General features: G+C 45.6%; 2 protein-coding genes across 6 annotated transcripts; both read right to left on the minus strand.

The window, feature by feature from the left end:
- Positions 1–17,625: 17,625 nt before the first annotated feature.
- Positions 17,626–164,068, minus strand: RBM44 (RNA binding motif protein 44). Of its 5 annotated transcripts, none has more exons than XM_088449934.1 (17): positions 163,981–164,068; positions 144,912–144,966; positions 112,186–112,258; positions 108,611–108,671; positions 91,135–91,209; positions 76,393–77,420; positions 75,348–75,400; positions 72,633–72,924; positions 67,064–67,089; positions 66,859–66,964; positions 66,717–66,774; positions 60,536–60,618; positions 52,577–52,650; positions 50,090–51,203; positions 48,808–48,938; positions 48,591–48,736; positions 17,626–18,887 (listed from the first exon to the last, which is right to left on the minus strand). In XM_088449934.1, the coding sequence occupies exons 5-16, from the start codon at positions 91,136–91,138 to the stop codon at positions 48,607–48,609; spliced, it is 3,099 nt and encodes a 1,032-aa protein (XP_088306060.1). In that variant the 5' UTR covers positions 91,139–91,209; positions 108,611–108,671; positions 112,186–112,258; positions 144,912–144,966; positions 163,981–164,068; the 3' UTR covers positions 17,626–18,887; positions 48,591–48,606. The 5 variants fall into 5 exon arrangements, with proteins under 5 accessions (XP_088306060.1, XP_088306057.1, XP_088306059.1 ...); XM_088449931.1 differs by lacking the exon at positions 112,186–112,258 and adding an exon at positions 105,130–105,236 and having other exon boundaries at positions 144,912–145,160; XM_088449933.1 differs by lacking the exon at positions 112,186–112,258.
- A 5,011-nt stretch (positions 164,069–169,079) lies between these two features.
- Positions 169,080–230,850, minus strand: LRRFIP1 (LRR binding FLII interacting protein 1). Its single transcript, XM_088449897.1, has 27 exons — positions 230,310–230,850; positions 220,192–220,278; positions 214,553–214,570; positions 213,451–213,498; positions 212,887–212,931; positions 211,811–211,861; positions 211,063–211,119; positions 210,741–210,803; positions 208,052–208,135; positions 206,490–206,534; positions 206,231–206,290; positions 204,179–204,256; positions 200,112–200,147; positions 199,444–199,569; positions 197,482–197,652; positions 193,914–194,006; positions 193,462–193,554; positions 191,537–191,629; positions 190,654–190,765; positions 188,188–189,752; positions 187,987–188,071; positions 182,175–182,224; positions 173,574–173,673; positions 172,314–172,388; positions 171,669–171,748; positions 171,254–171,358; positions 169,080–170,459 (listed from the first exon to the last, which is right to left on the minus strand). Exons 1-27 carry the CDS (start codon positions 230,352–230,354, stop codon positions 170,349–170,351), a joined length of 3,576 nt encoding a protein of 1,191 aa, XP_088306023.1. The 5' UTR covers positions 230,355–230,850; the 3' UTR covers positions 169,080–170,348.
- Positions 230,851–288,358: the final 57,508 nt, after the last annotated feature.

Genomic DNA, 288,358 nt, shown 5'->3' on the forward strand with positions numbered 1-288,358 from the left:
TGGTCTAGACCATCGCGACCATCATCCTGCACGCTCGTATATGCTGTGGGTGGTGACCCACAGCTATACGAGCGTCCAGGAGGATGCTCCATTTTAATGGAGGTGGGCCCTGATTCAGAGCGAGCGCTCTGGTCAGAGCGTCCGGCTCTGAATCAGGGCCCTGGTGATCAAAATCTGCCTGGAAAGCAGAGCACTATGCAACTGTAAATCAAAAAGCCAGGAAAGCAGAGCACTCTGCAACACCCATATTTTTGCATCCATTGTATTGCCACCTGATTTGTCCATTTGCAAAGATACTTTGCTTTGCCCCAACTTAGAGTCGGCCTTGTATTGATGTGGAGTCGGGTTCCTAAAGCAGATGCATATATAACTAGAATGTCTGCTATAATTACTATTCCACTAGATCAGCGTTTTTCAACCGCTGTGCGGTTCCCAAGTGTGCCCCCGGAGAAGCAGCGGGAGAGATGCCATAACCGCAGAAAAAACTCCTAACTTTAGGCCCGGGCAGCACTGGGCTCTTCCGGGTGGCTGAGCCGCTGCCCAGGCAGTGACCAATGGAGACGCAGCGGCATGACATCATAGGTCACGCATGCCGCGTCACTATCCCACCTGAACAGTCCTCACTGCTGAGCAGTGAGTTTGACAGGTTGCACCCACTTCCGCGGCTGATGGTCAGGAACACCTTCCCAGGCCTGGCAACATCAGGGCCCACGAGGTCCAGAAGGGCCCAAAGCTAGCCACGGACAGCAGATAGCGCCGGCAGTCAGAATTTCCCAATGTCTTCAGAAATTTGCATAGGTGAATGCATTAGCCACCAACGCGTTTTGAGTCACTAAAACTCTTCCTCAGGGCTGCACGACATGAAGAGTTTTGTTGACTCGAAACGCTCAAAATTCTGATTGCTGAACCCAGTTGGTCTAATCTCCTGATACGGAGTCTGGAATTGAGGAGGGAAGTTTCCGGAGCCTCTCACTGATTTAAAACCATTTCCTTGCTCCATCTGGTGGAGCCACCATGGTACGGTTCCAATCCCTACAGTCTTCCTTGTCTATTTTGATACCATAGTTGCCTGTTTCATATGGCATGGTTGATATTGTCTATATATACTGTATATATATATATATATGTATTTTTTGTGAGAATTATTGTTTGTGCCTATTAAAATAATTTATTTTGATCTACACTATGTCCTCTACGCTCTATTATTTTTAAGTGCATTTGATTGGAGGAGAAATTATACTTCATGCAACTTGAGAAAGTCTTCTAGTTGAACATTGAATTTATATGAGCGCTCTAACAGACAGAAGAGGACTTGTTGATTATCTAGGACTTTTTAATATCATATCGTATTATTATTATCTGTGTGTGAGACTTTTTTGTGATTATGTTACACTATTTTGCATTATTAAGCTTATAAAATCTTGTATCATTATGATGGCAACATAGTAGCGCCCTGAGATACTCCTCTTTATTTTATTACTGCAAATTGATGTTGTATTTAGGGTACAACTGGGAGTTTATCGGGCAGCATAGCTAGGAGAGCCAGTACGGTTTTCACTTTGTTTCATCTTACCATCCCTTCTACCCCTGAGGCATCCACAGCAGTGTCATCTAGAAGACCATGGAAGAGACGGCACACAAGCATTTACAGCCTGCATCCTCAGTGACAGTGTGGTAAGACAGTGTATTTTTACGGGATGTAGTTTGGAAGCCGACGGTCCAAATCCCGACCGCCGGCTTCCAGACATTCTAATCCCGGCGTGGTACTAATGAAAGGCGTCTAAATCTAGATGCCTGCCATTAACCAAACGCCAGAAGACCAACGTCCGGCATCCCGATCTAAGTGATGCCGGGCGCGGACAGCCGGGGGTGAGGGGAAGAGAGGGTTAGGTTTAGGGCTCCCGGGGGGATTTAGGGTTAGGCACCCCCGGGGGGAGGTTAGGCAAACCCCACAGGGGACTTAGGTTTAGGCGGCGGTGAAGGGGGGGGTTAGGTTTAGGCACTTAGTGGGTTGATTAGGGTTAGGCACCCCTAAGGGAGGGTTAGGGGGGGGGAATTAGGTTAGCGATACTTACCTTAGGGACGATCAGGATTTTCACCCTTGCCGGGGTGCCGCTGTTGGGATTTGAACTGCCGGACATGCGTCCGGCGGTAATACCTACTACACCCATTTTTACTCTATTTAAAGGCTGGAATATCTTTCAGTTAAAATGATCATGCTTCACATATCACACATGCAGGGAAGGTATGTACGGGATTGGGGGGATGGTGAGACAGTGTACCGGGCCCCCGAGATTTCTGTTGCTGTCCCTGCCCCTTCCTATGCAACGGACAGGTATGAACAATGTAAAATATTTTGCTTTCTGTGGAGGCCACTGTGGTTTTGTTTTTTTATATGGGGACAATGTATTATTTTGCCTTCTGTGGGGGCCAGTGTGATATTTTACTTTATATGGGGACAATGTATTATTTTGCATTCAGTGGGTGCCAGTGTGATTATTTTTTTTATGTGGGGGCCAATGTGTAATATGTTGCTTTCTGTGGGGGCCAGTGTGATTGTTTTTTTTTTTTAAAGTGTGGTGTAATGTGTTTTATTTTCTGTGGAAACCAATGTGTTTTATTTTGATTTCTGCGGGGGACAATGTATCTGTCGTCCCTTCTTGCCCCCCCCCCCCCCCAAGGGGACCAATGTGCGTGTTTTTCTCTGTGGGGGATTGATGGTGTGCCTTGGCAATTTTAAAATCGTGTTCGGTGTGCCGCGAGCTGATAAAGGTTTAAAATTACTGCACCAGATGATGGGAGTCTACGTAGAGAACTCATGGAGAGGAAATTATTTCTTCAGGGATACATAGAATACTATGCATAGAAATCAGGTATCACATAGCCCCAGTGGCAAGAGCTTTAAGATTATGGGACAATACACTCTGTATGTATGCTGAGAACAAGGGAAGAAAGCTATACCTATTAGGAAATGTGAGAATTACTGTATACAGAAAGAAAATTAACATCTACATGAATCCTTTTTGGACACCATTTCTTCCTCAGTATAATCTATGGCATCAACAATAGTGGACGGCAGAGGTCCATGGGGAGCTAATTTCCTGTCTGTCTAATAACAATTTACAGAAGATAATTTCCCATTTGAGAAAAAAAGCTCTTGTTAAAATAAAAAAAATGACTTGCTTGATACTGAATTCATCCAGTGGACATCTATGTGAGTGCCGCAAGAGATAAAATACATGTTTTGTTGGTATGGAGTCGGAATACCAACGGTCTAAATGCAGACCGTTGGCATCCCGACTGCCTAATCCCGGCAAGGGTCTAATGACAGGTGTTGAATCCCGACGCCTGTCATTTAATTACGCTGGGAGTCCGACATCCGGCATCCCTATCAGAGGTAAGCCAGGCGCGGACAGGCGGGGGTGGGGCGATTAAGGCTAGGCACCACCCAGGAGGGTTAGGCACCCCCCCCCCCTCGGGAGGGTTAGGTTTAGGCAGCGGGGAAGGGGGGTTAGGCACTAGGGAGGGAGGTTAGGCACCCCTATGGGAGGGTTAGGTTGGTTAGTACTTACCTTTAGCGCAGTCGGGATCTTCACTGGTGCCAGTCCGGCGGTAAATCATACAGATCCCGTTTTGTCAGTCTCCCTCATCATGTCAGCAATTCATAAATGCAAGAAGTTATAAATCAGGATGGCAATACAGCAAAATGAGTGCAGCGTAAGTAACAGGTCAAATTAAAGGAACCAACAATGAGTATTGCCAGGATTATTCCCTTCTAACACCAGAACGGGGAAGAATTCCATTTTGCACCAGTGGGTTGTAGACATACTGTAAGAATTGATACAATAGTAAATTCCATCAATATCCACAATGAAATGACTTTGTACAATCCAGTATTCCATCAGACTTGCATAAAAACCTAGGGGGTATATTTACTAAAGTGCGTGCTTTTAGAAGTGGAGATGTTGCCCATAGCAACCAGATTTTAGCTATTATCTCCTAGAAGGTGCTAGGTAAATGTTAAGTAGAATCTGATTGGTTGCTATGGGCAACATCTCCACTTCTAAAAGCACGCACTTTAGTAAATATACCAGCTAGTCTTTAAACAAAGCAAAGTTATGCCAGGTCCTTGGCATCAGAAGGGCAAAGGCTTTTATTTCAGACTATTCTCTGTCAAAAAGAACGGATGAGATATTTGCCCCTTTTCTGGACCAGATGATACCGGTCAATGCCAAGCGATTTCATATGGCATCACTGTACTTCCATTGCTGTCGGCCATCAGGAAAGAGGATTTCTGACATCTGTAGGTCTGCAAGTTGAATACTTTCATGTTCCATTTGCAGCTGCAAATTTTTCAAGTTCTGTTTACGGGACACCTGTCTGCCCGTCATTAAATTCTTTATCGGTTTGGCACAGAAGGATATTGGTAAGTGATGGGCTGACCTGAAGATACTACTCCTGGTACCATGGATGATACACCCATAGGAAACAGAAATAGCAGGGATTCAGGAAGAGACAGGCCCAAAAGGATGAACAAACCAAGTTAAGCATCAGCTGAATGGAATACCCAAGTTTGCAGTAGAGGAAGTGATATTAAATTGCTCTCCAACACTCCCTTCCTAATAAGTTCCCACAGTACTGACTGGGAATCCTACTAGCAAATCGCACCTGGTCTCTAGTTGCCGGGACACCTCCGCCTATCATATACTCCTCACACTGGGCTTTGCATGAGCAATCTGAGATGTTCAAAATGTCTAAACGGGCATTCAGGTCTACACTTCTAAAAGAGTATTATATGGTGCTCAGGAGTTTCATAGGTCGGCCGGCTGTACCAACTCTTTTCTTCCAGTTATTGACACAGCTCTGAATGCATTATTGGGTGTTACACTGCTGATTTCACAAATAAGACTGAGAAAAATTCAATAAAAATGACAGTCGCAGGAGGTCCTCCGTTATATATCCTTGCCTAGGTAGTAAAGGATAATCCATCTGTTCTTACACTTTTTCTCTCCCTTCACTCAATTAACTCTTTTACAAATTCTAGAATAGCACGAATGCTCACTAGAGCAGGCTTATCAGATTTAGTACTTAAGTTTCTGGACTATTCTGGTCTCTCACATGCAGACCTGTTTGGATCAGGGTTCCTGTCAGGAGTAAATGCATGAAGCCATTTCTGCAAGGGTATAGTGCTTCCATAGCTTGAGTTTAGTAGAGAGAGCTTACCATAGACAAGTGGTTAAAGTTTATAAGTTGGTGTCAATTTGCCATTAATTTGATTTCTCATCAAAGCCATTTACTGACTGTACATTGTTTGAGGTGCTAGCCCCGTCTGAACGTTAACCTTACAAACTGTACCAGAACAAAATAGTTTATAGACCCATTTTTGTCTAGCTGACCAGTCACTTCCCTATCTAAATTAAACAAATAAAAACTATTCAGATGTGTCATTCAGACCAGTATTAAATGTAAGAGGCTAAACAGCTTTTTAAAACCCAAAAGATTCCGTATGAGAGTTTGTGTGACATTCCATTTCTACTAAACCAGAATGTTTTCTGTGTTAAAATACAGTAGACGTCCAGAATGCTTTCCTTTCCATCTCCATACATCTAAACAACAGAAGGTTACTGTTTTAATGGAAAGACCTACTGTACTGTGCATTGTCAAACACACCATATATGTATCCCCCATTGGAAGGAAAGTAGTCACCTCACCTCTCCACTTGCTTGAAGTGCAGCATATGGTGCACATGGATGATTTGCTAATAGCAAAATTTGCAACTACAGTCCTTAATACACCACAGGGACATAGCCTTATCTTTCTGAATAGAATTGGCCTTTGCCATAAACAACCGTAATAGCTCAGTCAGCCAGGGGCACCGAGAGGGGGGTACTAATTACCCTGGCCGGGCATGTTGGAGGGGCCCGGATCCGGCGCCCCCCCCCCCTTACATCAAAGCAGCCCAGCACATGCTGCTGTGTGCTGAGCTGCACTGGGAGACTGCTCACGGCTACTAAGCAGCAGCCACAGCAGTCTCCTATGCCTGTGGGGAGAGCGATCACATCCCCCACTGGCTATGCGCCGGGCTGAGGGACTCACAGCGCACCCCTCCCCAGCACAATTTTAGTTTTCGCCCTAAGGGGGCGTGGCTACACCTCCCACATTAGGCCACTCCCCCTTCTCCCTCCAGGCTCTGCGCGGCTCTCGGCACCCCTGCAGTCAGCAGAGCATCAGCCTCTACAGGCAAGATCCCAGAGTTGCAATCCCGATAAAGCACTTTGAATAATGGGACCTAACTCCTCCAAATAAATGGGGAGCAATATAGTCCGGCTCTAACTTTCTTGCAGAAACCCACAATTTTCTCTCAATGATTTAGTGACACTAGCTGGGACAATGATAGCGCTTTCTCTTCAACTTTATTCCATGTTCCTCTCCTATGCAGGAACTCACAAGGTCTCCTTAAGTTTCTTACAAACCTGTCACTGCTAGTCAGGATGATTTACTTGTCCTCTCAGGTCATATGGGAGATTTCCAAGTGGGATTCACTGCCAACTCCAAATGACAGGCCTGTGCTAGACCCGCCTTAACGATAACCTCAGATGTGTCTCTATATCAGGAGAATGTTCAGGGGAAGAAAATAGCCTTCATATCAGTACTTTAGAACTTACAAAATACATTTTCAATCTCTTTAACCTCCCAGTACACACAATGCTCTAGGTCTTCTGTGGACAATGAGGCAGCTACAGTATGTTCTACATAAACAAGATGGGGGATATGTTTTAATGTTCCTTAGCATGGAAGCTTTGGACATTTGGCAGAGACCATAGAAAGGAACATAATTCTAAAAGCTATAGACGTGTCTGCAAATAGTAAATATTACCTAGTTCTAGGACACTGGCTTCTTTTAGCTTTAGCCTTTGCAACAAGAGTTGAGCTTATCATATTAATTTGCTCGTAGCCGTTGTTTCTCACCCCCCAAAAGGGTACCAAATTATTCCCAAGGGTCATACCAAAACATCTCTTTAGTAGAATTATACATAGTAAAAGATGATCAAGAACCAAAACTTTACATGGTCTCCGGCTTATTTACTTACCTTGCGCTTACCCCATGTGTTAGAATATACAGCAAATGTTCAATACCTGCAGAAAACCTTACCATACAGCTCAACTCTCTACCCTTACAGGATACATTGTTACATGATAGCGGCTGGTATCGATATTTCTCAATTTAAAGACTTCTTGTTACTGAATGACGCTGTATCTAAAGCAGACTCAAGTCTTACCTGTTCATACTATCATGCAAGCGGCAAGCTGGTCATCTACACATGCAAAATACTAAGGAGACTGGTAATCAGGAGGCTTACCGCCTATACCCTCCAATTAGCTGGAAGGGAATTTTATCTCACACTCTGATAAACCCTCAACGTTTATGGATTGTGACTGCAGTGCAAGATTTGACACTACTCAGTTTGAAGAGCACTTTTTGAAAGGAGTTGCCAAAATTAAGGCATCTCAGAAGGATTTCCCTTACAAATATTTATACACAGGGCCCATTTTGCTCATAAGTCATCAATGTTGTCATTTGCATAACATTATTGGAGACTTAGTTGTGATCAAGAAAAGATCAGGTTTCTCAAGGTAACCACCAGATGTTGCTACTGTAAGTGGCAATCTCCCGAACAATAGACTGTAGTTTGCAGGAATTTATGATATGTAAACTGCCTTTGGTCTAGGGAACAGGATTGCCACCTAGTCAACGTCCATCCCACCCTCCCAAAAATTACAAAGTAACTGTTGCTCACTGTTGGTTACTCTTCCAAGACATTTACAGGGGTATTCAATATGGGTGCGATAACATCGTTTTTGCGTTAATATCGCAATTATGACGTCATTATCGCAGGTTTTACTTTTACACTGTATTCAATATCAAAGACATCGCATTTTTGAAAAGTCGAAGTTAAAAAACGGGGATAAGTTTTCACAAATGAATAGGTGTCGAAAAAAAGTGCAGAATTGGGGTTTAGGGGTGCAGGCTATTTTTTATAAGCCTGCACCCCTACACATAGCTAGTAGCGTGGAACGGGTAACACGTTTTTTTGTTTTAAAACACCCATGGATTACTGCGGAGACCAGCGCTGGATGTAGGTGAGTATGAAATCTTTCTTGCAGGGCCAGCTACCATGGATCTCTACTTGACAAGGGGACCGAACATCTGGTATAGGTAAGTATGTGTGAATGGATAGGTGTATGTAATAAACTTATACTGGGCACGGTGTGTGTGTTTTGTCTTTTTTTAACTATTTATTTTACAGTGAAATTACAGGTGCCGCATGTCTGCTGGCACTTGTAGACAACACACATACAGATAGCTGTGTTGCGTGGCTCGGGTAACTCGTTTTTTCTTTTTTAAATCCAATGGATTACTACGGAGACAAGCGCTGGATGTAGGTGAGTATGAAATCTTCCTTGCAGGGCCAACTTGTAAGGATCTACTGGAGAAGGGGACAGAAACTTCTGGTATAGGTAAGTATGTGTGAATGGGTAGGTGTATGTAATAAACTTATACTGGGCACGGTGTGTGTTTTGTCTTTTTTTAACTATTTATTTTAGTGAAATTACAGGTGCCGCATGTCTGCTGGCACTTGTAGTTCCACAAGTGCAAAATGGCAGGCATGCTGGCACTTGTAGTTCCACTGTAAAGTACAATAGTTTTACATTATTTGGCCCCCCTATTACCCCCATACCCACCGCTCCAGGGGTATGGGGATGAGCCCCAGGCTTCAGCGTAAGCCTGTGGTGCTCGGAAGAGGGGGGACCCTTTTTTGGGGGTCCCCGACTCCCCCGAGATCACCGGCTTGCGCTGACCGACTTGGGGTGTAATGCTTTGGACCTGGAGCCCCGGTGATTGGGTCTCCGGGCTGTGGCATTGCACCCCGGTCAGTTGGGTCTGGTGCTGGTCTTAAATATAAGGGGTACCCCACGTCATTTTTGCTCCCTATTTTTAAAACCAGCACTAGTCCCTGCAGCCTGGTGTTGTTTTTTAAAATACGGTGGAACCCTACACATTTTGTTCCCCATATTTTTAGAAACCACCACTGGCTGGCTAGCCTGGCACTGGTTTGGCTTTTGGGGGGGACCTTATGTCATTTTTTTTCTAAATTTAAAAAAATTTTTTTTTAAAGGTTAACAAAAACGGGAATTTTCGGGAAATATTCTAGGGACCCCCCTAATGATGTCTAGACATGGGGGATCACTATGGGTACCCCCATTTTTAACTCCTGAAGGAAGTCGGGCTTTCTAATAGCCGCGGCAGGGAAAAACACCTTGCAAAGCTATTTAAAAACCCGACTTTCTTAAGCAGGCAAAAATGGGATTACCCATAGTGATCCCCCATGTCAGGATATCTTTAGGGGGGTCCCAGGCATATTTCCCGAAAATTCCCGTTTTTTTCCTTAAATGGGCTAAAGGGTCATTTTTTGAAAAACAGGGATAATTTTTCTAAGCACTAATATAGCAAGTGAAAAAAAATGCAGAATAGGGGTTTGGGGGTGTAGGCTTATAAAAAATAGCCTGTAGTTTTGGGAATGTCCCCTTAAAAGGAAATGTTAAAAAAAAAAATGTCCTACAAAAAATTGGGACACCCTTTAAAAATAAATTTGGGTTTAAAAAAAAATAGGGACACCCCAAAAAATTAATTTAAAAATTGGGGTGAAAAAAAAAAGGGAAAAAATTGTTTAACAATAGGGAAATAGGTTCAGGGCTATTCTGCAAGTATGCGGCAGGTGTTTTGAAGAATAGATTTATAGCGGCAGGTGCACAAATGCAGAATTTTAAAAAACTTACTTTAGGGACTTAAAAATATGCTAGTACCCATTTTCATGTACCCCAAATTTGATGGGACCAGTTAAAAAAACGAAAAAAATAACCTAAGTGCTCTTCTGCAACACTTCTTCAATGTCGGGAAAAAAACACCTGCTGCGGCTATTTAAATCCCCGACTTTCATTTAAAGGCTAAAACGGGGGTACCCATAGTGATCCCCCATGTTTTTACAACTTTAGGGGGGGTCTTACAAATTTTTTATGGAAAAAATCCTAACTTTACGCAAATCCAACTTCGGAGGTTCCCGTTTTCGACGATTTCAAATTGAATACGGGGATACGCGGGAGCGCGCCCGATACTTTAACGCAGAAAAAAACTCTGATATGAAACGTTAACTTCGGCAGTGAAGTTAACGTTTCATATTGAATACCCCTCCTAGTCTATTATCAGTTCTTACAATCATATAAGCACTCCAAGTCCTAAATGAGAACACAGAGACTGACTACAGAGGACCCAAAAATTGAGAAGTCTCAATTTTCTCAGTTTCTTTACTTTCAAAACAACGGTTAATTTACAATAGTTTACTAAATCATCCTGATGAGTTACCGGAAAACACATCAAATAGAGATGGAAAAGTCAGTCCAAACATATATTTCATTCTCCAGTTGGGTTCATTCACTGTTATTCCAACTGTAATTGTCTAATTTTGCGCAATTAAGGAATTGTTCTAATTTTCACTTTTTATGCTTATAGTAAAAAGAATATGTACTGTATATCATACTGTACATGTTATGTCTTCTCAGGATTTGCCTTTCACAAGGTTTGAAAGTACTCTTTACCTAAATAAACTGTTCGGTCAGGTCGGCCATAAAGTGTGATTATTCTGCTCGTTTTCCAACACACACAATATTCACCCTGAGGTGGTCTAGCCATTAGGATTGCTACCAGTAAGCTTCCGAAGATCTGATTCAGTGAGCAGTAGCCCAGCCCAGCAACTAATGTGCGTGTGACCTGTGCACAACCTAGCCTGCTGGGCAGCTGCAGTGTCACTGGTAGCGTTGGCATCTTAATGATGGACAAATGTCACTCCCCTGCCTATCAGTGGAGAATCAGGCAGCTTGCTGCCCAAGCCCATCAGCCGTTGCTAGGTGGCAATCCTGTTCCCTAGAACAAAGAAAGTTTGCAGATCCTACTGTAGATACACCCCCCCCCCCCCCGTACAATAGAAGTGAAGTGACTCGTCGTAAGTCACTTCTCACCCAGCCTCCCTCCCACTCCACCTCCTACCTATGTTGCGGCCGGCCTCTGCAATAAAGTTTTCCTATTAACCGACGCAGCGTCATGATGTGCTTCTAAAGGAGGAGCCGTGAGCAGCGGCAGCCAGATGTTCAGAGACGGAAGGAGGGAAGTAACTAAGGTAAGTGTATACAATCAAAAACAGGTTTTTAGTAATCCGTGCGCTTCACACTTACGAGTGTAAATGCAGCAATAGGTTAATATGGTGTACACCCACGATTCACCAAAAAAGATTCAACAAATAAAAAACAGGGTAAACCTTGCGCATAAACCTCAATGGGGAATTACTCTTCAATAACAATGTTTTGGAATTGCCATAAAGTCAACATAAAAAATCCTTATATTGAGTGTTGTTGTATTAGTTCATCCGGGTTAAAACAGTACATATATCTGTCCTCTTCTTAAAAATATACACTGGTCTGCTTCACACAACACACTGGTCACTTGCTAACTTCTTCAAAACACCCTGGAGAGCTTCTTGTTCCTCAGAAACAGATAAGGGAAACAAGAGAAGGACCACAATGGTGTAATAAAGTTTTATTATAGTGACAATGTGTTAAAAAATAAAGTAGAGGCTGCGTACCAGACAAGCAGAGAGGGTGGACTCTTGAGCCCAGGAGGTACCCTGTAAATATTATTCGTGTGCTTTATGGTGTTATTGTACACCTGGATGTCTGGTACGCAGCCTCTACTTTATTTTTTAGACCAGTGTATATTTTTAAGAAGAGGACAGATATATGTACTGTTTTAACCCGGATGAACTAATACAACAACACTCAATATAAGGATTTTTTATGTTGACTTTATGGCAATTCCAAAACATTGTTATTGAAGAGTAATTCCCCATTGAGGTTTATGCGCAAGGTTTACCCTGTTTTTTATTTGTTGAACTAAGGTAAGTGTCTAGGGTTGTGGCGGGGCCGGGGAGAGCCCTGTCTGTTTTGACAGTCCCGGAGCTCATCATTTTTGATGGCAGCCCTGTCTGTGTTGGGTTGATTTTTTTTTCTATAGAAAATCCAGGCTATAGATTGTTGGACCATCTAGTGCATGAAGCTGGCGCGAACTACCCCATGACCTCAGCACCGCAATCACTTTCAAGCTTGGCCACATACAATATGTGGTTACATTACACAGGGCTGAAAGTGGCTACAATGAAATGAACCTGAGAACATGCCTGATAATGATCCAACTGATTTCACTTAGATCATTCTTGGGTATCTGGCCTATTCATCTTTGGAATGAACATGAAATTGCATTGCTAAAGTGAACACCATATAATAAAAATTATAATCTACATTACAAAGTTTTTCAGCAAAGTATTTTAACCCTCATTAAATTAATATTAATAACCGGAAATTTAATGTAAAACCTTTGTATTCATTTTATTACTTTCCCTCCCTCGTCATTATGTATTAACATAATTACATAAATTATTTGACAACTTGTTATTGTTATTGTTGTCTTGAATGTAACGCTGATATTATAAAAAAAATCGTAATTTATGGACCATACCAAAGTATGATAAGTATTCTACAATGAGGTTCAGCAGCTTGAGGATCTGTAGCTGAAAGATTATCACAAAAACTTCTAACATTAGCCAGTTACAATCTGTAAGTAACGGGTGCAATATACAATCACTTACAGTAGGCAACTAATCACAGGTGCAGTAAGTTGTGTTAGCTCCATTAGAAGCATTATGAAATGTTGCATTCAGTAGACGTAAACATGCTGCCATCTTGTGGCCATAGTACTAATCAACATTTTTAGACTTAGGATATATTCTACTACGCTGTGGTCAGAATAAGGCACTTTAATGTCCAAGGTTTTTAAAGAAACAAATGTTTAGATATTTTTTTACTTTTTTATTTTCACAAGAGGTATTAAAATCCCTAATTGAACTCATTCACATAAGCACATATATAGTCTGATCCAATGAGCTACGGCTAAACTCTCTGGGCTACATTACTGCCCAGGTGATATTTGTTTAAAATAAATTGTGGTGATAAGGTCTTATCTATTGGTAAAATAAAAAAATTAATCAGATTTATCGCTACCAACTGATATTAGAAAATAGGCCCTATAATCTGCAGGTACATATTTGGTTTTTTTGGAATGAACACAAAAGTTTAATTTGCAATCATATTTAATTTAATAAGCATTCTTTTTAGCAGACTAGAGCGTTGATTAATTTAAGTCCTGAATATACAACAGATAGTTATCATTAAAGCTTCATGATTTTTAAAAGTAGTATCTGAATCTAAAATCACATAACTGCAAAAATGTGCACACTTGTTTATTCGTTATTAGTTAAAAGCACATGGAAATTGGGAGGGGGAAGCTGGATGAGTGGCCTGGCCTGGCCATACATGGAGTAGACACGGATTGCCATCTTTCAAGACTTTTCCTCAGAGGTGCAAAAACCCAGAGCTACGTTTGTTCAAGTTAAGCATGCTTGCGGGACATGCAGCTTTCATATGCCAGGTTTTTTCCTGCCCGTTTGAAAGTGGTCTCAGATGGCCACTAATTTTTTTGACACTCTAAGGATGCTGTCAAATGGCTTAACCTCCAAGTGCCTATACGTGGGGGTTCTCCTGACGGAGTATCCCCTGATCCAGTATTTCATGTTACTTATGTGTTCTGATGTTCTGTTTACCAGGACTTTCTGTTTGCAGAAGTTTTATTTAATACTACTTCGTGTGCGGATGTCCTTTTTCCCCTGGTCTTCTGTTTGATTTATATTTTTATGCTAGCTGGGACGTTTGTCTGTTGCACATCCTTTTTTTGGACCTCTTAGGAGGCCCGAGGTTGCTCTGTAGCTCCTGGGCTGGCTGCGTCATGTCCATAGGGCAAATTATAGTGGTTGCCTTCCCCTTTTCTTAGTTCTTCATTCCTAGTTTTAGTTAGTCTGTTTTTTGTTAGTGTTTTGGCCTATTTCACACTTGCTGGTTTTGACTGGACGGCAAAATAATAGTGGTGGCTGAAAACAGGTCCCTTCTTTCACACGGCATGAGCACGGCATGGTCACCGTGTTACAGTCGGGAATATCCACTTTGCACGACGGCTGCCGTGCCGTGTCCCGTCCTTGCACGCCAGTGGTGTAAAGGAAACAATGTTTCCTTTCACACACACCGGCCGGCATGTGTAGCAGCTACTGCCGGTGCGCATGCCCAGTAGTTAAAAAAAATAAAATTAAAAGCGTCTCGAAGCCGCTGGTTGTGAAAGGCACTGAGTGCCTGAAAAAAAGCCATCCGGCTCCTGCCTGTTTTTTGTCCGGACGTCCAAAACCGGCAAGTGTGAAACTGGCCTTAGGGACTAAGCGTAGCTTATTAGGGTTCGTATGCAGGGTGTTGGGATTGTTTTTTTTTCTGTGGTCTTTTTGTTTTTCTTATTAAGGTTTCTTTGTTGCACTTGAGACAATATGTTATGTATTTGGGGATGAAGGGACACTTGCACTCCAGTAAGGCCCTTTTAATGTTCTACTCCTATTTTTCTTGTTTTAAAAGTATTACCTTGGAATGTCTGAGGACTGAATGACAAGGTTAAACAGTTCCTGGTTAAAAATCAGGCAGATAAACGATTTCGTTAACGATGATCGTTCAAAAAATCGTTGTGTGTGTATGCACCTTAACTATTGGGATTTGCTATTAACAACTAATTATCTGAATCTACTATTAAACACCAGTATCTGGAATATATACTCATCTCTGGACTGAATGACCAAATTGCAATATACTGTATATGGACTCAATAAATATATATATTTTTAACAATTATTACGAACGTTTACATGAATGTATGAATGTCTACAATTTTATCAGGTATGTGATATGAACAAATGTGTAAAAGTTTTACAAATAATATGTGACATTGGTGATAAAATAATATTGGTCTGAACAGAACTTCTCATAGAAAACTGTGGCCCTCATTCAGAGCCGTACGCTCTGAGCAGAGCGCACGCTCTGAATGAGGGCCGCCCTCCATAATTATGGAGCGTCCTCCTGGACGCTCGTATAGCTGTGGGTCACCACCCACAGCCTATACGAGCGTGCAGTTTGATGGCCGCGATGGTCGTGACCATCGCGACCATCGAAACTGCGAGCCGGAGCCTGCGGTTGAGGTTTTCAACCGCAAGGCCCGGAGTGATTTTGGCTCTATCAGAGCCAAAATCACTCCCACTGACATCACTAGTGATGTCAGTGGGCCGGCTTCTGACGGTAGGCGTTCCCTTGGGAATGCCCCCGTCTGGGAGGCACGCCCACCAAAGGGGGCGTGCTGTCAATCAACATCGACAGCACGCCCCCTTTGATCAGACACAACGAGCGAAGGACTTTCCTTCGCTCGTCGCGTCTGGCGCATGCGCACGACGGAGCTCCCACCGTCGTGCGCATGCGCAGTGCACAACATCGACCCACTTGCGAGCGGACAGCTGCTTGCGAGTGGGTCTGAATCAGGCCCTTTGTTCCCAATATCCCCCCACCCTTTGAGATTGCCAGGAGCCAAGTGCAAAGAGTGAGGGTGGGTAATCCCTTGCAGTTAAAAAAAAAAAAAAAAAGAGAAGGCCAATATAATGGGTGGGCACTTTCTTCAAGTGACCTCAATCTCTTTTATAAGGGTGCCACTGTATTACAACTGCCAGCAATGTTACTGTGACACATTCTCCTATACACCAGATCAGGAAAATGGTCTGACCTGATGGCTTCACTCTTTACAATACTGGGTGACAGTGGCCATCTTGAAAAACATCTGTCACTATAACCACTACATTTACTAAGATGTTTTTTTTTTTTTGTAAACAGAGGGAGCAGTGCTGTCCACAAACCAAAACAAGCCAAGGCCACAGGAAAGATTCTTTGGTGGGCTTTTCCTGTCAGAAGCTTATCATTGCAAATTCCAAAAAGGCAACATGGCAGATTGGGAACGAAAAGAGTGGCCTTGTAAAAAAATTATGAATGTGGCTTCATAGGCTAGATCAAATCAGTCCAAAATAAAAGAGGGTTTAAGATAAAATCATATTTCCTTTGCCTACCTGTATCCTGCTTCAAATTAGGTTATGAGCAGGACCTATCTGTGGCAATGATTCACTCACCAGAGGTCCAGGTTTAGTTGGTTATGTGCTCCACGCTTGGGTTCATCTGTTTGGAGAGGATCTAGGGTGCCAAAAAAAGTCTCCTCTGTGAGGGAAGTAAAGTAAAGTAGAGGAAGGAGCAGCGCTTGCACCTATTAGAGGGATTGAACCTTCAGGTGCCATACTAGTGGCCACTACATAATACAGAGAGCATACTAGTCACCACTACATAATACAGAGAGCATACTAGTGACCACTACACAATAGACCATGATATTGACTGGTACAATAGAGCATCCTAGTGACTCCAACACAATACAGCATCTTAGTGACTGCTACATTATAGAGGAGCCTGATGACCACTATTTAATACAGAGATGAGACATTTACACAGTACAAATGTACTCGCCTCCAACTTTAGTTAACCCAAATCTGGATTTTTATCATTATAGTAATGACTGAATTTTCTGAAATCGTGCCACACTAGAATGTGTACACTCCACTAACACTGCAGGCACTCATGGCTGTGTGATAAAGCAATTTGATTTTACATTTCGTATGCAAACCGAATCTGGGAACTACTTTCTTATGTGGGGAATTACATACCAGATTTTTAATTACTATCAAGCATGACTAAAGTCTTCAATTACACAAGGCTTAAATTCAAAGGCATTTCATGAACTTCCAGCTATTAACTGTGTAAATCATCTATAAACGGATGAATAATAGCCAATTAGTGCATTTTTTATATGGATTAATGACAGGAAATGCTACTTTGACCTGAAAGGTGTTTTGTATAGTCAATCTCAGTTGATTTAATCACCTGTGCAGTTTAGCGCTACAGCTAGATCAATGTGAGGTTACATAGGTTTTAATTCAAAATTAAAAAAATTAAACCAAAGGGCAATTTTTTGCAGTGATGCTGTATACATACAGTAACACCATCCATCACTGAGGGAAGCCCGGTTCTCTGCTCTTGCTACTGTACTATAGGCGACAGAACAATTCCCTGAAAAGTTTCTTGTACTGCGGCCTCCCAGTTTAAAAGGTTAAATTCTCTATATTCAGTCCCCGGAGCCCAATTGTGTGAAGATGCTATTTTAACTTTCTTAATAAAGTAAATAATAATAAGGTTATTTTTGCACCTTCATTGGGTCTGCTAACGAGCTCTTACTGACTGAATTATGGAAAGGGTCTGATCGGTAAGCTTTTGACACATTTACATGTAATTGTGGAATGTATAAATAAAGTAAATATAGCATCTTGAGACAATGGGGCTCAGGGAACTGAAAATAGAGGGTTTGACCTTTTATGTGACAAAACATATCATGTGGGGTCCTTGCTTCATTTGTCTTACACCCCCACTGACTCGAGATCCATATAAATAGGAGCCTGTTCTGCAAAAACCAACCATTTTCTGAGGAGTTTATATTTATTTCAAATAAACAAAATACAGAAAACACACAAGTCAATGATGCTTTTTATTAACGTGTAACACTGATCGAGTTTGGTCAATCTGTGGCCCAATAAATGTTACTGATCTGGCATATAATACATTTCGTTTGTGGATATCTGTAAATCTGCAGCAAGAGTGCCACAGATTACATAAATGTGATACCAAACAGGAAAATGTTCAACTTCATATAGTTTTCATTTTTGTTAGACTCAAACAATGTTGTCAAGAAAATAACGGGTCAGAAATGAAAATACCTTGCCAAAACAAATAGGCCAATAGACTTTGAAAAAATTAGTAACTCCAACTAACAAGCAATTACTAGTGGTTGGAATTCAATATGTTGTATAAAACGCAATTTTGTCACTCTTCCGTGACGTACTGTTTGTCAGATCTTCTGGGTTCCCCCAAGCCTTTTATGTTCTAGATTTCTGCTACCGGTTTCCATATTCCAAAGCTGGCTACATGTTGCAAAAGCAGTCAATTTATGTGATATTGCAAAGTTTTGGCCCCAAAATAAGGACTATAGTAATCTAATTGACATTATAATCACTCCTATGGGTAAATGCAGTTAGAAGAGGACTACTATCCGGACCTGCACTACTACAATACCAGGCACCAGTGAAACCAGAAGATCTGAAACTGCTTGGATTTAGCATGTATAGCTAAGGAAACAAAGCCGAAGGGCATCACTGGTGTATGGTTTCACACCAGTGGCAGATTACGCCAATTGCGTACCCCAGGCAAGTAAAACTGCATTTTATCTTAACATAGTAAATTGCAGCAGCCTAGTCTTATTTAAGCAATGACGTGACTATTAGAAACACTGAAGCATTAATATGTTCAACAATGCAGAAAGAAAATATGCTTACAGAGAATGGTTGATACTGCAAAAACAAAAAAGTTAACTAAACTATCTTCTGAAATTCAAATTAGAAAAATAATGCCCACTCCAACTCTCCAAAAAAAAACAAACAAAAAAAAACCTGTGATAATTGCTGACATTTTATCAATCGACATTGCAAAAACCACTTCCAGACAGGAGTATGCATGTTCTCTTTATAGCAAAGATATGCATGCAGAGAATTGAAAATTTAGGAAAGTAAGGAGTATAAACCTATATATTGACAAAGAAAATATTTATTACATGCAGCAGGAACCCAGATGCAGGTTTTCAGAATTCGTCTGACAGCGTTTTAGTCTTCTCAAAAGACTTGCCGTAACAAGCTGGTTCAAACAACTTTTGCTAAGCGCACCTGTGAAGACAGATAGAGCAGTGTGGTGTTAAAGATTCATGATTGCTCAAAGCCAATCTGACATTGTTTGGACAAAATTGAAATGAGCACGTTGAACGGGATTACATTTATAAATCTTTAAGTCAAGGTAGGGATTTTTTATAATAATTTTTTTCCCCTCCAACCATGTAAAAAAGGACTGAGATTGAAGACCTAATCTATTTATCTGTATGTATGGCAATGAAAAACTTTCATAATGGTGCAGGCCCGCCACTATTACCAAGGTCATTATTGTGATGAGGTTGTCTGATCCACCTGCAAACTAAATCATTATTACACACACACATACACACACATATATATATATAATGTAAATATTTTAAAGTTGAATGTCCCCCAAAAAACTCTTTGCGATAAAACTTTCTAAAATGCAAGACTCCTACAACTACAGAGATATATATTCTCTAGGTATAAATATGTGTGCACCCTACAAAATGGACAAATAGGCATCAATGGTGATCTAGAGTTACAGTTTTACTCACTGTATCATTTATCCTACATTGTAAAGGCATCATTAGGGTTAGAAGTACAACTGAGAATACAGTACAATAAAGAATGTTAGTAACTAATATGAACTTTAAAATAAGAGGTTACGATTTATGAACATTATATGAACGTATAGAAACTTATTCAAGTGAAACCAATTCAATGTGAAAGTTAATTTAATTATCTTGATTACCTCCACAATTCTTCAATTCTCTTAAAATCTTCCTTTCCTCCACTTCTCAAGTCATACCAATTATAAACCTTCTCTGGTTCTCGCAGACCAGTTTATCTACTTGAATACTCTCTCAATGTAGATTAGATAGGTGAGATGCATCTCCCCTTTTAATCCCATGTGTTGAACCACCTCTCAGAGTGGCTAATGTCACATTAGAAGCAATTCACCCCTAAAAAAGGTAGGCATAGAAGGCCTGTTTCCGAGTTCATTGCTATGCTAATGCGACTATATAGTGTTAAAGAGAAGTACCAACATCATGTCATCTACGGATGTCACTCTGACCTAGCCATTCAATGTCACCAGGATCCACAGAGATAACAAGGAATTATACATTAGTACTCAAAGATCACAGACTCATCAACTTTATTGCTTACATGCTCTTTAATAAGCCATCCCTGTTCCATAAATTATTGTATATTATCCCAGCCCTTTTCTCTACATCATCCAATGAAATACCTGTATGCAGGTAAGTGGGCTAGAACTTCGTTCTGTCACTTCTATTTGGAGATGGAACCAATTCCGGCTCCTCCGGCCCACCTCAGCCCGGAGGCTCCATTTGCCGGGTGCCCACTGCGATTTTGTTAACAGCTGGTGCCCGGTTCCTTCCCTACAGCACCAACAGAAGCCGGAGTTCACTCCTGAGCTCCAGCTTCCGCAGTGTGCACTATGGGATAGACGTCATAGTTCTGAGGAGCAGCCTGTAGGAAGGCCATGGTCGCAGGAGCGTAAGGTAAGTATTTTTTTTTTGTGTGAGCGGCACTACTACAGGGGGCACTACTACAGGGAGTATTACTACTGGGGGCACTGTATAAAAGGCACCACTCCTGTGGGCACTGCATAAGGGGCACCACCACTGTGGGCATTGCATAAGGGGTACCACATAAGAGGCACCACTACTTGGGCATTGCATAAGGGCACTAACACAACTGGAGGCTCTGTGTAAGGGGCACCACTACTGGGGGCATTGCATAAGGGGCACCACTACACTGGGCATTGCATAAGGGGCACTACTACTGTCAGCATTGTGTATAAGGGGCACTACTGTGTAGAAAATGAATAAAGGACACTACTATGGGGCTGTGTTTGGAATCGGGGGCACTATATGCAGTGTAATGTGGATAAGATTGTGCTACTGTGTGGCATAATTTGAATTGGGAATTGTGACCATGGCCTTTTTTCGGCACACGCTGTCCCTTTATTAAAAAAGCACAGAGGGGAGGGGTCGGGTGGTGGGTTCTCCCACTTCTCTAGGACCACTTTAAGCACTGCCTGTATTGTAAACACCCATCTGTAAATGATTCTATAATTATGTGTATAAAGATATCCTGTAATGCTTATGAAAATCCAGAGATCTACTTGACTTACTCCACGTCACTCTGCGCAGAAAGGTGGAGATGTCCCTTTAAATAAAAACTTTACTTTGCCATGAACAGACTGGGACAATAGTCGTCTTGATCACCGGCACTTACACCTATCCCATATGCTAGGTTCATGAGATCCGCCTGAATTTGGCATACAAAATGCCCATGTAAGATGAATTGCAAGTAAGCCTGACTACATGACAAACCCAACTAACTGTCCTCTTGCATTGTCAGTGTTGCTGCCCAGTTTCCACACAGAAATGCCCTTTTCTACTTCAGGGTCCATAGGGGGTCCACAGGGTTGACCTTGGGGTTATAGCTGGAACAGGATCCATGGGCACCACACAGTTAAGCTTTTAGCTCCCAGGATGCACTTGGGTCCTCCTCTATACCCCGCCCCCGAGCCACAGGCACCCCAGTGTAAGCTGGTGCCCGGCCGGAGTCGGTCACCGCGCAGGGGGGCTGCAGGAGCAGCCCAGAAAAAAATTTATTTTAAGTTAAATTTTATTTATTTTTAATCTATTTTTACTACAGACGGCAGCGAAGGGCTGTCTGTACAGACGCCCACGCTGCCGCTCTGATCCCCGACTGGCGCCGCGACGCCAGTACTGATCTGGGGATCGCGGCGGGAGGGCAGAGTCCGTACTAGCCGGACTCTGTCTACCTCCCAGGACTGCTGCCGGAGTCGCCGGGGATTCAGGTAAGCCGCGCGTCGCTGGCTAGCGGCGGCGCGCGGAATGCCTTAAATGCAGTCCTTTAGCCTCCGGTCCGGGGGACAGACCGGAGGCTGCTGGCAGTGGCGGCGGGCCCCCCCATAACCTGTGGGACCACTAGACCACCAGGGATAACCGGCAAGCGGGAAGCCAGCATCCCTGGGGTTAATGGCCAGCCAGGGGAGGAAGCCTTCCCTGTCAGCGGCTCCTCCCCTCAGCTCAGCGCGCCTTTCAGCACGCAGTCTGGCGTCGCTGAGCTGCAGATTCCTCGGCCACTCCTCCTCTGAGGTCTCCAGCGGCCATTTTCCCAGTGGCAGCGCAGATCTCAGGGAGCACGCGGACCGGTCCCCCTGTGTACCTCTCCCCTGATTAAGGACAGCGTACACAGCACTATAGCCCTCCCAGACACTGAATCTGGGCAGGTTGATTGTAGTGTAAAGGTGCAGTGAGTATATCTTCCTGCATGGTATGTGACTTTTTGCTAGTGCTGCCTGTCTGTGCTTATTTTCCGCTTACTGTCAGCTTATACCTATCCCTTTACTTCTCCTACAAGCCCTGCAGGTGTGTGGGGGAGGGGCGTTTCTACTGACCTCACTTATATAGATCACGTATTTGTGAGGTCCGTCACATACAGTTGTGTGCTACTCAGTGCCATATTGTGGGCTGTTGTTCAGCACACCGGTGAGTGCGTTTTACTTCTACCCTGGTGCCAGATATATAATATATTCTGTCATGTCAGACGAGGAGGTTGAGCGCTCAGTGGCTCCGGTGTTGGCCTCCTGCGGACGCTGTTCTGCAGGAGTAGATAGGGAGGATTTGTCACAGGATGGCCTGTGTAGTCGATGCCAGGTGGCTCCTGGCCCATCCAGACCTTCTCTGGCGCAGGAACCACCGTGGGCGATGTTTTCTCAAGTGCTGGTGTCTATTGCGGACCGTCTGTCGGTCCCGACTGCTCTCCCTACTAGGGCGGTGCCCCAGCCGACCATCCCCCATTCCCCGGGTGTCCCGCAGTTATTGCGGAGTCCTCCTGGGTCTCAATCAGTTGGTCCCTTTGGGGGGTTGCCTATGTATATACAGGCTTCCCCTGTGCCGCAGCAGCCTGTGGTACCTTTTCAGGCCCCTATGGCGACGCCTCCACCATGGGTGGATGTGCTCTCCAACTCCGTGCAAAATTTGGCGGCCGCTTCCTCGGCTTTTCAGTCAATGTTGCAGACTGACATGCCTTCTAGGATTTCTAAACGCCCACTCATGGCACGGGCTGCTCAGGTATCGGACTCAGAGGGTTCCTCAGATGATGGGGAGGTCCCTGATGACACTGACTCGGACGCCTCGGTCCAGGAAATGGATACCAAGTCGTCCATTAATGTGCGAGCACTAGTTAGGGCGGTGCGAGCTATTCTTCTTATAGAGGATGAGGCACCGGTTCCTAGGTCGAAGTTTCCTAGTTTCAAAAAAACTAAGGTGGCTTCTGCGGTGTTTCCCCTGTCTGATCAGTTGACGGATCATATGGCGGTAGCTTGGCAGGCGCCCAGTAAGAGATTCCTTCCTCAGAAGCGGTTGGCTTCTAATTACCCCTTCCCTGAGGCACATTGTAAAAAATGGGAAACTCCACTGGCGGTGGATTCCCATGTCACCCGTTTAACTCGGGGCGCCACCTTACCATTACCGTCGATATCCTCGCTGAAGGATCCCACGGACAGGAAAGTTGAGACTTGCTTAAAGTCTATTTACTCCCTCTCCGGGGCGGTGGCCCGACCGTCCATGGCCATTTCCTGGGTGGCCAAGGCCATTGAGGGGTGGGCCAATGCATTGGAAGATACCTTCCCGGACGACGCTCCGGATGTCCAGCGGGCGTTGTTGGGACAAATGAGGGACGCCGCTTCTTACATTGGAGAAGCTTCTTTAGATGCTAGTCTGCTGACCTCGCGGGTATCGGCTGCAGCGGTGTCTGCCCGCCGATCCTTATGGTTGCGGTCCTGGAGAGCGGACTCTGATTCAAAGAAAGGTCTGGAGGCCTTACCTTTCAATGGGGAATTACTATTTGGTCCGGACTTGGACAAAATAGTGGACACCCTGGCTAAATCCAAGTCGGCCTTCCTCCCTTCGGCGGCACTGCCTGCTAAGGTTCGGAGTTCGGCTTTTCGTTCCTTTCGGGTTCAGGGTAAGGCGAAAGGTCAGTCCTTCCCGAGACAGTCTGCGAGTAAGACGGCCTCTAAACCCAAGAAGCAAGCCTGGAGTGCTCGGCGCCCTTCTTCCAAGCAGGAAGATAAACCTGCGGCCTGATGGGACGGGCCTCCCTCTGGGGGACCTCAGAGTGGGAGGCCGACTTCTTCTATTTGCCCAGTGCTGGCACAATACCACCACGGATGCCTGGGTTCGAGAAGTGGTCTCCCAGGGGTACGCCCTGTCTTTTCGGCACAGACCACCCCACCAGTTTTTCTGCACAAGTCCTTCTCAGGACAAGACCAAGGCGTTACAGGTTCAGGAGGCTATAGAGTCCTTGCTGAAAGCAGGGGTCATTGTTCCCGTTCCTCTATCACAACGAGGGACGGGGTATTATTCGTCTCTGTTTCTGGTGCAGAAACCCAATGGTTCTCATCGCCCTATCCTCAACTTGAAGTCTCTGAACAAATTCCTCAGAGTTCCCAAGTTCAGGATGGAAACGTTACGTTCCATCATTCTGGCGATGGAACCGGGGGATTACATGGTGTCCCTGGACATCCAGGACGCCTACCTCCATGTTCCGATAGCATCTTCACACCAGCGGTATCTGAGGTTCGCTATCCTTCAACACCACTATCAGTTCCGGGCGCTACCCTTTGGTCTCTCCACGGCACCGAGGGTGTTCACGAAGATTATGGCGGTCATGGCCGCACATCTTCGGAACCAGAATGTACGGCTGCTGCCGTACCTGGACGACCTCCTGTTGCTGGCGAGCTCCCCGGAGGTACTGCTTCAACATCTCCACCTGACGATCGCTTGCCTGCAAGCACACGGGTGGTTGATAAATTGGAAAAAGTCCTCCCTGATTCCATCACAGCGGATGGTTCATTTGGGAGCCCTGCTGGATTCGCGTCAGCAAAGGATCTTCCTGACTCCGGAGAAGGTTGCCTCACTACAGCTGCGGATACGCAGTTGCCTGAGCCGTTGCCGCCTGTCGGTCCATTCGGCTATGAGAGTTCTGGGGTCCATGGTGTCGACATTCGACATGGTGGAATTTGCCCAGTTCCATTCCCGGCCCCTGCAGGGGCTGATTCTGTCAGAATGGAACGGGTTACCTCACCGGATCCGCTCTCAGGTGCTGGTGTTGTCTCCGGACGTTCGGCTATCTTTGGCTTGGTGGCTTCAGACAGCTCATCTGGTCGAGGGGCGCCCATTTTGGGTCCCGGACTGGGTCCTGCTCACGACGGATGCCAGTCTCCGGGGTTGGGGGGCAGTGACCGGCTCTTTGTCGCTTCAGGGTCGTTGGTCAGCGGAAGAAGCACTTCTCCCCATCAACATCCTGGAACTGCGGGCAGTATACAAGGCCCTGCAGTCGTCCGGCCCCGCTCTTCACGGAAGGGCGGTACAGGTGCAGTCCGACAACGCCACCACGGTGGCGTATATCAATCACCAAGGCGGAACTCGCAGTCAGGCAGCGATGTCGGAGGTGTCTCGTATCCTGTCTTGGGCGGAGGGTCACATTCCAGTGATCTCGGCGGTCTTCATCCCCGGAGTCCTCAATTGGGAGGCGGACTTCCTCAGCCGTCACGACGTGCATCCCGGGGAATGGTCGCTTCACCCAGAGGTGTTTCAGCTACTCGTGGACAGGTGGGGACTGCCGGAGCTGGACTTGATGGCCTCCCGTCACAATCACAAGTTGCCCGTTTACGGGTCAAGGACAAGAGACGCAGGTGCAAGTCTGGTGGACGCGCTGTCGCTGACATGGACGTTTCACCTGGCGTATCTGTTTCCTCCGATATCCCTGCTTCCTCGGGTTCTGCGGAAATTCAAGCAGGACGGCGGCATGCTCGTGCTGGTAGCTCCGGCCTGGCCCAGACGTCCTTGGTACTCCGATCTGAGGAGCCTCTCCATCGACGTTCCGTACCTTCTTCCTCAACGTCGGGACCTGTTGTCTCAGGGGCCCTGCCTTTACCCGGATCTGGGTCGGCTGTCTTTGACGGCGTGGCTCTTGAGACAGCCGTCTTGAGGTCTCGGGGCTTCTCCAGTTCGGTTATTGGTACGATGCTCAGGGCACGCAAGCCTGCTTCAGCACGGATTTATCACAGAGTGTGGCACACTTACTTTCAGTGGTGTGAGTCCAGACTTTATGATCCTCAGGTGTTCCGAGTTTCTAGGATCTTGGAATTTCTTCAGTCAGGATTGGATCTCGGCTTACGCCTTGCATCTCTGAAGGTTCATGTGTCCGCCTTGTCCGTGTGGTTTCAACGGCGGATTGCAATACTACCAGACGTTCACACCTTTTTCCAAGGTGTTATCAGGATCCAGCCTCCCTTTGTGCCTCCGGTGGCTCCTTGGGACTTGGCGGTGGTGCTACGGGTCCTGCAGGGTCCTCCGTTTGAGCCTCTTGAGGCGGTGGAGCTCAAGTGGCTGACATTTAAGACGGTTTTTCTCCTGGCAATTGCTTCGGCCAGGAGGGTGTCTGAATTGGGGGCGCTTTCCTGTCGCCCTCCTTTCCTAATTTTTCACCAGGACAGAGCGGTGCTCCGCACTCGTCCTGAGTTTTTGCCCAAAGTGGTCTCGAAGTTCCATATTAATCAGGAACTTGTTGTGCCAGCTTTTCAGTCCCCTGATCTTTCAGCTGGTGAGACTTCCTTAGATGTGGTCCGGGCGCTTAGAATTTATGTAGACCGGACGGCTTCGGTTAGGAAGTCTGATTCCTTGTTTATCCTCTTTGGTTTTCACAAGAGGGGTTGGCCTGCCAACAAACAAACGTTAGCCCGTTGGCTTCGTTCCGTTATTTGTGAGGCTTATGCACAGGAGGGCTTACCTGTGCCAGCCTCTGTTAAGGCTCATTCCACTCGTTCTGTGGGTCCCTCTTGGGCTGCTAGACGTGGCGCTTCTGCTGTTCAGCTGTGTAGGGCGGCCACTTGGTCTTCAATTCAAACGTTTTTGAGGTTCTATGCGTTTGACACCTTTGCCTCTCAGGATGCATCCTTTGGGCGCCGGGTACTCCTTTCAGCACAGGAGCGTCCCCGCCCTTAGTTGTACTGCTTTGGGACATCCCCAAGGTCAACCCTGTGGACCCCCTATGGACCCTGAAGTAGAAAACAAGAGATATGGTAAGAACTTACCTTTGTTATCTCTGTTTCTACGAAGTCCATAGGGTCCACAGGGCGCCCGCCCTGACGCACCTGGCTTCAAATGGGCTGTGTGGCTGGTCACCGGTTTTCCGTCTCCTATTGCTGTGAGTATGGTTTCTTGTGTGTTCCAGTCTTCCTTCTCTCTGTTCCATATTCTCCTCCGGCCTAGGCTGCTTACCAACTGGGGTGCCTGTGGCTAGGGGGCGGGGTATAGAGGAGGACCCAAGTGCATCCTGGGAGCTAAAAGCTTAACTGTGTGGTGCCCATGGATCCTGTTCCAGCTATAACCCCAAGGTCAACCCTGTGGACCCTATGGACTTCGTAGAAACAGAGATAACAAAGGTAAGTTCTTACCATATCTCTTGTTTTAGTGGCTGCAGAGGAATAGCCGACATGTGTACAACTCTGAATTGTGCATACAGTCACAAATATGCAAATGCACCAGTGACACATGCGTAGTATGCAAAAAATAAAAACACGCTAGATGCGGATGCGTTTGGACCTGCACGAGTCAAAATCAGGCCTAGTCTGTGTGAACTGCCCCTCCCCTACACAAACAAACCTAATCTGAGCTGTATGCAGAGCCGCACATTACTTATGTTGTGTACAAAATGTATCAACTGTTAGCGGCATATGAAAATAGCATATTAAATAAGAGATTCCTCATGGCCTGTCATTAGACCGTGGGAAAAGGAGAGTTATAGTAAAACTTACCTTCGTTCAAAGTCCATAGGGTCCACAGGGAGACATTGGGGTGTAGGTGGGACCTGGAGAACACCACAGCAAAGCTTTTCAATCCCAGGATGCTCCGGACAGGAGAGAAGGAAGACGGGTACACTGAGGAATCACATAAAAAGATCTTGCGCTCCCAATTAGGTTTAAGCCGCTCTCTATTAATTTAGTCAGTACAACTGGCTAGTATCTAAAGTTAATATTTTGACAGAGGCGCTTGTAATTATGTAGCTTTGATGTGTAGTGTAATGGCGATGGTCTAAAGTTGAATGTCATGCAGTATTTAATATGTGGACCAGCAATGTTTGACATATGATACACTCAATACATAGACACAGACAAAAATGTTTATAGCGCTTTCCGTGATACTTTGTGTAGTTTTAAAATGTTTCCCCGTCACTGACAAAGTATCACAGAAAGCGCTATAAACATTTTTGGCTGTGTTTATGGCAACAGACAGTTCTTTAAGAGCACGTGAATGTAATTACACCGTGTGGTCTCCGGATACTGCACCGGTGTCTCCACTCAAGTGTCCTGGCAATAGGCTGTCCAGTGCCGCCCGGTGTCCCCTGTACCAACGCGTTGCCAGTTCTTACCACCTTCTGATAATTATTTTGTGGGTATCTGAGGTACTATTGGAGATTGAAATCCTAAAATCCAAGGAACATCCACTATGATCCTTTGATGTAATGTATATTACAGCGCATGTTTAAGGGATTGCTGATTTATTATGCTATGGTTGTAATGGAGAATTGGGAACACCTTCTTTAGCTATCCCCTACACGTAGCTGCTTGTAATTGGCGCATGGTTTTCACTATCTACTTTTTTTACTACCACGCAGTTAAAGCTTTAGCTGCTCTCAGGATGCACTGGGTCCATCCTCTTCTATACCCCGCCCCCGAGCCACAGGTACCTCAGTTGGTAAGTAGCCAAGACCGGAGGAGGAAAAACAGAGAGAAGGAAGACTGGAACACACAAGAACCATACTCACAGAAAGGGAGATTGAAAACCGGTGACCAGCCACACCGCCCATATGAAGCCAGGTGCATCACAGCAGGCGCCCTGTGGACCTCAAAGAAAGAGAGATAACAAAGGTAAGTTCAACTTCTTACCATCTCTCTCATTTTCTTCTTCAGGGTCCACAGGGTTGACCTTGGGGATGTCCCAAAGCAGTCCAACTAAGGGCGGGGACGCTCTTGTGCTGAATGGAGAATCCGTCACCCGAAGGATGCATCCTGAGAGGCGAAGGTGTCAAAAGCATAGAACCTCAGAAAGGTCTGGATGGAAGATCACGTGGCCGCCTTACACAGCTGCACAGCCGAGGCACCAAGGCCTGCCCACGAGGGGCCTACAGACCGAGTAGAGTGAGCCTTAACAGAGGCTGGAACAGGCAGGCCCGCCTGTGAGTAAGCCTCAGAGAAAGCCAAACCAAGCCATCTGGCCACAGTTTGTTTGTTGACAGGCCAACCCCTCTTGTGAAATCCAAAGAGGACAAATAAGGAATCCGACTTCCTAATGGAACTACATAACTACGGTCCACATAAATGCGGAGAGCCCGGACCACATCTAAGGAGGCCTCACCAGCCGAGAGGTCAGGTGACCGAAAGGCCGGCACAACAATTTCCTGATTAATGTGGAATTTAGAAACCACCTTAGGAAAAAAAAAAAAAACAAGTGCGAAGCACCACCATGTCCTGGTGAAATTTCAGAAAAGGAGGACGACAGGAACGTGCCCCCAATTCTGACACCCTCCTGGCCGAAGCAATTGCCAGGAGAAAAACTTAACTGTTAACCACTTGAGTTCCCCCAACTCAAGCGGTCCGAATGGAGGACTCTGGAGGGCCCGAAGCACCACCGCCAAATCCCAAGGAGCCAATGGGGGAACAAAGGGAGGTTGAATCCTGAGAACACCCTAGAAAAAGGTGTGGACATCTGGCAGTGTAGCTATCCTACGCTGAAACCACATATCTAGTGCAGACACATGAACTTTCAAAGAAGCTGGGCGTAAGCCTAGGTCCAAACCAGACTGAAGGAACGCCAAAATCCTAGAAACACGAAACACCTGAGGATCGTAGTTTCTGGACTCACACCACTGAAAATAAGCATGCCACACTCTGTGGTAAATTCTGGCAGAAGCAGGCTTGCGCGCCTGTAGCATTGTGCTGATGACTGAGCTGGAAAAACCCTGGGGACCTTAAGCCTGATGTCTCAAGAGCCACGCTGTCAAAGACAGACGACCCGGGTAAAGGCAGGGACCCTGAGACAACAGGTCCCGACGTTAAGGCAGAGGGAACGGAGCGTTGGATCGGAGTACCAAGGAAGTCTGGGCCAAGCCGGAGCCACCAGCAGAAGCATGCCGCCGTCCTGTTTGAATTTCTGAAGGACCTGAGGAAGCAGGGATATCGAAGGGAATAGATATGCCAGCTGAAAGGTCCATGTCACTAACAGCGTGTCCACCAGGCGTGCACCAGCATCTCTTGTCCTGGACCCGTACACAGGAAACTTGTGATTGTGACGGGAGGCCATGAGGTCGTCCGGCAGTCCCCACCTGTCCACGAGTAGTTGAAACACCTCAGGGTGAAGCGACCATTCCCCTGGATGCACGCCGTGACGGCTGAGGAAGTCCGCATCCTAATTGAGGACTCTTGGAATGAAGACTGCCGAGATGGCCTGAAGGTGGCACTCCGCCCAAGACAGGATGCGTGACACCTCTGAAATCGTTGCTCGACTGCAAGTTCCCCCTTGACGGTTGATGTACGCCACCGTGGTGGCATTTTCGGACTGAACTTGCACAGCCCTTCCTTGAAGAGCGTGACTGGACAACTGGAAGGCCCTGTACACGGCCCGAAGTTCCAGAATGTTGATGGGAAGAACCGTTTCTTCCACAGTTCAGCGGCCCTGAAGTGAAAGTGGACCTGTCACTGCACCCCAACTCCGGAGACTGCCATCTGTCGTGAGCAGAACCCAGTCCAGGATTCAAAAGGGGCGACCCTTGGTGAGGTAAGATGTTTGAATCCACCAAGCCAGCGACAGGCGCACCTCCGGAGACAACACCAGCATCTGAGTCCGGATCCGGTGTGGTAACCCGTTCCATTTGGATAGAATCAGTCCCTGCAGGGGCCTGGAATGGAACTGGGCATATTCCACCATGTCGAATGCCGACACCATGGACCCCAGGACCCTCATTGCCGAGTGAAAAGACACTTGGCAACTCCTCAGGCAACTGCGCACTCGTAGTTGTAGGGAGGAAATCTTTTCTGGAGTCAGAAATATCCTTTGCTGATGAGAATCCAGAAGGGCTCCCAAATGGACCAACCTTTGTGAATCAGGATTTCGGAAACAGGGAGGACTTTTTCCAGTTTATCAACCACCCCTGCGCTTGCAGGCAAGCGATCGTCAGGTGCAGATGTTGCAGAAGTTCCTCCGGAGAGCCCGCCAACAATAGGAGGTCGTCCAGATACGGCAGAAGCCGTATACCTTGGCTCCGCAGATGGGCGGCCATGACAACCATAATTTTGGTGAACACCGTTGGAGCCGTGGAAAGGCCAAAAGGCAGAGCCTGACACTGGAAGTGATGCTGGCGTATAGCAAACCTCAGATACTGCTGGTGTGAAGGTGCTATAGGAACATGGAGGTAGGCGTCCTGGATGTACAGGGAGACCATATAATCCCCCGGTTCCATATCCAGAATGATGGAACGCAAAGTTTCCATCCTGAATTTGGGCACGCTGAGGAACTTGTTCAGCGACTTCAGGTTGAGGATAGGTCGATGAGACCCATTGGGTTTCTGAACCAGAAACAGAATAGAGTAATAACCTGTCCCACGTTGAGAAAGCGGAACGGGAACAATGACCCCTACTTTCAGCAAGGGCTCCATGGCTCCCTGAATCTGCAAGGCCTTGGTCTTGTCCTGAGAAACACTCGTGCAGAAGAACTGGTGGGGGGGGTCTGTGACTAAAGGAAAGGGCGTACCCCTGAGAAACCACTTCTCGTACCCAAGCATCCGTGGTGGTACTGCACAGCACTGGGCGAATTTAAGAAGTCGGCCTCCCACTCTGGGTTCCCCTAGAGGGAGGCCCGTCCCATCAGGCTGAAGGCTTATCCTCTGGCTTGGAAGCAGGGCGTCTAGCACTCCAGGCCTGCTTCTTTGGTTTAGGGGCGGCCTTGGTTGTCGACTGTCTCGGGAAGGACTGACCCTTGAACTTCCCTTTAGTACGAAAGGACCGAAAGGCCGAGGTCCTAGCCTTAGAAGGCGCAGCCGCCGATGGCAGAAAAGCAGACTTAGACTTTGCCAGGTTATCAACAATTTTGTCCAGGTCTGGGCCGAACAAAATCTCCCCATTAAAGGGTAAGGCCTGCAGGCCTTTCTTGGAATCCGCATCCGGTCTCCAAGAACGTAGCCACAAAGACCGGCGAGCAGACACCGCTGCAGCAGATACTCTGGAAGTCAAAAGACTGGCATCCAAAGACGCTTCTCCAATATCTGTCCCACTAAAGCTCTCTGAACCTCCGGAGCTTCCTCAGGAAAAGTATCTTCCAGTACATTGGCCCAGCTCTCAATGGCTTTAGCCACCCAAGAGATGGCCATGGACGGACGGGCCACCGCCCCTGAGAGAGAATAGATTGATTTTAAACAAGTCTCCACTTTCCTGTCTGTGGGATCTTTTAGGGATGAAATGGAAGGCATAGGCAAGGTAGCACTCTTGATTAAGCGAGTAACATTAGAATCCACCGCAGGCGGGGTTTCCCACTTTTTGCAATGATTTGCAGGAAACTGATAACTAGACACCAAATGTTTTTGCGGCTGGAACCTTTTACTAGGTGACTGCCAGGCCTCTGCTATATGATCAGTCAGCTGGTCAGATAGAGGAAAAACAGCCAAAGTCACTTTTGCCTGCTTAAAATTTGGATACTTGGATTTAGGGGCCGGTGCGTCAACCTCTTGTCAGGACTGCGACTATTTCAGTACATAAAGAGAGACTACTTTTGTCAAAGTTCCTTTGTGGTCGTTGGAAGACCTATCCTGCTTGCTGGCGTTCTTCACATACAGGGGATAGAGGGTTAAAGTGATCGTCTGTTTCCAAGGTGTGGTCAGGTTGTGGGATTCCTAGATTGCTCATTATCTCAAACCTGATTAAATTTGGGTCACATGTTCTGAACTTCCTATGGATCACAGACCTCTAGTATAAAGCCTGTCATTAACTGTGTCTCAGTGTCTGTGCAACGTTACTTTCAGGTCTTCTTGTTACTTTTATCCTGTGCCACTGAGATTTCATGAAAAGGTCATTCCTAAAACCACCCTAGTTTACTGTGCCTAGTAGGCCTGCCTCCTTCCAGGAGTCTCAAGTGTCGGCAGCCGTGACACCTCTATATCAAGAATGGACAGCACCGCCCTTACCAATGCCGGCACATTAATGGAAGATTTAGTTTCCACCTCCCGGACAGGGGAATCCGAGTCAGAGTCCTCAGGCAATTCCCCATCATCCGAGGACACATCCGAGTCTGATAGTTGTGCAGATTGGGATGACATACTGTAACAGGGCGTTTAGACGCCTTCTGAGGCTTGTCACTCCGTTGCATAGTATGAAAGGCTGAAGATGAGGCCGCCAAACTCTGGACTGAACTGGGGAACACATCCAACCATGGTGGTTGATACGCCTGCGGGAGACCCTGAAATGGAATGACGGACTGCTGTGTCAGTGGAGGAGACTGAATATACATAGGTAACCCTGTATATGGATTAACAGTCTGAGGGGGGAGACTGCAATAAATGCATTATACCCTGAGAAGGGGGTGATGTCTGGTTGGGGTAACCCCAAATGGGGGAGAGCAGTCGGGACCGCCAGACGGTCTGCGATGGAAGCCAGCACCTGAGAAAACACCGCCCAAGGAGGGTCCTGTCCCGAAAGTGGGGGGGTTAGAGAGACCAGGTAACTGATGGCACCTCCCACAGTCCATCCTGTGATGAATCCTCCTTATTTACCCCTGCAGCGCAGCGTCTGCAGGAGAACAGAGAGGGAGACACGGAGCGCTCAACTTCCTCGTCAGACATGATAAAATATATATATATGCAAAAAAATAGGTCTCACACATAACTTTTGTAAAACGTAACTGCAGGTGCCAAGATAGCATCATTTGTAGTAATAAGTCCAATATGGACAAAATCCAGCACACTTCTCTAGAAAAAACGGTATTTATTAATCTTCCCATCAGTGTTTGAAACAAGCCATAGTAAAAATAAGTTAGAATACTTAGCACATATTGTTCAAAGTTTGATAGCCTTCAAAGGGCGCGGGGAGCCATGCTCTGAACCCGGTAGGTTCCAACAGCTGTGTCGGGTTGCCTTCCGAAACCGCTGTTGGAACCTACCGGGTTCAGAGCTGGCTCCCTGCGCCCTTTGAAGGCTATCAAACTTTGAACAATATGTGCTAAGTATTCCAACTTATTTTTAGTATGGCTTCTTTCAAACCCTGATGGTAAGATTAATAAATAAACATTTTTCTAGAGAAGTGTGCTGGATTTTGTCCATATTGGACTTATTACTAATATAATATAATATAATATATATATATAAAAATACAGCAGGGGTAGGCACTCCTGTAAAATAAGGCATACTCGCCGTGGTGCACACTAAGGAAAATTTAAAGCAGCAAACAGGATCAGTGTCACTCTCCGGTCTTGTAAATAAAAATCTAAGCCAGCCACTGGGTCAACGTTTCAAGTTTAATGGAAAACTCGTCATCAGGACATACGTTGACCCAGTGACTGGCTTCTGGCTTCGATTTTAATTTACCAGACCGGAGAGTGACACTGATCCTGTTTGCTGATATATATATATATATATATATATATATATATATATATATGATAGATAGATCCAATCATAAGTCCAGCAACAGAACCAAAAGTTTGCCCACCAGGATAAACTAAAGGAACCAGCACACCACCATGTATATTTCAATCAAGCATATTGAATTTTAATAGAAAAAACACTTAAAAAGCAATCAAAAAAATAACATCACCCACAAGGAACTAATGTACACACCATTGTTTCCAGAGGACTCACTGAAGGTTCCGCTGAATCGGAAGTGACGCGACGGGATCGCCGCTTGTCAACATCCGGTCAGACGGAACCCAGTATAGCCTACAACAGAAGCAAGGGGAGTGTCTAGGCTCACTCAGGGGGGGAGTTAACCGGTGGTCAAGATGACAGCACGTACACAAACAGACATCATACTAAACAAATAACACAATGTATACATCCCCAAAATCAAACACATCTAAGGTGTGTGGATCATATCTAGTTCATATCTAGATGTGTTTGATTTTGGGGATGTATACATTATGTGTTATTTGTTTAGTATGATGTCTGTTTGTGTACGTGCTGTCTTGACCACCGGTTAACTCCCCCCGAGTGAGCCTAGACACTCCCCTTGCTTCTGTTGTAGGCTATACTGGGTTCCGTCTGACCGGATGTTGACAAGCGGCGATCCCGTCGTGTCACTTCCGGTTCAGCGGAACCTTCAGTGAGTCCTCTGGAAACAATGGTGTGTACATTGGTTCCTTGTGGGTGATGTTTCCAGGTGATGGCACTTGACGACCGCGCGCACACGGACAGGTGAGTACGATGTCTACTGATTACTTGTGCTATATTAAGCCTCATTACACAGTACATTACTAAGGCTGACCCTTGAAAAAGGCTATATGTGCCGAAACGGCCCGTCGGGATGGCCGGTTCTCATCTCTTCTTACACTGTCTTAAGTCTCCAGTTTGGATGAGTACTAATGACTATTTTTTTGATGATGGCTTTTTAAGTGTTTTTTCTATTAAAATTCAATATGCTTGATTGAAATATACATGGTGGTGTGCTGGTTCCTTTAGTTTATCCTGGTGGGCAAACTTTTGGTTCTGTTGCTATATATATATATATATATATATATATATATATATATATATATATACATATACACACATCTATCTATCTATCTATCTCAACACAGTAGGGAAGTTCAGTGGTTTACTCCTGGCGCACCTACGAGCATGCAGCACACAGGTCCGCAGATATGGCACCATGTGGCACACAACTGTTTGTGACCGACCTCACAAATACATGAATTTATATAAGTGAGATCTAAGAAAACCCCTTCCCACACACACCTGCCAGGGCCGTAGGAGAAGGAAAGGGATAGGTATAGACTGACAGTATTTAGAAATAAAGCACAGACATTCAGCACTAGCAAAAGTCACATACAATGCAGAAAGTAATACTCACTGCACCTTGTCATTACAATCAACCTGCCCAGATTCAGTGTCTGGGAGGGCTATAGTGCTGTCCTAGCAGGGGAGAGGTACACAGGGGGACCAGTCCGCACGTTACCTGAGAGATCTGCACTGCCACTATGAGAAAAGATGGCCGCCGGAGACCTCAGAGGAGGAGTGGCCGAAGGAGGAAGCAGCTCAGCGACGCCGGACCCGAGCAGAAAGGCGCGCTGAGCTGGGGGAGGAGCCGCTAGACAGGGGAGACTGCCTCCCCTGGCTAGCAAATAACCCCCCGGGATGCCGGCTCCCGCTGTTATCCCTGGTGGTCTAGTGGACTCGCGGGGTATGCCTCCATGGAGGGGGAGCCCGCCACCACAGCTAGCGCCTCCGGTCTGTACTTAGAGACTGAAGACTGCATTTGCACTCGCGGGTGTCTTACCTGTTCCCCGGCGATCCGGCAGCAGCCTAGGGATTCCTCCAGAATCCAGCTAGTACAGACTCTGGGGTCCCACTGCGATCCCCAGATCTGTACTTGCGTCGCAGCGCCGGCAGGGTGTAGAAGCGGCAGCTTGGACGTCCAATGGACAGTCCGACGCTGCAGCTCTGAAGAGTCAGTTAAAAAATTTTTATTCAATTTAAAAAAAACCTCTTAAAATAAACCTAGGGGCTGCTAAGCAGCCCCCCTGTGCTAAGGGTGACACGACTCCAGCCGGGCACCAACTAAAATCGAGGTGCCTGTGGCTCGAGGGCGGGTATAAAGAAGGATGGACCCAGTGCATCCTGGGAGAAGCTAAAGCTTTAACTGCGTGGTGCCCTTGGACCCAGATCCAGCTATACCCCAAGGTCAACCCTGCGGACCCCCTATGGACCCTGAAGAAGAAAGTCTTCGCAGCGAACTATTTGACATCCACTGATTCCAGGGGTACGAATGGAGGTTCCTGAAGTGCTTTGAGCACCACTGACAAATCCCATGGAGAAACAGGAGGGACAAAGGGAGGTTGTATACGTAGAACACCTTGCATGAAGGTGTGAACATCCGGTATTGTAGCAATTCTGCGCTGAAACCAGATAGACAATGCAGAGACCTGCACTTTCAGAGATACTAGGCAGAGGCCTAGATCTAGACCAGCCTGAAGAAAGGCAAGAATACGAGAAACTTTAAAGACTTGAGGGTCATAGTTTATTGGAGCACACCATTGGAAATATCTATGCCATATTCTGTGGTAAATCCTGGCTGAGGCCGGTATACATGGTCTGGACCACAGAGCTGGAGAAACCCTCAGAGAGGTTTCAAGAGCCACAGACGGGCCAGGTCCGGATGTAGACATGGGCCCTAAGACAACAGGTCTAATCGTAGAGGAAGTAGAAGAGGAATGTCTATGGGGAGCCGGAGCTATTAACAGAACTATGCCCCCCTCCTGTCTGAACTTCCGAAGCACTCGCGGAAGCAGGGAAATTGGAGGGAAGAGATATGCCAACTGGAAGTTCCATTTCACCAACAAGGCATCTATGAAGGCCGCGTCTGGGTCCTTTGTTCTGGCTCCATAAACTGGAAATTTGTGGTTGTGTCTTGAGGCCATGAGATCCACTTCTGTAAGACCCCATTTGTCCACCAGAAGCTGAAATACTTCTGGATGTAGAGACCATTCTCCTGCGTGCACGTCGTGACGGCTGAGGAAATCCGCTTCCCAATTGAAAATCCCCGGGATGAACCCTGTGGAGATGGCTGAGAGATTGTGTTCGGCCCATGTGAGAATGCGGGACACTTCTGACATTGCTGACTGACTTCGAGTGCCCCCATGGTGATTGAGGTAGGCCAGAGCTGTGGCGCTGTCGGACTGTACTTGTACAGCCTGTTTTTTCAAATGTCCTGAGCCAGAATGAGAGCTCTGTAGATGGCTCGAAGTTCCAGGATATTGATTGGTAGCACTGCCTCGACTGGGGACCATCGGCCCTGGAAGGAGTGCTGGCCGGATACTGCTCCCCACCCTCGGAGACTTGTGTATGTGGTGAGTAGAGCCCAGTCCGAAATCCAAAAGGGATGACCCTTGTTCAAGTGGGAAGTCTGTAGCAACCAGGATAGGGACAGGCGAACCTCTGGGGGGGAGGCTCATCATCTGGGATATGAGAAGATGAGGTAGCCTGTAACACCTGGAGAGGATCAGGTGTTGTAGTGGCCTGGGCGAATTCCACCATGTGGAAGGTGGAGACCATTGATTTCAAGGACTGCATTGCAGAGTGAATCGACACTCGGCGATTGTGGAGCAGTCTGCGTAGCCTGTGCTGCAGTGCTGAAATCTTGTCCGATGTTCAGAAGATTCTCTGAATTCGAGAGTCCAGGAGAGCTCCCAAATGTATCATCCTTTGAGAGGGTGTCAGGGTAGACACTTTCCAGTTGATCAGCAAACTGTGCATTTATAGAAAGGCAATGGTTACCTGCAGATGGCGGTGAAGAGTCTCTGGTGAGCTGGCCAACAGCAAGAGATCGTCCAGGTACGGAAACAATTTGATCCCTTGACGACGAAGAGAGGCCGCCATTACTGCCATGATCTTGGTAAAGACCCGAGGGGCCGTCGAGAGGTCAAACGGCAGAGTCTGAAATTAGTAATCTCGCTGCCGTGTAGCAAACCGAAGATATTGTTGATGAGAAGGCGTTATAAGTACATGTAGGTAAGGGTCTTGAATATCTAGGGATACCATAAACCCTCCCGGATCCATAGCTAGAATAATAGAACGGAGGGTTTCCATACGAAATCTGGGCATCCTGACAAACTTGTTCAGAGATTTGAGGTTGAGGATAGGCCGATGAGACCCATTGAGCTTTAGAACGAAGAAAAGGGTAGAATAATAACCCTTGCCCAGTTGTGAGGAGGGGACCTGAATTATTACCCGAGTTCAGTAAGGACTGAATGGCTTTTTGGGGCAGCAGGGCCGATGGAGGTCCTGTGCAAAAGAACAGCTGGGGATGTCACCTCAGGAAGGAGAGGGCGTATCCATGGGTGACCACTTCTCTTACCCAGGCATCTGACGTGGTTTGATGCTAAGCCTGGGCTAATTGAAGAAGTCGGCCTCCCACCCTGGGATCCCTCAGGGAGAGGCCTGCCATGTCAGGCTGCACACTTGTCCTCAGATTTGGCAGATGGACGTCTAGTAGCCCAAGCTTGTTTGGCCCTAGGCTTGGAGGCCTTGGCTGATGTGTGTTGCAGTGGAAAGGACTGACCCTAGGTTTTGCCTTGAGGGCAAAAGGACTGAAAGAATGATGTCCGCGGCTTTGTATTATATGCAGAGGGCAGGAATGCAGCCTTGTTAGTCGCCAAAGTAGTCACAATAGTATACAATTCTGGACCAAATAGGATGTCTACTGCATAAGGCAGAGACTCTAGAGCCCGTGTTGATTCTGAATCTGCTTTCCAGGAACGTAGCCAAAGAATATGGGGCCACAACCGAAGTGGAAGATATCCTGGAGGCCAGGAGAGCCGTATTCATATTATAGCAGCTTCACCTAAGTAGGAGGCTCCATCTCTGATGTGAGATATGTAGGACAGCTGTTCCCTTGAAGCATCAGGGGGGAAAAGTCTCTTCTAGGGCCTCTGTCCAACTCTCAATGGCTTTTGCCACCCAGGCCGTAGCCCTAGCAGGACGAGTAATAGCTCCTGTAAGAGAGTATATAGATTTATGACAAGCTTCTATAGGTCTATCTGTGGTCTCCTTCAAAGAGGTTGCAGTATGAATGGCAAGGTGGCATTTTTAACCAGATGCGTTACATGAAAATCCACTGTTGGGGGGAACTTCCCATTTAGTACAATCAGTAGCTGGAAGCGGGTAAAAGGAACTGAACCGTTTTGGAATTTTAAATCTTACCGGGCATATTCCAAGCTTCACTCATGTGATCAGATAGCTGGTCAGAGTGAGGAAACTCTGGTAAAACCATTTGTCGCTTAAAAAGTGCATGTTTTTTCTTAGGAGCAGGTTCATCCTCTATTTGTAGAATAGTTTTAACAGCTCTCACAAGAGCAGGTATATTTAGTTTAGAGGGTGGCTCCTCTTCTCCTGAGACAGAGTCAGTGAGACAGATCTGCGTCCTCTGCCTCCCCAAATGATATATCAGAATCAGATAACTATGTGGATTGGGGAAAAGGTAAAGGAGTTGTTAGGTGGGCGCACAAAAAAGATGAATAGTAAATAAAATATAACTTTCATTAATTATTGAATTTAAATATATCCCAATTTATTGGGAAATACACAGTGAAATATAAGGATTAAAACTTTTTATTTAGACAAAACAAACATGTATTATAAAACGGTAGGTCCACTAATGAATTGTTAATAATATAGGGTAATTATATATCTATTGGAATTGGGAATATATTTATTTATAGATGTTGAAAATATTTAGGCAATAGACACAATAATATTATATTACTATCAAGAAATCAACTATTACTGGCTAGTGTTGCCTGGTTATCTCAATAATGTACTTATAACTCCAATCCACTATAATTATTGTATGAGAGTAGCGGCTAGAAATTAAGTCCGTCAATGGGATGCCAATTATTATAGGAAGTATGTTATTTTAATTTCTTGTAGTTCACATACATTAAATGTAGATATGAATAAATTACATATGGATATCACCATTTGGACTATTGCTGCTAAATGGCAGCAGTATCCATAAATTACTGCTGACAATGATATTAATTGCAGTGGATGATGGTTTGGTATGATTCAGGTTCCATAAACCTTGTATATGTCCAGACATCATCCACTGCAATTAATATCATTGTCAGCAGTGATTTATGGATACTGCTGCCATTTAGCAGCAATAGTCCAAATGGTGATATCCATATGTAATTTATTCATATCTACATTTAATGTATGTGAACTACAAGAAATTAAAATAACATACTTCCTATAATAATTGGCATCCCATTGACACGGACTTAATTTCTAGCCGCTACTCATATACAATAATTATAGTGGATTGGAGTTATAAGTACATTATAGAGATAACCAGGCAACACTAGCCAGTAATAGTTGATTTCTTGATAGTAATATAATATTATTGTGTCTATTGCCTAAATATTTTCAACATCTATAAATAAATATATTCCCAATTCCAATAGATATATAATTACCCTATATTATTAACAATTCATTAGTGGACCTACCATTTTATAATACATGTTTGTTTTGTCTAAATAAAGTTTTAATCCTTATATTTCACTGTGTATTTCCCAATAAATTGGGATATATTTTAATTTAATAATTAATAAAAGTTATATTTTATTTACTATTCATCTTTTTTTGTGCGCCCACCTAACAACTCCTTTACCTTTTCCCCAAATTGTACAATCTAATCTGGTTGACTAGGGTTGCACCCCCTCTACTTATTAAGTATTTCGTTTTGATAATATAGGGGTTTAACATCTCAATCAGTGTGCAGATACTTTCCTTCCTTTCCCTTCCCTACATTTACAAACTATGTGGATTGGGAAGATATCACAGTATGTTTAGTAGGTAAAGGTTTATCTTTTTGCAGCATTCGCTGAAAAACCGTAGAGGTATTAGCCAAAGTCTGTACGGAGGTAGACAGTACGTCTATCCATGGGGGAGGCAAAGGGTTTGCAGGGGGTACCTGCTGTGGCCATCCCATAGGGGGAGCTACCACGGGAACTACTACTTGGTCCACAAGTTTTGCCAGCATTTGTGAAAAGACAGCCCAGGGTGGGTACTGAGGGAGAGACACCGGCCCTGATAGACCTGGGACTGTAACTAATACAGAGACCATCCTGAATGAGGTCCTTTGTGGCTAAGCCTGCAGAGCAGGATTTACAATACACCAGAGCAGGAGCAGCAGCATCAGGCTGCTTGTTATTCTTTCCTCTGCCCACCATAGCCACAAGAATAATAGAATACACAGTATGAACACCTTGCAGTATGTGTAATATGGCACAATGTAGTGTGAAACCTCGCTATATATGGCACAGTGTAGTGTGCAACCGCGGTATATAGTATGTGATAGTCCTCACACTTACATAACAGAGGTACAATGAACCCCCAATACCTTAGTATGTCAGGGTATAGTAGAATAAAGGCGACAGGTATAAACTGACATTATAGAAAATAGAGATTAGCGCTAGCACAAGTCACATACAAACGCAGAAATTAACATTACATGTCTGCAATGGGCACTAAAATCAACTACACAGACCACAGTGGATGGTAGGATATAGCGCTGTATAACCTGGCCCGTGGGAGAGGTATACAGGGAGACTGGACCCAGCATTTCCCGGAGATCTGCTTGCCTAAAATGGCTGCCGCGCATCTCCGAGGGAGGGTCAGGGAGAAGCAGCTCAGGAAACACCAAGAATGGCGTCTTGAGCTGGGGTAGCGGCTGCAGGGAGAGCACCTTATCCCCGGGCTGACTTTAACCACGGGGTCCCCTGGCCTTTACATTATGCCTCTGCGCCAGCATCGTTATGCTCCGGTGGTCTAGTGGAGTAGTAGGCAGGCCAGTTTCCACATCAGCGCCTCCGGTCTGTCTCCTGAGACCGAAGGCAAGACTGCACTAAGACGCAGGGGCCCACGAACGGGCGTTCCGCCTTACATGACCCCTGGATTCCGGGCTGCAGTCTGGTGTCCGGGGAGCCTGCTAGCTAGTCCCCCTCGGAGCCCCGCCGGGAGTACCTAGCACAGGCTTGGTGTCACGGCGCCGCGGAGGGGTGATGGGACGGCAGCACATAAAATTAAAGCTTGGACTGCTTAATGCAGACCTCTGTTATAATGGTGGTGCAGCTCTTGCCGGACACCAACTAAACTGAAGTGCCCTCAGGCTGTGGGCGGGGTATAGGGGGGAAGGACAGGAGCATCCTGGAAAAGAAAAGCTTTGCTGTTTGTGTCCGGTCCTCCAGGTCCCACCTACATCTCAATGTCTCCCTGTGGAGCCCTATGGACCCTGAAGAAGAAATACCTACTCTATGAATAGAATTGATACACCAAGGAGCTAGATTTCACTGTCTAAGGAGGGTTTACACCTTGGTTGTCTCCATTGACTGAAAAGGACAATACTCCAAACCCCAGGAATTAGGTGAGCAATATATTGATGAGCATGGGTTTTGGATGTGTTTTTACATTTGATGTCTTTCTGCATTTCTCCATGTTGCACTACAGGTGCCACTACCTTGATGCCAGGGCATGCCGATGCTTTCAAGTCTACAAATGTTATTATGCAATGGTAGGTATGGATAAGTTGGTGCTAGTAGTACTTTAAGCGCCAGCATATGCTAACACTTTATGGCGACTAAGGGTTGCTAGGATCAATAGTTCACTGTGGAAAATGCTTGTATTTCACTTTTAATATTTCTATTTACCCCACTCCTACTGCACCAGGAGTGTGGGCGCGCCCTAGAGTTTTGAAGCACAGGGTCGGTTTTCCTAGGGGGAGGGGATACACTATATGGTCAAAAGTATTTGGCCTAGGGGGAAAGGATACACTATATGGTCAAAAATATTTGGCCACTCCTGTTAATTATTGAATTGAGTTGTTTCAAATCAGACCCGTTGCCACAGATACAAAATGGTTTGTTCTAAAGAGCTCAGTGACTTCAAGCGTGGTACTGTGATAGGATGCCACCTTTGCAATAAGATGGTTCGTGAAATATCATCCCTGCTGGATATTCCATGGTCAACTGTAAGTGATAATATTAGAAAGTCGAAGCATTTAGGAACAACAACAACTCGTAAAATCACAGAGTGGGATCCATGACTGGTAAGGCGTATGGTGCGTAAAAGTCGCCAAAGTTCTGCTGATTATATAGCTGAAGAGTTCCAAACTTCCACTGGCATTAATGTAAGCAGAAAAACTGTATGACGGGAGCTGAATGGAATGGGTTTCCATGGCCGAGCAGCTGAATGAGAGCCTCACGTTACCAAGTCAGATGGAGTGGTATAAAGCACACCGACACTGGACTGTGGAGTAGTGGAAACGTGTTCTGTGGAGTGACGAATCACGCTTCTCTGTTTGGCAGTCAGATGGGCAAGTCTAGGTTTGGCGGATACCAGGAGAATGTTACTTGTCTGACTGCATTGTGCCAACTGTGAAGTTTGGCAGAGGAGGGATAATGGTATGGGGCTGTTTTTCAGGGTTTGGGCTAGGCCCCTTATCTCCAGTGAAGGGCAATACAACAGTTTGGGGAAGGCCCTTTTCTATTCAAACATGGCTGTTCCCCAGTGCACAAAGCAAGGACTATAAAGACATGGTTTGAGGAGTTCGGTGTGGGACAACTTGACTGGCCCGCATAGAGCCCTGACCTCAACTCCATCGAGCACCTTTGGAATGAACTGGAACGGAGATTGCGAGCCAGGTTGTCTCGTCCAACATCAGTGCCTGACCTCAAATGCTCTACAGAATGAATGGGCACAAATTCCCACAAAAACACTCCAAAATCACGTGGAAAACCTTCCAAGAAGAGTGGAAGCTGTTATAGCTGCAAAAGGGGGACCAACTCCATATTAAATTGTATGTATTTGAATACAGTGTCGTTACAGTCCCTGCTGGTGTAATGGTCAGGCACCCAAATACTTTTGTCCATATAGTGTATATGTCTGGTGAGAGCCCACCTAATGCTGCTGGTTTTTCTGTCATGGATACACGAGCCATAATGGCGGGGACACCAATAAGCTTTATCCTTCCCATTGATTTTAATCAATCCAGACAAACCTAGCCAATTACACTTTTTTCAGTTGGAGCATGAGCACTGTTGCCGATCTTGCAAGAGTTAAAAAGTAGAGGCAACAGATACGTCTACTAAGAGACATATGTATGTGGCTGCTCCCACCAATACAGTACATGGAAGGTAAGAGATGTTGAATCGCCCCTTACTGTACTGGTGCTACACAAACCCACCCCTTCTCTCTGCATACAGACTTATACATCTGCTCTATTGCTGCGCATGTGAAAAAAAAAATATTTTTGTTATTACCGTAAAATATGTTTCTATTAGTCCATTTGGGGACCGTGCGATCCCCAGTTTCTAGTATTTTTGGTCTGGTTGTTTGATTGTTTAAAGACTTGTTTAGTCCTTCCCATGGGCTTTGTTAGTAGGGAACTGAAGCTTTTCCGGAGGTGCGCAGAGGGAGAGGAGCCAGAGACCAACAAGTCTCTAGTGTAGTTGTGCACTGCTCCAGTACTAGAACCCTCTATACCCAGGGGCGCCAAGAGACGGGTGGAGCGGGGACTAATTACCCGGTCTGCTTGAGGGGCATGGGTCCGGCACCGCCGCCCCCCCCCACCCTCTTAAATTACAGGCGCCCAGCACATGCTGTGAGCTGGGCTGCAGTGGGAGTCTGCTCGCAGCTGCTAAGTAGCAGCTTCCGCAGTCTCCTATGCCTGTGTGGGGGATCGATCACGCTGATCGCGCCCCCCCTCCTGGCTTTGTTGCGGGCTGAGGGGCTCACAGCACCATCCTCCCCAGAGTACAGCACCGCTATGCAGCATTGCAAAAAGCATTTGGGATTAAAAAAAAAATCCTAAGGTGGTGTGGCCACGCCCCCCCGCAATTAGTCCACGCCCACCCTTCAACCGGGCCCGTCCAGCCTCTCTACGCTTTTGTCTGTACCCCAAAGGTACAGCAGTCACTCAAATTCATTCAGAGAAACAGATTTTAAGGGAAATAAAAGAAAAAATGTTTTGTCTTCATCCATATTGGGGAACACTGCTGTACCATGGATACATTCCAAGGCTGTCCCTAGGGGAGGGTAAGCTCAACAGTTTCTGTGTCCAGGACTTATTGTCTATAATCAGAGGTCCCTCTGAGAATGGCAGCTGCTGGAAAATTATCTTCCGGCAGGTGAGAACATGTCTGGGAAATCCCAGCCTGGTATTGTCACATCTGATGTATACAGTTGACTGAGCGTCTCAGTAAGACTTGATGTAATGATCTCTGAAGCGTTGGAAACAGGCCCCTACAGTAGAGGAGACGGAGGGTGAGACCCCGGTAATGCAGATGGTTTGCGGGGTTTAATTCTTTGCGCTTCCTTTATAATCATACACACACAGAATTCACCTGCACAGGGAGGTAATGGGGGAGTTGTTAGAAAAACGCAGGCGTGCCTGACCATTTAAACACTTTACAGCAGGTCTCGACAAATCCCGGGGGCCAGGTGGCCATGGCGACCAGATTTTGCTGCCTGGCGACCAGATTTTACAGGGAGGGAAGAAGTAGATCTATCTGCCCCTGCGGAGATTATTGCGGTGGGCATTTCATGCACTGTGTGCCAGTGATCGCAGCTATAAAAACTGAACGGGTACTGTAGGACCTGCTCGCGTTGCGGCGTCTCCCCGACCAATCACCGCGCGGCACCTCCCCCCAGTCAATCACTGCGCGGCGTCTAGCAACCAATCACCGCGCGGCACCTCCCCCCAGCCAATCGCTGTGTGGTGTCTAGCAAGCCAATCGCCGTGCGGCGTCACCCCTGCTAATAGTCTTCTCCGTGGCACCTGTTTGCACTGCATCCATCGGGCAGGTGTATTGTCGGTGGTGCCGGTCCCATCTAGCAGCTGGCGCTCCCTTCAGCAAGCTGAGCTCTGTGCACGAAGGAGGCAGGGAAGGTGGACACTGTTGCAGCTCCCTCCTCTCTGCAGAGACCCGGCCGGGGGCGCCCAGCAAAAGCAAGGAGGTAACCACTACCCCATGTGCTGTGTAACAGCTGCATAACACTTCTTAATCCGGCAATTTTTTATTTTATTTTTTTTGGGTGGGGCGGGGGTGGTCTGGCTCCTACACTTTCGCCCTGGCTCCTATATTTTAGAAAAATTTGTCAAGCCCTGCTTTACAGGGCGTGCATAAATTAGCCACTGATGAAACTTGGTAAGTTCCTGTTACAGATTGCTGACCCGTGTTAGACTGTCTGACTAGTTGTGGCTGTGATGAACATGATCACCACTAGGCACTATATTGGAATGTTATTCACCTACCACTCGGTGGACTGGCCTCTTGGTCAGCTTTGCAATGAAACGTGTCAAAGCAGTGGCCCACTCTGGCTCGGCCCAGTCAGCTACATTAAGTGGCAGACATCTAGGGCTGCAAATGGTCATCAAGCAATGCAACGTAGCGGTTACCGGTCAATGACGTGTTCAAGCGGACCCAACCCATGCCACGTGAACACACCCCTCGCCATTATGGAACCACCATCAGCCTGCACGGTGCCACACCTGAAACCTACCATCAACCCGAAACAACTGGAGCCGCGACTCATCGGACCACAGCACATGTTGCCAGTCCTCCAGGATCCAATTGTCGACAACACGAGCCCCGGTGAGGTGCTGTGCCCAGTGTTAAGTGGTAACAGTGAGTTTTCTGCTCCCATATGTCAGATAATGATTATTATCAGCAGTGTGTGAGTGTAACAGGAGCGGCAGCACCAGACACAGGGAGAGTCGCACAGTACACTAAGCATTCTGCCCTATTACCCCAGAGGGCACATTATTATCAGCAGTGTGTGAGTGTAACAGGAGCGGCAGCACCAGACACAGGGAGAGTTGCACAGTACACTGAGCATTCTGCCCTATTACCCACAGGGTACATTATTATCAGCAGTGTGTGAGTGTAATAGAAGTGGCAGCACCAGACACAGGGAGAGTCGCACAGTACACTAAGCATTCTGCCCTATTACCCCAGAGGGCACATTATTATCAGCAGTGTGTGAGTGTAACAGGAGCGGCAGCACCAGACACAGGGAGAGTTGCACAGTACACTGAGCATTCTGCCCTATTACCCACAGGGTACATTATTATCAGCAGTATGTGAGTGTAATAGAAGTGGCAGCACCAGACACAGGGAGAGTCGCACAGTACACTAAGCATTCTGCCCTATTACCCCTGAGGGCACATTATTATCAGCAGTGTGTGAGTGTAACAGGAGCAGCACCAGACACAGGGAGGTTCACACTGTACACTGAGCATTCTGCCCTATTACCCACAGGGCACATTATTACCAGCAGTGTGTGAGTGTAATAGAAGTGGCAGCACCAGACACAGGGAGAGTCGCACAGTACACTAAGCATTCTCAATGGGCTTGGTGACCTAAACTGCCAGGAGCCCCTTGATGGAGAGCCGGCAGAAAAGCAGTTATCTGCGCCGGAGCCTACGCTCTTAGTTGAATACTTTTACACCCTTACGTAGTGGATAAAATAAAAAAATTCCTACACTGTGCCCTATTCCATGGGCATAAAGTTAAAGACTGAACTCTTTCCATGGGGCAAAGGGGGGGGGGGTCTCTAGTATAGTTGTGACCAGCTTTATCACTAGCTCCCTCTATACCCCAAGTTACAGCATGGTCCCCCAATATGGATGAAAGAGAAATGAGCATTGTGTGCTTCTTTCAAAATGCTACATTAACCCCTGACCTTTCACCTGGGATTATTTTTTTTTGCTAAATTGCACTGCGGAGTCTAACCTAGTTTGGTTTCCATTATACTATGTACATTGTAAACTTTTTAGGGACTTCTAAAATTTGCAGATCTTGCACGTTCTAAAATATTGTGGTCTGATCCTGAACTGTTAAGAGACGGTACCTGCCATGTTCAACGTTCAGGCTGGTGGCATTTTTCCTGCAGCCAATTTTGAAATAGCCTCTGATATAATTTCTGGAATAGCCACACCAGAAAGGGTACCTCCTCTGCTTCGTCTGATCTCATCCAGTGTCGCCACAATCTGTTCTCTGCAATGAAAGACATGTGGTAGTAGGGAGTCTTAATGAAAAAAGCCAGCAACCAAGCATTCACCTCTTACCTGGGAACATCTTTGTGCCTCTCTGTCAGATAAGCCATCACCCTTAGGAACTGGTAGAAATTAAATTGGTTAGGAACGATGGTGATATCAAACTCAGCTGCTTCTTCCTCCAGTTCGGACATACCCCAATCCTAAATGCACAAAAGGAATACAAATAACACAGAACATTCACTTATTAAATCCCAAATTAAAGTTTCTACAAAATTGAAAGAGTGCTACAAATACTAACAGAACGTACCATAAACCTTTGTTCTAATTCAAGTTCTCTCAAAAGACCGTATATGAGCTAACATGATTAAAAGCTTACCTACTGTATATATTACATATTTGCCCTCTAGAACATTTGTGCTCAACTTACCGTTTACAGTAGCTGGGACTTAACTGCTGTGACAACTCAATTAAATAAAATATATGGCATAACTGACATTCAAGGTGACCCAAACAAATACAGATCATGGTACCCGATTTGGGACCCAGAATCACCACCTATAGTTGAACACCTCTCCATTAGTAGAATATTGCTAAAAACATCCATGACTCTTCGTGAAGTAAAAAAAAAAAAAACAGATCTTAAACAAGTCAGGCAGCAATTGTCCACAACAGCCTGCTACACTGTATCTTCTATAAGAACAGTGTTTTGCCTTAATTCAGTCTACTTCAAGTAGGGTTACCAGGTCAGTCACTACAACGCACTGCATAAGAGAATCAAGCGGTGTGCAAATGCATGTTACAAGTGGTTACCCCATTATGGTGCAAGGTCTTTAAAATGCTCCCCCATAACTTACTTATGCACTAGCGCATGATTTCTGCACATGCCCGCACCTAGTGTGCGTCTCCCAAGCACCATTACCATTCCTACCTCTCCCTTAGAATGCAAGCTCTCACAAGCAGAGCCCACCTTCCTGGTCTCATCACTCTCATTAACGTAACTATGGCATTACTTCTATGTATGTAATTATGAATTTGTATGCAAGTAGGTGTAAGCATGCTGGTAATTTAATTTTGCTACTTCTACCGTTTGCATCACTGCTTTGTACGGCACTGGGGAAATTTGTGGTGTCCTATATATAGATGGTAATACTGGTTTTTAAAAATTTTTTCAAACATTTGCTAGTTTTTTAAAAAAAAAATCACATTACCTTGTATATGGTCAAACTGCTTTCATGCGGTCATAAACATGTACATTATATATGTGTAGAAAAGATATAGAATTTTAGTTATTCCCTTTTCCCAGCCTATTTTTGTGGTTTCTACACTGAGAGGTGAAACACAAAAACTTTACCATTTCTGTATATGATGGAGAACCTCCTTGACGACTAGCAGCACTGGAGCTCGCAGGTGCTTCAGCTGTAGAATAGGACAAAACTCCTGCGCTGGATGTGGTACTTGAAGAGGTTTGACTGGGTTCTGGTATTGTCACATTGCATGGGACAAATGTAGGAACTCTCAAAGGTGCTGTAGACGTAAAGACGGATGGCACTGAAGTATGCTTTGTGACGTTATCACGGGATGACGCGCTGTCACATACAGCAGTTCCCTCTTTACACAAAGTAGTCGGCAATGCAGCTGGCAGTTTCCCATTGTTTGATGTGAAGATAGGTGCTGGTCCAATGAGAGACTGTGCCGCAGTTGGCTTATATAGTGCGTTTCCTGCATTAGTCTCTCTTCCCTTTATCGTTGTTCTAGCAGTTGAAGACCTGGTATTTTTCTGCACAGCATCTCTGACATTAGACAGTGGAGCTCCGCCACCGATTTGGCTGTTTGTGGCATAAATGGGTTTCACTGGCTTAACAGGTACGTAACTGCTACCAACTTTACCGATGAAAGCGGGTACATTAGACTTCATATTAACATCTGGAGTGAAAATATTGGGATTTGTCACAGGAACATGTAGACGGCATGGAGCACAGCTGGGTGATGCACTTAGTGGATACATATATGGAACAGCCATTGGATTTGGTATGCCATTGTAAGCCATGTTTGAATAAAGTGAATGTAACATCCATTGATTGCCAGCAGGCAAGACAAAAGGACTATTGCTGTAAGAAGCAGCTGGCTGTACTTTATTGACATTATTGTAAGAAAAGAAACCATACTTGTTTGGCTTGTCCATAAAGAAATCTTTCATGCTTTCACCACCTTGCGCTTTGGGAGGGTCACCATGTGGCCCTGGTTTGGTCGTCTTATCACATGTTGATGGTTGCAAAGGAGAACATTCTTTAGGCTCAGTGGTGCCAATCTGGACTTCCCCAGATGTTTTGAATGCTAATGACAAATTGCTGTTGGAATTCTTGACTGCACGGACTTTTAATTTTTTCCCCCAAAACTCCTTTCCATCCATTTCCTTTACAGCAGCTTGTGCTTGTTCTGAACAAGTGAAGATTAATACAGCATACCTTGAGGGAGGGGGACAACAAAATCACATACTGTAAGTAAAGGTGTACATTTTGTATTGAAATGTGTGTCTGCCAATAACACATCAATCAATGTCCTATAACACTGCACCTTCTGCCATTTATGGTCTGTTCCCGTGAACCGCATATAAACATGAAAAAGCAGGAGCAAAAAAAACCCAAAAAATAAATGTAAACAATATACAGTATTTCAGTAGATTAGTGTATAATGCTGGGTACACACTATGCGATATGTCGTTCAATCAGCAAATGAATGAGATGCCGGATAGTGCATCAGCGCATGTGTACAGACGATATATTGGCACATCCGGCCGACCACCCGTACACTTGCTGCAGGGTCTCGCCGACACAGACGTCTCAACTGGGCGGGAAAATTTAAATGCCCGAAAAGTTGTGGTGTCAGCGCAGACACGTCGAGCAGCAGATGGGCAAACGTGCATTGGCTTACCAATTGGCCGCTCGGTCTGCAGATCCCTGGGTCGGCAGATATGTCGCCCAGGTGTGGACCCAACAAAAGATCCTATTGAACCAATATTCATGGACCATCACAAATAGACAGATCAGCAAATTAATTGAATAAAATCATAAGCATTTCAGTAACCAGTTATACCAGTGTTGCAATAGTGTAACTCACATATGACAGCCATGAATAAATGCATATTTAATAAATTGAAGCTCCTCTTCAAAAAAAAAAAGCCCCATAACAAATCAGACTGAAATTTTCTACAGCATATCGAAGGGGTTACTAGAAGCCTTTAGTTATGTTCCTCCAGTTTATGCATCTGACCCTGGCAGTCAAAAATGGCAAGTCACTACTAAGCATAAGGATTACAGGTTGAGTCTCCCATATCCAAATATTCCGAAATACGGAATATTCCGAAATACGGAATATTTTTAGCATGACTGAGAAAGTGAAACTTTTGCTTTCTGATGGTTTAATGTACATAAACTTTGTTTAAATCACAAATTATTAAAAATATTGTATAAAATAACCTTCAGGCTGTGTGTATAAGGTGTATAGGAAACATAAATGAATTTCATGTATTTAAACAAACTTTTTTTGATGCAGAAAATTATTAAAAATATAGTATAAAATGACCTTCAGGCTATGTGTATAAGGTGTATATAACACATAAATGCATTCTGTAATTAGATTTGTGTCCCATTCCCAAGATATTTCATTATTTTATGCAAATATTCCAAATTACGGAATATTCCGTTATCCAAAATATCTCTGGTCCCAAGCATTTTGGATATGGGAGACTCAACCTGTACTACGTAAAGAGTATTTGTACTTTCTGCCTCTACAATTCATCTGCACAATCAAAATAACTTTAGCATAATTAACATTTTACCTGGACATCATAGACGATTCTTCAAGAAAAACATTTAACACCTTATATTTCTGGAAGACATTCATCAAATCTACCTAAAACATATTGAATGGAATAGAAGTCAATGAAAACTCATAAGACAAAATGATGAAAGATTTTTAGTTAACTTTCTTTAAAATAGCTTTGCTGTGACATTCCTCACTACAGAAGGGACAAAATGTGCACCACTGTTTTCTTATGTTAGCAGGATTTTTATACATACATTAAATTATATTCTAGGATTCCATGGGGACTATTGCTGGGTATAAGCTAGTGGTTTCAGGATGCTGGCACTATAAAAAAAATGAAACGGATTTGAACTTGTACCACCTGTTACAGATCAGTCTGACTTCTGGACCAGAAAGAGGTTTGAATAGAACCCTCCCTTTTTTTGGTCTGGTGGAACAGAAACAACCACGCCTGAAGAAATGAATGCCTGGACAGCTACTTTCAGTGAAAGATGCTCTGCACAATCTGCAGGCAGGCCCATGGAGAAGAACCATGGGGGATGATGGCCCAAGAGGTCTATTTTGAAACCTGTTGAGACATTATCCCTCACCCAAGTGTAGTAGTTGTCTCTAACCACCTGACCCCAAATAGCAGCAAACTGACTCTCACCATGGATTCTCCAAAATGGGAGCCGTGCCCATCGAGCTGAAGACTTGTCACAAGGTCTAAAATCTGGACAGAAAGCCATCCATGTCTGCTTACCACTGGATTGGCCACTGCTGTTCCCTGAAGAGTAACCCAATGATGTGGCCTTCCTCATTGGCTTGCCTGGAGTACAAAGGGAATAAAAGGAAAATCCCACTGGTTTTGGAGCATTGTAGGAAATAAAATAGCTCTTGAACTAAGAGGCCAGCTCTGGGGTAAACTAAACCTCTCCATCAAGCAGCAGAGCCTCCAATGCCAACCAAAAGTCTTGTCTTACAGATACTGCTGAAGCCAAGAATAGAGCGCAAAAAAAAATAAAAAAAAAAAATAGGTGTCTATGACCACCTTCCCCACATAAAATGCAAGTTCCAGATCGTGCTCAACAAGGGTACCCAAATCTGTCCGAGGTTTCCCAGAACTAAGCCCATCTCCCAGCTTAAATGCCCACCTTTCCACTGCATTGTTTACTTAAGCAGAGACTAGGATGGGCCTAAAAGAAACCTAAGCAGCAGTAAAGACATTTACCAACTCACTGTCAGAGCTATACATAAAAGAAGCTGACCCAGGGACAAAGATTGCAGTCTTCTTGGAAAGACGACAATATGCGAATCCATAATAGGAAGAGATTCCCATTTGGCCCTGTCTGCCATAGGGAGAAAAAAAAAGAAACAGATAACAAGCTGAGCGAAAACTTTTAATTCACGGGCCGGCTAAACCCACATTTTAAACAGGGGACCCCTGCAATCGGCTTAGAAAGAGAAGTCTAAAGTTGAACCGCCCCATGATTCAAGGATTCCAGGCAACTGTTGCAGGATCCAGCATCCTTTCCAGGATAATACTTGTATCAAACTCTGCACTGACCAAGCCAAATAGTTATTGGGAATTGGGGCAGACAGACTGGTAAGACATATCAAAATGGAGCTGCCATTAAGGGAGCCACTGTTGTTGGCCTAGTCCCCCTATAGTCCAAATCCGATGTGTGCAGAGAGGAGTAGGCCAACCGCAAATTAGCTGAAAGCTAGGACACTGGAAACCACTTACCGGAACTCCCCAGCCTAATGGCAGGTGGAGCTTGGGGATTGCCGACATTGTCGTAAGTGGGGGGTACCCTGGTGATCATCACCCATTGGAGGCAGACGGGCCCGTAGCTAGAGAAGCCACCATGGCAACTCTAGTCTGCCCCACTGACTTCAGGATGCCACAGCATGGCAGAAATAGAAAATAATGAAAAATAAACAGATTGGTTTGCACCCTACCACACACAGCACCAGTCTTCCAGGCAGCCAGGCTAAGGGAATCGGTATGACATGCGGCCGGACCTAAGCCCAGCGGATTAAATAGCAACGCCAGAAGTCCGGCATATGAAGATCACGACAGCACCTGGTAAGTAACCCTTCCCCCTTCTACCCCACCTAACCCTTCCTTAGGGGTGACTAACCCTAACCTCCCCCCATAGTGCCTAACCCTAAACCTCCTCCCTAAACCTAACCCTCCCAGGGGGGTTCCAAACCAAACCCCCCTTCCCCTAGCCTAATCCTAACCCACCTGGGGGGGTTCCTTACCCTAAGTCCCTAAGCCTAACACCCCACACCCCATCTCGCAGCTAACAGGTCCTTATATGGATTCCACAAGAGGGAGTCCAATTTCCTGATGAAACTAGTTCGGGCCACGAAGATCTTCAGAGCATGGACCACATCCAAAGAGGCCTCACCTGCCGAGAGGTCTGGTGATTGAAAGGCCAGAACTACAATATACTAATTAAGGTGGAAACGAGAGACCACCTTGGGAAGGAAGGCAGGGCGCATTTGAAGAACAGCCCTGCCCGGATGAAATATCAGAAATGGGGAGTGACAAGAAAGCACCCCTAAATCCGATACCCTATGGGCAGATGCTATAGCCAGAAGAAAAAGTCTTCGCATTGAGCCATTTCACGTCTTCTGAATCCAGGGGTTCAAATGGAGGTTTGAAGTGCGTGGAGAACCACTAACAAATCCTACGGAGCCATAGGAGGGACAAAGGGAGGTTGTATACGGAGAAGACCAGGTAGGAAGGTGTGAACATGCGGCAGAGGAGTAGATGGACAGAGCAGAGAGGTGCACCTTCAAAGAGGCAAGGTGGAGTCAGAGATCCAATCCAGCTTGAAGAAAGCCAAGGATTCGAGAAACCCTGAAAATCTGAGGGTCATAGTTTCTAGTAGCACTCCACTGGAAATATGTATACCACACCAGGTGATAAATCCTGTCAGAGGCCGGTTTACGAGCTCTGAGCATGGTCTGGACCACAGAGCTAAAAAAAACCTTTTGACCTTAGGAGGGATGTTTCAAGAGCCAAACCGGATGTAGACAGGGACCTGAGACAACAGGTCTGGTCGCAGAGGAAGTTGGAGAGGAGCGTCTATGGAGAGACTTTGAAGGTCGGAGTACCAATGGCATCTGTGCCAAGCCCTAGCTACCAATAGGACCATGCCCCCTTCTTGCTTGAACTTCCGAAGAACCCGAGGCAGAAGGGGGACTGGAGGAAAGAGGTACACCAAATGGAAGGTCCAACTCAGAGATAATGCATCCACGAAGGCTGTGTCGGGGTCCCTTGTCCTGGCCATGTACACTGGAAGCTTGTGGTTGTATCGTGAGGTCACGAGGTCCACATCCGGTAGGCCCCATTTGTCCACCAGGAGCTGAAAGACTTCTGGATGTAAAGACCACTCCCCTACATGCACGTCGTGACGGTTGAGGAAATCCGCTTCCCAAATGAGAATCCCCTGGATCAACACTGCAGAGATGGCTCATGTGAGAATGCGGGGACACTTCTGTCACCGCTGAACAAGTTTGAGTTCCTCCTTGGTGATTGAGGTAGGCCACTGCTGTGATGTTGTCGGACTGTACTTGCCTGAAGAATATCCTAAACTAGATTGAGGGCTTTGTTGATGACTCGGAGTTCCAGGACATTGATTGGTAAGATCGCCTCGGCTGGAGTCCAGCGTCCCTGGAAGGAGTGCTGGCCGGTCACTGCGCCACACCCGCGGAGGCTTGCGTCTGTGTTAAGGAGTGCCCAGTCCGGGATCCAAAAGACGCGACCCGTGTTTCGGTGAGACGTCTGTAGCCACCAGGATAGGGAAAGGCGAACCTCCAGAGAGAGGCCTATTGTCTGGGATCTGAGTAGATGGGGCAGCCCGTTCCACCTGGAGAGGATCAGGTGTTGCAGGGGCCTGGAGTGCAGCTGTGCGAACTCCACCATGTCGAAGGCGGACACCATGGATCCCAAGGTCTACATTGCAGAGTGAATTGACACTCTGCGACTATGGAGTAGTCTGTAAGACAGAGATATTGTCTGCTGTCAGGAAGATTCTCTCTCCCAGATGTACCATTCTTTGAGAAGGGGTCAGGGAAGGCTTTTTCCAGTTGATCAGCCAACCGTGCGTCTGTAGAAAGGCAATGGTTACTTGTAGATGGAGGTGAAGAATTTCTGGGGAGCTTGCTAAGAGCAAGACAACATCCAAGTATGGGAGCAGTCTGATCACCTGGCGATGAAGATAGGCCGCCATAATCTTGGTAAAGATCCGAGGAGCTGTAGAAAAGCCCAAAAAACAGTGCTTGAAATTGATAGTTGCTGTAGGACAGCAAACCGGAGATACTGCTGATGAGAAGGAGCTATAGGTGCATGAAGGTAAGCATCCTGAATGTCCAGAGACACCATAAAGTCCCCAGGCTCCATTGCCATGACAATAGAGTGTAGGTTTTCCATACGAAACCTGGGCACCCTGATAAACTTATTCAGAGACTTGAAGTTGAGGATAGGCCGATGTGACCCGTTGGGCTTCTGAATCAAGAAAAGGGTAGAACAATAGCCTTTCCCTTGCTGTGATGAGGGGACCGGAATTATTACCCCCGAGAGCAGTAAGGACTAAATGGCCTTCTGGAGGAGCAGAGCTTTGCTTGGGTCCGATGGAGATCCTGTGCAAAAGAACTGCTGGGAGGGCCGCCTCAAGAATGAGAGGGCATATCCGTGGGAGACCACTTTTTTTACCCAGGCGTTTGACACCAGAGCTGGGTGAACTGAAGAAGTCGGCCTGCCACCCTAGGGGCCCACAGGGAGAAGCCCGCCCCGTCATGCTGAAGGCTTGTCCTCAGATTTGGTAGGTGGACGTCTAGTAGCCCAGGAGTGTATGGTCCTAGGCATGGAGGCCTTTGTGGATGCCGACTGCTGTGGTAAGGACTGATCTTTAGCTTTTCCTTGGGGACAAAAGGACCGAAAGGATGACATCCGAGGCAGAGGGCAAGAACGCAGTCTTGGAAGCTGCCAAGGTAGTCACAATCTTGTCCAATTCTGGGCCAAACAGGATCTCCTCAGAATAAGGCAGAGACTCCAAAGCCTTTTTAGAGTCCGAATCTGCCTTCCATGAGTGAAGCCAAACAATACGGGTGGGCTACCACGGAAGTAGCAGATGCCTTGGAAGCTAGAAGACCAATATCCAAAGCCACCTCTCCTAAAGAGGAGGCTGCATCTCTAATGTGAGATATGTAGGACAGCTGTTCCCTCGAAGCATCGGAGGGAAATGTATCTTCTAGGGCCTATGCCCAAGCCTCAATGGCTTTTGCCACCCAGGCCGTAGCCCTTGCAGGACGAGTAATAGCTCCTGTAAGAGAGTATATAGATTTCAGGCAAGCTTCAATCCTTCTATCCGTAGATTCCTTTAAGGAGGTTGCAGTGTGGATAGGTAAGGTAGGGTTCTTAACTAGGTGTGTCACGTGGGAATCCACTGCAGGGGGAAGTTCCCATTTAGTGCAATTAGTAGCTGGGAGAGGGTAAAAGGAACTCAAGCGTTTAGGCAGCTGAAACCTTTTACTTGGCATATTCCATGCTTCACTCATTAGATCAGATAGCTGATCAGTGAGGAAACTGGCAAAACTACCTTCTGTCGCTTAAATAGTATTTCTTTTGCCTTAGGAGTGGGTTCTGCCTCTTCTATTTGAAGAATAGATTTTACAGCTCTCTCACAAGTGCAGGTATATTCAATTTAGAGGGGGGCTCCTCCTCTCCCGAGGGGGAGTCAGAGTGAGAGAGGAGTGCATCTTCTGCCTCCCCAGATGATAACTCAGAATATGATAGCTGGGTGGACTGGGAAGATAACACAGCACGCTTAGTAGGTTTACTAGGTAAGGGTTTCTCAATTTGCAGCATTTGTTGAAAGGCTGTAGAGGTAGCCATCAGACTCTGCAATGAGGTAGAAAGTACGTCTACCCATGGTGGAGGCAAAGGATTTGCAGGGAGTACCTACTGTGGCCATCCCATAGGTGGAGCTACCACTGGGACCGCTAGTTGGTCCACAATTTTTGCCAACACCGGTGAAAAGGAAGCCCAGGGGGGGGCGGATGCGCAGTGAAAGGCTGGCTGCATTCGGAGTACCTATGTACTTACTTCAGCTGGTCCGGAGAGAGCGGGGGCCCAGGTTGCAGGGCCGCAGCAGTGCAGTCATGCACCGGCAGCCAGCAAGAAAGCGTCGGTGGCACTTCAAATAAGACACTGGCCGTGAGCCAATCACAGCTTGCGGACCGGCAGCCAATCAGGAGCGGCCACTGCTGAATGGCTGCTTGCGGACTGACCGCCATTAAGGAGCGGCCGCTGCTGATTGGCTGCTCGCGGGACAACCAATCAGGAGCGGTCGATCCTGATTGGTTGTCGTTCTGCAAGCTCTAATTGGCTCGTGGCTGGCAACTTATTTGGAATGCTGCCTGCGCCACGTCTTCTTCATTAATGCTGACCACCAGGCCCCCTCTCTCTCCGGGCCCGGGACTACAGGCTCGGCAGTACCCCCCTGATGGCGGCCCTGATCCCTGCAATATTGTAGTCAGCTGATACAGAATGATGTCAGATTGCAATGCAAGAAATGGATTATGACAACTCATGTAGAATATAAATTGCTGTAAAAGGATGGCTTGGCTGGAATCTACAGGAGCAAATAAAAAACAAACTGTAGCATCTTCTAAATTGACAATATTGCATTAAGAGAGAAACATATATTGGATTGAGTTTTAGTGACTTGGGTAAGATTCTTGACTTGGGCATCCCACACCTGTATGCCTTATTTTGGGCATGGTAGGTTGGGGTCACATATGCAGAGTGTCAATGTAGTTCATGATCATCCAAAGTGAAAAGAACAGAGAAGGAAAGAATTCAGAACACAGAATAAACCTGAGACTAAGCTGACAGAAGGTGACTTAATTTAGCAAAAAAAATGTAGCTTGAATCCTCCAAAACATTTAGCAAAACTAATCATGTGCACAATTAATTAGAACACTAACCATCAATAACCCAATACACATATAACATGAGCCATGGGAGAGAAGACTACGCGACTGTGTTAAGCAGGCACACACTAGACCAGGGATTGGGAACCTCAAGCCCATGGGCCGTACAAGGCCCCCGGAATCATTTGAAGATGGGCGGTAGAACTGCGCTCTCGTTGACCAGGGGGTGGTGTGTTGTGGTTTCGGGGTGCTGCACCTTTGTGTGGGAGTACCTTTCCCGCACTGAAAACGTTGGGGGTAGGGGGGGTAAGGTGCGCTCTTCCTGCTAGTACTGGTGATGACTTGTGTGTGTTTGTGAGTGGTGTTAATTAGAATGTTTCTTCTGGTGGTGGTAATGTTTTGGGAGTGAGGAGGGTCTGGCCCTCAGAGCTTTTTTCTGCTAGCCTCAGAATGGCACCCTGCAGTCAGAATCTATGCAGCAGTGCCGCCTGGAGCGTCCTTTGGACGCTTCAGACGGTCACACCGCTGCCCTTACAGCTGCCCGGATAATCCACAGGATAATTCGGGCATTGGTGTAATCACGGCAATTGTAGCCCCACCCCTGTGTGACATCACATGGAGGGGGCGTGGCCTGTACCAGGCATGCAAATGGTATATATATCAAAAGGGCCCTCGGCAGAAAAAAGGTTCCCCACCCCTGCACTAGACGATAGGTTGTCCGATGCCGTGGATCGGAGCTATAAATCGGGTACATCGTCTAGTGTGTATCCATGATATGTCTGGTTCCGCAGGGCCAACGGGGGATGATGCCAATGATGTCATGCTGAATAATGCAGCAAGACACGTTCCTTCGTCCCCCCCCTGGGTCCTGGCGCCGGCGATATCGTGCTGGGTACACATCGGCTTATGTGTACCCAGCTTTAGACGTTTTAAGCTGACAGACCGTAAGAAGTAGGAAACAAGAGAGCTGAAGAAATACAGCAGAGACACACATGGACAAGCTGGGAAGCAGATTACTTCCCACAGACTGTTACACTCATACCTCTTTAACAGAAAGCGCTATATTTCCCACATGGACATAGTAACGTTGCTGCAGCTCTGACTGATTCGCTGAGTTACTGGCTCCTAGGAGGAAAAAAAAACACACACATAACGAATACGTGTGTGTAAGTTACAGCATTTTTATTTTAAATTTAAAGCTTATTCCATGTATACACTTGCAGCTTGCAAAAGCATTATCCTTAACCTTCAACCAATGTCACTGCACCCACACAGCAATTTACTCAAGATCTCCTAGTGACTCCTCTCTCATTACTGTACTCATACCCTGACACTAGGTTTAGAGCTCCTGGGGGGAACTTAGGGTTAGGCACCCCCCCAGGGGACTTAGGTTTAGGCAGCGGGGAAGGGGGGGGGGGGGTTAGGTTTAGGCACTTGGGGGGGATGTTAGGGTTAGGTACCCCTAAGGGAGGGTTAGGGGGGTAGGTTAGGTTAGTTAGTACTTACCTGGGGACGATCGGGATTTCCAGCGCTATCGGGCTGCCGCTGCCGGGATCTCTTCTTCTACCGGCCTGACGCTGGCGGGATTCGAACTGCCGACCATGCGGCCGGCGGTATTACATACCGATTCCCATCAAATTGAGGCTTGAGTGTTTTCCCCAGCGGCTCTGACTAATGGGCGACCAGAGGAGCAATTTAATTGTTGCTACGTTTGGCTGCGAATAGTTGCCTGGATTTCTGCTGGCGCCCACCTGAGGTGGAGAGCAGAAATGTGCGATGAGGCCCGGTTTTGGGTGCCCTAACCAGGACTTTACATGGGTTTAGCCGTTTTACGTGGCTAAAACTCGGTCTAATTGGGCGTGACAAGCGCAATAATTAATGAGCATTAATTAGCACACATAAAAAAAAAACAACTGAATCACCCCCTAAAAATGTACTTCCTGCAATCAAACTATGACGATAGTAAACTAGAAAGTAAACTAGAAAGGGCAGTTGCATCTAAATTGTTTGTACTAGAGTCCTACAAAACTCAAAACAAATAATACATACATTTTCAACAACAATTCAACTCAAAGAATCTTTTCCAAATTTAGCTGCTATTGGACTGACCATACCTTTCTACTCTAACACAAATTAAAACCTGTTGAAGGAATTGCATGAAGCAGAGCACTATGTAATCTGATACCGATGTCACTAGAGGGACTTATTAAGAAAAAGCTGTAGACAACTGGACCTCTAACGGCCCCCATACACCAGCGACGGATTGCCGCGATGCTGCGTTCACGCGATGCCGGGTTGGAGGATCGGTGAAATCCAGCATGTTGGATGTCACCGATTTGCCAATCATAATCAAAGTATGATTTTGATTTGCAAATCGGTGAAATTTAACATGTATAATTTCACAAATCCTCCAACGGATTGCGTATCATCGATGGCCCATGGCAGGATCCGGCAATCTGTCGGATAGTGTATGGAGGCCATAAGAAGAAGAGAAGAATTAATATACAAAATGTTATCTCAAGTTTAAATCAATATCAGGTCAGGATTTTAACATTTCGTTAATGTGAAGGCCCCCATCCGGCTGGCAACATTTTCTGGGGAGAACACTGTTGTATATAAATACACAGTACTAAGTAAACGGAGACACACTGCATTCAACATTTGCAAATATACCCTTGCTAAGGTCACTTTTAATCCAAGATTATTTGATTTAAACAGCAGTTTCACATTTTTGAATCATTGGGACCATTATTCCTCAGTAATACAGATTTATTGCTAACTAGTATATATGTATTTAGTATATAATAGTATATGTAGTGTTCACTCTAGCTCCGGCGTGAGGCAGGGCCCGGAGCTAGAGAGGGCACGGTGCCTACACACTAGACGATGTGCTGACAATGGGATATCGTGAACGTTTTCCCTTGAACTCTCCCCGGCACTACAGGACACAAAATGGTGCTAAAAAGTGTCCAATCTGACCAACGATCTATCATGCGTCCTTAACGGTTTCCAATATGTTGTGTACGAGATTGACAGAACTTGCCTGCTGTAGGCAAGATTTGAAGACACGGCGGACGACCCACGGGTACGTGCATTGGCGTTATGAGTGGACACTCACGATTTGCACAATTTGCCTTTCTGATTCATCGAAATCGGGCGAATCGTGCAAAATATCATCTAGTGTGTACCCACCTAAAGGTCTGTTATTTGCATACATGATTTGATGGTATCTTAAGAACACTGAAATTTGTTTATTTTATCACTATATTGAAAAATATGAGATATGGTAAGAACTTACCTTTGTTATCTCTATTTCTACGAAGTCCATAGGGTTCCACAGGATACCTTGGGGTATAGGTGATGACGTCAGGCATGGGGCACCATAGAGTTATGTTTTCAGCCTCCCAGGATGCTCTAGGGTCCCCCTCCTATACCCCGCCCCCGAGCCAAGGCATCTCAGTTACGTACCAAGCCATAGGCCGGAGGAGGAGAAGGAAGAGAGAGAAAAAAGATCTGGACAACCACAAGAATCACATTCTCACCAGAGGGAGACGGAAAAAAAACGGTGACCAGAGTAAAGCCCATCTGCAGCACAGGTGCGACAGGGCGGGAGTTCTGTGGAACCCTATGCACTTCGTAGAAATAGAGATAACAAAGGTAAGTTCTTACCATATCTCATTTTCTACATCAGGGTCCATAGGGTATCCACAGGATACCTTGGGGATGTCCCAAAGCAGTATCCTTTAAGGGTGGGGGGATGCTCCTGTGCTGAAAGGAGAATCCGCTGCCCGAAGGAAGCATCCTGAGAGGCAAAGGTGTCAAAAGCGTAACACCTCACAAACGTATGGACAGAGGACCACGTGGCAGCCTTGCAGATCTGGACTGCAGATGCACCACGTCGAGCTGCCCACGAAGGACCCACAGACCTTGTGGAATGTGCCCTCACAGAGGATTGTGGATTGCAAACCTGAGGAACTGCTGATGGCGCAAAAGAATAGGGACATGCAGGTAAGCGTCCTGGATGTCCAATGACACCATGTAATCCCCAGGTTCCAGCGCCAGAATGATGGACCATAGGGTCTCCATCCGAAACCGAGGCACCCTCAAGGACTTGTTGAGGGCCTTGAGGTTGAGTATTGGACGGTACGACCCATTGGGTTTCTGCACCAAAAATAGATTGGAATAGAAACCCTGGCCCCTCTGGGAGAATGGAACAGGCACTATAACTCCAGCCTGGAGCATAGTGTGGAAAACCTTCCACAGTTCCAAGGCTTTGTTCCGGTCTAATGGAAGGCCTGTGGTGAAGAACCGGGATGGGGGCCTGTGCCGAAAGGAGAGGGCATACCCGTGAGACACCACCTCATGAACCCAAATGTCTGTCGTGGTTATCGACCAACACTGGGCGAACTGAAGCAGGCGGCCTCCCACTTTGGGATCCCCCAAAGGGAGGCCCAGACAGAGGCCGCAGGTTTCTCATCTGACTTAGGGGCCGGACGTCTGGTACTCCAGGCCTGTTTCCTGGGCTTGGCCGATTTCTTGGGCCCAGCCTGATGGGGAAAAGACTGTGCTCTAGGCCTACCCTGGGCCCTGTAAGGCCAAAAGGATGACGTAGCAGAACTTGAACGGACCGCAGCAGACAGGAGACATGCAGATTTGGCTGCTGCCAGCATAGCTACAATTTTGTCCAGATCCGGACCAAATAGGACTTCTCCATTAAAAGGCAAAGCTTCTAAGCCCTTTTTGGAATCACCGTTTTCCGGGGTGTTTCCACGCCTCCTCTAAATGGTCTACTAACTGACCCGAAAGAGGAAACACTGTGGCGTCACCCTTAATATCCTTGAAAAAGGCATATTTGGACTTGGACACCGGGAGGATCATCCTCCTCAATAACTAAAGCCGTGCGGACTGCCCGAATAAGGCCAGGAATATAAACCTTTGACTTAGCGCCCGACTCTTTAGTACGGAGAGGTTCTTGGTCAGATAGATCCAGAATCTCCCCATCATCGGACGTCACGTCGTCATCCTCATAAGGAGTAGACAGAGACGGCACAGGCCGCAACACAGACTCCCCCTGTAACACTTCCGACAAATGCTGTACTGAATTTGTCAGAGAATTAACCCACGCAGGCTCCTGTGAAACCTGGGTAGGGGAAATAGGGAGACTGTGGGGTACCAACAGTTGTCTCGGGAAACCCTGCATGGGTGACGACAACACTGACTGCTGGGACAATCCCATCTGGGAAAACGCAGGTGGCGGAGCTAACTGGCCCACTAAGGTTGTAAGCGCCTTAGCGAAACAAGTCCAGGGAGGTTCCTGTACCAGAGCCGTGACAGTAATTGGCCGCGCCAATAAATAACACTGCCGACATAGCCCCTCCGCGTTACCCTCCCCCTCCGCTATTGGTACATTGCACTTAGTACACATAAGCTGGAGAGGAAATTCACTCTCAGACATGATGGTAAGTATGTGACCCCTCTCACTGATTGTTAGTATAGTGGGAGAACCACCCTGCAATCACCGCACCGCAAGGGCTTTAGCAGAGTAAGAGCAGGGACAGTAAAATGGCTGACAGTAGAAAGTGAAACTACATGCAGCAGTCACATACAATGCAGAAGAAATCAATCCCTGCACTATCAGCGCTGTTTCTCAACTACACAGAGTCTGGTAGGACACAGCGCTGCATACACTGACCTTAAGCCACGGAGGAGATGTATGCTGGGGGCCCAGACCGTGATGCCACCGATCAGCAGCTCCAGCAGCGTTCACCATGCAAAGGTAGCCACCGAGGAGCAGAGAGGGGGCCGGCCAGGGGGAGGAGCGCTGCCACAGGACCAATCGGCAGCGCAGAGAGGGCCGTGTGCAGCGGGGGAGGTGCCGGCTGTATACAGGGAAGGCGCGCTCCCCTGGCATGCAATTAACCCCTGGGACGCCGCAGTGCTTGTTGCTCAGCTGCGGCCCGCTGTCCCAGGGGGATAGTGGAAGCGCAGGTTAGTACCTGCCTCCACGCTGCAGCCAGTCACCAGGGACCCACCGGGGGACCCCCGCTGCTTACCTGCTCCCCTTGAATCCGGCCATGGTCCGAAACATCTGGGGTCACCACTAGCCGTGACCCCAGATGCTTACCAGCATCCCCGGATCAGTACCGGCGTTCTGGTACCGGCGGGATGTAGGGGAGACAGCATGGACGTCAACAGTGACTGTCCATGCTGTACTCCCAGATGTGCAGCCACAGCTGCCTTGAAAAAAACTTCAGGGGCTATTCGTAGCCCCCCTCTAAACATGTGCTCCGACTCCGAGCCGGGCACCAACGAAACTGAGATGCCTTGGCTCGGGGGCGAGGTATAGGAGGGGGACCCTAGTGCATCCTGGGAGGCTGAAAACTTAACTATATGGTGCCCGATGCCTGACGTCATCACCTATACCCCAAGGTATCCTGTGGATACCCTATGGACCCTGATGTAGAAATAACTATTTATATATTATTTTATGACTCACTGACATTGGTGCTTATACTTTTTTTTTTTTTTTGTAATATAAGTTGTTTCACTGAAATGATCTGTTCTCACTGTGGACTGTCTGCACTACTACAGATGGCTTTCAATTTTAAAGTAACTCTGTAGAGCATTTTTGTGCACCCTTACTTGTTATCCATCCAGCATTATACCCAACAAGCGTGGCACTGTCTGATTGTAGCCACTAGCCGCTCAGCGACTACAGAGGACACTGGACTTGTATAGCAACAGCATAAAACGGATATATGGCTCAGATGTTAAGGTAAAAGAACATTATTTCTAACCACAGGTTCATTATTAACCAATAAAACTACTCAAAACACTTCAAATAATATAGCCTGCTTCAGGTCATATAAAGTGCCTTGAGAGCACTGCCTCCAGCTTAAAGCTCAGGGGAAACACATAGCATTATCCAGCCTACATTATCTGCTTCAATGAGCTTATCCTGCACCATTAAACATGCCAAGTATATATTGTACTTCACAGAACCAAATCACCTTTAAAAAGCACTGCGAGCCATAAGCAAAAAGGTCTCAAAAGACCGAAGAAATCTACAAATTCTTATATCTTTACGTGGTTAAGGACCATACCAACACCCAATCCCTTTGTTCATCTGACATCTTCCAAAACCCTGGTCTGACCACACTCAGCGGTTTTACTGGAGCTTTAAGCTGCAACATTATTAAGCTAGGGATGCAACACAGACCAACCTTCCTCTCCTCTCTGCTGATCATTCCGTACAGCAGAAATGGGTGTGCTCGACAGAACCTAGAATGAAACATAATTAATTAATGACTCGTACACAGATCAATGGGGTGATTAGCACATTTTTGGTAAATTAATGTCACGTACATTTTCCACACTTTTGGTTTTCTTGAAGTCCAGAGATGCACCGTCAGACCATTTCTGCATTTTGCTGTGCTGCTGAGCATCCATAAAGCACTCCTTCAGTAAGTTACTGAGAAATGGAAAATCCAGGTATTGCATCAATTATTGAAAAATGTAAACAATATATTAGTGCAATAAGCAGCTCAGATATTAAAACGTAGATACTTACTCAGCTGGAGATTTCACTTTGGTGAGCTATAGAAAACAACAAAAATTACATTTACATGTGTGATTTATTGGAATAAAGAACTACAATCTGCCAAAAAAAATAGCTAACGATCAGTGGATTACTTTGCACATTCACTCACACACATTCAGATTCCATTCAACGTAGAGCAACGCTTGAAGCATTCCCATGGAAGGAGTGATTTTTAGAATTAATAACTATCCTCTTAAAACATACAGTAAAAAAAGAGTTATGGTAAAACTTACCCTTGTTAACTCTCTTTCTTCAGTCCATAGGGTCCACAGGGGAGACAATGGGGTGTAGGTGGGACCTGGAGGACTGGACACCAACAGCAAAGCTTTTCAATCCCCGGATGCTCCAGATCCCCCTATACCCCGCCCACAGCCTGAGGGCAACTCAGTTTTGTTAACAAGCCCAAGGCAGGGGCACGATAGGAGAGAAGGAAGACTGGTACACTGAAGAATCACACTCTCACACAGAGAAGGTAACAAGTGACCAAGAGAAGAAACCCTTAGAAGCCAGGTGCCACAGGCCGGGTGCTCAGTGGACCCTATGGACTTCGAAGAAAGAGTTAACAAGGGTAAGTTTTATCATAACTCACCTTTTCTTCTTTAGGGTCCATAGGGCTCCACAGGGAAGACAATGGGGATGTCCCAAAGCAGTTGTTCACAGGCAGGAACACTCCTGAGCGGAGATGAAAACACTGCCCCCCGAAGGAGACATCCTGAGAGGCAAATGTATCAAAGGCATAGAACCAAAGAAAGGTGTGGACAGAAGACCAAAGCCGCCTTGCGCAGTTGTTCAACAGAGGCACCACGCCGGGCTACCCACGAGGGACCCACAGAGCAAGTAAAATGAACAGAGACAGTAGCTGGCACAGGAAGGCCAGTCTGCATGTAAGCCTGTGGGATAGTCATGCAAATCCATCAGGCCAGAGTCTGTTTGCTAGCTGGCCATCCCTTCTGATTTCCATATGGAACTAGCTCGGTCCACGTAGATCTGCAGTGCACGGACCACATCCAAGGAGGCCTCACCTGCCAAGAGGTCTGGTAATTGAAAGGCCAAAACCACGATTTCCTCATTAATATGGAAACGAGAGACAACTTTGGGAAGGAAACTCGAGTGCATTCTAAATATAGCCCTGTCCTGATGAAAGAATAAACAGGGGGAGCGACAGGAAAGGGCCCCTAATTCTGAGACGCTACGGGCACATGCTATAGCTAGAAGAAACAGTCTTCGCAGTGAGCCATTTGATATCCACGGATTCCAAGGGTTTGAATGGAGGTGAAGCATCACTGACAAATCCCACGGTACCACAAAGTGAGGTTGTATACGTAGAACACCCTGCAGGAATGTGTGAACATCCGGTAGAGGAGCAATTCTGCGCTGAAACTAGATACAGAGCAAAGAAATGCACTTTCAGAGATGCTAGGCGGATGCCAAGATCCAATCCAGGCTGGAGAAAGGAAACCTTAAAAACCTGAGGCTCATAGTTTCAAGGGGCACACCACTGGAAATATGTGTGCCATACCCGATAATAAATCCTGGCAGAGGCCGGTTTATGAGCTCTGATCATGGTCTGGACCACAGAGCTAGAAAATAACTTGGACCTTAGGAGGGATGTCTCAAGAGCCAAGCCGTTAAAGACAGGCGGGCTAGGTCCGGATGTAGACAGGGACCCTGAGACAAAAGGTCTGGTCGTTGTAGAGGAACGTCTATGGAGAGTCTATGCAGGTTGGAGTACCAATGGCATCTGGACCAAGCCGGAACTATCAACAGGACTCTGCCCCCTTCCTGTTTGAACTTCCGAAGAACTCGAGGAAAAAGGGATATTGGAGGGAAGAGGTACGCCAAATGGAAGATCCATTTCACAAATAATGCGTCCTCGAAGGCCGCGTTGGGGTCCTTTGTCCTGGCTCCATAGACTGGAAGATTGTGTATGGGAGACGCCCAGTCAGACTGACGGCTTGTCCACAGATTTGGCAGGTGGACGTCTAGTGGCCCAGGTCTACTTGCTCCTAGGCTTGGAATCCTTAGTTCATGCCTTGAAAAGGACTGGCTTTTAGTTTTCACTCTACCCCAACCTCTCCCTGCCTTTAATCCCAGCTCTACCCCAAGTGCTGCTTGCCCTTATCCCCCTCTACCTCATCTGCTACCTCCCCCAACTGCTGCCTGCCCTTAGCCCTCATAATATGTGATGGGACCCAGAAATAGTGGAGTAGGACCCCAATTTCTTAAAGTGAGGGGTCCCTGGAACCCACAAATTTTTTCGCTCAGCGCGATAACTGGTGGCTCGGTAACAGTGTCTTTTTGTGCAACTTTTTACCTTCAAATGAGTCTTATTCAATATGCGGCATGCCTAATATTGTGTGTGTGCTGGTGTATCTGCAAGCAAAATGCTACGTTACAGTGTCAGCGGATGTGACACTGTAACATAGCATTTTGCATGCAGATACACCCGCAGTCGAACGCAATATTGGCATGCCATATATCATTTTAATCAGCAGAAGCTGGTTGTGCATCCTATTTGCATCGCTTTGCAAATAAGATGCATTTTCATGGAAAAAAGTCATACGCGCAAGGAAGTAAGATGCATGTGTACACATCTGTAAGTGACCGAGGTGTACACCGTTACGACCCAGCTGATCCAGGTTGCTGTACCTGAGAGTTAGTCGGGTTCATGTCAGGCTGGTAGGTAAGGATATGCTTTTTGTTTATGGTTGTTCCAAATCTTGGGTGATCTGCTGTGGTCTGAACAAATAACAATTAGATGTGCCCTCATACACCTATCCCATTACCACCATAAGATGCTTCATTCACCTGCTACGTACTTTATCCTGCTTCTTTTTCCTTTATTGTACTACTTTTTTCTCAATCTTGAATCCTAGGGCCTGATTCAGAGCCGGACGCTATTCAAATGAACTGTTTGCTCTTTGTGGTCTGTTCACGCCTCTATGTTTGAACGAGCGAACAAAACTTGCGGTCGTTTTTTGGGAAACTACGCCCCCAGGCCGCTCGCATCCTACGTCATGTCCGCTATTTATTAGATTAATCGAGTACATCGACAAGCGTATGAACTGCTCGCTATTCTTGTGGTTGGTTTTTCCTACCGCAATCTTGCGAGCAGTTCTGACTATAAAATAACCCAGTGACGTGGTCAATGACGCTGCTGTATTAATTATGCACACCCATAAAACGCCCGTTTTGACCTTTAAGCACGCCTGCGTTCTGATCTCCACTCCCCGTTTTCAAGCACCTTCCCGTTACCACCCACATACGCCTCCTCCTGTCACTCAAAATAGCAGGCATTCGCTATTTAGCGAACAAACGATTTTCGGCCGCACTGACTGGTTCGCGCATGCGTATTACAATCTGTACGCATGCGCAGTTGTGCATACATCGCTCGGAACGAACGAGCGGCCGCTTACGAGCGGCTCTGAATCAGGCCCCTAGTTTGCAAATAGAGTGCTAGGTTTTTGTTGTTGCAAAGGAATTTGCAGATATAAGATGATGCATGGCGAGGTCACTCATATCAGACTTGCCTCAACTTTGCCACCTTTTCCTGACTTTTGCGTCTTAAGGTGCGTAAACACAGTACGATAAAATGTCAGATTTCAACGATAACGATACTATCGTTATCGTTGAAATCTGACATTTTCTGTGCCCTGCTAACGACCATACGATGGACGATGCGCATCCACGCATGGTCGTTGATGACGAACTACAGTCGTCTGTGCAAGCAGGCATACCTGGTCAACATCGACCAGGTTAGCCAGTTTACTATTGGGACCTGCGATCGTTGATCACGGGTCTTTATAGTAGTGGGGGGGTCTGCTGCATGTGCTGGATGCTCGATCCAGCACATGCAGGACGATCAGATAACGATCGTTGATTGTTATCTGATCATCCCCCTGTCGTACCGTGTGTACGCTACATTAGTTTGCAAAGTGTACTAGGTACTTAGGATTAGTGTTATGGTGCGGCTAACTAGCAAAGTTCGTGGCACCGATTTGAGAATGTGGACACATCTGTATAGTGATATTGTTCATACACCACTGTTGATAGTACACAATTTGACCTGTAGGAGCCAAGATCACCACAGACCAAGCCCGACTATGAGACAACAATATTACGGAGATAATCACTAGCGAGGTGCTAGATACATCTTTAGCGACGTGGCCACTGTGATAGCTTCATAGTGCGATACGAACATTACTATGCCTGGAGAAGTGTGAAGAATTTAGCAACAGGAATTTCTTTCACCTGGAGAGACGGGGTGGGGAAAAGGTGGGATAGATTGCTGAGATACCTGTCTTTACTACTCACAGAATCCTTCCCCTGCATGAAACAAAGAATACCGGGAGAAAAGGAACCACCTCGGAGATCATAATTCCAATAAGCTTCATTACCTGTTGAATGCCTGCCATTGGGCTTGTGAACAGAATCAGAAAAGGGTTCGCACAGTCTAGATCCTGGTAATGAAACATCTGGAAGTCTGTGTAATTAAAGGATTAGGCAAAGAGTGCACTCTTATGGCATATTTAGGGAAGTTGGGCAAACATGCCCATGCCTATGTTGTGTAAATAGGTTCATCTGTACATACGGCCAGATTCAGCACGGATCGCAATTGTGATCGCAGCTCTGTAATCGCACATAATGCAGCTGCGAAAATATGCTAATGTCTGCCACCACTCAGCCAGCATAGAGGCGACCACTGCTGCTTTCTCACATCCACTGCTGCATATACATCGGTACTATCGGAGCACATCAGCCCATCAAGCACAATTACAGCTGGTCTTACCCTACGCAAAATCTGCAAGTCTCGTCTCACGCAGAGGGCTATCAAGCTGCGTATGCAATCGCAGTGGCTACTTTATGCACACCCATGCAACGGCGTTCCAACGGACAGGCCCGTCTGCGTTTCTCCAACCACTCCCCCGTCACCACCGACGGTTTGTCACTCTCTGCGATTGATTCCTGTCTGCATGTGTATGCCCAGTGCTCAACAATCGGCCAATCTGCGTACATGGTTGCAGTTGCGATTGCTGGCATCAGGTCCATAGACTTTCAACACCTCTTCCAATGTGGCCTTGGCCAGTTCATTGTTATTAAGAAGTAGACAAATAAAATGGACAAAACCCTCGGTGACTAATTCCAGCACCAAGTGCACATACACTGGAGCTTTCCTGCTTGAAAAGGGCACTGTAAAGGGATAGTAAAATGTCTTCTGTCTCCTATGGGTGGTACTTAAAACTTTACCATTTTGTGTTTGACAGGTGGCTGAAGATTAAATGGATTTGTTTCAATGGAAGTCTCATGCAAAGGCAATTTTGTAATGTAAATGGTGTGCTTACTTTAGGGCGGATAGCCACCTGCCTCCATGGACCCATTTTGGAAGCATGCAAGCACAACACTCACTAATCAAGTGCAATAGCGTACCTTGTATTTTACCAAGGGGCAAAGAAAAGGCATATAGAACGCACAAAAAAGGAGATAGAGAACGCACAAAAGCTCAGGAGAGAAGGATAGCAATAAACATGCCGAGTATTACCTGCACATTGAGAGGCTCCAATGTATCAAGTGGTACGCCAGACTGAATTTGTTTCTTCATCACCTGATACTTCTCTTCCACTTCAGCAAGAGCTGATATGAGATTGAAGCTAACCTCAGTTGCGGACTGAACGGTTGGTGCTCTCTGCAGGCTAAGGAAAGACTGTGTCTCCGTGCTCTGCTGATGTGTTTTCCAGCAGAGTTGCAAACACATCACACGCTGCATATCCAAAAGCTGGAGTTCAGCCTTTACTGCTCTCGCCTCATAAGCAGATAGCAATCCATCACCAGCCCTGTGCAAAACAAATACAACAAGTTAAATATGTCAATTAAACAGTTTAAGAACCAGTATAGCCCACAATCCACATAGCAGGTCTATCACACACTGTTCATGCACAATACTTTTGGTTTTGTGATGCTGGTTTGGGCGTCACGTTCTGCGCACAGCTTTGCCGGACGATTCCCCCCCCCCCCCCCCTTGTTAGGCTTGCTTTGTAAAGTCCCACCGTAATTACCAGTGTCCCCAGATGGATGCAAGAGGAAATTAGATTTTTTTACTTGCCGTAAAATTCCTTCCTCGTTGTCCCATCTGGGGGACACTGCGATCCCTATTTGATTGGTTTTGTTCTATGTTCTGGTTGGTTCCTTGTGACATGGTTATGGTATTCTTCCTCTATGCGGCTTTGTTATACAAAAACTAAGTTCTGGTGGAGGTGGGACGGGTTATAGGGGATAGAGGGGGGAGGAGCATATATTAACATAATTACCAGTGTTCCCAAGATTGATGCAAGAGGAAAGTTACAAAAAAAAACTCTTGAAACACCCATCTGCAAGTTCAAAAACCCATTTCCCATTAAAACAACGCCTCAAAATACAATAAATGTCCCACATCATTTAACCCATTTTTCAGCATTTTAAAATTGACCATATTTTCCAATTTAAAATCTATAAATACATTATTATTCATTGTAGGGGTGTATCGTGATACTGCGTTTTGTCCAGTCATTATTACATTACATAAAATAAGGATTATTCCCTGCTTTTCACAAACTAAAATACGCAATAACTCCCACCGAGACCCACCTTAACACACAAATTCTAATTGAATAGCAAAAAAGTGTCGGCCATGGATTTCTAACCCAAGGTAAGCAATTTCTGGCTGACTAGGGGTTTATTAAATCTCCTCCTTGCACGGACAGGATAGTAGGATTCTCTAGAAGTGCTAACTGGAGGCAGGAAAATGTATTCCTGAGAATTCCACTAATATTTTTTCAGAACACACACATTGGGACAGATTCACAGTTGGGAGGTAAGGGTGAATGCCGGCGGCTTTTTGCATGTATCCCACAAATAGTAGGAATAAAAACTGGTAGTGTTTGAAAGTAGGATCATCAAGACAAGAGAAATGTTAGGTCATAAAACAAATGGTTTTTAAATACAGAGAAGGAAATAAAAAAAAAAAACAATATTTGCCCCAGTTTAGTAGTGTGATACATCATGGCTAAATTTACTCTTCACATCAGCATGAATTTATTTAAATGCTATTAGTTTTCCTAATAAAATGGCCATTCATACTCCCTGCAGTAGCTTTGAGAATTTAAAGATGACTGAACACATAATTTGAAGTGTTCATATAATTAGTTCCAAGGTAAACTATCTGGTATTTAAGTGTATCCTGATAGTCTCCTGCAGCTTTGGCAAAACAAACTGTAATTGAATATTTCCACTGTCAAGAAAAACATATCAAAAGTGTAGAATGTCCATTTTAATGTTAATTAAAAGTAAATGGATCAAACAATAGAATACATTTAATGTTACCCTTCCCAAATGAGTCAGTACTGGTGCTGCATCACCTGTATCACCAATCCTGTTCTATCCGCAAGATTTTAAGTGAACAGTATCCTCTAAAGGCTATTATACAAATGTGACTGACTTTTATTTTCACTACTGTTTATAACAAACACATGTAAAACCAAGAGAGGCCTTAGGCTCCTTCAGTAGCCAACGGCAATACAAGATAGAGAAGCTGTGTTATCATACATCTAGCGTCTTTTCAACCATAGGGCACAAGACGCTTGGCACAACTTTTTCGGTCTGCAACAGCTCGTGCAGCATACTTTTCCATAAATATTATGTCTTGGTCGCATCACAGCCACATACAAAGTCGCCCAACAGTGTACCAGGAACACTAGGTGGCTAAGTCTGTAGCAAAGGAATTGGTGTAACATATGTAATAGGACACAGATTAAACATAACGAAACGCGTCGGGCGGAATAGCCGCAGCAGCTCGTATCAGAACCTTACACAGATTTGCACATTAGGGACGTATTCAATTAGAAGATAAATCGTCCGTTTTCACCGTTTGCGAAACGGCCGATATATCGGCTGCGATCAGCCAATTTGCCAACGACTGTGAAAAACGGTAGTTTTCTGCCTAAAAACTGGAGAAAACTTTTCTCCAGTCTAGGGCAGGCGAAAAAATTAGCAAAATCCCTATTTTTGGGTAAAAATTTGGGGATTTCTTACAGAACCCTTTGGACAGCCTCCCTAATGATACTTTAGCGGAAAAAAAAATTGTAAGTTGCTTACTTTGGAGTAACTCAATTACTTTGATTATTAATAGGCTTTAATACACGCCAATATTCACTCAGGGCATTAATCATATTCTGCAATGCACTGCCTTTTAAGAATAGAAAAAAAAAATACGAACACATACCCATTGCAAAGTTCCATGTTTTTGCAGGCTCCAGTTCTTGCCTGTATTGTATCCTGTCCAAGTAAAACAAAATTAAATATTAAGTGGAAAATTATGAATTAACACATTCATGACCAGAGGTATTTTCGAATTTTGGGATCACACTACAATCCAGTTCTACTTGGTGTTTTTTTTTTTTAATCTGTAATTTTTTTTTAGTTACTTTATTTTCTAATTTTATTTACTAATTTCTCTTTTCTTATACAGAGTTTTCTTTTCACAGAACAGTGGACATAAATGACTATTTCAAGTGCATTATACAAGTCATCGGGTAAACTCACAAACTACACATTTTATATGTACGTAGCATGGTGGTTGGAACTAATATTATATATACAGGGGATTTCAATTAGCCTTAATAATTTTTCACACGCAGAAAACAGGATGCAAATGATTAAATATTATTCACTGTAAATTTCTGCGTAATATAGATATATCAGTGATGTGCGGTCAGGTGAGGCAGAGCCTTTTTCCGGCATACTTAGGTATACTCCAGAGTTTGACTATAAAAATGATAAGAAAAAATGTAAGAAAATATTATAAATATCTACTTTGTATTATTCTAATCATTTTTATAGTGAAAACTCTGGAGTAAAAAGTGTATGGGCGGTGAGGCACTGCCTCCCCTGTCTGCCTTTCCGCACATCCCTGATCAAAACTAACCAAATCTCTAGCACTATATACTGCTGCACCGTTGTATATTGCCCACACGAACCCTCGGGTTCATATATGTATGTGTATATCTGGTTCCGATACTAGCCAAAGCCTCCCCAGCCTTTTACTTCACCGCACGTCACTGAGATATATACATATACAGTACAAGGCCAGGCCTCTACTTTATACAGCATTCACAGTAATTGCATAGCAGGGTATGGTAAGTAACCGGTTTAAATTTAGATCATTATTCATGTTACTGAACATAATCATGAGACACATTTAAATATAGAATCAGATTAGTTTCTGACAATGCTTCAAATCAGGCAAAACACTTTCATGCTTTACTTACCTGAGCCAGTGAAAATAATCCATTTATCATTATGTCCGTATTTACTCCAATATCTTGTGTGCCTGTTTTTATGGTCTGAGTTTCTTTGTCGTAACACTCTGATACCCATGAAAGACCAGTTTTAGAAGTCATATCTTTCAGTTTGGGGTTCCCTGAAACAGTTCTTAGATCTGTTAAGTTCATTTTATTATTAGTTGCTTGGAAAGCCTTTTTGGCCTCTATAGGTGGGTTCATTTCGACAGAGGGAGGGCTGGTGTCAGTGAATGTACGCAGCAGACCAGGTGAATGGTTAACATGTCTGCATATAGAAAAACTGGAAAGGTCTTCGAGGGCCTCTTCAAATGCACACTGCTCTACATCCGTATCTTCCCCATCAAGGGAAAATTGTGAGCTCGATCTACTGTGAAAGCTGCCACTTTTAACAGACAGGAATGTTTCATCATCAAGAAAGTCACTAGATGAAGTGTCTTGGTCACCAGGGTGATCAGAGTGGTCCGAGCGGTATTTCGGAAATTGTATTGTGCCGTGGCTTTTGGCCGGTCCAGTTACTCTGCCAGATCCTTTGAACACTGAATTTGTGCTTTCAATAAATACATCTCCCTCGGTAATTCCAGAGTCATGAAGGGCAGACAGAGTTTCCGTAAAATTCGGCGGTGTTTTCATTGGCACGTAACTATACACCTCCGAGTGAGATGGATCCTCTGACATCAGCTGCCAATCATTGTCACTGTCCCATATTTCCCAACTTGGAGTAACTTGTGTTTTATATTCACAGGCTGAAAGCTTATTCCCACACAGCAGCTCTTCTTTATTAACCGGATCAGGACACAATGTTTCTTGGTGAGGGATCACTTCTGTAACCAGCTCATTAACCGATTGGCCATACGCATGCCCAGGCGGATGCAGTGCTTCATCAGAGTACACCTCACTATAGATTGGGCTGAATTTATGTCCAATGCTCTCTTGGTTCTCCATGATGGGCCAGTTAAATTCACTGGAGTTGTCAAAGGTCTTCAAATTGCTTTTACCTGTTTCAAGAGAACATAAAATTACAGTTAATAAACGCAGTATAATAAGCTAGCAGTAACTTTGTAAAAACAGAAATTACTATGGAAAGTCTTATTTCAGAAAGTGCAACAAAACAATCTAAGAAATGCAACAGTGATTCTTGGTCCTCCGTATGGTAAAGTGGTTTCATTGCTTTGAAATTCAGAGATGCAGGGGCAAAAAGGACCATAAACTATGGTAGCTTATTTCAAATTCAAATTTTTCTTTTAGAAAGTAGACTTTATAGGGAGAAACTACGGCCTAGAAGGACTTTATGCCTAAAACTGGATTTTTGTACTTACCGTTATATTCCTCTCTGATCCCATCTGGGGGACAGTGCTCACCGTGGGATGCTAGGAGGGGACCGAGGAAGCTGGCACTTAACAAAGACTACAACTTTAAGAATAGAAGGCCTGATTCAGGGCCGCTCGTAAGCGGCCGCTCATTCGCTATGAGCGATGTTCGTACAACTGCGCATGCGTATGGGTCGTAATGCGCAAATCAGTCATTGCGGTCGGGAATCGTGCGCTCGCAAAACAGCGAGGGGCTGCTAATTTGATTGACAGAATGTACCGTTTGTGGGTGGTAACAGGGGAAGGTGCTTGAAAACGGGGGAGTGGAGATCCGAACGCAGGCATGCCCAACGGTAAAAAGGGCGTTTAATGGGAGTGCATAATTAGTAAAGAAGCATCATCGCCCACGTCACTTGGTTGTCTTTTAGCCTGAACTGCTCGCAGTGATTGCGGTAGGAAAAACCTACCACAAGCACTGCAAGCAGTTCACATGCCTTTTGATGTACCCGATTAATCATATAAATACCGGAGATGACGTGTGATGCGAACGGCAAAGGGGCGTCTTTACAAAATAGCGAGTGCATTTTTCGTTCGCTTGCTCAGACATAGAGGAGTCAACAAACCGCAATGAGCGAGCGCTCTATTTAAATAGCTGGCCCCTTTTTTTGAACGACCGTCCACAAATAGCGTCCGGCTCTGAATCAGGCCCAGAAGCTCATCCCACAGAAACCGACAAATCTCAGGTGCACAACTCCAATTTATTAATAATATATATAAATGCAATAAAATTTTGCAATCAATCGAGGTTTTTAGCATAATCATGGCCAAGGTTATGAGCCCACCCACCATATCCAGGTAACCTCTTTCGGGTAGGTCCCTAACATACTAAGGTTCAAATCCAGAGCACAGGACCCCCCAACACTGGCCCAGCCAAGCCGCCCCAGGGCACCACCATAGTAAGAAAAGTGCAGTGTAAAGAGATAGTTAGCAGCAGCTGCATATAAAGAATGAAAATAAAAAAGTGAAGTACATATATATTAAACACACACAGTGAAGGGTTAAAATGTGTTATGAAGGAAAATGTGTTATAATGCGGTGCCCTGAGACAGATTAACCAACGTAATCCAGGGGGACCCACACCCCAAAAATGAACCAAAGTTGCACTACAGTATATAATTTGTAGGACTTATCTAGAATTGTGCCTAATACAGTGTGCATATACATTACCATACTCCATGCTTTTAAACCAATAAGGAAGAGTGCTAGTCCAGAGTGAGGGCGTCTCTTTTCCCTCAGAAGTGCAATAAAGCACATTAAATGGAGTATATAGGAAAGATTTCTGGACTGCACAACCTTACTATATATATATAATGGGAGGTGCTACCTGATGAGACCAATTGCAGGCACAGAAATAGACAAATCTCAGGTGCACAACTCCAATTTATTAATAATATATATATATAAATGCAATAAAATTTTGCAATCAATCGAGGTTTTTAGCATAATCATGGCCAAGGTTATGGGCCCACCCACCATATCCAGGTAACCTCTTTCGGGTAGGTCCCTAACATACTAAGGTTCAAATCTGCATATAAAGAATGAAAAAATCTGCAGCTGCTTATAAATAATGAAAATAAAAAAGTGAAGTACATATATATTAAACACACACAGTGAAGGGTTAAAATGTGTTATGAAGGAAAATGTGTTATAATGCAGTGCCCTGAGACAGATTAACCAACGCATTCTTTATATGCAGCTGCTCCTAACTATCTCTTTACACTGCACTTTTCTTACTATGGTGGTGCCCTGGGGCGGCTTGGCTGGGCCAGTGTTGGGGGGTCCTGCGCTCTGGATTTGAACCTTAGTATGTTAGGGACCTACCCGAAAGAGGTTACCTGGATATGGTGGGTGGGCCCATAACCTTGGCCATGATTATGCTAAAAACCTCGATTGATTGCAAAATTTTATTGCATTTATATATATTATTAATAATTTGGAGTTGTGCACCTGAGATTTGTCTGTTTCTGTGCCTGCAATTAGTCTCATCAGGTAGCACCTCCCATCATATATATAGTCAGGTTGTGCAGTCCAGAAATCTTTCCCATATGCTCCAGAAGCTCATCCCCTCTGCAAACATCTCTTCATCAACTTCATGCACAACCAAGACTGATGGACAATCAAAGGACTTTCTTGACCAAAGCCTGCAGAGAACAGACCTTGTGAATTGGTGTCAAAGATCAAACCTAGGAACATCCATTGACATGGCACCAGATGGGACTTATTCAATTCAGAATCCAACCGTGGTCCTAAAACACCGGAACAGTGCTGTCAAGGCGACTCCACAACAAGAAAGCAAAGTACGTCTTGACAAAGAGATCATGAAATACTTTTATTAAATATACTTTTGTAATACAGCTATACCCTCCTTCTGTAACAGACACCATGATTTTGTAAAAATCCACTGACCCGTTGCTAGACCAACAGAAAGAGCCCTGAACTAGTATTGAGTCCATCCCATGGCAAACCATAAAAGCGATTATGCTCCTCCTATATTGGAACGTGGAGATAAGTGTCCTTTATATTGATGGAGATCAAAGTTCCTGGAAGAGATTTGAGTCCCTTGGTTGACTGATCTAGCAGGACTGGTACAATCACCCATTCTGCAAGAAGGGAAGAAATGGTCTGAACAGAGGCCGTCTCAGTATCCTTTGGAAATGGTTTTGCGAAAAACCTCCCTGTGGGGGACCCCTGAGGCCAATGACATAACCTAGTTAAAAGATTCCCAACACCCACCTGTCTGTAGAGGACCTCATCCATCTATCTCTAAAGTGGAGTAGCGAACTACCACTCCTGACCCATACAGATGGGAAGGCTATCTCTGTAAGGTGCTACGTTTCTCATGCACCTTAGGCCTGGAACAGGTGGATCTGCTTTGCTGGGTCAAGTTCCAAGCCGGAAACAGCCTACCTCTGGAAGCCTGCCTTTTGCATGCCGCCCTGAAAAAAAGGACGAAAGGAACAAAAGTGAGGAACTTTGGGTATTGGTGCCGAGACGGTAGAGAAATACTCTTGCTGTAATCTGAGTGAAAAGTATACCCAATTCCGGTCAAAAAAGCCTGCTGCCGCCATAGAAAAGAACCTCAAGAGAACGTTTGGACTACAAATCCGAATCCCAGAAGCACAGCTATAAGACCCTTCAGCCGAGACTCTAGAAGAAACTTGGACATCAACTTGCACTGCGTCTAAAATATTCTGCAGCGCTCCGGAGCTGTTTTGCCAAATGCAGCAGATTGTAGTAGAACCTCAGATCTATTATAATGTTTTTGGGAAAAGTTGAGTTCATGGCATCAAAATCTACAGGGACTCTTCCCTTCACATTGCAATCTTGGCAGGTCCAAGTGCAAAGTCGAGATGCAGTTCAGTTTGGAATGACTCTGAATGGTCTAAAGAGGTTCTTATGTTGGCATCTGACACATCCACTTCCTGTGTGACTCTCAGGCCCAAAGTGACGTTAAGAAACGTTCTGCGAACAGGAGCTCATACAAATTGGCAGAGGTCCTGTGAGCGCTGCAAAGGTGGGAGAAAGATCCATCTAGGTTCAAACATCAAATTGCAAAAAGGTAACCCCTGGAGTTCCAGCTTCTAAACAGAATACATCCCTTACTTTAACATGGATGAGCTGTAGGTGTAATAATCTCAAGCAGCTTTTGAAAACAAGGGATGCAGAAATTCGTCCCCTGTGGTCCGTGCGATTTAAAAGACAAAAACATGCTTGCCAAAAACATGTTAATTGGCCCAAGTGAAATAAAGGACAGAACATGAATTGTCTCATGGACAGATTAGAATTGTGATCGTCTAGATTTGCTTTGAACCTTCTACACGTACAACAGATACCAAAGAGACTGTATATTGCCAGGTTTGAACATTTACAGTACATGACTAATGAAAAATATTGAATGAAACCAAAATTTGTGTCTTGAACACTGGTATACAAATCCATTAGAACACAAATTTATTAAACTGTGTATAAGTAGTAAGAAGAGAAATAATTTGATGTTGTCATTTAACTAGTTTTAGCAACTAAACAGTGGAAGAGTTTATCACAGATAAGTAGGGTAGCGCAGTAAAAAGGGAAGGCCTAGTGTAAGAAGCAGAAACTTGTGCAGTATTGGCACAGGAATTCTGTACTTCTATAGAAAAAGGAGGTTAAATGGTAAGATACCCCAACAAAATACAGAAATGATAGATTATAAGATATTTTCAATGGATTTTTGCACTCATAGGGGATAAATTTTGTCAACATGAGAATGTTGATATGGTCATAATGTCAACATCCACCAGGACACAGATGTAATTTTGAAATGCTTAGAAAGTCCGCAAAACAGAGTGTCCCGCTGGAGTGTTGATTTAACTGTCGGATCTCTAGTGGCTCCAGCAGTGTCTTCTGGGTTTGACGGCCACATGATGGTAATTTACAGCTGACATCCGAAGATTAGTAATGCCTCTAAACTGAATCATAAACCCTAACCCTCCCCCTAGTGCCTAATGCTACCCTCCAGCAGCCTTACCCTCCCCCCTAACCCTCTGCTCCCACAGCTTAAACCTAAAGTCTGCATTCTGCAGAATGTCGACATTTTACGTGTTAACATTGTGAACATGTCGATATATCAACAATGTTGAAATATGATTTTTTAGAGACGAAAAGCTGCGATCTTCGCCGATGCGCGTTTTTCACCTGTTTCTGAAGTATCGCCCTATTTAATTCCAGGCCTAGGTGAAAACCCCATAAGTAAAAACAGGCAAAAAAGTTTTCTCCACCAAAAGGCAGGAGAAATGTAGTGCAAAATACCTATTTTTGATTAAAAAAGTGGGGACTTGGTTCAGAACCCCCCCCCCCCCCCCCCTCTTGGGGTGAAAATGCAAAATGTTGGAAAATGGGGCTCAGGTACTGGGATAGGTATTTTAGGGTGCTCTGTGGATAGGACAGGTGTTTTTAGGATTGCAGGAGTTAACCAAGCCACGCAACACAGCTATCTGTATGTGTGTTGTCACACATACAGATAGCTCCCGAATGGACGCAGCCGGCACTTCACGGGGCATTGCAGTCCTGTCAGCCAATCAGCGGCAGCGCTGACTGTAGCGCGGCCGCTGATATGCTCCGGCTACTGACAGTTCCCACATGGTTGAGTCACACCATGTGGGAACTGTCAGTTGCCGGAGCCAATCAGCGGGCGCTCTACAGTCAACGCTGCCGCTGATTGGCTAACGGGACTGCAATGCCCCGTGAAGTGCCGATAGTGGGCATTCGGGTGCTATCTGTATGTGTGACAACACACATACAGATAGCTGTGTTGCGAGGCTTGGGTAACTCGTTTTTTTTCTTTTTTAAATCCCATGGATTACTACGGAGACCAGCGCTGGATGTAGGTGAGTATGAAATCTTCCTTGCATTTTTTTTCAAAATTTTTACAAATTTTTTTTACAGGTTAACAAAAACGGGAATTTTTGGGAAATATTATAGGGACCCTAATGATGTCTACACATGGGGGATCACTATGGGTACCCCCATTTTTAACTCCAGAAGGAAGTCAGTGTTTCTAATAGCCGCGGCAAGAGCATAAATGCGACTTTGAAGAAAGTGGTGCAGAAGAGCATTTAGATTTTTTGGGGGGGAAAAATAACTATGCCCAGCAAATTTGGGGTACTTGAAAATGGGGGTCAGCATATTTTAAAGTTGCTAAAGAAACTTGAAAAAATCGTGAAAAACCCACCTGCCGCAAGGAGCTGCAATGAAAAAAACACCCCCCCAGAGTCAAGTTCGCTATTTTTTAACTTTGTTCCCCAACATTTTTTTTTTCTTGGCACCCAAAATTCAAAGTGCTTTTTTTGGGGTGTCCCGATTTTTTTTTTTTTTTTTTTACACAGATCGTTTCAAGGGGTCATTCTGAAGGGTGCAGGCTATTTTTTTTAAGCCTGCACCCCTAAACCCCAATTCTGCACTTTTTTTCGCCACCTATTCAGTGGTGAAAAGTTATCCCCGTTTTTTTTCAAAGACTTTTCGAACCTGCGAAAAATCTTTGAAATTGAATACAGTGTAAAACTAAAACCTGCGATAATGACGTCATAGGTCATGAACCAGCAGTCATGGCTCCTCCCCCTCTCAACCCCACCCCCAGACTTAGGCAAGCCAGTTTAGTGTGGTGCCCTGCAGGAGCAACGCACATCTCTAGACACTGTAACAGCAGTCTAAGCTTTTTGTTTTATTTATTTTATCTATGAGCGGGCAGCAGGTCAGTGACTTTGGCAGGTCCCCCAGCACATACCAGGGACCTACAGCCAGACGACGGGGGTGGGAGCGGCAAAGAGTGCTTAGGAGGGAAGAGCGGCTTCCTGCTTATAGGGAGCCGTACTGCAGAGGCGGTCGACCTCAGATATCGTTATTGTCCAATGCAAAAAAAGTCAACAATATGAACGATATGGTTATTGTTGATATCGTCCTGCAAATTTGGACCGTGTATGCACCAAAATATCTTTTAAAGATATCTGTGAAAGATCTATTAAAGATATCTTTCAAGTCGTTGGTGGTACAGATCGGACCGTGTGTATGCACCATTAAGCTGCATACCCACGGCACGATATCTATGAACGATAACGATATCGTTCAACTATAAATCATTCATATTGTTCATTTTTATGCAGTGAACGACCAACGATGCACGTTCAGCATGAACGATAACGATATCTATGATCGTCAGTACATGCAGGTCAACTTGCACGATATTGTCAACTTGCCTGTGCAGAGATGTGGCAGGATGATTTCACTGAAAGATATGTTTGAAAGATCTCTTGAAAGACATCTTTCAAATTCAAAGATATATAAGTCGTTGGTGGTACTGATCGTACAGTGTGTATGCAGCTTTACAGTTTAGTAAATTCCTCATCTGTAAAGCCCCATTTATTGTGGGGTGAGATCACATTCATTGCACTTCCCAATTTATTGCGTACAGTAGTTTACCTAGCTGGTGTGTGGGGACTGCCCTAGATTGCGTTATCAAGTTTTCCAAGGGCAATGCACCAGAAATGGGGTGCTTCAGTATTGCATAACTGCAGGAATTGTACCACTGTACTTTCTCCTCAGGCTCCGGACCACGATGGGCTCTGTGTCTGGTGTTTTGCAGCCAGAGGTTCACAGACTGGCAACAACGAAAGGCTAATAGACTGGCAACCCCAGGGCCCGCCTTCCCTACTAGTATCTCTACAGGAAACAAGCTGTCCCGAGTTGTACAGTCTCAGGACACCTTGCAGCATTTTGCCTTAGGGCGCCATGAATGCAGCTCTTCTCGCTTTAGCACAGGTGTCTGCATCTTACCAGCAGGGACCGCACTTCAGGCGCAGACCTCCAGTCTATATAGCTCTGCATCCCTGTCCTGTAATAATTCGGACTGTAATAATTCCTCAGCTCACTAGGACAGTATGTCTAATATTTCAGATGCTGAGACCTTCGTCCATCTGAGGGACTCCCTACTGCAGATAGATGTAGCGGCCCTGTTTAATGTTGTGAGAGCTGGTCTTTGCTTCAAATATTCCATGCAGGACCCTAAGGCTAGCACTCCAGTCTTCAAGAGTCAGTAGACTGTTCCTGCAGAATTCCAGGTCTCCTGCGCAGCGAGTGGACCTTCTACAGAGGGCTCACCCTAATAGGCACCTCCAGGTTTCTAAGCGCATTGCCTCCTTCAATTCCCTACCTGCTGCAGATCGGGCATAATGAGCCTCCTCCTCAGGTGGATGCTCACATGGCCGCCTAGTCAAAAACACTACCCTTCCTAGTCCAAACACGGCATGCCTTAGGGATCCAACAGCCAGTATGTTGGAACTTCCCTCAAAAAAGACTGTGTATTCTGCATACCCAATCGCACGTCCAGCCCTGACTTCTGCTTAGGTAGAAAGAGCCATCGGAGGTTGGACAGAGGTTCTTCAGGAGAGCCTCAACTTGGATACCCATAGGAACAAGCTATTGGCGTTAGGTCAGCACATCAGAGGGCGGCCTCTTATCTAAGAGAGGTAACAATAGATACTGGTGTCCTATGTCCTAGCCTTCAGGGTGTAACAGCCTCCGTGGCATATAGGCAAACCCTCAAACTTAATTGCTGGTGCGCTGGCTTTAGGAAGGCCATAGGGGCTCTTCCGCTTTCAGGGGTCCTGATTTGGACAAGAATGTAGCCACAATGACGGCCCTCCTCCCTTCTGTGACCTAGGTCGCAAACTTTTAATTTTCGCTCCATTCATTCGGAGGGAAGGACAAACCTTTCTCAAGGTCTCCGGGTTACTCTTTCAAGAGTTCCAAGCCATGAGCACAGCGCAAGTCTATCAAGTATCCTACCTCCAGGCCTACTAACGAGGCAGACCTCCACCTGGGAGGTCCCAGCATGGGAGGCCGACTTCTGCTGTTTTTAACACTTGGATGGCGACCACATCGAATGACTGACAGCGAGGTGTTTTTTCCGTAGGATAGATTCCCTTTTGGTCCACTACGAGTTTTGTAAATGGGACTGGCAGATTTCCACACTGACTTTGTTGGCTCTGTTTGATTATCCGTCACGCTTCAGCTATGGCGGGTCCTCCCTGTTCCGTCTTTAATGTCTGATCTTTTCACCAGATTGGTGGGTACTGCGTGGGCGGCTCGCCATGGGTGCCTTTGCTGAGCTGTTTTGTAGGGTGGCGCTATGGTCCTCTGCCCATACTTTCCTCCTGTTCTGTTCATTTGACACCTTTGCTACCGTGAACGTGGCTCATGGCCGTAGTCTTCTCAGCACAGCTCCAGCGTGTCCCCTTCCCTTATGGGATAGCTTTGCGACATCCCATGGTCTCTGCCTGTGTCCCCTATGGAGTGATGAAAAGGAGATTCATGTTCTTACCTGGCTAAATCCTTTTCTTCGAGATCCATAGAGGACAAAGGCCGCCCACCCTGACGCACCGGGCTTGCAGGGTTTTTACTCTACTTCCAGTCCTCCATTTAGAGTTTCTGGGTGTTTGAACCTCCTCTTTCTTGCTCCTGCCTTGGGCTTGCTAACTTAACTGGCCTGACTGAGACTGGGGGCAGGTTATAGACGGGGAGGCGCAGGGGCTGCTGGGAGAAGACTAGTTGGTGCTCAGACTCATTCTCCACATTATACCCATAGTCTCTGCCTGTGTATCCTATGGATCTTGAAAAAAATTATTTAAACTACTTGAGAACACAAATCTCCTTATTTGGCTGTAACAGGAGGCAGTTTGTTTGCTGAAGGGCTGGAGAGCGGTACAATACTGAGTGTCTGCAGGCAACAGTGAAGCATAGTGGAGGTTCCTTGCAAGGTTAGGGCTGCATTTCAGCAAAAGGAGTTGGGGATTTGGTCAGGATTAATGGTATCCTCAATGCTGAGAAATACAGGCTAATCCCCCATGCAATAACATCAGGGAGGCATCTGATTAGCTCCAAATTTATTCTGCAGCAGGACAACGACATCAAATATACAGCCTACATCCACAGCAGATCTGTGGTTCATTCTCCAAGATGTCTGGAATAACCTCCCTGCCGAGTTCCTTCAAAAACTGTGTGCAAGTGTACCTAGAAAACTTGATGCTGTTTTGAAGGCAAAGGGTGGTCACACCAAATATTTGTCACTGTCTGGGCCTTAAAAACCTCTTTCTTACCTCTCCAGAGATTAACCAGGTTAGCGCTGAGGTCCGCTCGCGCTGTGCATCACTCCCAGACAGCACAAAGGTCCGCTCACGCTGCACATCGCTCCCGGCTGATGCTGAGGTCTGTCTGTGCTGCTCCTCCCCAGTCCGCTCAGTGTCCTGTCAAAGAGCATGGAGATGGCTCTACGCAGCCCTATGCTCACAGCAGATTTTGCCAGCATGATGGAACCGAAACCACAGTATGGGTGTAGCCATGTTGACCTCTGTCACCTGATGCTCTTCCTCCACTCAGAGCGCTGCCCCCAGACCAGCTGATCGCAGCATCCAATCCCTGGGGATCCTCCTCTATAAATTCCATTTCCTGACTTCCCTATGTTGCCAGTACAACGTCGCTTCTTGCTGAAGTTACAGCTCTGTGCTGAGCTCTCACGTACTCTGTATCTGTACAGTGCCAGTACGTTATACCCAGTTTCTATATCTGATAAACAAGTCTAGTATACCATCTGGTACACCAGTCTGGTTTTACCACTGAGACTTGTTCTTACAGCCACCATCATTTCCATCCGATACCTCCAACCATCGGTCTCATCCGCTGCTTCCAAAATTGTATTCACATCAATTAAGTTCTTCAATTCATAAACAATGGTCCCAACCAATCAAGTTCATCAATTCATCAACATTTGACTCATATCAATTAAGTTCTTCAACATCGGTCTCAAACCGATCCAGCTCTCAATCCAGCATCATCGGTCCCAGATTCTCCTCATTCATTCAGTATATATCCAGTTCCATTCCAACCTGTTGTTCAATAAAGACATTCCTGTTCTCTCCTTTGGGCCCATTATCCACTGACTTATCTCTACCCCCTCACATCTATACATATTGAAGCCCTGGCTCAAACCATTTAAGTTCATTCACGCCTCTCAAATCTCCTCTTCAGCCACCCACGCCTGTTCCAACCCAAACCGTGACAATATTGACTTGATTTAGATTTATCATCCGTTCATTCACTTTGCATTTAGTTAATTGATAAAAAATAACTATTAATACTTCTATTTTTTTAAGCATTCTTACATTGTGGCATTTTTCCAAACCTGCCTAAAACTTTTGCACAGTGGTGTGTGTGTATATATATATATATATATATATATATATATATATATCTATCATATGTGACAATGTTGTTTTTTTGTGGGGAGTGCCTAAACTGGATTATACAACTGTATGGGATCCAATTCCCCTTTCTTATAGTATAATTTATGTCCCTATTACATGAGTGTTGTGAGGTGTTAAGTTTTTATTCCTCCTATTGGACCTGCTATGAGATCTCTTCAAACAGGCCCTGATTCAGAGCCGCTCGCTCTGACAGACCGCTCGCTCTGAATCAGGGCCGGGCTATTTATTTATTTTTGAACGGCCTCCTGGCCGCTCACATAGCTGTGGGTGACCACCCACAGCTATAGCGAGCGGCCAGGAAGATGATCGCGATGGTCAAGACCATCGCGACCATCGGGCTTGCGCCAAGACCCTTGTGGTAGAGTCTCGTTGCCGCAAGCCCCAGAGAGATTTCGGCTCTAACAGAGCAGAAATCTCTCCCACTGACATCACTCGTGAGGTCAGTGGGGCCGGCCCCAGACGGAGGCGTTCACATGGGAACGCCCCCGTTTGGGCAGCCACTCCCCCGGCCTGCCCACCAAAGGGGGCGTGCTGTCACTCACCATCGACAGCACGCCCCCTTTGGTGCGAGACCCGGAGCGACGGAGTGCCCGTCGCTATCCAGGTCTCGCGCATGCACACGACGGAGCCGGCTCAGTCATGCGCGTGCGCACTGGCCCACCATCGACCCGATTGCGAGCGCATAGCGCTCGCGACCGGGTCTGAATCAGGCCCTGAGATCACCCAAATACAACCTATAACCTGCTTTCCTATTAGTACACAGTTGTTGTTTTTTTCTTTTAAAAACAATCACATTTAAAACTTATATACAAACACATTTTCACCATTTGGGACAGATGTCAGTAAACTTGCTGCCTCCCGTCATAGGGACAAGATTTCACTTTGAATATTGATATCTTGTCACCCTGAACTTGTGTGTGTGTGTATATATCTATATATGATACACATATATACACACATACAGACACACACATTGTCTGTATATATATATATATATATATATATATATATATATATATATATATATATATACACACACACATATACATATACACATACACACATATACATTCTTTCGGGGCTGAATTGTGGCATTCAAAAAATGATGGTTAGGTAGTTTGTGCTCCGCATTTTTCCTGTACTCTCCAAAAAGTGCAGTGTCCCTGTTGTCCAGCCAACATATTGCAGGTGACAAGGGCACTGAATCACATATATATATATATATATATATAATATTATATATACACTAATGTTAGAAGATGTTGAGTCTGTTTGTGCCAAGTTTGCACAAAAACTACTGAACCGATTTTCATAAAAACTGCATCATTGTGTAGTGGAAACTCAGAGAAATGGGTCGTAACGTGAATAAGGGACACGATTATGTAGCGTAATGTGAATCAGGGGCACCATGTGCGGTGTAATGTGAATAAGATTATGCTACTGTGCAGCTTTATTTAAATTAGGAGTAGTATTGTGTGGCCACGCCCCTTTTATGAGACCACACCCCTTTTGTGGTGCACGCTGTCCCATTATTATAAATACGAAGGAGGGCGCAAATTTAGTTTTCAAGGGGGCGCCTAACACCCTAGCACCAGCCCTGGCTGAGCAATAACAACTACATTTATTGACATCAATGCAAGAAAAAGGTGTGGCACTATGCACATGGGCGGTAAGGGGTGGGATGAGAGGTGCTTTGAGCTCGCATTCATGTGAATAGGATAGGCTGTGTGCACAGGGCACGCGTGACATTGGTGTGAGTGGTGGGTGAAGGCGCTGCTGGCCACGTGGGCCACTCCGGCAACTGGGCCTCTATGCAAAGCAGTACAACTAGAACACCTAAAATGAAACGGCTTCTGCCAAAAATTGTTTCTTCGTGGACGTACAGCTAGTAACAATTATGCTTTCACAATTAATAAATCAAGAAGTAGAGAATTCTTCTGTAACATTTGATTCAATAGTCATACATCTATTTGCGATGTTTTATTTGAGGTGCTTATTTATGTTCAGTACATGTATCTAATTTGATTGAGAACACAGTGTCTTTTTGCATATTAAATATTGTTACTATTGAAAACAGAGTCAGTATGTTTGGAGCACATAGACTAAGCCATTATAATTTTTTTTATATCCATTAGTTTTGTGCCTCCATATATAGTTATTTACATTGTACTGTCTGTTATTGGAAAATCAGCAATGGTCCCTTGGTGGGCTGCATACAATGAAATACTCCCTAGCACATTGTAACAACCTCTGTTTGTGTCATTATAGGATGAAAAGTTAATCAGGTATAGTGTGAGAACTTGGTCTCAGTAATTGATTCATTATGTTATAGTTCTGCATTAAATGGTCTGTGAGATGATGGGTTAAAATTTGCTAAAAGGTCATAACGTTTCTTTAGAGAGAGATCTGGGAAAATGGCTTATTTAATGGACTTGTTAAAACAAAAAAAAAAGGAGTACCAGATGTGACATGGACTCCTGTAAGCTAGGTGATGGTTCTGGCAACACACATATCAAAAGAAGAACAATGTTGCTTCCTGCCGCACTTACTCATCAACGTCACCCGATTATTAATTATCTGCAGAGATGGGTTGTCTCTTAGAAATTCTTCCAGGCCACCAGATTCTGCAAATGAAAAGACTGGATAATCAGAGATCCAAGATACTTAAAATAGTACTGGAATGGTATTGTAACATTAGGAGGTATATTTACTAAAGTGTGGGATCTAAAGTAGAGTTGTTGCCCATTGCAACCAATCAGATTCTAGGTTTTGTCTTCTAGAAGGTGCCAGATAAATGAGTAGAATCCGATTGGTTGCTAGGAGCAATACTTCCGCTTCTAAAAGCTCATCCCTATAGACGTAAAGAATATATATATATGTTACAGGCAATGTGGGAAATCCAGGCACAATGTCTATAGTTTTTCGGTGAAGTAGGAAATGAAGAAACTGTTACCACTTTGCCTAGGCATTGTGCACAACACCTAAATGCAATTAGGCAAAGTGGTAAAAGTAGAGTTATGGTAAAACTTACACTTGTTAACTCTCTTTCTTCGAAGTCCATAGGATTCAGAGGGAGACAATGGGGTGTAGGTGGGACTTGGAGGACAGGACACCAACAGCAAAGCTTTTTCAATCCCAGGATGCTCCGGTCCTCCCCCCCTATACCCCGGCCAAAGCCTGAGGGCACTTCAGTTTTGTTATCAAGCCCAAGGCATGAGCCGGATAGAAGAGAAGACTGGTACACTGAGTAATAACACGCTCACACAGAAAAGGAAATAAGAGACCAAGAGAATAAACCCATAGAAGCCAGGAGCGTCAGGGCAGGTGCATTGCAGACCCTATGGACTTTGAAGAAAGAGAGTTAACAAGGGTAAGTTTTACCACAACTATCCTTTTCTTCTTGAGGGTCCATAGGGCACCACAGGGAGACACTGGGGATGTTCCAAAGCAGTTGTTCAAGGGCAGGAACGCTCCTGAGCTGAGAGGAGCGCCCAAAGAGAGCATCCTGAGAGGCAATTGTATCAAAGGCATAGAACCTAAGAAAGGTGTGGGCAGTAGACCACGTAGCCCCCTTGCATAGTTGTTCAGCAGAGGCGCCACGGCGGGCTGCAAGCAAGGGACCCACAGAGCGAGCAGAATGAGCAGACACTGTAGCTGGCACAGGCTGGCCAGTCTGCGTGTAAGCCTGTGAATCCATCTGGCAACAGTCTGTTTGTTAGCTGGCCAACCCTTCTTATGGAATCCATATAAGAAGAAGAGGGAGTCAGATTTCCTGATGGTAGTAGTACGGTCCATGTAGATCTTCAGAGCACGAACCACATCCAAAGAAGCCTCACCTGCCGACAGGTCTGTTGATTGAAAGGCCGAACCACAATTTCCTCATTAAGGTGGAAACTAGAAACCACCTTGGGAAGGAAGCCAGGGTGCATTTTAAGAACAGCCCTGTCCTGAGGAAAGATAAAAAAAAAGGGGGAGCGGCATGAAAGCGCCCCTAAATCTGATACCCTACGGGCAGATGCTATAGCCACAAGAAACAGTCTTTGCTGTGAGCCACTTGACATCTACAGATACCAGGGGTTCGAATGGAGGATCATAAAGTGCGTGGAGAACCATTGAAAAATCGCACGGAATTACAGGAGGTACAATGGGGGGGTTGTATACGTACAGAGATGTGCACTTTCCGGGATGTCAAGCCATTAAAGACAGACGGGCCAGGTCCGGATGCAGGCATTGACCCTGAGACTGGTCTGGTTGAAGAGGAAGTTGAAGAGGAGCGTCTATGGAGAGGCTTTGAAGATCGGAGTACCGATGGCGTCTGGGCCAAGCCGGAGCCACCAACAGGACTGTGCCCCCTTCCTGTTTGAACTTCCGAAGGACCCGAGGAAGAAGGGAGACTGTAATGCGTTCACAAATTGAGGTCCCTTGTCCTGGCTTCATACACTGGAAGTTTGTGATTGTGTAGTGAGGCCATGAGGTCCACATCTGGTAGACCCCATGTGTCCACCTGGAGCCGGAAGACTTCAGGATGTAAAGATCACTCCCCTGCATGCATGTCATGACAGCTGAGAAAATCCGATTCCCAATTGGGAATTCCTGGGATGAACACTGCGGAGATGGCTGAGAGATGGCGTTCGGCCCATGTGAGAATGCTGGATACTTTTGCCATCTCTGTCCGACTTTGAGTGCCTCCTTGGTGATTGAGGTAGGCCACTGCCTTGGCGTTGTCGGACTACACATGTACTGGCATGCCGTGAAGAATATCCTGAGCCAGGGTGAGAGCTCTGTAGATGGCTCGGAGTTCCAGGACATTGATAGGCAAGATTACTTTGGATTGGTAGAAGTGCTGGCCGGCCACTGTGCCCCACCCCTGGAGGCTTGCGCTCATGGTTAGGAGTACCCAGTCCCGGGATCACAAAGGGGTGTCCCTTGTTCAAGTGGGATGTCTGTAGCCACCTGGCTAGGGACAGGTGAACCTCCGGTGAGAGGCCCATCATCTGGGATCTAAGCAGATTGCGGAGCCCGTTCCACCTGGAGAGAATCAGTTGTTGTAGGGGCTTGGAGTGAAAGTGAGCGAACTCCACCATGTCGAAGGTGGACATCATGGATCCTAGGGTCTGCATTGCACCCAGTGCTGTAATACCAAGATTTTGTCTGCTGTTAGGAATATTCTCTGAATCTGAGAGTCTAGAAGGGTTCCCAGATGTAACATTCTTTGAGAAGGTGTCAAGGAAGACTTTTTCCAGTTTTTTCCAGTCCGGTAAACACCCGAGGAACTGTAGAAAGGCTAAAAGGCAGAGCTTGAAATTGGTAGAGTTGCTGTAGTATAGCAAACTGGAGATATTGTTGATGAGAAGGCACTATACCATAAAGTCCCCAGGCTCCATAGCCAGGACAATAGAGCATAGATGCCAGGATCGGCCGCTACTCACCTCTGCGCCGGCGTGCTTGGGCTTAGGTATTCAGTTGCTGGGAGTGGAGGTGAGTGGTGACTGAGTATTCTCCCCAGTGTCTGCTAAGGCTTCCGTGCGTGCGACCTGGTTTCCGGGGTGCCGGGCATGGGTGCAGCCATGTTGGTCCATATCACCTGACTAGTCTCTCCCAATGGTAGTCTTGTGGTCACTCAGCTGATCCTCTGATCCAATGATCAGCTACCCAGGGGTATTTAAGACTGACTCCAGGAACAGGAAACTGCTGTTCAACTTCGCTGTTCCATTGAATCTGTGTTACTCCCTGCAGAGTGTTGCTTCAGCCTATTGACAGTTTTCCAGGGTTACCTGTATTAGCTTCCATGCTAATTCTTAGTCTGAGACTTTAGTTCTCTTTCAGAACTCCAGTGATTTATTTTATTTTAACTGTGTCTTGTAGTGTGCTGCTAGCTCTACTGCAGCTTCCCTGTGTTACTGAGGTGTCAGGTTTCCTGCTACTTTCCAGTTAACTCTCAGCTGGATCTATAGCAATCCCCTGTGCCCACTTCTGTCTGTGTCCCTCTGTGCAAATCAGCACCTGAATCTGTTGCAGTTCCCAGTACATTTCCCTGTGTTCTCAAGCAAGTCTGCGACTAGGATCTCTACATTCTCAAGTTTATTTACACTGTTCAAGTATTCCGTTCATCACCAGTGTTCAAGTATTTAGTTAATCTCCAATATTCAACTGATCTCCAGTGTTCCCATATTCAGTTCGTTTCCAATATTCAAGTATATAGTTAATCTCCAGTGCTCAAGTATTCAGTTAATTTCCTGTATTCAGTTCATCTCGTGTACTAGTTACAGTGTCAACCATGTTTCCTCGCCTCTCCCAGGTACCTAGTCAGAGGACCACGACCTGCTCATTCGTGGCGTCGAAACCCACATCCCAATTGGAGGGGTCAGTGGTGAAGACCACAGAGTGGGTTAGACGCTGCGTCTCTGGCTAGGTCTCGCCAACACCTGGGTTTGACCTTTATTGGGGCAACTAGGACTGTCACTTCCCTAGCCATCTGAACAAACCGTCTCACCGTCCTCCACAGAGGAACTCTTGCACCAGATTGTGACAGTAGAGTTTCCACACAAAACCTGGGAACCCTGATAAACTTGTTCAGAGACTTGAGGTTGAGGATAGGCCGATGAGATCAGTTGGGGTTCTGAACTAAGAAGCCAAACAATACGGTGGGCTACCACGGAAGTAGCAGATGCCTTGGAAGCTAGGACACCAGTATCCAAAGCCACCTCTCCTAAATAGGAGGCTGTATCTCTAATGTGAGATATGTAGGACAGCTGTTCCCTCGAAGTATCAGAGAGAAATGTACCTTCTAGGACTTCTGCCCAACTCTCAATGGCTTTTGCCACTCAGGCTGTAGCTCTGGCAAGACGAATAATAGCTCCTGTAAGAGTATAAAGATTTCAGACAAGCTTCAATTCTTTTATCCTGGGTCTCCTTTAAGGAGGTTGCAGTATGGATAGGTAAGGTAGCGTTTTTAACTAGGGGTGTCACGTGAGAATCCACTGCAGGGGGAACTTCCCATTTAGTGCAATCAGAAGCTGGAAAGGCGTAAAAGGAAATTAAGTGTTTAGGCAGCTGAAACCTTTTGAGAGAGGTCTTGCACCTTCTGCCTCCCCAGGTGATAATTCAGAATCTGATAGTTGGGTGGATTTGGAAAATAACACAGCACGCTTAGTAGATTTACTAGGTAAGGGTCTCTCATTTTGCAGCATTTGTTGAAAGGCTGTAGACGTATTCGCCAGAGTCTGTACTGAGGTAGAAAGTACTTCTACCCATGCGGGAGGCAAAGGATTTGCAGGGAGTACCTGTGGTGGCCATCCCATAGGGGGAGCTAACCACAGGGACAGCTAGTTGGTCCGCAATTTTTGCCAGCACCTGTGAAAAGGTAGCCCATGTTGAGTCTGGAGGAGAGGACACCGAGGCTGATAGGCCCGGGACAGTAAAACAAGATGCACAAAGACCATCCTGAATGAGATCCTCTGAAGCTAAGCAGGACTTGCCAAACAACAGAGTAGGAGCAGTAGTCTGCTTGTTGTTCTTGCCTCTGCCAGACATAGCTGTAAGAAAAAATTTCACACACAATCTGGCACAGTGCAGTGAGCAAGTCAGTTGTCTGTGTAATATGGCACAGTGTAGTGCGTAACAGCAATGTATAGTATGTAATAGCCCTCACAAATATAGGGAGATGTGATGTACAATGAACCCTCTATACCTTAGTATGCCAGGGTTATAGTGGAATAAAGAGAAAGATATAAGCTGACAGTTATGGAAAAAAAGGAAACAGACAGCAGCGCTAGCACAAGTCACATACAATGCAGAATATGCAATATAACAGCAGTGGGCACTAAAATCAACAATTCAGACCGCAGTGGCTGGTAGGATATAACACAGCCCTTGGGGGAGGTATACAGGGAGACTGGACCCAGCATTCCCGGAGACCTGAATGCAGAAAATGGCTGCTGTGAATCTCAGAAGGGGCTGAGGGAGGAGCAGCAAGACCACAGTGAAATGGCGCCCTGAGCTGGGGGAAGGGCCGCAGGAAGAGGGCCTTCTCCCCTGTGCTGACATTAACCACCGGGTTCCCTGGCCTTAAATTGTGCCCTGCGCCAGTGCTTGTATTGCCCTGGTGGTCTAGTGGAGTCCCGGAAGAACCAGTGTCCACATCAGCGCCTCCGGTCTGTCTCCAAAGACAGGAGTCAAGACTGCGCATTAGACGCAGGTCCCCACAAGCGGGGATCCGCCCTACCTGTCCCCTTAAGTGCTGGCTGTAGTCTGGGGTTAGGGGAGCCTTGCTAACTAGATTCCCCTCAGAGCCTCGTCGGGAGTACCTAGCCAAGGGCTGGTGTCACGGCGGAGGTGGAGGGGTGATGGAGCAGCAGTGTAGACGTCCAAAGAACTGTCTCGCGCTGCTGCTGCTCGTCAAGTAAAATAAATGAAAGTTAAATCATATAAATAAGCTTGGACTGCTTAATAGCAGCCCGACTGTTGAAACGGTGATCCAGCTCCTGCCGGACACCAACAAAACTGAGTTGCCCTCAGGCTGTGGGCGGGGTTTAGCGGGAAGGACCGGAGGATCCTGGGATTGAAAAATCTTTGCTTTTGGTGTCCGGTTCTCCAAGTCCCACCTACACCCCATTGTCTCCCTGTGGATCCTGAAGAAGAAATGCTTTTTACTTTTCTTCACTTCCTACAATTCAAAATACAATGAGTATGATAGAATTTGAAACAATCCCCTAAAAAATAAAAAAATAGTTTTTTAGTTGAAGTTTAATACAGATAAAATATGAGATATGGTAAGAACTTACCCTTGTTATCTCTATTTCTACGAAGTCCATAGGGTTCCACAGGATACCTTGGGGTATAGGTGTGACGTCAGTCGCTGGGCACCATAGAGTTAAGCTTTTCAGCCTCCCAGGATGCACTAGGGTCCCCCTCCTATACCCCGCCCCCGAGCCAAGGCACCTCAGTTAGTTATCAAGCCATAGGCCGGAGGAGGAGAAGGAAGAGAGAAAAAAGATCTGAATCACATTCTCACCAGAGGGAGACGGAAAACCGGTGACCAGAGCAAAGCCCATCTGCAGCACAGGTGCGACAGGGCGGGAGTCCTGTGGAACCCTATGGACTTCGTAGAAATAGAGATAACAAGGGTAAGTTCTTACCATATCTCATATTTTCTACTTCAGGGTCCATAGGGTATCCACAGGATACCTTGGGGATGTCCCAAAGCAGTATCCTTTAAGGGTGGGGACGCTCCTGTGCAGAAAGGAGAATCCGCCGCCCGAAGGAAGCATCCTGAGAGGCGAAGGTGTCAAACCTGTAATACCTCACGAAGGTATGGACAGAGGACCACGTAGCAGCCTTGCAGATCTGAACTGCCGAGGCACCACGTCGAGCTGCCCACGAAGGACCCACAGACCTAGTGGAATGAGCCTTCAGAGAAGGTGGGACCGGTAGGCCTTCATGAAGATAAGCTTCAGAAATAGCCATACAGATCCAGGCTGCCAAAGTTTGCTTTGAAGCAGGCCAACCCTTTTTACGGAAGCCATAGAGGACAAACAAAGCGTCCGACTTCCTAAACGAAGAAGTGCGGTCAACATAAGTCCTTAAGGCCCGCACAACATCCAAAGAGGCCTCACCCACGGATAGACCCGGTGAGTTAAAAGCCGGAACAACTATTTCCTCGTTAACATGAAACTGGGAAACAACTTTGGGAAGAAACTCGGGCCGAGTGCGGAGCACTGCCCTGTTCCCATGAAAAACCAAGAAAGGGGGTCTACAAGAAAGAGCCCCCAACTCAGAAACACGTCTGGCCGAAGCAATGGCCAGAAGGAAAACAGTCTTAGCTGTTAGCCATTTAAGATCCACTGAGCCCAGTGGTTCAAACGGCGGTCCTTGGAGAGCCCTCAGGACCACAGCCAAATCCCAAGGCGCCACAGGTGGAACAAAGGGCGGCTGAATGCGGAGAACACCCTGCATAAAGGTGCGCACATCCGGGATTGTAGCAATCCTACAGTGAAACCAGACAGATAAGGCCGAAACCTGTACCTTCAAAGAAGCAAGGCGAAGCCCATGATCTAGTCCCGCTTGCAGGAAGGCGAGAATCCGAGACAGACGAAACTCCCGCGGTGTATAACCTCTCGGTCGACACCACTGGAAGAACGTATGCCACACGCGATGGTATATCCTCGCGGAAGACTGTTTACGAGCTCGTAACATGGTACGCACCACAGAGCTGGAAAACCCCCGGGACCTCAGCATGGCCGTCTCAACAGCCACGCCGTCAAAGACAGCCGAGTCAGGTCCGGGTGAAGGCAAGGACCCTGAGACAGAAGGTCCGGTCGTAGCGGCAACCGCAGAGGACTGTCCACGGACAGACCCTGAAGGTCTGAAAACCAGTGCCGTCTGGGCCACGCGGGAGCTATCAACAGGAGCGTCCCTCCTTCCTGTTTGAATTTCCGGATTACTCGTGGAAGAAGGGAGACCGGAGGGAACAGGTATGCGAACCGGAACGTCCACCGGACGGACAGAGCATCCACCAGAGACGCCCCTTCGTCTCTTGTGCGAGACCCGTACACCGGCAACTTGTTGTTGTGCCGGGACGCCATGAGGTCGATTTCTGGAAGACCCCACCTGTCCATCAGTAGTTGAAAAACGTCCGGGTGCAGGGACCATTCCCCCGGATGAACGTCTTGGCGACTTAGAAAGTCCGCCTCCCAATTTAGCACTCCCGGGATGAAGACCGCTGATATGGCCGGAAGATTGCGCTCCGCCCAAAGCAGGATCTGAGAGACCTCTACGAGAGCTGCCCGACTGCGAGTTCCTCCTTGCCTGTTTATGTAGGCCACGGTGGTAGCGTTGTCCGACTGGACCTGCACCGGGCGACCCTGGAGAAACCGCTGTGCCTGCTGGAGAGCATTGAAGACCGCACGGAGTTCCAAGATATTTATTGGAAGCTCCGCTTCTGTCGGCGTCCACCTGCCCTGGAACAAGTGTGGACCCGAAACTGCTCCCCAGCCCCGAAGACTGGCGTCCGTTGTCAACAGGACCCAATTTGGAACCCAGAACGGACGTCCCTTGTTGAGGTGCGTCGTCTGTAACCACCACGCAAGGGACAGGTGAACCTCCGGGGTGAGCACAATCGTCTGGGACTTCAGAGACTGAGGCAGCCCGTTCCACTTGGACAGGATCAGGTGCTGCAGAGGTCTGGAGTGAAACTGGGCGTATTCCACCATGTCGAACACCGACACCATGGAGCCCAGTAACCTCATCGCCGAGTGTAAGGACACCCGGCGGCTGTGCAGGCAACTGTGCACCCTTGACTGTAAAGCAGAGATCTTGTCCTCCGTCACGAAGATCCTTTGCTGTCCCGAGTCCAATAATGCTCCAAGATGCAGAATCTTCCGAGACGGGATTAGAGTGGACTTCAGCCAGTTGATTAGCCAGCCGTGCCGCTGCAGCAGTGCAATGGTCAGGTCCAAGTGGCGTAACAGGAGCTCTGGAGATCCTGCCACCAATAACAGGTCGTCCAAATACGGCAACATGCGGACTCCCTGCAGCTACAGAGAAGCCGCCATGACCGCCATCACCTTGGTGAAAACACGTGGTGCTGTTGCCAGGCCAAAAGGTAACGCCCGAAACTGGAAGTGGTCGCTGCGGATTGCAAACCTGAGGAACTGTTGATGGCGCAAAAGAATAGGGACATGCAGGTAAGCGTCCTGTATGTCCAATGACACCATGTAGTCCCCAGGTTCCAGCGCCAGAATGATGGACCGTAGGGTCTCCATCCGAAACTTCGGGACCCGCAAAGACTTGTTGAGTGCTTTGAGGTTGAGAATCGGACGATATGACCCATTGGGTTTCTGTACCAAAAATAGATTTGAATAGAAACCCTGGCCCCTCTGGGAGAATGGAACAGGCACTATAACACCAGACTGGAGCATAGTGTGCAATACCTTCCGCAGCTCCGTAGCCTTGTTCCGGTCTGATGGTAGACCCGTGGTGAAGAAGCGAGCCGGGGGTCTGTGCCGGAAGGAGAGGGCGTATCCGTGGGAAACCACCTCCAGAACCCAAGTGTCTGTCGTAGTGGTCGACCAACACTGGGCGAACTGTAGCAGGCGGCCTCCCACCCTGGGATCCCCCAAAGGGAGGCCCGGACCGTCAGGCCGCAGGCTTGTCATCTGGCTTGGGGGCCGGACGTCTGGTACTCCATGCCTGCTTCCGGGGCTTGACCGATTTCTTAGGGCCAGCCTGTCGAAGAAACGACTGTGGTTTGGGCCTGCCCTGGGCCCTAGATGACCGAAAGGACGATGGTCCAGAACCAGAAGGAGCAGCGGCCGACGGGAGACAAGCAGATTTGGCTGCTGCCAGCGTGGCCACAATCTTATCCAGATCCGGACCGAAGAGAACTTCTCCGGTAAACGGCAACGCTTCCAGACCTTTCTTGGAATCTGCGTCCGCCTTCCAGGATCGCAGCCACAAGGTGCGACGAGCAGCTACCGCTGCTGAAGAAATTCTAGACACCAGAGTACTAATGTCTAGAGCCGCCTCGTTGATGTAGGTGGCCGAATCACGGAGATTGCCAATCAACTCCGCCTGTTCGGCCGGACAGTCGGATTCAAAAGAAGCCTCTAATGAATCCGCCCAGCGCTCCATCGCTCTGGCAACCCAGCAAATGGCCATAGCCGGCCGTGCTGCCCCCCCTGCAAGGGAATAAGCGGACTTCAGGCAGATTTCTACCTTGCGGTCCGTAGCATCCTTAAGGGAGGACATGGATGGCATCGGCAATGTGGCACTACGGACAAGACGGGTCACGTGAGAATCCACCTGTGGAGGGGATTCCCACTTAGCAAAATAATTATCCGCGAACGGATAAGCCACCGCCAGGCGTCTCTGCGGCTGGTATCGCTTGCCAGGCTGTTTCCACGCCTCCTCTAAATGGTCCACCAACTGACCCGAAAGAGGAAAGACTGTGGCATCGCCCTTCACATCTTTGAAAAAGGCATACTTAGATTTAGCCGCTGGGGGAACTTCGTCCTCAATCACCAAGGCTGTGCGGACCGCCCGAATAAGTCCAGGAATATATACTTTGGACTTAGCATCAGCGTCCTTAGTATGGAGAGGTTCCTGATCGTAAGGATCTAGAATCTCCCCATCATCAGACGTCCCTTCGTCATCCTCATAAGGAGCGGACCGAGACGCCACCGGCCTTTTATGAGGCCGCATCACAGACTCCCCTTGCAACACATCCGACAAGTGCTGTACAGAACTCGTCAGGGAGTTAACCCACGCTGGCTCCTGAGAACTAGGGAGCGGGGAAATAGGGAGACTGTGGGGTACCACCAATTGTCGTGGGAACCCCTGCATGGGTGACGACACCACAGACTGCTGGGACAAACCCATCGGAGTAAACGCGGGTTGCGGAGCTAACTGGCCCACTAAAGCTGTTAACGCCTGAGCGAAACAAGCCCAGGGCGGCTCCTGTACCGGTGCTGTAACCGTAATAGGCCGCGCCATGGACAAACACTGCCGGCAAAGGCCCTCCGCGCTACCCTCCCCCTCCGCTAACGGTACTTTGCACGTGGTACACTGTAGCCGGAGGGGAAAATCACTTTCAGACATGATGGCACCACGTATGTGACCTCTCTCACCAATTAAGTATTAAATAGGCGAGAGACCACCCTGCAGCACCGCACCGCAAGGGCTTTAGCAGAAAGAACAGGGACAGTAATAAAGCTGACAGTTTAGAGAAGAAAAGTTACAGGCAGCGCTAGCACAGTCACATACAATGCAGAGAAATAACAATTCCTGCACTAACAGCGCTGATCACTCAACTACACAGACACAGGGCCTGGTAGGACACAGCGCTGCATACACAGACCTGAGCCACAGCGGAGGAGAGGTATGCGGGGGGACCCAGACCACGATGCTTCCGTCCAGCGCTTCCAGCAGCGTTCACCATGCGTTCTGGAGAAGATGGCCGCCGAGGAGCAGAGAGGAGGCTGGCCTGGGGGAGGAGCGCTGCCACAGGACCAGTCGGCAGCATGCAGAGAGGGCTGTGTGCAGCGGGGGAGGCGCCGGCTGTGAGACAGGGAAGGCGCGCTCCCCTGGCATGCATTTAACCCCTGGGACGCCGCAGCGCTACCGCTCTGCTGCGGTCCGCTGTCCCAGGGGGTAGTGGAAAGCGCAGGTTGGTCGCCTGGCTCCACGCTGCAGCCAGTCCCCAGGGAGCCCCCTGCCTGGGGACTTAGGACCATGTGACCAGCGGGGACCCACCGCGGGACCCCGCTGCTTACCTTTGTCCCCCTTGGATCCGGCCATGGTCCGGAACATCTGGGGTCACCGCTAGCTGTGACCCCAGATGCTCACCAGCATCCCCGGATCGGTACCGGCGTTCTGGTACCGGCGGGGGTGTAGGGAAGACAGCATGGACGTCAGGACTGACTGTCCATGCTGTACATCCAGATGTGCAGCCACAGCTGCACTGAAGAAAGCTTCAGGGGCTCTTCTAGCCCCCACTCCGACAGGTGCACCCGACGCCGGCCGGGCACCAAACTAAACTGAGGTGCCTTGGCTCGGGGGCGGGGTATAGGAGGGGGACCCTAGTGCATCCTGGGAGGCTGAAAAGCTTAACTCTATGGTGCCCAGCGACTGACGTCACACCTATACCCCAAGGTATCCTGTGGATACCCTATGGACCCTGAAGTAGAAAGTTTATTACAGATTGACGTTTAATACTTTTTAAATACGTTTAATGCAGGGGTCAAGAAACTTTACCTTTTACCTCAAAATATATTTAGATACGCAGACGTTACCCCCTCGATTTGAAAGAAAGGAAATCCTATAGTAATGCCCCTATATAATGCCCCAGTAGTAGTGCCCCCATAGTTATGCCCCTGTAGCAGTGCCCCCATAGTTATGCCCCTGTAGTGCCGCTTGTACAAAAAAAAAAAAACACTTACCTTAATCACCGTTCCTGCATCCGCCGCCGTCCTGTCCGCCTGCTCCTCAGAACTATGGGGGAGACGTCAAGGTGTCTCTTCCATAGTGCGCATGGGGAGAGCCGGAAGCTGGAGTTCAGAAGAGAACTCCAGCCTCCGGCAAATGCGGCGCTGCAGGGAAGGAGCCGGGCGCCCGCTGGTAATAACATCTCAGCGGGCGCCTGGCTTAGCGCCTCCCTGCCGCTGGAGGTCACTGGCGCCGGGTGCAGCGGTGCACCCGGTTCACGTGCACCTCCAGCCCTGCATCCATTACCCCCAGGAATTTCAGTTTTACCCCATGTGGGGTAATTTACCCCTGTTCCCTGACCACTGGTTTAATGGCTATATTGCATTTTCAAACACCCCAACAAAACACAATGACATTTTTAATTTAAACACAATAAAAATTTTGGTTTTAAACACCTCAACAAAACAAGAAAGATATTTTAGTACTTACTGTTAAATCTCTATCTCAGAGTCCATCTGGGGGACACTTCTAGACCATGGGGTATAATGAGAGTTGAGGAAATAGAACTTAATAGGTAAACTTTTTGGGGTATATAAGCTCCTCCCCTCCAACCCCTTCCCAATGGAATTAAATAAGCCTCAAGGATAGGTTGAAGACCTAAGGCCAGAACTGAATCCTTCTCATACACACAACCCAATAAGGAAGGGACAGAAGTGTCTCCTAATTGGACTCTGAGAAAGAGATTTAACAATAAGTACCAACAATATCATTTTCTCCTTCATCCATCTGGGGGACACTTTTAGACCATAGGGATATAAAAAAAGCTGCCCCTAGGGTAGAGTATGTTCAGCCTTTGCTGAATCCAATAATTTACGTCCAAAGGAAGCATCCTTGGGCGCATAATCCCGAATCTATGAACCCTGTAAATATATGAACCAAGGCACATGTAACTGCTCTACATAACTGTTCCGTGGGAGCTCTAAGCTGTGCCACCCACGAAATATCAACGGAGCGAGTCGATGCAGCTGAGATTCTAACTGCAATAAATTGTTCAGCCCCCTCATAGCCTACGTCTGTTAAATCTGTGGCCATAATCCTTGGCTTTAGCCTACCTGGAAACTGGCCAACGTCTTTCTTAGGGGGAGATTCAATTAATTGTGCTAGCAGCTGCCAGTGCCAGGCACCTGACAGTGCAATCCATTTGGAGGGTGTGCTCGTTTCTGTAGTGCCATTTGGAGGATTTTGGGGTTCCTCCAGGTGAGTTGGCTCTCAATTTAGATACATTAATGTATGTGCTATTATAATGTTGCCTAACAGTATGCAATTATATGACCCAAAGTGGTTGCTATTGTCACGTAGTGTATAGGGACCCCCAGAACAGAGAAGCCTTGACGCAGCCTCGTGGCTTATACATATCTTTGCAAATACTGTATATGTAAAGCTGAGAGTAAAGCTGTAGTATTCAAATCGCATTGATGGTCCTTTGCAGAGTGCTGGGGGGAACATTTTTCCCTTTTCTTGTCCACAGTGCATAAAAGGCCAGTTTATATTACATTTAATTATAATAAAATAACAGAGAAACAGGGTTTATCAGGAGAAACTAGCAATGCAGAACTCGATACCTTTTATAATTTTTCTCTCTTTGGCAGTAAGCAGTATATACCACCCCAGAATCTCTTTTCCATCAACTTCAATGGGATTGTGTTTTTTCAATAATTCGACCACCTGTCTTTAGGCACATAGAGAAAGGTCTCAGAGATCTACATCACTATATATAATATATATCACTATAACCATCTAGATATAAATGGGACATATAGCAAGTAAGTTGAACTTACACCCTGCAGAAAGCTCCTACAGAAGTCTTATAAGTGCTGCAGACCTCAGTCCCCATTATTATCAATGGGGACGACGATCTGACCCCTATGCTCCAAACTCTGAGGAACTTGGCCCTGTAGGTTCACGTCTCAGAAGGAGTAAACAGCTTTAAGCCTATGGAGGCAATCTTGCAAGAGAGGAATACGGAAACTGACACTGTGCGCACTTCGCAGGGTTCCCTAGAGGAGTCTTTCACAAATGTGAGACTCCTCCAATATTCTGGAGAAGTAACTCACAAGGAAAGAAATGATTGCTACCACTGTTCCTGCAAGTTAACTTTAGTAAACAGAGGGGATATTTTCATTCAAAATAGACACTTAATAAACACAGCACTGCTATGTTAATTAATACTTAGGCCACTAAGTGCTAACATATTTTTTAGAAAATAGATTAAAAATAAGATTACTTAATAAAATAGGTGACCTCACTGTAAATTGACAGCTACAATCTTGATCCTAAAAAAAAAATAATAAAAAAAAAAAAATAAAAAAAATGCTTTGCAATATATTAAATGGTAAAATCGCATGCTAAATGTATTAGTGCATATATAGATATATATATAGTTTGGTGCAGTGTTCTCACGTTCAGCAATAAGGACCCGCCATTTTGAACTCACAGCCGTGAGGGTGGTGGCGGGGAATTACCATCTCATTCTGCTATTTGGGGATACTTTGTCATCTTTTACCATTGTAAGCAAAACAAAAATCTTAATACTTATGTATTCTTTTTCTATTGAAAAAAAACCTGTCATTTTATTAATATAGTTATATGTAGCGTTCCCGCTAGCCTTCCGCGTCCTGCCCTATTTCTGAAGGGCCACAGAGTCCCGCGGGTGGGGAAAACAGCAGAGCAGCGGTCACCGCCCGTTAACGATGCCGGGCGCATTCGCCCAGCATCCATTCACGGTGACCGCGGCGCTTGGGGACTGCACAGCATGTCCGTAAGTGCCGGGCGCGCACCCCAAGATTCACGAAAAGGGGTCATATCCTAAAGACACACCCCCTTTTCATTGCCCACGACCCCTTTCGCGCGCAGAAGTGCCCTAGCTATAGGTCTAGGTCCAGCGCCCTGCCTGCTGCCGGACCTAGAGTGAACTACATATGGGACGGTTTGTTGGGTAAATTCTTGGTGAGAGGGTATTATCCTATAGGAAAAGCATTGGGGATATCAAGCCCTTCAGAACAACTATCATGGGGACTCAAGTCAATAAAGGTCACTGCTAAAGTGATCATTCATCTAGTGTAAAATTTTATAGCGCCCTCTAATTTGTTAGTGCTTTTTGTATATATGTATGTGTGTGTGTATATCACAATGTAATAATGTAGATAAAATCAAATAAAATGAAAAACAGAATAAATGTAAAAAATGTATTGAAATTAATAGTTTAAAAGCACAAAATGACAGTAGAGTCACATATAATGTTTATAGTCTTTTTAGTATTATTTGGGCTCCAGCTGGTGTATAGTCGCAGAGCGTGCTTGGAGATCTTTCCCTATCTGGTGCGCGTTATTCAGACAGATGCTCTGGTCCTTCTCAGTCAATCCAGTGGCTAACTTCTCTGTTGCAGCCGCCTCCGCGGGCAGTGATGACTTCCGACGCCGCGACACTCCATGTATTGCTGGCTATGGCATTGCTTCAACCAACCCGTTTTGTAGCACCCGGCTACTTTGTCCAGGTGCTGCAAAATGCTTTGGATGAAGCAACCGGGGAGGACTGGAGCATCCGTCTAAAAAAATGCGCACCAGGTAAGTATAGGAAAAGATCTCCCAGCACAGTGACCTGGCAGGGGGCCCTTCGGGGAGAGCTGGCTGTACTGTGCAGAGAAGCTGACAGTGTTCGCCTACTTTTGTAAAAATCATTCAGTTGGATAAAAGCGTCCAACTTTCCTCCTACACTAAAACCATAGTCAGACAATTAGTTGGGAAAAATCAAACACATTTGATTTTTTTAACTAACTAGTTGGGCGACCAGGGTTTTTATTTACCATTTTCCTGGGCGTGGGAGCAAGCTAAACGATTAGAGTTTGCTCCCACAAACTGCCCGATTGTTGCTCAAACCAGCCAACTAGTTTCATTCTCATATATTGCCAGATTTACAGAGCATTTCCAAATAGTCAGACTATGGGGATTCATCAAATTAAGACGCTGTACATATTTCTCACTGTTACCTAAGCATCAGATAATACAATCCTAAATGGTCTTTATGTTGTAAATCTCTGCTTTTTATTTGAAACTGTATTTTTGCAATGTATTGTATGACAGATTGTAACCAAGTACCCTGTTATTTGGGAAGTAAATCAGCTTATCTGTGGTCTATAGGTACAGTAAGCCAGTGAGAGAACCTTTACATCCACCTCAGGCGTGCCCCAACATTTGGTTCTCAGCGGTGAGTTATTATAATCCCTTGGATTTGATATCATAACCTATTAATTTTCAGTAATAATTTATTTCCGTGACCTACATTATTCATTTTTACCTCTACACAGGTGCACAGAAAAATGTTGGCATACTTTCTCTCCTACAGTACAGTATGTCATTTTACACCACGTTTATTTACACAAGGCTGCTCCCTACCTTTGGAATGCTCTCCCTCTCCCCATCAGACTCTCCACCTCTCTACAAATCTTCAAACGGGCTCTCAAGACCCACTACTTCATCAAGGCCTTCCAGCACTCATCCTAACCCACCTCATGCTCTTTCCTTCCCATCTTCCCCTTCTGTGTCACGCCTGTCTGTCTGTGCCCCTCCCCTTAGAATGTAAGCTCTCACGAGCAGGGACCTCTTCCCTCATGTGCTTCTCTTTACATTTTCTTCTACTCTCTACTCCCCATTAGGGCACCTAACACGGGACCACCAATTCCCGGCAGATTATTGTGAGTGCTTTAATCACTATTTCAGCAATGTATATAAGTTGTGTCCTTGTCCTGTACTGTATGTTACTTGTTTCTTGTTCACCTTTTAGTTCTATGTACTATGTAAAGCGCTGCGGAACACTTGTGGCGCCATATAAATAAAGGATAATAATAATAATAGTAATAATAATTCTACTATTATTATTCAAGTCCTTTTTACAGCATAGGAATTAATATAAAGGCAACATAGTGAAACAACACTAACTAGGGACAAATGAATCATGTCAACAAGAAATCAGGTTCTGGTGAATGAAACACATCCCACTATATTAATAATCAAGGGATGAAGAGTCAGGAATGAACACTATTAATACCTGTTAAGAGAGAATTTCTTCTTCAGTATGCAATCTTCACACGTGCCCTCACCGTATAGGCCTTAAGAGAAAAACAGGAATGTAAACATGCAAAGACAAAAGAAATATACATACATATACACATTCACTTTGCAGTATTTTTCTTTTGGAAATGTGAAAGCTGTCACCCCTAGAGGTAAATTAAATTCCCCTCACATTGACGTGATATGCCGTTCCCGAAAAGCACATTTGCGTCTGCCGGCCCGTAGAGGTGCGATGTTGGCACTAGCGTAATTGCCCACATGCCGAATTGAATTCCCCAATAAATTGAAGTGACAAATATAAGTTTGTCTAAATGTGTCACCTCCAGTACAAAGTAAGTTTTATTAAATGTATTTTCTATAAAATATGGGAACTCTTATGGTATAGAAGCTGGATATAAATATCCTAAAACAAGTTGGGAAGATACCAGGTCTAAATCATCCACTTGTGACCACTTCTCGTCAGTGGGCTATGCGTGATGCCTATTCCAGCAAAACTCCAATGCATAGACTACCCCAAAAATGACAAGTTCCTCTATATACAGCACAACTCTGTAAAAACCATGTCCCGGGGCTTGGTCCCTCACTTTAAACACAGTTCAATTTCTCATGTTCCCAAGACTAGTCCAGGAACACCTCACCTCCCCCCCCCGGGACTGAGCTACTACTAGTTTAACACCTGACATGCATTTATCTTCCCCTGAGACTCTGGTTTCAGCTGACTGGGGCTTTCTGTTTTAGTGGTGGAAGAGTATACCACAGACCACCAGCTTATGGGAACAAGACCCTAACAACCATCACCAGAGGTGGACTGGACCGCATTAAGCATACGACAGTTCTAACTGGGCCGGACACGGCCAGTGCCCCCCTCAGTGGATTCACAGCCCGGCCTGGTTCCCACCGCCCCAATGAGAGCTCAGCTTATTATATAGGGTGGGATAAATGTCTGGAGAGGAGTTGCTGCGCATGACCACTTGCAGCAGTTCCTCCCATGAGCCCAAGGTGATGGCTGTCTGGTTGCTGGTCTGTGGGGTGGCCGAGTTGCTGTGATCCTCGGGCTCCCACAATTGCAAGCAGGAGATAAAGTACCAGCCTGCGGGTGAAGGTCCAGTACACTAGTGAGAGCAGCAACTGGGGCTGGAAGGAGGACGGGGTGCATGAGAAAAAGCAATGCTTGTTGGCATATCTGTACCTATAACTTCCAGGCACAGGAACATTGCATAGCAGTCTAATGTTTGTGTTTAAATGTGAACCAATATATTGCTCATTAGGGATGGACATCTGGAAGCCAAGCAGCATCGAATGGTTCCAGGCTTCCGACATCAAATCACACAATGCGATGGCTAATAGCCATCGAATCATAACCATTTGATGGTATAACCATAGTTGGTTTTAGTAGGCACATACACAGAAGAATTTAGAGCTTCACGCATGCGCACATTAGCTGAGCTCCACTTCAAGCAGTCAGCAGCTGCACAGAAGCAAGCCAGCCATTGGATGGGCTTCGAAAACAGCATCGGTTGACTGGCAAACATCTAATTGAGGGTACCTCCACTTTATCAGTAACACTGATTATTGCTAATCAGCTTCCAACCCTACTTTGCGGAGCTTCGCAAATTACTCCTTATAGTCCTGCATCACAGGACAAGAGGTAAGGGACAGCTGGTTTGGTCTGTAAGAGAATTAATGATTTCAATAATTGGGATTTCAGTGTCTTGGGGAATTGCTCACACTGCACACCAGCAAAGCAGTTAGAATAAGGAGGGCGTCAATGGTTTTGTTTTACTTTTTTTCCCTTAAGATAGGGGTGCAAAAAAAGTGCATTTAAATTTTTTTATATTTTGTGCAAAGGTCGCGGAGACCACAAAGGGTGCCAGTTTTTCGGGTACTGTCCAGCCATACCACCCATGAGCCGCAATGTCCAGCGGGAGGGGTGGGGGTAGAACTCTCACTGTTGCTCTGCATAGTTAGAGCTGCAGGTGAATAGATACTGTGCGTTGGCATCTACACAGTCTGGGGGAGGGAGGGCCTGGGGGCAGCCCTACATCTCTGGGAGTGTTGGACAGGCTGCCAGAGCAGATGAAAATAGGGTAGTGCTGCGAGGCTACGCCCCCTCCCATGAGGCAATGCTTCTATTGAACTCACGTATGTAGGGACTCAGGTATGACAAATGTGTTCTAATTTTGTAAAAAGAAGCACAGGCTGCACCTCCTGCAGCATCAATATAAGCGACAGTACGATGAGGATATCATTATACCTCAGTCTTAATATAGCCAGCTACAATGGCCCCCACAAAGAGAAACCGCTCATGAACATTCCTCCCCACATATTCCCATCTCCCTTCCAATATGCACACATACCTCCCCAGGTGCTGATGCTATTATTTTCCAATTTCAATTTGACACCCCAGTCATGTGATTTCATATCATTAGAAATTGGTAATGTATCCTGTCCCATCACCAGACCCCCACCTCCATTAAGGCTGCTTCCAAAAATGTTCTGGCCTGGTTTTCCATTGCAATCTGCCCCAGCCCATAACCCACATGACAACTAAGTAAAAAATAAGAAACCTACCTAACTCACTCCCTGCAAGATAAACTATAGCTGCCTATACTAGAGCAAAACATACAAAGCATGGTAAACAAAGCAACAAATTAACGTATACATAGAGTAGGCATAGAGATGTGTGGTGATCTCGGGGGGGGACGGGGGACACACCATTAGCTTTGGGCGCTCGCTGGGTGGGTACAAAGCTATAAAATAGTTGCTCCGATCAGGTGCGAGTGCCCATATTTCCCCTCAAACCGTCTTGAGGAGGCAAGCAGAAATGTGCGAAAAGTCGCCGTTTGGATGACAAAACTGCCGTGCAGCCAATAACTTAAGATGGATTTATGCATTTGGGTGTGAGAAGCACGATAAGTAATGGGCGCCTGCAGGAACAACAATTGAATAGCTCCGTTGGCAGCCTATTTCGTTTGGATGCGCAAAGTAACAGTTGCATTCCCCCCTCATACATTATTGCTGCAGTCATGCCCATCTCAGCGTGCCAGGTCCCGTGCGACTCTGCTTGCACAAAAGCTTCTTTTTTGCTGGAAAATGCATTTTAGCCACAATGTGATGCGACTAAGACTCACCATGAGACTGCACAGATTAGTCTGAAATGCAACACTTGTGCCGTTGTATTTCATATACTGATTCAGTTGCACACACAGATATACAAGTGTTGCATATAAAATTAATCAGCAAAATTTGCTGGCAGCTTACTCACGCCAGGCGTCTCATGCCACATAGCATATTGAGGCTAAATGTATAAGGACAAATCTGTAGTTACCTAACGGCTGAGTTATGCCGGGTACAGACTTAGCCGTCGGCTCGCTTACACACTTACCGACCAATATGTCTGGCCACAGGAACTGATAGTGACATCATTGTTGGCAGTTCCTGTGGCCGTCATATGGGTTGGACGGTTGTCCGTGTACACAGGCAGATGTGCACGATATATCTGAAAAAGGTATTGCATCTGCCGTCTTGCACTGCCGACACAATATACATTACCTGTGAATGACGTTTACAGAGGTGTCTGGAGTACACACTGGTCGACAGCCGGGATATAAAAATTGTTTGACAGCTGTAAGAACGATATATCGCATTAGTGAGCGTAAGGGGAGAGATGAAACAAGAGAGAGCCATGCTGGCGAAAGCTTACACTCTAATAGGGAAGATGGAGTCATAGGGGTAAAGGAGAGAGAACAGAAAATATGAGATAGAGGAGGGAGTACTGGATTAGGCAGAGATCTGGTAGGCTAGGCTGCAGAAGTGGATTTTGAGGGAACATTTGAAGCATTTGATGTAGGGGGAGAGTCTGACAGAAAATGGGAGAGCATTCTATAAGGTAGGCGAAGAACGGAAGCAGTCTTGGAGGCAGGAGTGGGAGGTGGCAATCTGCGGAGAAGAGAAGCTGAACAGAGAGGGCAGGAGGAAATGTGGAGGGAAACAAAGTTATAGATGTAAGAGGAAAAGGAAAGTTAAAGAGTTTTGCAAGTGAGGGTGAGGAGTTTAAACTGGATCCTTTAGGGGATAGGGATCCGGTGGAGGGATTGGCAGAGAGGGGAGGTGGAGGCCGAGAAGTGTGAAAGAAAGATCAGTCTGGCAAAAATGTAAAGGAGAGATTTAAGACCAAAGAGGCAGATGAGGGGGGAAGACCAGAGAGAAAGTGGTTGCAGCAATGAATTTGAGAGTTGATTATGGAACGGTAGCATCTAGGGGAGCAAGGGGCACATTCTAGCAATGTTTTGGAGATGGAATCAGAAGGATTAGGTAGGAGACTGAATGAATGATGTCCAAGAACTGGACTTGATGAACGAAGATGGTTTTGTTGATACAGAGATGGGTAGGTTGTGGAAACAAGAAGGATGGAAGACAAATGGCTCAATCTTGGATATGTTAAGCTTGAGAAAGCGCTGAGACATCCAAGCGGAGATAGCAGATAAGAGGGGGGCATTTCAATTGTTGTGTGGGCAGCAATGATTAAAGGGCGCCCAGTGTTGCAATACAATTGTTCTGGGCGCCCATTAATTATCGCGGTCTTCACACCCTATTAGACCTGGTTTAGCCGTGTCAAACTGCTAAACCCTTCTAAAGTCCACCCTAACCAAGGGTTTGTCGCACATTTTTCCTTGCATCCTCCTGAGGGCATGAGCAGAAATGCGGGTGCCGGCGGCTGTCGCCTCTGAACGTAGCAACAATTAATTTGTTCCCGCAGGAGCCCCTTAAAAAAAAAAAATAGCCGCCGAAAAAAAACAATCGATTCACCCCAAAACAGTTTAAAATGCGTGATTTGAGGAAAGAGGAAGGTCAGGAGACCACCAGTAGATTTGGGTGTCATCAGCATCAAGATGGTACGGATACAGTATAAGCTGGAGAGAACTTAAAGTATACATATTTTAACATTGTGGCAATAATTATAAAGCTCTATTATAAACATGGGTACAACAATGTCAACAAAAAGAAAAAGCAGTGCTTGGTGATTATAAATGATCATTATGTGCCCATTTCTACCATTATAACCACACAATTAGATGGAATATGAAACCCTTTATTAAAACCAACCCCAAAAATAACCACAGTGAAAATCAAATCGGGTCAGTTGTCGGTATTTTCATAAATCTAGTATGAAGAGGAGTTATTGGTTTCTCTGGTTATTTTTTTTTACTTTTTTGCAGTAATAAGGTCCCAGTGACCATTGAAACGGATCCATCATTCAGGTGAATGGCTCAATGCTAAAGAGTTAGAGCTCTCCCCACCTGGCCATTCACATGGGCAAATCGAAGAGTGACCCGGTCACCTGGTTCTTGGACATGTAGCTTGTATGACAAATCCCATACATGCTTGTTGCAGTCTCTCCCTCTGCTCAATGGCGTCACCCAGCTCTCCTCTAAAAACAGCTCCAACTGTCACCCCCCCTCCAACTGCTCTTTTTTCTTTTTTTATTAAAAAGTCAACTTTATTTAAAATAACACTGGGGTAGACGTATTATAGCGGCACGGATCGAAGCAGGACGCACTACCGATGAGATGTATGAACATCTCAACTGCCGGAGTGGGGGGGGGGGGAGTGTTAACTCCCCCCTCTGGCGATCCCTGCCTGAGTACACTGCGCATCAGCCTAGTGTCTCCCTTCCCGGCTGGCTCCAAATAGCATGCACGGTCAATCTCGCAAAGCATATCGAGATCTCGCGGGCAGCCCGGGCCAGCAGCCATGGTGTCCCTGCTGTGGTGTCAGGGCAATGACAGCTGCAGCTGTCGATATAGATAACTGCAGCTGTCAGGATGGCCAGTGCCACTGACCGTTCATACATTGCCCTGCACATCGGTGCTTCTCTCTTTTTAGATTGCAGCACCGATAATGACATGAGCCCCTGTCATTTATCACAGGACCCCTCTATAACACATGGGGGAGAAGCGGTATCAGTGCACAGAACGTGTGCTTATACCACTTCTTCCCCATATCGCCCCTTCATACATATGCCCCACTGGCCTCTAAGCCCTTCTCCAAAATGGTTTACGCTGAGTGGGAGTCACTGGCCACGAAATTGCCTGTAAAATTATAGTTCGCTATGGCAGTGTATTATCAGTGAGTGTAACAGGTCTTTATGTGATAACTCGCATCTGCGGGGTATAGGCTGGTAACAAACGCACCTGACACTCTCAGCCCATCGCAGAATACATCTACACAGTCTACATTTCATACCTAAACATTATGGGCAGGTACAGTCAGGTGCATAAATATTGGGAAATTGACAGAATTTTCATATTTTGGCCTCTATTCACCACCACAATGGCTTTGAAATTAAACAAACAAGATGTGCTTTAACTGCAGACTTTCAGATTTAATTTGAGGGTAATTACATCCAAATCAGGTGAACGGTGTAGGAATTACAACGGTTTCTATATGTGCCTCCCACTTTTTAAGAGGCCAAAAGTAATGGGACTATCAACTCAAAAGCTATTTCATGGACGGGTGTGAGCTATTCCCTCTTTATTTCATTATCAATTAAGCAGGTAAAAGGTCTGGAGTTGATTCTAGGTGTGACATTTGCATTTGGAATCAGTTGCTATCAACTCTCAATATGAGATCCAAAGAGCTGTCACTATCAGTGAAGCAAGCCATCATTAGGCTGAAAAATTAAAACAAACCCATCAGAGAGATAGCAAAAACATTAGGGACCTCATTCAGAGTCGGTCGTAGAGGCCACACGGTCGTATGGCCAACGACCGCAAATTCCGATCGTCCGGCAGGTCGATCGTAAACAAAGTGACGCCCATTTGTTAGCACTGCACCTCCTCTAGCTACCGACTGATCTGATCGTACGAACGAAACAATCGTAGTCAGGCGCTGTCAGTCGCTGTATGCTAATTATGTTCTGATGTTTGCGGCCGTATGTGTTGTTTTGATGGTCACATGTCATGTTTTCATGGACTATCGATCAGCTTGTTATGAGCTTGTTGTCAATTATCTAATTAAGAGTGTTTAACTCTTGCTGTTCTTTAAAACAAGTTTTTTATCGTGTGTCAATAAACTTTATTGTTCATTTCGTGGGTGTTTTCTCCGGGTTTTTTTTTCACACAATTTTAAAAACAAAGTAAGGTTTATTATCTGTGAATGTACTGTTGCTAAGTGTGTTAACTTTAAAAATGCATGTACATTTTGCGTTAGGATCATTTGCACTCTTATGTTTGCAATTGCTCACTGCGTGTTGTAGCCAATCAAATGTGACCTTATTTTTCGGGCCACATGATTAAAGGATTGGCCAATAGTGTTTTTTTTTTGGAAACTGAGTAAATATTTTAGCCAATCATCTTTTTTTTAGCCCATGTATATTTCATGTTTTCTGAAAAATCGGCTATTGCCATCATGAGAGCCGCGGCCTTTACCCGTCGGGAACTGCTGATCCTGGTGCAGATAATGGACAGGCGGATTACGTCCGCACAGCCGCCCATTTCCAATCGCATAAAGCGGGCGGCCTATGCGGAAGTGAGGCGAGCCCTTAGAAGTGCGGGATACAGGCGCAATATAGCGCAATTATAGAGGCGCTGGTCAGATCTGCGCCGCCGGTCGCCTGTCCTTTTGAGGAATTTGCGGGCAGACGTAAGTATGCGTTTGTATAAATGTAATAATTAGTGGACTGTTAAAAATGTATGTTCCTTTTTCAATTATTTCAGTCAATGTTAAAAAACCCTCCTGTATGTTGTCCCTATTGTCCTGAATGTGTAAAGTGTACTTGTATTGTGTAGCCGACATTGAAAACTAATCTTTTTTTTTTTTTTTAATCTTTACATTTTAGAAACACAGCGGAGACAGAGAAGGGCACGCAGAAATATCGGAAATGCAGGTGCCAACCTGCAGCCCTCACCCTCACATTCCCCATCTGCTCAACACAGCCCTCACTCCCCACCACCATACTCCCCCAGTAACCCTCCCTCCCTCTTCCAATCCTCCCCGAGTATTCCTCCCTCCGCTGCCCACTCATCCCCTCCCTTGGATATTTGCAACTCGATTTCCCCTTACACAATTCCCCCAACTCCAAATTACTCCCAATCTCCTGCACCATCTCCTGCCACTTCGACATCTGGGGTTTTGCCACACTACTCTGATGGTATGTGTCTTGTAATGTGTGTTTTTTTGTTGTTGTTATCCATGTTTTTGTAATCATTTATTGGCGTTGTTTTTTTTTTGGTAATTTCAGTATGGGTGTCAAAATCATTGCGCAGTAATGCTGTTTTTCCAAATTTCGACCTTATGTTTTGAGCCTGGGCCTTTTTTTGGGGGGGGGGGGGGGGGGGACCACAAAAATGTAGGTCTTTTGGGCTTTTAAAAATGTAATTTATTTTAATAAAAAAATGATTACATTTGGATTCGTATTTTCGAATGTTAAAAAACATGTCACACAACTTGGCAAGGTGCTAGGAACCAGACTACCCTTGTTAATGTGTACACTGTGTTTAAAATGTACTAAGATGTAACTTCATTAGGAAAAATAAGAGATATGGTAAGAACTTACCCTTGTTATCTCTATTTCTACGAAGTCCATAGGGTTCCACAGGATACCTTGGGGTATAGATGATGACGTCAGTCTTCAGGCACCACAGAGTTAAAGTTTTCAGCCTCCCAGGATGCATCTGGGTCCCTCTCCTATACCCCGCCCCCGGGCCAAGGCATCTCAGTTACGTCACAAGTCAGAGGCCGGAGGAGAAGGAAGAGAGAGAAGAAAGATCTGGACACTCACAAACATCACATTCTCACCATAGGGAGACGGAAAAACCGGTGACCAGAATAAAGCCCATCTGCAGCACAGGTGCGACAGGGCGGGAGTCCTGTGGAACCCTATGGACTTCGTAGAAATAGAGATAACAAAGGTAAATTCTTACCATATCTCTTATTTTCTACTGCAGGGTCCATAGGGTATCCACAGGATACCTTGGGGATGTCCCAAAGCAGTATCCTTCAAGGGTGGGGACGCTCGTGTGCTGAGAGGAGAATCCGCCGCCCGAAGGAAGCATCCTGAGAAGCAAAGGTGTCAAAAGCGTAATACCTCACAAAGGTATGGACAGAAGACCACGTAGCAGTCTTGCAGATCTGAACTGCAGAGGCACCACGTCTAGCTGCCCACGAAGGATCCACAGACCTAGTGGAATGAGCCCTCACAGAGGAGGGAACTAAAAGACCTTCATGAAGATAAGCTTCTGAAATTGCCATACGAATCCAGCCTGCCAAAGTCTGCTTTGAAGCAGGCCAACCCTTTTTAAGGAAACCATAGGAGAACAAACAAGGCGTCCGACTTCCTAAACGAATAAGTGCGGTCCACATAAATCTTTAAGGCCCGCACAACATCCAAAGTGGCTTCACCCACTGAAAGTCCAGGTGAATTGAAAGCCGGCACAACAATTTCTTCATTGATGTGAAAACTGGATACCACCTTGGGAAGGAATCCCGGACGAGTGCGAAGCACCGCCCTATTCCTTTGAAAAATCAGAAAAGGGTGTCTACAAGAGAGAGCCCCTAAATCCGAAACCCTTCTGGCCGAGGCAATGGCCAGAAGGAATATGGTTTTAGTTGTAAGCCATTTAAAGTCCACTGAGCCCAGTGTTTCAAACGGCGGTCCCTGGAGAACTCTGAGGACCACAGCCAAATCCTAAGGCGCCACCGGTGAACAAAAGGTGGCTGAATGCCTCACCCCTAATATTCTTAAAAAAGGCATATTTGAAATTGGCCACCGAAGGATCAATATCCTCAATAACTAAAGCCGTGCGGACCGCACGAATAAGACCAGGGATATACACCCTGGACTTCGCGTCCGGCTCTTTGGTACAGAGGTTCTTGGTCAGACAGATCCAGAATCTCCCCACCATCTGACGTCTCATCGTCATCTCCATAAGCAGCAGATAAAGACGCCACCGGCCTATTATGAGGCCGCAACACAGACTTCCCCTGTAAAACATCGGACAAATGCTGAACCGATGTAGTTAGAGTATTAACCCACGCAGGCTCCTGAAAAACCTGGGAAGGGACAGGGAGACTGTGGGTACCATCAATTGTCTCGGGAACTCCTGCATGGGTGACGACACCACTGACCGCTGGGACAAACCCGTCTGGGTAAACGCAGGTGGCGGAGCTAGCTGGCTCACAAGGGTTGTAAGCGCCTTAGCGAAACAAGCCCAGGGAGGTTCCTGTACCGGGACCATAATCGGCCGTGACAGTGCCAGGCACTGGGGACATAACCCCTCCGCGTTACCTTCCCCCTCCGCTATTGGTACCTTACATTTAGTACACAGGAGCTGGAGAGGAAAATCAGTCTCAGACATGATGGTAAGTATGTGACACTCACACCTATACTTATTGGTATAGTGTGAATAACACCCTGCACACCGCGCACCGCAAGGGCTTTGAGCAGAGCAAGATCAGGGACAGTAATATGGCTGACAGTAGAAAGTAAAGTACAGACAGCAGGGCTAGCAGATTAGTCACATACAATGCAGAAGAAACAAATCCCTGCACTATTAGCGCTGATTCTCAACTACTCAGACCCTCAGGCTGGTAGGACTCAGCGCTGCATACACTGACCTCTGACAAACGGAGGAGAGGTATGTTGGGGGACCCAGACCGCAATGCCACCGCTCACAGGCTTCCAGCAGCGTTCACCATGCTTTAAAGATGGCCACCGAGGAGCAGAGGATGAAGGAGGCCGGCCTGGGGGAGGAGCTCTGACACACTATGGCCAATCGGGCAGAGCAGAGAGGCTGTGTGCAGCAGGGGAAGCGCCGGCTGAGAGACAGGGAAAGCGAGCTTCCCTGGCCTGCATTTAACCCCTGGGACGCCGCAGCGCATACCGCTCAGCAGCGGCCCGCTGTCCCAGGGGGTAGTGGAAGCGCAGGTTGGTCGCCTGGCTCCACGCTGCAGCCAGTCCCCAGGGAACCCCCTGCCTGGGGACTCAGGACCATGTGACCAGCGGGGACCCACCGTGGGACCCAGCTGCTTACCTGCTACCCCCTTGGATCCGGCCATGGTCCAAAACATCTGGGGTCACCGCTAGCCGTGACCCCAGATGTCTACCAGCATCCCCGGATCAGTACCGGCGTTCTGGTACCGGCGGGGTGTAGGGGAGACAGCATGGACGTCAGTACTGACTGTCCATGCTGTACTCCCAGATGTGCAGCCAGCGCTGCCTTTAAATCAAACTTCAGGGGCTCTTCATAGCCCCCCTCTGCACAGTGCCTCCGACTCCGGCCAGGCACCGACGAAACAGATGCCTTGGCCCGGGGGCGGGGTATAGGAGAGGTACCCAGATGCATCCTGGGAGGCTGAAAACTTTAACTCTGTGGTGCCTGAAGACTGACATCATCACCTATACCCCAAGGTATCCTGTGGATACCCTATGGACCCTGCAGTAGAAAGTGATGTTTGCCATAGCAAACAAACACATTGTATTTTTGGATTATCAAGAACATTCTAGAAGTGAATACGTGCACTGTGTTTTAAGGATATGGCCATCATGACTTAAGAATACACCTCCCATTATTTTTAACATCATCAGAGGGGTTTTTGGCTTATGCCACATAGTTAGGGTTTCCAATTGTTTTTACATCATAAAAGTATAATCATATTAATAATGTTGTGTGGATGAAAATTTCAAACACACCCTAACATCATTGTGTTTACCCACTTTTTGGTACATTGAATAATGTGTAATGTTCAAATGTTGGTAATTTTTATTAAGTTTTTAAACTGAAAAAAAAAAATTTCTGTCCACAGATCTAACCCACATCCTGGGGCAAATGAGGGAGGAGCTGCGAACCACAAGTGGACATTTATTGCAGGCCTACTGCTGCCTCCAACGCATTGTGGGGAGTTTGGAGCAATTTTAGTTGTTTTTTTTCATATTTGCCCATTTTTCAAATTATATTACATTAAAGTTTTTGTTGGTCCAACATTTGTCCTCTTTTTTTGAACAAATTAAAGGGTGTAATTCTGCATTTCAAATACTTTGTGAACAAAGCTGGGTGCCTTTCCAGAGTGTAAAGCTTAAGAACATTTGCAGTAATGTTTCATTTTTATTTATTTTTTTAGGGGTTGGCATACATTATCCACCTCAAAATGTCGTTCAGAAAAAAAAAAAAAAAAAAAACATTTGTATTTATATGAAAAAATTTATTAAATAGCAAACATGTTGACAACAGGCTTTTTACTCGTAAAAAGAATTTCAGCACAGAATCACACATAACAAAATGTCCTCAGGGTTTTGCCAAAGAAAACATCTGGCTTAGTCAGACATAAACAACAATAGTAAAAAACAGATTTTTGAATGGAAAACATACAAATTAATAAAAGAAAAGGCAAACACATGTTGGGGTATATCCGGACTAAATTTGTTAGTTGTCCAAAAACACAGGGTATTGTCAATGGGTTCCATTACTTTTGCAGTTTTGTAAAGTGTTGTGATTTTGTTGGTAGGAAAAGAAAAAAAAAAAAGGTACACATTAAAATACATTTGCACTGAGTGTTTAAAAAAAAAAAAAAAAAACAGGTAAATATTGTTACCTAAAAAATCGTGAAACATAAATCGCGTCTGGCCCCCCCGACAGCATCACAACACCTTCCTCCGGGGGGCCATCCTCTGGCAAGGCATCCTCTGGCTGCATGGGTACTCGATTCCTTATTGCAATGTTGTGTACAAACCCACACAGGAGCACAATGTGCGAAACCATATCCGGCGAGTACATGAGTGCACCACCACAGTGATGGAGACACCGGAACCGGCCCTTTAAAAGGCCGATACAGCACTCTACCACCTGCCTGGTGGCAGTAAACGCAGCATTATATTGAGTTTGTGGCCCTGGTGTGGGAGTCAAATAAGGAGTCAGCAGCCAGGGCGTGCAAGGATATCCACTGTCACCTGATGGAAATGGGACACCAAAAGATACATAAATTGACCATGAAAACATGTTTACACTATTACTACAGCTACATACTGGATTTTTACTTACCAAGAAGCCACGCGTCACCAGCTTGCAGTGTGCTTAATTTTGGCCAAATCCCTGAATGTTGGATCGCGTACGCATCATGGCTGCAGCCTGGGAATTTGGCATTCGGGGAGAGGATCTGGAGGGAGGCATCACATAGCACCATTACATTTAGGGAATGGAAATGTTTACGGTTCCTATATATTTGTTCCCTGCATGCAGGGGGCTGAAGTGCTATATGTGAGTGCCATCCACTACCCCTATGACGTGTGGAAAGCCTGCAATCTCAAAAAACTTCTGCTCTACCACATCAAGGGCTTTCGTATCCAAAGGCATACTAATAAAATGTGCTATATGATTGAAGAATGCATCTAGCACATGCCTCAGGATCCGTGAAAATGAGGGCTGGCAGAGGCCACCCACCAGCCCCACAGTGGTTTGGAAGGACCCTGAGGCGCAGAAATGTAACACCGCCAACAACGGTGTAAGTGGTGAGATTGCTGTAGGAATTTGAATCTGACTTTCTAGATCATTCTTTATTATTGAAAGAGTGTCTAGGATAATATTTGGAGGTAGGCGATAAGTGGTAACAACCACATCATCAGGCATTCCAAAAAGGGTGACACGTGTTGGCCTTTGCACGCTTCCTATGCCTACGCTCAGGAGGAGGCTGAGGAAGGTTGGTGGGGGGCAACATGGCCACTATTAGCTGTCCAACATCGCTCTGTAAAGTTAATTTATTTTAAAAAAAAAGGGTTTTAGAGAATGGATTTTGATTATTTGTTCAAAAATACTTAGCTTTATAATAATGGTGCATATTCTTACAAGGTCGGGCAGTGCTATCTTCGGAAATCCCTACAGGTTATATTTGTTGTATGGTTGTTTTTTAAGGGAAGAAAACTTATTTTTTATTTGTTTTATTAAAAACCACTATTACTACTATTATTGTTAAAACAAACCTTAACTTTTAAATTGGTCAATATTAATTTTGGGTAATTTTATTATTTTCATTTCCAAAATTAAAAAAAATGCATTATTAAATGTTAAAAAAACGACACAAAAAACTACATCATTTAAAAAAACAAACTTTTAGGTTTGTATAAATAGACACTTACCTGATTCAAGTACAAACTGGACTGTTAAACACCTTAAAAAAATCCAGATAAAATGTTAAATAATAATGTCATTTTTTTAGGTTTATAGAACAAAATAAAATGAATGAAAAAATTCAGTAGGCTGGCACACTTACTTGAGTCTTCTAATAACGGTGTTTTTTTAAGCCTACAAAAGCACGGCCACCCAAACACAACAAGTAACCGGGTTTCGTAAATGTATGCTCCAACCAAATTTGCCAAAAAAAAAACAACACCCAAACCACACACACAAGCAACACTCCAAAAACACACACAAGCACCTCTCAAACAACACACACAAGCACCTCTCAAACAACACACACAGGCAACACTCCAAAAACACACACAAGCAACACTCAAACAACTCCAAACAATGTAACCACTAACAATCCCTTCCTGCACCACAAATCACTCCAACTACAACCCACAAGTAAGGGAACATATTGAATCATGCCGGAAAGGTGTGCATTTGTACTTAGGCAAATAAGGATGCACGGGTAACCAATCCAGGGATGCGCTCACATCTAGCCCAACCCCACGCAGTGATTACGGAATGCAGGAAAGGTGTGCATTTGTACTTAGGCAAATAAGGATGCACAGGTAACCAATCCAGGGACATCTATAAAAAAGTCTGCACAAGCAGTATTCTTCATGCTCTCTCACGGGTTTGAAAAATGTCAAGCAAGGAGCATGGTGAGCAGAGGCCACCTGAGGCAGCTAAGTGCGAATCACATTTTTTAAACACAAGAACAGTTCATAATTCAAAAAATAAACTTTTATATTTTATCTAATTTTAAAAATGTTGTAGGTGCTGGGAATCCAATTCCACCACTAGAGGAGGAGGAGGCGGGCCCAAGCAGGCCAAGAAACCCTCCGTTTTCACGGATCGAGCTTGAGACATTGGTGACCATGACAATGGATAACCTTGTCCATGCCCAAAGAAATATGGGGGCTGGAGCCAAAGACAGGATTTCGGAGGAGATATCCAGGGCTGTTAATGCTGTGGGGACAACCCACAGAACCCAGAAAGTCGTTAAAAAACGTTAAGAAAATTATATTGTGAGTACTGAAGTCAAAAGCGAGATCTTATTTTCAAAAACTAACCCTTAAAAAATGCAAAATCACATTGACAGCTGGACGGATTTCAAGTACCAACTGAAGAGGAAGCTACGGAGTAGGGTGGACCATGCTGCGGGGACAGGTGGTGGTCCCATCCCTGAGAAGCTGGCCTTGACGAGGTTGGAGACGCTGGCTCAGGGATGTGTGACGGAAGAGGAGATAGTCAGCGTGTCCACTATGGACACTGACATGGCCGACTTCAACGCTCCACATGTGCAAGAATGTAAATATTTTTAAGACTCCAAAAAGTATAAAGCTAAAACGTGTATGGGATTTTTTTTTTTGTTTATTTTTTACAAAATAAAACTTTTTTTTTTTCTTTTTTTTCCCAGACTCCTGCTCCTGAGGTCAGGTCTGGGTCCAGCACAGATGGAGACTCTGCAGGGGGAGGATCCAAGTACTCCATCTGGGGAACCTGTGGAGCCTACTCCAGAGCAATCATCAGACCGAGCAGTGCCTCTCCTCACCAGGTTGGTCTCCCAAACTCAGGAGAATAACAAGAGATATGGTAAGAACTTACCTTTGCTATCTCTGTTTCTACGAAGTCCATAGGGTCCACAGGGTGACCTTGGGGTATAGCTGGATCCTGGATCCTCGGGCACCACGGAGTTAAAGCTTTCAGCTGCTCCCAGGATGCACTTGCAACCTCCCCTATACCCCGCCCCCGAGCCACAGGCACCTCAGTTGGTAAGCAGCCCAGGCCGGAGGAGGAGACGAAACAGAGAGAAGGAAGACTGGAACACACAAGAACCATACTCACAGAAATGGGAGACGGAAAACCGGTGACCAGTCACAGAGCCCATATGAAGCCAGGTGCGTCAGGGCGGGTGCCCTGTGGACCCTATGGACTTCGTAGAAACAGAGATAAAGGTAAGTTTTTACCATATCTCTTGTTTTCTACTTCAGAGTCCATAGGGGTCCACAGGGTGACCTTGGGGATGTCCCAAAGCAGTCCAACTAAGGGCGGGGACACTCCTGTGCTGATAGGAGAACCCGGCGCCCAAAGGATGCATCCTGAGAGGCAAAGGTGTCAAACACATAGAATCTCAAAAAGGTCTGAATGGAAGACCAGGTGGCCGCCTTACAGAGCTGAACAGCAGAGGCGCCACGGCTAGCAGCCAAAGAAGTGAATGGAAGACCAGGTGGCCGCCTTACAGAGCTGAACAGCAGAGGCGCCACGGCTAGCAGCCCAAGAAGGGCCCACAGAACGAGTGGAATGAGCCTTAACAGAGGCTGGAACAGGTAAACCCTCCTGCATATAAGCCTCAATAATAACAGAACGAAGCCAACGGGCTAGAGTCTGTTTGTTGGCAGGCCAACCCCTCTTGTGAAAACCAAAGAGGATAAACAAAGAATCCGACTTCCTCACAGAACTAGTCCGGTCCACATAAACCCGGAGTGCACGGACAACGTCTAAGGAAGCCTCCCCAGCCGAAAGATCAGGCGACTGAAAGGCTGGTACAACAATTTCCTGATTAATGTGGAACCTGGAAACCACCTTAGGCAGCAACTCAGGACGAGTGCGAAGCACCGCTCTGTCCTGATGAAAAATCAGAAAAGGGGGACGACAAGAAAGCGCCCCCAAATCTGAAACCCTCCTGGCAGAAGCAATTGCCAAGAGGAAAACAGTTTTAAAAGTTAGCCACTTGAGCTCCACTGACTCCAAGGGCTCAAAAGGCGGACCCTGTAAGGCCCGAAGAACCACCGCCAAATCCCACGGGGCCACAGGTGACACAAAGGGAGGCTGGATTCTCAAAACTCCCTGGAAAAAGGTGTGTACATCCAGCATAGCAGCGATCCTGCGCTGGAAACACACCGACAGAGCAGACACATGCACCTTCAGCGAAGAAAGACGTAATCCTAAGTCCAAACCCGACTGAAGGAAAGCCAGAATACGCGAAACCCGGAACACCTGGGGATCATAGTTTCTGGCCTCGCACCACTGAAAGAAAGTGTGCCACACTCTGTGATAGATCCTCGCGGAAGCAGGCTTGCGCGCCCTCAGCATGGTGGTAATAACGGAGCTAGAAAAGCCCCGAGACCTCAGGACGGCTGTCTCAAGAGCCACGCCGTCAAAGATAGTCGACCCAGATCCGGGTGAAGACAGGGCCCCTGAGACAACAGGTCCCACCGTTGAGGTAGGAGGTACGGAGCGTCGATGGACAGGCTCCGCAGATCGGAGTACCACGGCCTTCTGGGCCACGCTGGGGCCACCGGGATCAGTGTGCCTCCGTCCTGTTTGAACTTGCGCAGGACCCGAGGCAGCAGAGACATCGGAGGGAACAAGTAAGCCAGTTGAAACAGCCATTTCACCAACAGCGCGTCTATCAGACTTGCGCCTGCGTCCCTTGTCCTTGACCCGTACACAGGCAGCTTGTGATTGTGACGGGACGCCATCAGGTCCAGCTCTGGCAGCCCCCACTTGTCCACGAGTAGTTGGAATACCTCTGGATGAAGCGACCATTCCCCGGGATGCACGTCGTAACGGCTGAGGAAGTCTGCCTCCCAATTGAGGACTCCTGGGATGAAAACTGCCGAGAGAGCTGGAAGATAGCGCTCCGCCCAAGCCAGGACGCGGGACACCTCCGTCATCACAGCTCGACTGCGAGTCCCTCCCTGGTGATTGATGTACGCCACCGTGGTGGCGTTGTCTGACTGCACCTGAACGGCACTTCCGTGAAGAGCGGTGCCGGACAACTGCAGGGCTCTGTATACTGCCCGCAGTTCCAGGATGTTGATGGGAAGCGATTCCTCCGCCGACCAACGACCCTGAAGTGACAAGGAGCCTGTCACCGCCCCCCAACCCCGGAGACTGGCATCTGTCGTGAGCAGAACCCGAGATGAGCCGTCTGCAGCCACCAGGCTAGGGACAGACGCACCTCCGAGGACAACACCAGCATCTGAGAGCGGATCCTGTGTGGCAATCCGTTCCATTCCGAAAGAATCAGCCCCTGCAGGGGCCTGGAATGGAACTGGGCAAACTCCACCATGTCGAATGCCGACACCATGGACCCCAAAGGTCTCATCGCTGAGTGCACCGACACTGTGCCACTGCTCAGACAACTGTGAATCCGCAGCTGTAAGGAGGAGACCTTCTCTGGAGTCAGAAAAATCCGTTGCTGACGAGAGTCCAGCAGGGCCCCCAAATGAACCATCCGCTGTGATGGGATGAGGGAGGACTTCTTCCAGTTGATCAACCAGCCGTGCGCCTGTAGACAAGCGACCGTCAGGTGGAGATGCTGGATCAGTACCTCCGGGGAGCTTGCCAGCAAGAGGAGGTCGTCTAGATACGGTAGCAACCGTATTCCCTGGCTCCGAAGATGAGCCGCCATGACCTTGGTAAATACCCTTGGTGCCGTGGAGAGACCAAAGGGTAGAGCCCTGAATTGGTAGTGGTTGTGGAGAATAGCAAACCGCAGAAACCGTTGGTGCGATGTTGCTATAGGCACATGGAGGTAGGCGTCCTGGATATCCAGGGAGACCATATAGTCCCCCGGTTCCATCGCCAGAATGATGGAACGCAAAGTTTCCATCCTGAATTTGGGAACCCTGAGATACCTGTTCAGGGACTTCAAATTGAGGATGGGGCGATGAGAGCCACTGGGTTTCTGCACCAGAAACAGCGTAGAGTAATACCCCATCCCACGTTGAGACTGTGGCACGTGTATAATGACCCCGCCATCAGCAAGGCCTCTATGGCTTCCTGAACCTGCAAGGCCTTGGTTTTGTCCTGAGAAGGACTTGTGCAAAAAAACTGGCCAGGCGGCCTGTGCCGAAAAGACAGGGCATACCCCTGGGAGACCACTTCTCGCACCCAGGCATCCGTGGTGGTATTGTGCCAGCACTGGGCGAATTGAAGAAGTCGGCCTCCCACTCTGGGGTCCTCCAGAGGGAGGCCCGTCCCATCACGCAGAAGGCTTATCTTCTTGCTTGGAAGGGCGCCTAGCACTCCAGGCTTGCTTCTTTGGCTTTGAGGCGGTCTTGGGTGCAGACTGCCTCGGGAAGGACTGACCCTTTGCCTTGCCCTGAACACGAAAGGAACGAAAGGCCGAGCTCCGGACCTTAGCAGGTGTAGTAGCTGAAGGGAGGAAGGCTGACTTGGATTTTGCCAGGGTATCTACTATTTTGTCCAGGTCCGGACCAAATAGTAATTCTACATTAAAAGGTAAGGCCTCCAAGCCTTTCTTTGAATCCGCGTCTGCTCTCCAAGACCGCAACCACAAGGATCTACGAGCAGACACTGCTGCCACCGAAACCCTAGAGGTCAACAGGCTAGCATCCAACGATGCTTCTCCAATGTAATAGGCGGCATCTTTCATCTGTCCTAACAACGCCCTCTGGACGTCCGGAGCTTCATCCGTAAACGTGTCCTCCAAGGCGTTGGCCCACCCCTCAATGGCCTTGGCCACCCAGGAGATGGCCATGGACGGCCGGGCTACAGCCCCTGAGAGAGAATAAATAGACTTTAGACAAGACTCCACCTTCCTGTCCGTAGGATCCTTCAGCGAGGATATAGACGGCAATGGCAAAGTAGCACTCCTGATGAGGCGTGTTACATGGGAATCGACTGCAGGCGGAGTTTCCCATTTCTTACAATGCGCTTCCGGGAATGGATAATTGGACGCCAAGCATTTCTGTGGCAGGAAACGCTTACTGGGTGTCTGCCAGGCCACCGCCATGTGATCAGTCAACTGATCAGACAAGGGGAACGCTGCAGAAGTAACCTTAGCTTTTTTAAAACTAGGATACCTCGACTTGGGAGCGGGTGCCTCATCCTCAATCAGAAGAATGGCCCGCACCGCCTTAACCAGAGCCCGCACATTGATGGAAGACTTAGTGTCTACCTCCTGGACTGAGGCATCTGAGGCTGAGTCATCCTGCACCTCACCATCATCCGAGGACCCCTCAGAATCCGAAAGATGCGCAGCCTGCGCCATGACTGAGCGTTTAGACGCCCTGGAGGGCACGTTACTGCGCAACATCAACTGAAAAGCCGAAGATGCTGCCGCCAAATCTTGGACAGTGTGGGAAAGAGCATCCACCCAGGGAGGAGGAGCTGCCACAGGACCCTGAAACGGCACCACAGCCTGCTGTGCCACAGGGGTGGACTGAATATACATTGGCAACCCCGTATAGGGACCAACAGGCTGAGACCCCGGGGGAGTCTGCAATAATTGTGGGGCACCCGGGGAATGGGGGATGGCAGGCAGAGGCAACGCCCTAGGAGGGGCGGCAGTCGGGACCGACAGACAGTCCGCGATGGTCACCAGCACCTGGGAAAACATCGCCCATGGTGGCTCCTGCGACATGGGAGGTTTAGACATACCAGGGAGCGCCTGGCACCGTCCGCACAGGCCGTCCTGTGACAAATCTTCCCTATCCACTCCTGCAGAACAACGCCTGCAGGAGAACAATACCGGAGCCCCGGAGTGCTCAATCTCCTCCTCAGACATGACTTAGGAAGAAAACGTATATTATAATTGCTGCTTGGTAAAATGCCTGGTGCCGCTAGAGGAATGTCCCTTATATAAGATAGTTCCAGTAATGGGTCCTCAATTCATGCGGTAGCTGAATAGCAAAATTCTGGATGCAGCATAAATGATGTTGAGCATATCACTGAGTCCTCAGCTCCAAAGGCTAGTGTGGTGATTGAGCAGCAGAGTCTGCTTGTATATGAAAATAGTTCACCCAATCTCCAGGTCCTTAGCTCCAAGAGCTGCTGGAGTGAGAGATAATGGTACAGGCGATGTTCCAATAAGGATCTATAAAGTAGGGTGATGTCTGGGAAAAATCCTGACGCGTTTCCCTGCGTCTAGGCGCAGCTTTATCAAAGGTAAGAAATGTATATCAAGCATGGTGCTTTTATACCCTTAAGTAGGGTTATTAAGAGGCACCTGATTTCAATTAAGAAAATACCACAGATACAATTGTTACTAATTTTCACCAAATTTGCATTTTAACCATACATAAGTACAAACATATGGACATATAAACATTTAGAGTGCAGACCCATTTTTCAAAAAAACTTTTGTTGCCATACTATATAGAAAACATTATTAGAATTTCCGGTTGCTCAATACCTCATCACGTGATGTAAACAAGGGAGTACTGTTTGTATTTAATCCCTTATTCCTGCCGATCGCGGCTGTCTAACTAAATTCTCTCCTATAAGAGAGTTTATACAGGGTCACTAAATCGTGATTACCTTTATTATTAGGCTGTAAATCTCCGTAGACGCGTTCGATAGTTCATAGTCCGGTCACATGTCCCTGTCATGTACCGGAGTCACTCCCCCTATGTGACGTAAAGTCACATGGTGCGTAGTTAAGCTCATCATTAGCAGTTGGATGTAGATGTTATTTTAATCACGTGTGAGTATCTTGTGATCCGCCCTAATCTACATCCCGCGGTCACGTGATTGATATACTCCTGTCAACATGGACAGTTCAGCTGAGGCTTCTGGAACATGTAGTTAGAAGATTAATAATATATATACACATAGTTCTTGCAGTATATCTCAAATTGTTTAGCATATAGATAAGAAAAACATAGTTAAACAAATAATAACCCAAATACTCTAATATTCTAACCACAGGGAGAAAATTATTGATGGTTCCAAAGTACCATATATATCTAATATATTGGAAGTGGTGGTAGTGGATATCCTATATTAATTGATGATGGAGTTGAGTTCTACTGCTTCATTCAAACCCTCCGGATGTATACAATTCATTCTAAACATCCAGAATACTTCTTGTTTGCAGAGCTTCTTAAAACGATCTCCACCTCGTATCGTTACTGGAATATGTTCTAAACCCACCAGTTTAAGACACCTAGGATCTCCATTGTGATACTCCAAAAAATGTTTGGATACACTATGGGTTGTTATCCTATTTATTATATTTCTACGGTGTTCTAAAAATCTACACTTTAATTTCCTTTACTGGAACTATCTTATATAAGGGACATTCCTCTAGCGGCACCAGGCATTTTACCAAGCAGCAATTATAATATACAGGAGACCGCATCACTTGAGGACCCACCAATTGGATTATAATACCTAAGGGATATTCCTCTAGCGGCAGCCAGTGACAACATCCAAAGAACAGTCCCCAATTGAGGCAACATCGATGGTACCTCACTAGGATCTTATATCAAAGTTTAATACAGACTTGAGATTATGGGTGAGAACTTGTGATTTTAATGTTATGTGCTGATAGACAATATCCTAATGTGGAATCAGCAACATTTTTTACAATAAATTGTTTTATATATTCAATACCACAGTCTATATGTTATGTAAATAACTATACCACTAGCGCTACTTGTTCTATTGCATGTGATTTTGTACTTATAGGGAGTGACTCCCCTACTTTTTATAGTAGCTGCTAGAAAAGCAACACATTTCAGCGCCTGTTTATACCCAATAGGGTATCTTTATATCTTCTCCCTCACCTGTTGTCCAGTCCCCATATTTCTTGTCACCAATGTGTCAAGCTTTTTTTTTTTTTTTAATTTAAAAAAATATAATTTTTTTTTATTTGTTTTTTATTATTTGAATTATATGCAAATGTTGCCGTAACAATTGTTATTTAAATTGTGCTGAAAGGCGAATTTCAAAAAAATAAAAATTTTTATTAACAAAAATGTCTATCTTTAACTATATCAATGTATACAAGGTTTAAAAAGTATGGTATCTGAAAAGGCTGCTACGCAGAACACAATGCTAGATGTTTTAAAAACTGTTTCACCTAAAAAAAAATTAAAAAACAAATAAACATTTGTGTAACGAATTCCCTAATGCACACGCAAGTGAAATCAGTTACAAGGTAATTAGCAGTGTTAATAGTTACAATGCAGCAATCTCAGCTGCTTGGTTTGTGTGGTTCCAATTAGAAACATCGCAGGTAACATCGGATTAACGATTTTACTGTTGTGGCTTACGGATGCTTCTTGCCTACCTTAGCCTGGACAATCATCCTGTTCGTAGAGTGACGTTGTCATGCATCCGCAATTCTTGGTCGCACGAAGCAGAAAATTTATGCACTCCCCCTAAAACGCCTGGAAACGCTGAAGAACGCCTCCGTTTGCAGACCACCACCCCCGTATACTCCCACAAACGGTCTTTCCTGTCAATCAAATTTAGCAATCCACTTCCGTGTCGGAAGCCCTACGACCGACAGTATTTTTCATCGGTAGAGCTCGTACGCACAGCTAGCCGTGCGCAGGCGCAGAAAGAAAAACATTGTATGTGTACGACCGTGCGGCCGCTACGACTGACTCTGAATGAGGTCCTAGGTGTGGCGAAATCAACTGTTTGGAACATTCTTAAAAATAAAGAACGCACCAGAGAGCTCAGCAACACCAAAAGACCCGGAAGACCACGGAAAACTGTGGTGGATGACAGAAGAATTATTTCCCTGGTGAAGAAAAACCCCTTCAGAGCAGTTGGCCAAATCAAGAACGCTCTCCAGGAGGTAGGTGTATATGTGTCAAAATCAACAATCAAGAGAAGACTTCACTAGAGTGAATATAGAGGGTTCACCACAAGATGTAAACCATTGGTGAGCCTCAAAAACAGGAAGACCAGATTAGAGTTTGCCAAATAACATCTAAAAAAGCCATTACAGTTCTGGAACAACATCCTATGGACAGATGAGACAAAGTTCAACTTGTACCAGAGTGATGGGAAGAGAAGAGTATGGAGAAGGAAAGGAACTGCTCATGATCCAAAACATACCACCTCATCAGTGAAGCATGGTGGTGGTAGTGTCATGGCGTGGACATGTATGGCTGCCAATGGAACTGGTTCCCTTGTATTTATTGATGATGTGACTGCTGACAAAAGCAGCAGAATGAATTCTGAAGTGTTTCGGGCAATATTATATGCTCATCTTCAGTCAAATGCTTCAGAACTCATTGGACGGCGCTTCACAGTGCAGATGGACAATGACCAGAAGCATACTGCAAAAGCAACCAAAGAGTTTAAGGCTAAAAAGTGGAATGTTATGCAATGGCCAAGTCAATCCCTTGAGCTGAATCCGATTGAGCATGCATTTCAGTTGATGAAGACAAAACTGAAGGGAAAATGCCCCAAGAACAAGCAGGAACTGAAGACATTTGCAGTAGAGGCCTGGCAGAGCATCACCAGGGATGAAACCCAGCGTCTGGTGATGTCTATGCATTCCAGACTTCAGGCTGTAATTGCAACAAATTATTAAAAAGTGAAAGTTAGATTTAGGATTGTTTAGTTTGTCCCATTACTTTTGGTCCCTTAAAAAGTGGGAGGCACATATAGAAACCGTTGTAATTCCTACACCGTACACCTGATTTGGATGTAATTACCCTCAAATTAAATCTGAAAGTCTGCAGTTAAAGCATATCTTGTTTGTTTCATTTTAAAGCCATTGTGGTGGTGAATAGAGGCCAAAATATGAAAATTCTGTCAATGTCCCAATATTTATGCACCTGACTGTAGATCTGAATTTTGTCATCTTAATGCACATTCTACCAAATTGTACTTTTAGGTAGGATTTTGTAAAACAAACCAAAACCAGTTACCTGTGCGCCTCCAACACTGGACGCTTCCTGGTAAACCTCTACAGTCTCCCCTGATTGCCCCAAGGTTAGCTCGCAGAAGGAAGGTTATGATATGCCTGCCAGAGCTATTGATGGGGCACGTGCTGTAGATCACATTTGAGGTATCTCCAACGCAGATTATTGGAAGACTGTAGAAAACAAAGTACCCCTTATGTAGCCTCAATGCAACAAAGTAGTTTTTTTTTTTTTTTTGCGGCTAACTATATAAATGTTACGTTGTACAGTCAGATACATTTCATTAAGAGAAAAAACTGTTATCACTATAATCAGGCCTGGTAAAATTGGATTTCTTCTACAGCTACCACAAAATTTTAAAAAACTATCTATTTGCACAATTAGCTGGATGTCCAGCCAGCAGTACGGATTTTAAAGGCACACACATTAGATCAGGCATGGTCCGCGCTGGATTAAGTTTTGGCCCTAGCCTTTTGAGATACACAGAGGAGGTAGTTTCCCCCCTCAAACCATAACAGGAATGATTACTTGTGTTTCTGTAAGGAAACCTGGAAAACATGAACTGTTCGGGTGCCCTTAAGGCTGGATCTTGGAAACACTGATTCAGTACAAATCCTTTCAGTCGTGCTTTTGTCAATGTGCTCTCATCGAGACTGAATAAAAGCAGACTCTCTAACATGAGATTCCACCTGGTACAATATGAACTCCTCACAAATTTACCATGTCATCTATTGGAGCAACCTGTGCTAGAGTAATTAGTTGATGTTTTTTGTAAAAACATTCTCAATTAATCCTCTAGAGATGACTGTAAAGATCCCTTATCCTGGCACCTAATGAGATCAGGGCAGCTAAATCCTAATATATATTATTAACTCAGGCACACACAAAAAGATATTCGCAGTGACAAGCAAGGCACTCCTGCTAGTCACTCATACCTTTTTGTCTGTACATGAATGAATAATCTGTGGGGGCGATTCAATTGAGCGAGATGTTGAACAGCCCAGGGAAGGCGGTACCAGAGCTATTAAATTGACCATGTTGTTAAGCTGACTAAAGGATTCGTCTCGCACACTTCTGCCGATGCAAAATGAAATCCGACTAGACTGCTGGCCACGAGGCTATTTTCCAGCTTAGTGTGGCGTAACAGCCTAGTGGCCGACACTTTATTCTGAGAATGCCGGTCCTCGCGACTAAACACCCAGGTAAAGGCGTGAGAACCAGCATTCTCCGACCTAAGTAGTTATAGTTGGGACTAAACAGCGCAGTGAATTGAATAACTCCAGGGCCAATTTGCCAGTGCTATTCACCTTACACTTAACTGAATCGCCCACTATATTAGGAACACTTAGGCCCTCATTCAGAGCCGCTCGCAATTAGCGCTCGCTCGTTCAGAAAAAGGGGGTGGCTAATCAAATGACCCATACGCTCCTTGCGGTCTGTTGCCGCCTCCATGTCTGAACGAGCGAACAAAACATGCGCTCGTTTATTTGATAAAAACGCCCCCTGGCCGCTCGCATCATACGCCATGTCCGCTATTTATTAGATTAATCGAGTACATCGAACAGCGTATGAACTGCTCGCTATTCTTGTGGTTGGTTTTTCCTACCACTATATTGCGAGCAGTTCTGGCTATAAAACAACCAAGTGACGTGGTCAATGACGCTGCTGTATTAATTATTCACACCCATAAAACGCCCGTTTTGACCCTTAAGCACGCCTGCGTTCTGATCTCCACTCCCCGTTTTCAAGCACCTTCCCCTGTTACCACCCACATACGCCTCATTCTGTCACTCAAAATAGCAGGCACTCGCTATATAGCGAACAAACGATTTTCGGCCGCACTGACTGGTTCGCGCATGCGTACTAAAAACCGTACGCAGATGTGCGAACATCGCTCTGAACGAGCGTACTGCCGCTAACGAGCGGCTCTGAATGAGGGCCTAAATCTCGAAAAGAGGGACCAGATCTGCGAGATTTAGCCTTTACAATGAGCTGGTTTAGCCTTTAGAATGATTGCGACTTTAAAAATACAGAGAGACTCGACAAATACTCGCAGGGGCTGAAGTTCGCAAGCTATTACATTTAGCCCTCTGTCTTTCGCTAATCTCAGTAGGACTGAAGGTTTTGAATTGAAATAGACGTGGAGACTAAACTATGAGGTGTTTCTCTGTGTATTGCCTCTTTAATGTGTTGGAGTGGTTTACCCTTTAAAACAGAGTGTTAGTTGTGGTTTTTTCCTGTTCTGTCCTGTTAGGGGAGGAGTTTGCGGAGTCTTAGCTGAAGCTAGGCAGATCAAGTACCTCTAATCTGGTTCACCCTCCCTATTTCTCTGTTAACTATGAATTTGTTGTATTGGTTCAGCTCACTCAAATGAAGACCACAAGCCACAAGAATGCGGAATACTACCAGGGGGCTCTTTTTAAGAAGTCACGGCACTGGACCTGATTCAGACCCACTCGCAAGTTGCGGCCGCTTGCTGGCAAAAAGGGGCCGGCTATTTAAATGAAGTGCTCGCACTGCGTCGCGTAAGGACGCCCACTATGTTTTAGCGAGCTACGGCAAAATGCGCTTGCAACACACGTCATCTCCGGGAAATGTAGGATTAATCGGGACCATCGAGATCCATCGGAGCTGCTCACAGCCCTTGAGGTTGCTTTAACCCGCCGCAAGCCCAGCGATCAGTGCGGCCTGAAATACATGCAGGTGTCGTGACCAATGACGCTACTTTGCTAATTATGTACGCACTTTAAACGGCGTTTTGGCGGCCTGACACGCCTGCTTCCGCAATAACACCCCCCCGTTTACAAGCACCTTCCCCAGTTACCACTCACAAACAGCACTATCTCTCACTTAAAGTAGCGACCTGATAGTGGCTTAAGAGCAACCAAAAACAGATCGCAAAGACCGGCTTGCGCGCACACACTGCGATTTATACGGATGCGCAGATGGACGAAAATCGCTCAGTGCGAGCGAGCGCAACTTAGCAACCGGGTCTGAATCAGGTCCGCTATGTCTGTAGTCACAGCATAATAAAAAAAACAATGTTTTTAAAAAAAAAAAAAAAAAAAAAATGTTTAAACCAACCAACTCTGATTTACAGTCTCTGTGGCGAACAGATATACAAATGTCACATATCAAATTAATTAGCGGAGTCTCCCTGGCATCCTATTTGCATTGCATTGCATCTTAGACGCATTTTTAGCAAAAATAGACACCCAACGTGAGCAGAGTTGCACAGGACCTGATGGCTCACTCTTGCCACGCATGGCGCATTGAGGTTAGAGGAGTAAGGCCACATCTGTACTTGGATGGTGTACTCATGAGATAGGGGTTCCTTCATATAGATAATTATATAAGTAACCAGCAACTTGTGATGGATAAGTAGCTAATCTATAGAACGGAGGAAAACACATCCTGTCAACAGGATCTTATTACAACTAGAAGGAAAATTAAATAGAAACAATTTCAGATAAAAATGAAGACAAACTGAAACTAGAAAAACAAAATTCTAATACAGGAGATTTATTCATGTATCAAGAGTGCAAAGAAAAATCCAACAAAAGTGCCGGCCGCGAGGTTGTTTTCCGGCTTAGCACAGCGCTAACAGCCTCGCGGCTGGCACTTAAGTCTGAGAGCACCGGTTCTCGCAACTTAACACCCAGGTTCAGTTGCATAAACTGGCATTCTCCGATTTCACTAGCAACTGTCTGACCAAACAGCGTGCGGAATCGAATTAAGCCCAAGGAGTGTCCTCTCCTTCGAACAATATGGTGCCTATTCGGTATTGCCTGGTAATCGAGTGAATTCTACAGACAATGACACTACACAAAACAGAACATTTTCCACCAAATTATGTCCTCGTTATAAAAGGGTTATGCCTTGTTGGGCTACCATATTTTTCCTGCACAAAACAAGCGCTTCAAAAACCTTCATAACTTTAAAGGTGCAGATTTTGCCATGACTGATGCTGAAGCAAAAAACACAAAGGGAGCGATTCAATTCAGCGGGAGTATAATAGTGCAGGGAAGTTGGTCCCACAGCTATTCAATTCAGCTCGCTGTTTAGTTCCACTCTTACAAGTTAAGTCGGAGAATGCCGGTTCCCGCGACTTAACCGATTTAGTCGCGAGAACCGGCATTCTCCGATTAAAAAGTGACGGCCGCGAGGCTGTTAGCGCAGCGCTAAGCCGGAAAAACAAGATATATGGTAAGAACTTACCTTTATCTCTGGGGGTCATTCAGACCCGCTCGCGAGCGCAGGACGCTCGCAAGCGGGTCGATGGTGCCCTACTGCGCATGCGCACGACGGAGGGAGCTCCGTCGTGCGCATGCGCGGGACCCGGCAAGCGACGGGCTCTCTGTCGCTCCGGGTCTCGCACCAAAGGGGGCGTGGCTGCCATCTGAAGCCGGCCCCACTGACATCAGTAGTGATGTCAGTGGAAGTGATTTTAGCTCTGACAGAGCCAAAATCACTCCAGGGCTTACGGCAGCAAGATCCTACCGCAGGGTCTCCGTTGCAAGCCCGATGGTCGCGATGGTCTTGACAGCTATGCGAGCGTCCAAGAGGCCGCTCCATTCTCATGTAGGAGGGGCTCTGAATCAGGCCCTCTTGTTCTATGAAGTCCATAGGGTCCACAGGGTTGACCTTGGGGGTATAGCTGGATCTGGATCCATGGGCACCACGCAGTTAAAGCTTTAGCTGCTCCCAGGATGCACTTGGGTCAATCATCCTCTACACCCCGCCCCCGAGCCACAGGCACCTCAGTTGGTAAGTAGCCCAGGCCGGAGGAGGAGACTAAACAGAGAGAAGGAAGACTGGAACACACAAGAAAACCATTATGAGCCTTAACAGAGGCTGGAACAGGTAAACCTTCCTGTACATAAGCCTCCCTAATAACAGAACAAAGCCAACGGGCTAAGGTTTGTTTGTTGGCAGGCCAACCCCTCTTATGAAAACCAAAGAGGACAAACAACGAATTGGACCTTCTAACAGAAGCAGTCCGATCAACATAAAAGAGCACGGACAACGTCCAACGAAGCCTCACAAGCTGAAAGATCAGGTAACTGAAAAGCTGGCACCACCAGATCCTGATTGATGTGGAACTTAGAAACAACTTTAGGCAAAAACTCAGGATGAGTGCGAAGCACTGCTCTGTCCTGGTGAAAAATTAAGAAGGGGGAACTACAGGAAAGTGCCCCCAACTCGGATACTCTCCTGGCCGAAGCAATTGCCAGGAGAAACACAGTCTTAAGTGTTAACCACTTGAGGTCAACCGACTCAAGAGATTCAAAAGGAGGTCCCTGCAGGACCCAAAGAACCACCGCCAAGTCCCACGGAGCCACAAAGGGAGGCTGGATTCTAAGAACACCCTGGAAAAAGGTATGAACGTCAGGCAGTGTAGCGATTCTACGTTGGAACCACAACGTCAGGGCCGATACATGAACCTTCAGGGAAGCAAGACGTAAGACCAGGTCAAGACCTGACTGCAGAAATGCCAAAATCCTAGAAACCCTGAACACCTGAGGATCAAAATTCCTGGACTCACACCACTGAAAATAAGTGTGCCACACTCTGTGGTAATCAGTGCAGAGGCCGGTTTACGCGCCCTCAGCATGGTACCGATGACAGAGCTTGAGAAGCCCCGAGACCTTAAAACGGCTATCTGAAGAGCCACGCCGTCAAAGACAGCCGATCCAGATCTGGGTAAACGCAAGGCCCCTGAGAAAGCAGGTCCCGACGCTGAGGTAGAAGGAACGGAGCGTCGACAACAAGCTCCTGAGATCGGAGTACCAAGGACGTCTGGGCCACGCTGGAGCCACCAGCAGGAACGTGCCCCTGTCCTGTTTGATTTTTCTTAGTACCCGAGGGAGCAGGGAGATCGGAGGGAACAGATACGCTAGGTGAAATGTCCATTTCACCGACAGCGCGTCCACCAGGCTTGCGCCTGCGTCCCTTGTCCTTGAGCCGTACACGGGTAACTTGTAATTGTGACGAGAGGCCATCATGTCCAACTCCGGCAGTCCCCATCTGTCCACGAGAAGTTGAAACACCTCTGGGTGAAGTGACCATTCTCCGGGATGCATGTCGTGACGGCTGAGGAAGTCTGCCTCCCAATTGAGGACTCCCGGGACGAAGACTGCCGAGATCGCTGGAAGGTGGCTCTCCGCCCAAGCCAGGATCTGAGACACCTCTGACATCGCAGCTCGGCTGCGAGTTCCTCCCTGGTGATTGATGTACACCACAGTGGTGGCGTTGTCAGATTGCACCTGCACTGCCCTTCCGTGAAGAGCGGTGCCTGATGACAGCAGAGCCCTGTACACGGCCCGCAGCTCCAGCACGTTTATGGGAAGAACTGCTTCCTCCGCAGACCAACGGGCCCTGAAGAGACAACAAGCCGGTCACTGCCCCCCAAACCCGGAGACTGGCATCTGTTGTGAGCAGAACCCAGTTCGGGATCCAAAAGGGGCGACCCTCGATGAGATGAGCTGGCTGAAACCACCAAGCTAGAGACTGGCGCACTTCCGAGGACAAGACCAGTGTCTCGGATCGGATCCGGTGAGGCAACCCGTTCCACTCCGATAGAATCTGCCCCTGCAGGGGCCTGGAATGGAACTGGGCAAATTCCACCATGTCGAATGCCGACACCATGGACCCTAGGACTCTCATGGCCGAGTGTACCGACACCCTGGCACTGCTCAGGCAACTGTGTATGCGCAGTTGTAGGGAAGACACCTTTTCTGGAGACAGGAAAATCCTTTGCTGACGAGAATCCAGAAGGGCTCCCAAATGAACCATCCGTTGTGATGGGATCAGAGATGACTTCTTCCAATTTATCAACCACCCGTGTGCTTGAAGACAAGCAATGATCAGGTGGAGATGTCGAAGAAGTACCTCCGGGGAGCCCGCCAGCAGAAGAAGATCGTCCAGATACGGCAGCAGCCGTATGCCCTGGCCCCGAAGGTGTGCGCCCATAATTGCCATCACCTTGGTGAACACCCTCGAAGCCGTGGAAAGGCCAAAAGGCAACGCCCGACACTGGTAGTGATGTTGCAGGATAGCAAACCTCAGATACCTCTGGTGTGTCATTGCTATGGGCACATGAAGATAGACGTCCTGGATATCCAGGGAGACCATGTAATCCCCGGGTTCCATCGCCAGAATGATGGAACGTAAAGTTTCCATCCTGAACTTGGGAACCCTGAGGTATTTGTTCAGAGACTTCAAATTCAGGATAGGGCAATGAGAACCATTGGGCTTCTGTACCAGAAACAGAGTAGAATAGTACCCCGTCCCGCGTTGAGACTGCGGAACGGGAACAATGACCCTGCTTGTAGCAAGGATTGTATAGCCACCTGAATCTGGGAAGCTTTGGTCTTGTCCAGAGAAGGACTCGTGCAAAAAAACTGGCGGGGCGGCCTGAACCGAAAAGACAGGGCGTACCCCTGAGACTACTTCTCGAACCCAGGCATCCGTGGTGGTATTGTGCCAACACTGGGCGAATTGGAGAAGTCGGCCTCCCACTCTGAGGTCCCCCAGAGGGAGGCCCGTCCCATCAGGCCGCAGGTTTATCTTCCTGCTTGGAAGAAGGGCGCCGAGCACTCCAGGCTTGCTTCTTGGGTTTAGAGGCCGACTGTCTCGGGAAGGACTGACCTTTTGCCTTACCCTGAACCCGAAAGGAACGAAAAGCCGAGCTCCGGACCTTGGCAGGCGTTGCCGCTGAAGGGAGTAAAGCTGACTTGGATTTAGCCAGGGTATCCACTATTTTGTCCAAGTCCGGACCAAATAGTAATTCTCCATTGAAAGGTAAGGCCTCCAGGCCCTTCTTTGAATCGGAGTCCGCTCTCCAGGACCTCAGCCATAAGGATCGGCGGGCAGACACTGCTGCAGCCGATACACGAGAAGTCAACAGACTAGCATCCAAAGAGGCTTCTCCAATGTAGGAAGCAGCGTCCCTCATCTGTCCCAACAACGCCCTCTGGACATCCGGAGCGGCGTCCGGAAAGGTATCCTCCAATGCGTTGGCCCATCCCTCAATGGCCTTGGCCACCCAGGAGATGGCCATGGACGGTCGGGCCACTGCCCCTGAGAGGGAGTAAATGGACTTTAAGCAAGTCTCAACTTTCCAGTCCGTGGGATCCTTCAGCGAGGATATAGACGGTAATGGCAAAGTAGCGCTCCGTATTAAGCGGGTGACGTGAGAATCCACCGCCGGTGGAGTTTCCCATTTTCTACAATGTGCCTCAGGAAAGGCGTAATTAGAAGCCAACCGCTTCTGAGGTAGGAATCTCTTACTGGGCGCCTGCCAAGCCACCGCCATATGATCCGTCAACTGATCAGACAGTGGAAACACCGCAGAAGCCACCTTAGTTTTTTTAAAACTAGGATACTTCGACTTAGGAGCTGGTGCCTCATCCTCTATTAGGAGAATGGCTCGCACCGCCCTAACCAGTGCTCGCACATTAATGGACGACTTGGTATCCACTTCCTGGACCGATGTGTCCGAGTCAGTGTCGTCAGGAACCTCCCCATCATCTGAGGACCCCTCTGAGTCCGATACATGTGCCGCCTGCGCCATTAGTAGCGTTCCCGCTAGGCTGTTTTAGCGGGGCGCGGAGCCCTGCCCTCCTTCTGGAGGGCAAAAAACACCCTGCCCTCCAGGAGGAGGGCAAAAAGCGCCCTGCCCTCACAGCCTGCGGGAGCCGTTCTCACCCGCGGGACGCAGTGTCCCGCGGGTGGAGAAACATGCGGCGCCGGAGAATAGACGCCGGGCGCTATCCCTTTCTGCAGCGCTTGGGGGCTGCCCGGCATGTCCGTAAACGCCGGGCACGCCCCCAAGTATGACGAAAAGGGGACGCGTCTTATAGACACGCCCCCTTTTCATGGCCACACCCCTTTTCGGACGCGCGCGCTAGATTGCCCTCTCTGGCTCCGGCGCCCTGACTGCCGCCGGAGCTAGAGGGAACACAACATTAGTGTGCGTTTTGACGCCCTAGAAGGCATGTCAGTCTGCAACATTGACTGAAAAGTCGAAGACGCGGCTGCCAAATTTTGTACGGAGTTAGAGAGCACATCCACCCAGGGTGGAGGAGCCGCCATAGGGGCCTGGAAGGGCACCACAGACTGCTGCGTCACAGGGGAAGCCTTTATACACATAGGCAACCCCGCATAAGGACCAACAGACTGATACCGGGGGGGCTGCGCAATAATTGCGGGACACCCGGGGAATGGGGGACGGCCGGCTGGGGTAACGCCCTAGCGGGAACCGCAGTCGCAATAGACACCAGCACCTGAGAAAACATCGCCCATGGTGGTTCCTGAGTTATAGGTTTTGATGGGCCAGGAACCACCTGGCACAGTCTACACAGGCCATCCTGTGCAAATCCTCCCTATCCACTCCTGCAGAACAGCGTCCGCAGGAGACCAACACCGGAGCCACGGAGTGCTCAATCTCCTCGTCCGACATGACAAAATATATTATATAAATAAATATATCTGGCAACAAAACCGAGTCAAGCGCACTCACCAGTGTGCTGAACAACAGCCCACAATATGGTACTATGTAGCACACAACTGTATGTGACGGACCTCACAAATAGTAATACGTGATTTATGTAGGTGAGGTCTGTAGAAACGCCCCTCCCCCACACACCTGTAGGGCTTGTAGGAGAAGTAAAGGCATAGGTATAAGCTGACAGCAAGTAGAAATAAGCACAGACAGGCAGCACTAGCAAAAGTCACATACCATGCAGAGAAGATATACTCACTGCACCTTTCCACTACAATCAATCTCCCAGATTCAGTGTCCGGGAGGACTATAGCGCTGTGTACACTGTCCTTGATCGGGGGAGAGGTACACAGGGGGACCGGTCCACGTGCTCCCTGAGAGTATCTGCGCTGCCACAAGAAAATGGCCCCCAGAGACCTCAGAGGAGGAGTGGCCGAGTAACTGCAGCTCAGCGACGCTAGACTACGTGCTGAAAGGCGCGCTGAGCTGAGGGGAGGAGCCACTAAACAGGGAAGGCTTCCTCCCCTGGCTAGCAATTAACCCCAGGGCTGCCGGCTTCACGCTTGTCATTAAAATCCCTGGTGGTCTAGTGGTCTCACGGGGTATTCCTCCGCAGAGGGGGCGCCCGCCGCCACCGCTAGCAGCCCCCGGTCTGTCCCCTAGAACCGGGGGCAAAGGACTGCATTTCAGGCAAGACCCTTGTCCCCAGCAGCAGTCCAGGGAGGCCCCCAGAGTCCCGCCGCGATCCCCAGTGAGATACTTGCGTCCCGGCGCTAGCGGGGAATAAGAGCGGCATCGTGGGCGTCTGTATAGACAGCCCTTCGCTGCCACTAAAGAGCCATTAAAAAAATAAATAAAAGCCCTAACAGGCCCTTTTTTTTTTTTTTTTTTTTAAATAAAAAAGCTTTTGGGGGCTGCGCAGGGTGACTCCGGCCGGGCACCAACTCAAACTGAAGTGCCTGTGGCTCGGGGGCAGGGTATAGAGGATGGACCCAAGTGCATCCTGGGAGCAGCTAAAGCTTTAACTGCGTGGTGCCCATGGATCCAGATCCAGCTATACCCCCAAGGTCAACCCTGTGGACCCTGAAGTAGAAACAGCCACGCGGTCGACACAGATTTTTTTATCGCACCCTGAGGCAGGTGGGAAAATAAACCGTTTAATCAACCTAACAGCGTGTTGAATTAAAATTACTCCAGGAGCTGCCTCCTGCTGTTATCAACCGCACGCTTAATTGAAATCGGCCTAAAAGTATTTTTGCCAATTTTTGGTAGATTTTATTTACCTTATTAAGAGGTTTAAACTAAAACATTTTTTATTATTGCTTTGGGTGCTGCATATTTATATATATATATATATATATATATATATATATATATATATATTTTCTACCAATATGGATGTTGGAATGAGACTAGCCCACAAAGTGCAAAAATAGGTAGAGCATAGGGGGTGAGAAAACCTGCAGCAGTGAAGAGGTTAAAGCAGGGTTTCTCAAATTTGATCTTAATGGAACACAACTGCAGGTTTTCAATGTCTTCTCAAGAATCGCAAATCAAACACACCCTGAGTGTGGCGGGTTGGTGATCCAGTACCAAATAAGAATCTTTGGTCTAGGGGTGCTGTGGACAAAATGCTGACACTCTAGATCACCATGATTCAAGAAAGTTTGGATACCACTGTATTCGTCTACAATTAGTAAACATGCGCTCCAGCTAGCAGAAACAGTATTAGGTTTTATATTACCTTCAGGACATGTGTTTGGGCAGGTTTGAACCCCCATGGATTTATAGAGAGCCAGAGCACATCTACAGTATCTCATCATAACAGAAAACATATAAAGTATCAATGGCTTATTTTGCAGTGCCCGTTACCGGCTTTGTATTGCGACTTGACAAGAAAAAAAAAATGAAGTGCAAAATATTCTGACATTGTCAGGCATAGAATGTGCTCACCTGCAGATCTATGCAAGGGTTTTTGTGGTTGCCGGAACTCCGTTATGGCTGCATTCTGGTAAGGGAAGGTTGTGAAGGTCACTGAATGCGACAGTATAGTAGGAGCAAAACGTACAGAAATACAATTCTGGCAGAGAGGTAACATATCTCCCGCGTTACACTGAGAAGTAGGACTCTGAAGTGCCTGTAGAGTGTTCGTAATATCCATTATAGAAATCAGTATAAGTCACTACAATGCGTGAGTGAAACCTAAAACAAACACACACATGTGCCTGTAAATCAAACAAGTAAAGCAGGTTATATATAGTGATTAAATACATTCATGGGCAGAGGGTTCCTCATACACCTATCCCCCTTCCGCCATGTAGCGCAAGAAGGCTGGTGCGATTCCCGTGCTAAATAGATTTTCCTAAATTTTGCTACTTATTCCGGCATCTTAATTCACATAGAGTGCCCCAGGTTTTTTGTCACTAAGGAATTAGTATAAAGTCGCAGATTAAGAATTATGCATGACAAGGGTCAGACCTGCCTTGTGTACTCTTTCCTCACTTTTGCTAATACAGGTTGAGTCTCCCATATCTAAAATGCTTGGGACCAGGGGTATTTTGGAAATCGGAATATTCCGTAGTTTGGAATAATTGTATACCATAATGAAAGGTCTTAGGTATAGGGCCCAAATCTAAACACAGAATGTATTTATGATTTATATACATCTTATACACACAGCCTGAAGGTAATTTTATACAATATTTTCAATAATTTTGTGCCTCAAACAAAGTGTGTGTACATACATGAAATGCATTTATGTGTCATATACACCTTATACACACAGCCTATAGGTCATTTTATACTATAGTTTTAATAATTTTGTGCCTTAAACAAAGTTTGTGTGTATTCAACCATCAAAAATCTAAGTTTTCATCATCTCAGTCATGCTAAAAATATTCCGTATTTCGGAATATTTGGATATGGGAGACTCAACCTGTAGTGTACTAGGTACTTAGGATTACAGTTTTGGCTCAGCTAAGTAGCAAAATCCATGGAGCAATACATGGGACTATGCGGCACCATTTGAAGATAGGTGTAGGTGGACACATCTGTAGTACAGCAAAAAGATTGCAAGCAAGTTGTTAAATGACAGCATGAGTCACAGCAAAGCATGGGTATTGGGTCTTTCTGTATTTAAGTCACAGAGCTTGTATTTGCAAATGTCAATATCTTGTTCCAAAATCTATACATTTTCCTGTGGTCATACAAGGAAGCATTTTTTCTTGTCACCCATCGGGCACCTCTATATTTCATCACTAACCAAGTGCTTTCTCAGTTTGTAAGCTCTATCTATTGCTCTTATTTGGGGATGCAGTCGGGATACCGGCGGGGCGCTATCCCGCCCTCCGATATCCCGACACTTACATCCCGACATGGGACTAAAGATAGGCACTGAAATCCCGACGCCTATCATTATCCCCACTACGGAATCCCAAAAGCCGGCATAACGAACGAAGGTGTGCCGGGTGTCTTAGCATTTAGCCGCGGGGGAGTTCGGTTTAGGGACCCCAGGGGGACTTAGGATTAGGCACCCCGGGAGGGTTAGGCTTAGGCACCACACCGGGAGGGTTAGGTTTAGGGTGCGCTAAGGTTTAGGCACTAACGTGGGGAGGTTAGCGTTAGGCACTCGGTGGGGGGGGCGGGGGGTTTTGGGGTTAGACACCCTTAAGGGAGGGTTGGGAGGGGGGGGTTAGGGTACTTACCTTTAGCTGTCGGGATTTTGACAAGCCGGGCTGCTGCGGTCTGTATTTGATCCCATTACATACAGATTCCCTCATTTGTTCCTCTTGTAGCTTTGCTGAATGGAGCAGTTTAAATTTTTAATACTTATGAGTAGAGTTTGGAGTGTATTTAGTTTGTTTCATAGAACTTATGTCAAAGTTTCTTATCAAGTTATAATATCATAAATTAAAAACAGCCCCCCTGCGTTAACAGTGACCAGACTCCGGCTGGGCACCAACTAAAACTGAGGTGCCTCTGGATCATGGGCGCGGTATAGGGAGGATGAACCGATGCATCCTAGGAGCTGAAAGCTTTAACTACATGGGCCCGGGATCCTGATCTATCACTTACACCCCAAGGTCTCCCTGTGGACCCTATGGACTTTGAAAAAGAAAAGGGTGGTAGCCTCGGGCTTTAAAACCCGGGTCTATTCAAATAGAGCCCCTTTTCACTTGAGACCCTTTTTAACACCCATTAAATTAACATGTTAATGGGTGTTAACATATAGAAACCGTGATAACTTCAGAGACCAATGCATTAACAGGGTCTTAGCACCCATTAACAGGCAATTTGTCGAGGATTTATTTTCCGGTCTGATCAGACCTGGAAAAAAAATCCCTGTTAAGTGCAGCACTCGGGCTGTCTTTGGGGCTCATTGAATAGCCATGGCTAATTCAATTCCCCAATAAGGCTCATCAATATGGATACCTAGATGGATAGCCAAACTGGACATTAATCCCTGTCACTTTAAATGGGCAGCAAAATGCCCCCATCCTTATGCCTTGCTAAACTATATTAAAGCTGTACAGTAGGAGTTTTCAATCACTCGATAACATACACTGACTCCAGGGACAAATATGTAGGGGGACAGGACCCTGCGTTTCCCTGAGAATATTAAAAGATATAGGTACTGTAATCAGACTGTTGACATACCTTTAATACTGGGGACAGGGGGAATATGTATCAAGCCTTGGAGAGAGCTCAAGGGGGAGCAGTTGTCCAAAGCACCCAATCAGCTTCTGTCATTTATTTAGCGTCTTCTCCACAGCTTTATACACCTCCCCCTGGATGTGCAACCAACACTGCTGCAACAATTGGTTTGATACATGAACTTGTTCAAACCATAGCATATACAGGTTGAGTCTCCCATATCCAAAATGCTTGGGACCAGGGGTATTTTGGATAACGGAATATTCCGTATTTTGGAATAATTGCATATCATAATAAAATATCTTGGGAATGGGACCGCAATATACACACAGAATGCATACATGTGTTATATGCACCTTATACACATAGCCTGCAGCTCATTTTATACAATATTTTCAATAATTTTGTGGCTCAAGCAAAGTTTGTGTACATACATGAAATAAATTTATGTTTCATTTACACCCTATACACACAGCCTGAAGGTAATTGTATACCATACTTTTAATAATTTGTGCCTTAGACAAAGTTTGTGTACATTGAACCATCAAAAATCAAAGGTTTTATTATCTCAGTCATGCCAAAATTATTCCGTAATTCGGAATATTCCGTATTTCGGAATATTTGGATATGGGAGACTCAACCTGTACTATTTATGATATCTACAGGTTCCATTTTGTCAGTTATACTAGCATATTGGATTGAAAATGTAAATAAATCGAGTGGGAGAAACGCGATTTGCCGTGGGAGGCGGTATGCCGCTCTGTCACCTACATCGCAAGTTTTGTCTCATACTCATAGAGGTGTGCAGGAAAACTTGCAAAGCCGTGACTACTGTAACTAGCGTTCCCGCTAGGCTGTTTCAGCAGGGCGCCGCGCCCTGCCCTATTTCTGAAGGGCAGACAGCACCCTGCCCTCCAGTGCCGGGCCTAGAGTGAACACTAGTAACTATTTGGTATGTGCGCAGCTGGACATCACAGCGACTGAATTCCCCCTCAATTTGTCAGTCCAATTATGTGCGAGCCGGGTCCTGCGAGACTGTCGCACAGGAAACTCGCAATGCTAATTACACTTGCAATCCAATTCCAAACTCGCATTGACTTTCTACATGAAATTCGTATTTTGTGTGTACACCCCCCTGAGGGTGTAAAATGGTACAGAAAACCTTTGTTTTAAAGGTAAAAATGTTGGGACTTATTTCAGAACCCATTGGACATCCCCCTAATGACTACTTAGGCAATTGGAAGTTTTCAATTTGCTTAACTGGGCCAATAATTACATGTTATTATGGTGGTTAAAAAAAAATGAGATATGGTAAGAACTTACCTTTGTTATCTCTTTCTTCGAAGTCCATAGGGTCCACAGGGTTGACCTTGGGGTATAACTGGATCCCAGGATGCACTGGGTCCATCCTCCTCTATACCCCGCCCCCGAGCCACAGGCACCTCAGTTGGTAAGTAGCCTAGGCCGGAGGAGGAACAACAGAGAGAAGGAAGACTGGAACACACAAGAACCACTCTCACAGAAAAGGGAGACGGAAAAACCAGTGACAAGCCACACAGCCCATTTGAAGCCAGGTGCTTCAGGACGGGTGCCCTGTGGACCTTATGGACTTCAGAGAAAGAGATAACAAAAAGGTAAATTCTTACCATCTCTCTTATTTTCTTCTTCAGAGTCCATAGGGGATCCACAGGGTTGACCTTGGAGATGTCCCAAAGCAGTCCAACTAAGGACGGGGATGCTCCTGTGCTGAACGGAGAATCCGGCCCCCAAAGGAAGCATCCTGAGAGGCGAAGGTGTCAAAGGCATAGAACCTTAGAAAGGTCTATATGGAAGACCACGTGGCCGCCTTACACAGCTGCACAGCCGAGGCGCCACAGCGAGCTGTCCATGAGGCGCCCCCAAACAGAGTGGAATGAGCCTTAACAGAGGCAGGAACAGGCAAACCCACCTGTGTATAAGCCTCACAAATAACTAAAATGAAGCCAATGGGCCGAAGTTTGTTTGTTCGCAGGCCAACCCCTCTTGTGAAAAACATAGAGGACGAACACGGAATTAGACTTCAGAACTAGTCCGGTCCACAGAAATTCTGAGAGCATGGACCACATCCAAGGAAGCCTCACCAGCTGAAAGGTCAGGTGACTGAAAGGCCGTCACAACAATTTCCTGATTAATATGAAACTTAGAAACCACTTTAGGCAGAAAACCAGGACGAGTGCAAATCACCTGGTGAAATATCAGAAAGGGAGGACGACAGGAAAGCGCCCCCAATTCTGACACCCTCCTGGCCGAAGCAATAGCCAGGAGAAAAAGGGTCTTAGTAGGCAACCACTTGAGGTCCACGGACTCAAGAGGTTCAAATAGAGAACCCTGGAGGGCCCGAAGAACCACTGCCAAATCCCAAAGAGCCACTGGGGGCACAAATGGAGGCTAAATCCTGAGAGCACCCAGGAAAAAGGTGCGGACGTCTGGCAACGGGGCTATCCTTTTCTGGAAACACACAGATAGTGCGGAGACATGAACCTTAAAATAAGCCCGGCGTAACCAAAGGTCCAAACCAGACTGAAGGAAGACCAAAACCCTAGAAACACTAAACACTTGAGGATCGTAATTTCCCATGTCACACCATTGAAAATAAGTATGCCACACTCTGTGGTAAATCCTGGCAGAGGCAGGCTTATGCGCCCGAAGCATCATGCCAATGACCGAGCAAGAGAAGCCCTTGGACCTCAAGATGGATGTCTCAAGAGCCACGCCAGCATAAAGCGACAACCCAGGTACTGGCAAAGGCAGGGACCCTGAGACAACAGGTCCGAACGGTGAGGCAGAAGGAACGGAGTGTCGATGGAGAGACTACAAATCTGAGTACCAAGGGCGTCTGGGCCAAGTTGGAGTCACCAACAGAAGCTTGCCGCCGTCCTGCTTGAATTTCCGAGGAAGTAGGGATATCGGAGGGGATAGATACGCAAACTGGAAGGTCCATCTGACCGACAGAGCATCCACTAAGCTAGCGTTGACCTCTCTTGTCCTGGATCCATACACGTGCAACTTGTGATTGTGACGGGAGGCCAGGAGGTCCACCTCCGGCAGGCCCCATTTTTCCACAAGGAGCTGAAACACCTCTTAGTGAAGCGACCATTTCCCGGGATGCACGTCGTGAAGGGTGAGAAAGTCCGCCTCCCAATTGAGGACTACTGGAATGAACACTGCCGAGATGGCTGGAAAGTGGCACTCCACAGGATGTGTGACACTGCGAATGCACCCTTGATGGATGACGTACGCCACCGTGGTGGCGTTGTCGGGCTGAACTTGCACGGCTCTTCCTTGAAGAACATGACTTGACAACTGGAAGGCCCTGTATACGGCCCGAAGTTCCGGAATGTAGATCAGGAGAATTGCTATTTCCGCTGTCCAACGGCCCTGAAGTGAGAGGAAACCTGTCACTGCCCCCCAACCCCGGAGACTGGCATCTGTTGTCAGAAGAACCCAATTCGGGATCCAAAAGGGACGACCTTCGGTGAGATGTTTGAAGCCACTAAGATAGAGACAGATGCACCTCCGGAGACAACACCAGCATCTGAGTCCTGATCCGGTGTGGTAACCCGTTCCATTTGAATAAAATCAAGCCCTGCAGAGGCCTGGAATGGAACTGGGCATATTCCACCATGTCAAATGCCGACACCATGGACCCCAGAACCCGCATTGCCGAATGAACAGACACTCTGCAACTGTTCAGGCAACTGCGCACCCACAGTTGCAAGGAGGAGATCTTTTCTGGAGTCAGAAAAATGCTCTGCTTCTGAGAATCCAGAAGGGCTCCTAAATGGACCATCCTTTGTGGGGGAATTAGGGAAGATTTTTTCCAATTTATCAGCTACACGTGCGCTTGCAGACAAGCGATCGTTAGATGTAGATGTTGTAGAAGTACCTCCTCTAGCCAGCAACAGGAGGTCGTCGAGATACGGCAGAAGCCGTATACCCTTGCTCCGAAGATAGGCAGCCATGACTGCCATAACTCTGGTGAAAACCCTTGGGGCCATGGAGAGGCCAAAGGGTAGAGCCTGAAACTGGAAGTGGTGCTGCCGTATAGCAAACCGCAGATACCGCTGGTGTGAAGGCGCTATGGCAACATGAAGACATGCGTACTGGATGTCCAAGGAAACAATTTAGTCCTCAGGTTCCTTAGCCAGAATGATGGAACGCAAAGTTTCCATCCTGAATTTGGGCACTCTGAGGAACTTGTTCAAAGACTTCAGGTTGAGAATAGGCCGATGAGACCCATTGGGTTTCAGAACCAGAAACAGAGTAGAGTAGTGCCCCGTACGGCGCTGATAAAGCGGGAATGGAACAATAACCCCCACTTTCAGCAAAGACTATGGCTTCTTGAATCTGCAAGGCTTTGGTTTTGTCCGAAGGAGGACTCGTGCATAAAAACTGGTGGGGGGGGGCCTGTGACGAAAGGATAGGACATACCCCTGAGAGACCACTTCTCGTACCCAAGCATCCGTGGTGGTATTGCACAATACTGGGCGTATTGAAGAAGTCGGCCTCCCACTCTGGGATCCCCACAGAGGGAAACCTGTCACAGGGTTTATCCTCCGGCTTGGAAGCAGGGCGCCTAGCACTCCAAGCTTGTTTCTTAGGCTTAGGGGCTGCCTTGGCGACCGCTTGCCTGGGGAAGGACTGACCCGTGGATTTCCCCTGAGTACGAAAGGACCGAAATGCAGCGGTCCTCGCCTTGGAAGGCACAGCTGCTGAAGGCAGAAAAGCAGACTTGGACAAACTTGTTGACACCCCGGCAAAGTCTAAGACTGGACTAAACAACAATTCTCCAGTGAAGGGCAAGGCCTCCAGGGCTTTCTTGGAATCAGCATCACCCTCCAAGAGCGTAACCACAAAGAGCGGCGAGCAGACACAGCTGTGGCCGAGACTCTGGAAGTCAGCAGACTTGAATCCAAAGCCGCTTCGCCAATATAGGCAGCGGCATCTCTCATCTGTCCCACCAAAGCTTTCTCGAGCTCCGCTTCCTCAGAAAGGTTATCCTCAAGCACAATGGCCCAGCTCTCAATGGCCTTAGCTACCCAGAAGTAAGCCATAGACAGACGGGTCACAGCCCGCAAGAGAGAATAGATTGACTTCAAGCAAGTCTCCACTTTCCTGTCCGTGGAATCCTTTAGGGATGAGATGGAAGGCAAAGGCAGCATAGCACTCTTGATCAAGTGAGTAACATGAGAATCCACCGCAGGTGGGGATTCCCACTTCTTGTAATGACCTGCAGGAAACGGGTAAATAGATGCCAAATGTTTCTGCGGCTGGAACCTCTTACTAGGCGACTGCCAGGCTTCTGCCATGTGGTCAGTCAACTGGTCAGCTAGAGGAAAAACAGCTGAATTCACCTCTGCAGGTTTGAACTTCGGTAATTTGGATTTAGGGGCCAGGGAGTCATCCTCTATGTTAAGAATGGATCACACCGCCCTTACCAATGTTGGTACATTAATAGCAGACTTGGTTTCCACCTCCCGGACAGGGGAATCTGAGTCAGAGTCCTCAGGAAGTTCCCCGTCATCCGAGGATGCCTCCGAGTCTGAGAGCTGCGTAGACTGGGACAACATCACGCATAGATTGAAAAGCTGAAGATGAAGCCGCAAAACTCTGGAGTGAACTGGAAACTACATCCACCAAGGGTGGCTGACCCCCCTGTGTAAGTCCCTGAAAAGGGACGACCAACTGTTGAGTCACCGGAGGAGGCTGCACATATAGCGGCAAACCCGGATAGGTATTAACAGATTGAGGCCCAGGGGAAGACTGCAATAATTGTGGGACACCCTGCGATGGGAGAATAGCAGCTTGGGGTAACCCCATCTGGGGGAGAACTGCCGGGACCGCCAGGCGATCAGCTATGGAGGCCAGTACCTGGGAAAAAAAAATGCCATTGTTGGGGGGTTTGAGGGGCCAGGGAACGGAAAGTACCTCACTCACAGCCAATCCTGTTATAAATCCTCCTTAATCACTTTTGCAGCGCAGTGCTTGCAGGAGATCAGAGTGGGAGCAGCGGAGCGCTCAACTTCCTTGTCAGACATTGGCCCCGACAAAATATAAAAATATACAGATATATAATTATATTAAATAAGGAAGTACAAAAAGCGGATCACTGGTAAACCCTCAAGCTTGCAGCACACCAGTCCACAGATATGGCAATGTATGCGACAAAACTCACAAATACTTGAATCTATATAAGTGAGGTTACAGAGCAATCCTTCCAACACACACCGGTTAGGGCTGTGGGAGAGAGAAAGGGGTAGGCAAAGACTGACAGTTATTAGAAAAAAGACACAGACAGTCAGCGCTAGAAAAAGTCACATACAATGCAGAAGTAATACTCACTGCACCTTTACACTACAATCAAGCTGCCCAGATTCAGGGTCTGGGAGGGCTAGAGTGCTGTATACACTGTCCTTTTGCAGGGGAGAGGTACACAGGGGGACCGGTCCACACTCAGCCTGGGAGATCAGCGCTGCCACTTCAGAAAAAAAGATGGCCGCCAGAGACCTTAGAGGAGGAGTGGCCACAGGAGAAGAACAGCTCAGCGACATCAGCCCTGTAGGAGAAGGCGTGCTGAGCAGAGGGGAGGAGCCACTAAACAGCCACTAAATAGCCCCTGGGCGGCTATTAACCCCCAGGATGCCGGCTCACGCTTGCCGCATTAATCCATGGTGGTCTAGTGGACGCGCGGGGTATGCCTCCGGAGAGGGAAAAAAAAGGTTATAGTCACAGGCGCTGAACTAAGGATAACTATTACACTCAATTTTAATGACAAGGGGTATAAATACCACGCTGCTGTTTAAAGGTTGCGAACCAGAAGTAAGAAACAAAAGAACAGACTAACAGCGCTGTGGAAAACCCAAATTAGTAGTTAGCCATATATACAATCACAATTATGTACATGTGCCAAACACAATGTGTTGGAAATAATAAATCACCCATCATAAATAATGACAAATAAATTAAATAAAACAGTTATGCCATAAAGCTATAAATAAATATATCAATTTAATAATTATATGATATCCGTATCAATGCATAAGGAATAATAATACATCAAAAAACATATACAATATATAAAAATAAAGATAAAAGTAAATAAAAAATGACACTGATGAAATGAATCAAAAAATATATATGCCCAAGATTTTAGTATAATGAGAGCACTGCAATGAATAAATAGAAAACAATTTTGTCAGAACAGTCAAATTGTAACCGATTGTACAAGGCTGAAAAGAAACAATGTTGATTCTTCAATATATTGAGCTGGTAAAGTTTTATTAGCAAATGTGTGTTTCTTTAGAATCCGTTCTGATCTGCATAATGTGGGAGACAGCAACTTTTTAAAAACGCTCAAGTTTGTGTCCAAATCAGGTAATACCTGAGCAGATGGTCAATTTAATACAGTGTCCAGAATTTGACCAACGGGTGCAGGTGTGAAATGTCTAATCCTGAATATAGATAATCACTATATCCCACACACTCACTGGGAGTTAGTGAAATGTTAATGGGTGAAAAAAAGGTTTTTAACTCAACGCTGCAGCAGTTTTAAAAAATATAGAGACCACTACCTTCCAGGTAGGCGGCTGGGAGCTCCCGATCTAGCCAGCAATGATTTTTCACCTTCTCTCTAGTGGGAGTAATATGGTGTGGAGATTATCGTCTCCTCGTGTGGCAATATCCACCTGCTCTCACTTCAACGGTGGAGCAATATTGAGGGTCCGGTCTCCCGCACGTGCAATGCCTGTTCGCGCTCTCTGCGTCCTCAAATGGGCAGCCAGTGTGAGGTGCCCTCCGTATAAGTGCCTCCGGAGAGGGAGGCCCGCGGCCACTGCCAGCGCCTCCGGTCTGTCCCCAGAGACCGGAGGCAGGAGACTGCATTATACACCACGCGGGTCACCCGCGATCCTTACCTGCTCCTCGTCGATCCGGCAGCAGTCTAGGGATCCCCCAGACCCCGGCTAGCACAGACTCTGGGGTCCCGCCCTGATCCCCAGATCTGTACTAGCGTCGCGGAGCCGGCGGGGTGTAGGAGCGCCAACTTAGACAGTCCGACGCTGCCGCTCTGAAGAGTTCCAAAATAATATAAACATATAGCAAACTCAAATAATTAAAAGCTTAGGGGCTGCTAATCAGCCCCCTGCACATAAAGGTGACCCGACTCCGGCCGGGCACCAACTAAAAACAAGTGTCTCTGGTTCGGGGGGCGGGGTATAGAGGAGGATGGACCCAGTGCATCCTGGGAGCTAAAGCTTTAACTGCGTGGTGCCCGTAGATCCAGATCCGTCTATACCCCAAGGTCAACCCTGTGGACCCCCTATGGACCCTGAAGAAGAAATGGCCTCTAATTAGCTCAACATCAACTTTTTCGTTAGTTTAGGCATTCCAAATTGAAAGTATTTTTTACATGAAAAATAATTGTTTTATAATTTTTTTTTAAAGTGGCCTCAAATTACTACAAAATCTCCACTTTTACCAGTGATTGCCATATACGCGTTATAATGTGCTACAGTAAAATAGGGGACCCAGTTTTTTAAACTGAGCGGATCCTGCAAGACGCACTGTGACCTGTATGCAGCATCCAATCACCGCCGGCGGCGTCTTCTCAACCAATAGCCACCGGTACATGCTCATCACTACTGAGAATCCCCCTGGTGCTTGCGGCTCCTCCTCCATCTGTATCCGCCTTCTGCAGCTGCCGCCCGCTCCTCACGCTCATTAAAAATCTCAGACAGGCGCGATCACAGTTTTATTTGTGTAGCGTTCCCGCTAGGTTGTTTTAGCGGGGCACAGCACTCTGTCCGATTTCGGCAAAGAGCTTGGGGGCAGCCCAGCATGTCCATAAGTGCTGGGCATGCCCCAGAGAGTGATGAAAAGGGGGCGCGTCTTAAAGACACTCCCCTTTTCTCATGGCCACACCCCTTTTTCAGACGAGAGCGCGCAAGACCTTTCTACGGTCCGGCACCCTGCCCTAAGAATGAACACTACTTGCATTTTTTGTTTACATTCGTTATTAAACAAGAGTTTGCTTTTTCATTTTTTTTTTTTTTTAAATGCACAAATCAGCCAAATGACAGAGTTTAAAAACCTCCACTAATTTATTATGCCCACTAACCGCATTCTATATGATTCTGCTAACAAAGTTGTCACTTTTCTGGGGTCCAGTACGGTCTCCCCACTTTTCTTCCTGTTGGCATCTTATACAAAAATCGCACACGCTTGCGGCAATTACTACTAATAGGCATTTCTAACTGGATCTAGCATATCTCGGGAGTGCGCATTCGTATGATGTTTGCTCGTTACATGAAAAACTCACTTTTACAAACTCGAACCTAATTGGATTGACCAGCGGGACGCGCATCGCATCGTGAGTGGGCACTCACGATTTGGACATATTTTACACGATCTGTCGTTCCAATGTGTCGGAATCGGCCAGATCGGGTAAAATATCGCTATGTGTGTGGGCACCTTTAGATGTGTAGCCAGCGTAAGGCAGGCTGTCCTCGTTGGGTACACAGAGTAGCCAACCGCTACCTTATGTAAACAAAGATCCCATAGACACGCCTACCATCAATAAGCATCGCTGCCGTCAGTCACAGGAAGGTGGCGTACCAATCAGGGAAGGGGGTAGCAGCTAATGGTGCATACACATGGTCAGATTTTCTTCAGATCTGAACGATAACGATTTTAAAAATCGTTCATATCTGAAAGAAAAATCTGACATGTGGGCAACGATGAACGATGCGCGTTCCCATTTGTCAGATAGTGATATCTGACATCTGATGTGTTTGCAGTCAATTTTGGACGATTTCCATTCATTTTAATACAGTAAAAAATCGTTCAATCGTTTCCAAATCGTTCATCTGACCGTGTGTATGCACCATAAGCTACAGAACAGGGACCACAAATAAGCACATTGGGAAGGGGGGGAACATTGGCACACCGCTGACATCGGACCTTCGCCATTAAGAGGGGTATTCAATATGGAGCGAAAAGTATTTTTTTGCGATAATTTCGCAAAAAATGACGTCATTTTCGCTGGTTTTGGTTTTACACTGTATTCAATTTCAAAGACTTTTCGCAGGTTCGAAAAGTCTGAAAAAAACGGGGATAACTTTTCACCACTGAATAGGTGGCGAAAAAAAGTGCAGAATTGGGGTTTAGGGGTGCAGGCTTAAAAAAAATAGCCTGCACCCCTGGGAATGACATTTTAAAAATATGAGATATGGTAAGAACTTACCGTTGTTATCTCTATTTCTACGAAGTCCATAGGGTTCCACAGGATACCTTGGGGTATAGGTGATGACGTCAGGCTTTGGGCACCTTAGAGTTAAGTTTTCAGCCTCCCAGGATGCGCTAGGGTCCCCCTCCTATACCCCGCCCCCGAGCCAAGGCATCTCAGTTACGTACCAAGCCATAGGCCGGAGAAGAAGGAAGAGAGAGAAAAAAGATCTGGACACACACAAACATCACATTCTCACCAGAGGGAGACGGAAAAACCGGTGACCAGAGCAAAGCCCATCTGCAGCACAGGTGCGACAGGGCGGGAGTCCTGTGGAACCCTATGGACTTCGTAGAAATAGAGATAACAAAGGTAAGTTCTTACCATATCTCATATTTTCTACTTCAGGGTCCATAGGGAATCCACAGGATACCTTGGGGATGTCCCAAAGCAGTATCCTTTAAGGGTGGGGACGCTCCTGTTCTGAAAGGAGAATCCGCCGCCCGAAGGAAGCATCCTGAGAAGCAAAGGTGTCAAACGTGTAATACCTCACAAAGGTATGGACAAAGGACCACGTGGCCGCCTTGCAGATCTGGACTGCAGAGGCACCACGTCGAGCTGCCCACGAAGGACCCACAGACCTAGTGGAATGAGCCCTCACAGAAGGTGGAACCGGCAAGGCCTTCATGAAGATAAGCTTCTGAAATTGCCATACGGATCCAAGCTGCCAAAGTTTGCCTTGAAGCAGGCCAACCCTTTTTACGGAAGCCATAGAGGACAAATAAGGCGTCCGACTTCCTAAACGAAGAAGTGCGGTCAACATAAGTCCTTAAGGCCCGCAAAACATATCCAAATATCTAGAAGAAAGAGAATGTCTTTTACAGGCGCACTAAGAATGTATAAAACGTAACTTTTAATTCATGTAATCATAGAATGACTAAAAAATCAACAGCGAAATATTAAAAAAAGACATAGAGACTATAGACAAACATATATCGTGTGAATAGAAACATGGAAAAGGTGTCAATAAAAAAAGTGTCAATGAAAAACACTTGGTGTCCCGCTGTGTGATGAATAAACAATAAATGAATGATCTGAAATTGTGAGAGGGACTATATATCAATATCTCTTTAACATATAATGTAGACAACAGTGTAATTGTTAGTCCCACTCTCAATATAGATATAATCAGATGAAAATCTGAATGTACCTCTTCATGTGAATAGTTACCACATGCAGGGCTGCAACTAGGGGGGGGCTGGAGGTGCACGTGCACCGGGTGAGCCGCTGTACCTGGTGCCAGTGACCTCCAGCCCGGCGATGCAGAGAGGCTCCAAGCCGGACGTCCGCTGGTAATATTTATTACCAGCGGGCGCCCGGCTCCTTCTCTGCAGCGACGCGGTGGAGCCGGCGCCGGAGGCTGGAGTTCTCTCCCGAACTCCAGCTTCCGGCTCTCCCCACGGGCACTATGGGGGAGACGTCATGACATCTCCCCCATAGTTCCAAGGAGCAGCCGGAGGACCGGACGCGACGCTGGATGCAGGAGCGGGGTTCAAGGTAAGTATTTTTTTTTTTTTAATAAGCTGCACTACAGGGGCATTATTATGGGGGCAGGGGCATTACCACAGGGGCATTACTATGGGGGCATAGGCAATAAGGGGCATTACTATTGGGGCATTACCACAGGGGCATTACTGTGGGGGCATGAGCACTACAGGGGCATTACTGTAAGGACACTACAGGGATATTACTATGGGGCATGGGCAATACAGGGGCATTACTATGAGAGCATGGGCACTACAGGGGCATTACTATGAAAGCATGGGCACTACAGGGGCATTAATATGGGAGCATGGGCACTACAGGGGCATTACTGTATGGTGGGGACTACAGGGGCATTACTATGGGGGTATTAACATATGGGCATTACTATGGAGGCATTACAATATGGGCACTACTGCAGGGGGAATTACATGGGGGGCGCCAAATTACTGTCTTGCCCCTGGTGACCAAAATCCTAGTTTGTAGGCCCTGACCACATGGTCAGATATAGTGATTATATTCCTGTCATGATTTAAATCATAGGATAATGATAGAGCCGAAAGAAGTATATCAATAAAGATGTTTCCTCTAACTGCATACAATACTGTGTATAGTCTGCTGGGAGCCCTAAATATCACTTTTGCATAACCCCTATTCTACAGCGTGTGCAACACACACTACCGGTAATGGTGCTATGTGAACCAAATGGTCACTAATGATATCCGGGGTAAACTGATATATAATGCAATGTGTATGTGTTTATGATCGAATGATAATACTTTATTATATCATATAGAGTATTCCACATAAACAATAATTCATGGAAATAATTTATATAGATAAATCTTATCCGTTAAATGATCTTTATTGAATAAATCGGATATTATTCCTATGAGAGGTGGCTGTGTACAATGAGTAATACGAAATGTTATTATTATAAATAATCACGGACACACTCCGTCTCTCAATATAAATGGGCTCTCCTTATTGTGTCAGTAAGTGCAGTTCAGGTGTAAAACGGCTTAATATGTTACAATGTTGCTAGACAACAAAGCAGCACAATTCGTGCTGCAAGCAGCAAGATTATTGTATCAGTAAGTGCAGTTCAGGTGTAAAACGGCTTAATATGTTACAATATTGCTAGACACAATAAAACAGCAAGATTCGTGCTGCGTATGTAATGTAAGGTAGACAGCATCCATCTAGTAATCCTCAGTACATTCTCAGACGTGTATTAAGACTGCGCATAGACTAAAGGATAAGTGAATGAAAATAAGTATTGGTTGTATGCTGCAGTGAACTTAGCCACAAATAATGGGCATGGAAGTGAATGTTTACAGGACGCTGACACCGTCTATGAATTCAGCACATTCAAGTATCCTGCATGATCGTACATGTCAGCTGTTCATAGCGTCTAGCTTAATCCTATGTAATAGATTACAATGATTCAACAGGTATCACATATATCATTATTAAGTAAACATAAGGTCACACAGCGGGACCTGCCGCCAACGCGCATTTTGCTGAAAAAGAAGGAGGGCAGGGCGCCGCGCCCCGCTAAAACAGCCTAGCGGGAACGCTAGACAGAGACGCCACCGGCCGCTTATGTGGCCGCAACACAGACTCCCCTTGTAACACATCCGACAAGTGCTATACAGAACTAGTAGCGTTCCCGCTAGGCTGTTTTAGCGGGGCGCGGCACCCTGCCCTCCTTCTGGAGGGCAAAAAGCACCCTGCCCTCCAGGAGGAGGGCAAAAAGCGCCCTGCCCTAACAGCCTGCGGGAGCCTTCTCACCCGCGGGACGCAGTGTCCCGCGGGTGGGCAAACATGCGGTGACCCGGTCACCGCCGGAGAATAGACGCCGGGCGCCTGCGCCCAGCATCTATTCTCCCTTTCAGCAGCGCTTGGGGGCTGCCCGGCATGTCCATAAGCGCCGGGCACGCCCCCAAGTATGACGAAAAGGGGACGCGTCTTATAGACATGCCCCCTTTTCATGACCCCGCCCCCTTTTTGAGGGCGCACGCGCCTTCGGCGTGCCCACAAGATTGCCCCCTCTAGCTCCGGCGCCCTGCCTGCCACCGGAGCTAGAGGGAACACTAAACTAGTCAGCGAATTAACCCACGCATGCTCCTGAGAGACCTGGGGAGGGGAAATAGGGAGACTGTGGGGTACCATCAATTGCCTCGGGAAACCCTGCATGGGTGACGACACCACTGACTGCTGGGACAATCCCATCTGTGAGAACGCAGGATGCGGAGCTAACTGGCCCACCAGGGTTGTAAGCGCTTTGGCGAAACAAGCCCAGGGTGGCTCCTGTACCGGCGCTGTGACAGTAATTGGCCGCGCCAATAAATAAAACTGCCGGCATAGCCCCTCCGCACTACCCTCCCCCTCCGCTATAGATACCTTACACTTAGTACACAGAAGCTGGAGAGGAAAGTCACTCTCAGACATGATGGTAAGTATGTGACCCCTCTCACCAATACTTGTTAATCGAGAGACCACCCTGCAAGCACCGCACCGCAAGGGCTTTAGCAGAAAGAACAGGGACAGTGATAAGGCTGACAGTAAGAAATTAAAAGTACAGGCAGCAGCGCTAGCACAGTCACATACAATGCACAGAAAATTAAATCCTGCACTATCAGCGCTGATACTCAACTACGCAGACACAGAGTCTGGTCGGACACAGCGCTGCATACATAGACCTGACCAAGCGGAGGAGAGGTATGCGGGGGGACCCAGACCACGATGCCTCCGTATTAGGCTTCCAGCAGCGTTCACCATGCGTTATAGAAGATGGCCACCGAGGAGCATAGAGGAGGCTGGCCTGGGGGAGGAGCGCTGCCACAGGGCCAGTCAGCGTGTGCAGAGAGGGCTGTGTGCAGCGGGGGAGGCGCCGGCTGTGAGACAGGGAAGGCGCGCTCCCCTGGCATGCATTTAACCCCTGGGACGCCGCAGCGTTACCGCTCTGCCGCCGTCCGCTGTCCCAGGGGGGTAGTGGAAGCGCAGGTTAATACCTGGCTCCACGCTGCAGCCAGTCGCCAGGGAGCCCCCTGCCTGGGGACTTTGGACCATGTTCAGCAGGGTCCCACCGCGGGACCCCGCTGCTTACCTCGTTGTCCCCCTTAGATCCAGCCATGGCCCAAACATCTGGGGTCACCGCTAGCTGTGACCCCAGATGCTTACCAGCATCCCCGGATCGGTACCGGCGGGGGTGTAGGGAAGACAGCATGGACGTCAGCACTGACTGTCCATGCTGTACTTCCAGATGTGCAGCCACAGCTGCAATGAAGAAAACTTCAGGGGCTCTTCTTAGCCCCCCTCTAGCAGGTGCATCCGACTCCGGCCGGGCACCAAACGAAACTGAGATGCCTTGGCTCGGGGGCGGGATATAGGAGGGGGCCCCTAGTGCATCCTGGGAGGCTGAAAACTTAAGTTAACTTTATGGTGCCCGATACCTGACGTCATCACCTATACCCCAAGGTATCCTGTGGATACCCTATGGACCCTGAAGTAGAAAATAACTGTGTCAAAAAAAGTTAAAAAAAAAAAAAAAAAATAGGGACACCCCAAAAAATTAATTTAAAAATTGGGGTGAAAAAAAAAAAATGGGAAAAAAGTGTTTAAAAATAGGGAAATAGGTTCAGGGCTATTCTGCAAATATGCGGCAGGTGTATTCTAGAATAAGCTATTAGCGGCAGGTGCATAGATGCAGAATTTTTTAAAACTTACTTTAGAAATATGCTAGGACCCATTTTCATGTACCCCAAATTTGATGGGGCCACTTAAAAAAACGAAAAAAATAACCTAAGTGCTCTTCTGCAACACTTCTTCAATGTCGGGAAAAAACACCTGCTGCGGCTATTTAAATCCCGGACTTTCATTTGCAGGCTAACACAGGGGTACCCATAGTGATCCCCCATGTTTTTACAACTTTAGGGGGGTCCTACAATTTATTCAAGGAAAAATTCATTTTTTTACGCAGATCCCACTTCGCACCTTCCCGTTTTCGTAGGTTTCATATGGAATACGGGGATAAAGCGAGCGTGCGCCCGATACTTTATCCCACAAAAATCTCCGATGTGGAGCGAAAAGTCCAGCGCGGACTTTTCGCTCCCATATTGAATACCCCTCCAATAGCGAAACCATCAATCATCAATGGACGATGGGTAACCCTTGAAAGACCGATCATAGAAGATGGAGAGACCAGGGGATACGCATTCCTTCCCCTGCAAAGTATATTTAATGAGTGCAGCAGATTAATATACACAGGGGCAACAATCATTCAAAAGGTCAAGTTCTCTTCTAGGAACAGACACCACAGACTGTCATCTGAGCAGTTATACAGTCCTACATAGGGCTGTTACACATAGGGGCTGTTACACATAGGGGCTGTAACACATAGGGGCTGTTACACGCACACACCCTGCACCCTTACACTATCAGGCTATACACGTGCACTGTGCGGATTCCGTGACCCAGAAGTGAACAGATACACCCATCGCTAACACTGCTCAATACAGATCATGTAATAACGCATTATTAACTATACGGGAATTGGGTCACCTGCCGTCAGCCCGGGAGACGCTGATTACCGACGGCAACTGCCGAACACCGACTGACGGGACAGAAATGGCGGCAAACGACGTCAGGCCACAGACACACACTGCTCCCTCTCTCTCTCCGCCCAGGAGAAGCCGCGGGAACACGGGCGGGCCTATCAGCGCTGGCCTTTGCTGCGGACAATACTTGTAAATCCTCCTGCTATTGGTGAAAAACACTGACAATGGAGACAACAAGAGCGCTGGCCGACTCCTTATTGGCTGAAGTTGAACCAGTTGCCGTCAGCACTCTGACTGACCCCGCCCCCAGACTCCTAGCAACAACATGTTTTTACCTATGCAGCCATGGAGACAAAACAGGCTCCCAGCAATGAGCAACATGATTTTGTAAAGTGGCTCCCAAAACATATATAACTCACCCATCACCATCAGCCGCCATAGAAGTACAGTAATACTTGGCTAGTACCTCAGGGCAGGCCATGTAGGGCGACAGCAACCATTATAGGAGTGGATAATAAGCACCTCACCCCTAAAATGTCTACACTCAGATCATGCTCATCTAAAAGACCCTTCTTTTCCATTCTAGGTAGTTCATGCAGACCCAATTGTCTGGCTCCTGGACTTCCCAGCTAATTTATGATTGCAGTATAGGAACCGTCTTCTGTGCCCCCGCCCTGTGCGCCAAATTGTGGGGGTGACAACAATCGGGGATGTAAGGAGTCATACGATATTGGGTTGCAGAATGCAATGAACTACACATAATTGAATTTGACCCTCAGGACCGCACTACACTCCTTTACACGGTATCCGGTCATTAGATCTACAGTAAAAAGATAGAAAGGCAATAGGTCGACAGAGTCTGAATGTCAACATACTAAGGGGTAAATTTACTAAGATTGGAGTTATATTTAAGAAGTGACGTTGCCCATGGCAACCAATCAGATTCTACTTCTCATTTATCTAGCACCTTCTAGAAGATAATATCTGGAATCTGATTGGTTGCTATGAGCAACATCACTTCTTAATAGAACTCCCATCTTAGTAAATTTACCCCTAAAGGTCTACTAGAAATAAGGTCGACAGGTAAAGGTCGGCAGAGTCGTTAGGTCGACGCACAAATGGTTGACGCATTTTTGTTAGGGTTAGGCACTTACTCCGACGGTTAGGGTTAGGCACTTACTGGAGGGTACTAGAAGGGACGGTTAGGGGTAAATTTACTAAGATGGGAGTTCTATTAATAAGTGATGTTGCACATAATACCTGGAATCTAGAAGGTGCAAGATAAATGAGAAGTAGAATCTGATTGGTCGCTATAGGCAACATCACTTCTTAATAGAACTCCCATCTTAGTAAATTTACCCCTTAGAGTCAGACACCTACTCCTGGGGTTAGGCACCAAGGGAAGGGTTAGGGTGAAGATTAGGGCTAGAAAAAAAAAAAAAGTCAACCTAATGACCCTGTCGACCTTCTTACTAGTCGACCTATTGCCCAACTTCCATTGTCTACACAAACATTGTGTACCTTTTTATTGTAGACCTAATGATCCGCACTCCCTTTACTTACAGCCTACGGATCACAGCTAGGGTTATGTAATAAAATGGCGCACATTTGTGCTTTAACCTATGCCAGTTTGGTTGCTATAGCTTGCAGCTCATTTTATTAGAGGGGTTAATCACTTTTTCAACAGCCTTCTTATAGTTTCTAATCCGTCACGCGATACTCGCCATGACCTGTTTGCATTCAGACTATGGGATCCATTCATTATGTTAATTATCCAACTCGCTGTGGGTAGCAGCAGTGGATACAAATACACCAAAACAATTCAACATTGCTCCGGTGCAGAGACAAAAATCCGCTGCCTCCGCGACCCCCTTCACTGCTCCTTTTGGGACAGTGAAATTTAGCTCTGTCGAGTCTGACTCAGCAGTGCTAATGCGCCTGCGTGAACTGGGCTTCATACAGGGGCACAAAGCCCCAGCGTTCTGTAAAATGAGCCGGACAGGGGCGGAGAGATCCTAAAGGATTCCTCTTCAGAACCCGACTCTGCAGGAGAAAACGCCATTTGAAGATGGCAAATGCTCCCGCATATGACCCAAATTGGATATAGTTATCAGTTTTGGGGATGAGTTTGGGGTGTGGTGCCCCCTGGGGTTGGTGTGGCTGGGCTGCCCTGGGGTGCACACTTTAACACATTATTTAGCACTTTAACACCTTCAAATTATATTTTTCTTTTTTCTCTTAGCATTTATATTTTTATTTATTTATATACATACAGTCAGGTGCATAAATATTGCGAAATTGACAGATTTTTCATATTTTGGCCTCTATTCACCACCACAATGGCTTTGAAATGAAACAAACAAGATGTGCTTTAACTGCAGACTTTCAGATTTAATTTGAGGGTAATTACATCCAAATCAGGTGAACAGTGTAGGAATTACAACGGTTTCTATATGTGCCTCCCACTTTTTAAGGGGCCAAAAGTAACGGGACAAACGAAACAATCCTAAATCTAACTTTCACTTTGTGATGCTTTGTTGCAAATCCTTTGCAGGCAATTACAGCCTGAAGTCTGGAACGCATAGACATCACCAGACGCTGGGTTTCATCCCTGGTGATGCTCTGCCAGGCCTCTACTGCAAATATCTTCAGTTCCTGCTTTTTCTTGGGGCATTTTCCCTTCAGTTTTGTCTTCATCAAGTGAAATGCATGCTCAATCGGATTCAGGTCAGGGGATTGACTTGGCAACTGCATAACATTCCACTTTTTAGCCTTAAAAAACTCTTTGGTTGCTTTTGCAGTATGCTTCGGGTCATTGTCCATCTAAACTGTGAAGCGCCGTCCAATGAGTTCTGAAGCATTTGGCTGAATATGAGCATATAATATTGCCCGAAACACTTCAGAATTCATTCTGCTGCTTTTGTCAGCAGTCACATCATCAATAAATACAAGGGAACCAGTTCCATTGGCACCCATACATGCCCACGCCATGACACTACCACCACCATGCTTCACTGATGAGGTGGTATGTTTTGGTATCATGAGCAGTTCCTTTCCTTCTCCATACTCTTCTCTTCCCATCACTCTGGTACAAGTTGATCTTGTTCTCATCTGTCCATAGGATGTTGTTCCAGAACTGTAATGGCTTTTTTAGATGATGTTTGGCAAACTCTAATCTGGTCTTCCTGTTTTTGTGGCTCACCAATGGTTTACATCTTGTGGTGAACCCTCTATATTCACTCTTGTGAAGTCTTCTCTTGATTGTTCACTTTGACACATATACACCTACCTCCTGGAGAGTGTTCTTGATTTGGCCAACTGTTGTGAAGGGGTTTTTCTTCACCAGGGAAATAAGTTTTCTGTCATCTACCACAGTTGTTTTCCGTGGTCTTCCAGGTCTTTTGGTGTTGCTGAGCTCTCTGGTGCGTTCTTTCTTTTTAAGAATGTTCCAAACAGTTGATTTGGCCACACCTAATGTTTTTGCTATCTCTCTGATGGGTTTGTTTTGATTTGTCAGCCGAATGATGGCTTGCTTCACTGATAGTGACAGCTCTTTGGATGTCATATTGAGAGTCGACAGCAACTGATTCTAAATGCAAATGTCACACCTAGAATCAACTCCAGACCTTCTACCTCCTTAATTGATAATGAAATAACGAGGGAATAGCCCACACCTGTCCATGAAATAGCTTTTGAGTTGATAGTCCCATTACTTTTGGCCCCTTAAAAAATGGGAAGTACATGTAGAAACCGTTGTAATTCCTACACCGTTCACCTGATTTGGATGTAATTACCCTCAAATTAAATCTTAAAGTCTGCAGTTAAAGCACATCTTGTTTGTTTCATTTCAATGCCATTGTGGTGGTGAATAGAGGCCAAAATATGAAAATTCTGTCAATTTCCCAATATTTATGCACCTGACTGTATATATTTTTTTCCTTAGCATTTTGATTACACCTTTCACCTATATCACCTATTAACACATAGTTTTTGCTTTATTACCACTTTAGTCTTTCACTGGTGTGCTTCTCTAGAGTAGCTGGGCTTCGCCGGCTTTTTGGGGTTCTGCACCCCAGACTTTGACCAAGTATTAGGGACCTCCAGTATCAGAGAAGCCGTGATGTGGCCGGAGGCTTAGCCATATTTTAGCAAATATACGCAACTGAGATCTCTGAATTATCTACCACCATGTAGATTTTCAAATCTGATTGCTGATTTCATTCTGAGTGCTGGGGGAATACTTTTTGCTGTTTCCTATATAGAACCACTAAAACATAATCAATAACCAGTGCTCTCCCCAAGATCAGTTTCACAGGCGCTCCACCCAGGTCCGTAACTAGGGATACGTGAGCGGTGCCGCCAGACAGCGTAGAGTCCTGTCGTGGACACAGTCGCTGCTCCATTGCCTCTGCATGTGTCTAGCAGGGTGTTGTTCCAGCCATAATCACTGCTGCAGTGCCGTCCTGAGTGTTATTTGGATTCTCTAGAATTGCACACTGCATCTTGTACAGCCCCCAGAGCATCTAGAAGATGTTCCAGGCAATACTGCGCTTAGTGCCGGCGGCCCCGCCCCCCTGAGCATGATGTCATGATGTCATACGCACAGGAGGGCGTGGCTGGCACCAGGCATTGTAAAGCCCTGCTACGCCGCTGGATTCACCAGGCTTTTTTTTTTACATGTCACTTGGCACTATCCTGCGCCATGGGTCTGACTGCGAAAATCAGAGTTGTGCAGTGCATACGTTACTGTGACAGGCCCGGTTACAGAGATCCGTCCCACATTTTTAAGAGGCAGGGTGCCGTTTGGACGGCGGGAATATTGAAGACGTGCACTGTGCCTCATCGCGCATTGCTAGACACTATTATATGTGTCCATCCAGCAAGTGAGTAATATCTGCAAGAGTTTTTAGAAGTTTTTCAATTATTTAATTTAAAATGGTTAATCTCTTGTTCAAATCAAAATAAGGATTTAAACTTTTTTAATTTTGGCAAAGTATTACAGCTGCCCCCACACGGGCTACTTCTTAAAATACCCGGCTGGCAAAATTGTCTGGAGAGAACACGTTTATCTATTCTGAAATAAAACAAGAAAGGTTGCAAATCTAAGGTTCCAGAATTATCGTCTCTTTATTCAGTGAAACATTTTTTTTTTTTTATTAATCCTGAAAGAGAAAACTTCAGTCATTAAAGGTATAATAGTTCTGTAGCTTCATGCTCATTCATCTAAAAGTCCAGCACAAGTCAAATAAGGCCACTTTTCCCCCCCCCAAAAAAAGAATGGCAATGGGAATGCAAAACACATCCCATCACGTTAGTCTGTGTTCCAATGGCTTGTTTTGAGTCCAAAGTATTAATCACACGGTTGCCCAAACACACGCACATTCATTAATCTTTGGGTGAGTTTTGTATCTACACATTTCCCCCAATATGCTCAATATCCTTCTGAGGTTCACCCAAAAATAATAAATAGGCAAAAAAAAAAAAAACATTCGAAGTGTCTGAAAAAAGCCCAAGGCAGGTGAGGACATCCCGCATCTGGCTTTAGTAGGCAGTGCAGTCATCGGTGTGCGAGCGGAACTTTAACACAGGGTATTCTGGTCTCTGTATGGTGCTCATTCCTTTCAGGCTGTTAACGTGTAGAGGCTGATGGTCATGCAGGATGGCACAGCTCGCAACTGTCTAGCACACCCATGTTCCGTATTCGTTTGCCAGATAACTATCACCTGTCCGTACTTGTGCTTTATTCACAGCAGCAGAAGGTACAACAATGTAGCAAGTTGTCCAGGGAACAGTCCCTCAGACCTCAGTTATTGAAGACAGTATTGGCCTATGCACTACTGAATTGTTTTTCTTACCTGTGATGTGTTGGAAATTCAGGATGCCTTTATATACCTCTAACAAATCCTGGGGCAATGTATCAGGAGGTGGTGATGTGAGGGGGGATGGGGGGTTAAAACAGCATTTATAAGTTTTTGTGGAGAAGGTTCTCATCATTTATATGTTCAGGACATGACCTCTTGGTCTCAGTGAGACCCCCCTCGCACGCATAATAAGCCATGCTCTGCTGCTGGAGTGACCCGCTTCAGCATACTTGTGTGCTCCCTGCGGGAGGTGCCAAAGGAGGCATATCTTCACACAGATTTGAACTTGCCAAGATTTTTGCTGTCAAGGGAGCGAGGTGCATTGTAGGTGCCATAGGCAGTGAAGTGATTTAAGAGATGAGCCCCTGGCAATAGGAGACCCCTCTGTTCTGCACCATGGCTCTATATTGCTAGTTCTTGTTATTTGGAGAGAAGTAGAAGCCTGGGCAAAATGGCACTTCCAGAGCACAATCTCTGTAGGCACGTGGTCCAACCACTGCAGAGCGAGGCGTCACTGCTTAGACAGGACGGCGCTTCGGTTAGCTTTCATCTTCTCCAGCCGCTTGATTAAATGGCTATTGCCTACTTCAAGCTCGTCAATTTTATCCAAGGCAGTACGGAGCTAAGGACAAGGGAAAGAGAGGAGAAGTGAATTATGAAAAACATGGAGAGGAAAAAGCAAACAAAAACCATAATAATTTATGTAAGACCAAAAAATATAATTGTTCTTTTTTTTTAATTAAATATACAGCTAATTTGATATTTTCCTTATTGTAAAACTGGGAAACAGATCACTGTTTTATCACTAATTTCTCACTGGTGTACGCCAGATAATATTATAAATTATATGTAGGTCAGTTTTGTAACAGAAACATTGAATGTTGATACACCAGGAAACTTGAGGTGTAGTTCCAAACACACTGCATATTGCATGGTGTAAAATTAGTTTGTTACAACAACATTTATTTCAATGTATCTATTTAGCGCCAGAATGAAGAAGCAAGACTGGCCCGGCACCCACCACAGGCCATTCATAGTATTTTGTCATATAATGTGAATTAGCTCCCATGTATTTATGCAAGTACATGAAGCTGAGATGGTGGGGCAAACTTTTGCACGTTCTAAAATGAGGCGGCAGGTAGGTTGGCCGGTTCCTCGCTACATACCTGCTGGCTCCAGTTGTGGTGCCCAGATTGCACCCTAATATATAGAGAACTAACTTTATTTCCTGAAAGGCGACAATAGAGTCTTGTATAGTAAATATTGTGTTTGTCCCTGGTCACAAACTCAAAAAAGCCCAACAAGCAGGTCCAGGACGAACTTGCACATTATTTACAGTGGGTTACTAGAAGATTCGATCACATTTAGCACTGCATGCTGCTATAGGAGAACAGGATATAGAAGCTCCCTATTCACCTCCCTCTGTAATCTTCGTTTTTCAGCTTTTAATTCATCTTCTACTTTTTCAGAATTCTCAGCTGAAGATTTGTACCGGGCCAACTGGCTCTCTAGCCGGATAATCTGAAAGAGAGATTTGGCAGAATATTTCCGTAATATGATATCGGGCAGCATTGAAATAAACGAGAGACACATAAAATTTGCAGAAGGATCCAGCCTACCGCGGCATCTGCTGAGACAAGAATCATGGGTGTAGCAAACAGCCAGAGATTAATGTGCTACACCGTCCTGTCCTATAACTGTCATTTACCCATTAACCAGTGGATTCTCAAACATCACAGTATTGGCGAAACTCTTAAGAGCACCAGCATTCTGCCAGAGCATAGCGTTCTTCCCTTTACCAACAGCCATACAAATCGCTTAAATAACTCACATTCTGTTCTAGGGCGGTTATCTCCTGCGTGGATTTGGTGAGTTTAAACTTGAGGTCACTGATTAGTCGGTTGGCATCCCCTATAGCGATAAAAAAAAAAATGATAGTGTCAACTTACAATTTAATACGCAAATAATCCTTTCCAACAGCACAGGAACAAACCCCACAGCCTACCAATACTGCATTTTGGGGTTCTGGGGCTTATAAATATGGGAGGCGTTTGTGTAGCTTAGGCAGACCGTAGCCAGTTTGTCATGTAGCACTCACATGTGTCCTATTAGATTGTAAGCTCTCCAGTGAGCATTGCCCTCCCTTACAATATGTCTTATGTCTTCATTTTAGAATATGGCATCTCAGTACGACGTGTATGTTGTGTTATTCTCAGCTAGTTGTCCAGCTGGGATGCAAAAATACCCCAAAATGCCACACTGAGGGCATTCATAGTTTATGTTTTACCTGCAGTGCAACAGAAGGAGGATGAGAACACAATAACAGCACTGAAAATGCAGGTAATCATTGACCTTTAAGACTGTAAGGAAACAGCAGTCTGTTTTCTCTTTGAGAAGGTCCCAAATGTTGAAATAAAAATGTTCCTGACACAATGCATAATTTATATACTGACCTAGACAAGACATGTAAATTTACCTGTTATAATTGTGACATCAAGGGATGGGATCGCTGGCTTCCTGGCTCTGTGTAACTGTGTGGCTCCACACATGTCTACAATAATGGGAGTTATTACATGAATATGTTGGTTTGAACGTTACGGCTGCTGTCAGTGATAATAGGGATCCCCTAATTGATTAGATTCTAACCGATCACAAGTCAGGAAGAGGTGCAATTGGGGCGGGCAAAGCTCCGATACGTTTTCAGTTGCAAAGGTTTAGAGGAACCTACATTTTATGAGAGACCCTGGTTCCTAAATTTTGTATATTGATTGATACCACTTTCTTTGTTCTGGATGCTGGGATATGGGTTCATCATCATGCTAGCCTAAACCTCAATATTCCCAAATACGCTCCCTGTTATCGAGTCATGACATACAAGCAAATTGTATTGTACTCTAATTAGATTAACAGAAGAGCCTTATGAGGAAAACAAAGGAAACATAAAAACTTATTTCAACAAAAAAGTTAATTCATTGGGGAAGCAAGTGAGAAAAAAGGAGGAGAGCAAGGTGTCCTGCCCAAACATGTAACGTAAATTATAAAGCAGAAAGGAGGGGGGAGGGGGCACAACTATAAATTACTGGGCCCTATAGACAAATTTTGAAGGGCACTCAACACCTATTAACTACACTTTAATATCAAACTGATACATTTCTTAAAGGAGTATTTTAAAAGAATAATAGAGGCCTTAAATAGACACTTAATTTTTGTCTTCCTGGGTCCGAGGAACTCTAATGGTGCATACACAGGTAGCGATCAGCCAGTGATACGATATTGCAGGCTGACAGTCATGCACCCTCCCTGGTGTGCTGGATGATCTGTATCGATCACCAGCACACCACATACTTACCGAGGACTATAGCAAACCTGCTCGATATTGAGCAAGTTGACCGGCATGCACGGCCGATGGATAATATCGCTATCGTCCATAAGGGCCTAGCATCGCTGGTCGATGGTAAGTTGTTAGGGACCTTTTAAATGAGCGATAACAGCAACAATAATGTTATCGTTCTTTTAAATCGCTACATGTGTACACACCACAAGATGCTGGACCCCATAGCACTTGCAGGTGCTTCTACAGAATTACTGTATATACCCCTATAAATTGAGGTATAACTTTTAGGACATAGGTTATTTCTAGCATGCTTTATATGCAGGGCTTTACTTAAATGCTAAACACAAATATGCCATACAAATGATCTTGCAGACTGGACCAGGACGACGTAAACCTGCTCACTTTGCACATCGGTGCCATTCTCCAAATCTTCACTATCTGCATTTTCGGGGGTTCGGTTTCCAAGGTTTCTCTCTTCCAACTGGCCCTTCAACTTCTTAATCTGATATGAAAAAACATTCAAGAATGTCATATTGGCAAGAGCCAAGCATAATGCCCAGCACATAACATGAAAGGCAGCGTTAATGAATGTATAGTAATGTTCCAACATCAAACCAATGTAAGTAGCCTTCAAGTTGTTTGAATATTGAAAGCTAGATACGTTAAAGGAGATTTGGTGGACTTACTATCCCAACCCCCCTCTCCAGCACTCACCATGCAACCCTCATTTCCTACCCTCTTATACTTGAGCCTGATATCCCAACTATAATCTTTTCTTCTCCTTCCAAACACCCCTTGACCCAGTTCCTTCCATACTTCTCCCCTCCCTCTCCCTCAAAGCCTGGACCTAGATCATCCTTCCCTCTCCAGTAATCACCTTTCCTCTCTCTCGAACTACTGCCCCATTTATCTGAACCCCTTTGCTTCCAAAACTCTTGAACACCTTACCTTCAACCAACTGATCCAGTTTCTCTCCTCCTACTCTCTTATTGACCCTCTTCACTCTACTGAAAATACCCTCAACAAAGTGACCAAGTACTTGCTCTTAGCCAAGTCAAAGGGCCACTTCTCTCTTCTCCTACTTCTTGACTTATCTGCTCCTTTCAGAACAGTCAATCACTTCTTTTTGATACCATTCATTCACTGGGCCTATGTGTCTGTCCGCTCAGGTTACTCCTTCAACATCTTCAGTTCTGATTCTTCTCCCCCTCCCTCTCTCTTTTGGTGTCCTTCTGTCAGTTCTGTTCCTGGCCCTATGTTCTCTATCTTTGGTAAACTCAGTACTGCTGATATTCTGGCACTCAGGAACGGAAAGCAATAAAGGAAAATATATAGTGTATGCTATGGTGATAAGGTTTAAAACCAAAAAGCAAATATTATTAGGCACTGTTATAAGAGGGCTAAACACAGTGATAGAGCAATCAACTGACCCAGTTGAGTACAAGCTGTCCATACTTACACCCCCTTTAAGTGCACAGAAACAAATTTGGATATTATGCAGAGTTGCACACATATAGGTGACCGTACTGTCCCCATCCATGTGCTTTCCTTCATCCAACTATAGTCTTTATTTAATGCAGAAGGGCATAGCAGCATTGAAACCCAATGCTTCATATAAAATAAAATGATTGCCACAAAAGTGATACAATAAAAAAAGAAGTCAGGGCTAAGAAAATACTTCTAGAACTAGGTGTGCAATACAAGATATAACATAAACCAACACTAATACCCAAACCTGTAAACTAACCCTAATACTCTAACCCTGAAGGGCAGACTGGATGGGCCACACGGTTCTTATCTTTTGAATGGTCAGGAACGGAGCATTAGCAAGTACAGGAAATGCAGCGCCCTACACATTTCAAGCGTATCTCCACTTGCATATGTCGCTTTCAGTGTCATAACTGGAATAGAATGTTCTCACACCTGCAACGATCAGAGAGGTTGTGCTGACGGAACGGCTACGCAAAGTTAGAAGCGTAAATACACCTTTTTTCCAGATGTATTATTTTCACACTGACTATAGGGCTGTGGAAATGCGCACTCATGATGACGACAGGTAACAATCTAAAGTGAGGATGTTCCGCCGTCACAGATGCATACCGCTCTCCATACAGATGACTATACGCATTAATATCCATGCACGTAATTTGGTAGTGTCTGATCGAGTTGTAGTCAACTATGCCTCTCTCTCAGTCCCTTTGTCTTTATCCAGGATACACTATTGCAGGCCTGGCCAACCTGTGACTCTCCAGCTGTTGTGAAACTACAAGTCCTAGCCTTGCCACAGTTTTGCTATTAGGGAATGCTAGAAACTCTGGCAAGGCATGCTGGGACTTGAAGTCTCACAACAGCTGGAGAGCCACAGGTTGGCCAGGCCTGCACTATTGGATGTGTTTTGTGTTTCTGTCATTTAATGCTTCTGGCTGAGACATCCACATCATTGAGATAATTCAACGCATTGATGCTTATCAAAACAAATTGTACAACTATATTCACCTATTCTAATTTAGTGCACTGACTCTCTCACAATTATTTACCATTACATACACAGTGTGCACTATTATTTTTTTCCTAGACTGTGTCACAAACTAAGATGAATACAAATAAGAAAAGATAACGTGCCGCGCTTGGGGTTACGTGTGCAGCAGCTCGATAATTAATATTATATTGAAAAGCACTACAGCCTTGCAGTTATGGATTGAGGGCCCGTTTCAGACCCGCTCGCTAGGCTGCGTTCGCACGTAGCCCAACGATGTTTGCAATGTGTGCATGCATATAAATCGCAGTGCGCATGCGCATAGCCAGCTCGCTAGAATGAGTGACAGGACGAGCCGTTTATGGGTGGCGACAGGGGGTGGTCGATGGAAAAGGGAGTGTGGTGGTGCGAACACAGGCGTGTCTGAGCGGCTTCCCGCCGTTTCAGAGGCGTGCATAATTAAGACGCAGCATCATAGTACACGTCACATGGTTGTTTTACACACTGAAGCACTCGCAGTGCTTGTGGTAGGGTATGGTCAGCCACAAGTGCTGCGTACGCTTCCGATGGTACTCGATGGAAATGACGTGTATAAGTGTGAGATTTAACACAGGCTGGTGGGCATCTAAATACACACCGCGATCGCACGCCAAGACATAGTGGGCATGCTAATGCCTTGCTGTGCGATCGCGGGATTTGCATACTTTGGCTGCGTGTGAACGCATCTGGCGAGCGGGTCTGAATCGGGCCCTGAGCGCTGAATTAAAGCCACCAAAAGAAAAAGGAAATTAAATAAAAGGAAAATAATGCAGCGAAAGGTACTCCAGAACAAATAAGCACTACCCTTGAGAAAGACACTGTCGATTTGAAAAGCGTTGGATGCAGAAGAAGGGGGCCACACAAGGGCAGAAAGCAAGGTAACGGGACCTAGAAGCCACGATACTCCCGGTGCCTGCCGTCACCAGCACCCGCCGCGGCTCAGCATTAACGCTCCCTTGCTAGACACCGCCCTGCAGCAGAAAGAAGCTGCCATAGCCCAAACAGGGTAAATTAGGGACAGCGCCCCCAAAACACCGGACCATACCGCCAAATTGGCCCCCCAACCGAACCCAAATAAGCTATAATCATTGTGGTCACATGGCCAATTGTTTTTAATTTTTTACTTTCATCCCCAGTCTCAATCCTTCCCCATCCTTATCCCAATTCTTACCTTTTGCTGCATTATTTTATTTCATTTCCTTTTTTTTTTGGTGGCTTTAGTTTAGCGCTCAGTCCGCAGCCGCAAGGCTGTAGTGTTTTTTATGATGAACACAAACTCTGTCAGGGAGTTGTGATGTGGGAAAAACCCAAAATGATTGATCCATCACCGTGAGTACCACTCGATGGCACAGTGATTGTATATTTGTTTTATGGTCCTAAACTTTATCACGTTACACACTATTTGTCTTAATTATTATAAGTTACTGTGTGCCAAAATATTACCTGTACAAAGATCGTAAAAGCATGAAGGAAGTTTTATCTTTCTTTTGGCTGCAATTTCTGGGACCTCACTTAACCACGGTTATTGGCTCTTTGGTGCTAGTTCTCCTTTCTGTCCTCTCTATCAATACCGCCTCTCTTCGTGAGTTTATGTGCTCTTTCAACCTCTACTAACACATATATGATAACACCCAAATCTACTATTACACCCCTGACCTCAGTCCTATCTTCTGTATCCAATTGCCTCTCTCCCATCTCTACCTGGGTGATCCAACACTCCCTCCAAGTTATGAGCCGATGATCTGTTCCTCTGCTAATGCGTCTTACCTCTCTGTGGGGTTGATGTATCAAGCCGTAAATAGAGTGAAGTAGACCAATGGAGAAGTTGTCCATAGCAACCAAATCAGCTTCTACCTATCGTTTTATAGAGTGTACTTGATAAGCGCTACCTCAAAGATGATTGGTTGCGATGAGCAACTTCTCCACTCTTTTCATAGCTTGATATATCAACCCCACATAGCTCCTTCAGTTGAGAACATACTGTTTTATTCCCATGCCCACTTGTTATGGTATTATCCTCAACTCCACCCTCAGTTTCACTTCTCACATCCAGCCCTTCTCCCCCTCCTCCATAACACTGCCAATGTACACAAATTCCTCATGGAGGAAGTAACCAAATATCCCAGGTCCACTCGCTCATTATTTGCTACCTTCATACATAACCATCTGTTCACTGACCTTCTCTTCACCAGCATTTCTCACTCTTCAATCCATCCTGAATGGTTGTGGCTAGGCTAGTCTTCTCCTGATGCTCCTCATCTGTTGCTCTGCTCTGTAAATTCTCTTCACTGGCTCCCAACTACTGAATTCAGTTCAAACTACTCAACTTAATTTACAGAGCCCTCACAACTTTTCCCCTTCCTAATTATCTGGGTATCCAGTCTATAGATCTACAGTAAAAAGGTAGACAATGTCTAGATAGACACCAGATAAGTCGACAGGGACAATAGGTCGACACACTAAAGGTAGACATGTAAGAAGGTCGACAGGTACAAATGGTCAAAATGTCGACATGCAAATGGTCAACATAATTTTTTTTTATTACTTAGGGTTAGGCACTAGAAGGATCGGTTAGGGTCAGGCACCTACCCCGATGGTTAGGGTTAGGTACCAGGAAGGAGGGTTAGGGTGAAGATTAGGTTTGGGGAAAAAAAAAATGCATCGACCAATATGCATGTCAACCTTTTGACCATTTGTACCTGTCGACATTCTTACATGTCTACCTTTAGTGTGTCATCATATTGTCCCTGTCGACCTTTTGTTCCTGTCTAACATCTGGTGTCTATCTAGACATGGTCTACCTTTTTACTGTAGATCTATCAATCCATAACCAAATATCTGAACACATCACATGATACACCCTACCTTGACCACACCACTCGTACCACTTTTCTTCCTCTCTAATAACCTCAAACCACTACCACCTTCAAGACTTCCCCTGCGCTGCTCACCACCTGTGGAGCTCCTTGGCTCACCCTACCAGACACTCCCCAAACTACATTCCAGCCAACACACCCTCAAAACTCACCTACTTCATGCATGCTTGCCTGCCCTAACCCCCATGCCCTCATGTCCACTCCATCTAAGTATTTCTAGAAGGTCTGCAAACGCTTTACAATTTTCTGAATTTCTGCAAACGTGTGACCTTAACAGTGTTCAGCTCTACATCCAACTCATAAATATAGGTAAAGAAATCCCAATAAAATCAAGCAACACACAATAGAATATATTTTATTTGTTTATTGATCAAGATGATCAAACTTTAAATTTCTCTGATGGAAAATATAAGTGAACCTCTAGGATTGTTAAGGGGTTACTTGGTGTCAGGAGTGTCAATCAATGGGCAGCACAGACGGTGTAATGATTAGTATTACTGCCACACAACACGGAGGTTGTGGGTTCGATTCCCACTAAGGCCCTAACTATGTGGCGTTTGTATATTCTCTGTGTGTGTGCGTGGGTTTCCTCCGGGTGCTCCGGTTTCCTCCCACACTCCAAAAATATACTGGTAGGTTAATTGGGTCCCAACAAAAATTAACCCTAGTGTGTGTGTGTGTGAGCATGTGGTAGGGATTATAGATTGTAGGGACTGATGTGAATGGACAAATATTCTCTGTAAAGCACTGCATAATATGTGCGCGCTACATAAATAACTGGTAATAAATAAATAAATAAATAAATTACAAATCAGTAAGGGTGGTCCTGCCCTATTTAAAAAAAAATGTAAACCAGAGTCACTACAAAGTTTTGACTTCATAGCACAGTTCTGTGAGCACATGCCGGGCCTCACTTAAATGAGTTTACGGAAAACTTCAGAAGAAGGAGTTGTCGGTGCTAGTCCGTATAGAAAAGGTTACAAAATGCTTTCTACAGACTTTGGACTTCACCAACCGTCAGACAGATTGTGAACAAAGGGTAAAATGTCAGCAAAATTGCTGCTCTCGCCAGAGGTGGTACACAAACAAAAATCACTCTGATAGTAAATAAGAAGATTCTTGGATATTACAGAGAACCCCAAAATAACATCAAAGCGTCTGCAGATCTCTCTGGCACTGGCTAATGTCGGTGTCCATGAGTCCACCATCAGGCAAACACTGAACAATAATAGTGCGCATTGGAGAGTAGCAAGGAGGAAGTCACAATTACACAAGTAACCATAAATAAACCAACAGGATGAGCCAGAAGACTACCATGATAATATTTTATGGACAGAAGTCTCAAATGGCTAGCGTGAGTAAGTGTATAAGTGTTTACAGCAGGGGTACAGGTGCCAGCAGCTAGCTGGCACTTGTGGTTCTACAAGGCTTGCTGGGACCTGTAGACACGCTGTAAAGTGACAAGACAAAGCCCGCAGGATGGGGGGAAACGCTTTGGCATAGCAACGGAGTGAAGCCCAATCATCCGCATCCCGGAAGTAAGCCGCTGCAGAGACGGAAGACGGAGCCACGTATGAAGCACAGAGATAGCGCCGAGTCACATATCGAAGAGAAGGACTCGGCCTCTGCTATCAAGTACGACTACAATACCCATCGAACTGCAATCAGAAGGTGTGGCTCCCACATATCCGGACCGCTGAGAGGTGGGAAGAGGAATGGACTTCACCTGGCCAGACTTACCGGTAAGCTCTGAACATCAGAACAATACAGCGCTGTTATCTGCATTATCTTTCACACTTTGTACAGAGACCGGAAATCTGGATTGATTTTTTTTTGTTTTTTTACCCGTAAGGAACTTTTTTTTGCTGCTATAGCAGCTCTAATGCACTGTTTGCGCCTGAATTGGGACAGTGCAATAGAAATACTAGTGCAATATTGGGACAATGCAATATTATAGCATTACAGCATCTGAACGGTTACATTTGTAGCATTGTATGTTTTGATTCATGTTTTTTTTATTTTAAATAAACATCTGTTTTATATACGTTAGCACCTTTTGTGATCCTATAATAACTACTATTTGCGCCTGGGCTGTGCTATATTTCGTTTAAGGGGTTTATGTATCAAGTAGTGAAAAGCGTGGAGAAGTGGAGCATTAGAGAAGTTGCCCATAGCAACCTAGCAGCTCCTACCTATTATTTTAGACTGTACTTGATGAATGCTACTTAAAAGCGGATTGGTTGCTATGGGCAACTTCTCCACTGGTCCACTTTTCCACACATTTTACTGCTAGATACAGAAACCCCTAAGTCTTTATTCCTTCCACTCATCTCAGTAGAACTGAAATAAACATGAAGGAGATTAAACTATGAGGTGTTTCTCTGTGTATTGCCTCTTTAATGTGTTGGAGTTGTTTACCCTTTAAGATTGAGCATGTTAGTTGTGGTTTTCTCCCATCCTATAGGTGTGTTAGGTGAGGCGTTTGTGGAGCCTTAGCAGAAGCTAGGCAGATTTAGCACCTCTCTGATCTGGTTCACCCTCCCTATTTCTCTGTTGTGCGTGAATTTACTGTATTGGTTCAGCTCACTCAAATGAAGACCACAAGCAAAAAGAAGTTGGAATACCAAAAGGGGAATCCCTTATTACAGGCTTATTTTACGAAGACACAGTGCCGTGCCTGTAGTCACAGCATAATAAAGTGTTTTCATTAAAGAAAAAAAACACACATTTGGTTTAAACCAGCCAACCCTGCCTGTGGGAATGGAGACAGCACAGTCACTGCCTCTGACTCTATCCAGGATTTAATAAATTGGAATATTTTGGAATCGAAACCCATGGAATCACTTTGTTACACAAAGGGCCTGATTCAAAGATGGACGGAATTGCAGAGCCGCACACAATGCAAATACAGAAGGAGGCGTCAGATACCTCCTAGCTTCAATTGCAAGCACCATCACGACCATCGTTGTTCCTTTGGTCAGGCTGCGGGAGCTAATTTCTTAGACATAGGAGCATCCCCCAATCCTATGGCAGCATACAGGATCCCCGATCAGCAGACTTTGGAATTTTTTTAGTTACATTTTTTACGGTATGGTTTTCCCCATGCCCCCAATTGTAGAGTTACTAAATTTGGCTTCATTCCATCTATTAGATAGAGCTAAAGACAGATCTGAATAGGCAAAGTTTAATTATGGCCACGAGGTATACAAGTAAAGGAGATTGCTTTCTCTCCAAGTTTATGACTTCGGTAATGGGATCACTGAATGATTTTCCAATTAAACAGCAAAACCGTACCACCCTCCCTTCTCCTCTACATATAAAACATTAAAATGGCAGCAAACCCATGATAAGTCTTTGTAATCCTCTTATAAACGGACTTCACAAAGAAGCTGTGTAAACATCCAAGTGATTCCCATTACAATATTTGAAGTAACTGAGCAGTAAGGCAGATTCTTTTCTTGCACTTGGCAGGTGCACACCCCGAAAGAACAGGCGGCACAGCTGCAACCGAATTAACGATCATCGGAGGTGATAAACGGTTTATACAACTTAATTCCTTTACAGTCTTGTATAAACACCAATGTCTGTACTCCCCACACAGCATTACATTACCTGTTCCAGGAAGAATTCCCTCTCATCCAGCAGCTTCTTCAGACGGATTTCTTCACAGTTCAGAAGAAAACACAAAGACGGAAAGAAAGAAGCGTTATGATAGAATAAGAAAGAGAAAGTAAGATGTAGTGTATTGAATAAAAGATTTTTAAACAGAGGGGAGAAGACATCTTACAGGTGAACAGTAATTACACACACACAGACACATATATATATATATTTTACATACACACACATACAGTACATACTGTTTTTATGGGTTTTAATAGACACACACAGCAAAGTGGCCCTTTAATTACAAGGCAAGTGATAATTAGAAACGCTATGAAATCTGTTCACTTACATTATTAATAATTAAAAGCTCTGAAACTACATTATCATACCATAGTTTTCAAATAAGGCAGTTTATAAGGTTTCGAAGAGTAATGTTCACACAATGTGTAAAGGTTTAAAGTACTCAAGTCGAATTGATGCAGTGAATGATTTCAATACATCAAAAATTTCACTGGATCAAGACTCGGCTTATGGAGCATACACACGGTCAGATTTGTCAGACTTGTCAGATTTGTCAGATGAACGATTAGAACGATTTTACCAAAGTTTTGAACGATTTGAACAATTTTTGACTGCATTAAAATGAATGGAATCGTCCAAGTCTGACTGCAAACACATCAGATGTCAGATATCATTATCTGACAAACCGGAACGCGCATCGTTGATCGTCCATCGTTCAGGTATGTCAGATTTTCCTTCAGATATGAACGACTTTTAAATCGTTATCATTCATATCTGAAGGAAAAATCTGACCGTGTGTATGCACCATTATATGAATTTTTATAAACACAGACAGAGATATCCTGCACAGGAACTCGGGAGTTATCAGAATAGATAAATCTCATGTTCGTATCAGAACCAACTATCTTAAAATATGTGTGAGACAAAATAATCTCATATGCAAGATGAATATTGTTGGTGGTGCTCCCCAAAGGTTAACAGCAATAAGAGCACATATCAGATGAGCACTCCTACAGAAAACCTAAAGGAGGAGTCCACTGTCCACAGGAGTAACAAAAAAAGGAAGAACCCTTTGTGGGGGGACAACTTCAATAAACAGTGTACATAGATCACAATGAGTAAAATATAACTTTTAATGTATTCAAAATAAAAAATACGAATGTCACATAAAGCCTAGTGAATATTATCCTCTACAGAAAAAGCACCCTTAAATCTAGCCATGTTGTGGCAAATTGAATTTTTTTTTTAATAAATAGTAAAACAAATACTTTTGTTTATAAATATTGGTTGATGTTCATCATGTCCAAGTGACGTGTATATACATATACGAACTTTTGAAACACAAGTTCCCAATTTCGGTGAAAAGTTTAATGCAGAAAATCAGGAGCAGTTATATCCCTTACACTGATTGCTGCACAAGACGTTATTTTATAAATTCATAGACTCCTAGTTGTTACAGAATTATGATAGATTGTAACACATAGGACCTCATTCAGAGGCGCTCGCAAAAAGCGAGCGGTCGCTCTGAATGAGGGCGGCCGCTGTTTTGTTTTTTTTTAAACCGGCCTCCTGGCCGCTCGCTAAGCTGTTGGTGACCACCCACAGCTTTTGCGAGCGGCCAGGTGATGGTCGTGACCATCGGGCTTGCAACGAGACCCTTGTCTGCCGCAAGCCCCAGTGAGCTTCCTGCTCAAATAGAGCAGGAAGCTCACTACTGACATCGCGAGTGAGGTCAGTAGGGCCGCCCACAAACGGCAGGCGTTCCTTCAGGAACGCCTCAGTTTAACCAGCCCCCTCCCCGCCTACAAAAAGGGGCGAGCTGTCGATCAACATCGACAGCCGCCCCGTTTGTAGCGAGCCCCAGAGCGAGTGAATTTCTCACTCGCTACGGGGCTTGCGTGCGCATTGCCCCACCATCGACCTGCTTGCGAGCATGTCTGAATGAGGGCCATTGTCCGCTGATACAGGGTGAAACGCGCGTCCACAGAACAGCAGTTCCCGTCAGCGCCGATGGGGACTCAGACTTACGCTATTTGATGCTTGGAGATATCCCGCTGTTTGTGCAGACGCTGCCTCATACAGATACTCCTGCTCCTCGCTAGTCACTCTCTCATCCGGTCCGGCGAGAGCACCCTGCAATACTTACTACTTAATAGTATCTATTTGCCACAACATGGCTAGATTTAAGGGTGCTTTTTCTGTAGAGGATAATATTCACTAGGCTTTATGTGACTTTTTTTGTATACATTAAAAGTTATGTTTTGCTAATTTAGATCTATGTACACTGGTTTTTGTTTTGTTTTTTAAGTTGTGACCCCACAAAAGGGTTCTTCCTTTTGCGGACTCCTCCCTTCAGTTTTCTGTAGGAGTACTCATCTGATATGTGCTTATATGAATTTTAGTCATGGAAATATATAATACTATCCCCCCTGCAGCCAAGAATATTTTTGCATAATACAGTAGCTGCGTTTATTCCTACGGTTTTTATTATTCTACGGTGTCGTGTTACTAAAAAGTGTTTTACGATGAAAGACGTTTTCATCGCCACGTTACGAATATGGATAGTCATACTAAATAGACTTTTCAATTCAAATGTAAACCAACAAATAGATTAATGACCATTACATGATTGCGACATCTGCTGAAAGCTAGTACAGTAGGCTTTTGCTGGGGGGGGAGGGATACTCTTATTAATTCATTTCTCAAGTAGCACCAAGTTTAACTCATGCTTGAAGAACGCTGGAATGAGATCGGCTTTGCAAATAAAGATACACGCTCAAAAGAATAAAACTGGTTTATTTCCATTATATAAACATCTCACAATACCCAAACAACCACCTTATCTCTCCCTCATTACTTATGTAATAATCCACTTCTCCCCTCTCAGCAGCAGATTCTGGGCCCGATACTGAGTCACATGCAAGTCCGTACGTGGCCGCGTATAGCGATTTTATTTACTGCGCGCGGGTTGTGGACTGCACAATTCAGAGGCGTACACATCTCAGCCACTTTTCTGCGTCCCCTAAATGACAGTTTCTGGGTGGCAACAATACGAATGCACGCAGAACTCATTAATATTCGTGCGTCCTGCGTATGCCGAAATTACTCGCATATCCTGCACCCAGCACGCGGTAGGTCTAAGCGTTAAGGACAAATGATGACGGCTGCTCTTGCGGCCGGAAAGGTTGGACGACGCGATTGCTATATGCGCACGACTCAGGAGAAGCGTATAGTTGCATTAGCATTCCATTCGCAGCGGGGATCCGGATCATGTGTGACTCTGAATCAGGAACAGGCAGACAATGTGTTTATATATTAGCCATCTATAATCAAATAGCTTGTTTAACATGGGAATGCAGAGAGTGCATAGCATATCAAGGGGGGGGGGGGGTAGTAAATAGAAATATCACACAATGCCATCAGTATAGCGGCACTCAAAGGAGATCAAGGAGTCTATTTACTAAGCAGTGTTAGGAGACAGAGTGAAAAGTGATAAGGTGCCAGCCAATCAGCTCCCAACTGTCATCTCACAGGCTGTGTTTGAAAAATGACAGTTGGGAGCTGATTGGCTGGCACCTTATCACTTTTCACTCTGTCTCCTAACACTGCTTAGTAAATAGACGCCCAAGTAACAATTACACATCACATAATGAGCCCGTTTCAGTGGTGGGCGCAAAAGCCCATCCCTTGCGTAGATCCGTGCACGGATGTACAAGGAACGAGATGCCCGCTGTCAGCATCCATACACGCAGTGGTTCCATTTGGTGTGTCCTTAGAGGCCGCCATTGGTCGCACTAGCCCTATGGTGGGTGCAGTTTCCCTGTCCGTGTATGGCCTCCTATGTTAGCGATTCAGTGTCTGTGTACGCAACCACTTTCACTGACACACGCTCATAAGCTGGTCATCTCCGTGCGTGCGCTAAGACACCTCCCTGTCACCGCCAGGAACACCCACTGCGCCTGAAATTACTACTGCGTCACTGTATGGACACAATCGGGACGCATGCGCGGTGTGATTAGTTGCATGTGCAATAGCAAATAAAAATAAATCGCTCCACTAAATCCGACGTGGGCTGTGCGGCTACCTCTGTATCATGCCCAATGTGTGCGCTCAGCGTTATTATACAATACTCCCTATTGGAGATACAGATTTGATTGGACAAAAATCACCATGTAACATTCATATTTAGGAATACTGGAATGCTCAGTTGTAGTACAACTGTCATGTAATGTTTCTTTGAATGTTAGCTGTTCTATATATTCAAAGTTCACCTTTGTTTTAAAATTTAGCTTTTTAAAGTACAGTAAGCACCATCTGCCACATGATGGCGATGTAGCACTTCTAAAGGCATTCAGTTCCCCTTCAACTAGGATAACCGTAAACTGAAAATGCCTGGTCAGTGGTCAATACCACAAAGAAGGGCAGCACTTACAGTGGAAGGTAGGTCATTTCACACAACATTCATAAGTGATATGCAACACATTACAAAAAAAAGATAAAGTGCAAACAAAATTTTTAGCTTCAAGGTATTTTGGTTATATATCTTAATAGATTACTAACCCACTACGATATCAAACACATTCCATTTACAGCATACAGCTTGCAAGTCTCTAGTCTTCCCAAACAGCATCCTTAGCGCTAAAATAGGTAAATGTATAAATTGTGTCTGCAAATGAGTGCATTTCCTATAGGTCTATTGGCAAGCTCCTAATTGTGCAATATTTGTACTTATATTAAGCAATCTATATATTTACATTTTTCTTTTAGTGCTGACTGAGCGATTAATGCCTAATTATATTACCATATACAAAAATGTGATCTCTCAGTAGACTTACACAGTTATTATATTTCAGCCTATATGCTGTTATACTAACCTAGCCCAAAGGAGCAGCTTACACACAGAAATGGGTGGAGCACTACAACCCTCTCAGCTGCAGAACATGTTGAGAGAAGTTGTCCAAAAGGCCGTCCCCAATTCAACATGACAATGCAGGAAATCCCCCCATTTGTACGACTTGAACTTCATGTCAATCCTGTTACATTGTATATTCACAAACATCCAGCTATTTAAATACACAATTTCAGAAACGGAGGGGAGAATGGATCGGATCAAGTCCACGGGTCTGTGTTTACATTTCTATACATAAACATGCATACAAAATGATGTATTTGTTGTACATTCAATCTGTTGAACATGGAATGTGAGATCAAATTAAAACGCTAATCCAGTGACAAGCCAGTGAAATAAATAATAGTTGCGCCATAACCGCCGTTCTTAGTATCCCTGCAACGTTATTAAAAAAAAATAGAAAAAAAAAAAAAAAACTGTAGCGGTGGGAGGAAAAGGAAAAAAAAATGCCACTGCTGATGTGATGCAAACATTCCAAACAAAAATAAAATAAAAATTAATAAAAACAAATGCTATAACCTAAGGCACTTAAAAAAAAAAAAAAATTTGAATGGAATTTTTTTTTATTTTATTTTTTAATCAAAAGATGAGTTTTCACCCAGACTACATCCTGGCATCGCCAGAACATAAGCTAAATTCTTTTGGGATACACAAGAACAATTGGGGGCAATATATACCTTACACTAGGGCTGGGAAAGGACGGGAGAATGCAAAACCTAAAAATATAAAAAGTCCTGAGCACAGGCATTATGGGAAAGAATAAAATCCAGTCTTGGGCTGCAGGCAACATTTTGAGAACAATTTCCTGGGCCAGCCATTGTCCTGTAATGTTGCTGTATTCCACGAGTCAAACATCTAAAGCTGGTATTCCTACAAAAACTGGGATACTTTCATTTAGACTGAGAGGGGTATAATTCTGTAGAGCAAAGCTCTGCTTCTCTTCATTTTGCAACATGGGATGCAGTCTCCCTTGCTAGCAAAGGATGAACAGATACTAGTGCAATAGCGATAACGGTTGAGGGTGTTCAGCAGTGTCGCAGGGATGTTTATGAGGCCTAAAGAGCCGCTTCGATCTCTTTCTCAGGAGACCACACAGTCCTCTTTGTTTTTGCCTTTTCCTCGCTTTGGCGTTGTGTCAGAGCCGTCATCCATTCGTATATCTTCCATAGACTGCCCGTAGCCGCCCGATCCTGATGGTACACCGGACATTTCACTTTCTCCGGTGTACTTCTCACTTCGCATAGCACCGTCTTCTTCATCATCCGTTTCATCTCCCTCCGGTGCCGATTCGCCCTCACTGCTGGCGGCCTCAACGGACTCCTTTGGATCTTCAGTAACTTTTGGCACTTCGTTGTCTTTTCCCTGAAGTTTGCCATCAGTAGATTTGTCTTGTTCCCCTTGGTCCAACATCTTAGCATCTTCACTTTCCAGGGAAGAAGAATCTGGTTTTCCAATCTCCGGATTTATTTCTGGACTGGTAATCTGATCTTGCTTACAGTCCTCCCCAACTACCCCGACATTTTCTGCCTCATTCTCAATAATGCTTTCCTTTTTATTTAGAATGCAAGGCTCTGGACTGTCTAGCGCTTTGTTATTTTCAGGTTCTGCCAAAGGAGCAGCCACTTCTGCTAAAACTGTGTCTTCTGAAGGCAGCTCTGGAGCAGGACAAGCCTTCTCCTGATCCATATCATGTCTACCACCCTCTGTGTCAGCCTCTATAGAGACTAACAAGTTCTCCGTTGTCACAAACCCTGTGACGTCATTTTTTTTTTGGTCCAGGTGTTCCTCAATAGGCTTTAATTCTGATTCATACTGTGAACACTCCTCCTCGAAATTAATCATATCCCCACATGATTCCGTAGGTTCTAGATCTGCTGCTACAGCATCATTGGCAGCCATCTCTTCTGAATCCTTTGTACAAGACTCTTGAGTGCTACAGCTTGTGTCATCATTGTCTGGCGCGTTTTCTAAAGCTTCATTCACCTCGTCCTTACGGTCAAAGGTTGGAATTTCATGTGTGTTATGTGCTCCAGAACCTGCAGTCTGAATCCTTTCTTCTGGATTAACGTTACCTTCACTAGATGTGTACTCTGCCTCACGTTCCTCGTCTTCATTTGTGAGGTCCTCCGGTTGGCTGTGTTTTACTGCCTCATTCTTAATGTCACTGGCGGAAAATATGGCTTCTTCGTTAAGCTGACTAATCGCATCAGGAGTCTGAGTAACAAAATCCAGAGCATCCTGAAAGACTTCACTTCCCGAAGGGCTTACATCTCTACGGTGTACTGTTGCCTCTCCATCTACCTCGGAGGAAAGTTGTGCCAAAACCTCTGCATTTTTATGTTCAACTTCTGCTACGATTTCCTTATTGTTGTTAACATTGTCTGAACTATCAGAAAGCCCTTCCTCCTCCTGGTCCAAGTTTGTTTCTCCGTCAAGGTCGGTGCCATCGGCAGCAGTTGCCGTCGCCTCACTGGTGTTACCGTTAATATCAGTCTCAACCTGCTCCCCTGGTGCATCTCCACCATCTGCTTGTAATGGTATTTCCGCTGGGGCATCTTGTAGTACTTCCTGTCCATCCTGCTGAACCACGGATGCTGGACATTCACCCACCAATGACACAGTCTCCATTTTCTCCACTTCTCCGTCTGATTTTCCTAAAAAACCATGGACAGTAAAATGAAGAATCCATAGGAAGCTTAAACCCACATTCCCAAGAGAGCTCAGAGAGATACAGCGAATGAGAGGTTTTCATCCTAGGAAGATTAGGTAGAAAAGCAACAGATTGGAAAGTGCAGGAGAAATGCCATCCATTGTGGGATAACCGCCGAAGAGAACAGACCTATAGAGCAAAGCAGAGCCTTTATGTCCTGAAAAAGTAAAACAGATGCCTAGTGGTCGGCTGTGAAAAAAAAAAAAAGGTAGATGAGCATTCATGCACCGTTGTAGTCTATTTTTATACCACAACAGAAAGTAATAATCACTATAGTTCTATGAAGCACTGAAAACACCCAGAGAAAATTGAAGAGGAACAAGTAATGCTCTCTTCCCTATAAACCACCATCTGCTTTTTCTCAGGCTAAACAAAGTAGCTGGACTTATATCCCCTAAAACCAGTTTCAGTTCTAAAAATAATTAAATACCATCTATGCTCCATGTTAGGGAAGACTATTTGCATTCCCTGCAGAAACGTTCTATGTGCACTGCACACCCACTCCCATCGGAAGCCTTCACAGAGTATACCGATGGATTACTGCAAACCCGAGGAGAACTAATAAATTACCAGGTCAGAGTGGTGCAATCCAGGGGCGCAAATCTCCACTACACGGAACAGATGCTGGATCCTACTTCTATCATGCTGGCTTTACAGTCTATTTCGTCCTTTATTATTCCGACTACTTTGGACTTTGGAGGGCGGGAGGCTGTTTTACATCAAAGATACCCTTACAAGGTAAGAAGCCGAAGGAGTTACACAGAGCACGGCATGCAGATGCAGGGTTAGTGGAAAGTTACCCAGCTCACAGGAGGATTTGCAGAGAATCAGACAGAACCACTTACCCATCGATGTTACTCTTAACGGTGGATCTGGTGGGCCGTCGGCATTTACGTGAGGTTCTGATGAAGCGTCGCCATTGGGAGTAACCCCGGAATCCAGCGCAATGCCGTTTTTCTGAGTGGAGGAGAAGAATTGGATGTCACTGGAAGTGTAATGCCTCAACACGGGATACATTGGGAAGAATACCTTACCAAACATGGAAACGGAATTCACCCTTTTACAAAGACCTTGAATGGGCCATTCAGGAGAAATAAGGTAGTCATTCTTTGTGTAAAAGCTATGGGGTCTATTTACAAAGCAGTTGTTAGGAGACAGAGTGAAAAGTGATAAGAAAGTGATAAGGTGCCAGCCAATCAGCTCCCAAATGTCATTTTTCAAACACAGTCTGTGAGATGACAGTTGGGAGCTGATTGGCTGGCACCTTATCACTTTCTTATCACTTTCCACTCTGTCTCCTAACACTGCTTAGTAAATGTTTTAGAACTGCTCTTCATATTACAGACCACCAGCTTAATTATTTGATGTTGCCTTTCCAGCTTTAACCATAAAAGCAGATGCAGTTTTACTCTTACATTATCTGACAGCACGCGAGGGGGGCTCTAAAGCAGGGGCAAGCCGAGTGTGGCACTCCAAGCTGCTGTGGAACTACACATCCCAGCATGCCCTAATAGCAAAACTCTAGCAGGGGCTGCTGGGATGAGTAGTTCCACAGTAGCTGGAAGTCGGCACCTTGCCTCCCCCGCCTCTAAAACATGACAGAACAAGGGCGTCTCGTGTTAAAGGTCAGAGAAAATGCACTTGGAGCATATTCACCTATACGCTTGTTGTAGTAATCTAATGTCACTTATAAACAGCATCATATTATGACAATGCTATGTACAGTACCTTTAATTCCTCCCTCAGACGGGTCACCTCTTCCCTGAGGGCGTCTCGTTCACTGCGAACTGGATCAAAAAACTCTTTCTGCCTCTCCAGAGCCTGCACTTCCCCAGTTAGGAGAGGGAGAGGAGGCAAAGTGGGTGTGGGAAACAGAGAGGGTGAGAAAAGAATGGAAGCGAGAGTGAATTGACGTGGAAGGTGTCAGAGTAATACCAGAACAGTCAGAGAAGGGAACATCATTCAATCTAAATAAGTAATGGGCAATACTAGGGATCGGGGGCAACTCATTATTACATTTAGGGACAGTTTCAGTGTTGGGACCAAAGCAAAAAAAAAAAAAGCATAGCCATTGGCAAAACCATGTTCCACTGCGGGGCAGGGTGGGGGGGGCGTATAGAATTTAGCTATGCAGAGAGATTTAGGGCCTCATTCAGAGGCGGTCGGAGGATGCAAGCGGTCGCTCAGAAACTGGACGGCCGCTTGCATCCTGACCGCCCGGCTCTGTTGCGGTCGTTAGGCTGTGGGTTAACACCCACAGCTCTAACGACCGCTCGGGTGATGGTCGCGATGGTCAGAGACCATCGCAACCATCGGGGCTTACCACGAGACCCTAGGGTAGGGTCTCATTTGTCGTACGCCCCGGAGAGCTTCTGGCTCTGTCAGAGCCGGAAGCTCTCCACTGACATCACTAGTGATGTCAGTGGGGCCTCCCCCAAACGGTAGGCGTTCCCATGGGAACACCTCAGTTTGGGCTGCCACCCCCCCGGCCCGCCTTCCAAACGGGGCGAGCTGTCAATCAACATCGACAGCTCGCCCCCTTTGGAAAGAGACCCGCTACGACCGGCGCTGTCGGTCGTAGCGGGTCTCACGCATGCGCACGAGGGAGCCGGCTCCCCCATGCGCACTGGCAAAACACTGAGGCGGTCGTAGACCGTACGGACGCCTCTGAATAAGGTCCTTAGAGTGGGGAGGGGCGTTTCCTGGCTAAACTCTGAATTGCTGTGCAAAAATAAAGCTGCCGGACATTTGTGGGCTACATGGAAAAAGCCGCCAGTATTTGCAGCGGCAAGCAAAATAAGCAAATGTATTTGCACCCCTAGCAGTACAACATGGTTTGTCCAAGTATAAAGTTGTGCTTTTTAAAAAAAAAAATATATATATTTTGCTTCCTACGCTGAATCAGCCTCGCATAGTGAATTGCATCTCAGAGTTACTTCGTTAAAACTTGAGCCGAATAAAACGCTCATGACTGCTGGCTGCTTCCCCCAAATCTAATTGAGCATACACACGGTCCGATTTGTCAGATCTGTCAGATGAACGATTGAACAATTTTACCAAAGATTTGAACTATTTGAACGATTTTTGAATGCATTAAAAGGAATGGAATCGTCCAAGTCTGACTGCAAACACATCAGATGTCAGATATCGTTATCTGACCATCGGGAACGCGCATCGTTCAAATCGTTCATCTGACAGATATGTCAGATTTTCCTTCAGATATTAACGATTGAACGATTTTTTAAATTGTTATCGTTCAGATCTGAAGAAAAATCTGACACCGTGTATGTACCATTACACTTTGACAGTTGCCGTGGGCAGCCAAGATTTTCCATTCATTTACTGCAGACTTAATATAATCACGTGGACAACTACGTCTCTAAAGACTGGTACCTGGAGCTACAAGAATTAAATGCCATACGTGTTTAGGTAGAGAGCTGCATCTTCTCATACACGGCTGATGTTCTGACCCATTGTCATATTACACTGTTTTGGGCTGTGACCTTTCTAGGGCTCCTCTTACATAACTACAGAGGGCTACAACAGGTCACCCTCTGTCTTATGTTAACAAGAGTTAATCACTTCTCTGTGGTTTCCCTGTCACGTCAGATAAGGCCGTGACATATACAGTAACCCTTAATACGGATTCCTACCCCTATTTTTTTATCCTTCCACTCTATGGTCTCTTTGAGGTCGCAAATCTCCCGGTCGCTGTTTCCTTGTTTTTGTTGTAGCTGGCGGATCTCCTAATAGGCAGTAAACAGGCATATTAAAGAGAGACAAAAACGACAGGATGGTCAAAGAGGAAAGACTGGGTAACATTAGGGGTGGATAAAAGGAATCTTCTACGATAAAACAGCTTACAAGAATGCCAACATGATAGAGAATGTATTCATGTCCCATCAGTTATAATATAGAACGCAGAAGCATTCAGCACGCTTTTGTAGCCCGATGGTGCCTCACTGCAGATATTAACTCCACGTTTGCCGCTTCAAGACAATTAAACCGTGGCCAAAGTAGGTACAAAAGAAACAATATGTGCTAATTTCTCATGGAGTCCAATTCTTATTACAGCTAAAAACATATATATTTTTTTTTGTCTCACCGTCAACAGTGCCTCCCTTTGCTCCAATGCGTCCTTCATCTCAGCCAGCTGGAAACGCAAGACGCCTTGGTCGTGCTTTTGCCGTTCGCATTCCTGTCAGGAACAGAAGCAAATGAAGCAGCAACTGGGAAACCACCATAAACATACACTCTGTGAATAGTCTGTGTATACTCAGCATGGGCAGGTGCTGGGGGAAATTAAGATTCCACCAGATCAGACTCCAATTTCCAGGAGACACTATGTAGAGAATCAGATCCCTGCTCCAGGATTTAAAGAGGCGTGTATAATGATGTGGTGCGGAGGTTAATAAATTGTGGTTAAAAAGAGCAGATCATACATTACATTATTATTATTATTCAAATGACAACAAAAAATGCCCAGATGGCGGACAAAAAAGAGAAATAAAAAAAAAAAATATATATATATATATATATATATATAAATTGCACGTGAGTGTATATATATATATATAAATTGCACGTGAGTGTGTGTTTAATATTCAACTTTTTACCTGAGAGAGGGTGGCTAAGGGTATCTCCAGGTATAAGATAGCAGGTTACACAAGAGCACCTGACAACCCCTCTTGGCACTACCCCTATCAGATCTACCTTTATCAATGGGGGTAATGTCTGTCTTCACCAATATATCCCAAATTCCGTCCACGTGTATAACACGGCATTAGTCTTGTATTGACAGATCCAATTTGTTATCAGACTGTGAGTTAATTTTAGCACTAGCTTGATTATAGTGGTTAACCCAGGGTAAAGTAATAAGGGTCTCTTTAGTTTTTCTACTCTTAAGTAAATCATCCCTATTAAGTACCATAACTTTATACTTCGAATATGCAAGATCATCAGGGGAATAGCCTCTCTCAATGAATTCAGCACATCCAGTTGGCTCTCTGCTACTTCATTAGCAGACGTAATACGTCTAATACGTAATAATTGCGAATACGGAAGGCCCCGAATCAAAATACGCGGGTGACAGCTATTACAATGTAACAAATTGTTTCTGTCAGATTTCTTCGAATAGAGACTGGTACTTATAATTCCTTCTCTAATGGAGATAACATCTAAATAGTTAATTGAAACATTGCTAATGCTGGCCATACACCTACACGACCAGCATAAGATCAGATTAATCATACGATTTCCCTCCGACTCCTCGGAGCTCCCTGGCAGTCCTGGCAGCATGTTTGTTGTATTTCTTAGCACAGGATCTGTCGTATGATCGATCCTGTGCCTCACATGCTCATTAGGGAAACAGCCATTGAAATGACTTGAATTGCTGCACGATGGATCGCATGAACAAAATAAACGGGACCATCTGCACACGATACGATGGAACATATGGGCTGCGCATCTGATCATAAGATCCGATTATAGGAGCTGCAGGAGCGCGCCTCGGATCGTATCTTACTAAAATAATACACGATTTTCACAAGATCCATCTTATGACTTGAAAGTCGGGCAATCGGCCCGAAATCGTGCAGGTGTATGGCCAGCATTAGACTGTATGTCAGTTTCACAGGACTGATACTGGCGTTAAGTTTATCAATAACTTCTATAAGGTCCTTCTTGGGCCCTCTCCAAAAGACCAGGAGGTCATCAGTGTAGCGTGTATAGAATGCCACCCGTCTCGCTATATCAATATTGGAAAAAAAAAAAGATATCCTCCTCAATAAAAAACAAAGATATTAGCGTACGATGGGGCCACAGTGGACCCCATCGCACAGCCCACAAACTGAAGGTAAAATCAGGTAATTTAGTTGGTTGCTCAGTCAATTGTCTAGTAGTTGTTTAATCGTTCTATCCTGTATAGTTCTATCGCTGTACTACTGCTACTTACCAAGTACTTAGATTTTATCACTATTAGAGATACTTGTCCATATATTGTGTAGACATTACTTTTTTGATGGAAGTCAGCATAATCTATACTTATTTAATCCTAAGGTTTGCACGTTGGTGTTGTATAGTTGCTATGGTGATGAGGACTGACGTCAAGCTTCTCGGATTTGGAGGACGGGTGTCTGACGTCAGCGGCATGTGCCAACGGCCAGGTGAGCAATCCCACCCCATGGTTGTACGCGCCATCACTGGGGATAAAGGTATGTTGTGTTCTGTTTGTTTTTTAGTCCTGATAAAAATTTGAATAAACATTGAAACTTTAACTTTACCTACGCGATTCTAGCTCGCTTTGTGAATGTAGTGCCGCACCTATGACTGTCTACAATTCTATTTTGTGAAGGCACAGAGCAAAGTATTTTGTCTAATAGGAGTGCCAGACCTTGCTAAAACTGTATGTTTGATTAAACCTTCATCTTTTTCATCAAGTCCGGAGGAGTGCCGCCTGCTTTGTGTTCATCGGAGCCTTTGACATGCTATATACATTTATTGGAAGGCACCCCGGCTATTGACTTCTATATGGAGTGCCCTATGCTGCTATATATATATCTATATACACATACACATATAGTTGTGGTCCGGCTCTCCTGAGAGAAATATTAGTATGGCAGGGTGCCTGCACTAGTTACTCACAGATACCGACAGAAGGTGCAGCACTCCTTGCTCTTAATAACAGTCCTAGACAACGGCATGATATAGCAACATTTCAGTGCCTTTATTACCGCACTGTCATCAGGCTTTGGGCCTGATTCAGAGCCGCTCGTAAGCAGCCGCTCGTTCGCTCCGAACGATGTTTGCCCAACTGCGCATGCGTACGGATCGTAATACGCATGCGCGAACCAGTCAGTGCGGCCGAAAATCGTTTGTACGCTAAATAGCGAATGCCTGCTAATATGTGTGACAGGAGGAGGCGTATGTGGGTGGTAACAGGGGAAGGTGCTTGAAAACGGGGAGTGGAAATCAGAACGCAGGCATGCTTAAAGGTCAAAACAGGCGTTTTAAGGGTGTGCATAATTAATACTGGAGCGTCATTGACCACATCATTTGGTTATTTTATAGCCAGAACTGCTCGCAAATTTGTGGTAGCAAACACCAGCCACAAGAATAGCGAGCAGTTCATACGCTGTTCGATGTACTCGATTAATATAATAAATAGCGGACATGACGTATGGTCCGAGCGGCCAGGGGACGTTTTTTTCAAAATCACGACCGCAAGTTTTGGTCGCTCGTTCAGACATAGAGGCGTCAACAGACCGCAAAGAGTGAACGGTTCATTTGAATAGCCACCCCTTTTTTCTGAACGAACGACCGCAAATAGCGACCGGCTCTGAATCAGGCCTTTAGTCTTGGACTGTTATTAAGCGTTGTCTTGGACTGTTATTAAGAGCAAGGAGTGCTGCACCTTCTGTCGGTATATATATATATATATATATATATATATATATTATAAAAAGATGCATTGATAAAATCGACATGTATTGTTAGGTAATAATATGTTAAAAATAAATAAAAGATCTTTCACTAAAGACATTAAGGCCCCAGCCTTCACTATCAACAGTTGGTTTAAATATGGTTTAAAAAGACGGTAACAATGACACAAGTTTATAACGCTACGTTCCAGCGAGCAGGACAGTGTGGGCGCCCCAAGGTCTTCCACTACTTACTTTATGTTTTTCATCATACTGGCGCCGGGACTCTGCCAGTTCTTCCTCTAGCTCCAGCAGAACCTCCCGCAGGGTGTCCACCTGGTATTGCAAGGAGCTTTTCTCATTGTCTAACTGGGCATTTGACACCATGGACCTCTTATATTTCTCCTCTACCTCTGCCAGGGAGTCCTGGGAATCAGCCAGAAGAGAAAAAGGTGGCATTAATAACAGGGGAATGTAATAGGCTAGAGAAAGAAAACTAATGAATAATTTTGCCGTAAGAAGTGAACAGACTGGTAAATAGATTAGTTTATTTGCACAGCAAACGACACACAGGTAAAAGGTCTGCGATGCACTACTGCCATGCCCTGGCACAGGATTAGTGTCACACAAACTAGTACCTTCATCTCCTTTAGCCCTTGCATGTATTTGCCTTCTACATCCTCAATCTGCTCCTTTAACTCACTGATCTCCTGACAGGGGAGGAAAGAATTCACAGGAATGAGGCAGGAGACAAGAAGGTGTGATACAGAGCAGAACACGGAGCACACATTTATTAGCCTGGTGTAGCGTGTCTAATGGGGATGAACCAGAACATCACGTGTATCCTAAGTCAGTGGCAGACCGGGGTGAGACAGCTGCGTACAGCTGGGACAGAACTCAGCACATGAAACCTCAACAGTCCAGACACTCCCTTATCCTACATGACATCAGAACAGAATTGGGAATATTTACAGTACACAGAAACCTAGGAACCTGCTGTGGTCATCACCAGCATCAGCTGCAATATGAGGTCATATCTGCGCACCATTAAAACACCAAATTATCATTTTTTGGGGGAATCAGACCTAATTAATTAGTAAGTAACTCATCTTACAATGCTACAAGGTACAACCAGCCTGCTGAGACACAGAGGAAGCTTTGTGAATGTAACACTGTCTCAGTACAATGAGAACAGCCGTCTTGCTGTTACAGTGTAAAAAAACAACAAGTCTGGGCGAGTTGAAAAACTGAAAAGAAAGACAATAGTTTCAATGTGGCAAAGAAACAGGAGTGCAGACAGGTAGAACGAGTGGATGATAAAACTGGAAAGTCACATCACAAGAGGCATTTTACATTTCTGGATTACTACATTAGGTGGGAGACTTGGATACACTGCATTTCACAATCATTTTTGAACAGTGCACAGTGCAAGGTTTGAGACAGAACTCAGCACCAATTTATATATCCATCTTCTCGCGCAGAAATTAAATTAGACACGATTCGCACTGAATCGCGTCATCGTGGCCCCACTCCCTGCTTCATTATGAAGAGGGGACGTGGCCACGATTGAGCGGCCCTGCACCTGGCTCCGCCCCCAATGTTACATAAATGTCCGGACACGCCCCCAGCTGTTAGCTGACAGTTAAGCTCCCTCCCGGAAGGAGGGAGCTGACTGTCGGCAAGTATGCCTGTTTGTGTGCTTTGTAAGGTGCAGCGGAACACTCGTGGTGCCATATGAATAAAGGATTAATAACAGGTATGACAACAGTGAGAAGGACTGCCCACTAGATGGCAGATGACTAGGATAATTCTATCTAGTTCCCTCACAGTTGGCCAAGGTTAGAACCCTGCAGACCTTTGGAATAGATTCAGGGAGTCTACCGGTACATAGTTAAACAATTCCTAAGAAGCAAAACTAATCCGCCACCCTTTGCACATTTGGGAGCATGATGTCACACAACAAGCATCGGAGAGCAGGAAGATGGGCACAAGGGACATACTATGGCTTGCTGTATACAACTACCATCAGGGCAACAACCATGCCACTCCCTTGACCTTATGCCTTGGGCAGCAAAAATGGTCGCACCCCCCGCCATGGCCCTGGTCCACCTCTGCCTCCAAATGCTTTCAATGTGACATATGAGGCTGGGGATTTACAACTTTCCTAGACTAGTGATGTTGAGTAGCCCTTTAGATTACTACAGTATGTACAGTTACCTTTATTTCTCTGATGGATGCCTCTGTGTCTACAGATATGGACGTGTCTCCACTGCCTCTGCGGGAAGATGTGCCACCCAGGGAGGCGAGGGTGGCCGCAGACAAGCTGGACACTGGACGGCCGCTCTGGAACAGTAGAGAAAGCACAGTCAAAAATACATACATAAAACCATGAGATCTGGATCTTAAAATGAAAAAAAAAAACATTCTTATATCTTTAAAGAGAGACAATGAATGTGTAGAACAAATGAATAAAATACATAGTGGCACTCCCTGTATGATAATAGTTGGCAGCTGTCCTTAAGAAACCCGTTGATGCCCCAAGTGAAATTAAACCTGGGGGAAAAAAAAAAAAAAAAAAAAGACAAAAAGGAGACTAATAGTGTACTATGACACGTGCCAAAATTCTTAGCAAACTACAAGTACAAATTGAATGCGTACCATTTTGGCACACAATCACGCTGCTGGGAACTTCTGCCTCTTCACATGCCACACTCACTATTAGGCTTATCTGTCTCATTTCTGTTTTTTTTTTTTAAGAAGAATGAAGCCGGAGTGCTTATAGGGAACCGGGAGTATGGAGGGTTACATAAAGTAAGCCCAGGCAGCTCTGCTCCGTCACCGCAGGAATTGGGGAGGCCAAAAAAAAAAAAAAAAAAGAGTCTCACCTTCTCTACAAAGTCTTTGTCTGATCTTTCCTCCACCTGCAATAGTAAGAAAAAAATACAATTTAAGCTAAAGTACTTCAGATGTACAGATATCTGGCTGGGCTGCTGGAGGAGCATCGGCAGAAGAATCGGACAGTATGGTCAGTAGTGCGCACACACTTCCGGATTTGTCCGACATTGTACCATCGCAGCAAATTAATATTGTGACACCCGTACAACCAGATCAACTTTCTTCCGATAAAGAATAACCGTAGGTGCGTACACTCTCTTAAGATAGCTCACCAACGGGTCAGGAATCGGGAGATCTGTCCGACGATTGTATAGGTGTGTACACAGCCTCTGTATAGACACATTTTCACCCGACGGGGGGATAGTCCAGCACTGGTGAACAGCTACCGTCAAATACCAAGTCAACAATATTTGGTAATGTAGTTGGCTAAAATTGAATTGTGCTGCAACAAATTCATTAGGCATGAAAATATTTCCAGGACAGCTATTAGGCAATGTGATCAGGGCTGAATCCATACTTCAGTTCATTATAGAGAGAGATATTTATCCCTTATGACAGTTCATCAGACATTTTAAACAAATGTTACGAGCGACACAAAACAATCTGACAACAAGTTAAGAGCTGCCAGGAAGCCAAAGGTGAAGGATCAGACTCCATACACAGGGTGTGATATGTATTACCGACGGCTGCCCGACAAAGGAGGAAATCCCAATCGTCCTAATGGTAAGTATTTACTAACCTAACCCCCCCTAACCCTAACCCTCCTTAGGGGGTGCCTAACCCTAACCTCCCCCCCTGTGCCTAAACCTAACCCCTCCTTCCCCGCTGCCTAAACCTAAGTCCCCCGGGGGGTGCCTATCTCTAACCTCCCCCCGGGGGTGCCTAACCCTCCCTCCCCCTAGCCTAACCCTAACCTCCCAAGGGGGTGCCTAACCCTAAGTCCCTCCGGGAAACCTAAACCTAACCCTCCCCCCAACGCGGCTGTCTGCTGCGGCGCCCGGTATCCGCTCATTCGGGATGCCGGGCGCCGGTCTCCAGACATTGGGGAAATGACAGGCGTCTAGATTTAGACGCCTGTCATTCCTCCCTAGTCGGGATAAAGCAGTCTGGAAGCCGGCGGTCGGCATTTAGACCGTCGGGTTCCAGACTACATCCCCATACACACTCTACAGATAACTGGCTGCTGGAAGAGCACTCGCAGCATGGTCATTAGTGCATATGCACTTCCAGGTTTGTCCGACATTGGGGCCAAACTCTGCTGATTACAGAGTTTGTGAGTCAGCAAACAACTGCAATGCATCACGCATTGGAATCACGTGATCCACACTCATACTCTCACTCACTCTGCTCACTGCAGAAACAGACATCTTCAAGGCAACTCACTGATGGGAGACTGCCACTGGCGGACCCATGCCGAAACAAAGATGGGCCAGGGGACTCTGCAGACTGAGGGGCAATGGGCTGTCGTTACAGGAGTGAGCATATCGGGAATGCTGCAACAGCCAGAGGCAGTAGGGTATGCTGTGCAACCACTGTAACGGAGGGGGGATATAGCACTATGACAACTCCATATAAGAGCATCTTGGTGGGGTATGTGTTCCTAAAATCCCTCACCCCCTTCCTTGCCGCACACACAATTTTCAAGCATCCTCCAAGATTCCTTTTGATCTTATGTAATTGTGTCCTTCTGTCTGTCTTTCTGCAGCGTTGGGAATTGAATTACATATGTTTCATTACATATCTTTGCTGCAGTCACGCCAAAAAGCCCCTCTTGGTGTGCCAGGTTCCTTGACACTCTGCTAGCACTGGACAGCTTTTCTGCAGTCGCAATATGACTAGGACGCACCAGCAGACTGCGCTGAGTAATTTTATATGTGACACTTGTATATCTGTGTACAACTGAGTCTCTGAAGCTGCATACGAAGTGCAACAATGTAACAGCCGCAGCTTTTTTCATTCCAAGTTCTGTTGTGCTTCATATACAGACTCAGGGCCTGATTCAGCAAGGAACGCAGGTGCTAACACGCATGCAATCGGTCGATTGTTGCGTACTGTGCATGCGTATGCATTACACAGTGTGTGAACTAGCCACTGCGACCGGGACAGCGATTGCAGACCCATGGCAGAGTGATTGACAGGAAGTGCCGTTTGTGGGTGGTGACAGGGGGGTGGTCGGACAAACGCACGCGTGCCAGTGCGTTTCAATAAGGGGCATGCATAAATTAGCCACTGCGATACCAGATGCCGACTGAGGCCTCATAGCGTGCGCTGAAGTAAGCAATTCCTGAGTAAGGTCAGGAACTGTCCGATGAAACTCGATGTTACCGATTCTTTCTCTATGTTGGCCAAATATACAGATGTGAGTAAGGGCAAGTGGGCATACTTAGGTCAGGCTGCGATCGCAATGCGAATGCAAACATTTACATATCACCGCTGATATTAGCAACTGCATTGCATGCGTATAAGCAGAATAGCGATCCGTAGTGAATCAGGACCTCAGTCGCATAACAGATATAAAAGTGTCACATATCAGATTAAGCAGCACAGTCTGCTGGTGTGTGCCTTATCGCTTTGCATTGTGACTCAGATGCATTTTCAGCAATAAATAAATAAATGCCTGACGCTAGCAGATTTGCATGGGACCTGGCGGCTCACTCACGGCAGTAAAGTCGCACGGCGAGGCGTATAGATGCTAGATGTATGAGGACATATCTGTAAAATGATCAGCTTATTATAAGAAGGCCATTACTCTAGGTCAGGCATGCGGCCTAAATAAACATTTTATGCATCCCAACAGTGTGGGCCCAAATACATATATTATGCGGCTCAGTCACTCCTGCCCATCCCGGCAGGGGTGACTGGGCCGCATAATATATGTGTTTACGCTATTTAAAACTGTGAACGCTGGTCTCTGAAGTGATCAGAGACTAAAGAGGCCAGCGTAATAGGCCAGCGTTCCCAGTGATGCAGTGACGTCACCCGCGATGAGAGGAGCCTGCTCTGCTGGATGTAGTTAGAACCAGTCAGCGGCAGCGTCTACACTGACGGCGTGGACCGGAGAGGAGCCCAATGTGAAGAAAGGCAAGTACTGCACAGGGGAGTGTGGCCTGTTTTACACTGGGAGGGGGCACAGCATAAGGGGCACTGTGTACAGGGCTCTAATACAGGGAGCTTTGCATAAGGGGCACTACTAGGGGCACTGCGTAAGGGGCTCTAATAAAGGGGGCATTGCATAATGGGCACAACTACAGTGGCATTGCATAAGGGGCTCTTATACAGGGGCCATTGCATAATGGGCTCTAATACAGGGGGCACTGTATAATGGGCACACCTTTAGGGGGCATTGCATAAGGGGCTCTAATACCGGGGGGGGGGGGGGCATTGCATAAGGAGCACTGCATTGGTTTTTATTAATAATAAATCTTTCAAAATTACATAGAAGACTTTTTTTTTCTTCTTGTTGCCCACGCACTCTTAGACCTTGAATATTCGGCCCGGTTGGTATGTTGAGTTGGACATGCCTGGTGTAGGTTTACAACAGAATTGTTTGTTTAGGCTGCAGGCAGTTGGAACAGCTCTGTGCACTTTCTTTGACTGAATTGGCATTATATATATATATATATATATATATAAATATATATATATATATATATATATATATATATATACACGCACACACAAACACTCTGGCTGCATAAAAACGATGAATGGGGATAAACGTAATTAAACTTACACTAACATGTTTAATTCGCACCGCAATTTTTGTTTTATGTATGATACTGAAAAGTAGCAGCAGCAGGGCAAGAAAAAGAGGGTACATTTTGCCCACTGTGACGCGCAGAAAGTATGCACCGCAAAGTAGCAGGTTGTCTGTCACTTCCATTAGTCCTTTCTCAGTGTCTTACTCTTTTATACGCTTCTCATCATGCACCTAACAACTTTTGTTGTGGTTTTTTTTTATAAACAGCATTCGTAAATCCCTTTGGGATTTAAACATAGACATTTTAGCAAAGGAAATGGTAAAGGGAGAGGGGTAAGAAGTAAAGATAATCCTCACCACCGGGCTGGCACGAGCAGAACTGGCACGAGAGGAGGCACGGGATCCGGAGCCCAGGTAACAGCTGTACTCAGAAGGCTTTCAACATCAAGCAGGGCAGGAGATGCCATGACAGAGTGCGAAATGGATCAGTAGCGAGAGACAGAGAGAGACAGAGAGACAGAGAGAGAGAGAGAGAGAGAGAGAGAGTAATTGTAAGGAAAAGATAAAACACAAAAGAAAATGTTTAAATAAATAGCTCCCGTTTCCTTATTACAGATGGTTGGATAAAGATGACATTGGAGAGGACTGAGGAAGGTAACAGAATGATGACCCTGCTATATAGAGACACACTGCAAGGCCCTGATACAAGCAGCAGAGTTCAGGGCTATGCTCTATTTCACAGTCTATCCACCCTGCTGTGAAATCCACATGCTGAGTACCATACTAAAAATAACCCAGTGTGTAAGACATTCCCAGGAATACAGCTTAGATAAACTATTCCTGGTATCTCCATACTCTGTAGTTTATGTGTTATGGCGACACCGATCATATATAAAAGGACGACCAGAATTAAAACTGCAGTTATCCTATATAAAATCAGGCACCAGATCTGTTCATGGTTACATGTAAAAGCTGACTATTTTAGCATCACAGAATAAGGACTCGTCATCCCTGCATGACCCCCTCATATCCCCAACTGAAATTAAATGGAAGGAATTTGTATTCTGTACGCACGTGGCAATCTGGTCATAATACGCATTAGTAGATTTGTTATCCATTCAATCGAAATCGGTGTGTAAAATATACATCAAAAGTTTGAGATAGCTTTGCATACACATATAATTATATATATATCCTTGTGTATCAATGCCTATTTCCCTATAGATTGTAAGCTTCCGAGCAGGGCCCTCTTACCTCTATGTCTGTCAGTTATTACCCTGTTTTGTTCTATCAATGTTTCCAATTGTAAAGCGCAACGGAATATGCTGCGCTATATAAGAAACTGTTAATAATAATATATATATATATAATTATAATTACACACACACCCACATTAGTTAGGTTAATTATACATATTTGAGGCTATTCACAGTGTAGTTTTCAACTATGTTTATTAAACTTAGGGGAGTATCCAATTAACCGCAGCTAATTACCTCGCCCGGGGCTATCCATTTGGCCCCGAAGCCGGCACCTATCAGGGATTTTGTTTCGCCTGCCTCAGGCAGAGAAAATACAGAAGTCCGCTACTTTTCGCGGATCCTCGTATTTTCATGAGAAAAACAGAACATTTTCCACCGTAATAAACGGGGTTGGATAGCACGGGAAAAAAAATTAAAAATCAGCAAAAAAACACAGTATTTTTATGTCCGAACATTTTTCGCCCGTAATAAACGGGGTTTAATTGGATAGCACAAATAAAAAAAAAAAAAATTCAGCAAAAAAAAAAACAGTTTTTTTTTTTTTTAATGTCCGAAAATTTTTCGGAGCTAATTGGATACCCCCCTTAGTGTTGAGTGTGAGCTGTGGCTATTGCACAAATAATAAGGTATACAAATTACAGGGGGCATAAGATGCCCTCACAGAGTACATCCATTCCACAGCGCTAAATGGAAGTCAAGGCAAATGTTGTGAGTTAATGGGAAAGAAAGCAAACTTTTTTTTTTTTGTGCAAGCAAAACCTACAATAAGTGTTAAGCTGGCCACACATCTAAAGATTATCTGTCCAACCAGCCAACTAGTTGATTGGTTGGAATGATAATCTGGTACGGTATGAAAGCAAATGACAATCAGCAATTTGCTCCTAAACGTCGGAAAATGGACAAAAACTGTTGTTGAACAAATTGTTTGGATCAAACATTTAACAAACTTGTCTGACCGACCATTTTCATCTGTTTTCTAGCATTTAGGAGCAAATTGCTGATCATCAGTTACTCCCATACCTTACCAGATTTTCATTCCAACGAATCAACTAGTTGGATGGTTGGACAGAAAATCTTTACATGTGTATGCAGCTTTAGTCCCCAAAATATATTACTATACAGGAGAAATACAAAAATAAAATAATCTCACAGGTCGGGAACTGGAAGAGCGACGACTACCGCTGGTGACACCCTCATCATACAGAGACCCCTACCAGTAGGGAACAGACAGAAGACAGTCAGCTGGAGTAAACAAAATACCAAAAAAATAAAAAAAGCTAGATAGAAAAAAATAAAAATAAATAAATTTACAGTGGACAGTAAACAAAATCATAAAAAAAAAAAAGATAGATAGATAAAAATAAAATAAATAAATAAAATAAGTGAAAGTGGACAGACAGATAACCCACCCGCTGGGATCTGGAAGGTAGGGAGTTGCAATTTAATAGTGAAGGCTGCAAGAAGAAAGAATTAAAGTTTAAAGGCAAAGCAAAGCAAAGCGTGTGGTTCCTATGCTAAAAATAGTGAGGCTGAGCTTTAACTACTGACCCAATCTAAACTCTGTGGTCACACTATACTACACATTAGATCAGATTTATGCAGCATGGGGCTGGCTGGGATTTATGGATACACAGAAGTTGCACTCTTTAAAAAGGTCTCCTCATATTGGGGTGTTACATTACTCTGTACGGTTTTAAAGGTAATGTTGTGTGTCAAGTCTGTTTACTTTAATATTTAAATTTCCTGCAATACATTTTCCTGCCAACAGATGGCACTTTGAGAGAATAGTACTATGCACATGCCCCATGTATAAAAAGTATGCAGGACATGTGTACAGTGCTTTGTGAATCAAATGAGTGGAGGTAACTGTCACTCACTGTAGACTTTTTTTTTTTTTTTTTTTTTTTTTTAAGTCAATTTTGTTGTTTGTGAAAGAAGATTATTCTCTTTTTTTTTTTCTCCCATTATTTAAAAAAAAAAGTACTTTTTTTTTTCCCCCCCCACTGGCAAGATTAGGTCTATTTGGTGTAAATGGAGGTTCTCACATGCGTTACTTACATTAGAGCTGTGTATATGTAACTTTTACATAAAGTGTGGCGAAATATACTGCATGGTCTATGCCAGTGGTTCTCAAACTCGGTCCCCGGGACCCCAAACAGGTCACGTTTTCCAGGTCACCCAGCAGGTGCACAGGTGTACTCACTACTCACTGACAATTTAAAAGATCCACAGGTGGAGCTAATTATCTCACTTGTGATTCTGTAAGGAGATATGGAAAACATGCACTGTTTGGGGTCCTGAGGACCGAGATGGAGAACCTGTGGTCTATGCAATGGCTGCATATATGCCCGATGTTAAAAAAAAAAAAAAAATTATATTGATGGATGCTACATCTGTATATCAGCGTAAAAGTTAATCTGACATGCAACTGAACATCAGACCCAGAACCTAATGGAGCATACATGGTCAGATGTGTCAGATGAACGATTGAACGATCTGAACGATTTGACCAACGATTTGAACTATTGGAACTGTGAACGATTTTTGACTGCAATAAAATGAATGGAATCGTCCAAATCTGACTGCAAACACATCAGATGTCAGATATCGTTCCCTGACCATCACGAATGCGCATCGTTCTTTGTTCAGACATGTCAGATTTTCCTTCAGATATGAATGATTGAACGATTTTTTAAATCGTTATCGTTCAGATCTGAAGAAAAATCTGACCACGTGTATGCACCATAACAACACTTCAAATATATAAAGCAGGTTATTTTTGGATTATTTTTTTCTCATGCATTTGTAGACACATACGAACAGCTCCACCGACTTATAATACACTAGCTACGAACACCAGCGATGTTATATAGTATACCCAGGGGGGGATACTATAGGTCTATACTGTACACATCATAAACAAGCCAACAGGAAAGCAGAGAGGAGAGGCAAGGTACAGAAAGCAACAGACCCGACTTCCATTGTGCACAGACTGCTGCTGAGCCTTCGATGCGAGCGGAGCGCTGGCCACGCTGAGGTCAGAGTAATAAGCGCTCTGCATACAGGGAGACAGGAAACACGCATGTCAGATGGAAGTTGTTCACAGACAAGAGCACGGGCGCATAGTGATAACCTTTCATCTGCACATCGACACAGACATTCACTACATCGCACATGGATTCCTGGATGTAAATGACACTTTATTTGGCAAAGTCTGATAGCAAAAGGGGATAATAAATGTGAAACTGTAATCTTCACCCTGAATAATAAATAGAAAAATATATCCAACATGTTTCACTCATCACATGTGGAAATCCCCAATCCCGGTCTTTTAGTTAACTTGATCTAGTGATGTTTCCTCGACAGGGAACAGGTGTTACTCTATGGCACGGGTTCTCAAACTCGGTCCTCAGGACCTCAAACAGTACATGTTTTCCAGGTCTCCTCACATAAACACAAGTAAGATAATAGCTCCACCTGTGGATCTTTTAAAACATGTCAGTGAGTAATGAGTACAAGTGTGCTCCTGCTGGGTGACCTGCAAAACATGACCTGTGTGGGGTCCTGAGGACCGAGTTTGGGAACCTCTGCTCTAGGGGGTAAATTGACTAAAGTGAGAGTTTTTAGAAGTGAGTTTTAGAAGAGATGTTGCCCATAGCAACCAATCAGATTCTATTTAACATTTAACTAGCACCTTCTGGAACACAGGTTCTCAAACTATGCCTCAGGACCCCACACAGTGCATGTTTTCCAGGTCTCCTCACAGAATCAAAAGTGATATAATTATTTTCACTTGTAGATCTTTTAAAATGTGTCAGTGAGTAATGAATACACCTGTGCACCTGCTGGGAGACCTGGAAAACGTGACCTGTGTGGGGTCCTGAGGGCCGAGTTTGAGAACCTCTGTTCTAGAAGATAATAGCTAGAGTCTGATTGGTTGCTATGGGCAACATCTCTTCTAAAACGCACTTCTAAAAATGCTCACTTTAGTAAATTTACCCCCTAGGTATCTAAAAACGTCTATTCCATTCTACATACTTTACAGTACAGTAGGACATACAATGCAAATGAGTGTTTTATAGGGAAATTAAAGATATATTCTGAAAGCCACATACACAAACACTCCTTGTCACTGGGATTATTGATCCCTATAGTAAATTATTTGTCATTCTTGAGCTCATCTTCTCGAACTATTCCGCAATGTGCTCATAACCTTTAGCACATGGGTGCGACTTCTGACCATTGACTTTAGTACACCAAATCCAAGATGTTGGCAGGGGCACTGACCTCTATGTTTTTCACACACCTCTTGAGCACAAGAGGGGAGCATTCCCTGACCGCCCTACCACATATGCTCCCTTTAATGACAAAAAAAAAAAATAAACCGATTGTTCCTGCCCAATTCTTAATTTAAGCAATTTCGGAAGTATCTGGATAAATAGTATTGGTTAAAAAAAAAAAAAACCCTTTATATTGTTATATATATATATATATACACGGATTTTACGCATTGTTCTGTTCCTGTTGCAGGAAATAACCTAAAAAAAAAATCTGGTGCTGCCCTTGGGATTGGCGAGCACCACAACGATTAATTAAAATGTGATAAATAAATAAATATAGAATAAAAGACAAATGTTTCAGAAAGACTTTGACCAGGGATTGCCAGCTTCTAGCGTGCCAGCAATTACTGAGCTACACTGCCTTGTCTATAATCCTACTTCTAGTCCAATTGCTGGAGTGTGTAAGATTGTCAATCATGATCTTGACAAGAGCCCGGCTAATGAGACTCTGATAATCACCCACTGATGATCACAGAATGGTCCACTGTAATTCTGTTCCTTTACAGACATTTCTCATCAAAATTCTGCACAATGTCTGTAATTACTTAAGCTGCATACACACACACAACGATTTTTTGAATGATTATCATTTAACAGTAATTGATTGAAAAAATCGTTCACTATCTGAGTCAAACGACGAATGATAATTGTTCATGCGCGTTCACATTTGTAGTTCAGTCAGACTTGTCAACTCAACGATTTTCATTAAGGGAATATGCAAAATTCGTTTGCAGTTCAAAAAAATCGTTCATTACACTTTAAAAAAATCTGACAGATAATCTGACAGAAAATCGTTCATAAAATCGCTCAGAAAATCGTTGGTAACAAAATCGTGGTGTGTGTATGCAGCTTAACAGCCACTGTTTGACAATGATTACCCAATGCTATACAGCATCTCTCTGCTCCAAATGTGTTATTATAGAGGTCATTATAGGTATAAGGAATCCACAAAGCAGTGTAAAATAATGCAGCCAAATAAAGTATTAGTGATAAGCAATTAAATCATCCACCAGTTGAATTGTACTAATAGGTTGGGGGCAATTCAGTTATTTATAATGTAATGATAGAACAGGATGGGAACGCTTAGAAAGTCGGTACATAGCGACCACAAAATCGCTAATTTTACCTTCCGCCCCTGAAGGGGTGCAAAGTAAAATGGGCACTGTTAAGCTACTGCAAAGTATCAGCACATCGCGTCCCAATATCGTGGCTAATGGAACATGCCCCTTTGTCATCACAAATTAGTGGGTCATTAAGCTTGGTTCCCATGCACAAGTGGCAATCACGGGCTAAACTAAACACGGCAAGCACAGAACCAACCGTTGCCTCGTCCCTGGGAGGCCTCCGGGAGGTCGGGAAGGTCTCACCGCTGCCTGTAGAGCTCTAGGGGTGAAGGAAAAAACGCCACAACTCACATTTACTGGCGCAGCATGGATTAGAATAACAGTAGGACATAGGAGACTATCATTCTTCCCTTTAAATAATGACAGGCATTTGTTAGACCTGTTTAAAGGGCTTGACAATAAAATAAAGCTTCCCCAACACACAGCTGACTTGAATGTCCACCATCCTCTTTGTAAGCAGACATAAGTCCAGCCATAGTGTGTGGCTCCTACATGCAAATCTTGAGCTCTCCACTGACCCTGCTGGATTTCCTATACTGAGTTGCTCCAAGCAATTCATCCTCGTAACCATTGGTCTGTTAGAGAAAGAGAAGGAAGGAATGATGTCTAGGGCGGCCAGCAACATAGAATACACACCTGTACACAGCAACATGAGGGGGCATGCAGGGTCAAGGGTTCTGAGGGCAATGGAAACGTGAACGCCGAAACCTATATAACTGGCGAGCAGTCTGTATGATGGACAAGGCTTTCGTTACCGTGCTTTGACTTCTTAGGTCTTTAAAAACTCTTATCATGCAAGGATAGGGCATCGAATTATGTGGGACAAGATAAAAGATGAACATTTGTGTTTACAAAAAAAACAAAAAAGTCATTTATAAAAACTTCTCTGTGATACAGATTTTTTGCTTTGTGGATAATTTCCTTTTAAAACGACTAAGCACGCCTTTTCGGCATAGTTAAAACAATGGAGATTAAGTTCAGTGTAACTTTTCTGGACAATGGTTCCTAAATTACTCCTGAAGTAGGAAGTGAACACTGAAGTGCGGACGGCCACAGGGTGCGCCTTAGCAGGCCGCTGACATCACCAGACAAAATGGAGAACTGCTGACCAGTCAGACTTTCTACAACTGATAGTCAACAATACACCATGCACAGGGGTAATTAGTAGGACACAACTCACAGGACTAGTTACAGTGTCTCACGTGGTAACATATGTATGCATGCCAACATACTGTACCAAGCTGTGGCGGAACACAGGTTACTGACCCTTAGACTGCTCCTGCTAGTCACAGACATAACATCGTCTTCGTCCGATGCCTTCAAAAAGGTGGAAGAGAGAATAAGCAAGAAAAAGTGTAAGCAAACTAGAGCGAGACTCAGCAAATCTGGGGAAGGACATTCATGCACTAACATATTTTAGCTCGGTTACAAAGCAACGGGTCATTCCTAATGGCGGGTTTATGGGTATCAATAGATGGCATTTTATACAGCATCATCCATCTGTTGCTTCTTATACCCCTTTCATACAGAAAAACAAAAATTGCTGGGCCAAGCATTTGGCCCCGGTATTTTGTGGATCAACCTTTTTCTGTGTGAAAGGGTCAACCCAGGTAGCAATTACCAGGACTTCGACCCTAGTTTTTATCAGGGTCGAAGTCCAAGAATTGCGACCCGAGTTGACCCTTTCACATAGAAGAAATACCCGTGTTGAATTGCAATTATCAAGTCCAAATGCTTGACCCAGCAATTTGCTTAACTGTGTGAAGGGGGAGGGAGGAGGGTACAGGCTTTTACTAGGCAAAAAAAACCTGTGCATCAAATGCCGGGTAAAAGCCCTGTTTTTGGATTTTTTCTGTGTGAAAGTGGTATTACATACAATTCTGTTCCCATATTTCAACTGCAGTAGATATTGAAACGATGAGCCAGAGCAACTACAATAGCCCTAAATGTAGCATATAACCATCAGGGATAGGCAACTCTAGCTGCTGTGGAACTATACATCCCAGCATGCCCTGCCTCAGTTTTAGCATGCCCTACCAGCTGCTGTAGTTCCACAGCAGCTGGAGTACTGGGCGTTGCCTACTCCTGTACTACATCATGATACTAAAAAGTAATGCTATTAAGTTGCTGTGTACATGTTCTACCAACAATGCTGGTTTTGAGAACGATGTAAAATAACGCTCACTGTTTATGTTCATGCAGATATGGTTAGAATGAAACATGTAGGACTGAAATAGGATTGTGCAGCCTCGGCATACATAAGCATCATTTTATTATATTAATCAGCAGGTTTTTAGGTGAATTGGGGGTGCGGACATAACAGTGCAGGGGAAAAGACTGACCTGGAGATTCCTCCGTGGTCTGTGTGAGTATCGCTCACTGTCTTCCTGGAAACGCATGGCAGGAATAAGAAAAACACATGAAGCAGCTGAGAGCAAGGAGAGAAGGATGGACAGTAGAAATAGAAGAGGGTCCAGGAAAGCTTGGGGCAGACTGACATGCATACGGTTACATGAGAGAGTTGTAATAAGGTGGAGGAACATGCAATATACCCTGATCACTCAATCTATGTAGGAGCAATAGCTCCGTGCAGGCACTCACTGCACTAGCTTCACATGGGAGCCCTGGTGGATTCCCCACTAGGCACATGCCTAGGAGCACCACTTGCTGGGGGGGTGGCACAGCAGGAGAGCTCTGCTAGGCCACTTGCCTGGTGAGGCCAGGTGACTGGGCAGCAAATTGTGGTGAAGGGTTCAGTGACGTGGTGGTGGGGCGATCAATAATGTTGACCCCCCTGCATGGAAGCATAAGAGGGAGAGCGAGGGCTGACTGTTTGCAACTAAATACCGCACACATACGAAAGGAGTTATAATAAAATATTAGTCGGGGTTTAGAGAAACGCCTACCATCCACTGCTCAATGTCACCCCACTTGGCATCCAAACCATAATATTTCTGAAGGAAGAAGAAATAAAAAGGAGACAGACACAAATCAGAGATGAATACATCAAATACAACAATGGTTCCCGGCCTTTTTGGTTCACCCGCTATCAGAGTCATATTATTATCACGCCCGTGTTTACGTTTCATAAAATAAACATGAAGTCAACTATTTCACTCACACACAATTATAATGTACTGTTGTACAGGCTCATTCCATGAAAATGTTGCGTCAATTACAAACACAAAACAAAAAAACACCTAAAAAGTTAATAAAAAGTTGTGGCCTTGTATTTGGTAACAAATAATCCCAGTATTAAAAATGTTACAGTTTCATATTTATAAATTCACAATAGGATTTAGTTTTGTAACGGAAGCAACAATTTAACGTAATGAGCCCTTACATAGAATTTCTATTAGAAAATTGAATTTCTTGTTTCTTTTTATTTTAATTTTTTTCTGACACAGTCCAGGGAAAGGATCGAGAACATATAAGGACAAGTTCGGCATGGCGATAAATGTGAAAGTTTCCGGCCAAATGTGGAACAGGGTAAATATTAAAACTGAAGAATCTTGACAATTGCACTCATCTCTAACACGGAGGCCATTCACTCCGACCAAAATATGCTAAATATTCCCATCGCTATTTGCATAACACACGACACAAAACTTCTAAAATGAATGTCTTCTTTTATAATAAACTCCGTACAAGCTTGGGCTACATACATCCAGGGATAGTAACGAACAAAACAAAACAAAAATAATCTAAAACTTTATCCAAGTATCAAATTTCCTTAAATAAATAAGTCAGCACTTCCCACAGTACACAGCAGTGTGGAAATCTTCATAGTTAGAGCTGACATGGACTGTGCAGGGAGATATACTCCAGCTTAACAACGTCCAATCACTGACAGGCCAGGTGACCCTTCACACAAACATATCAAAACAGTATACAAAAACCAGAGGAGCTTTCAATCCATGTATAAGGTACAAGAACATAGATATAAAACAGAAGACCAGGCTGGCACCTGACCACACACACTCATGCGGGGGATAACACAAACATTACCTTCTGAATCTGGTAGATCTGCACATGGAAATAAAAAAAAAAAACAGGGCAGATAGTCAGAAAGAAGCAAGCACAGATATAATGCAAGATTAGGGAATAAATAAAAGCTTAGTAAATACTAAATGGTAGGAAAACGCAGTAAGTGCCGATTGATACACAGAATCCGACCGGTCATATAATTAGGGTAGTGCTCTCAAGTTCTGCGCCTGTCTGTTACTTAGGGATTAATATGGTTAACAATTTTTTTTTTTTTTTTAGGAAAATGTTGCTGTAATGAAACAGCTTAACAAGAAGGGATGACAGAGTTTGGGGTCAGCATTCAGAGACAGAACAGAGCACTGCAAACAAACGATCCTGAAGATTTATCGTTTAGTCTTAAGAGGTGTTTAATAAAAAAAAAAAAAAGGAAGTGATTATAAACAGTAAACCTGCTCCTGGAGTGGAGGGAGGGGGGGTCCTGCTGTCTCGGAGATCCCTCAAAGAGAAGCCCTGAGACATAAGCCAGAGGCAGGAGGTGTGCGTAGCCTCTCGGGCTCACACACTTGTGATTGGCAGCACCTAGAGTACAATTTAGGTCAGGCTGGCACGTGACAGGCCCAGAGTGTACCATCGCTTGTGTGATCTTGGGAGGAATACACTGGTTGTGCTGACACCTCCTGTTACAAGTAACCAGAGCCAGGGGCATAAAGACAGGAGCAGTAGCTCTGCCATTTCCAATTTTGTAGTGAACGCATGCTCAATGAGTATTTTGAAAACCTGTCACTTACTACCTACAGATGTGTCCTTACACATCGTTGCCGCCGTCGCGCCAAAAGCCCCTCCTGGCGCGCCAGGTCCTGTGAGACTCTGCTAGCACCGGGCGTCTTTTTCACAATGCAATGACACCAGGACTCGCCAGGGTAGCAGACTGCGCTGATTTATTTGATATGCGACACTTGTATACGTGGGTGCGACCGAGTCTCTGCACCTGTATATGAAGTGCTACAATGTAGCGGCCGCAGCTTCCGTTGTGCTTCATATATAGACTCGGGAGCACACAGCTATACAAGTGTCACATATCACATTACTCAGCACAGTCTGCTGGTGCGTCCTAGTCGCATCGCATTGCAACTTGTAGATGCATTTTCGGCAAAAAAAAAAAAGAGGCCCAATGCTAGCAGAGTTGCACAGGACCTGGCGGCTCACTCACGCCAGGCAAGTCGCGCTGTGTGGCGTATTGAGGCTAGATGTATGAGGACACATCTGTATTCCCCAACTGTAAATACACACGGCCAACTTTCTGTAACTGTCACAAAGTGCTGAGATCTGGGCTTGACAAAATTTTCTAAAATCTAGGAGCCAGGATGAAAGTGCAGGAGCCAGATCACTGTCCCCCCAAAAATTACAGGAGTGAGTGAGGAGCACTGCTCTGTGTGTTATGCAACCTTTATACACACTATACTAGTCCACAAAATGGTCACAGTTGAATGGATACAGTAAAATGGAGGCCCCCTCATTGCGCTGCACAGCTCCCCTGCTCCACCTCCAGTAATAACGGACCACATTTCACATAAAACAATGGTGCCAGAAAGTACAACAGAAACCCCCCTCCCTTCGTGGTCACAGCACTATCCCTCTGAAGCTGCTCCGCAATCCCTGGCCACGCATAGACCCTACTACCGGAGAGCTCTATATAGCCAGAGATAGGAGACAGTAGACAGCTGGGATGTACAGGAGAAGTCAGCGCAGGATGGGACGGACACAGGCACAGCAGTCACCTCAGACGACACTCAGCACATGCACTCCTGTGCATGAAATGAACACCGCAATACTATAGGCACAAATCTCCGCCGGGACTGATGAGGACCCGCTTCCTCCCTGCAAAATCTGGTAGCCAGGCAGCAAAATCTGGTAGCCACGGCGACCTGGCCCCCGGGATTTGTCAAGCCCTTACTTAGATGGAGAAGTATACAAAGGAGAAATTGTGTCAAACCACTTAAAGAGCGAAGAAGTATACAAGGTGTGAAGTTACCCCTACAAACAATCAGCTTCTGCGTACATTTTACAGAATGCACTTGATAAATGCTAGCTAGAAGCCGATTGGTTGCTATGGACGTTAACACTCTGGATAAGGTTTGATAAATCTCTCCCATAGACTCACTAGCCAGAGTAGGACAATCTGCAACTTTTTATCTGAACACTTGCAGTCCCGTCTCATAGGTGGTGTTATAAGCATCCAGACAGGTCTGTGCGCTTCAGTAACGTCCCTAAGGGAAAACAGTCCTTGATCTCATGGCAGTAAATGAACACAGACAGGTGACTCTCCCGCCTTCATTCTGTGGGTTTATAGAGGATTCTGCTAAGGATTAAAGCCGATCTGTCTGAGATGAGTTGAGAGAGAATAAAGAATGAAACTCTAAGAAAGCGCTGCAGGTTAGGCTGGTGCTACATAAATATTAATAATAGTTCTAGCATAAACATACAAGCAGTGAGATATCACACTGCACAAAACTAAATGGCCTACCCTGCAATCAGCAGCCCCCAGCTGGCCGACTGCTTTGGCGTGTCTATAATGGGTGCAGGGTTACACGGGTCCCGGTCATCCCCACATCCTGCTCCCCTTCCAGCCACCATGAGCTGCCACACTTTTTGAAATTATCTTTGGAAGAATGTTACCAGTACCATACTACTGACGGAATTACTAGGAACACTGCGCCGATGCCATATTTCCGAAGCCAATGCTGGAAACACGCACACACGCAGAAAAATGATTTTATGCGCCGGCATCACTGGTTTTTTTTGGGGTGGGAGGGGTGGGGGTTGGGGCTCACGTACATCTTAACACAGAGCCCTCTTCAGTCTGTTAACGCCTCCGGCCGAACGTCACAGAAAGACGTACAATTGAGTCAATTATCTTAAGCCAAACACCTTTGTCAAATGTGCCCAATAGTAACGGTACTCCTAATAAAAAACATCCATCGATGTATAGGTGATGCTAAACATCAGAACATTATATAGATGCGTCTGATAAGTAGAGCTTTGTAGAAAGTTGTATTAAAGGTAAATACATACTCGTTTGGGGTGACAAAACCTTAAGAATTCAGAAGAATATTAGCCAGCCCTATTTTTACAATACTTGGTATTCCAGCTTATGATATCGGCTCATGGAAGTAGTGCACACATGCCTAGTGTTCATTCTAGCACCCAGCGCCTGTCACGACCTGCACGGTTCCTCTTTCCTACCTGGGGTGTTGCTTTCTGCTCTGGTGCTTCTAGCACACTCAAAGCAAACTTTTGAGATGTAGACCAGAGTGTGCTAGAAGCACCAGAGCAGATAGTGACACCCCAGGTCGGAAAGAGGAACTGCATGGTTTGTGACAGGTGCAGAGTGCTAGAATGAACACTAGATGCCTGGGGTAACAGAGGAATTAGAACAGGCAGTACGAAATTACAGCATTGCTGCGACAATGATTCTGGAGGCAACAAGCAGATAATGCCAGATCCTGACTGAAAATTCCTCAGTATGGCTGCAGAGAGGTGCACGTCCTATTTTGCAGTCTACCTGCAAGGAACTAAGGCCCTCATTCAGAGCCGCTCGTTAGCGGCAGTACGCTCGTTCCGAGCGATGTTTGCACATCTGCGCATGCGTACGCTTTTTAGTACGCTTGCGCGAACCAGTCAGTGCGGTCGAAAATCCTTTGTACGCAATATATCGAGTGCCTGCTATTTTGAGTGACAGAATGAGGCGTATGTGGGTGGTAACAGGGGAAGGTGCTTGAAAATGGGGAGTGGAGATCCGAACGCAGGCGTGCTTAAAGGTCAAAACGGGCGTTTTATGGGTGTGTATATTTAAAACAGCAGCGTCATTGACCACGTCACTGGGTTATTTTATAGCCAGAACTGCACGCAAATTTGTGGTAGCAAACACCAACCACAAGAATAGCGAGCAATTCATACGCTGGTCGATGTACTCGATTAATCTAATAAATAGCGGACATGACGTAGGATGCGTGCGGCCAGGGGGCGTTTTTAACAAATAAACGAGCGTATGTTTTGCTCGTTCGTTCAGACTTAGAGGTGTGAACAGACTGCAATGTGCGTACGGATCATCTGAATAGCCACCCCTTGTTTTTAAACGAACGACCGCAAATAGCGTCCGGCTCTGAATGAGGGCCTAAATTCAGTACAGTACCAACAAAGATGGACACAAGCAAATATCGGCAACTACAGTATGTCAGAAAACTGCCCACAAATCCCATGATTTCTGGCTTCGAAATGATTAGCATGGCCGAGAATGATTCAACCAAAATAGATCAGATCACATCCAGTGATGTACCAAAGATGGCAACTGGCACCAAGAGCCTGTCATCTGCAATTGCCAAATAATGGTTTCTGTCCGAGCTGCCCACCCACGGGTGAGATCAGGATGAAAGCTAATCAGGGCAATGTGTAAGATGCAAAATACTAAGAGATATTGAAGACATTTATTTCACTTCACACACTTAAGATTTGGGAGTAAGTTGTCAGCAGCAGTGTTCCGATAGGACAATCCTCCGCTGGTGGCTAGATTCGGTGCAGTCGAGAAGGAAATAAAAAATGGCTTTTGTATGTGGGTCAGAAGTGACAAGTCTGCCTGACCCAAAATCTGACCAATACGGCTTGAACTTTAAGGAGCCCTGGAAAAGAGTCAGTCAATAATTGCGAATGCATGGCGATGCCATGATTGGAGGCGATTCAATTCAGCTAAGCCGGAAACAGCATCGTGGCCGTAGTTTATTCAGATTTCTGCTCACACCTCAGGAGGGTAACCGCGCGATCTATTGAATAGCTCCGGAGACTCCTTCCCAGCGCTGAATTGAATCGCCCCCATACCGGCTTCAGGAGACCTGTGCAATTTTGTCTGTCCTAATGTGTGGGCAAAGTAGTCAAATATTTAGTGGTTCTCTGCTTCACTGCAATGTGGCCAAATTTTTAGGGGTCTATGGGGGGGTATTCAAGTAAAGCTTGGAGAGAGATAAAGTTTAGAGAGTTAAAGTACCAACCAATCAGCTCCTATCATTTTTCAAACATGGAGTCTATTTACTAAGCCTTGGAGGGAGATTAAGGGGTCTATTTACTAAGCAGTGTTAGGAGACAGAGTGAAAAGTGATAAGGTGCCAGCCAATCAGCTCCCAAATGTCATTTTTCAAACACAGTCTGTGAGATGACAGTTGGGAGCTGATTGGCTGGCACCTTATCACTTTCTTATCACTTTTCACTCTGTCTCCTAACACTGCTTAGTAAATAGACCCCAAAGTACCAGTCAATCAGCTCCTAACTGTCATTTTTTTTTAAACGTAGCCTGTGACATGGCAGTTAGAAGCTGATTGGTTGGGACTTTATATCTGTTCACTTTATCTCCATCCAAAGCTTAGCAAATAGACCCCACAACCTGTAAAGTGAGTTAGGAGCTGATTGGTTGGTACTTAATCTTCATCCACACTCTCTCTCTTGCCAAGGTTTAGTACACAGACACCAAACTTAGTAGACACGGCTAGCAGAGCGCAGAAACCAAAAAAATAACAAGCCTGAGCACTGCAAGCTAGAACACTGTAGCGGAAGTAGTTCAGGCTGGCAGGTGTATGAATACTGTCTGGAGCTACTTTGTGCTGTGTCCTTACCTCTTTCTGCTGCCTCTCCAGCTCCTTCATACGAATCTCCCGTGCTTCAGCCCTTGCTGCACGTTTTGCCGCCAACCTTGCCTCCGCCTGCAAAGACATAACTAGAATAATTAAAAATAAGCCACAAATAGTTAAGGATTTACCCACAAAATATTAAATTTAATATAGGATTATTAGAAAGCTTGTTACATGTAATGTGAACAAAACACGTGTGACTAGCTGTAACAACTCTACACAAGGCATAGCAATAACGGGACTTTAAACACACACACATACATACATACATATACACACACAGATATATATATATCTGTGTGTGTGTGTGTATATATATATATATATGAGGTGTGTAGTATCAAGCCTTGGAGAAAGATAAAGTGGATGCACGAAGCAACCTATCATTTCATTGACTGTCTTTGACGTTCTTTGGTTTATTGACCTTTGCTGTATGTATGTATATGTATATATATATATATGTATGTATGTATATGTGTATGTATGTATATGTGTATGTATATATATATATATATATATATATATATATATATAATCAACCAAAAGAAAGGCGGCATTTTCGGCAAAAAAAAAAAAAGACGCTTGAAGCTAGCTGAGTTGCACGGGACCTGGCAGCTCACTCACACCAGGCAAGTCGCACGGCGTGGCATATTGAGGCTAGATGTATAAGGAGGACACGTCTGTACCTTGCCAAAGAAGGCATCACATGACTAGTAAATATGGGCATCCCCTGATCAGTTCTCCTCCAGTACCGTGAAGCCCAGTTCGTGTAGGTGCGTCCTGCTGCTGCCGCACTTTCCAACCGATTGCGTTAAATATAATGCGGTTGAAGAGGGGGAAGACTCACTCCTTTTTTTTTTTTTTAATTCTATAAAACAAATATTTTGCCAATAAACTCTCTATCTCTCTCTGTCAGCTGAAATTAAGGGGTTACATTATAGCGAATACCACTACAATAACTCACTAATGATGTCTCATTTCACACAAACAGTATTAGAGCTATAAGATAAACAAGAATAGGAAAGCCTCTTCTGTCTCGCTTAGTAACAAGGCATTTCTCTCTTCTCAGAATAAATTTCCTGCTCTATAGTCACCTTTGTTTTCCCAACAGGACAACATCCTGAAAGGGCTCAACATCCTATAGAGCAGCAGAACATTACTGCACGTGTGTAGGAGTCTTCACCAAACTTTCAGCACAAAACTAGTTTAGAGAAAGTACAAAGCAAGCACATAAAAAATAAATAAATAGGTCAGTTACAAAAATAAATAAATGTGACTAGGCATAAATGAACATTTAGTATTGTGGATGACTTGCGCCAGAAGTGTCTGAAATCTGTGCAGACCAGGAACATGCAGCCTGGGACATTGAAATTGTTCAGCTTCAGTTCCAGGTGGTTGGTGGTTTATAGAAAGGGGGTTTTGTCCTGGCGCTTTTGTACGCCAAATAAATGCACGTTATCGTTACTTATGTGCATGGCAGGGCGATATAGTGGTTACAGGGTATCGGTGAAAGTCGGACCGGACAAGATTCCGGAACGCCGGACTGGGACTGCTCACTGCAGCGACCTCTGTTGCTGAGGAGCTGTCAGTTGTATAATGCGAGTCCCCGTCCGGGGGGGGGGGGGTGTCAGTGGCTCCCTGCTGGACCAGAAGCTGGTATGCTGGAACGGACCAGCTCTGCTGCTAAGAAGCTGTGTCCGGGGTTGTGTAGTGACAGCCTGTCACCGGGGGGGAGGGAGAGATTACAGCCAGCTCCCTTGGACAGACAGCGCATTACAGCAGAGAGCTGTTTCGTTCCGGCGTCCCGGCAACTGGTCCGGCAGGGAGCCACTGTAATGATCGATCCCTGCCTGTCACTGACATACGCCCCGGACGGGTTGTCGGGGACGCGCATTATATAGCTGCCAGCTCCTCAGCAGCAGAGGTCGCTGCAGGGAGCTGTCCCAGTCCGGCGTTCCGGAATCTAGTCTGGTCCGGCTTTCACCTAATCCCATGGTTACATCGATCTAACTCCGTCATTAGAACAACCAAACAGCGACAGTGGACAGAATGCTTGCTCAATGTAGCCAGAGAATAGAATAAAATACAAAGTAAAAACATATTACATCATTAAGATGTAAATCGACATTCTGGCGCACACAATGGCAGCGGTCAAAATCCCGGCACCGGAATCCCAACAGCAGTCAGAATCCCGGCAGCTGCGATCCTAAAGGTTAAGATTAGGGTTAGGGGTTAGGCATTAGGGGCGGATTAGGGTCAGGCTGCAGGAAAGGTGGGTTAGGACTAGGGGAAGGGTTAGGATACTTACCTTATATGAGTCAGGATTTCCACCAAACCCCGGAGCTGGAATCCCAACAGCAGTCACAATCACGGCGGCTGCGATCCTGAAGCTAAGTATTAGGGTTAGGTTTAGGGGTTAGGCCAGCGATTCCCAACCTCGGTCCTCAAGGCACACTAACGGTCCTGGTTTTAGTGATACCCATGATTGTGCACAGATGGCTAAATCAAAATAACTGAGGTACTAATTAAGTCACTTGTGCTCAAATATGGCTATCCCTAAAACCTGGACTGTTAGTATACCTTGAGGACCGTGGTTGGGAACCCCTGGGTTAGGCACTAGGGAGCGGATTAGTGTCAGGTTGAGGGAAAGGTGGGTTAGGGATAGCATTAGGGGAAGGGGTGGGGTACTTGCCTGCATGCAAGGGGATGTCCAATGTCAAGATTACGCTGCCGGGATTCTGACCGCCGGAATTGTGCGCACCGAGACTGCATACCCAACCCCTTTAAGACGGGAAGAACCCTTTAATGGCGCACTGCATACGAGTGAATGTACGGAGCACATTGCACAATCAGATCAGAGAGGCTTTCTATTCTAAAATAATTAAAAATAGAAGAAAAAAAAATGATGTTCAGTGACCTTCATACTTGGCTACTTTTGAGTTTGTAAATGTATTTATCGGTTCTGTAGTAAAGCACTTACAGAGCTCTGGAAAAAACGGCTCCATGTAACAGCCCCTGGGGCTTTGGTTAGGGGCTGAGGGTCCTTTTTTACTAGGAGGCAGGTACATTGTACACTGAACCAATATTCAGTCTGTATAGGGTCCCTTGGTTCCAGTAACATCATTGAAGCTTTAGGCATATGAATAGATAGGATCCATTTCCATAAACATTGGTTTAAGCCCAAAAATGGGTGCATATTTAAATGTTTTTAAATGCCATTATGTTGAAAATAAACCATTGCAAACAAACGTCACCATTGGTCAGTTTGCAGTGATCTGTACAGCTTTAACAGTGCTAACTCTCAACAACCTCTAAAAAGAATTAAAAATATCACAATCGGACGAGTATAAAAAAGCCAATACAGAAGTATAGTATTTTTCATTATTTATTTTTAATTGTGCCATCACCTCACCCTGTATTCATGGTCTCAGCACTTCACAGATTATTACAATTAAAGATGGTGCACAATTAAAGTAAGGTGAACAAACAGGGAAGGAGGAAACAAGATGGGCATTGGGAGGAGCCCCCGGCAAGCTGGCTTATCCGCCCATAGGAAGGAAGAAAACTAAATGAACATTCATATTTATCTAACACAGGAAACTTCTGAGTAACTGCAGCAATCACACACACACACACACACACACACACACACACACACACACACACACACACTGACAAACAGTAACACATACAAGTAGTTATCGATTCAGCTGTGCAGGGTTGGGAATTATTTGGCAATATGTAACATAAAGCAAATATATAAACACTATACAAGTCCACAAATACACATCTAGGGCTACTCAGACTATTTTATGTCTCTGCAGTGAAAGCTTACGAGATTCATCTCTTAACAAAACAAAAAATGCGCCATCGAGTAATTTTTTTTCTTCTTGCAATTAATCTCATGAGATAAAATCACCCAAAAAGAAATTAAAACTTTCCTCCTATTTCTTTTCCTACGAGTACTGTACATCCTGCCAGGAGTCATCCAAGATATCCTGCCTGCAGGGGTTAAAGCAATCATCCCACTAAATAAACTGCACGGAGAAAATATACTGCCTGACGTTAACAAGAATCGCTTCATTACACGATTAAAAGAAATAATTGCAATACTAAATTACCGCTGTGGCGGAGTGAATACAAAACGAGCGATCGCCATTATTAGGGCTAAAGGCCCCCCATACATCAGAGATTGATTGCAGCAATCGTGCAATTTGCAATCAATTGTATATCAAAATCGTTCCCTTTTTCAATCGATTGCAGAATTGCACGATTGCTGCAATCAATCTCTGATGTATGGGGCCTTTACTCTTGAGTTTGTGCCACTAAAAATTGCAGATGTAATGTAGAGGCATATTATGCAAAATCCTTTTACACAAAACTGTGCAGGGTTGTATGCATCACCCCTATGTACCAATAGCCCAAATGCAGGAGATTTCACTGAAATCACCTGCAAAATACTAATTATCGCTTCAGACCGCAGTCACCATTATTCTCAATGGTGCAGTCTGACCCCTATGTTTCAAAAAGTGCAGCTTTACAGAGCTTGGTGACGAAGGGGACTCCATTCACAGAAAGCGCTGTCCTTGTAGAAATGTTTGATCTATAGCGGGAATAATCATGTTAAAAATTGTAATAATCATGGCACTAAAGCGATAATTAATACATAGGCCCCATAGTCTTGCCCTTAATACTAATATAACTTTTCAGAACAATAACATGCTACGGTCTTATTAGTAGCCCTTTTACACCAAAATACCGGGTCTGACCCAGGATTTGGAACACGGTCCTAACCCGAGACAGACGCAGTTCACATTGCGCTCCCACCCGGGTAATTCCCGAACCAGGCCCTTTACACTGCATACGGGCAGACTTTGGAGAGGACATCATCCCCAAGCGCTTGTGAGCCGGCAGCTTCTATGCTGTAAACGGAACACGTGTCAGATGACTACACTGCCCTGTAACCCGAATCCTTCCTGGGTACAACCCTGCTCGCCATCCAGGTTATTTTTCGGGGACCCTTTTAAACTAAGCCTCAAACCGGGTTGACACGGCAATAACCCGGGTTATTTGGCCAGAGTAAAAGCGGTATTAGTAAGGCAGCAGAAAAGCCAGCTGTTAGACAAGTAAAGGCCCCCATACATCAGCAACTGATTGCAGCAATCGTGCAATTTGCAAACGATTGTGGCAATTCTGCAATTGATTGAAAAGGGAAAGATTTTTATACACAATCGATTGCAAATTGCACGATTGCTGCAATCAATTGCTGATGTATGGGGGCCTTAAGCAGTACCACGTTAAGCAGCAACACAAGTCTACTAAATATTTGTACTTATAACCTGCATTATCTACTTAAACTTGGTTTTCCTTCCATGACATTTACAGTATCTATTTTAGATTCAGCCACAATGTTATACAACATTGCTACTTTGTGAGCTTTTTTTTTGTAAAAATGCCAGTTGCCATATTCTCAAAGTGTATATTTAGCATCTTAAAGAAGCACTATCATCTACTAGCTACATATAATCCCTCAACTCAGCAAGAGCACTGGTGCGTTATCTGTGTAATGCAGCCATTTTTCTAGGTGGTCCTCCACTTCTCATAAATTATATTATATTATATTGATATACATTCTAGCACCCAGCACCTGTCACACCCCGTACAGCTCCTCTCTCCTGCCTGGGGTGTCTCTCTCTGCTCTGGTGCTTCTAGCACACTCCACTGACGCAACAAGCTGCTGGAACCAGAGTGTGCCAAAAGCACCAGAGCAGGGAGCGACACAGGGTGCTAGAATTAACACACTATAGGCACATATACATACACACCCAGAAAAACTTGTTACCGGCGCTAACAATATTATACTGCAAATCAGGGTGTATTTAGCAAATAGAGGCATGGAGATTTTGGGCACGATTCAGACCCACTACATTAAGAGGGAAGTCCAGGAGCAGAGTGTTTTGTATCTAATGGAATGGGTCATGTTGGAGGGTCTGCTGTGAAGCCTATTTGGTGCGCCACAGACTTTGCTTACTTTGTATCTCGCTATAATGCAACTGAGACACCAGTTTTAGGAAAGCAGCACACTTTGCTACCCGTGCGGAGCGTCTACAGTAAGTCGCGCCATATGGCGAAAACACGCTAGGTGTATGAGGTTACATCTGTACATATACGTTGAGAATCAAATAATTATTTTGCTTGAAAACCCTTATTTCACATAAACAAGATAACGTTCTCAGTCCCATCTTTGGAAGCTGGTACTCCTATCCGTGGCTGTAACCAGACAGGAACAGTGACGGCTGGCACACCTAGGCTCTCCAGAAGCCACAGAGTCCGATGGGATCTCAGCTCTTGGCCATAGACGAAGAGGTTCCTGCATTAGCACTAGCTTTCTTTTAAAGGCTAAGTAGCGATTACCATTGAAAACGTCTGAGCTGCTTAGGCTCCAGTTTCATTAAAAGCAGAAGTTTGCTCTTTAGAGGTGATGTATCGGCTTCCTCTCTTCCAGCCCAAGTCATAATGTAACCAGTGATCACTGACAAGCAACAGTTATAGATCACAGACAACAGCGGCTTTTGTGCCGGTGACTGAAGAATTGTTCAATTACATCAAGGATCATTTACAGACTGTAAAATCTAGTGGTCTGCAATGCTTTCCTTTATGTGCTCAGCCTCATTTATTTCTTAATGAATAGTGAGTGAGATGACATCTGGATTGTCTATATTAGATGTGTCGTTTTTGTGTGTTTGAAGAACTTGATTAGTTTGGTTGACATGCCGGGGGAAACAGCTGTGTGCACAAATCCCTACTTGTAAGTTCATCCTCTCTCTCTCTCTCTTTAAGGATGTTCACTTCAGTGAAAAACTAGACTCAAATCATACAAGGATTCCACAATTAGGAGCCTACACTGAAGAGCCAAATGTCATGGGATAGATGTCTAGTATGGAGCGAAATGCAGCAACTCAACGTGGCATCAATTCCACAAGTGTATGGAAGACCTCTGGAGAGATGTTGACCCATGCCGTCTGGCTAGCTTCCTACAGCTCCCTGATATTTGTAGGTTTAGAATCTTGGATGCGATAAAAATAAAAACTTTTCTACCACTTCCCATAAATGCTCAAATGGGTTCATCTCAGGTGAACGTAGTGGCTACACCCTTCGTTGGAACTCCCCAGAATGCTCCCCGAACCAATTCTGGACAATTTGGGTCCAATGACACGGTGCATTCTCCTGCTGGAATATTCCATCTTTGTGGGGATACATGAAGTCCATGGAAGGCTGCCTTGTTGACAACTGGGGTCTATGGCCTCATGTGGTCTGCACCACACCCAAACCCTACCGTCAGCCTGAAACAACTGTAACTGTGACTCATCAGACCATGCCACATGTTGCCAGTCCTCCAGGGTCCAATTAACGACATCACAAGCCCAGGTGAGGCGCGGTGTCCAGTTTCGTAGTGTTAACAGGGGCACTCTGGTGGGTCTTCTGCTCCCACATCCTATGGATGCTAAAGAATGCTACACTGACCTGCTGGATAGGAGTCTGGTTCCTCCTGTTGAATATGGATATGATATGAGCCAGTGTCGCTTGTATGTTACCACTGACAATTCTGGCCAGACAGCGCTATCACGATCATTAAGCACCTATGGTCAGTCACTGAGCTATCCACAGTGGGTGGTAAAGCCATGAGGTATTCCCGGTACAGGTGACACTGTAGATTAAGCTGATTCTGTAGATTCGGAAATGGAATGTTCCATCTCTCGGGCACCCACTATCATGCCCCATTCGAAGTCCAATAATTCACGTCGCTTTGCCATGAGCAGCCTAGCTGGTGTTCAAACAGACTCACAAGGTGTCAGAATACAATTGATGCGGGTCTGGGCATTTCCAAGACATCACTGTATGGTGACACAACCTACCATTCAGTACCTCTACATACTGCTGTCCCATGACTTTTGCCACTTCAGTGTATTTATCAAGGTCCTCATTGAATTGCTTATCATTGTAGGTTTCCCCTTTCCATCCTTTAGATCCTTGAAAGCATACATACACACACACACATATATATATATATATATATATATATATATATATATATATAGATAGATAGATAGATAGATAGATAGAGAGAGTGCAGTATTCATTTTTGCACTTAGTATAATTAGACCATCTTAGCCTTGACCTCCAACAGTGTGAACAACTCCTCTCATCAGCTGCTGCAAAGTACTCTACTCCAGCAGATGCGGTTACCCTAGCCAGAGTATCCATGCACCTCCCTGTAACACCATACTCCTGTACACACGATGGAGCATTCCGCTGTGCTTCTCATTGTTATAGAGTAGACTGTAAATTATCCTGACTGTGGCCCTGATTCAGAGCCGAGAGCACTCCCACTGACATCACTTGTGATGTCAGTGGGGCCGGCCTCAGACGGTAGGCGTTCCCATGGGAACGTCTGGGCAGCCATGCCCCCGGCACGTCCACCAAAGGGGGCGTGCTGTCACTCACCATCGACAGCACGCCACCTTTGTAGCGAGACCCATAGCGACGGCTTGCCCGTCGCTATCAGTGTCTCAGGCATGCGCACGACGGAGCCGGGTCAGTCATGCGCATGCGCAGTGGGCCAACATGGACCTGCATGCGAGCCCTCAGCACTCGGGAGCGGGTCTGAATTAGGCCCTGTATTTGTAAAATTTGTGTCACCGATTCCCAACAAATACAGAAAAATGTGAGACATATGCAGAACAACAAGTGACTGCAAGAGTATGCCTATTATCATAAACCTGTCTAACCTGACTAAGAACAATTATATGAGTGACTACCGTTGTTTATTGAACACATTTGGTGGTTAAAACAAGTCAGTACAGCAGGACACTTCAACCAGATTTATGAACAAGTGATATTCTTGTTACCACTCGATACTAATCTTAAATGGTGCTCCAACCAATCAATCAGCTCCTGTCATGTGTTTGAAAAATGACAGTTAGGAGCTGAATGGTTGGAGCGCCATTTAAGATTAGTAACAAGTGATAAAACAAATGTCCCTCGTTGATCAATCTGAGCCTTAGGGGTCTATTTACTAAGCCTTGGATGGAGATAAAGTGAACTGGGATAAAGTACCAACCAACCAGCTCCTGTCATTTTTCAAACACAGCCTGTGACATGGCAGTTAGGAGCCGATGGCCTGGTACTTTAGCTCCATTCACCTTGTCTCCATCCAAAGCTTGGTAAATAGACCCCATGCTCTCTAAGAGGCTGAATTATTATTTGAAGCACCTCAACAGAACAGTCGTCCCAGTCCCACAATATTTTACATAGCAATTTTCTCAGCTGGGACAGTGATTCAGTCATTTTATAGAAGCAAAAAAATAAAATAAAAATCATTGCCAACAGCACTCCACCCATTAAAGCCTGTGTATACGCATTTGCCATAAAACCGCCAATCTGTTTGGATTTCAGGCTCATAAAGTTGGCATCACTGACCGCCACCTAAATTCAGGTATATCAAGAAACATTCACCTAAAGCCCAGTATCTTACAAAACGAAGACTAAAAAAGAAAACAGTTATTTACGTGAGGGAATGAATGCATTACAATATTTAGGTTTAGGGGCAAATACAAGGAGGGCTAAGAGGTGCAGAAATGAATGGGCACCTGCACAAAGCTACAGTGACAACTTCCTGTTGTTCAGACGATGGCAGTCACTATGCACTGCACAGAGGCAAAGCACTTATCCATGCAACACTGTAGCTATTTTTAAATAGCACCTTATGTATGGGAAACTAAAGCTGCACAGAATACAATATTGTCTGAAGGTGCAAGCTGGGGGGCAGGATCTACAAACAACTTTCCCTTCTGGTTTCACAGGTTCAGATAAAATGTCAGGCCTCCCCACCAAGTGACCCAATGATCACACAGTGGCTTGGCCCTCCAGCTGCTGTGGAACTACACATCCCAGCATGCACTGCCACCTTTTTTTTTATATAACAGCATGTTAAAACTATGGCAGTGCACGCTGGGATGTGTAGTTCCACAACAGCTAGAGGGCCAAGGTTGAAGCCCCCTGCTGTATGGGTGTGTTAGCTGAAGGACAGACAGGTCTCTTACCACATTCTGAGCCTCAGGGCTGAGGCAGTCTGAGATTTCCTGCATCTCTGTGTCTCCTTATTACAGTCACCTCTCATCCACAGTACAGTCCCGGCTACTTCCCAGGGATCAGCTGCTTACAGGAGGGTTAATCCCAGGCTCTGTCCAGCCAGTCATCAGCTCCTTGTCAGCTGTGCAGCTTCCAGCAGCCCTCACCTGGCAGGAGGAGTGTGGTTGGGGGTAGGCTCCCTCCCAGGTGACTCAACCTCCAGCAGGTTGAGCAGGCCTGACACTCCCACACTGACTGGACAGGTAGTTGGGAGCCCTGCTGGAGTGTGGTGGTTTGTGCTGCCGTGCGACACACTAGAGAGCCTGGAGGGAGGTGCAGGAACTGTGAAGCACAGGCAGACTGTGCACAGTTTCCTCTGTGACTCAGCGCCCGCCCCTGGGTTCTGCACAGTTTGCATCACACCTCAAGCAGGGGAGAGAGACAGCAGGACGGCATTGCCTTGTAATAACAACCTGTCTGCACAGTTTGCATCACACCTCAAGCAGGGGAGAGAGACAGCAGGGCAGCATTGCCTTGTAATAACAACCTGTCTCTGCACAGCAGAGCTGCCTCCTCCTCAGTCACTGACACATTGTGGTGCAGTCATCTGGGGGTAATAATCTGCTCTGCAACACAGCTACAGAAACAAGTGTCTCTCCATCTAGTAGTGTGCAACTACAAATCCCAGAATGCCCTGACAGCTAAACAATAACTGGAGCTACCACAGACAGCAATGAATTACAGGTTGAGTCTCCCATATCCAAAATGCTTGGGACCAGGGGTATTTTGGATATCGGATTATTCCGTATTTTGGAATAATTGCGTACCATAATGAAATACCCGGGTATGGGACCCAAATTTAAACACAGAATGCATTTATGTTTTATATTCACCTTATATACTATAGATTGTAAGCTTGCGGGCAGGGCCTTCCTACCTATATATCTGTCTGTTATTACCCAGTTTTGTTCTATTAATGTTGACAATTGCAAAGCGCAACGGAATATGCTGCGCTACATAAGAAACTGTTAATAAAAAATAAAATACACACATCCTGCAAGTAATTTTATAGAATATTTGCAAAAATGTTGTACATCAAACAAAGTTCGTGTACATACATGAAATTCATATATATTTCATACACACCTTATTCACATAGCCTGAAGGTAATTGTATAGGGGTTGGTATGATTCACATGGTTCAAATCCCGACAGCAGAAGCCCGGCAGAGGTGAAGATTCCGACTGCGCTAAAGGTAAGTATAAACTAACCTAACCCCCCCCAACCCTAACCCTCCCTCAGGGGTGCCTAACCTCCCCCCAAGTGCCTTACCCTAACCCCCCTCTAAGTGCCTAAACCTAGCCCCCGTTTCCCCGCTGCCTAAACCTAAGTCTCCTGGGGGTGTGCCTAACCCTAACCTCCCCCCAGGGGTGCCTAACCCCCCCTTCGCCTGGCCTAACCCCCCCGGGGGGATGCCTAATCCTAAATCCCCCCGAGAGCCCCTAACCTAACCCCCCCGTGGATGTTCGCGCCCGGCATACCTTCGATCGCGATGCCAGGCTCCCGGCGTAGGTAAAATGACAGGCGTAGAGTTTCGATGCCTGTCATTAGACCCTTGACGGGATTAGACCGTCGGGATTTAGACCGTCGGCATCCCAACTGCATACCATTGTATATATTATTTTTAATAATGTTGTGCCTTAAACAAAGTTTGTGTACATTGAACCATCAGGAAGCAAAGGTGTCACTATCTCAGTCATGCTAAGGAAATTCTGTATTTCTGTATATTTGGATATGGGAGACTCACCCTGTACAGCTTTCATACGTTATTCTGGTGTATGAGCTAAAATAGGAGTCTCACAGTGTTCCCCATTACACCAACGCCCCATCACACACACAACATTATATAATGCTCTGTTACAATAAAACAAAAGGCAACTGACAGCTGTGAACTAGGGGCCTGATTCAGCAAGGAACGCAGTTGCTAATACGCACGCAATCAGACGATTGTTGCGGTTTGCGTATGCATCGCAGTGCACAAAATAGGTGCAATTGAGACTGCGATCGCAGAGGCTACGCTGAACCATGGCAACGTGATTTACAGGAAGTGCCGAATGTGTGTGGTAATGGGGGGGGTGGTCAGTCGTTCTCACACTGTTGCATAAATTGTCCACTGTGAAGCCATACGCAGCCTGAGGCCTCATGGTGTGTGTTGCTGTTAGCAATTCCTGCGTAAGGTCAGGGCTTATGCAAGTGTGCGTATAGGTCCGATGGTACTCGATTGTACCGATGGTTTTGCTATTCCGCTAAGCATTACGGATGCACGTATGATCAAGGGGGCGTCCTTATGTGGTGCTGAGTTTGCATTGCAATCGCAGTGGTTTGGCTTGCTATCGCAGTTGAACTGCGTGTGTACGCAGGATTGCGTTCCGTAGTAAATCAGGCCCTAGATCTGCATTTATTTACATACATGTACATATTTATTTATTTACATACATGTACATATTTATTTATTTACATACATGTAAATACAGTCTTATTGCTTCTGTGTTATATTAATAAAACTTTTTTGTACCAAAATAAAAAAAAACACTCTTCCCGTATTAAAAAATATGTAATTCTTCAGCAGAAAATGGGTTGGTCTGAAACTACAACAATGAATTATAAAGACTAGGGGGTACATTTTCTAAGGTTTTAAAGAGGCAATAATATTCAATACAATACAAGCCTACTTTCGTATTTCATATTATTGCCACTTTAAATCCAGTGTCCGAAGCCACCAAAGAAGGGAAGCTTTGAATAGCCCCCCAAAATAAATTCACCCATAGATATCTAATTACTTCACCCCCACCCTTGAGTTTTAATATATTTTTACTAAAGTAATTAATTGTAAAATAGCCAGTTATTTGACTTTACAAATGTCACAATGCACTATGAACAGGATTTACGCTGTAAATGTCATTTACACATTAAAATTATTGTTTTTATTACTGCAGAATTATTTTTTTTTTTATAAACGATTTCTTGCACTCATCATGCAAAATGAACTGCTAAGATGGATATAAGGACCCTTATTGTACAGTTAAATGTAAAGTGTTAATATAATATAAAATTATTTGTGCTCCTATATGAAATAATGTGGTAACTTTCAGCGCTCATTCACACGTATGTCCTGGGAAACTGGATAAAAAACCGCCCGAAAACCACATCCATTTCTTAATGCTTTTCACGCATTACGCAATTAATTGTACTGGTAGTGGGCGCTAATGCACGACAAAATGTTTAAATGTGGCGTTAACATTTCAGAATGACAGTATGAACCTTTGTCATACTTTTATTGCAGTATTTACGGAATTAATAATATGAAACATGAAAGAAAGCAGATAGTCTTGGACCGGCCCTCAATGTAGCAGGAAGTAAAATGTTGCAAATCCGTACAGTTAGGTGTCTTGGCAATTCCCCTTTTTTGTGCATTATAATGCTCTGCTTTACCTGATTTTAATTTTCTACTTTTGCACTGCTGAGCTGAAAAAAATGGGCTTTCACACATACAAAATGGGCTTTCATGCCTAATTTCCCCATTAAAAAATATTGTAAATGATAATTAATGATTAATGTTGGCAGTTCAATTTAGCGCGATGTTGAATAGCCCTGAGATGGAGTTCTCTGAGCTATCCAATTCACCGCACTGTTAAGTCTGACTACAGGATTTCGGTTTGCGCACTCCTGAGGTGCGAGCAGCAATCCGTCTTAAGTGCTGCCCGCGATGCTGTTTTCTGGCTTAGCACAGAGCTAGCAACCTCCCGGCAGGCACTTTAGTCAGAGAATGCCGGTTACCGCCAGTGCCAGATTAATGTCCACATGGGCCTGGAGCTGAAATTCATGAAGGGCCTATTGTGTGCCGCTGCAGGGTGTGTGACAAGTGCCGCAGTAGTGTGACTGATGATGTGGGGTCGTGACCAGTGCGGTGTAGGTGTGGTTTACATAGGGATGTGGCCTGTGCTGTGGATGTGTTTAGTTCCATGGAGGGCATAGCTGGCGCCTACCTTCAACCTTGTGAAAGGATGTAAGCTGTATGGTCTGCCTTACCTTGTGTGCTAGAATAGTGTAGATTTATAAAACAAAAAAAGAAATCCAAAACTATTGGCATATTTTTTCTATAAGTGTTATAAAAATGTCATTATATAGACAGACAGACAGATAGATAGTAAATTGGGAGGGTACACACTTAAGGGAACCCAAGCGGGTATAGGGCCTGATTCAGACCCACTCGCAAGCGGCTGTCCGCTCGCAAGTGGGTCGATGGTGTGCACTGCGCATGCGCACGACAGAGGGAGCTCCGTCGTGCGCATGCGCCAGACGCGACGAGCGAAGGACTTTCCTTCGCTCGTTGTGTCTGATCAAAGGGGGCGTGCTGTCGATGTTGATTGACAGCACGCCCCCTTTGGTGGGCGTGCCGGGGCGTGCCTCCCAGACGGGGTCGTTCCCAAGGGAACGCCTACCGTCAGAAGCCGGCCCACTGACATCACTAGTGATGTCAGTGGGAGTGATTTTGGCTCTGATAGAGCCAAAATCACTCCGGGCCTTGCGGTTGAGAAACTCAACCGCAGGCTCCGGCTCGCAGTGGCGATGGTCGCGATGGTCAAGACCATCGCAGCCATCAACCTGCACGCTCGTATAGGCTGTGGGTGGTGACCCACAGCTATACGAGCGTCCAGGAGGACGCTCCATAATTATGGAGGAAGGCCCTCATTCAGAGCGTGCGCTCTGCTCAGAGCGTCCAGCTCTGAATGAGGGCCATAGTGTGGTATGTTGAAGGAAAGGTTAGGGTTAGGCTGTGAGGGGAGGAGGATAGTGTTAGGCACTAGGGAAGGCTAGGGTTAGGCTGTTGGGGGAGGATAGAGTTAGGCACTGCAGGGAGGGTTAGGAGCTAGGGAGAGGTTACAGTTAGACTGCGGGGGGGGAGAAGGTTAGGCACTACAGAGAAGGTTAGGACAGGGGTGCACCTCTCCAGAGTCCCGTGTCCGCTGCAGTAGGGCTGCATAAATCACCTAGAAAATGGGAAAATGGTCACCAGCCATTTTCACGGTGTTTTGCGTATGCGCAGTAGTGAAATCACCAGGAAAATGGCAACTGTGCCATTTCCCCAGTGACATGCACAGTAGACTCTGGGCACAGACTAGTGCCCAGAGTCTACTGCTGCGCTCAGTGCGCTGCCAGCTGCTGGGGAGAGAGGAGGGGACCTGTCGCCCTTTCAACTCTTAATACGCCCCTGGGTTAGGTAAAGTGTGTGTGTGCTGTATGTATGCAAATATAATGTGTGTGTGTGTGTGCTGTATGTATGCAAATATAATGCGTGTGTGTGTGTGCTGTATGTATGCAAATATAATGCGCGTGTGCTGTATGTATGCAAATATAATGTGCGCGTGTGTGTGCTGTATGTATGCAAATATAATGTGTGTGTGAGTGCTGTATGTATGCAAATATAATGCGTGTGTGTGTGTGCTGTATGTATGCAAATATAATGCGCGCGTGTGTGTGCTGTATGTATGCAAATATAATGCGTATGTGCTGTATGTATGCAAATATAATGCGTGTGTGTGTGTGCTGTATGTATGCAAATATAATGTGTGTGTGCTGTATGTATGCAAATATAATGCGTGTGTGTGCTGTATGTATGCAAATATAATGCGTGTGTGTGTGCTGTATGTATGCAAATATAATGCATGTGTGTGCTGTATGTATGCAAATATAATGCATGTGTGTGTGCTGTATGTATGCAAATATAATGCGTGTGTGTGTGCTGTATGTATGCAAATATAATGTGTGTGTGTCCTGTATGTATGCAAATATAATGCGTGTGTGTGTGCTGTATGTATGCAAATATAATGCGTTTATGTGTGCTGTATGTATGCAAATATAATGTGTGTGTGTGCTGTATGTATGCAAATATAATGCATGTGTGTGCTGTATGTATGCAAATATAATGCATGTGTGTGTGCTGTATGTATGCAAATATAATGCGTGTGTGTGTGCTGTATGTATGGAAATATAATGCGTTTATGTGTGCTGTATGTATGCAAATATAATGTGTGTGTATGTGTGCTGTATGTATGCAAATATAATGTGTGTGTCCTGTATGTATGCAAATATAATGCACGTGTGTGTGTGTGTGCTGTATGTATGCAAATATAATGTGTGTGTGTGTGCTGTATGTATGCAAATATAATGCATGTGTGTGTGCTGTATGTATGCAAATATAATGTGTGTGTGTGTGTGCTGTATGTATGCAAATATAATGTGTGTGTGTGTGTGCTGTATGTATGCAAATATAATGCATGTGTGTGTGCTGTATGTATGCAAATATAATGTGTGTGTGTGTGCTGTATGTATGCAAATATAATGTGTGAGTTTGTGCTGTATGTATGCAACTATAATGTGTGTGTGTGTGCTGTATGTATGCAAATATAATGCATCTGTGTGTGCTGTATGTATGCAAATATAATGCGTGTGTGTGTGCTATATGTATGCAAATATAATGTGTGTGTGTGTGCTGTATGTATGCAAATATAATGTGTGTGTGTGCTGTATGTTTGCAAATATAATGTGTGTGTGTGTGCTGTATGTATGCAAATATAATGCGCATGTGCTATATGTATGCAAATATAATGCGCGTGTGTGTGTGTGTGCTGTATGTATGCAAATATGTATGTGTGCTGTATGTATGCAAATATAATGCGTGTGTGTGTGCTGTATGTATGCAAATATAATGTGTGTGTGTGTGTGTGTGCTGTATGTATGCAAATATAATGCGTGTGTGTGTGCTGTATGTATAAAAATATAATGTGTGTGTGTGCTGTATGTATGCAAATATAATGCGTGTGTGTGTGCTGTATGTATGCAAATATAATGCGTGTGTGTGTGCTGTATGTATGCAAATATGTATGTGTGCTGTATGTATGCAAATATAATGCGTATGTGTGTGCTGTATGTATGCAAATATAATGCGTGTGTGTGTGTGTGCTGTATGTATGCAAATATAATGCGTGTGTGTGTGCTGTATGTATAAAAATATAATGTGTGTGTGTGCTGTATGTATGCAAATATAATGCGTGTGTGTGTGCTGTATGTATGCAAATATAATGCGTGTGTGTGTGCTGTATGTATGCAAATGCGCAGTGCCAGATTAATGTCCACATGGGCCTGGAGCTGAAATTTATGATGAGCCTATTGTATGTCACTGCAGGGGAGGTGACAAGTGCCGTTGCAGTGTGACTGGTAATGTGGGGTCATGACCAGTGCGGTGTGGTGTTGGTTTACATAGGTGTGTGGCCAGTGCAGCGTTCTCCCAGGACACTCCGGGCAGTGCTGCATTTTCAGGTGCCGGTGGCCTCAACACATCTATGCAATGGCATGACGTTACACACTTAAGGGGAACGAGGTCAGCACAGGGCGCTCTGGAGTTAGCCCTGCTATGCCGCTGACTGTGCATGTGTAGGCCAGCACTCCTGTGCAAAGGATAGTGCTATGGCGTCTGGTGCCCTCCTAATTACCACTGCCTGTGAAGGGAGGGAACTATGTAGCAGTGGAATGGACGGCACTCTGGATAGCTTGTATAAAACACATTAAAATCCATTTAAGTTATCAACATTTCAGAACTTGTATTCGTCCCTTCAGTAATCCTGACAAAATAATGAATACAAGTTCTGAAGCGTTGATAACTTAAACTGAGTATTAGTGTGTTTTATACAGGCCGTCCAGAGTGCCGCCCATTTGACTGCTATATATATGTGTATGTGGGTGTGTACATACATTACACACCCACATACACACCCACATATACATGTAAATTGTGATGGTACAGGGGCTTGAGGCACACTTAAGGGGACCGAAGCAGGTGTGGTATGATATGTTGACAGTCATGAAAATGTTGACATTAGGGTTAGGCTACATGGGGGGTTAGGCACTAGGGGAAGGTTAGGGTTAGGCTACATGGGGGGGTTAGGCACTAGGGGGAGGGTTAGGGTTAAGCTACATGGGGGGGTTAGGCACTAGGGGGAGGGTTAGGCTACATGGGGGGGTTAGGCACTAGGGGAAGGTTAGGGTTAGGCTACGGGGGGAGGAGGATAGGGTTAGGCACTAGGGGAAGGTTAGGGTTAGGCTACGGGGGGAGGAGGATAGGGTTAGGCACTAGGGGAAGGTTACGGTTATGCTAAAGGGGGAGGAGGATAGGGTTGGGCACTAGGGGAAGGTTAGGGTTAGGCTACATGGGGGGGTTAGGCACTAGGGGAAGGTTAGGGTTAGGCTACATGGGGGGGTTAGGCACTAGGGGGAGGGTTAGGGTTAAGCTACATGGGGGGGTTAGGCACTAGGGGGAGGGTTAGGGTTAGGCTACATGGGGGGGTTAGGCACTAGGGGAAGGTTAGGGTTAGGCTACGGGGGGAGGAGGATAGGGTTAGGCACTAGGGGAAGGTTAGGGTTAGGCTACGGGGGGGAGGAGGATAGGGTTAGGCACTAGGGGAAGGTTACGGTTATGCTAAAGGGGGAGGAGGATAGGGTTGGGCACTAGGGGAAGGTTAGGGTTAGGCTACATGGGGGGGTTAGGCACTAGGGGGAGGGTTAGGCTACATGGGGGGGTTAGGCACTAGGGGGAGGGTTAGGGTTAGGCTACATGGGGGGGGTTAGGCACTAGGGGAAGGTTAGGGTTAGGCTACGGGGGGAAGAGGATAGGTTTAGGCACTAGGGGAAGGTTAGGGTTAGTCTACGGGGGGAGGAGGATAGGGTTAGGCACTAGGGGAAGGTTACGGTTATGCTAAAGGGGGAGGAGGATAGGGTTGGGCACTAGGGGAAGGTTAGGGTTAGGCTACATGGGGGGGTTAGGCACTAGGGGAAGGTTAGGGTTAGGCTACATGGGGGGGTTAGGCACTAGGGGAAGGTTAGGGTTAGGCACTAGGGGGAGGGTTAGGGTTAGGCTACGGGGGGAGGAGGATAGGGTTAGGCACTAGGGAAAGGTTAGGGTTAGGCTACGGGGGGAGGAGGATAGGGTTAGGCACTAGGGGGAGGTTACAGTTAAACTGCGCGGGAGGAGGTTTGGGAAAGGTACTATAAGTTAGGGGTAGGCATTAGGGTTAGGGGGGGATACTCACTGGAAGACTGGAGCCGCAGAGGTCATGACCGCTGGGACCCGGAAGCCGTGCTAGAGTCACTGCAGCCATCAGGAGCAGGTCAGTGAGCGCTGGGCCAACAGGGATGATATGTCGACATTCCATCACTGTCTACATGAATGTCGACACGGACAACTTCAACATTATGACCATGTTGACATTCTCCTATCAACATGATGAATGTTTACATATCATTCCACACCTGCCACAGTCCCCTTAAATGTGCCTGAAGCTCCTGTACATCCCTATTTACCACCGTGTGTGTGTATATATATATATATATATATATATATAAATGCACGTACATTTGTATATATATATATGTGTGTTTATGTATGTATATAAACACAAGTGTGTGTGTGTATATACATATACACACACACATATATATATATATTTATATACTGTATATATACACACACAAGTACGTACATACATATACGCGTGTGTGTATACATACAGTACATATACAAACACACACACACGTGTGTGTGTATATATATACATACATATACACAAATGTACGTGCATATATACACACATTTATAAACAGATTAGGTGGGTATAAGAGCTTAGTGTATATATATATATATATATATATTAGGGATGTGCAGGCTCGGATAGGTTCGAGTTTGCACGTGGAGTTCGGATTTTTCCCTCCAAAAAAACGGAACTCAGAACGAGGCAAAACGTCATCTTACATGGACGAACATCATCATTCCTGGACAAAAGACCAGGAATGATGATGTTCGTCCATGTAAGATGACGTTTTGCCTCGTTCTGAGTTCCGTTTTTTTTGAGGGAAAAATCCGAACTCCACGTGCAAACTCGAACCTATCCGAGCCTGCACATCCCTAATATATATACACATAAGCTGTTATACCCACCTAATTTGATTGATAGATAGGTAGTAGATATATATTTACATGCATATATAGACAGGGGCCAGACATTACACTGACCTGAGTAAAAATCCTGACATGCTGGGCTGAGCTGCCTTTAGAGTAGAACGGTTCAGGGGCGTAGCCTCGGTATAATGGGGCGGAGCTTCAGCGGGTCTGTGGTGGGCGGGACATCAGAGGTGGGCTTGGCTTCAGCGGTCCGAGGGTGAGCGGGGCTTTGGCCTGGCCTATCGATCCACTTCAAGTGGAGTAGAACGGTTCAGGGGCGGAGCCTCGGTATAATGGGGCGGAGCTTCGACGGGTCTGTGGTGGGCGGGGCATCGGAGGTGGGCGGGGCTTCATCGGTCCGAGGGTGAGTGGGCCTTTGGCCTGGCCTATCGATCCGCTTCAAGTGGAGGGGAACAGGTGGGGAGGTCAGAATTCACTAAGCTGATTTTGGCAGCCATTGGGTGAGAGAGCTGACTGACAGGAAAAAAAAACAAAACTTTTTTTTTTCCTGTATGCACTGCTGTCTGTGAGGGCCTATTTTCAATGGGAGGCCTGGAGCTGTAGCTCCACCCGCCCCATTGTTAATCCGGCCCTGGTTACCGCAACTAAACACTCAGCTTAAGGTGCGGTAACCGCCATTCTCCGACTTAAGTGATTCAAGTCGGACTTTAACAGAGACGTCAATTAAATAGCTGCAGGAACTCCTTCCTGGCACTATTCAACATTGCACTGAATTGAATTGTGCCCCCCACTCTTTTTTAAACTATGTATAATATGCAGGGGTCTTCAGGACCTCTTTAATTTCATACTTAAACAATAAGATTGCAAATTTGCCATGCCAGAAGGCCCAAATTCCCTGATCACCCACAATCCAGAGCTGCAGGAAAAAGACCCAACGTGTTTCAGGCCAGGGCTGGTAGTCTCTTGGAGATGGAAGCCCCACTCTGAGTCTGGTTCCCATTATGACAGAAGGACCCCATGTTGCAGGTATCCTTGTTGATTGTGGGAATCAACCAAGACTTCCTATCCTGGCGTTGGTTTCCAATCTAGCAGAAGAATCCCACACTCACTGTCCCCCTGCTTTAGTGGGAACTAGCCCAGTTTGTCCAGCCCCAAGGCTGGATGAGTATTTTGGGGTTAGGGGCATGCTGACTGTTTTTAAATATTATGTACTGTATTTACTTATGGACAGAGGCTCTGATTCAGAGCCGGACGCTCTGACAGAGCGCTCGCTCTGAATCAGGCCCGGGCTATATTTTTTCAAGATGGGCCTCCTGGCCGCTCGCATAGCTGTGGGTAACCACCCACAGCTATAGCGAGCGGCCAGGAAGATGGTCGCTTGCGACGAGACCCTTGTGGTAGGGTCTCATTGCCGCAAGCCCCAGAGAGATTTCGGCTCAAACAGAGCCGAAATCTCTCCACTGACATCACTCGTGATCTCAGTGGGGCTGGCCCCAAATGGAGGCGTTCACATGGGAACACCTCCGTTTGGGCAGCCACTCCCCCGGCCCGCACATCAAAGGGGGCGTGCTGTCACTCAATATGGACAGCACGCCTCCTTTGGTACGAGACCCGGAGCAACGGCTTGCCCGTTGCTATCCAGGTCTCTCGCATGCGCACGACGGAGCCGGCTCCGTCATTCGCATGCGCTCTGGGCTACCATCGACCCGGTTGCGAGCGCTCAGCGCTTGCGACCATGTCTGAATCAGGCCCAGAGCTTCTCCTATTCCTATTCCTATTGTTCTACATGTTGGAAATCTGCTGAAATGCTTTAGCTATTGAAATAACTGGAAGAAGCTCCATGCTGCTTGCTTCCTGGGTGCATATGCAAATTAATGCAAATATATCAACTGTGGTCACACTGCGTAGCGCATGTATGTGATTTTGCATATGATTGCACTTGCGCTTTTGCTTGTTTGTTGGAGATTAAAGGCATTAGCTCTGGGCTGTAGAGCTGACAGTCTTTTTGTGTTTTTGAACTTCAGTAAAAACTAACCAATACTGCATGACAGCGATTTTGAGAACATTTCTCAGTAATGTATACAGTACTTGTCATGAACAAAAATGAGACAGCAATGCACCCACTGTACACCACACTTACTGCTGACCAGTGACGTTCAACAGGAGACCCTAGGGCCACATGCCACCCTCCAAGCCTTCATCCGCAGCCTCCAGTGTCTTCCAGCTTTATTGTTAATATTTTGCAGCACTTGTTTAAAATTCCTGCTGATATGTTATTACAGATCGGTAGTTCTTTCCTTGATTAAATGTATTGCTTTAACTTATTGCTGAGGTTGAAGGTAATGTGCGTCTTTTGGAAGAATTGGGGGCTACAGGGCCGTAACTAGCTATGGGCGACTGGCACCATCGCCACCCAATGGCTGTTGCTCCTGGCTGGCAGGATGCCTGGAATGGCACCCTGCAGCCAGAATTGCTGCTTCAGCACCCGCACAACTGTCCCGCACCCGCTGGCAGCTGTCTGTTTGTTACTGTGTAGGGCAGACCGCTCTCACTGCGGTCTGCCCTACACTTGTGGGGCCCGGGGGACTAGCGGGGCTAGTTCAAGCCCCTGGGGTAGTCCACCCATTGGCTGCTGGTGGCACTGCCGGATGGCGCCCCCCCCTTTGGCCGGCGCCCCTGGCAAGTGCCATCCTGGCCAATGGGTAGACACACCCCTGCTTGTAACATTCTGTAGCTTTGCCAGTATACAGTATATTGACACTGTCCTGCACTATTTTACTTATCTTCGGTTGAAACATGTTCCGCAAATATACTTCTCAGCTAATATATTATCTCCTTACTTTAGTTCCATTCACATCATATGATTTTTTTCAAGCCGTACATTTGTATTTGAAAAAGGGAGCCCAGTTTGCGGTATAACGAAAATATTGACACAATAAGCAGTGATACAGATTTGAAGTTAGCTCAAGTTTTGGATAAATAGACCCCCTTCATCTCATTGCCACCCACCGTCCCTAACAATTATGAGCCATACTTTAGAGCCATATATACACACGATTGTATCACTGTTAGTGAATTGGAAGTAAAATCTATTGCTAGGGTTGGAGTATTGTTGATCCATTGATCCAAATATAAACCAGTCCATCTTTCAGTTGCTACATACACACAGATTACCAAAGGTAAGACAAAGGGCCTGATTCAGACCCACTCGCGAGCGGCTGTCCGCTCGCAAGTGGGTCGATGTTATGCACTGAGCATGCGCACGACGGAGGGAGCTCCGTCGTGCGCATGCGCCAGACGCGACGAGCGAAGGAAAGTCCTTCGCTCGTTGTGTCCGATCAAAGGGGGCGTGCTGTCAATGTTGATTGACAGCACGCCCCCTTTGGTGGGCGTGCCGGGGGCGTGCCTCCCTGACGGGGGCGTTCCCACGGGAATGCCTCCCGTCAGAAGCCGGCCCACTGACATCACTAGTGATGTCAGTGGGAGTGATTTTGGCTCTGATAGAGCCAAAATCACTCCGGAGCTTGCGGTTGAAAACCTCAACCGCAGGCTCCGGCTCGCAATTTCGATGGTCGCGATGGTCTCGACCATCGCGGCCATCAAAATGCACGCTCGTATAGCCTGTGGGTGGTGACCCACAGCTATACGAGCGTCCAGGAGGACGCTCCATGAAAATGGAGCCCGGCCCTCATTCAGAGCGTGCGCTCTGCTCAGAGCGTACGGCTCTGAATGAGGGCCAAAGAGCTGACAGCTACTGTGTTGGTGTTTTGATCAGTATATATGGCGTTGATATTGCCATACTGATAGCACCCAGGAGAGAACAGGTTTGACCTTGAGCTGGTTTATTTCTAATCTATTTTTTTATTTTATTGAAATATTGCTTAATAGCTACTGTTGTTTTGGTTATTATCCAGCCAGTTTATTAAAGGTTACATAGATGTGGTTGAAAAAAAACAACAACCAACAAAGCCTTTTGTTTAATAACAGCCTCCATACCTGGGAGGTGAGTGTACATGACTATAACTGCATTTCAATGTTGCCTGACGCATAGATGTGACTGTTGGGATCCACAAAAAGGAGAACACTTGACATTGGGTTACAAGTTTATACTTTATTTTGCTACATATCAATTTGCAATAGTAAAGATAAGTGCTGACGACAATTGTGTTTTTGTCTTGCATTCATATACAGTAGGTAGGGTATTCATACTGCCATGCAGCTGGTGCTTGGAAAAGTAAGGGTTAAAACAAGTGCTTATATATTTCTTTTCTATTTCATGTCCATCTATTTACTGTATTTATATGGAAAATTAAATTAATTTATGAATTACAGTAAAGATACTGGGCCTGATTCAGTAAGGAATAGCGATTATGCATGCAGTTCCACTGCGATAGTACGCTAATCCATTGCGATCGCTATGACGCCGCAGCACAACATAAGGACGCCCACTTGACCCCACATCCATAATGTTTAGCAAGACTGCAAAACCATCAATACAATCGAGTGCCATCACAGCCTCTTGCACACTTGCACATGCTCTGTCCTTACTCAGAAATTGCTAACTTCAGCGCACCTTATGAGGCCTCAGGCTGCGTATGCCATCGCATTAGACAATTTATGCACGCCCCTGCAACGGCATTCAAAGGCACTGGCACACCTGCGTTTCGCCGACCACCCCCCCGTCACCTCCCACAAACGGCACCTCCTGTCAATCACTCTGCAATGGGTCTGCATAGTCACTGCGATCACAGTCCCAATTGCAGTGGCTGATTCGCACACACGCACTGCGATGTACACGCATGCGCATTGCGCAACAATCAGCCGATTGCATGCGTATTAGCAGTTGTCAAGCTGAATCAGGCCAACTATTCTCTCTTGTGTATATACCACTTCATTACATTATTTACTACTGACACTTCATTACATTATTATATTGTGTACAAATAGTGTAATGTTATGTTATCATTTACTACTGACACGTCATTACATTATTATATTGTGTACAAATAGAGTATAGTTATGTTATCACTTACTGCTGACACTTCATTACATTATTATATTGTGTACAAATAGTGTAATGTTATGTTATCATTTACTACTGACACTCCATTACATTATTATATTGTGTACAAATAGTGTAATGTTATGTTATAATCTACTACTGACACTTCATTACATTATTATATTGAGTACAAATAGTGTAATGTTATGTTATCATTTACTACTGACACTTCATTACATTATTATATTGTGTACAAATAGTGTAATGTTATGTTATCATTTACTACTGACACTCCATTACATTATTATATTGTGTGCAAATAGTGTAATGTTATGTTATAATCTACTACTGACACTTCATTACATTATTATATTGAGTACAAATAGTGTAATGTTATGTTATCATTTACTACTGACACTTCATTACATTATTATATTGTGTACAAATAGTGTAATGTTATGTTATCATTTACTACTGACACTCCGATACATTATTATATTGTGTACAAATAGAGTATAGTTATGTTATCACTTACTGCTGACACTCCAATACATTATTATATTGTGTACAAATAGTGTAATGTTATGTTATCATTTACTACTGACACTTCATTACATTATTATATTGTGTACAAATAGTGTAATGTTATGCTATCATTTACTACTGACACTTCATTACATTATTATATTATGTACAAATAGTGTAATGTTATGTTATCATCTACTACTGACACTTCATTACGTTATTATATTGTGTACAAATAGTGTAATGTTATGTTATCATTTACTACTGACACTCCGATAAATTATTATATTGTGTACAAATAGTGTAATGTTATGTTATCATTTACTACTGACACTTCATTACATTATTATATTGTGTACAAATAGTGTAATATTATGTTATCATTTACTACTGACACTCCATTACATTATTATATTGTGTACAAATAGTGTAATGTTATGTTATAATCTACTACTGACACTTCATTACATTATTATATTGTGTACAAATAGTGTAATGTTATGTTATCATTACTACTGACACTTCATTACATTATTATATTGTGTACAAATAGTGTAATGTTATGTTATCATTTACTACTGACACTTCATTACATTATTATATTGTGTACAAATAGTGTAATGTTATGTTATCATTTACTACTGACACTTCATTACATTATTATATTGTGTACAAATAGTGTAATATTATGTTATCATTTACTACTGACACTCCGATACATTATTATATTGTGCACAAATAGTGTAATGTTATGTTATCATTTACTACTGACACTCTGATACATTATTATATTGTGCACAAATAGTGTAATGTTATGTTATCATCTACTACTGACACTTCATTACATTATTATATTGTGTACAAATAGTGTAATGTTATGTTATCATTTACTACTGACACTCCATTACATTATTATATTGTGTACAAATAGTGTAATGTTATGTTATCATTTACTACTGACACTTCATTACATTATTATATTGTGCACAAATAGTGTAATGTTATGTTATAATCTACTACTGACACTTCATTACGTTATTATATTGAGTACAAATAGTGTAATGTTATGTTATCATTTACTACTGACACTTCATTACATTATTATATTGTGTACAAATAGTGTAATGTTATGTTATCATTTACTACCGACACTTCATTACATTATTATATTGTGTACAAATAGTGTAATGTTATATTATCATTTACTACTGACACTTCATTACATTATTATATTGTGTACAAATAGTGTAATGTTATATTATCATTTACTACTGACACTACATTACATTATTATATTGTGTACAAATAGAGTAATATTATGTTATCATTTACTACTGACACTCCATTACATTATTGTGTACATATAGTGTAACGTTATGTTATGTTATCATTTACTTCTGACACTCCATTACATTATTATATTATGTACATTTAGTGTAACGTAATGTTATGTTATGCTATAATTTACTTCTGACACTCCATTACATTATTATATTATATACATATAGTGTAACGTTGTTATGTTATAATTTACTTCTGACACTCTATTACATTATTATATTATGTACATATAGTGTAACGTAATGTTATGTTATAATTTACTACTGATACATCATTACATTATTATATTATGTACATATAGTGTAATATTATGTTATCATTTACTACTGACACTCCATTACATTATTATATTGTGTACAAATAGAGTAATGTTCCTTAGCATTTGTCACTAATACTGTCTCGCTGCATTTCTATGCTTTTGTTAGACAGAAGTATACAGCTTTTTCCACCTGACGTACTCCTGGTACAGACATTATTCCCTTTTGAGTTGGACGTGTCTCAGGATGTGTTCAACTTGACACATGCAGGTAAGTAGACTTTTTGTGTGCATCCTCTATGCATGTCTGGTGCACAAATGCATCAGGTGAGGCCCAGAGTCATAAATAGGTCTCCAATTTATGTCATATATTGAATGTTGAGGAGGCCTTAGACAATAGCTTCAATGAAGTATATATTCCAGTTCCTTCCTCCTTTGTTTTTGTTTTATAGATATTTAGTAAAATATATGGATGTAATTTAGTGAACACAAAAATCTAATCTATCTGTACATATGCATATAGAGATTATAATAATAATACTATAATAATTGGCTTGTTTGGACAACTTCTCCACTTTGGGCCTGAGTCAGAGCGGAACGCTGTGACCAGAGTGCTCGCTCTGAACCAGGGCCCTCCTACCTTTTTTTGGAGCGTCCTCATGGACGCTCGCATAGCTGTGGGTTACCACCCACAGCTATAGTGAGCGTCCATGATGATGGTCGCGATGGTCTTGACCATCGCGACCATCGGGCTTGCGACGGAGACCCTGCAGTAGGGTCTCACTGCCGCAAGCCCTGGAGTGATTTTGGGTCTATCAGAGCCAAACTCACTCCCACTGACATCACTAGTGATGTCAGTGGGGCCGGCTTCAGACGGTAGGAGTTCCCATGGGAACGCCTCCGTCTGGCAGGCACGCCCCCGGCACGCCCACCAAAGGGGGCATGCTGTCAATCAACATCGACAGCACGCCCCCTTTGGTGCGAGACCCGGAGCGATGGAGAGCCCGTCGCTCGCCGGGTCTCGCGCATGCGCACGACGGAGCTCCCTCCGTCGTGCGCATGCGCAGTGGGGGAACGTCGACCCGCTTGCGAGCGTACTGCCGCTCACGAGCGGGTCTGAATGACCCCCTTTGTCTCTCTCCAAGGTGTGATCTCAACATTTAATAAGTATTTGTATCAGTATAATATTCCTCTGCACCAGCTCACTCTCCAACATAGCACAGATCAGCCAGTAAGAAAGACTTTGCTCCCAGGCTGCAGTATTCATGCTCCCCTCTGCTACAGCCTGTGTGCCTCACTACTGTATGAGTGTGCAGCCAAACCCGGGACTTCTATTTATACAATTCTGCGATGGCCAGAGGTTTACTGTTAACACACATGCAGGCACACCCTGCTCCTGGCTATTTCTGTAAGTGCCCTCATTCCGGCAGGCTGGGAAAATGTATAGAGAGGAAAAAGTAAAGTGCGGCCAGCTAGAGACGTCCCATGTAAACAATTTGCAGGATCTTCATATCTAGGTGGCATTCTGGCCCCCTCCACAATTATTTGTTACCATTCTACATGCCTAGACACCCATAAGAATACTCCACCAAAATGTTACCTCCCATGGCTTCCATACAGATTTTTCACAGTTTACTGTATATCTTTTAAATTGAAAAATGTAAATTAAAAAATAAATAAATTATATATATATATATATATATATATATATGTGTGTGTGCGCATCATATTTATTTGTATGTGGTCTAGTCATTGCAAACGTGAAGTACTTGGCAAAGTGTGTTCTAGAGCATTATGTACTTATTGTTGTTTATTAAAGGACAGCTGAATTATCCTGGAGAAAAAATTGATTTATTGTAACAACATTGTTATTGCACCAGGTTACGGCAGAAAACTTAATATCAATGATTCATGAATCATCTTGTTACCAGTTGAGAAGTTGGGGCTACAGTTCTGCCCTGAGCTACTCAATTATTGCCACTATACCAGCGGCGTATCTACAGTATAATGGGTGCAGGTTGTGTGGTGAACACGGGCCCCCCGGGTCCAGGGGGGGCCCATACCGCACACCCTGCACCCATATTATGTAAAACTTACCTCTCTGAGGTCTCCCAGCACTGCTCAAACGCCGGAAAATGGCCGCCATGGTAATTTTTACGGTGTTTTGCGCATGTGCTGTGAGGAAATTGTCGGGAAAATGACGAGCATGCCATTTCCCCGGCGATCTGCGCACACTCTAGTGCCCAGAGACTATTGATTCTGTAGTGGCCGGCCAGCCACGTCAGTCAGCTGACGGGCGCCGGAGTGAGAGGAGGGGGCCTATGACGGGGGATGTACACGGGACCCCTCCTCTCTAAAGACGCCCCTGCGCTACACAGCACAGTAAGCCCCAGAGAGTGCACTTAACACAGATTTTTCCTCACAGCCTCTAGAACCACAAGGAAAATCTGCGTTGATTGCATCCTATGGATCCTGACTGCACAGGGTAACTACATAGATCCAGACACATTATCCGGAATCTATGTTAGCCATGGGCTTACTGCGCTTGGAAATCGAATAGCTTGTAATCGAATAGCTCCAGCTTGGAGCTTTAAACCTGTGGTAAGCCTCACGGCTAATTAAATCTGCCCCGTAGTTTACATGGTGACATTCTATTCATATGTGTTAAACTCCAGCATAAACGACTGGTATAATCTTTTTTGGGAGTTTTCCGGGTAGGCTAATGGTGTTCATCCATGCTTTCCGGCATTCTGGCTGCCAGCTCGGCGTAGCATAGACGTGGGGCGTCATGGAGGTGTGTGTTAGAAGCCAGATACTCTGGCAATATGCAGGTGTTGCTGTTTGTACAATGGAAACAAATTGGTTAAATGTTCCTAATATTGTAACAGTTAACCTTGAGGTAAAATAGTTGCTCAGATGGTTACAAAGTTCTAGCTATTGTTGCTAGGAAAGCCGTTTGTTGCACTTATCGCTGGAATTAGTTGAAAAGCTATATAGAAGCTGTTTAGCAGTCTCAATAGAGGTGCAAATAATGGTTCCTTTTACCTCCATCTTTAGTTCACGGGACGCCACCCGGACTTTATGATTTGTGGGCCTGATTCAGAGCCGCTCGCTCTGAATCAGGGCCGGGCTTTTTTTTTTTTGGAGCGGCCTCTTGGCCGCTCGCATAGCTGTGGGTTACCTCCCACAGCTATAGCGAGCGGCGATGATGATGGTCGCGATGGTCAAGACCATCGCGACCATCGGGCTTGCGTCAAGACCCTTGTGGTAGGGTCTCGTTTTTCACAAGCCCCAGAGAGCTTTCGGCTGTAACAGAGCCGGAAGCTCTCCACTGACATCACTCGTGATGTCAGTGGGCCGCCCCCAAACGGCAAGTTTTCCCTCGGGAACTCCTCCGTTTGGACAGCCACCCCCCTGGCCCGCCCACCAAAGGGGGTGAGCTGTCACTCAACATCGACAGCTCGCCCCCTTTGGTGCGTGACCCAGAGCGATGGATTGCCCGTCGCTAGCCTGGTCTCGCGCATGCGCACGACGGAGCCGGCTCCGTCGTGCGCATGCGCTGTGGGCCACCATCGACCTGGTTGCGAGCGCTTGCGACCGGGTCTGAATCAGACCCTGTGTGCCTTCCTGGTCTCCGTCTCTCGGCATACAGCACAGGAGCACTAGACCCTTTGGTCCTTTGGAACTTCCGATCTCCACCTCCGTGTAATGACAGGGAGGGCACCCTGCACACAGACGCTGACCGGGGGAACCTGGTTGACCAGTGATGCACACGTGTGTGAGTGTCCAGAAAGGTTGCAATTAGTTGAACCAATATAGTGGCTTTGATGTTTCTTTGGTGGTGCTGGAATGGCAAGGCTTGCAAGCACACACAATAGACAGAATGAATAGTGGATTCTCTCTGTAACCCTAACGCGTTTCTTCCCTGCTTGGGATATCTTCAGAGGGATGACACAATATTGAGATTACCGGCATTGTGTAGCAGGGGACACGCGCCATCACCCACCCCCCCCTGCTGTGAGGGGGGCTGGGAGCACTTGATGGTGCTGGAGGTTATGGGGGGTAGGCAGCCGGCTGGGAGATTTGCCTGCTTTTGCGGGTGGCCGGGAGCACCAGATGATTTTCGAAAAGCCTCCTGGCCATTCCGAGAGAGTAGACAAGTATGTGTTCATCATGACATGATGGGGCTACTTCATGGCATGGGTGGCTGGCCTGGTCTAAAAGTCAATTCTTAGGGACAGTAATTCTGTAGCCTAAACCTCATGCTGCCTGTAGACAAAGAGAAGCAATGTATGGCCACAGGCAGCGCTGCTTAATATGGTGGTGCACATTTACTTCCCACACCCCCTACCTCTGCTTTCACCGGCTTACCACCAGGGGCGTAACTAGGTATTTGAAGGCCCCATAGTAAAAGTTTTTAAGGGCCCCAATGTACCACCCAATGGTGAAAAATGTATATAACACATGTAACTTTGATAAGGATGATGGGCCCCCTAAGCTCTGGGCCCCATAGCGGCTGCACCCCTTGCACCTATGGTAGTTATGCCCATGCTTACCATCGTTATGTCTAGTACTAAAGGTAGGCTAATCCCACCATATTTGTGTTGGCCCAGCTATAGTTGTCTTGGTCCCTCATACTTGAAGCCAGTTCCACAATCATTCCTGGGCCACTTTAAGTTAACGATTACTTTACCTTTTGACCTATGCTGGAATAGGCTCTTATTGGTGCCTATGTCCCGGCAACTAACCGTTGATAAATTGCACCGAAAGTTCCCCCATTAGCCGTGGAATGTGGTGACAAGCAAGGTTCATTTTCAGCATTAGCTCAAATCTGTATATAGGCCCCGTACCATAGTAAACTTGCTGCACATGTTATTAAGTGGATAAAAGCAGAAAAACTGTAGATAACGGCACATTCTAATTTTAATATTATCAGTATTATATTGTATCCTGGAATCTGGGGTATGTGTGTGATCTGATAAGTACTCAGTGGTCTGCTTGTTCCTGCTAAGATTGCTGTAACAAATGGTAATAAAGCATTTTGCTTCCGACACAGTGCTGATTATTTGTTTATTTATTCATTTATTTATTCATTTTATTTAAGACCTATACTAAAATTCTATATATCATGGCTACAGGTAATCAAACATGGGAATATTTAACTAAAATTCAGTTTCTCTGTGTAAAAGGCTATTCTGCAGAGGTGCACTGTTTTGGTGCTGCAATTGAGTTGGGTACGGGATTCCGGTGCTCAGAATTCCCACGTTCAGAAGTCTCGACACCAAGCATCCCGATAGGGTTAGGATACCAACACCCGTTGGTCAGTATCCTAATTCTACCCCTACCCCTAAACCTAATCCTTCCCCCCGCACTCTAAACTAGCCTTCACCCCAGTGCCTAACCCTAACCCTTCCCTCCTAGTGCCAAACCCTAACCCTCCCCCTAGTGCCTAACCCCTAACCCCAATTCTTACCGTCGGAATGCCGGCACCGGGACCGGTGTTGGATTCCAGCGCCGGTATTCTGAGTGCCAGTTTCCCGACAGCTGGCATTTCAACTACCTCCCCTGCAAACTTCAGGTTCTGTATTTGCACCAACATTAGACGTAATGTCATCCCGCACTGTGGGCCTGATTCAGAGCCGGACGCTCTGACAGAGTGCTCGCTCTGAATCAGGGCCAGTCTTTTTATTTTTTTAGAACAGCCTCCTGGCCGCTCGCATAGCTGTGGGTTGCCACCCACAGCTATAGCGAGCGGCCAGGAAGATGGTCGCGATGGTCAAGATCATCGCAACCATCGGGCTTGCGATGAGACCCATGTGGTAGGGTCTCGTGGCCGCAAGCCCCAGAGAGATTTCAGCTCTAACAGAGCTGAAATCTCTCCCACTGACATCACTCCGCCTCCGTTTGGGCAGCCACTCCCCCGGCCAGCCCACCAAAGGGGGTGAGCTGTCACTCAGCATCGACAGCACGCCCCCTTTGTTGTGAGACCCGGAGCGACGGAGTGCCTGTCGCTATCCGGGTCTCGTGCATGCACACGACGGAGCCGGCTCCGTCGTGTGCATGTGCACTGGCCCACAATCGACCCGGTTGCGAGCGCACAGCGCTTGCGACCGGGTCTGAATCAGGCCCTGTATTTGTAGAGGTCAATTTAATTAGGAACGAGTTGGGTCCTGCGAGCTGTTTTCATGGCGAATTCGCATTTACAATGCAATACCAAACTCACATTGCATTTTCATAGAAAATTCACCTTTTTTGTATGCACCCCTCTAAGCAGATGGAAAGGAAAGGAAGATCTTTATTTTATGGTAAAAAATTAAAATGTCAGGACACAGGGCCTGATTCAGAGCCGGACGCTCTTTGAGAGCGCTCGCTCTGAATCAGGGCATCCCTGTTTTTTTTAAAGACAGCCTCCTGGCCCCTCGCATAGCTGTGGGTGACCACCCACAGCTTTAGCGAGCGGCCAGGTGATGGTCGCGACCATCGAGGCTTGCGACGAGACCCTTGTGGTAGGGTCTCGTTCCTGCAAGACCCAGTGAGCTTTTGGCTCTAATAGAACCGGAAGCTCACCCACTGACATCACTTGTGATGTCAGTGAGGCCGCCCCCAGACGGCAGGCATTCCTTCGGGAATGCCCTCGTTTGGCCAGCCTCCTCCCCTGCCTGCCTCCAGAACGGGGCAAGCTGTCAATCACAGTCAACAGCTTCCCCGCTTTGGTTCGAGACGCGTAGCGACGGAGCACATGTCGCTGGCTCAGTCTCGCACATGTGCACGCCGAAGCCAGCTCCGGTGTGCGCATGCGCAGTGGGGGACCATCGACCCGCTTGTGAGCACTGTGCGCTCGCGAGCGGGTCTGAGCGGGTCTGAATCAGACCCACAGGGCCTGATTCAGATTTGGGAATAGAGTAAGAAATAGCAAGTAACTGTGCATCTTGGCAAAAACATGCTGCATTGCAGGGGGGGCAGATGCAAAATGTGCAGGGATTAGATTTGGGAGGGGGTGTCCAAGCTGACATCTGAATTGAAGTGTAAAAATAAAGCTGTCTAACATTTGTGGGCTACATGCAAAAGCAGCCAGTATTTACCCTGCATGCAAAAAAAAATTATGCATTTGCACCCCTTGCATTGCAACATGGTTTGTCCAGGTGCACAATTACTTGCTTTATCTAATGGTGCATACACACGGTCAGATAAACTTGATGATTTAAACAATAATGATCATATCGTTATCGTTCAAATCGTGAAGTTTCTGGCACCCTCAAATGACCAAACAATGATCGATGTGTGGGCACAAATGGTCGATAACGATATAGACCATCGCCCATGCTAGCAGGCCAACTTGGTCGATATCGAACGGGTTAGCCTGTTAAATATAGGGACCCGCGATCATTGATCGCGGGTCGTTATAGTAGTTGGGCGGTTGCTGCACAAGACATGCAGGACGATAAGATAACGATCGTTATCGTTATCTGATAGTCTGATGGTCTGACCGTGTGTAGCCTCCATTACTCTATTCCCAAATCTGAATCAGGCCCACAGTGCAGAACCTATGGCACACAGGGGCATATTTATAATGGGTGCAAGATGTGCGGTGCTCACACACAGCATACCCTGCACCTAATTAAATATACTTATCTCTCCGTCGGCCCAGTACTGGCTGCAGCGCTGCTGAAATTACAGGGAAAATGGCCACCGCGGCCATTTCCCCGGTGATGCGCACAAGCGCAGTAGAGATGTCCCAGGAACATGTCGCGGGTGCCATGTTCCTGAAGACCTGGCAAAAAGCAGAGTCACTTTAAGAGAGGAGGGGGCCCTGATCTGCGCCTGCACACGACCCCCTCCTCTCTTAAAGTGCCTCTGCTGGTATACCCCTCCTAATAAATATTCACCCACTTGGAAGGGTTTAAATAGTATAATTTGGACAATAAAGACTTTAGGGCCTGATTCAGAGCCGTTCGCTATTTGCGGTCGTTCGTTCAAAAACAAGGGGTGGCTATTCAAATGATCCGTTCGCAAATTGTAGTCTGTTCACGCCTCTAAGTCTGAACGAGCGAGCAAAACATACGCTCGTTTATTTGTTAAAAACGCCCCCTGGCCGCTCGCATCCTACGTCATGTCCGCTATTTATTAGATTAATCGAGTACATCGACCAGCGTATGAACTGCTCGCTATTCTTGTGGTTGGTGTTTGCTACCACAAATTTGCGAGCAGTTCTGGCTATAAAATAACCCAGTGACGTGGTCAATGACGCTGCTGTATTAATTATGCACACCCATAATACGCCCGTTTTGACCTTTAAGCACGCCTGCGTTCGGATCTCCACTCCCCGTTTTCAAGCACCTTCCCCTGTTACCACCCACATACGCCTCATTCTGTCACTCAAAATAGCAGGCACTCGCTATATAGCGTACAAACGATTTTTGGCCGCACTGACTGGTTCGCGCATGCGTACTAAAAACCGTACGCATGCGCAGATGTGCAAACATCGCTCGGAACGAGCGTACTGCCGCTAACGAGCGGCTCTGAATGAGGGCCTTACTTTTGAAGTAATTTTCTTGAGAAAGCACAATAATGGGTTAGATGTGGAACATGTACAGTTTGCTGTATGCTGAAGTGTAAATGATGTGGAACATGTACAGTTTGCTGTATGTTGAAGTGTAAATGATGTGGGACATGTACAGTTTGCTGTATGCTGAAGTGTAAATGATGTGGGACATGTACAGTTTGCTGTATGCTGAAGTGTAAATGATGTGGGACATGTACAGTTTGCTGTATGCTGAAGAGTAAATGATGTGGGACATGTACAGTTTGCTGTATGTTGAAGTGTAAATGATGTGGGACATGTACAGTTTGCTGTATGCTGAAGTGTAAATGATGTGGGACATGTACAGTTTGCTGTATGCTGAAGTGTAAATGATGTGGGACATGTACAGTTTTCTGTACGCTGAAGTGTAAATGATGTGGAACATGTACAGTTTGCTGTACGCTGAAGAGTAAATGATGTGGGACATGTACAGTTTGCTGTACGCTGAAGTGTAAATGATGTGGAACATGTACAGTTTGCTGTATGCTGAGTGTAAATGATGTGGAACATGTACAGTTTGCTGTATGCTGAAGTGTAAATGATGTGGAACATGTACAGTTTGCTGTATGCTGAAGTGTAAATGATGTGGAACATGTTCAGTTTGCTGTATGCTGAAGTGTAAATGATGTGGAACATGTACAGTTCTCTGTATGCTGAAGAGTAAATGATGTGGGACATGTACAGTTCGCTGTATGCTGAAGTGTAAATGATGTGGAACATGTACAGTTTGCTGTATGCTGAAGTGTAAATGATGTGGAACATGTACAGTTTGCTGTATGCTGAAGTGTAAATGATGTGGAACATGTACAGTTTGCTGTATGTTGAAGTGTAAATGATGTGGGACATGTACAGTTTGCTGTATGCTGAAGTGTAAATGATGTGGGACATGTACAGTTTGCTGTATGCTGAAGAGTAAATGATGTGGGACATGTACAGTTTGCTGTATGTTGAAGTGTAAATGATGTGGGACATGTACAGTTTGCTGTATGCTGAAGTGTAAATGATGTGGGACATGTACAGTTTGCTGTATGCTGAAGTGTAAATGATGTGGGACATGTACAGTTTTCTGTACGCTGAAGTGTAAATGATGTGGAACATGTACAGTTTGCTGTACGCTGAAGAGTAAATGATGTGGGACATGTACAGTTTGCTGTACGCTGAAGTGTAAATGATGTGGAACATGTACAGTTTGCTGTACGCTGAAGTGTAAATGATGTGGAACATGTACGGTTTGCTGTATGCTGAAGTGTAAATGATGTGGAACATGTACAGTTTGCTGTATGCTGAAGTGTAAATGATGTGGAACATGTTCAGTTTGCTGTATGCTGAAGTGTAAATGATGTGGAACATGTACAGTTCTCTGTATGCTGAAGAGTAAATGATGTGGGACATGTACAGTTCGCTGTATGCTGAAGTGTAAATGATGTGGAACATGTACAGTTTGCTGTATGCTGAAGTGTAAATGATGTGGAACATGTACAGTTTGCTGTATGCTGAAGTGTAAATGATGTGGAACATGTACAGTTTGCTGTATGCTGAAGTGTAAATGATGTGGAACATGTACAGTTTGCTGTATGTTGAAGTGTAAATGATGTGGGACATGTACAGTTTGCTGTATGCTGAAGTGTAAATGATGTGGGACATGTACAGTTTGCTGTATGCTGAAGTGTAAATGATGTGGGACATGTACAGTTTTCTGTACGCTGAAGTGTAAATGATGTGGAACATGTACAGTTTTCTGTACGCTGAAGTGTAAATGATGTGGAACATGTACAGTTTTCTGTACGCTGAAGTGTAAATGATGTGGAACATGTACAGTTTGCTGTATGCTGAAGTGTAAATGATGTGGAACATGTACAGTTTGCTGTATGCTGAAGTGTAAATGATGTGGAACATGTACAGTTTGCTGTATGCTGAAGTGTAAATGATGTGGGACATGTACAGTTTGCTGTATGCTGAAGTGTAAATGATGTGAGACATGTATGTTGAGGTCAGGGTCCGCTCCAGGGGGAGCCGCGCCCTGTGTAGAACGGGTAATCAAAGCCCCTTACTTCGCCGCGCACGTCCGGAAATAGGGACGTGACCTAATTACCACAGGCTACGCCCCTAAATTACGTTATTTGGGGGCGTCCCCTTATGGCAAGCCTCCCTTTAACGTCAGGCTGGGGGCTAGCCCAGCACTATGTCAGTAGCTGGGCTGCCCCCAGCTCTCTTCCGGCACTGAATGGATGCCGCACGCATGTGCGCGGCTTCCATTCCTCTTCTCCGGGGTCAGCGGTGCGGTGGTGGAGGTGCCAACCACCCGATCGCCCGTGGGACACTTCGTTCCGCGGGTGGAACAGCGGGGCAGTGCCAGAAAAACGGGAATGTTCCGATGAAATCGGAATGGCTGGGAGGGGTGCGCCCTCTATGGAGTGGCGGCCCTGTTCGACCGCACTGGTCGAACATGCCTTGAGCCGGCCCTGGCTGAGGTGTTGTATTGATGGGAGAAGGGATTAGCACTTTTTTTTAACTTTTAAAAACACTGCAAAATCAATTTACAGATATTTTTTCTGTACCTAAAAACACTGAAAAGGCTTTCATTTGCTGGAAAACACTTGTTGCCTATCATTGTAATGCAATGTATCAATTATGGGTACTTGAGGTACTTAACTCGCATGCTGGGCAGAATTATCAGCGCACTCGCACCTGCCATCTGCTGTATACAGTATAATTTTATGGCACCTCGCAGGATGCGTCGCAGTATCACAGTGTACAGTAATTGTACAGGGGGTGACTTGTGATCAATGCATGAAAAAGTGGCCAAATCACCCTCAACCTCCAAAGTGGGCAGTAAAATAGTAGGGCAGTCTAGAAGGGAAGGGAGTTTGATTCCCGGCAGCGGCAGCTCGACAGATGAACAGATCCCGGCAGCGGCAGCCCGACAGCGCTGGAAATCACGATCATCCTCAGGTAAGTAATAACTAACCTAACCTAACCCCCCTAACCCTAACCCTCCTTAAGGGTGCCTAAGCCTAATCTCCCCCCCAAGTGCCTAATCCTAATCCCCCCCGTAAGTGCCTAACCCTAACCCCCCCCTTCCCCGCTGCCTAAACCTAAGTCCCCCGGGGGGGTGCCTAACCCTCCCTCCCCCTAGCCTAACCCTAACCCTCCCTCCCCCTAGCCTAACCCAAATCCTCTCAGGGTTAGGCACCCCCCCGAGAGGATTTGGGTTAGGCTAGGGGGAGGGAGGGTTAGGGTTAGGCTAGGGGGAGGGAGGGTTAGGCACCCCCCCAAGTCCCCCCCCGGGTGCGCTAAACCTAACCCTCCCCCCCGCAGCTGTCCGCTCGCGGCGCCCGGCATCCCTTTGATTGGGATGCTGGGCGCCTGTCTACCGGCGTCGGGAAAATGACAGGCATCTAGATATAGACGCCTCTCATTTAACCCATGCCGGGATAAAGCAGTCGGGTAGCCGGCTGTCGGGATCACGTCAGCTGGTTTCCCGATTGCATCCCGTCTAGAAGGCGGTTAGTGACCATAAACAAAGCATTTGAGTTTTTTAAAAGACAAAAATATGGGAACAATATGGGAAATTCAATTCGGAGTGCTGTGTGGCTCCACTCTGAATTATGGCAGTCCAACATGGCAGAATTTCCTGCATTCCTCTATGGTGCGCAAGGAAAAATCTTCGGCGTTGGTCGACGTCAGTTGCCGGCAAGATGTCTGGCATGCTGATGGCTCACAGCCGTCACCCCAAATTAAACTTCCCACTTCCAGTGTCAAAAAAAGAACAAATTTCTAAAATCGATGGCTCTTTCTGGATTTGAGGGACAGTTCCCAACTATAATATGTATGTGAGGCAAACTAATAACAATCTGTACATTATTGTTTGTATGGCAATTGTGCTTCCTGATTTTCAGGTTTGTCTTAGATTATTAAGGTGTCATGAAAGGAACATTTTGTGCTGTGTGTGAGGTCATGCAGTGTTTCTGAAGTTGTCACTCATGATGTCATGTGCGTGACCGTATAAGGCCGAGTTAGGAGCTGTGTATAAACATTAGAGAGATCACAGGTCTGAGCCGACAGCGTTGCATGAAAGAGATTATTCTGGCTATAATCCATGAAGCATTAACTAGATCTTTGCAGGGACCAGAAAAGAATTAATCCTTGCCTCACAGGAGGAGACAAGCAAATACGAGCACACGCTTTCCACCTTGCAGTCTGGAAGCCTGGTAAAGCCTTAAAACCTGCATTTCCAGGAACTGCGCCGGTCTCCAAGGTTGCTATATTGATATATTATATATTTTTTATCTGAATTGTTTATTAAGGATTATTGGGGCCCTCCTAGAGCCTCAGCCTGGCTTATCTCAATTAAGAAAAGTCAGAACTATAATATAAATTTCACCCTATTAAGATACCAAGGGTCACATGTAATAGGGTGAGAGTTTATAAAATGTGGGAGTTTAGCAGTAACCTCTCACATTGGTCGAGTTTTATCTTTAAAATGGGAAAACATCTGGATGAGAGTTTAAATCGTGAGAGTTTTTGTAGTCTAAAAACCTGCAAGTTTGCCTGTTTTCGGTCTCTATTACATTGGCCAAGTTTAAAAAGTGTGAGAGTCTAGAATTTTTATACTAAGGAGTAAATTTACTATAGTGAGAGTTTTTAGAAGTGAGTTTTAGAAGAGATGTTGCCCATAGCAACCAATCAGATTCTACTTAACATTTAGCTTGCACCTTCTAGAACAGGGGTGGGGAACCTTTTTTCTGCTGAGGGCCATTTTGATATATATAACATTATTTGCGGGCACGGTGTAGGCCACGCCCCCTCCAAGTGACCTCACATGGGGCGGGGCCACAATTGCTGGTGAATACAGCAATGCCCGGAGCATTCTGAGGAGCTGTAAGGGCAGCGGTGTGACTGTCTGAAGCTTCCTAAGGATGCTCCAGGCAGCACTGCTGCATAGATTCTGGCTGCAGAGTGACATTCTAGGCACCCTGCTAGTCAGATGAGGCTAGCAGAAAAAAGCTCCAAGGGCCAGATCAAATGATTCTGCGGGCCTTATATGGCCCCCGGGCCTTAGGTTCCTCATCCCTGTTCTAGAAGATAATAGCTAGAATCTGATTGGTTGCTATGGGCAACATCTATTCGAAAACTCACTTGTAAAAACTCTCACTTTAGTAAATTTACCCCTAAGGATCCTTTAAGCTGTAGGTTCTGTAAAAGTTAACGACGGTCAACTTAACGCGCATGCTGGGGAGTATTTTCTGCGTGCTCGCTCCCACGATCCACTGTATTTAATTACAAATGGCACCTCGCAGGATGCAGGCGCAATACTACACGATACAGTAATTGTACATGGCGTGACTTGTGATAAGTGCAAGAAAAAGAGGGGAAATCAGCCTCGACCTCCAAAAACTGGTCAGTAAGGTATCAGGCCTGTATAGAAGGCCGTTAGTGGAAATAAACCATACTTGCCTAGAGGAAACTCGGAGAGGGGGTGCAGCTGACTACTTCGGGGGCCGGGCTCTGATGTCCTCTCCCCCTGCCCCCTCCCCACGGACCTGCAATCCCATTTCTATTCCCCCATTCTGCCCACTTCATTAGGAAGTGAGCAGGATATGCATACTTGCCTACCCTCCCGAATCGGCCAGGAGCCTCCCAAAAATTGGGTGCCGATCCCGGCCCTTCAGAAAGGCAGCCCCCCGCAGTTTTAAGAGAAACCCCAGCAGCGAGGGAGGCCGATGATGCGATTAATCTCGGCATTGTGTAGCGGGGGGCGCGGCCAAAATGACGCGATCGCGTGGCTACACTCCCGCTCCGCCCACAAACATGTCCACCACACCCCCTATTCTGGTCACGCCCCCCTGCAATGCCGATCAGGCTGCTCCCTCCCGGAAGGGGCAGCCACAATATCGGCAACCCTGAGGATACCGGACATCTAGATACTCTTCCTAGTGTGCGAGGAGCTACCCGAAAAATCAGACGCCCCCCACAACTTCCAGGAGAGAAGGTAAGTATGAAATAAACAACGCATTTGAGGTTTGTAAAAAGTACTGAACGGCTGATTTCTGCGCTTTTTGTAAAAGACAATAGCAAGCAAGTATTTTTCAGAAAATAAAAGCCTCTACATTATTTGAGAGTACATTAAGATAAATGTAACGTGATTTTTGATTTTAAAACCGTAAGGGAAATATTGGGAAAAAATGACATCTCATCCAACACCTCCACATACATTTATGAGCATTTCACAGAAAACAACCTCAAAAATACCATCTTTATTAACAAGAGTTTACTACATAAATGCCTCTTAAGTCCCAACATTTTCACTTTAAAATAAATATTTATCCCAACCTTTATAGATTGCCAGTGTATGGACATGATCAGCAGATTTGCAGACCGTTACTAGTAAAATTATGGGCCTTTCACGATTGGCAGATCTGTGTTTGCCGCAATCGATCTGCAAATCACTGAAACAGATCTGTAATGTATGGGTGCAGATTGCTAGATTGGGAAATCCTAACATTGGGCAATAAATCTTCAAATAGTTCAATTTTGTTTTTCAGATTTCTGATGTATGGGGGCCTTTACTGCTGTATGTGACTCTCTAGCACCCCCTGCTGACAGTTTCATGTTATCTGTACTATTATTAAAAAATGCAGCTTTGCTGTGGTTCTGCAGCTGATATCGCCAATACCTGCTACAGACTTTTTTAATCCATATTATGTATTGTGATAAACCTGTTTTTGGAGGTATCACTGCCTTTTTTGTATTGCTACATCACTTCCCTGATGTTTAAATAAATTTAACTATTGTGTCTGTACCGTGTAAGGACTCTGGGCAATGATTATAGAAGTTTAGGTGAATGCAGGTTACAGGTGGTGCCCGAAAACAAAGAATAATGGAAACAATTTGGTATATGAGGAGCCTGATTTACTGAGTGTTGACTTTTTAAACTCAGGGGTCTATTATATACTAAGCGTTGGATGTAGATAAAGTACCAGCCAACCAGCTCCTAACTATCATTTTTCAAACACAGCCTGTTACATGTCAGTTAGGAGCTGATTGGATGGTACATTATCTCCTTCCAAGTCTTAGTAAATAGACCCCTCAGCGACTATCAGTGATTTTCCCTGCAGCTTGTAAAATAATGTTATCAAAGGCAAAATCTACCGTTTGTTTGATATTTACCAACCCAGCCGGGTTTTGTCTTTAGCAAAGTTGCCAGTTTAAAAGCTGCTGACAAGGGACGAGCTGAAATACCCGAACTTCAATAAACCAAGCCTCAAATATATTAAAACCAATGATTTCCGCACAGGTGCAGCTAATATATTAATGGAGAAACTGACACCCTGGCATGGTCAGGCTCATGTATAAAAAAAGCTGCCCGTCCTGGTTGGCACTAAGGGCCTGATTCAGATCCCGTTCACTAGCAAGCGTTCGCTCGTAGGTGGCGACGTTTCGCAATGTGCGCATGCATTGCATCGCAGTGTGCGTGCTCATGCGCGAACTAGTCCGATCGATCGGGAAGCGTACGCTCGCAGGTCATATACAGCCCAGCTGAATGAGTGACAGGTCAAGCCGTTTGTGGGTGGTAACAGGGGCAGGCCACTCGAAACGGGGGGAGTGGAGGTCTGAACGCAGGCGTGCCTGAGCGTCTTAACGCCGTTTCAGAGGCGTGCATAATTAACAGGCAACGTCATAGTACACATTGCCTGGTTGTATTTCACACTGAACCGCTCGCAGTGCTTGCGGTAGGGTATAGTCAACCACAAGCGCTGCGAATGCATCCGATGGTTGCATACACTTCCTGGAGATGACGTGCGCAAAGGGGCGTCTTAAGAATGGCCGATGGGCGTCTACATACACAGGACGATCGCAGGCCAAGACATAGTGGGCGTGCTTAAGCCTTGCCACGCGATCGCCTGCCTTGCCCTCGCTCGGCCGAATTTGCATACACTGGGAGCGAGCTTACGCATCTAGCCAAAGGGTGTGAATCGAGCCCTAACTATGGCTACATGACATACTTAGCAGAAAAGAATGGGGGTTGTTGAGCCGTTGATTTCCTGGAGCGTCAGTGACCAATCAGCTCAATTTGCTTATGTTTCATGAGCAGTGGAGTCTAAGGTGATGTCAGCATGAAACTCCAAGCTAAAAACATCATCAGCAAATGGCAACAGTGGTCGGAAATGAATACTCCAGGACTATGATATTCACGCATTAATTTTTAAGTGCAAGACAACAGGCGGGCAACTACTGACTGATTGAATGCATTGAATTTCAACCTGCATAGCCAGCAGCCGTTTCCTCATAATACAGTCAGAGAGCTGCATAGAGCAGGATATCATAGTTGGGTTCAATTATACAAATTGCTCATTACACGTGGCAATGGACGTCTGCAAATTCATCGGCGCAAATAGTACAGGTAATAGACTACTGTGCACGAATGAGTGCATGCAGTGGCAGGCTGGGCCTGGGGACCAGGGCCGTAACTAGGGGTGTGTGAGTGGGGCTGCCACCCAGGCCACAGGGCCTTTGGGGTATCCAAAAATCGCTTCCACATAGCACCTGCATTTGGATTGCAAGGTTCCGTGAAGGGCTCCCTTTGTATTTTACATTGGTCATTAGGATGCTCTCTATATTGTATACTGGTCATATATATTGTCTCAATATCATAAGGAGGCTCTCTGTATTTTAAAAAGATCCATAGAATGCACCCTGTATTGTATATGGGCCACTAGGATGTTCCCTGTGTTGTATATTAGACATTATAATGCTCTCTGTATTATATAGATGTTACAGGAATGTTCTAGAGGTAACTAGAGCAGTCTCTGCAGTGAATACTAATTAGATGGGCCTGGTAGGTTTCTAGCACTTTGACATAATAATTAATATACTTCATTGGCTATTAAAAGACACACATAATTTTTTTTCCCATTATTCCATTGCAGCAATAAAAGAGCTGCATTTGCTTGTGTTTTTTTCTTCCTTAAGCCGCTTACACACTTAACGATATGCTCCGTGAGCGATGTTGTTAAGTGTTTCCCTTGCACTGCCGGGCTCAATGTCGTTAACGACATTGAGCATACATACTGAACAATATTGTTAACGATATCGTTCAGTGACAGCTCCCTCCCTCATCCCCGTACTTGCAGAACCTGACGATATTGTCAGGTTGCCCTTTCAAGTACGGATGATGAAAGACATCATTAACGATCCGCGGGAGCGCGCATCATTAATGATGTCTTGCATACACACTGGACGATATTGAACGCGATGAATGATAACGATATCATTATCGTTGATATCATCCAACTTATCGTCTAGTGAGGATGTAGTTAAAAGACCGGTGGACGCGATGCCGCCGGTCTAAATCCCGACTGTACATGCCTGACAGGGGACTTAAGATAGGTGTCGAAATACCTTACCTTGTTTCCAAGGTAAGGGCTTCTCGTGATTACATAATGTTTTGAGACACAATTGAACAGTATGGTTTAGTCACAGGGTCTGATTCAGAGCCGCTCGTAAGCGGCCGCTCGTTCGCTCCGAGCGATGTTTGCCCAACTGCGCATGCGTACGGATTTTAATACGCATGCGCGAACCAGTCAGTGCGGCCGAAAATCGTTTGTTCGCTAAATAGCGAATGCCTGCTATTTTGAGTGACAGAATGAGGCGTATGTGGGTGGTAACGGGAAGGTGCTTGAAAACGGGGAGTGGAGATCCGAACGCAGGCGTGCTTAAAGGTCAAAACGGGCGTTTTAAGGGTGTGCATAATTAATACAGCAGCGTCATTGACCACGTCACTGGGTTAATTTATAGCCAGAACTGCTCGCAAAATTGTGGTAGCAAAAACCAACCACAAGAATAGCGAGCAGTTCATACCCTGGTTGATGTACTCGATTAATCTAATAAATAGCGGACATGACGTAGGATGCGAGCGGCCAGGGGGCGTATTTTTTCAAAAAACGACCGCAAGTTTTGTTCGCTCGTTCAGACATAGAGGCGTGAACAGACCGCAAAGAGCGAACGGTTCATTTGAATAGCCACCCCTATTTCCTGAACGAGCGAGCGCAAATAGCGTCCGGCTCTGAATCAGGCCCACATTCCCTTAGACAAAAGTTTAAAGCTAATCTCTACTTGTGAATGGCTTTTGCAGTCGCAAGACCGAAGGACAATGAATACACTTTGGGGATATTCTATCCCAGATAACCATGCATCCGTTGGGAAACTTTCTTGTGGCAGATAGTTCTGCATGGATCTTGCACAGTTTCAAACTCTTCTCGCCTCAACGTCATGCCGCATACACTGTATGCATAGGCTTGCCATATCACCCCATTAATTCAGGACACATATGAATTACACAGATTCTGTGGCTGGCTGACGTCAAGTCTCCATTTTAATCAGCCGCACAACCTGTGTAATTCACATGTGTCCCTAAGGGAAGATATGGCAAGCCTATGCATATAGGGCTAATTGTGTCCAGTTTTTATTTTCTCAAAAACCTCTATAAAGATTGGGTCATGAATCATGATGCGTATCCACTACGTGATTAACAGAGCGATTGAATGATAATGTCGTTATCGTTCAATCTCTTGTTTATCGGACGCAAATCGGGCAGTTTAATGTCAAAAACTACCTGCGATGCGCGTGCCCGCTGGTCGTTTTTTGACATCTATCATCGCCCGAAAATGCTGGTCAACATGACAACGTCGTCAGATTGCCCATGTTCGGGGATGATGGATGTGCCTACACTGAACGACTGATTGCTCAGTGTAGACACATCACAGACTGTGGAACGACTGCACGATTACGATGTCGTCTCTCGTTTCACAGTCGCCTAGTGGATGTGCGGCTTAAGTAAAGGATGTGTCAAGTATAAAGGACAGCACACAAAATGAAGGGACACTTAATAACAGTTATAAGCCTATTTAGGGATATTTTTGGGGAGATGTATCAAAGCTTGGAGAGAGAGAGATAAAGTACCAACCAATCAGCTCCTGTAATTTTTCAAACACAGCCCGTAAAGTGACAGTTAGGAACTGATTGGTTGGTAGTTTATCTCTCTCCACTTTATCTGTCACCGAGTTTTGATCAATCTCCCCCGATATGTAACTTTAACTTGCCTTTTTTAATTTTTCATTTTTTTAATAGATATGATGAGGAGCCAATGGCTTTACACACTCCTTCTATGAGGCCAAGTTTCTCAGCGCAACCTGATCTTGTCACGACATCACTAGTGATGCCTACACTCATGACATCAGCCAGCCAGGGACAGGTTTTCCTGCAGCTCATAGAATCAGGTTACTCAGTGCAAGGTCAACAGCTGTCAGACTATAAAGTGGATGTCAGGTGCAGAGCAGCTAATTGCTTCTAACAGAGCTGTCTAATAAGCAAATATATTTTCTCACAATACTCTGCAAGTTATATGCAGCTTGCCTGGACTATTTACCCTCTGCTTTCTTTTGGTGACCTACTGCATTTACCTGTTACTAACTATGGCCCTGATTCAGAGCCGGACGCTCTGACCAGAGCGCTCGCTCTGAATCAGGGCCCACCTCCATAAATATGGAGCGTCCTCCTGGACGCTCGTATAGCTGTGGGCCACAGCCTATACTAGCGTGCAGGATGATGGTCGCGATGGTCTAGACCATCGCGACCATCGCCAGTGCGAGCAGAAGCCTGCGGTTGAGTTTCTCATCCACAAGGCCAGGAGTGATTTTGGCTCTATCAGAGCCAAAATCACTCCCACTGACATCACTAGTGATGTCAGGGGGGGCGGCTTCTGACGGTAGGCGTTCCCTTGGGAACGCCTCCGTCTGGCAGGCACGCCCCTGGCACGCCCACCAAAGGGGGCGTGCTGTCAATCAACATCGACAGCACGCCCCCTTTGATCAGACACAACGAGCGAAGGATAGTCCTTCGCTCGTCGCGTCTCGCGCATGCGCACGACGGAGCTCCATCGCGAGTGGGTCTGAATCAGGCCCTATGCCTCCTTAATAGTTACACATTACTTGGAGTAGGAAACACTGTTTACCTGGGATGTGAAAGAGCGTTGAGCACCCTCAGCTACTGTATCACCCAGTAAGGCACCCCAGGCGCAGCCTATCCTCCAACATTACCCCTTCCATCCGGTACATAATGCTCTGCTCCTGGACTTCCCACCTAACTAATGATTTCAGCCACCTGTGTTGAGCTAGTTAATAGATGAGACAGATGTTTCACCACAGGTGGCTGCAATAATCAATTAAGAGAGAAGTCCTGGAGGGATTGGTATGTAATACCGCCCGTCGTCGGCAGACTGGCAGTGAAGATCCCGACAGGTAAGTATTTAAACTATTACTAACCTAACTCCCCACCCTAACCCTCCCTAAGGGGTGCCTAACCCTAACCTTCCCCCCAAGTGCCTAACCCTAACCCCCCCTTCCCCGCAGCCGAAACCTAAGTCTTCCGGGGGGATGACTAATCCTAACCTCCTCCCGGGGGTGCCTAACCCCCATTTACCCTAGCCTAATCCTCCCGGGGGGGTGCCTAACCCTAAGTCCCCCCCGGGAGCACCCCCCCGGGATCAAACGATGCGCGGGCACGGATGGTCGATATCGACCATCGTCCGTGCATGCAGGCCAACCTGGTCACTATAGGGACCCTCGATCGTTGATCGAGAGTCATTATAGTAGTTGGGGGAATCAAGCATGTGCTGGATGTTCGATAACGATCATCCAGCACATGCTGGTCGATCAGACAACGATATCTGATCGTTGTCTGATCTGACTGTGTGTACGGTCCATTAGGCAAATGGACAAAGAGTGTCCCACTGACAGCCATGGCTAGGCTTACCATACTACCCCTTTAAACCGGGACACTCATGAATTACACAAGTTCTGTGACTGGCTGACTTCAAGTCTGCATTTTACCTGGTTTTAATCAGTCACAGAACCTGTGTAAAGCTCCCCATACATCTGCGACGGAACGCTGCGATGTTGCAATCGGATTGGAAACGCTAATCCGGAAGTCGGAAATGCCGACCGGCGGCCATCGATGTTCCACAATCTGTCGCAGGATCAGTGAAAATTTAAATGTTAAATTTCACAGATGTGCCAATCACGATAATTTTTTGATCGTGATTGGCATAGCTGTGAAATCCAACATGTTGGATTTCACCGACCCTGTGATGCTGGGTTGCAGGATCGCTACATCGCGGCGATCTGTCGCAGATGTATGGGGGCCTTAAGTCATGAATGTCCCGGTTTAAAGGTGTAGTATGGTAAGCCTAGCCATGGATGAAATCTAATAAGTGTTCCCTCTAAGGGCCATATTCAATTACAGGCGAAAACCGGTTATCGGCGTTTTAATTATCCCCGTATTAAATTACAAAGACTTTTCGCCGGTGCAAAAAATCTTTGTAAAAAAAAACGGGGATAACTTGTCACCACAGAATAGGTGGCAAAAAAAAGTGCAGAATTGGGGTTTAGGGATGCAGGCTTAAAAAAAAAAAATAGCCTGCACCCCTAGGAATGTCCTTTAAAATTAATGTGTGTTAAAAAAAGTTTTTTAAAAAAATCGGGACACCCCCAAAAAATATTGTACATTTTGGGGTTAAAAAAGAAATAAATATAGGGAACATACTTCTAAAATAGCTAAAATAAATCCAGAGGAGTTCCACATTATGTGGCAGGTGTTTTCTTCAATGCGGGTAATAGCTGCAGGTGCATTTTTTAAGAATTTTAAAAAATCATTTTACGGACTTAAAATTATGCTGGCACCCATTTTCAAGTACCCCAAATTTGATGGACATAGTTATTTTCCCCCCAAAAAATTGCTAAATACTCTTCTTCATCATCACCTTCTTCAAAGCCGCATTTATGCACCTTCCGGCGCTATTTAAAAACCCGAATTCCCTTCAGCATGAAAAAAAGGGAGTACCCATAGTGATCCCCCATGTCTGGACATCTTTAGGGGATGATTTCCTGAAAATTGCCACATTTTTTCACCGCTTTCAGTTTCGCCGGATCCCATTTTCTCGTCCATGGAAATTGAATACGGGGATATGCGGCCACACGTGCGATACTTTTCCGCCTGGAAAACAGGCGAAGGAGGCGAAAAGTCCAGCAGGCGAAAAGTCTGGACTTTTCGCCTCAAATTGAATATGGGCCTAAGATGGTAAAAATACACTGACGGAGCAGGGCTCTCTGCCGCCCCTGCCCTCTGAACAATGTCACTCCGAGGAGGCTGGACCAGTGAGCAGAGTGTACTTAGGACATCCCGGGCAGATCTATAGTTGGCAGGGTGCGTGCTTGGAGTGTCTGATAGGCCCCCCCCGGGCAGCTCTGCAGTAGCAAACCCATTACAGGCACCCTACAAGCCAAATGCTAGTGCCATACTCCAGCAACGGTGCCGGCCCTAGGACCTGGTCCTGCGTTGGGTGATTGATGTCAAGTTATTACAGTCTACACCCATTTGGGACGTGTCAGCCTAGTTTTTAAAGCGTGTCGAAGCCAGTGGCTGAGTCTTCCGATGCAGATTCACTGGCCCCGGCATCGTAGTTGTGGCGGGCATTCTAAGCTTGCTTAGATGCCGGATTGCCGCCATGGTGACCCCATGCTGTGTCTTTCTGGAAGAGCTGAAGTCCCGTGGTGATAAAGGATGGTCAAGGCTGTTAGGTAACTATTGCTAAAGCGCTATATACAAATCTGTGATGCTAATAACTGATCATTTGTCTCAGGGAGCTAAACAGGTTATCTGTGTAATTAGTTACTTACAAAGAAAAACTATTGTATTTATTTGTAATTCTGTAACACTGAAATTAACTTCAGAAAATTGTGATTTAATGTGTATCCGCTACTTCTGCCCTTTATCTATATAAGGAGCAATTACACCGAAATTCCACACAGAACAAGCACCACAGGAGACGCCTGACCTATAGATGATAACGATCCATCGGGGCCTGCATGCACAATGAGATTGCTGTCATTATAAAAATAATGTGGTCTGTCAGCATCCCTTAGGCTATTAACGCTTTTACTGTGCGTATTTTAGTCAGAAAACCACAGACTTTTTTTTTTATGTGCTGTGAATGAAATACAGTAATCCCTCACAAAATGTCACTGAGTAAAATCTGCTTTAGCATATGTTGGCAAGCACCAATTATAGGGGGAGATGTACTAAGCTCTGAAAAGGGATAAATTGGAGAGTGATAAACTACCAGCCACTCAGCTCCTAACTGTCATGTTACAGGCTGTGGGCCTTATTTATCAACTAGTTTTATAATTTACACCGAGTGATAAAACTCATTGCGTATGATAATGGGGCTCCAGCCAATCAGCTCCCAACTGTCACCTGTTTGAAAAATGACAGTTGGGAGCTGATTGGCTGGGGCACCATTTATCATATGCAACAAGTTTTTTCACTCGTTACGAATGATCAAACTCGTTGATAACTAATTGCCTCTGTTTGAAAAATGACAGTTAGGAGCTGACTGGTTGGAAGTTTACCACTCTCCATTTATCACTTTCCAGAACTTAGTACATCTGCCCCATAGTCTTTAGAAAAGAACATTAAGGGGCATATGCACTAAGCCTTGAAGAGTGATAAAGTGGAGAGTGATAAACTACCAACCATCCAGCTCCTAACTGTCATTTTTCAATGACAGCTCCTAACTGTAACATGGCAGTTAGGAGCTGGTTGGCTGGTAGTTTAACACTGTCAGCTTTATCACTCTCCAGAGCTTAGTACATCTCACCCCATAAACATAAATTGTTTATTATGCAGACCACAAGCACACGATGACACAATGGGCCAGATTCTGAGTAGCACGCAATCTGCGTTCAGTGACGATTTTCACGCAGTTAAAGCAAATTTTTTGAAAACCCTTATGGCGCATGCGTTACACAGAGTGTGCGCAACAAAGGCGACGTTGTGAGGAACCATTTGAGCAGACCTGGGAACGTGATTTAGGGATTAATCTGGTGGATGACAATGGGTGGCTAAGTCCTCAATTAACACCAATATAAAGGAAAATTCCTTCAAGGTTTACTCGCGCTGGTACATGGTTCCCAGGGTCCTCGGACTTATATTCTAGACAATGTGGCCAAAGAGGTTCCTATCTACATGTATGGTGGGACTGCCCAGTAATATCCAAACTTTGGGACGAAGTCACTTCCTTTGTGTTCAAGGTACTCAGGACCTCATTCAGAGTTGGTCGTTGCGGCCGCACGGTCGTACGCCACCGATGTTCGCTAAACTGCGCATGCGTAAAGTTCGCAATGCGCGTGCGCAAACTAGCTGCTACGATCAGAAATTTCTCTCTCCTTGAACACAGCCAGGTCGATAGTTTGAGTGACAGATTGAGGCGTTTGTGGGTGGTAACAGGGGAAGGTGCTTGAAAACGGGGGAGTGGAGATCTGAACGCAGGCGTGCCTGACTATGCGAACGGCGTTTTATGGGAGTGCATAATTAACAAAGTAGTGTCATGGCACACGTGACATGGGTGGTTTGTACACTGACCTGATCGTAGTGCTTAAGAGAGGGTATGGTCAACCTTAATCTCTACGACCAGTTCCGATGGTTACCGATGGTCTCGATTAATCCTTATATGGCCGGAGATGACGTGTAATGCGTACGAGCAGGGGGCGTATTTTTTGTCTTACGGCCGCCTCCTCCCCTTGGTAGGACAGCTAACGATCCGATCTTAAGGACGCAACTTGCGAGTGCATCATTTGCATATCCGGCCCCTTTTCCCTTACGACCGTGCGGCCGCAACGACCGACTCTGAATGAGGTCCTTAGTGTTTCCCCTCCTAGAGACCCTCTACATATGCTATTATGCAAACCCACTGGCTCTTTATCTAAGTCTCAGAACAAACTCTGTGGTCATATATATAATGCTACCAAACTATTGATCACCACAAATTGGAAACAAATTGAAGCCCCGGCAATACCCACTTTGTTAAATAAAATATGGTATTTGGCTTCTATGGAGTATATCACTGCGCTCCTTCACGCTACCTGGGGCCCCTGGTATTCTGCATTTCATAGACAGTTGCCTGGAATGGAGTGACTTTTATATATTGCAAGTGTTAAACTATACTGTAACTTGCCTTTCTTTAATCCCCACCCCCCCTCTTTTCTTCTTTTTCTGTATATTTATATTGTTAATTTATATTATTTTTTTTAAAAAAATTTTGTTTGTTCGCTTTAATGTATTTCTGTAACAAATCAAAAAATTTGATTGATGTGGATTTCTGTGAAGTTTTACTTTTTTGGTTCCATTATTTGATACATTTGTATTGCTGATTATTCAAATATTTTTTGCGTATGTTAATATTTGTGATGTATACATCTTCAAAATTATAAATGAACAGATTTAAAAAAAAAAAAGGCGACGTTGTGATCGCGACAGACGGCATCAGAATGAGGGCTGGAGAATTGATGAGCGTTCCTGAGCGGGCGACTGGGAGGTGGCTAGTAGTGAACACGCCCCCATTTAGTGGGCATGTTATGGCAGTGTTGTGGGCGTGTTAAAGCAAGTGGCCGCAGGTATAGGAGGCTGCGGTCAGACGGAGCAACTGCCCCTGCCATAGGGCTGGTGCAAGCTCCAAATGTGCGACCGATGGCGGCTATAACACCAATCGGTATTACAGTGTGCACAGACGCTAAAACTGGACATCTCTGTCTTTGCACATTCAGGCGCAAGGATGTACACAAGGGAGGGAGTTTGTATCGGCATTTACATATACTCGCAGACAGACGACCGCCAATAGTCGCTGCTAAGTGCGCCCTCGAATCAGGCCCATAAGCAGGTTTCAAAAAGTTATGAAAGACAATTTTATGCTGTTTTCTGTTGTATGTAACTTTATGATTAAATTATAAAACTGTTAGGGGTAAATTTACTAAGAATCGTGTTTGTCCTGTGTCTGTCTGTTTTTAAACACGGGTAGGAAGTTACCAAGCTCCCAAGTTTGTCAGGATCGTGTTTCCTGATGGTGTATGTGATCGTTCCTACCCGTGTTTAATCCCCGTGTTTCCCTCCCGAAACAAGCAGCTTACACGTGTCAGTGAAATACATGCAGGCTGCTTGTGTGTGTGTTAGTTAATAAACGGTTAATTTAAAAAATAAAAATTACATGCCCCCCCTCCCAAAGCATAACCAGCCCTGGGCTCTTCAGCCAGTCCTGGTTTAAAGAAGAATAGGAGGAAAAAATGGCATGGGATTACCCCTATTTTTAACACCAGTACCGGACTCAAATCTAGCCGGGGTGTAATGCCACAGCCAGGGGACCATTTCACCCATAGGCAAACGCAGGGGGGGTTTCCGTCTGCCTGGAAACCACCCTCCCCAGCACACACCATGACCACAATAGAAATAGTAATATAATAGAATGTTACTAGCGCTGCATGTTCTTCTCAGTATCACAAATGAAATGATTAGCACCATTTGTGGAGCTTTTAAAATGTGTCAGCCAGTAATAAATACACCTGTGCACCAACTAGGACATGTAGAAAACATGCACTGTTAGGGGTGCACTGCTATAGGCCATAATAGGGTTAATTATTAATACTGTATAATAATACACTATCCAGTACATAAGGAGACCAATATGTACATATATGCTGTATGTCCAGGGCAGTGCTAGGTTCTTCTGCCGCTCGCCCAGACTCCCGGACTTGCTCCCATGCTCAGGAATGGTGCCCACATCTGAAGAAAAACATTCTGCTCAGACAGGATGGCCGTACTGCCGCATCTAATGGCTTACTGTGATCGCTGCTCATGTATATGCTGGAATTATGCAACACATGATACTTTGTATGTAGCATATTAAAGCTGGATAAGTGCTAATTCACACCGTAAAATTATAACTTTATTAAATACATAACACTCACACATACTTCCCTTCTGCCAGATGTTCGGTCCCCTACTCCAAATAGAATTCCCACGGTTTACCGGTAAATAAAGAATCCAATACTCTCCTACCTCTTGGCGTCGCTCCGGCCCCTTCTCCAGTAGTCTCCTCGGGTCTTGGAAAAAAATAAATAAATGCTTTTTCCCGAGCCATCGGACATGTAAAGATGCACATGCAGCTCTACTCCGGTGAATGACAAATACTGCGTGGTTTCTGTCTTTCGCCGGGCCCGCCAGCCAATCAGAGGCCGCTTTACAATTAGTGGCCGCTGATTGGCTGTGACTCTCGTGGCTGTTTGACACCTGTAAATATTATTAGTATTATTATTATTATTGTTATTAATAATAATAATAATATCAGATGCATGGTGTAGTGGTTAGTATTGCTGCCTTAGAGCACTGAGGTCATGAGGTTGATTACTTGTCATGGACTATATGTGTGGAGTTTGTATGTTCTCCCTGTGTTTGCATGTTTTCCCTTTGCATGCTCAAATCCCCGGAGAGGGATCTGAAAGATCCTTATCCATAACCATACCCCCCTTCCCCCGGCTTTGGCATGACCAGGCCACTGGCCGTACATGAGCAAGAGGACTCCCAGGGTCATAAACCTGGAAGTCCTCACACCGCAAGTGACAGCTTTTATCGGAAGAGCTCTCACCAGCGCATTTATTAAAAATGATTCATGTATGCAATGTTAATAAACGCCGCTATATATGCGATAAGGGGAGGGATGTACCGCAAACAATATGCAATACATGATACATCCCGCCCTAAGGGTCCATAAAATTGGACCCTTAAAAGTTTGTAAAATGCAGCTTTTTATTTTGTCAATAGGAAGAATATGCAGCATTAGACAATGCATGTATTGCTGTGTGACGTCTATGTATTCATCGTTAGTCTGTTGCTAAGGTAAAATATTTCTGTATATATTTGTAAAATAACAATAGCTTAGGCCCATATTAATATGTAACTAAAGGGTTAATCCGCCATTCTCTCTCAGCACTGAACCTACAATGTGTGTGTTCCAAAAACATTGCGTTCTAGACTACCATTTTTAGTAATATTAATCACACATGCACATAGCATGCCATCACATTCACAGAAAATGAGGAGAAACCAACCAGAGTGGGTAACCCGACAGAAATAGCCAGCGGGTACACACAGTCTGCGGAGGATGGATTGGAACATTGGTACAAGTCATTAGCATCATTCATTTATTTTAGCATCAGAATAATAATAATTACATAAAATAAATGATAATGAGAAGTAATAGGATGTATTAAGCAAGACCATCTTGAGTCTTTCCATAGTACCAGATTTATTCAGCACACAGTTTCCTTAATGTATGAAATATCGAGTAACATTACCACAGAACAAACAAACCAGTCTAGGGCCACTTATACAAAAGTAAATATTTTTGTATGTTCTCCCGGTGTTTGCTTAGGTTTCCTATGGGTGATTTGCAGAGGAAGGGCCCATGTGCAGCCTCTGTGCGAGCCTCCTCCTCCCCGGGCAGCACTGTAGACTCTAGCTTTGTGTCAGAGCGCACTGCACATGTGCAGGTCTCCAGGAACATGGGGCCCGCACTACATTCCTGGAGACATCTGTAGTGTGCATAGGCAAATCACCAGGAAAATGGCCACCACACTGTTTTCCCAGTGATTTCAGTCTGCTGCACCTGCCAATGGTGGACTCCGGAGCATACTTGCCTACTTTTGAAAACTACTTTCAGGGAGATTGAAGGCGACAGCAGAATGTGCCGCCCAAAGGGCGTGACATGGTCTGCCCCAAAGGGCGTGTCTAGCTCCGCCTATGGGTGTGTCTATTGTCAATCAGGGGTGTGTCCTGCAGTGGCAGGTGAAAACTGTAAATGCTGTCCCCTCTCAGCACTTTTCTACAAACACTAATCATTGGATACTATTGCCAGGACATTTTATGGTTAATATCAGGCTTGGTTACCCTCCCAACTGTAGCAGGAGGCTCCTGAAAGTACAGATATAATGTTTATATATATATATATATATAGATAGATAGATAGATAGATAGATAGATAGATGTATACAGATCGATTTTATATATATATATATATATATATATATAGAGCGAGATATAGAGAGAGAGATATATATATCTATCTCTATACACACACACATATATATATATATATATATATATAATTATATATATATATATATATATATATATTGTGATAGGATCACTGGTAAAGTGGTCTGTGGCTGGGACATTTATCCCAGATTCCTGTCCTATGTGTTTAAAATCCCCAGGAGAAAGTCTGCAGTGTAGCAGGCTTGAGTTTCGGCTTTTTGAAAAGCCAGTTTGGGACCTGGGGGTTGTGGGTGAGAGGAGAGGGAGGGCTCCACCCACGGCCACTCCAGGTTTTGGTTCTCGCAGCCTGGTACAGGCTTGTTAGTGTTTCCACCTGAGAGTGACCAATATAAGCCTAGTGTGTTGAGGGCTGATTGTCTCACCTGGGAGAGCAGACAGGGAGTTTGCTCAGAGACACTTGGAAAACCTATCTGTGAGTACTGTGCTGTGCTTTGTTGCTGGCGAGGGCATTAGGCCCTGCCAGGTTCTGGTAGTGAGGGAACTACCTGTGAAGTTAGTGCCCCGACAGGGCTAGGATTTACGTTTATGTTTTCTTTGTGTTATTTCTGACATTGTACAATAAAGACTGGCGCCGACCAGCTTGTACTTGCATCCAGACTGGTGTGCTGCTTCCCTGCTGCTGTGTGTGTGTGTAAGGAAGGAGTCCTCTACCCAGGAGAGGGACCCCCTAACCTAACTGTGTCACAATATGGTGGAGAATGCGGGCAACCACACACACTGAAGTTGCAGCGAGACGAAAACTTTCCGTTTAAAAATTAAAGGGACAGACACCCAATTGGTGAGTGTGGAAATAACACTGTGTCCTTGGAGTCCCATAGAGGAGGCGTCAGCCAATGCTCAGAGAGGCAAGGTTCAGCTTCCAACCTACACCCCAGGACAAAATGGAGGACCTTATTAAGGCCTTGCTACAGCAGCTCAGCAGGAGATGAACAAACTTCAGCAGGAAGCTACCTGGGCTCAGCAGGAATCTACCAGGGCTCAGCAGGAATCCACCAGGGTGCAACTGTTGGCCTTGGAGACAGCCCAGAGGCTACAACAGGTCGCCATCGCGGAAAACAACCAGGCCATAAAAGAGGTGGTACAGCACCTGGTCGTCCGGCCCAGAGATGTTAATACGGGTCCTCCCACCACCACTCACTCCGTACGAGCCAGTCACTTCCTCCAAAAGATGACTTCGGGCGATGATGTGGAGGCCTATCTCGCCGCGTTTGAAAGAACGGCCGAAAGGGAGAGTTGGCCCCAGGAGCAGTGGGCAAGTCTGGTGGCACCTTTTTTGTCTGGGGAGCCACAAAAGGCCTATTTCGACTTATGCCTGGCTGATGTCAAGGACTATAAAAAACTAAAACAGGAGATCCTAACTCGCTTGGGAGTCACCACTTTTGTTCGTGCCCAACGGGTCCACCGCTGGGAGTTCCATATGGACAAGCCTCCACGTTCACAGATGCATGACCTCGTCCATCTGTCCTCAAAATGGCTACAGCCCGAGACGCTGATGGGACCACAGATCGTGGAAAGGATCGTGATGGACCGGTACCTGCGATCATTACCCGCGACTCGGCGCAAGTGGGTGAGCCATGCAGACCCTAAGACAGCGGACCAGTTGGTCGAGCTAGTGGAGAGGTACGTGGCGGCTGAGGAGCTGAGGAGTATGCCCCACCAAGCCCCGATGGCACACCGGCGAACTCCCACAGACACTGGTAAGACTGTTCCACGGGAGAAGGGTGCTGGGCGGTGGGATGTACCTAAGACTGAGGGTGTAGAACCTGGAGACAGGCCTGCCAGGCCAGGAAGGTTCTTGCCCCGTAAACGACTAGACATTAATATGATTCAGTGTTTCCGGTGTGGTGACTTCGGCCATATTTCCGCTAATTGTTCACTTACAACTGAACCTATGCAATGTGATACTGCTCATGTCTACCGCAGGGGGTCTTTCTTTGCAAAGACAGCCTGTACGGCTGACCGGCAGGCTGAGACTGATAAGCACATGTGTGTACTCACTGTAGATGGCAACCGAGTAGAGGCACTGTTAGATTCTGGTAGCTTGGTGACACTTATAAAAGCTGAGCTGGTGAACCCCTCGAGGCATAAGGGGAAAACTGTTGATGTGACCTGCATACATGGGGATAATCGATATTATGTTACTGCCGAGGTGAACATCGAGACACCATGTGGCTCTGCTATAGTTTCTGTGGGTTTGGTGCCTGGTCTGATGTACGATGCAATATTGGGGAGAGACTTTGCTCACTTCTGGAAATTGTGGGAAAGCCGTTTTGTTCCAGAAGTGAACAACCCCGGTCCACTTGAGAAGGTTGTCGATATAGTGGAGGAGGGAGTTTCTTCTGAGTCAGAGTTATTCCCTTTTTCTACTATGATTGGCGAACTAGAGAATGCGGAGCGTGACGGTGGCCCGCCAACTGATGTGCCTCCCATTGAGGTGGGAAGTGTTGTTGGGCCAGTTGATCGTCTGCCTGATTTAGAGGTCAGAAGAGAGGTCTTTGCCGTGGAGCAGTTGAAAGACCCTACTTTGGTAAAAGCCAGGAAGAATGTAAAGGTAGTTGATGGTAAACCCGTAGACCCTGATAGTCCTTTGTCCTATCCCCACATGGCAATGTGTCAGGATTTATCCTGCCCTGAGTGTCAGTATCATGCTCCGAGACCACGTTTTAAGGGACCACTAGTTCCATTGCCTATTATAGAGGTGCCGATAGTGAGAGAGCACCTGAAACAGGCTCAACAGGCACAGCAGAGGGTATACAACCGCAATGCTCAGTTACGCAGCTTTGCTCCTGGGGACAGAGTGTTAGTGTTGGTTCCCACTGTGGAAAATAAACTTTTGGCTAAATGGCAAGGGCCCTTTGAAATCTTAGAAAGAGTGGGACAGGTCAATTACAAAGTTTACCAGCCGGGGAAAAGAAAGCCGGAACAGATATACCATATAAATCTGTTAAAGCCCTGGAAAGATAGAACGGTACTGTCGGCCGTCCGAGCCCCTCCAGTAAGTCCAGGGCCCTTAGTTCCCGAAGTGACAGTGGCAAAAACCCTGTTGGCAATTCAACAACGAGAGGTCAAGGAGTTTCTGGTTAGAAATAGGGTGTTGTTCTCTGACGTACCTGGGAAAACCTCGGTTGTTAAACATGACATCATCACTGACCCAGGGGTTAAAGTTAATCTAAAGCCCTATAGGTTACCAGAAGCACCAAGAGCATCGGTGTCGAAAGAAATTAAAAATATGCTAGAGTTAGGGGTTATTGAAGTATCACATAGTGAATGGTCAAGTCCCATTGTGTTGATTCCAAAGCCCGACGGGAGTGTGCTTTTCTGCAATGACTTCCGAAAGTTGAACAGTGTTTCAAAATTCAATGCCTACCCGGTGCCACAGTGGAGAAGGAGGCGTTGGCCATAAAGTGGGCGTTACAAACTTTTACATTTTCGGTGAAACACAGGCCAGGGGGCCTGTTGTTTAAAGCAGATGCGTTGTCACGCGTTCATTGTTTGGGGGCTTCAGTTGTTCCGCCCCATAGGTCGAAACAAAGGGGGGGGATATGTGATAGGATCACTGGTAAAGTGGTCTGTGGCTGGGACATTTATCCCAGATTCCTGTCCTATATGTTTAAATCCCCAGGAGAAAGTCTGCAGTGTAGCAGGCTTGAGTTTCGGCTTTTTGAAAAGCCGGTTTGGGACCTGGGGGTTGTGGGTGAGAGGAGAGGGAGGGCTCCACCCACGGCCACTCCAGGTTTTTGTTCTCGCAGCCTAGTACAGGCTTGTTAGGGTTTCCACCTGAGAGTGGCCAATATAAGCCTAGTGTGTTGAGGGCTGATTGTCTCACCTGGGAGAGTAGACAGGGAGTTTGCTCAGAGACACTTGGAAAACCTATCTGTGAGTACTGTGCTGTGCTTTGTTGCTGGCGAGGGCATTAGGCCCTGCCAGATTCTGGTAGTGAGGGAACTACCTGTGAAGTTAGTGCCCCGACAGGGCTAGGATTTACGTTTATGTTTTCTTTGTGTTATTTCTGACATTGTACAATAAAGACTGGCGCCGACCAGCTTGTACTTGCATCCAGACTGGTGTGCTGCTTCCCTGCTGCTGTGTGTGTGTGTAAGGAAGGAGTCCTCTACCCAGGAGAGGGACCCCCTAACCTAACTGTGTCACAATATATATATTCATAAATTGTCTTCACACAATAGTAGTCACTCCCTCATATCCAGTCAGTCACAGGCATTAACTGCACTCTGAAAGGGCACTTACTGACGATCACTGCTGGCCACAGTGATCGGGCCCTGGCGGCACCCCCCTAGAAGCAGCAGCCACGGCTCATGCAGCCGCTGCTGCTGCGACCCGATCACTGTGGCCAGCAGTGATCGGGCAGCCATTTCAGTAATAGGCAATAGCGGCGGCTCTGGTAGCCGCCGCTGCTGCTATGTAGCCGGGCCGCTAGCAGGAGACGCTCCCGCTGCGGCTCCGGATCACAGTGATCATTGTGATCTCTGTGTGAGAGAAGCAGCAGCGGCGGCTCTGGAAGCCGCCGCTGCTGCTATGTAGCCGGGCCGCTAGCAGGACACCCTCCCGCTGCGGCTCCGCATCACAGTGATCAGTGAGATCACTGTGCAGTCAGCAGCAGCGGCTCTGGTAGCCGCCGCTGCTGCTATGTACCCCGGCAGCCCCTCCCACTCCTTCCCGGCCACAGCTCCACCTCCCCAACTCCCCATGTGTCTCGATCACTGCTGGCAACAGTGATCGGGCAAAATATAAAAATAGCACTAAAATAAATATATATATATATATATATATATAGATATATATATATATATATATATATATATATATATTAGGGGTGAGCGGGTTCAGATTTCTGAAATCCGAACCCCCCCGAGCCCCCCCGATCCGAGTCCGATCCGAGTCAGGCTCGACTTTTCCCGCCTGACTCGGATTCTGAAATCGAGGCAAAACGTCATCTTCCCGCCTTCCGAGTCTCGCGGGTTTTGGATCCTATATAAGGTACCCGCGTCGGCGCCATTTTCTCACTCGGCTGTGGACAGTGAAGAGGGAGGGTGGGAGTTAGGGCTGGCTGGGCTGTGTAGTGTAGTGTAGTGCAGAGTAGTGTTGTGCTGTGCTGCGCTGCTGTTGTCCATAGGGGCTGTGTCCACTACTTCAAAGTCCATAGGGGCTGTGTTGTGCTGTGCTGCTGTTGTTAATAGGGGCTGTGTCCACTACTTCAAAGTCCATAGGGGCTGGCTGGACTGTGTTGTGCAGTCAGTTGTCCATAGGGGCTGTGTCCACTCCAAAGTCCTGTGCAGTGTCCCAGTCCTAAAGGGGTGCTGTAGTGTTGTCCAGGGGGTGCTCTGTCCATCAGGTGTGCTCCCCCCAAGTGCTAAAAAAATAATATTTTTTTTGTGTTTGTGAATTGTGTGCGCAGTAGCCGCACGTGCATCAACAAAGTTGTGCCAAGCGTGCGCCTGTGTCATAAGTAAAGGGCCAGCTGGCTTGACCGTTAAAGGGTGCTGTAACCCCCAAAGTACACTCCACTCCAAACCAAAAAAAAAATTATTTTCTGTGTTTGTGAATTGTGTGCGCAGTAGCCGCACGTGCATCAACAAAGTAGTGCCAAGCGTGCGCCTGTGTCATAAGTAAAGGGCCGGCTGGCTTGACCGTTAAAGGGTGCTGTAACCCCCAAAGTACACTCCACTCCAAACCAAAAAAAAAATTATTTTCTGTGTTTGTGAATTGTGTGCGCAGTAGCCGCACGTGCATCAACAAAGTAGTGCCAAGCGTGCGCCTGTGTCATAAGTAAAGGGCCGGCTGGCTTGACCGTTAAAGGGTGCTGTAACCCCCAAAGTACACTCCAGTCCAAACCAAAAAAAAAAATATTTTCTGTGTTTGTGAATTGTGTGCGCAGTAGCTGCACTTGCATCAACAAAGTAGTGCCAAGCGTGCGCCTGTGTCATAAGTAAAGGGCCGGCTGGCTTGACCGTTAAAGGGTGCTGTAACCCCCAAAGTACACTCCAGTCCAAACCAAAAAATTATATATTTTCTGTGTTTGTGAATTGTGTGCGCAGTAGCCGCACGTGCATCAACAAAGGAGCAGCGCCAAGCGTGCGCCTGTGTCCCATAAGTAAAGAGCCGGCTGGCTCATTTCTTAAAGGCTGGTGTAACCCACAAAGTGCACTACTCTCCAGCAAATATAAAAAAAATATTTTCTGTGTTTAGCCGCACGTATATATCAAATCGATATAACATAAATGGAGGACCAAACTTTCTCTGATAAAAATAAGATAGAGAAAGATCAAGAACCACTTCCTCCTAGTGCTGAAGCTGCTGCCACTAGTCATGACATAGATGATAACATGCCATCAACGTCGTCTGCCAAGGCCGATGCCCAATGTCATAATAGAGGGCACATACAATCCCAAATGACAAAGTTCAGGAAAATGACCTTGAAAAAAACATTTAAATCAGCTGAAGAGAAACGTAAACTTGCCAATATGCCATTTACGACACGGAGTGGCAAGGAACGGCTAAGGTCGATCCCTAGTATGTTCATGACTAGTGGTTCAGCTTCACATGACGATGGAAGCCCTCCTCCCACTAAAAAAATCAAGAGTTAAGCTGGCAAAAGCACAGCGAAGAACTGTGCTTTCTAAGAAGATATCACAAATCCCCAAGGAGAGTCCAAGTGTGGTGGTGGTTGCGATGCCTGACCTTCCCAGCACTGGACGGGAAGAGGTGGCTCTTTCCACCATTTGCACGCCCCCTGCAAGTGCTGAAAGGAGCACCCACAGTCCACTTGCTGATATGCAAATTGAAGATGTCACTGTTGAAGTACAACAGGATGAGGATACTGGTGTAGCTGGCGCTGAGGAGGAAGTTGGCGAGGAGGATTCTGATGGTGATGTGGTTTGTTTAAATCAGGCTCCGGGGGAGACAGTTGTTGTCCGTGGGATGAAAAAGCCCATCACGGTCATGCCTGGGCAGAAGACCAAACATTCCACCTCTTTGGTCTGGCAATATTTCTATCCAAATCCGGACAACAACTGTCTTGCCATATGTACCTTATGTAAAGGTGGAATAAGTAGGGGTAGGGACGTTAACCACCTAGGAACATCCTCCCTTATACGGCACCTGCAGCGCGTTCATAATAAGTTACTGTCAAGTTCAGAAACTTTGGCTAAGACCGTAAGCAGTCCAGGGACACCTAAATCCCGTTGTCCTGTTGTATCCAAGCGCCAGCAAACCACACCGTCAACTCCCTCCTCGTCAATTTCCTCCTTAGTCAGGATCGGAAGTAGTCCTGCAGGCCATGTCACTGGCATGACTGACTCTCCTATCCCGGATTCCTCCGGAGGATCCTGCATTGCTACGCCTCCTGCTGCCGCTGCTGCTGTTGCTGCTGCTGGGAGTCGTTCATCATCCCAGAGAGGAAGTAGGAACACCACTACTTTTACTAAACAATTGACCCTCCAACAGTCCTTAGCGAGGAGGATGAAGTACGACAGCAGTCATCCTGAAGCAAAACGTATAACTGAGGCCTTGACTGCTATGTTGGTGTTAGACGTGCGTCCGGGTTCCGCCATTAGTGCAGTGGGATTTAGACAATTGCTGGAGGTAGTGTGTCCCCGGTTCCAAATCCCGTCTAGATTCCACTTCACTAGGCAGGCGATACCGAGACTGTACAGAAACGTCAGAAAAAGTGTCCTCAGTGTCCTGAAAAATGCCGTTGTACCCAATGTCCACTTAACCACGGACATGTGGACAAGTGGAACAGGGCAGACTAAGGACTATATGACTGTGACAGCCCACTGGGTAGATGTATCACCTTACGCAGCAACAGCAGCAGCGTCACCAGTCGCAGCATCTCAGAAACGCCAGCTCGTTCCAAGGCAGGCTACGCTGTGTATCACCGGTAAGAGGCACACCGCCGACAACCTCTTAGAGAAACTGAGGGAAATCATCGCCCAGTGGCTTACCCCACTTAGACTCTCCTGGGGATTTGTGATATCTGACAACGCCACCAATATTGTGCGGGCATTACATCTGGGCAAATTCCAGCACGTCCCATGTTTTGCTCACACAATAAACTTGGTGGTGCAGAATTTACTGAAAAGCGACAGGGGCGTGCAGGAGACGCTTTGGGTGGCCCGAAAAATTTCAGGCCACTTTCGCCATTCAGCGACTGCGTGCCGAAGACTGGAGCGCCAGCAAACACTCTTGAACCTGCCCCGCCATCACCTGAAGCAAGAGGTTGTGACGCGGTGGAACTCAACCCTCTATATGCTTCAGAAGATGGAGGAGCAGCAAAAGGCCATTCAAGCCTATACATCCACCTATGACATAGGCAAAGGAGGGGGTATGCACCTGACTCAAGCGCAGTGGAGAATGATTTCCGTGTTGTGCAAGGTTCTCCAGCCCTTCGAACTTGCCACACGTGAAGTCAGTTCAGACACTGCCAGCTTGAGTCAGGTCATTCCCCTCATCAGGCTTTTGCAGAAGCAGCTGGAGAAAGTGAAGGAGGAGCTAAGACGGAGCGATTCCGCTCGGCATGTGGGACTTGTGGATGAAGCCCTTCATTCGCTTTGCCAGGATTCCAGGGTGGTCAATCTGTTGAAATCAGACCACTACATTTTGGCCACCGTGCTCGATCCTAGGTTTAAAGCCTATGTGGTGTCTCTCTTTCCGGCCGACACAAGCCTGCAGAGGTGCAAAGACCTGCTGGTGAACACACTATCAGCAGAAGCGGAACGTGACACGTCAACAGCTCCTTCTTCATTTTCTCCCGCAACTGGGGCTGCCAGGAAAAAACTTAGGTATCCTAAGCAACTCGCTGGCGGTGATGCAGGGCAGGCAGGACCAAGTTTGGACATCTGGTCCGGACTGAAGGACCTGGCAACAATTTCTGACATGTCTACTGTCACTGCATATGATACTGTCACCATTGACAGAATGGTGGAGGATTACATCGTTGACAGCATCCAAGTAGGCATGTCAGACAGTCCATACCTGTACTGGCAGGAAAAAGAGGCAATTTGGAGGCCCCTGTACAAACTGGCTCTATTTTACCTGAGTTGCCCCCCCTCCAGTGTGTACTCCGAAAGAGTGTTTAGTGCAGCCGGGAACCTTGTCAGCGAAAGGCGTAGGAGGTTGCTTACACAGAATGTGGAGAAGATGATGTTCATCAAAATGAATTATCAGCTCTTCCAGGGAGACCAGCCTCCAGAACGTGGTGGTGGATTCAAGTGGGGACGAGTTAATACTTTGTGAGGATGAGGATGTACACACTGAAGAGGGTGAGGAATCGGTGGATGAGGAGGATGGGGATGACATCTTGCCTCCGTAGAGCCAGTTTGTGCAGGGACACATTAATTGCCAGCTTGTTTTGTGGGGGCCCAAACGAACCAATCATTTCAGCCACAGTTGTGTGGCAGACCCTGGCGCTGAAATGATTGGTTTGTTAAAGTGTGCATGTCCTGTTTATACAACATAAGGGTAGGTGGGAGGGCCCAAGTACAATTCCATCTTGCACCTCTTTTTTTCTTTGCACTATGTACAGTTTGGGGCCTAGTTTTTCAAACTGCCATCCTGTCTGCCACTGCAGTATCACGCCTAGATGGGTCACGTGTTTGTGCCGCCCACTCGTGTCGCTTAGCATAGTCATCCAGCTACCTCGGTGCAACCTTTTGGACATAAAAACACTATTGTGAGGTGTGAGGTGTTCAGAATAGACTGGAAATGAGTGGAAATTAAGGTTATTGAGGTTAATAATAGCATAGGGGCAGAAAAACCTACAAATTCTGTGATTTTAGCTGTTTTTATGCTTTTTTTCAAAAAAATACAGATCCAAAACACAAAACCCAGAACCCAAAACACGGAAGGGTGGTTTTGGCAAAACCAATCCAGATCCAAAACACGAAGAAAGATCCAGATCCAAAACCAAAACACAAAACACGAAAAGTGGCCGGTGCACACCCCTAATATATATATATATATATATATATATATATATATATATATATATGTGTGTGTGTGTATATATATATATATATATACACGCGCGCGCGCACACACACACACACGGGCGTAACTAGTTATTGGAAGGCCCCATAGCAAAAGTTTGTAAGGGCCCCAGTACACCACCCGATGGTGTAAAATGTATATAACACACGTAACTTTGACAAGGAAGATGGGCCCCCCTCAGCTCTGGGCCCCATAGCAGCTGCACCCCTTGCACCTATGGTAGTTATGCCCATGTATATATAAGTATGTATGCGCATATATATATATATATATATATATATATATATATATATATACACATACGTGTGTGTGTGTGTGTGTGTGTATATATATATATATATAATATATATATACACATATGTGTGTGTGTAAGCAGGAGCAGTATATATATATATATATATATATATATATATTCGATAAATATATATGTATATATTGAACATATATATATATCTCGAACATATATAATATATATATATATATACTGCTTCTGCTTACACACACGTGTGTGTATGTATATATATATATATATATCGATAGATATCGCAGAGCCTCTGATTAGGGATGGCAAACGACCATCGATGGTTTCCAAACATCGATGGTCTGACTGAAAACAGGTGGTTTGCCATTGCTGGTGACCATCAATGTTGCACCACCGATGGTAGGTTTAGGAAACATCGACAGTTGTGGTCTACACAGATCTTGCCCAATCGCTAAACAATTGATGGCTTCTAACGAAGGTTGAACCATCGATGGTACAACTGTCAATAACCATCACTACAGTATAACATAAAAATTGCTATTTTTATGGTATACTGGGTTTTAAAAAAAATATTTATTTCAAATAAAATAGTGATGGATAAGTTTAAAATTATGTTCTTGACCTAATTCAATCATAAAAGAAACCGACAATTTTGGAGCGGTTTTTGGAAAAAGAATTCGTCAGTTAAGTGGTTAAATAACATGGCATCGCACGTCGCGATGTCATGACGTTCCCCCGCAGGCCCCGCCCCCCGACATGCCGGAATCGCGCATGCGCAGTGCGCTCATGTCTAGTGAAAAAACGGGAGTTAAAGTAAACATTGCGGGGGAGCGGGAGGCTTCATTAAAAACCGGGAGCCTCCCGCTAAAATCGGGAGGGTAGGCAACTCTGCTCCGGAGAGGTAGGTATAATAAGTATATGGGTGCAGGGTGGTGTGGGCCCCCCTGGACCCAGCACACCCTGCACTCATTATAGATACGCCACTGGTGTAAACAAAGTGGTAGGTTAATTGGCTTCTGGCAAAAATGAACACTG

This window comes from Taudactylus pleione, unplaced genomic scaffold (assembly GCF_031769625.1).
Source record: "Taudactylus pleione unplaced genomic scaffold, aTauple2 ptg000500l, whole genome shotgun sequence".
In the NCBI taxonomy this organism is placed as follows: Eukaryota; Metazoa; Chordata; class Amphibia; order Anura; family Myobatrachidae; genus Taudactylus; species Taudactylus pleione.

Bases quoted from the DNA above. Each gene is read 5' to 3' on its own strand.
- LRRFIP1 (XM_088449897.1), bottom strand. From the start codon at position 230,354: ATGCAGGAAATCTCAGACTGCCTCAGCCCTGAGGCTCAGAATGTG. The intron at 211,120-211,810 runs GTCAGTAACCTG...TTTCTCTAACAG, and splicing joins CTAGCAGGAGCAGTCTAAGG to ACCAATGGTTACGAGGATGA. The intron at 206,535-208,051 runs GTCTGTTGCTTT...TTCTTCTTGCAG, and splicing joins CTGTGCACAATGGAAGTCGG to CCTTCACTATTAAATTGCAA.
- RBM44 (XM_088449931.1), bottom strand. From the start codon at position 145,119: ATGGATATTACGAACACTCTACAGGCACTTCAGAGTCCTACTTCTCAG. The intron at 77,421-91,134 runs GTAAGTGCGGCA...CTCTTGAAACAG, and splicing joins TAATCGGGTGACGTTGATGA to GTAAAAGCAATTTGAAGACC. The intron at 66,965-67,063 runs GTAAGTATCTAC...TCCATTTCTCAG, and splicing joins AAAGTGAAATCTCCAGCTGA to TAACTTACTGAAGGAGTGCT.